This window comes from Bos indicus, chromosome 25 (assembly GCF_029378745.1).
Source record: "Bos indicus isolate NIAB-ARS_2022 breed Sahiwal x Tharparkar chromosome 25, NIAB-ARS_B.indTharparkar_mat_pri_1.0, whole genome shotgun sequence".
Lineage (NCBI taxonomy): Eukaryota > Metazoa > Chordata > Mammalia > Artiodactyla > Bovidae > Bos > Bos indicus.
Window position 1 is genome coordinate 3,005,614 of NC_091784.1, and position 254,540 is coordinate 3,260,153.

The following is a 254,540-nucleotide window of genomic DNA, read 5'->3' on the forward strand; positions in this document are numbered from 1 at the left end:
AAAACCACACAACTAGAAACTAGAGCAGCATGGATTCGAAATCAGACCTGGCCCCAATCCTGAATTCTTTCTGCTGGAGCAGACTGCTGCCTCAGGGACACCCCTACAACCACCAGCCCAGCCTGGCTCCCTTTGCCCCGAGTGTGCCCTGTAGGGACCCAGGAGAGCATCCGGGACCCAGTCTTCAGCTCCAGAGCCCGGCTGCCTCAGGGGCCTGAGGGAGGAGGCAGCCAGACCCCCGCCCAGCACGTGGCACAACCCCAGGAGCAGTCAGAGCCTGGCTGCGGGCCGGGGGCCGGCTGGGTGGTCCCCCACGGGCTGCGTGGCGGGGCCACCCGCTCCAGCCCCCTCCCGCCAACACATTCCTGGCTCCGCGGCCCCTCCCCCGGCTCCAGGGCCTCCCAGCCCCCTCCCCCGCTGGCCCGGCCGGCGTCTGAATCTGCTTCTGATTCCGGCTCTGCCGACGCGGCCCCCTCCTCTCCCCTCCCTCCTTCCCGGCCGAGCAGCCCCGCCCCCGGCTGGGCCCAGGCTGGAGCCCGCTGCGCCCCCCACCCCCTCCTGGCACAGCTCGCCCGCCCTCGCTGAAGCCGGGAGGAGGCGGCGGCCGGGGCGCCCCAGGCCCCGCCCGCCCTCGGCCCGTCCCGGGAGGCCGGGAGACCTGCTCGACCCGGCCCTCGGTGGGTGAGTGCGAGCGGCGGGCAGCGGGTGGGGCCTCTGCGGGCGGAGGCGCCGAGGGCGGGGGCGACGCCTGTCAACGCTCCAGGCCCCGCGGGAGGACGCCCGGGCGTCCCCGCTGCTCCGCTCGGCCCGGAGCGTGCCCGCGGCGGCGCCAACCTCTGGGCCCCGGTTGGGGCCGCCCCGGGGGCTCTGGTGGCCCGGCACCCCGGGCCAGCGGGCAGAGCCTCGGACCGGGCTCTCTCTCTCCCGAGGGCAGCGGCGTGGGGCCCCGGCCGGCCGGCTGACCCCCGGCGGCTCCGGCCATGCCCGGCTGGCCCTGGGGGCTGCTGCTGACCGCGGGCACGCTCTCGGCCGCGCTGAGCCCGGGGCCGCTGGCCCCTGCCGACCCCTGCCATGACGACGGGGGCGCGCCCCGCGGCTGCGTGCCGGGCCTGGTGAACGCAGCCTTGGGCCGCGAGGTGCTGGCCTCCAGCACGTGCGGGCGGCCGGCCACGCGGGCCTGCGACGCTTCGGACCCGCGGCGTGCACACCCCGCCGCCCTCCTGACCTCCGCAGGCGGCACCGCCAGCCCGGTATGCTGGCGCTCGGACTCGCTGACGCAGGTGCCCCACAACGTGACCCTCACAGTGCCCCTGGGCAAGGCTTTTGAGCTGGTGTTCGTGAGCCTGCGCTTCTGCTCGGCGCCCCCCACCTCCCTGGCCCTGCTTAAGTCGCAGGACCACGGCCGCAGCTGGACCCCACTCGGCTTCTTCTCCTCCCACTGTGGCCTGGACTACGGCCGCCTGCCTGCGCCTGCCGATGGCCCAGCTGGCCCGGGGCCCGAAGCCCTATGCTTCCCCGCGCCCCAGGCCCAGCCTGACGGTGGTGGCCTGCTGGCCTTCAGCGTGCAGGACGGCAGCCCGCCAGGCCTGGATCTGGACAGCAGCCCGGTGCTCCAAGACTGGGTGACCGCCACGGACATTCAAGTAGTGCTCACAAGGCCTGCCGTGCTGGGAGACACCAGGGGCGCCATGGCCACGGCCCCTTACTCTTACTCAGCCACTGAGCTTCAGGTGGGCGGGCGCTGCAAATGCAATGGGCACGCGTCCAGGTGCCTGCTGGACCCCCAGGGCCACCTGACCTGCGACTGCCGGCACGGCACCGAGGGTCCGGACTGCAGCCGCTGCAAGCCCTTCTACTGCGACAGGCCGTGGCAGCGGGCCACCGCCCGGGAAGCCCACGCCTGCCTTGGTGAGGCCTTGGAGGGTGGCCTGGGGATCTGAGACCGGGCCGGCCTGTCCCTGACCCACCCTTCCTCGCAGCTTGCTCCTGCAATGGCCATGCCCGCCGCTGCCGCTTCAACATGGAGCTATACCGACTGTCTGGCCGCCGCAGCGGCGGTGTCTGCCTCAACTGCCGGCACAATACCGCCGGCCGGCATTGCCACTACTGCCGGGAGGGCTTCTACCGAGATCCCGGCCGTGCCCTGAGTGACCGCCGCGCCTGCAGGGGTGAGCCTTCAGCCAGCCACCTGCACGCCTCACCCTCCCAGGTTTCCCCAACCCCAGATGGGCTTCTGACTGTCCCACTTCTGTCCTCAGCCTGTGACTGTCACCCTGTTGGTGCTGCTGGCAAAACCTGCAACCAGACCACCGGCCAGTGTCCCTGCAAGGATGGCGTCACTGGCCTCACCTGCAACCGCTGTGCCCCTGGCTTCCAGCAGAGCCGCTCTCCGGTGGCACCTTGCGTTAGTGAGTGACGGTGCCCTGCTTGGACCACCTTTGCAGAGGTCACCCCAGCTCCGAGCTGCTGCCTACCTGGGCCCCGCAGATCCCCGGCTCCCCTCAACTGTCTCCTGAGCCCTGCAGATCCCCCTGACCCCCTTAAAATGCAGCCCATCATCCTATCCTCCCCACAGAGACCCCTGTCCCTGGACCCACTGAGGAGAGCAGTCCTGTGGCGCCCCAGGGTGAGCAGAGATCCCAGAGGGGCATGTCCTTGGGGGGAGGGGGCGGTGGTTTCCCAGAGGGCCTGAGGAGAGGGTGGGAGGAGGGGGGAAGGAGATGGGGATCTGTGCCAACCTCCTCTTGCTCCCTCCTCCCAGACTGCGACTTGCACTGCAAACCCGCTCGTGGCAGCTACCGCATCAGCCTGAAGAAGTTCTGCAGGAAGGACTACGGTAGGCTGCGCTCTGGCCTCCCACCCTCAGGCTTCCTGCCCGACCCCCGCCCCTTCTCACCTTGCCCTCCCTACTCTCCCTCTGGAGGTCCTGACCCTCGCTGGACCCTAAGGCCATTCCCCCGGTCCCTCAGCTCCTCCGCGCTCGCCGGCCCCGCCCTGCCAGCCCCCGGGGCCTCTCGGTGCTCCCGCTGCGGCATGTCCTCTTTGTGTTCCTCCTCCGCGCCCCCCACCCGCACGCGCACCCACACCCGCACCCCGGCTGGCGCTCTGTGAGCCTCGGCTCCCGCCCCCTCCGGGCCCCGCCCCGCCTGACCCCGCCCCTCTCGCCTCCCCCCGCAGCGGTGCAGGTGGCGGTGGGCGCGCGCGGCGAGGCGCGTGGCTCCTGGACGCGCTTCCCGGTGGCCGTGCTCGCCGTGTTCCGGAGCGGCGAGGAGCGCGCCCGGCGCGGGAGCAGCGCGCTGTGGGTGCCGGCGCGGGACGCCGCCTGCGGGTGCCCCCGCCTACTGCCAGGCCGCCGCTACCTGCTGCTGGGGGGCGGGCCGGGGGCCGCGGTCGGGGGCCCCGGGGGCCGGGGGCCGGGGCTCAGCGCCGCCCGCGGGAGCCTCGTGTTGCCCTGGCGGGATGCGTGGACGAGACGCCTTCGGAGGCTGCAGCGGCGCGAGCGGCGGGGGCGCTGTGGGGCTGCCTGAGCCTGCGGGCCGGGCGGGGGCCGGGCGGGCGCTCCCCACTCATCAAGGCTCACCTTCGTCCAGTGCATCTGCCTGACGAGAAGTCTTTGATCGCGTCGCGCGCGCCGCCCCTCTGGGCCCCCGCCCCGCGCCTCCCCCGGTGCCTCGAGCGCCTGCCCAGGAAGGGTGAGCGACGCAGCGACACCCCCACCCCAACACGGAGGGATGTGGTAGCCCCAAAGAGCGGTTTCGAGCCCCCTTTGGGCAGTTGTCATCCAAAGGACCCCATGCCCCCCCACCTTCGGGCTATCTACCTCCTCCAAGGGGGCACCACGATGCCCCCAGAGGGCTGTGAACACCCTGCAAACACCTCAGGGGCCTCGGTGACACACACCCCCAGCCCCGCGTGTCGTGGTCCCTCAGCGTTCCTGCGTTCCTGAGGTACTGACACCGCCCCCCAAAGTTATGAACCCCCTTCTGATGCCAGGACCCATAGAGCTCTGATAGCACCCCAAGGACCGCCGAGACGCCACCTCCTCGGACTCTGATTTCCGGGAGAGCGCCCGGACACCCCGAGAGGCGGTGCGGCCGCCAGAGATGCGCTGGGCGAGGCGGGCTGCCCGTCCTCGTCAGGACCGGAGGGGGGCGCCATGACTCCTCCCCCGGCGGCGGGGGCGGCGGCGGCCTCGGGCTCCCGTCACGCCTGCCGGCGGGGCGTCCGCGTCCCTGTCCGCGGTGACTGTGTTCGGCCTCTTTTCTGGCCCGTTGTGTCCGTGTCTCTTGTCTCCGTCCGGCTGTCTCTCTCGACCCGGGTCTCCGGGCTCCTCCCCTCAGGGCTCGCACGGAGGCTCCCCCCGGCAGCCCGGACGTCGTGCCCACAAACGGGCGTGCATTCCTAGGCCGGCCCGGCGAGACCTCTACCCCGGCGGGCACCACCGCCGCCCCGGACTCCCGATACCCGCTGCCTTGCCGGCGCCTGGGCCCGGCGGACACCCACCCACCCCCGCGCGCGCGCGCGCCCCCTCGCCTCGCGCCTGGCCGGGCGCTGAGCCGGCGCATGCTCCGGCCGCCCGGCCTCGGGGTGTCAGCGCGCATGCCCGGAGCTGAGTCCTCGGAGCCCCGCGGGCGCCGCGGGTGGGCAGCCGGCGCCGAGGCTCGGCAGGGGCGGGGCCGCGCGCGCGCGTGCGCAGACGCGCCGGCGCCGGGGCGCGCGGCGAGCTGAGGAGAAAGCTGCGCGGCGGGCGGAGGTGGGCTCGCGGCCGGCGCCGCAGGAGGGTAGGTAGGTGCGCGGCGGGGCCGGCGGGCAGGCGGGCGCGGGGGCCGTGGGGGTGGGGGGTCGGCTGTCACCGCGGCCCGGGCGTGCTGACCGAGGAACGCGGGGGCCGGCCGCGACGCGGGTTGGGGGTCCGGGGCCCGCGGCCGGCGCTGCCCACTGCCCCCAGCGCCCGGCGGGGCGCGACGTGGGGCCGGAGCGGTCCTGGGCCCTGCGCGGGACCCCCATCTCGGCGCTGTCGGTCCGGCGGGCGGCTCAGGCGAGGCGGCGGTGGGAATGAGCTGGCTCCGGGGTACTCCTTCCTCGGGTGCTTTTCGGGCTCTGTGGGGTGGGGAGTTCTCTTCTGGATTCGAAACTGTAACAGATTGTGTGATAACGCTCTGTCTTGGAAGACCTGCAAACTGCTCCCGTCCCGACCCTCCCCCGCTTGCTCCAGGTTGGCACCCCGCCCGCCTGCCGCCTAGGTATCTACGCAGCCTCTGAGCCCTGCCCGGCGGGTCTGGGGTGACTTGTACCCTCGGGTGGCCGCTGGGCTGTGCTGGGGACAGAAGCGTTTCCACAGGGCTCCTGAGCACTGTACTCCTCAGCCTTGAGAAAGCACACCTGGGGGTTGGGGATGGGCCTGGGGAGGTCAAGGTCCTCTCCTAGGAAGGGTGTTGGTGCCCTGATGGCCTTACTCGGTAGGGGACACTTACTCGGTAGGAAGCACTGGGCCTCCTAAATCACCGCCTGCTGGGCTGACACTAAAGGCCAGAGGCAGTGTGAGCACCCACTGGGCTAGGTGGTGGCGTGGGTTGACTGTTAGGATAGAGGTGTGCCTGGGAGGCACAGTCCCCACCTCATGTGGCTGTTGCTGTGATGCTGATCTTGAGATCTTTGGCCAGCTGCTTATTCCTAGTGAGGAGTCTGTCTGTCTGCCTTTCCAGGGCCAGTAGAAGCATTTGCAAGTGATTTTTCTTATTTCTCTGTATGTTTGCTCTGACGTCAGCAGGAACTTGTAGACAATTACAGGAGGGGAAAAAAAAATTCCACTATTGGCAGGAATACTGGTTTACCCTACTTAAACGTGGGGGCTCCCCTCCATCTTCTTGCCCCAGCACATAGTAGCCTCCTCTAAGCATTTACTTAATAGTCTTGAAGACAGGTGTGCTGGTTCTTTCCTTTTTAAGGGATCAGGGCCGGGAGAAACAAACCAAGGTAGGAAAAGATCAAGAACTCTCGCAAAGGCATTACAGTTACCATTTCTAACAGTGCTATAACCCACAACATGTGCTTTCTCTATCCTGAAGGTTGTTCGTCATTTAATCTTCTCAGCCCTTAGCTAAAGCCTGTAGAAGCAGGGCTTATTCAGGAGCCAGCGCTTTGTTTAGAAACCTGTCTCTCCCTGTGAGCAGAGCTGGGCGAAGTCACAGTCGTCTCTGCTCCCCTATTGCCTCACAGAGAATGCTGAAATGAACTAGGTGCTGAAACGAGTGCAGTAGTTTTTGTCTGGTGAACGGTGACCTTCAGGGCACGTAGAAGTAATCTAGTTATCTAGGCAGGCTTTTCATAATGACAACAGGATTCACCGCCTGGATTTGCAAGTTCACCTGCAGGTGAGCTGTGCTAGCTGTCACTGGCCACACCTGCCAGGACTGTCCAGCCAGCCAAGTGACCTTGGGCACACCATGTTGCTCCCAAGTCTCGTTGCAGTCTGAGCCGATCTCAGAAGACATATTTAAGTGTTTCCTTTTAGATGGTTTCTGGTTTGAAGTACATAAGGACAATAAGCAGGTTATAAAAAAGCACTTAACATTTACCCTGTTCAATGTTTTACCTGTTTGAGCATACCTTCTCTGTTATGACAACTCTGTGCAGGGAAGAAAGAGAGCCTTTTCACCTCGAAGCAGCAGTTTCAGTGGCTGTTTCAAGTGTCACTTTCCAAATGGAGATAATATCAAAGAAGCGGTACCTTGGGCTTTTCACTAAAGACCAACCTAAATTCATTATTTGATGATTTTCGTTGTTCTTTAAACACAAATTTATCCAAGTCATACTTCACGTGATGAGGACTTGTGCCCCGTGCTCTGCAGCTACAGAGTTGAGTGAGCCTGTGCCCTAGAGGAGATGAGGGTGCAGTGAGGAGACAGGTCAGCGAGCTGTGGCATAGCGGGCAGCACTCCCACTGAGGTGGGCTGAGCTTGCTGTGGGCACAGAGGGGTGGATCCAGCTCGCCCTTGGTGGTGGCTCCTGAGAAGCACTTAAATTAAATTTTGAACATCAGGGAATTTCCTGGCTGTCCAGTGGTTAGAACTTTGTGCTGTCACTGCCAAGGGCACAGATTCAGTCCCTGGTCAGGGAACTAAGATCCCACAAGTCATGTGGGATTCTTTTTAAGAACAGCCACGTAAAGGAGAGACTTCTTGGCTAAGGGACAGTGTGTGAAGTACCAGGGCAGTCTCCCAGCTGTTGGAAGAAGGGCAATGGGTAGCATTGGTGTTTGGAGTGAGGAGAGGGAGATGGAGTTAGGGAGCTAAGCTAGTGGCTGTCAGGAGAGCCATGAGTACCAGTCTCCAGTTTGCATTTTGCCCTGAAAGCGGTGGGGAGCCACTCAGGGATCTTGGGTTTGTGAGTGACTGGTCAGATTGTGCCCTCATGTGTGACTTGGGGTGGGTTGGTGCAAGGCTGCACTGAGTCGGGATGGTTAACAGAACACCGGAAGGCCCAGCACCAAGGAAAGCCAGTGGGAACAAAAGAAAGAGCAAGACCACAAGACAGGTGCCCGCGGGGACGGGAAGGGCCAGGGGTGGAGGAGAACTTCGGGAACACTCCGAGGCTGGGTGACTTGGCAGGGCTGGGCTGCGCTGTGTGCTGGAAGGGACAGGCCTGGAGTGGGTGACGACGGGTGGTGTGGAGAGGCTGAGCTGAGTCCTTAACAACTCCTTGATAGAGACTGCTCTGGAGCTGTGAGAGCTCCTTCCTATGTGGGCACTGAAGCCAGGGTATGGGGTGTGCCCTTCCAGGAGTGTGTGTGGAGTGAGAGAAAGAAGACTGACCCTGGAGAGGCCTGATGCTTCACATCCATAGGACAGAGTAGATAAGGTAACAAAAATCTGATTGATTACCTCCTGCCTTTTAAGGGGATGGGGGCAGGATAGTGGGCTTCTTATATTTGTCACAGAGCCTCAGGTTGTTGGTTAAACAGCAAAATGTAAGATACCAAAGGTGCAAAATCACATAATTGATTCCCAGGGCCTTCCTATCAAATGTGTTTGTTTGCCTTTTGAGAAAGTTCCAGATTGTCACTCATCTCAAAGGACCTCATTCTCCAGCCTGAGGGTTGGTCCTCTCAGCGAGTTCTCACCACTAGATCTCTGGAAAGAGACCTTCTCAGATCTAGAGAGAGATCTGAGAACTCTGTGGGTCCTCTCGCTCTCCTCCCGGGACCCGTTTCTGTGTAGTGCCTCAGCGTTAGAGACGGCAGGACTTTAGAAGGACTGTTGAGGATACAGAGGCCAAGTGTGTAGTGCTTCCTCCCAGGCTTGTCCCCACGCCGAGGGGCCGCCGGGAGAGGATAAGGAAAGGCTGGCGTTGCACAAGGAGTTCCTGTTTGCCCACAGGAGGCACGGGGCCCCACAAGGCTGTCTGGTCTCTCGAGTGCTGTTAGCAGTGACCTTCGCCCCTTTCGGAGCCTGCTCACGGAGGGGCACAGGAGACAAGCTCTCCTTCTGTCCTGTGCAGTCCCGGTCCCCTGCCTGGCTCTTGGACCTTAGCCATCTCCACTGGATATTGCCGACGGAGCTGCTCGCAGGGGTCATGCGTGAGCGGTCATGCTTTCTTCCTCCAGCCCGCCCAGGCTGTGCTCTCCTCTTACAGGCCATTGAGAAGCCACTATACAAGGCTTGGCCTGTTTCACATAACCTGAAACTGTGTGTCCACCTAATTGTTACACAATTTTAATTGGATACCAATTGTTTGCTGATGGGAGATTCTGTTACCAATAAAAGCCCTCTCGCTGCGTAGATGAAGCTCAGTTACCTGATTCCCACCAAGAGCTCTTCTGGCTTCTGTCCCTTCAGCCTTCCCTTGAATCCGTTTGTCCTCATTCCCTGATTACCCTCTGTAATTCCTTTCTCGGCAGGCATGGTTCCCGCCTTCCTGTCTTCCTAAACTTGTGGGCCTTAGAGGGAGCCTTAGGTGTGTGTTCACTCCGCCTGCCTCTGCTTTCTTTCCCTGCCTCCCTGGGTCGTCTCCTCCCCCACCTCCCAGCACACAGGCACGCACTCCTTTCTCGGTAGCCCGGTGAACCCAGACCCTGTGGCTTCTTGGAGCCGATGAAGCTGGACCGTAGAAGTGTCTTTGAATATGAGCCATGAATGACACTCACTGGCCCCAAGCAGCTGTGCTCTCCAGGGCTGTTTCTGCTGCTTCCTGGGTGCATGCCGCCTCAGCCTTCAGGATCTAGGCCAGGCGGGTGCTGGCGGGGCAAGGCTCCCAGGCCCCTCTTTCCTCGTGGGCTGGGGGCCCAGACACCCTGTGCTTCTCCCTCACAGCATCCGCACCTGAGTTGGTAGGGTCAGTACATCATGTCCCCGCATCCTGAAGCTTGCTGAGCAAAGGGGTGGCCTTGCATCCTCGTGTTCCAGCACTCAGCACAGTGGCATTCAGAAAGCGTCTCGAATGCCTGTTGAAATGATTCAGCCTGCAAGATTCCCTCCCAGCCCACTCTGCAGTCACGCCTGAAGATGCTTGCCGAGAGCCTGCTATGTGCCAGCCTTCGGAGGCACGCCTGTCACCCGTGCCTTGCTTGGAATTCAGACCAGTCAGGATTCTAGCTTCTGACAGCTGGGCTTCCTTCTGCTGCTTCTCATTCTGTGCAGCTAGTTGGATTCTCCTGTGCCCTTGGGGGGTGTTTTCCCAGACCTACTGCTGGGAGGACCTTTTAAACTCAGAAGATAAAGATCCTGAATTAGCGGAGCCCCATTGCAATCCCAGCCTCCGTCTGTGGGTAGACCAAACCAGCAGCTTGCTTGAAGAAAATTAGTTCCTCAACTAGGGATCAGACCTGGGTCAGGGCATTGAAAGCACCGAGTCTCAATCACTGGACCGCTAGGGAATTCCCTGCAGGGAACCTTTTTGAGTGGCTAATACCGTTAGGACTTCACCCCGCTCAGGTCCCATCCATAGGCCCAGGTGCCACCACTAAGATCTGCATTTGAACTTGCGACGTACTAGCAGAAAAGCTGGCCTGCGGTGCTGTGACTAATACCTCCTCGGTGGTTACACCCCTTTATGCCTGGCACGTGCCCTCCATTGTGTGCTGTCAGCCAAGGGCCCCCTATCGGGTTCCCGGTAACTGGCACTGTGGAATGCCAGTTGCCACTAGTATTTGAAAAATGCCCCGTGCTGCTTCAGGGCTGAGGCAGAACCCAGCCTGCCATCTCATTGCATGAGGATGCCTGCTGGGAAGCACACATACCTAGAACAGACAAGTTGCTGAATGGCCCCTGTGGTTTAGAGTTAAATTTCCTTCTCGGGCCCAAGTGGTCTGGGATTTTCCTGAGTCTCCGTCTGTTTCCTTCTCTATTTCCTCCTCCTTGGGTGCACTGAGTGTGTGATGTGAGACGCCTGGCTCCAAGTCCCAGTAGGGTAGAAGAGCTGCACTCATAAGCAGGTCATCACAGGTGTGCCAAGTTCAAACAGATTTGGAGAAGGAGGCGGGGAGGTCAGCCCTGCCTGCAGGGTCAGGAGTCTGGAAGGGCCGGTGAAGGAGGGAGCATTTGAAGCACATTCGCCTGAGAGGAGAATGAAGAACCAGCGTGTCCCACCTTTCCCCCTTCCCATTGTCAAGACTCCTGAAGCCACCATTGGAGGGCAGGTAGGGCCAAATGCCTAAGCGGTCAGGGCCAGTGGACGGGAGAGGGTTTCAAGGGGAGAGCAGGCCATAGCTGTTTGGGAGTCAGAGCTAGCTGCCTTTTACGGGGAGTGTGTGAAGGCTAGGAGGTTTCAGCAAAACACTTGGAGGTATGGGACCTAAGAAATCTAGGCTTAGAAGAGGATGGACGTGCCTGCTCAGTCATGTCTGACTCTTTGCGACCCCAGGGACTGTAGCCCACCAGGCTCCTCTGTCCATGGGGTTTTCCAGGCAAGAAGACTAGTGGGTTGCCATTTCCTCCTTGAGGCGGTCTTCCTGACCCAGGGATCAAACCTGAGTCTTCTTCATTGCAAGTGGATTCTTTACCACTGGGCCCTCAGGGAAGCCGGGAAGAGGATGGACTTCTGCAAAAGGAACATTTGAGGAACAGGAGCAGTGGCTGCCAGAGAGAGGAGGAGACGGATGAGAGGGAGGGGTTTTGGGAGGCCTGGGGGAAGGAGAGCTGAGCGCTGAGAGCAGTGGGGTCAGCTGTGTGCGTCAGAGAGATAAGAACTCAGAGTTGTCTGTTAGGTCTGGCAGCTCGCAGTAAAGCCATCGAGGGCTTGACAGGGGAGAAAAGAAAGAGGACAGGCTTAGCTCAAGGGGAGTTTCAGATGCTGTGGTTGGGGTTGAGGGCCTGGCTAACCAGAGAGGGAGCATTACAGATGCAGGAGAGTCGGAGTCCTAAGAGTTGAGATCCAGAACCAAGGGTGGGGGTTGCAGATCAAGGGCCAGGGTCAGACAGGAGTCGGTGCTCTGGCCTGACACCCAGTTCTCGAGGAGAGCGGGAGGTGTGAACCTGTCAGCTGCCGTGGGGCTAGGAGAGGGTGCCTGGAGGCAAGTGAAGGGCTTCCAGGCATCTCCGGGGCCCTCGAGTGGGGTGGTGTGACTTTGCCTCTGTGGTTGGTGTGCGAGTGTAGGGAAGCGTGCCGTCAGGCTGGCTTCTCACGGGGATTCTGCCAAGTAGCTGAAACTGGAGCCCGTGAGTGATGGAGCGGAGGTTTGGAGGGTCGGGTCAGGCCGAGCAGACAAGGGAGTAAACCCCAAAGGGCTCGTGGGGAGGGCAGATGGACTTGTGGCAAGTGGGAGTGGGGAAGCGAAGCGCTCCAGGGCAGTCAGCATGTTTGTGGTGTGTGCCCAGGATGAAGAGCCCCTGGGGCCGGCAAGGCTGCAGACGAAGCACCAGAGATGTAAAGGCTTCTAAAGCTGGGGAGGGATTTTTTTTTTTAATAGGTAAGAGGTGGATTTATTTAGAGAGAAACACTCCACAGACTGTGTGGGCCAACTCAGAAAGCGAGAACAGCACCGGGATATGGGGCTGTCGGTTTTCAGAGGGGTGGGTAATTTCATGGGCTGGTGAGTGGGAGGAGTGTTAGTGTGGGGGTTTTGAGGTTGTGCCCTGCCCCTTCCCTCCTGTCTTTACCCTCTCAGAGATTTTACTCCCATATTCTCACGGGAAACAGAGGGGCAGTGGTCTGCCTTGTGTAACTGCTTCAAGGTTGATCAGAGGCATCGACTCTGCCTTTGAAGGTGTAAAAATCTGTGGATGCCTGATCTTGGGGCCTCAGGGGCAGGACAGCTCCTTGTTTTAAGTCGATGTGGACTGGAATGCTCACATAGCCATCATCTTGATGTGAAGTTGTTGTAACTGCTTCCATAGCAGCCTTTCTGTGAACCTCCTTGATGAAACTGTAAGAACTCTCAGCTGTGGTGTGTGGAATCTAGTTCCCTGACCAGGGATCAAACTCAGGGCCCCTGCATTGGGAGATGGAGTTTTAGCCACTGGACCACCAGGAAGGTCCTCTCCTTCAGTCTTCTGACTAAAACCATCAATAGCCAGGAGGACCACGTCACTCTCTGGCATCTGGGGTATTCCCTCTTCCAATGCCCTGGCTCTTTGCAAAGGACACATACATTGCAGTCCTCCCTTAGTGCCCCTTCTGTCTACACAGGGTACCCTGGTCTTGTCTGGGTGCCCCTGCACCTAGTGGCCCACCAGAAAAGCCGATTCCCCTTTGGTAGTCCCTGAGGGGACAAAATCAGTAGCGTCATTTGGGCCTTTTGCATATTTCTGTGGGTATCTTCAGCCTTTGCAGACAACTTCCTGTTACTGAAAACTGAGTAAGCCAGTTGAAACAAATCATTCATTGGAGCCTGATGACCAGCAGATGCTTTCTGAATTTTGTGCTTGATGTCTAGGGTAGACTGGGCTATGAAGTGCTTAGTCAAAAGGGCGTGTCCCTCCAGAGAGGAGGATTCTCATTCGTGTGTTTCCTGAAAGCCTCCACTAGTCTCCCTTCGAAGACCGCAGGCTTTTCATCCTGTCCCTGTTGAAGTTTTTTAACATTTTTATAATTAATAGATTTTACTGTAAGTTTCTTCCAACTGAAATTATATAACTCAGATTGGGACTTGAATCCACGTACTAGGACTGGAACCCAGTCAAAATCCACGGTTTTCCAGCCGAGATCACACACCTGGTTTTCTAGCCGAGATCGCACACCTGGTTTCAGAGCTTAGTGAAGCTCACTTGGTGTCTCATCACATAAAGAATTCAGTGAGAGACAGAGTGATAGGTAAGAAGTGGATTTATTTAGAGAAAAACACTCTTATCACAGTGTAGGCTATCTCAGAAGGTGAGAGGGGCCTCGGAATATGGTTTGGTTAGCTTTTATGGACTGGGTAATTTCACAGGCTAATGAGTGGGAGGATTCTTTTAGCAATTTGGGGAAAGGGTGGGGATCTCCAGGAGTTGAGCCAGCACCCACTTTTTGGCCTTTGGGTCACCCTTGGAGCTGTCAGTGCCTGTGGGCGTGTCCTTTAGCGTGCTTGATATGTTGCGGTCAGTCACATGGCCATCTGTCTCTGTCAGTGGCATTCACAAGGTAATTCCGTTGTGGGTTTGCCTCAGAGATGGCCTCGTACACCACTCAGTGCACTGCATGGTCCCATTGTGGGAGTCAGTAAAATGTCCTCTGTGTTTTTCCTAGAGTCATCCCTCCGAGCTAGACATGCCTTAAATTCCTTTTGGGTTCCACTGCCTAGATACAGAGTCATGAAAATTTGAATATAGGGTACTTTTAAAAATTCCTGTTGTCTGAATCTTTCCCAACCCTGGAGTATATGGCCCAGAGGGATATTAGCCAGATTAACGCAACCCTTTCTAGACCCAAGCCCGAGGTGATGTGTCTAGCTGCTCAGTCTGATCAAGATTTGCACCTAGATCATAGATGCTATCCCTCCCAAAGCAGTCTTCAACCAGGCACCAGCGCCTGAAAAGTTGTTGCAAAAGGACAGCACAGAAGGTGTCCCCAGCGGCGTTGACAATGAGCAGGAGTTGCTCAGTTCAAAGGGTCAGCACTTGTCAATAAGAAGTCCGTCTTGGCAGTTACACAGGTCTTCTGGGGTTAAGAGAAGCAAGATATAAAACAGGAGTAAATGTAGAACGTAGGAGACTAAACGTCAGAGTCAAGGAACAGAGTCTGGAGTATCAAATCCTGCCTCAACAGGCCTGTCCTGGCCCTGTGGTCGGACGCGCCTGAGCATAGCCATTCCACACCACCTTCCTACAGCAGACCAGGCCGACGGCTGCCATCCTTCTGGTCCAGAGCTAGGTTCCTGATCAGAGCCCCAAAGCATTTGGGGTTGACAGGCCTGACAGAAGCAGGCAGACATTGCTGGAGCGTCCTCCCCGGTACGCCTGGCTCGGGCATCCCACAGGCCTGTCTCGGACCAAGACCTAACTCTCAATGTTTTCTTACCTTATCACTGTCCCTTCATGGCGCTTGAGATCACACACCTGGTCTTAGGACTTACTGAAGCTCAGGTTCTTGATGTCTCATCGCAGAAAGAATTCAATGAGAGACAAGAAGTGGGTTTATTTAGAGAGAAACACCACAGACAGAGTGTAGGCCAGCTCAGAAAGAGAGCAGCTGAAGCTGGGGAGCTTTGAGCCAGGCCAGCTTGCTTGACCTTTGATGGCCTGTAGTGAGGCAGCTGAGAGAAGGGGGCCAAGAACCGGAATGAAGTGGGTGGTGGGTGGGGAGACCCTGGAGAGAGGCAGGCAGGGCCCCTGCTCTCTGGCCTGGAGGAAGGGTGCATTAAGGGAGAGGGTGGGGTGGGGGGCTATTTCCCACAAACAGGTTCCAGAGCAAGAAGAGAGCTGGAGCTCGGGCGAGGGTGGTAAAGCAGGGCAGCGAGGGAAGCGAATGCGGCATGTCAGGCTGTGGTCGGTGGCCCTGTCACCCCGTCAGCCGCCAGCGGCCGGGGCGGGGCGCGGGCAGGCATCTGACTGCTGAGGCCTTGGGCCGGGAGGGGAGTGCCCTCCTGCCCCATCCCTGACAGTCCCGAGGCTGTGTCGCCGAGGCCTCGGGAGTGGGCTTGAGCGTTTCCCTGGTGTCCGCCTGTGGGTGGCTGGGCACCCCAGGCCTGCCGTGAGGAGGCCAGGCTTAGACAGACTTGGCCCACATCCTGCTCCAGACCTGCCGCGCCCAGGCCCCCCTCACCTCCCCTCTGGCTGTCCTAGTGGAGGCCGAGGGATAACGCCCACCATCCCCCCCTTCTCTGCCTCAGAGCGCCTCCCACTCTTCCCTATTCACCGGTCCAGACGCCCTGGGCCGTGCCCCCTGCCCTGCTCCTCTACCCAAGCACCCTGAGCGTAGAGCCGCACACCCGACCCCCCAGCGCATGTCATCTGCCCTTCCCTGTCCTGCCGCCACGTTCCTGCCTGGCCCCCTGCGTATCTTCTTTTCAGGCAGTGACTGGTCCTGTGTCTTTCTCACCCACGCTCCACACACCTTAAGGGCGGAGTGGGGCCACCAGGTGTCAGGGACCCGTCGCCCTGCCTGCCCTCGCTGGGGACACTGCCCGAGAGGCACTGCTCTCTTGGTCACGCGGGACTCCCCGGGCCCGGGACCGCTTGCCTCGCTACCCGCCTCCCTGTCTGCCACCCCATCCTTGGTCTGCGGTCTGCAGGGCTGGACCCAGCCTCCTTCCTCTTCCTTCTCTGTTTCCTGACCGCACTTCCAGGAAACAGGCGGGGAGTGTCCCGCGAGGAGGGAACAACTGAGACAGCCTCGCCACCGGCTGTCCTGTGGCGCAGTGACTAAGGCCCGGCCAGGCTGAGCACCGGGAGCTCAGACCTGAGCTGTTCCTGCTGCCAGGACGGGCGCAGGGCCTGGGTGGGCGGGCTGGGCAGGGGTCAGCGGGACTGGGCAGCGTCCAAGCCCCCCTCCCTCTGCGCAAGGCTGTCTCCTGCCAGCTGGGCCACAGTCAGCTCCTCGGGGGGCTCTGGGTATGTGGAGGGGCCATGTGCGAAGCCCATGGGGTGACAGAGGAGTCCAGGGGCCAGTGTGGGGGTGAGGGCTGACGGCTGGGTGTCTGGGCAGGGCCTCAGCACAGCAGCCCAACTTCTCCTCCAGCCTCAGCCCTTCACAGCCCCCCAGGGAGCGCCTCCTCCACCCCAGCCCTGGGCCAGCATTCTCTGTTCACTGCTGGGGCCTTTGTCCCCCACCCCAGCTCAGCGTGTCTGGTGGAGTCCACCCCCGACTTGTCCTGCCTCTGCTTCTGGACTCTGCCCTCTTTCCTCCTTGGCCACCAGGGTTTTCTCTGAAATGCCGATCTGATGTGTCACCTTCTGCCTTGGCTCTTCTGCTCCCTCGTGTGGGGATGACAGCTCCTGCCCCACCTCCCAGGAGCTCCCCCGTTTGCATTTGCCCCATCCCCATTGTCACACACCCTGGGGTCCTTATCCCTCTGGCACGCATGCAGAGTCCGTGCCCTGCTGGGTGGTCAGCGCCCTGCTGACCTCTCGTCTCACCGCGGGCGCTGTGACCATAGGTCTCCTGGAGAGCTGTCTCTTATGCTTGTGTCCCCGGGGCCCTGCCCAGAACAGGCAGCTACGGAGAAGTTTGTAAAACAAATAAAAGTTTGAGTCAAGGGGGCGGAAGGAGTGCTGGGCACTCCCAGAGAGGCAGTTTATAAGGGGGCAGAGCGCCTAGTGTGGTTAGGTGGTTTAGAATCTCCCCAGACTTAAAATAGGGGTCTGTTTGTCACTTGAAAGCGAGTTTTTTGTTTTTCAAATCCAGTTGTTTGGGAGAATCACATTCCCCACTTACATAGTGAGGCAGGCAGAAGTTTCATGTTTCATGACCCGTCCGACCACGGCTGGAGCCCCATGGCATGTGGAGCCAGGCCTGAGGACAGGGGCTGTGGGGCTGCCCCCTGGGTGAGCTGCGCTCCTGAGGGGGGCCTTCGAGCACACTTCAGGCTCTCTCTGGAAGCTGCTGGCTGGGTTCTGCCTGTGCAGGGCCCCCAGAGCCCTCTCTGCATCCGTTTCCTCACTGTGAAGTTACCTGCCGTGGGTTGAAGGAGACAGGGATGAGGTTGCATTGCCTGGCAGCCCACTGTGGAGTCTGTCCAATGGCCCTTAAATGGGGCAGGAGGGGGCCCCGTGCGCTCTGTCCTTCTCCCATGACCACTTTCTCTCTCTGCCCCACTCCCTGTCTGGGGTCTACCAGGAGGGCGGCCCTGGCCCTGGAGCAGAGTCGCCGGGCACAGGGGACCCAGGGCGCCTCCCACCCACAGCCACCTCCCTCCTCCTGTGGGCACACTCAGGGGGCTCCCCAGGGAGGGCATAGCCAGGCTCCCGTGACTGCTCCTGGCTGGAGCATGGTCCCCAGAACCCCCTCCTCAGCAAAGCTGCCTGGCCCAGGGCCCGTGGGGCTGCCAGCTGAGCACTGCAGAGGGGGGCCTAACCCCCTGAGCAGAGGTCACTGAGTCCCACCGAATGCTTTATTTTTAACTTTTTAAGGTAGACTTGCTTTCCATTAGGAAGCCTGGACTCTGTTCCTGAGGGAAGGCATGACAGTGACTGGAGGGGCTTCCGGGTGGGAAAACGGCCACACAGCGGGGAGGGGTGCCAGGCAGGGCCATTCAGAGGGACCCTCCCATCCGGAACAGAACAGGCGCCTCCCCGGGCCCTGGGGGAACCCTGCCTGCAGCCTCTGTGGCTGAGCCGCACTGGCCCTCCTGACCCCACCCCCAGAGCCCCTGAGCTGGGAGCCGGGGGAGCGGGGAGCGCTGCCCTGGCGTGCCAGGCGGGAGAGTGCCTTCAGGGAGCAGGCACGGCTCATCCCTACGGCAGTCAGCTGTTAGTCTGGCTGTTGGGGCGCGTCCCTTCCCTGCCCACACTCGGGTAACTGGGACTCCTCCGCACCCCCACCCTGTGTCTCACTGTGCCCAGCGTACCGGACGCCCTCCCCTCCTCCAGCACCCCGGTCCCTTCCGCCTCGGGGCCTTTCCTCAGCTCCTCTGTCAGCTTCCGTCTCAGCACTTACGCTCGGATGGGGGAGACTCCCTGATGACTCCCCCTAAAGTGGCCACCACTCTCTGGACCGGCTGTGTGGCATCCCTACTGCCCGAAAGGACCACTGTCAGCTGTTCTTGTGAGTCCAACAGGAGGAAGTAGAGTGGAATTTTTCCTGTTTGCCCAGAATTGCATATTAGGCCCAAGCTCAGGGCAGAAACGCAGAGTTCCTTCCTGTGATCCAAGGCTGGGAGCCGTGGCCCCGGGCAGCCCTGCCCGCAGACTGATGGACAGGCACCCCCAGTGGCCTGCCCTGCCCCTCTGCAGTGAACTTGAGACTGGGGGTGGGGTGGCCCCAGGGCGAGTGCAGAGTTTGTGATTAGAATTCGTTCCCTCCCTCACCTTCCTGAGGCCAAGGGAAAGGTTTTCCAGGGCCCCTGCTGGCCAGGAAGAGTGGCCACCTGCCCCGGGCTGCCGCAGGGCTAGAGGGAGAGAGTGGGTTGTGCCTGTCCCCACGCCCGGCCAGCGCGCCAGGCGGAGAACTCGACCCACAGGCGCCGTGGGGGCTCAGGGCCCAAGCCAGGCTTGTGTTCTTGGGCTCTGTTTTAGAGACATCTGCGTTCAGGGAGGAGGTAAGGCTTTCCTGAGGCCAGCCCAGCCAGCGGCAGGGCAAACTCCAGCCCGGCCCAGTGGCTTCAGACTGGCTCGCTCCCTGCTGGAGCTCCAGCCAGCCTCTACGACTGCCCACCGGGTGAGGGTGGGAGCACGGCTGCCTTCCTGGGCCCGGCCCCTCTGTTGGGTGCTGGGCGCTGCGAGAGCAGGTGAGGCCTGCGTCCCTTGCGGGGCAGGTGGCGTGGACGGTGTGGGTGGTGTGGCCAGCCGCGGGAGGGACAGCTGGGGAGGCCGTGTGGCCCAGGTGAGGGTCCTGTCTGGTGACTGTGTCTGTTTCCTGGCTGCTGCCTCCCCCTCCCCTCAGCCAGCGTGTGCTGTGAACGCCTGCACTCCTGCGCGCAGGAAGCAGCTTCATGAACTCAGATGTGAGGGTGGTAGCCTTAGGGAGGAGAGGCAGTGGGATTGAGCGGTAGCTTAAGCAGGACTGTGCGTTTGTACTCTGTGATTTTATGTTAGTTGATGTTTTTGTGATTATGCATTCATGTAAAGACCAAACCAGACAAAAAGCTGCCCTGGGACCTGGCTTCATTGACCCCTCAGGAGGTCAGCACAACTTTGTTTGCCCTTCTCCAGAAATGCTCTTAGGTGGGAGGAGGCCTGCAGGGATCCAGAGAGTTCCTCTGGGCTCTTCTGCTCCTGTCTTTGCCTCGGAGTCCCTGGCCACTTGTTGCAACAAATAAAATTGTGGGGGGCTTCCCTGGTGGTCTAGTGGTTAGTGCTCAGGTGCTTCCACCACAGGGGGTGTCAGTTTGATTCCTGGTAGGGAACTAAGATCCAACATGCCATGTGGCACAGCCAAAAACAACAAGGAAACAAAACACAAAACGTTGGTCTGCTTCTCCCTGAAGGTCCTTTCTGAAGGAATTTACAAGGTACAATAACCGTTTTTAGAGTTTCCAGTTTAATATTCAACCTGAATCTTAGGGCAGCTGAGTGAGGTTTGGCACTGTCCTGCCCCGCTCTTGTTCTGTTTATAAACATGTTTATTGCCCTGACAAGGAGCAGGTTCTATTCAAGAAAACAGGATAGGCCTGGGGTCCCTCCAGAGGTTAGTGTGCTCGGAGCCTAGAGTGAAGGATGAGACTCTAGAGGTAATTTGCAGCCTGGGGAAACGGGGGCCCCTAACTGCTGTCCTTCCCAGAATAGAGCAGACAGACTAGCTGCTATTTGGGGTTCTTTTCTGGGGAAGAAATTTCCAGCATTTGCGGCACCTGGTCTCGCTGCAGGCAAGGCTCTTCCAACGGGATGAGGTAAATGGATGTTGTCAACAAAACTTCATTTCTGTGGGAAAGTCCCTGTAAAGACATATATCCAGGGACTTGGACAGACACTCAGCCGTGTTCACAGCAGCATTACTCCCAACAGCCGGAAGGTAGGAACAACCCAGATGTCCATCGACAGACAAAGCATGTTTTGTGCATACAGTGGGATATTATCAGCCACAAGGAGGAATGAAGTTCTGATGTTGCAGGGGGCAGAGATGAACAGGTGGGGCTTTTTATGATACTATAATAAGGTTACATGTCATTTTACATGTGTCCAAACTCATAGAATGTATGACACCAAGAAGGAATCCTCTTTAATTCATAGATTCGGTGATGTGTCAGTTTAAGCTCATCAGTTGTAGCAAATGTCTCATCTGTGGGGAAGGTTAATAATGTTGAGGCTGTGCCTACATGGACAGAGAGTATGTGAGACCTCTGTACTATCCTCTCAATTTTGCTGTGGACCTAAAACTGCTCTAAATAATAGTCTTGAGTTTTAAAATATATACTATACATGGGCTTCCCTGATAGCTCAGTTGGTACAGAATCTGCCTGCAATGCAGGAGACCCCAATTTGATTCCTGGGTTGGGAAGATCCGCTAGAGAAGGATAGGCTACCCACTCCAGTATTCTTGGGCTTCCCTTGTGGCCCAGGTGGTAAAGAATCCGCGTGGAACACGGAGACCTGGGTTCGATCCCTGGGTTGGGAAGATCCCCTGGAGAAGGGAAAGGCTACCCACTCCAGTATTCTGGCCTGGAGAGTTTCATGGGCTACAGTCCACGGGGTGGCAAAGAGCTGGATACGACTGAGTGACTCTCACGTTCACTATCGCATTCTCATCCATGCTGTCAACCCTGATAAACCTTGAGGACATTATGATCAGTGAAATAAGCCAGACACTAAAGGACAGATATTGTATGATTCTACTAATACTAGGTGCCCAAAGTGGTCGAATTCATAGAAAGCAGGGTGGTGGTTACCAGGGGCTGGAGGCTGGGAATTGGGAGTTGGTGTTTAATGGGTGCAGTTTCATTTGGAGAGATGAAAAAGTTCAGATATGATGCTGATGGTGGTGCAGCCTTGTGAATGTTCTTAATGCCACTGAACTGTACACTCACAAATGTTTAAAATGGTAACGTTTGTCATGTATATTTTTAACAATTAAACACAACAATACAATTCTGTAAAGCAATTATCCTTCAATAAAAAAGTTAAAAACCACCGCCATGTTAAGGTGCTTCCTCAAGACACACACAGATTTCACCTTACAGTTCTTTCCACTCAGTATTTCTAAAGTATTGCTTGCTTTTTCTGTTTTCAGATAAATGTTCTTGATGCAAGCAAAACAGGAATGCTCTGATCATTTACCGAAGATCACCGAGGCAAACAAACCTTTGTGAGATCTCCAGACAGTGTACCATCCCAGGCAGAAAGGTTAGTCTGAGGTGCGTGTTTAGTACTTCTGTGCTGAGGACAGTAGCCTCTGGCAAAAACAGACATCAGACTGTGGTAGACTTCCGAGAGCTAGACTTCCATCTCTCTGTCCCCATGCAGCTGGAGTTTCAAATAGCACCTGTTACCCGTTTTTTTAAAAAATGTCTACAGGAATCTCAATAGATGCCCATAATGGAGAAAGCTAAGTCGCTCAGTTGTGTCCGACTGTTTGCGACCCCGTGGATGTAGCCCACCAGGCTCCTCCGTCCATGGGATTCTCCAGGCAAGAATACTGGAGTGGTTGCCATTTCCTTCTCCAGGGGATCTTCCCGACCCAGGGATCGAACCCAGGTCTCCCGCATTGCAGGCAGACGCTTTAACCTCTGAGCAACCAAGGAAGCCCACCCATAATGGAGAGATGGTACCAAATCCCCCAATACCTCCGGCTTATTTGGTTCCAGAAATTTCTGATTCTGAAGCTGTGACACCTTCCGTTTATTTCTCCACCCTCATGTCTTCTTCCCACCAGTGACTCTTCTGTGGAATGCCTACCTGCAGCTTAGCTGCTATTTTTAGAAAGTTAAGAGCCAGTATCCAGGTTCCAGGCCAGTGACCGTGGGGCAGAGTAGGTGTGTGTCCTGCTCATGACACACGGCCGGGCAGAGGCTGTGAGCCTGTGCGAGCTGGAACGCAGTGTCTGGTGACCTTCCGGACCAGTGGCTCATTTCAGAGGCTCCCAGGCTGCAAAGGGAAGAGTGAGGGCCAGGTGGGCCACCACCCCTGAGCAAAGAGGTATTTACAGCTGAGTCAGCCTCTCAAAGCCTTTTCTCATGACCTAGAGCCTGTGTGACCTCTCCCAGTACCTGCAGAAGCCCTATGAAAAGAAGTTATGCTCCAGAATCCGTAGTGAATTCTCAAGAATTTCCACTTATCTTAAAGGGAAGCCCTACTGATAACTTTGTAGAAAAATTAAAACAGACTCTTTTTTTTAAATGTAAACCTTCATGCCACGTGCGTTATTAAGCATGGTTTTTAATCCTGTAGGGCATGGGATGGCAGACAGGTTAGCCAAGAAGCCTCGGAGAGGGTGCCGGTGGATGTAGCTGCCCTTTGACCCCTCCTGCCCCCGACCCCGGGCACTCCCTGCACGATGCACCCCCCAGCCTACAACTGCTTTGTGGACAGAGACAAGATGGACTCGGCCATCCCGGACCTGGGGCCCAAGGAGCTGAGCTGCACAGAGCTGCAGGAGCTGAAGCAGCTGGCACGCCAGGGCTACTGGGCCCGTAGCTACGCCCTGCGGGGGCAGGTGTACCAACGCCTGATTCGGGACATCCCCTGCCGCACAGTCACCCCCGATGCCAGCGTGTACAGAGACATCGTTGGCAAGATCGTGGGCAAGCACAGTAGCGCCAGCCTGCCCCTGCCCGAGTTTGTGGACAACACGCAGGTGCCCAGCTACTGCCTGAACTCAAAGGGCGAGGGCGCTGTGCGCAAGATCCTGCTGTGCATCAGCAACCAGTTCCCCGACGTGTCCTTCTGCCCCGCACTGCCCGCCGTCGTGGCCCTGCTGTTGCACTACAGCGCCGATGAGGCTGAGTGCTTTGAGAAGGCCTGCCGCATCCTGGCCTGCAACGACTCCAGCAGGAAGCTGGTAGACCAGAGCTTCCTGGCCTTCGAGTCCTCCTGCATGACGTTCGGGGACCTGGTGAACAAGTACTGCCAGGCGGCCCACAAGCTGATGGTGGCCGTGTCGGAGGACGTCCTGCAGGTGTACTCAGACTGGCAGCGCTGGCTCTTCGGGGAGCTGCCCCTCAGCTACTTCGCCCGTGTCTTTGACGTCTTCCTGGTGGAGGGTTACAAGGTGCTGTACCGCGTGGCACTGGCCATCCTCAAGTTCTTCCACAAGGTGAGGGCGGGGCAGCCGCTCGAGTCGGACAACGTGAAGCAGGACATCCGCGCCTTCGTCAGGGACATCGCCAAGACTGTATCTCCCGAGAAACTGCTGGAGAAGGCGTTTGCCATCCGCCTCTTCTCTCGGAAGGAGATTCAGCTCCTGCAGATGGCCAACGAAAAAGCTCTGAAGCAGAAGGGCATCACCGTCAAGCAGAAGAGGTAGGCAGGCCACTGGGGCCACGTCTGGGGCCCAGATGGGGTGGGGCCTGTGAGGAAGCACCCTGGGGGCTTGGGGCCTGAGCTCGTCCGGCTGGCTGGCCAGTAAGCCCTCCGTGCGCATGCAGAAAAACACCGGCCAGGGGACAGGGCCTGTCTGGTGTAGCTGCGGGTGGCCAGGGCAGCTGTGGGCGCGGGGCCTGTGGCCGAGATGGAGGCTGGAGCTGACGGTGGTGCCCGTGGGCCCAGGAGGGAGCCAGGCTGGCCTCGCTGGGTCACTCTGGGGCTGCTCTTGCTGCCCGGCCCTCAGCTCCGGGCTCCCGTGCTGGTGGCCCCATCCCGAGCACAGCCACCTGGGGAGCCAGCCTGGGGAGGGCCTGTGTGTTCTGAGACATCAGCGGCCGCTGCTGTGCCCCAGGTGTAGATGTGGAAGCCTTTCTTGTGGGCCAAAGGCAGGCGTGTCCTGGGTGTTAGTACTTGCCACTAACCTCTCCTTGTCTGTTTTATTTTTCTGCCTCTTCTCCATGTCCATTGCTTCCTCCTGTTTTTCAGTGTTTCACTTTCTAAAAGGTAGGTCTGGAAACCGTGTCTCCACACCTGGCTTCTCTCTGCCTTCCAGCCCGGCTGCTTGTTCTGGCTCCTCTCTGTCTTCCAGCCCAGCTGCTTGCTCTGGCTCTCAGGGCTGGCTTCAGCAGTGCTGCCACAGAGCCTGGCTGATGTTCAGGCCCGTCTGTCTGTCTGTTTGCCTGCTGTCAGTGCTTGGCTGGCTTGGAAGCATTGTCTTGCCAGAGCTGACTGTCTCTGTCCCCGTTTCTTAGAGAAGGGGCTTTCGTTGCCGCCCCTGGGCTGGGCTTTCTCCCCTCTGTAGCGGGGTGGGAACAGGACTCCAGGGCCGGCTCTACCCCGTGCCCTCCTGAGGGGCCCCTAGGACCAGGCTCTGACCTGGCTCCACAGGTAAGAAGTTCCCTCCAGGCTGAGCTCCCACGAGAGGCTCGCCCCTCCTGGGAGGAGGCGGGGTGCATGGCCGGGGCTGGGGCTGCAGCTCTGCTCTGACCTCTGCCCGCTCCCACAGGCAGTTTGTGCACCTGGCTGTTCATGCAGACAACTTCCACTCAGAGATCGTCGGTGTGAAGGAGATGAGAGACATCTGGTCGTGGGTCCCTGAGCGGTTCGCCCTCTGCCAGCCCCTCCTGCTCTTCTCCTCACTGCAGCATGGATACAGCCTGACCAGGTAGCGCTCTGGAGGCAGGGCCCTGGGCCTGCCCCCTCGACGTGCCAAGGTCTGGACTCCAAGGGCCAGATGGAGCAGAAGGTGTGGGGTTGCCCAGCTTCTCATCCTGCCCTCACGTCCTGGAGGTCACAGTCCAGCTGGACCCAGGCCTACGGACACGGGTACCTGGGCAAGGCCCTGCCTCTTCCTGGGGCCTAGACTTGGGAGCTCCTTTTCTGAGCATCTCTTACTCCAGGGCCACCCCCACTGCAGGAGTTAGGGTTAGAGTCACTGCAGCACACGCAGGGCTCCGGGGTCTCACACAGGCATGGTGTTGGTCAGGCGCAGACTCCCCCGCCCCCGAGCTTACAAAACTTCAGGACAACTCGAGGCGGCCAGCCTTGGATACTGCTCTTCCACCCCCATTTCACCAGTCCACACCAGGTCCATCTTGGCCCTATGGGCTGTGCTGGGCCATGGCCAGTGTCCAGGGGATTCTGGCAGGCTTCCCCCAAGGCACCCCATCTCCCTGGCGTGCTCTGCCAGGTGCTGCCCCGAGAGCCTCAGGTGGCTTCTGACCTGCACTCTGCCTTGGGTCATAGGCAATGCAGACAGAGGGGCCCATGATGGACACTGTCAAGAGCCACCCACACATTCTGGCATAGCTAGCCAATGTGGTGTGGGAGGCCCACAGAGGGATGCTAGCCAAACCCTGGGCACCTGCGCTGGCACACCAGTGGCCTCAGGCCTCCTCCTGGCTCCCTGGTGCTGCCAGCACCCAAGAACACTCCAAGCTTTCCCAGAGCACAGACCTGTTCCTCTGGTTCTGGCTTCCCCAAAGCACTTGGCGCATGGCTATCTGCTAGGGGCCGTCTGCCCTGCCGCTTCTGCTCTGGGCATATCAGGGCAGAATGTCTAGGGCTCTGACCACTTGGCTTGCGGCCTCCTGGCTGGGGCTCCCTGTTGGCAGAAGCGCCCAAGCCCAGGTGCTGCCATCTAAGCCATGTGCCTGGTTCCTGGGAGAGGAGGACGAGCAGGTGTCAGGTCTGTCCGCCCTGGGCAGCCAGGGTCAGTAGCGGCTGGGGGGAGGGAGGCAGAGGCGGGCGCTGCTGTCAGACTGGCAAGGGCGTTCTCTGCCCCCAGGTTCTACTTCCAGTGCGAAGGACGAGAGCCCACTGTCCTGCTGATCAAGACTACGCAGAAGGAGGTAAGGACCAGCCAGGGGGACCCTGGTTCCCAGCCTTTTGGGAGGGTGGGTGTTCCCTCGTAGCCCCCACTCAGGTTTCCTGGGCTTAGGGGTACAGAGCGGGGCTTGCCCTCCACAGAGAGGTAAATCTAGCCTCCTCACATGACCCCCCAGTTCCCAGGGCCTCCCTGTTTCCCTGGGGGTCCAGACCCCCAGCCTGACCAGCCCAGCAGTCTAGGGGAACTCTGCGGAAATGCCAGGTGAGCAAAGCCCCACGCCCTCCTGCAGCAGTCTGCCGGCGCCTTCCCCTTCTCCACCCCAGCAGGTAGTTCTCAGAGCCTTGTTCTCTGCAGTGGCTGTCATCTGGAACGTAATTAAGGTGTCTATAAAAGCGAGTGTCTGCGTGCTCTGGTGGCTCCCAGACACCCAGCTGCACCTGCAGGACTGTCTCCTCGGCCTCAGACCTTGCATCCGGCTCCCAGGAGGAGCCTGGGGGTCTGTTACAGCAGGTGACCCGAGTATCAGATACCTCCGTAACCACTCGGAGGAGTGACTCTAATGGTGAAATCAAGCATTTTGCCGGCTGATAGGAGGCCTGGCAAGTGTTTCTTGAGCAGGTGCCTCCTGGAAGCTCCCATCTGAGGGGTCTCCCTGGGCTGATGCCCATAGTTGGAGTGTGGACACTGGCTTGTCCCCAGGCTTCCGTGCCCAGGTGGGAAATGGAAATATCCCAGGAGCCGACAGTGGGCAAGGCAGCCTCCAAGCCTGAGCCCTGCCGGTCCCCCCTCCACACTTCAGCCCTGGCCCTCCGGTGGGCTGGAGGGGGTGGGGCTGTGGCTGAGCCTCGGGTCTCAGCTGCCCTGAGTGCTGGGGGGCTCCCGTGGGCACGCCAGGTGCAGCCTCCCCCTGGGTCTTCCTCCCCAGGTGTGTGGCGCCTACCTGTCAACAGACTGGAGTGAGAGAAACAAGTTTGGGGGCAAGCTGGGCTTCTTCGGGACTGGAGAGTGCTTCGTGTTTAGGGTGAGTGGGCCCCCTGTGGGAGGTCACCCCCTCACGTGACCCTGCTTACTTCCAGACGCGCCTCCGTCACCTGCTGGGTGTGACCCTTAGAGATGAGCTCCGAGAGCAGGCAGCCGTCTGCGGCACGGTGTGCGCTGGCTCCCGCCCCTAGCTCGGGTCCTCGCACTGGGCACGGACGACGAGCCCTGGGGGCGAGCGGGCGCCGCGGGTCAAGTCCTCACACCGGCCTTTGTCCTCAGCTGCAGCCCGAGGTCCAGCGCTACGAGTGGGTGGTCATCAAACACCCAGAGCTGACCAAGCCCGCGCCCCTGGAGCCCACCACCGTTCCGCCCTCCCCCAGCCACTCTGTGTCCTCTGAGCCCGCAGACCGCCTCTCGCCGTTCCTGGCTACTCGGCACTTCAATCTGCCCTCCAAGACAGAGTCCCTGTTCATGGCAGGGGGCAGCGACTGCCTCATCATAGGTGGGTGCCGCCCTCCACGTCTGGCCGGCTCCTGCCTGTCCACGGTCACTTAGCTGGGAGGAGGGTACAGGGTCATGGGTGCCGAAGCCGCGGGCCAGTCCTGGCTGAGCCGGGTGGTAGGTGCCTCACCTGAGGGACAGGCAGAGCCCCCGCAACGGCAGGAAGAAGGCAGCAGCTCGTTGGGGGTGGAGCAGGCACATGGGGAGCATGGGACCTGAGGCTGCATGCTGGGAGACGGGGGACAGGTTGGAGTAGAGAACAGCCCCGTGGCTTTACAGAGGCCTCTGGCAGGGCTGGACAAGGCCGGCCCAAGACTTGCCTGGTCCGAAGGGAGAGGCTTGGGAGCAGGAGGAGGGTCCCCAGGGACAGCGCTTGCCACAGGGCAGCCACTGACCGAGTGTCCCGCAGGTGGAGGGGGCGGCCCGGCACTGTACATCGATGGGGACCTGAACCGGGGCCGCACGGGCCACTGCGACACTTTCAACAACCAGCCCCTCTGCTCTGAGAACTTCCTTATCGCCGCTGTGGAGGCCTGGGGCTTCCAGGATCCTGACATCCAGTGACAGGAGTGAGCCATTGGTGACTGAGCTGCCGCTGTGGGTGGGGAGAGGTGGGGGTGGTACCTGGGCCCCTCCTCACGGAGGTGGCAGTGAGTCCCCACATATGTGGGCACTGTCAAGGTGCAGCTGGGCACAGTACTTATCTAGGCAGTGGTGCCACGGCCGCAGCTGGCCCTCCCAGACCTGCCATACTTGCTACTCCTTCGTCCTGGACTCAGGCCCTGGCTGGCCTCTGGGCAGGCATCCCGTGCGGGAGGCTGGGGTCTATGGCCCCTGAGCCTCAGTCCCCTGGGGTGAGAGGGTACTGGGGCTGGGCGAGCCGGCTGGGGCCAAGGAGCCTGCCCAAGTGTGGGCACGCGGCTCCCCCTGCTGGTGCCTCTGGGCATCTCCCGAGGAGGCCCTGCAGCTCCTGCTGGCCTGCTGTGGTTGGGGCCCTGGGCTGTGGGTCCCCGGAGACCGCAGGCGCCCTGTTGACTGTTCCTGGCGGGAGCATCTGCCTGGAGCTTCTTACTCAGTTCCCGCCTCCCCTGGGCCCCCTTTGGACAGGAACCGCTGGTGAAAGCAGGGAGGACGAGCTGCGTGCAGGGCTCCAGGCCCTTCCCCAGGGAGGGCCCCTCCCCGGGGAGGGCCAAGGGCCGGAGGGGATGGTGCTTGTCCTTGTGTTTCTGCAGAGACTGAAGCCTCTGCTGGGCCTCAGGGTAGAGTTATGCCTGGAAGGGCCCTCTGGGATGGACCCCACACCAGCCAGCAGTATTTCTGGGCCCTGCCTGGAGAAGCTGGGACCCACGGAGCCTTCTGCAGCCTCCTCTTCTCCAGTTCCAGGCCTCCTTAGCTCCCCAAGCTCCCTGCCATGGCCCCACTTGACTGCAGTGACCTGGCCTGGGGTCCCGTCCGACCCCTCACACGCGCTGTCTTATCGCGCCTCCCCGACCTGGTGCCGCCCGCCCTCCCAGCTCCTGCCACATGGACTTTCCTGACGCACCGTCTGTGCATCCATCTCACAGTGCCGCCTGGGCCTGAAGGGCGGCCCTCCACCCGTGATTCCCTCAGCTGGTCCTGAGGGCCCGGCCACCCAGTGGGAGGAGAGACGTGGACACTCCAGGGCTGGGGATCCTGTCCCCTCGGTGCCCCATGCGCCCCCACCCCTGTGCTCATCCTGCGGGGCGTGCATCCTCCCTGCCCACCTCCTCAGATGTCCACCAAGCCCGGCCATGGCGATACGGAAGGACACACCAGGAACCCTGTGTGGCTTTGGGCAGGCCGGTGAACCTGTCTGGAACTCAGTTTCCCCAACTGTAAAATGGGGCCGTTCACCCTGCGCTGCCGTCCCCACAGGGCTGCTGAGAGGCCTGCAGAGGGGAGAGGTGCTGGCTGGGGGCAGCTTCCTCCCCAGACACCACAGCCCTCGCTGCCCCTCCTCGAGCCCCCTCAGCCCTCACCTGTGCTTCGGTGTTCATTAAACAGCTGTGTGAACTGCAGGGATCCAAGTCTGCTTTATTCAACCAGAGGGACCTCCCCGGGTGTCCCGCCCCACCCCGGCTCTCCTCCTGCTTGTCAGTCCGGTCACGGAACATCAAAGGCCTTTTCAATGCGCGGCCTTTCAGAAGCAGCTGAAGGCACACCTGAGCACCCTTTCATGCCCCTCTGTGAACCTCCTGATCTGCGGAGTTCTTTTCCTGCTGAGTAATTCCACAGGATCCTCTGAGACTGCCCCAGGGCCCCCCTCCACCCAACTCGGCAGTGGCAGCTGATGAGTCACCATTTCTGTACATGAGATCTTTGTGTGTGCATGCACGATACTCACTTTCTTTGAATTTCGTATCTTCGCCCTAACTTTTCAGCTAAACTAAAAGTATGTGTGATTATTATCTTCAATTTTTTTATTCTGATTCCTGTCCTTGTTATCTGATATTCGGTCTTCCCAAATAGAGTATAATTAATTTTGTTGCCATTCTGTTATTTCTTCCTGATTATTATTACCATTTTCTGTTAAAAATTAGCCAAAGATTTATGAATAGTACAGTGAATTACATTTGTTTTTCTAGAAACATTTGAAAATGTATTTTAAGAAAAAAATTGAACATAGTTTAAAGCAGTTCATTATCAAAGTAGACTGTATGCATTTAAGGGTTCAGAAAATCAGTTTTCCTAAAACAGTTTATATTACAAGAGTAAGTCCATTGTATTTTATGAGTTTTTCCATTTTAATTATTGAATTAAAATAAGTATTCAATTTTTCCTATTTTTATACGTTCTTTTTTTTTTTTAGTTTTTCAGGGCAACTTGTTTTAGAAAATTCTGAAGATTTCACAAGGTCTTCAAATTTATCAATTTCCTGAAGCCACAGAGCCCTTATAATAATCTCCTTACATACCTTATATTTAGGAGATTCAGTTTTTGTCACTTTATTTTGAGATAATTTTAGACTTACAGAGGAGTTTCATGGAGGGTATAGAGCTCCCTCCCCCACCCATTCCCAGCTCATTTATGAAACCCAAGAAATGAACATTCGTAGTCACTGGAAACTTAAACTGCAGTCTGTATTCAGAGTCCCTGTTTTTCTGTAGTGATTTTTGTTGCAGGAACAGATCTAATCTTTACAACTGTTTATTTTCCCACATTTTAATTAAATTCTGAATGTCGTCAAATTCCCTAACACTGATCTTAGGAACACATCGCCATAATGAGGCTGTCCGGTGCATCTCAGCCACCCTCCCCATGTCCTCTCTGCACAGAGAAGTCGCCGGGTCAGGCGGGAGTGCCGGGCACACCGTGAAGTGTCTCACCCGACGTCGTCGAGTTTGGCAGAAAGGAAAGTGTGTGCATTTTTTAAAATAACCTGTTGTGGAAAAGGAGTTTATGTTCTTAATTATATCCATGTCAGGTCACGTGGCTGGTGACTGGCGCTAAAATGCCTCCCACGTGTGCAGACCACTCGTTTCACCCTACCACGGGGAATTCGTCCACACCGTGCTTGGGGCCAAGGAAGCAGAGTCAGCAGACGCGTACTGTGACAAGGGACACACCAGCTAACAAAAGCTGCCACCCTGGATCACTGAAGCCCAAGACTGGCCACTCCATCAGGCTCCCCACGAGACGCAACCCTGGTCAGGGGAGCCTGCGGGCCCGATCTCATCCAGGGACGAGGCCGTGCCGTCCCCATCCCTGTTTCTATCTTCACGCAGAGACACAGCCCTCCCCTGTTCTGTTTTACCCTGAAGCACCTTGACTGGCAAAGGACACGTCTTGTCAGAAGTTTACAAGCAAAAGAGGGAAAAGAAGAAAGAGTTGTGTGAATAATTTGACCCTCTTGTCACACATGTAGCATGATTGTTGGCTGAAAAATGGATTGTTGGACTGACGATCTGGAGCATTTCAATGAATGTAATAAAAAAATTCCAAGGACCTTGTGAAAATACGTGTGGTGATTGAATGTGGCAATGAAGCAAAAATCTAACTTTGGAAAAAGTAAAAACAAGTGATTCAGTGATATGTTTGGTCAGTGTTAGTTTTGAGTCCTAAATAAAGTTAATGTGAACAAATGGATCAACATCACTGTGAAGTATTTGATAGAAGAACATTTCAGAGGGTTGGGAGTTCCTGAAGGAGGCGCTGGACGTGACTGTGATGGACAAGGAGAAGTTTTTCCATAGCTGAGGAAGATACCCTGCAGCCCTGGGTGGTGCCAACTGAGGCTTCCCCTGACAGATCTTGTTCATGGCTCCCGGCATGTAGACGTGCTCTGTAAACGTAAGGAATGCCCATCAGAAATCGTGGCCCAGACTTCTCAGACAAGAATCGAAAGGATCCTGGGACTTCGTTGGTGGTCCAGTGATTAAGACTCCACCCTTCCTATGCAGCAGATGCGGGTTCAATCCCTGGTTGGGGAGCTAGGATCCCATGTGCTGTGTGGCACGGCCAAAAAATAAAAGAATGGCAAGGATCCCTGTCACATGTAAAACTCAGTGTTAGAAATAGTCATGCTCATCAAAATGAGACTCCTACCTGGAAGTTAGGGAAGTCACCATCACCAGTGTCTTTTCCAAACCACATGCTTCTCAGGTATGCATATATAACCACCACCATGGAAGACCTCTTCTCTCTGCCCATGCACATGCGCGTGCCCCTCCTCCTGTTCCTCCCCGGGGCTGGCGGACCACCAGCAGCCCTCCCATCCTGATGGAAGGCAGCCCGCGCTGCCCCCTCTTCCTTAGTGGTTCCCTCCCAAGACCCACTGGTTCCCGCTCCTCAGCCCCCTCCTGCTGCCGCCCTTGGGGGCCTGGCCCGGGGCCCAGAAGTCCAGGCTGGGAGGGGAAGAGAGGCTTGGTCCCAGGGATGCTGGCACTTTGACACCAGCTGTTTCAGTTCCTCTTCTGAACCCAGAGCCTGGGCCTCTGGGCCATTTCCCGTCATCGATGGGCTGCGAGCCCCCACCCCAGGGGCCCCTGCGGACTCCGCTGTTGGCCAATGTCCCCACCCCTCCCCTGTCGGCCTGCTGGTGACCGTCAGGCAGTTCTCATCGGGGGGCTGTGCACGCACCTCATGTGACAGCGTGGGTTTCTGGAGCCTGCAGTGCCCTCCTGCTGTACGGGGCTCAGGGCCCGCTATGGGGACACAGGCCAGGACTGGGCCCCGTGCCTCCCTGGTGGGAAGACCCTGTGTCCTCCCACACCTTAGAGGCCAGGCCTCCTCAGGCTGGGTCGCTGCCCTCTCCTTCCACCACCACCTCACATGGACCCCCTCTGGGCCGGGTGCAGAGTAACCCCAGCTTGAGCTCCCACCTGCAGCCAGCCGTGGAAGTGCTTTGTTTAACTGTCTCTTTAAACATTAAGATGGTTGCCTTCAGGAGTGAGGCGGAGTGGCTCTCAGGGCCTTCACAGTGCTGTGCACCCACCGCCTCCACATAGCTCCCCGTTTTCATCCCCCCAAAAAGGGAACTCATTGAAACACTTGTTCCCCATTCCTCCCTGTCTCCTGGTTTTTTAAAACGGTGCAATGTGCCCCTCATAGAAAATTGGTCCAGCGTGGGAATACCCACAGGGCCCCACTGCTTCCAGCAGCCCTGCATGCACTTCCGGTGGGGACCGACCGCCCCGTGCACTCTCCCCAGGCAGCTGCCTGTCACCTGGCACCCCAGGGCTCACCGGCCGGCTCCCATCTCGCCAGCAGCTGCCCAGCTTTCTGTGGTTTGGATGGTCTGTAATTTCAAGCACAGACAGGAGGATCCTGTCTCTCCTTTGGTCAAACCTTCCTCATCTTTTAAGCCCTCATTTAGAGATCACCTGCTGGGGGCTGTCTGAGCCTCGCGGGCCCCTCCCTCCTTTGTCGCTGATTTGGCATTGGGAGCTCACTGTCCGTGCCTAGCCGCCCACCACCACCCACCCACACACACCCAGGTAGAGTGGGAGCTCCCTTCCTGTCTGTATCCCCGGAGTCTAGTTCAGCGCCCACACGCAGTAGATGCTCAACATGGGCCAGACGAATGGCTTAGGGCGGAAGGCTGACTGTTGGAGCAGGCGAAGGTCGTGCCGACCTTCAGAGTGCTGAGCCCACATAGACCGTGCCCTCCTGGGCACCCAGGGCTGAGGATTCATTCGACATCCTTTCTGCGAACCTGCTCCCCAAGCCCGGCCGAGGTTTACTGTAAACCACAGAATTACCCCGGCCCCAGCCCTGGGCAAAGAGCCGCACACCGCCCCCTGGCGGTCAGCACCGGCCTCGGCTCTCTGCCTGCTGCCAGTCTGGTTGTCACAAGAGTGGAGGATCAATCAGACTGGGACTTCCCTGCAGGTCCAGTGGCTTAGACTCCGAGCTCCCGCTGCAGGGGGCCTGGATTTGATCTCTGGTCGGGGAGCTAAGCAGCTCAGCTCAGCTAAAAAGAAAAGAATCAGGCCCTGTCACAGCAGCCCTCAAGGCTCTGGTGGGTGAGAAGAGCTGCTCCATCTCTGGGATCACCCCCTTCCTCCACCTCTTGCCTCTCTCAGGGCCTGACATCCAGCTGGAGTCGCTTGGGGGATACAGTTTCCCCTGCAGGGCTGGCTGCCCCAAGTTGTGCCTCGACCTGCCTGTATAGAGGACAATTTTTTATGTAAAAAAAAAAAAAAAAAGAAAGTGTATCATTTTGTGAGCTCCAATTATTTAAATTATACTCCAAAAATCATCTTACTTCTCCCACCCCTCCCCCTCTGATAGCACAACTATACTTTTTCTTCCATCTCCTCCCAACCTCGCCTGGGCCACACACGGCTCTTATCTAGCCAGGTCACCAGGGCCCAGCGCCCTCTCAGCATCACACCCTCTGGTGTGTCTTCATCGCTACTCAAAAGAACAGGCTTGTCCACTGGGAGAAGGCACTCTAGCTGGATACACCCTCTTGGGTTTCCTGATTTCTTGATTAAGTTGCCATGTCATGTCAGGCTGCAGGACTCTCTTCTTTCTTCCTTGAAATGGCCTTCCTCAGGATAAGTTCAGCTTTCCAATCAATTTGCGGCCAGTTGCTACTATATTCCCGGTCTCTATCCCCCAGCCATCCTCCCCCTTCCGTGTGCAGTGATACATGTGTACTGTGTACTAAGTCGCTTCAGTCGTGTCTGACTCTTTCTGACCCTATGGAGCTTAGCCCGCCAGGCTCCTCTGTCCATGGGTTTCTCTAGGCAAGAATACTGGTGTAGGTTGGTTGCCGTGCCCTCCTCCAGGGGACCTTTCTGACTGAGGGATCGAAGTGGCATCTCTTGCGGCTCCTGCATTGACAGATGGGTTCTTTACCGCTAGCACCACCAGGGAAGCCCTTCCTCTGCAAAGTGTCACTGGCTTTCTCCTACCATCTTCCGGTGCAGACCGTGGGTTTGTTCACCTCCGTTAGAACCCTCAGGGAAGTCAGGACTCCACCCCACCTCTCTGTATACCTCTCCCTACCAGGGTCTCTGGCTTGATTTTCCCAAAGGCCCTCCTTTCATTTATTTGGCTGTGTTTGGTCTTAGTTGTGGCACGCAAGATCTTTAGTTGCAGCATGTGGGATCCAGTTCCCTGAGCAGGGGTTGAACCCAGGCCCCCTGCATTGGGAGCGCAGAGTCTTAGCCACTGGACCACCACGGAAGTCCCAGCACTTCTTCTTTATTCCTGGAAATCCCCACCTGCACTGGGACAGGCCAGCGGCTTGTGATGCTGTGACTTCACACCAGGGGCCGCACAGCTGGCGGGGAGAAGGCAGAGGTGTGGGTCCCTGGCCAGTCCCTTCCACATTCCCTGGACCTTCCCCAACCCCCAGGGCCTGCCTGGAGTTGTGAGGCCAAGGGGAAGGTGACCTGGGTCCTTCCTGAGTCTGTCACTGGTCGCCAGACACTCCCTGACCTCTCAGGCAGGAAGCAGGTGGTGTAGAGAGCTGCACGGGCCACACTCAACCAGTGGGGCTTGAGTTTCAATTCCGCTCCTCGCTAGCTGGCTGACACCAGGCAAGGTGCTTCACCTTCCTAGACCTGCTTCCTTGTCCACAGGATGAGGGTAACGGTGAAACCTTCCTCAAAGGATCATTATGAGGATTAGATAATGCGTCCCCTCCCCCAATGCTTAGGGGGATGGTGAAGGATTCCCGAGAGACTTGTCCCACGTACCAGTTAGGAAGATCTCCTGAGATAGGGTGGGGAAGACTGGGCAGGCAGCCAGGTGAGAGGCTGTGAGGAGACCCAGCGCAGAAGTGAAGGCCCATTTGAGGGGCGGTGGCGCTGGGGTGGGGGACAGCCGAGAGCTGGGAAGCCACAGAACCTCAGGGCCTGGTGAGTAATGAAGAGTTAGCCGTGACTCGAAGGCTGCTGGTGAGGCAGCTGCCTGGTTGGTTGGTTGTGCCTCTTGCTGGAAATGGAAATAACCCAAGGGGAAGCTGCTGGTGACATGGGGGGAGGTGAACTCAGTTTGAGGTGTCAGTGGCCCACTGGAGATCCACTGGGACCTCTCACACCAGAACTTGGGCAGAAAACCAGAAAACAGTGAGCAGAGCTGAGCTGCCCTCTGCGCCCGTGGAGGGAACGGTCTCCCTGGCCTCCCAGTCTCGGGACTTCAGCCATGGAGGGGTTAGCACGCTCTGCCAGCACCATGCATTTGGCTGTACAGTTGTCTGAGGGGAGATGTCCTGCACCTCCTTTCATTAGTCTGAATTCTGCTCCAGCATGCAGCCTCCCCCCGCCCAGCCGTGCTAGCTCCCTGCTCTGGGCTATGGACCCTGAGTGCCTGGAGTCATGGGGGCTGGGCCTGGGGCAAGCATTCAGGCATACACTTGCCCGGATGGCTTCAGGTGTGGAAATGTATGGGTGATCACCCAGGGCATGGCAGGCAGAGCCCTGGAAACACCCAGAACCTGCAGAGACGCTGAGGCTTCAGCGCCTGGGCCCGTCTTTGCTTCTCCTTGTGACTCGAGGAAAGCCATGGGCAGCAGGGCAGGTGGGGGTGAACTAGAGAGAGTGGAGGGGCAGGGAGGCAGACAGCAGGCTGAGGCAGCAGACAGGCCCCTCAGACAGCCTAACAAACTGTCAGCTTGGTCACCAGCAACCTGCTAGGGCAGCAGGCTGGGGAGGAGCTGGAGACACTCAGAGAAGATTCCTCTTTCCAGAAGTCAGAGTCAGGCGGTGGAGGGCGGTGGGGAGGGCTCAAGCCGAAGGGTGGCCTCCTGTCTTTGGAAACAGGACAGAGATGGCACTCAAGGGTTGCAAGTTTGGTGCTGGGGGTGGTGCAGATCCAGCCTCACGGTGGACAAGAGGCTATGAGGCAGGTTCCTACTGTGGAATATGGGTCCAGTGGGAAGGCCAGGCCAGAGGTAGTGACCCCACTGCCCACATGGAGAAGGCTGATGACTGCTATAGCTCCGGCTGTTCACTAAGAGTGCTTTAATGTCAGGGCAAGGGGTGGGGCTCAAGGGAGACCCAGGATCAGATGGCAGTCACCCAGGGCTCCTGAAATGGGCCAGATGAAAGGGCAGAGGGAACCAGAGCTGGTGGGCAGAGATAAGGCAGCCAGTCGGGGTACCAAGATAGCCACATGAGATTATCAGGGCAGTCCCAGCCCCAGGCCAGACGGTCTGCTAGGCTCAGAGGGAACCACTTACTGCTGTTCCAGAAACAAGGGAAGCCCTGGATTCGTGGGCTTGCTGTGGGTACAGGCAGGACAAGGGACCCCAGACGATGTAGCCATCCGGGGAAGACTTCACAGGTCGTGCAGGGTTTCAAACCAACCAAGCTGAGGGGTAGAGACAACCTCTCCAAAACAGCAGTTTAGGTCCCTGATGCAAAGGAGGGCACAGATACAGGGTAGGGGCCTCCTTTTCCTAGGAAGCCACGGGAGAAATCTCGAATTGCTAGGCCGGGGGCCGGCCGGTTTGGAAGAGACTGGAGACGGGGTCGACAGGGGACGGGGGTGGTTGGGGGCGGTGCAACCGGGGACACAGGACTCCGGCTCCGCCCTCAGGTCACCCCGGAAGGTGTGAGGAGGTCGGGGGTAGACCGCAGTCCTGAGTCCCTGCGGGCTGGACCGTTAGAACCCCGCGGCCGGGCTCCACACGGAGACCGTAGAGGAAGGCGACGCTCGGAACCGAACCCCCGCGGGGCGGTGCAGCCGCAGAGAAGGCGGGGCGCAGCGAGCCCCGCCCCGTATGCTAATCTAGGCGCGCCGCGCCCCGCCCCGGCCCTGCGACCGGACGGGCCCACCGCGGCGGTGTCCCAGGGGCGCCCGCGGAGGCCGGCGCGAGGCGACCCGCTGGGGTGCAGGCCGGCGGGGCGGGGCGCCCGGCGTCCCCGCCGCGGCCCCCCCCCGCCCGCGCGGAGTGGTGCGGGCCGCAGGGGCGGGGCCCCGGTCATGTGACGCGGCCGCGGCCGCCATTTTGTCCTGCGGTGCTGGTATTTAGAGCGCAGCGGCTGACGGGCCGGGTCGCCTTCGCAGCCTTCGGACAGCTAGCTTCGCGCAGCCCGCCGCCCGCCGCGCCCGGCTCGACCTCGCCCCGGCCTCGGTCCGCTGAACTCGCCCCCTCCCCACCCGCAGACATGTCCGAGGCCAAGAACGGCCCCGAGTACGCTTCCTTTTTCGCGGTCATGGGTGCCTCAGCCGCCATGGTCTTCAGCGGTGAGCGCCGTGGCAGGAGGGACCCGGGAGACGGGGGACCCGCGGGGCTCGTGCCTGTTGCTCCCCGGGGTTCGGCGTGTGACGTCATTCTGACGTAATTTCGAGCTGTTGAGGGGGGGGGTGTCCCGGGTCTCACGTGATTGCGGGGGGCGATGGTCGGGACCCTGAGGGCTGCAGGGGCCGTCGGGTGTCTGGAGAGTGGGGCCCGCGGACTGGGCCCAGGTGTGAGTCCCAGGGTGTCCCGGACGGCCCCCTGCCAGCCGGTCTCTTCGGTGCGGGGGAGGGGCGGCGGCGCCGCTGCCATCTTAGTCCCCGGAGAGGCGGGGGCAGACCGGGGTGGGGGCCCGCGGTCCTGCGCTTGCTCCGCACCCGCACCCCCCCCCCATCCTGCTGGCAGGTGTGACATCACGCCTCGGAAGCTACCCCCACAAGGGGCCGGCCCTTGGATGCTCGCCGCCGAGGTCCACAGCCCTCGCCCTTGTGGCGGCCTGCCCCCCGCCTCCGTGGGGCAGCGGGGGTGGGGGGCGTTCAGGTGGGTCTGCACCTAAACAGGTGCTTCCGGTTAGGGCTTGTCGGTGTTTGCCAACACTAGGCTGTGTGGGTTGGTAGGAAAAGATGGGTTGAGAGGTTGGTCTTTAGATCAGGGCAGGAACTCAGGTGGGAGTGGAGTCTAGGGGTGGAGGTGTGTCAGACAGGCCGAGGGCGCAGGGTGGATGTCCGGGGAACAGGCCAGCCTCCGCACTGTGTGTGGACGCTTGTCTGGATGGGCGAGTTAGCGTGGAGCCTCAGCGCTGAGGGAATTGAGCTTTATTCCTTGGGAGGAGTCTTCATTTCAGGCCTGAATGAATGAATGACCTTTCTCCCCTTTCCTGAGGCCTGGAATTGGGAGGGGCTGCCCCAGGAATGGAGCAGGGGGCCTTCCAGGGTTCTAGATGGCACTCTAGTTTTGAAGTGGGGTCTTAACAGTCTTGGGTGTAAAATTCAGTGAAAATTGGCTTTTCTGGGAGATGAGCACTTGGGCCCAGCCAGGGATGTGGGATCCAGGGAAGTGAGTCCTGAACCCCCTACAGCCCCACGGACTGGTTTGGCCTGGTCTAGTCCAGGCTTCCTTGGGTTCTGGCTTGGGGCTTTGATGACTCGCCTTGCCCCACCCTATCTGGGACTGGAGAGGGTTCTTGTGCAGGTATGTGCAGGGATTGAACTCCAAACAGTGTCTGCTGACTGTAAACACCAGTGGGGTGGGGGCGTGGGGACCTCCCTCTGTCCGGGCCTGCCTGCTGCAGGTCACAAGCCGCTGAGTGGGCCCTGCCCTTCCCATCATGTGCGAGTTAGGGGTCATTTGTGGTGGGAGAAATGCGTGTACTTCCCCTTCCACCCTAGGTGCCGCCCCTATTTCCACATCTTCGAGAGCTGCCTGTGCCCGCGGACAGCTGTCTGTGCCTCCTTTTTCTCCAGTCTCTTTCAATGTTTGCTTCCAGAATACCTCCAGGGCCGGTGCCTGGCCACTTGTGGGTTGTTGATCATGTCTGTCATTGGCCATTCAGCCAATCTCAGTTGAACTCCTGGGTGCCAGACACTTGGGGACATCAGTGAACAAGACAAGAATCTTGCCCACATGGAATGTGAATTCTGCCTTTGTTTCCCCCCAAGCCTTCTTCTGTATCCAGCTCCTGGCCGCCTTCCAGTCACCAGGTGCCTCGCTTCCCGCTCTTTCTAGAACTTACTTGGTGCCTTTGAGTGGAGCCCTCACCAGCAGGCCTTTGAAAGTTACTGAGAATAGGGTGTCACTGGTCTAGGCTCCTGGGGATTGGGGGCCACCTGCTCTGGTTGGCTTATACACAGCTCCATCCTCCTCCCCTCCGCGTAGGCAGCTCACTGTGGCCGTACAGTCGCCAACTTTTTATACTTGTCCAGTTGGGTCAGACTCTGGTTTCATTTCTTTCTCGAGCCTGTGTCTCCAGGGCTTGTCTTCATCCATCTCCTCGTGCCTGCCTGCAGTTGCCAGGCTTCAGGTGTAGCCAGGATGACCACAGTGTGTCTGCTGGCCCTGGCTCATGCTCCTGGCCCGCCTGGATCGGATGAGGTCCACGCCAGATCCCCGTCTCCCATTCCAGCTTCCCCTTTTTTGCTTAATTTGTGACCCAAGTCTTGTAGAGTCTTTCTTTGTCCTGTTTTCCGCAGGCCCGTCAGTGGCTCTTTCTGTCTTCTCTATGACTTCCTCCCTACTGGTGGGCCTGCAGAACCGTCTCCTGGTTTCTGTCTTGCACCATCTAGAGCCGCTTCCGGCCTGGCCTGTGGAGCTGGTGTCCAGGCCCGCCCAGGCCAGGCTACTTTCCTTCTGACAGTCTTCCCATTCCTTCCCCTCGTTCCTCGGGTTGCTCCCCACCCCCAGCCACATAATCTCCGTGCTGCCCTCTATGGGGATGAGCCCAGCTCACTAGCTGACTCCCCAACTGCAGCCTTGCCGGGCCCACTGCCTGGGATGCTGACTTCCTTCTAAGGTCTCACCTGGTGCCATGCAGCAGCCTGTGCCCTTGCCCTTGAGTAAGGAGCCCCAGCACTGGCCTGCTGTGGTTCTGCGCCCGCAGGAGGCAGCCAAAAAATGCTCTGTTCCTCCAGGAACGGCTTCATAAAGACCAGCATCTGATGGCCAGATGTCCGAGCACGCAGGGCTGCAAAGGAGACCATGCGGGTCCTTTGCCCTGCCCCCGCCCGCTTCTTCCCTCTGCTCCCCGCCCAGTGTCTCTGCTCCATGTGGTCTGGAATCGTCTTCTTTCTCTTGCCCCATCTTTCTATGTCCACCAACTCACTGGCATCCCTCTGCTCAGTTATCTCCTGTATGAAGCCCTTCCCCAGACCTCCCCACTCTCCTGAATGTGTTGCTGTGCTTGGAGGGGCCATATCTGTCTCTTCATCAGGTGCAGAGCCCCTCTGGCCTCACCGCTGCTCTGCAGTGAGTGCAGACTAGTCATCTTTCGCTCCCCAGCTAGGTGAGTCAGGTCCAGAGGAATGTCCGCGACCATCCTGGCCCCTCCACCTCTGCCCCAGGTCAGCCTCTGCTCAGCAGGAGGTGCCTCGGGGGCAGGCAGCAGTCAGGTGTCCTGCTTGGGCTCCCTCTGGCTTTCCCTTGTGCTTGCAAACGTTTTTCTAGACTCGGAGGACAGGCCGGGGGTGGGGGGGGCGGTGGTTTCAGGAATGCAGTCCACCCTGGGAAAAGGGAGGAGGGATGATGGCAGGGGAGACGGGAACCCCACAGTGTCTAGACCTGCTCCTGCCAACCAGAGAAACTGGGCTTCTCGGAGGTGTCTGCGGAGTCCTTGGGGGTCAGCCTGGGTGATGACGTCACAGTCCCACTGTTCTTCCTGTCCTTTGTCGTCTTTGACTGTCTTTGTCTGGTTGAGATTCTCCTCAAACTCGAGGGTCCTGGCCTGCTGTGTGCCAGGAGGGCCTTTCCTGATGGAGCTCTCAAACACACCAGTGCTGGGTGCAGCGTGTCCTGGGGCCGGAGCTGTGGGGACTACTGCAGGTCGGGCAGGGAGTGGATGAAGCTCTGGCCTAGAGCGCGAGTTGCCAGGCCAGCTTCCCCTTACCCTGCGCTGCAGGGGCTCTGTGTGCTATTTTGATGTGATCCCAGGGTTGGTGGGCTGACCCTGGCTGGACGTCTGGGCCATTGAGATACGCAGCTTGTGTTTTTCCAGGCCTTTCCTGACCTGGGAACGAGCCTGGAATCTGCACTGCTTCTGGGGACCAGCTACCTGTTTGCCAGCGTGACAGGGCAGTCTGTACCAGTGCCTCTTTTGGGGGTCTGAGGCTCTGTGGGAGCGTGGGCTCTGTAGTGGGCCTGGGGAGTGCTGGTGAGCCTGGGGTGAGGTTCCATAGGAGTGAAAGAGCCCAGGTAGGCCAGACAGCCAGGAGGGCCTCCAGGGCAGGGGCACAGGAGACCCCAAGTGCCGGCCTATGGCCCGTCTTTCCAGAGGCTGCCTCCAGCTCTCTTGCCCTTGGGGTGAGAACTTGCGTTGGCCCTGGAGCACACCACAAGCTGCCTGCCTGGTCCTGGCCCCAGGTTCTCTGGGCTCACCTCACTTTCTCCTGCCAGCCCTGGGCGCCGCCTACGGTACAGCCAAGAGCGGCACGGGCATCGCAGCCATGTCTGTCATGCGGCCAGAGATGATCATGAAGTCCATCATCCCGGTGGTCATGGCGGGGATCATCGCCATCTATGGTCTGGTGGTGGCAGTCCTCATCGCCAACTCCCTGAATGACGGCATCAGTCTCTACAGGTGAGGGCCGGCCGGCTCTCCCCGCTGCCTGCCTGGGTGGAAGCTGTGGGTAGGGAGGGGCCTTGGTGGGCTGCTGGTGCCCCGTGCTGGCTGCCTCCCCGTGGTGGACCGACATGCCTCCTGTGTCCTCTCTCCCCCAGGAGTTTCCTTCAGCTGGGCGCAGGCTTGAGTGTGGGCCTGAGCGGGCTGGCGGCAGGCTTCGCCATCGGCATTGTTGGGGACGCAGGCGTGCGTGGCACCGCCCAGCAGCCGCGGCTCTTCGTGGGCATGATCCTCATCCTCATCTTCGCCGAGGTGCTCGGCCTCTACGGTCTCATCGTCGCCCTTATCCTCTCCACAAAGTAGCTCTGCGGGCCGCCAGCCACAGAATACAATTGATGTCAAGACCACCCCCTTCTCATTCCACAACGAACAGCCTGACACACGCACGGGGCAGCCGCCCGCCAGTAGTCGGTCTTGTAAATGCGCAGTGTCCCAGTGCCCACCGTCTGTTGCCCCAGCCTCGCCCCTGCCCGCCCCGCCCCGTGCTGTGGACATCTGGGCCCACCAGTCCCCACCCCGGCCCTGACCAGTGAGGACGCCGGCCTCCGGCCGCCCCCGCCCATCTGCCCTAGAGTGCTCTGTGTATAAGGATGAATTAGAGTTGTCATTTTCTCTTCACTGGATGTTTATTTATAAAGATTTGACCTGTTCATACGTCTGTGGAGCAGCTCTCCGTCTCCCAACTCTATAGTAACCTTAGGTAGACTGTTGTTGCGTTGTGCGGTTACCGTTTACCCTGAGACCCGTTGGATGGAACCACCTCTTGCAGCCCTGGTTCGCGGGCCAGTGTGACGGGCCCGTGGGCCCTGGTGCCGCTCCGTGTCCAATAAAGCTCTCAGATGTGACCAGATGCCTGTGTGTAGGTCGCTGTATGGGCCCTGGCGCGGAGGCGGGGCGCCGGGAGGGATGGGCCGAGGGCGGTGCTGAAGCCGCTGCCACGTCACTGCGGGCCGCGCCGGTCACGTGGGAGGGCCGGTCACGTGGCTGCGCCTCCGTCAGCTGAGGGTCACGTGGGCCAGGCCGGAACCCGGCGCCTCCGGCTCGGCTGGGCTCAGGATGCGCGGCGGGCAGGGCGCGGCGCGGGCCCCGGTGATCCAGTTCACCAACTGCCGCATCTTGAGGGGTGGCGCGCTGCTCAGGTGGGCGCGGGTGCGGGCCGGGGGGCGCGGGCGGGCTCCGGGCCGGCGACGCGAGCCCCCGCCCGCTCTGTGTGCAGGGAGGACCTCTGGGTGCGCGGGGGCCGCATCCTGGACCCGGAGAAGCTGTTCTTTGAGGAGCGGCGCGTGGCTGACGAGCAGCGGGACTGCGGCGGCTGCATCTTGGCGCCCGGCTTCATCGACGTGCAGATCAACGGTGCGGCCCGGGCCCGCGGGGCGGAGACCCCCAGGGGGAGCTCTGAGCCCTGGGCGACCCCTTCTTTTCTGGGTCCGCAGGTGGATTTGGCGTTGACTTCTCACAAGCCTCGGAGGACGTGGGTTCGGGGGTTGCCCTAGTGGCCCGGAGGATCCTGTCGCATGGAGTCACCTCTTTCTGCCCCACGTTGGTCACATCGCCACTGGAGGTTTATCACAAGGTGAGGTCAGGCTCCCGGCCTCAAAGGAAGGAGGCCCCTTGAGCACCTGGCCTCTTGATTTTCAAATCTCATCTTTTCGGGTCAACCAGCACCCCGTTGGCACTCGAACCTGGCCTCACCTGCTGGCCTTCTTCCCCCGGAGCTTGGGGCCCCCTCCCCCAGGCTTTCTCATCCAGGTGGCTCTCTGCCTGGTCTGCCATTGCAGCTGTGCCCACGGGCTTCTGCGTTCCGAGCCTCAGCACCTTCTCCCTACCCAGCCTGCACGCTGGCCGCCTCCATGCACCAGAAACCGCCTCCTCGACTCAGTCTGTCCCCCTCGCCCCAGGGACTTTCAGATTGCCACATCCTTAGCTGCTCATCCCCCACACTGGTCCGTGGCAGGCAGCTCCTGGGAACAGCTTTCATAAAGGAGCCCCATTGTCCACCCCAGGCTTCCTCTGCTGCTCCCGTCCACACCCGCCAATCATCACTTCTTTAAGTTGGGATTTAGTTGTTCAAGGTCCATTGTTCCTTTAAGAAGTTTCACTTTGTACGCAGGTTTTCTGGTTTTGCTCTTTATCACGTTGTAATATTTCATCTTGTCTTGTTCTGTGTATTGTTCTGTTTCTCTGAACTGTAGCAGGCATACATCATGCCTGTTTATTTGGTACTACTTAACTCTTTTAAAAGCTCGCGGTTACATGAATAGCACAGAGTTCTGGAGTTCTCAAAGTTAATCAGGTTATCCTTTCCTCTACCTTTTATGACCCAGTTCTGTAGTTTTCCTCCAGAACAGGGTCCAACCCAGGATCCCAAATTGCCTGTCTGCTACGGGGTCCCCATCTGGGTGTGTGCACAGACTCACAGCCAGGGCTGGGGGAGGTTGGCCACACTCTTTGGGTTCAGTCCCAGCCTCCTGACTTCATCTGTCAGCTGAGCAACACGGGACGTTAATTTCTTGTTTCCTAGTCTCAGTTTCGTCAAAACTTAAGCAAGGCTTAAGGTTTGAAGAACAGTGGAGTTCATCTATTAGTGTTGTGTGCTCAGCACTACACTTGGTTCATATTAAGCCTCCGTAGACTTCAGCTGCGCACAGCTTTCTGGAAATTTCCCCTGACTCTCTTATCACAGAGTCGGGTGTCAAAAACCAAGCTGATTTTCTCGCTGCAGACTGGCCCTCAGTTCTGTGTTTTCTGTCTTAGTCATCAGGCCGTGATCTTCCTGCTCGGGACCCGGGAACAAATCCACGCTCTTGCTTCCTTATTCTTTGTCCTCATCTCTCTGGTCCCCATCAGTGGGGCATAGTGGCTGTTATCCAGTCTCCCCACAGCTGTCCCAGCCCTGGGTCCTGCCCGGGTGTTTTCCCCAGGTGCCTGGCTCTGCACATCACCCACCTCTGTCCCACTGCCCTGCAGCCAGCCCAGGCAGCTCCCTCCTCTGCCCCCAGGCGTTCTGCCCGGAAGGCCTTTGCTTTGCTCTGTCCCACCCAGCAGTGGGCGCCTGCAGCTCCTTTGCAGCCGAGTTGCCCCCCAACTTCTGCAGCACCTTCGAGGATCCTGATACAGAGTGTGGGGCTCCTGCCTTAGTGAAGGAGTTTCCAGCCAGTAGGGCTTCCATCTTAACGTTTTCTTCCCAGCACCGGTCACCCCTCATAAATGCCTTGGGAGGTAGGGAGTAAACGGATTTGTGGAGAAAATTGAGGAGGGCTTTGAGTATGAAAATGTTAATACAAGGCGATAGCCGTAGAAGCCACAGGACTGTTCAGGGGCACGCCTCCATGCGCTGCTCCTGCCGTTCTGCCCGCCTGCCTCCGCGGCCTGTTCACAGCATGTGGAACTGGATTGCTAGTTGGTCAGAAGTCCTTCAGGTCCACTGAGACCAGCTGCTCTTTTTCTGGGGCCTTTCCCTTCCTGTCCTTCCAGGAGGAGGGGCAGTGCGCCGTGTCCTCCTCATCAGCCCCGCTGCCCGCTGCGTCAGCGTCAGGCGCCTCAGTGCGACAGCCGGGCCCTCTGTGCTGTGGCCTTTCCGCTGCCTTCCCGCTTTGCACGCGCCTCATTCTCTTGCCTCAAGATTGTCTGTTCTGTCTACTTGGTCTTTCTTTCTCTTTTAAAACTCTATGCTGGAAAACTCAGTCATTATCTCTTTTTCTTGTTTTCACTCTTTAACTCTTTAGTGAATTTACATATATCACTTGGCTCATTAGGAAAAACTTCAGCCCTTTGCTCACACCAGTTCTGTCCAAGAGATGGTCACTTTCCACTGGGCTAACCTGTGGAACTTGTCTCCATATCTCTAAAAGATGTACCGACACTCCTGTTTTTTGATTTAGAGCAGCATAAATGGGCTGGGAAAGATACGCGTTAGCTTCTCGGCAGCCCCCGGCCCTGTCTCACGCCCTTCTAGCTCCCCACCCTCCCCAGAGTCTCCCACGGTTCTGATTCCATTATCAAGACTCATCATTTTCTCATTTATCAGCTCTGTTTTCCTCAGAGTTCACCTTCTTTGTTTGCTTAGATTTTTGATCTGCTGACTCAGCCCCACAGTTTCAGCCCGTTGTCTCCCTCTGGGTTCAGGATTTTGGGGTTCCACGAAGGTTCCATCCGTCCTGTCTTCCTGTGAGAGCTTTAGCACCCTGCTCTCGCTGTCCTGGCTGCCCACGCCCGCCTGGCAGCTGCTCGTCAGGCGTCTGACTCAGCCTGCCTATTTCCATGTTGTCTTTGTCCCACTGAGCGTAAGCCTCTTGAAAATCCCTGTACCTCTCTGGTTCCAGCAGAGGGTGCCTGGGTCCCCCAGGCTCCCCATTCCCCATCCTTCTTCACGTTGAAGGGGGGTGTGGGCTGGGACTCTTGCCTGCTTTGTCCACCTCTGAGATGTGTCACCTGAGCGCCTGTCACACACGGGTGACTTGGCCCCTGGTGTCCAGACCCGGGCACAGTGTGGCCGCACGCTTGGTGCCTGAGCTCTCTGGCCACTCAGCCCTGCCTCGGCCCCTCGCTCTGCCTGGATGGCGTGCACACCTCCTGCCTCAGCCCTGCTTCCCCGGCCTGCAGCTTGGCGACGTCAGGCTGGTCGCCATGGCTGGGTTCAGGCCCTTGGTGTGTGGTCCGCTGCGTCCTGGCTGCTGTCTGATGGGGCCACCTTGAGGACCCCGCTGCCCTTCTTCTGCCCCCTTCCTGGGCGCTGTCTCCATGCCTCTGGGTCATCTCGGGCAGGCCAGTCCCATGTCCCTAGGTCATTTCTGGATTGCTGTGCTTCCTGGTCGAGGCCTTTGACCATCTTCTGACACCTGAGGGCAGGCCAGCAGGGGCTGCGCTCTGAACTCCGGCCTCTGACCTTGGCTGGGCTGTGACCTCTGGGTGCTGGGCCTTGGGGGCAGGGCTTTAACAGCTGGTTCCCCCCAGGTCCTTCCTCAGATCCCTGTGAAGAGTGGTGGTCCCCATGGGGCAGGGGTCCTCGGTGAGTGGCTCGCCCCTCTCCCCGCCCCTAACCTGGGAGGGTCCTTGGGGACCTGTTGGCAGCCCCTCGTCTTCCAGATGCCCGACCGGGGAGGGAGGGCAGGCAGGCAAGAAGGGCCAGGGTGGGGGCCACAGGGCGGGGGGCTTGCTAGAACCAGCCGCTCCCCTCCCCCCAGGGGTGCACCTGGAGGGCCCATTCATCAGCCGGGAGAAGCGGGGCGCGCACCCCGAGGCCCACCTGCGCTCCTTTGAAGCTGACGCTTTCCAAGACGTGCTGGCCACCTACGGGGGCCTGGACAATGTCCGCATCGTGACGCTGGCCCCCGAGCTGGGCCACAGCCAGGAGGTGATCCGGGCGCTGACGGCCCTCGGCATCTGCGTGTCCTTAGGTAAGGAGGGGGCTGTCCTCGCCTCAGGGTGTCTGCCCCGGCTCCCAGAGCTGAGTCTGGGTCCCCATAGGGCACTCGGTGGCTGACCTGGGGACTGCGGAGGAAGCCGTGCAGAGTGGGGCCACCTTCATCACCCACCTCTTCAACGCCATGCTGCCTGTAAGTCCTGGGCCTGCTCAGGAGGAGGGGGAGGGGCCCTGCTGTCACTCACCGCCCCCTCCCGCCCCCACCCAGTTCCACCACCGCGACCCAGGCATCGTGGGGCTCCTGACCAGCGATCGGCTGCCTGCAGGCCGCCATATTTTCTACGGGATGATTGCTGACGGTATACACACCAACCCGGCCGCCCTGCGCATCGCCCACCGGGCCCATCCCAAGGGTGAGTGGCAGAGCAGGGCAGGGCAGGAATGGGCGGGAAGACCAGGTGGGGCAGGTCCTGAGTCCCCCTCTCCCTGCAGGGCTGGTGCTAGTCACTGATGCTGTCCCTGCACTGGGCTTGGGCAACGGCCGACACACGCTGGGGCAACAGGAGGTGGAGGTGGATGGGCTGACAGCTTATGTGGCAGGTGAGTCACCCCTGTCCCCAGCACTGCCAGCGTGAGGTCAGCCCCTCGGCACTCTGGTGGGATGTGAGCACCTGGGTGTTCCCTGCTGACCCCCAGGGTGGCCCAGGGTGTCTGGTGTCCTTCCCCCGCTCGCCCCCAGAACCTGCTCTCTCTGTTCTCAAGGCACCAACACACTGAGCGGCAGCATCGCCCCGATGGACACCTGCGTGCGGCACTTCCTGCAGGCCACAGGTCAGTGAGGCTGGGGGGGTGTGCCACGTGTGTACCCCACGGTGGGGCAGAGGCTGCCTCTGGAAGAGGCTGGAGGCAGGGACCACCAAGGTCTGTGTCTGGTGGGGTCCCCAGGAATGTGGCCAGGATCCCGCCTGCAGGAGGTTGCGTCAGCAGGAGAGGGCGGTGCGAACCAGCAGGGGGCCGGAACCCAGAGCGACTGGCCCTGGAGCCACAGCACCCAAGGGTGGGGCCCTGTGAGATTGTAGCTGCAGAGCTGTGAGGTGGGGGCTGTGCTTCAGGGTTGGCACGTTATGGGGGGAGGGGTGGGTGTCTGGGGAGAGGTGGTGGGCCAGGCCCTGTGAAGCTCTAGGCAGTCCCCTGGGGCTGGGGTGTCAGGCAGGGGGCTGGGGGGAGTGCTGTGGTCCAAGGCGCTGGTTGGAGGAGTGGGGAGATGGGTTAGGAGGCAGATGAGAGCAGTGGCCTGGCTTGGGGAGTGAAGCAGGGGTTGGAGAGAATTGGGGTACCAGCAGCATCCCCAGGTTGGGAGGAGGGAACACCTTGAAGTTCTAGGGCTGGGGGGGGACCCTGCTGGGGACCCTCTTGCCGCCATGCCCCACTCCAGCCCTGCAGGGAGTTCACTCACAAAACACTTTGGACCCGGATGCCTTCAGCCCCTCCCAGGGAGAGCACCCCTCCTGGAAGCAGGACCCCGGGCATCCGTGAGGCCACCCGGGACTCGGTGCTCTGCCCCTCACCCCTCCACCCCCACCCCATCAAGTGGCAGAGCCAGCCAGGGGTCGGGGATGGTCACCGCCACCCGTGTCCCCAAGCAGGCTGCAGTGTGGAGTCCGCTCTGGAGGCTGCGTCCCTGCATCCAGCACAGCTGCTGGGGCTGGAGAAGCGCAAGGGGACCCTGGACTTCGGGGCTGACGCAGGTCAGGGCCCAACAGGGGGCAGCCTGGGACAGGGCTGGGGTGGGGGCAGGTGGGCCGCAGGCAGGCACTTCCTCATCCCCAGGGGCTTCACCTGGCCAGGGCCTTGGTCCGGCCCCGCTTTCCCATCAGGCAGGCCAGGCTTTCTGGCTTCCGAGATGGGCCTAGTAAGGGTGTGTGGGAGCGCTGTTGGCTGCCCTCTGCTGCCAGGAGCCTTGCTCCCGGGGCCTCACTTGGTCTGTGATGGGCCAGGGTGTCCTGCGGAAATAGTGTTCTGGGCCTTGGTTCCCCCACCCCAGCCTCGTGGTGGGGGCAGCAGCGGCCCTGCCTCTGCCCCCTTCTCACCGCCCCCCTCTGACCCAGACTTCGTGGTGCTCGACGACTCTCTTCACGTCCGGGCCACCTACATCTCGGGCGAGCTGGTGTGGCAGGTGGAGGAGGCCAGGCCGTGACCCAGGACCACCGCTGGAGGGGATGCCCAGCCCCAGCTGGACACTGTCGGTTGGGCACTGGGGAGCTGGTCTCAAGAGAGAGGAGGGAGCCTCAGCCCAGGTGGAGGCCTCAGCCCGGAGGCGGCGGCTTGGATAAACATGTGCCCCGTAGGGATACGCCTGGTCTCTGAGTTTTGCTTCACAGTGGGACTTTGTTCCGCCCTCACCTTGTGGCCCGTTGGTGGGGGTGGGTGGGTTTTTGTCCCTTAGGGTTGGGAGTGGCCGCCCCACCCTGCCTCTGGGATTCTGGGGCTCAGTGGAGGCAGCGGGGCCCCTCTCTGTTAGGCGGATGTGTCGGAGGCCTCAGCCCCACACGCAGATGGGCCAGTTGCAAAGGAGTGAAGGGCTGGAGGAAGGGGCTTAGGGAGCAAGTGTGAGGGTTAAGTTTGCCTGTGGCGCTGAGGGAAAGGGAGCTACATCTTGGAATGTTCAGCAGGAAAGAACAGGATCCATTGCTTTTGGAGACAAGGAAATGGTGGAAGGAGTTGGAAAAGGGAGGGGCCTCGGGTGGGCACTGCAGAGGGTTTGGGAGGCAAGGGTGTGCTATGGGTCATTGTCTGCACTCCTGATTTGGGTGGGCAGAGTGGAGGCCCAAGGCCACAGCGCTGGACCGAGACACAACACCAGGCCCTCCTCTCTGACCTTCCAGAGAAATCTGCGCTGGCCTTGGGGCCCCTGGGCTGACCCTGGTCAACCTGCCCAACTAGCAGTCCCGCTCTGCCTTGAGCCTTTGGGATAATCAGGGCTCCAACCCCACTTCCTGACCTGACTCCTGAGCAGGTGCAATGATCCGTGTGCCCCCAGGGTTGGCAGAAATGTGGGCGATGCTGCCTGGTGCTGGTGGGCTGCTCGAGGTCCTCGGTGTGTGTCCCCCACCCTACTTCTGTGTCTGTTCATCAGTGTCATCCTGTGCCTTCTGTGTCCCCAGCCCTGGCGAGAGTGCCCCATGCTGGGAGCATGGGCTCTTGGGCTCCTTGGATAGAGTAACTTTGAGGTGTGGGGCAGGGGGTTCAGGGGTGCCCTGCTGGCTCTGAGGACCATGACCCAGCAGGGCTTGGTGCAGCCCCAACCAACTCCAATGGCTGCCCCACCTCAAAACCCACGCTCCCAGCCCAGCTGCAGGGCTCAGTTCCCCACAGCACAGTTCCTCTCCAGCCCCCAAGTCACCCCCCCAACCCCACACTAAGCCTGAGCCCTGGGCCTGTGCAGGGCCTGGGGTCGTCTTGACTTCCCCTCATTTGGATCCTGGGGTGGGCGCCCCTTACCCCTTCACAGGGGAGCAGCCCTGGGGGCAGCAGGTCTGGGGCGGAGTTGTCCATGGCCCCAACGACTGCTCCTGCCTCTAGACACTAAAGGAGGTGTCTGGACCCAAGGGGACAAAGATGGTTGCAGGTCCCAGCAACTTCTGGGAAGAGCAGCCATGTGACACAGGGCTGGGGGGTGATCTGCGGCTGGGGGCCACCTGCCAGAGGAACAAAAGCCCCTCCACCTGCTCAGCCCAAGGCCGCCTCCAGGTGTTCCAGTGTATTAACCCCTCCTTTCCTTCTGTCTGTCCACAATCCAAAGAGGGTGTTCCTGTTTGTCAGCTGGGGAAGCAAGAGCACGGGGTCTCAGGGCTGGTGAGCATTGGCCAGAATGTGGCCTGACTGCCCGCCCAGGGGTTTCTGATAACGCTGCCTCTGCAGAATCACAGAGGGGCTCATGGACATGGTGATCAGTGGGGTGACACCAGGGAGGGTGGGCTGGAAGCAAAGGGAACTACCATGCACAGGCCCAGGGCTCAGGCTTAGTGTGGGGTTGGGGGGGTGACTTGGGGGCTGGAGAGGAACTGTGCTGTGGGGAACTGAGCCCTGCAGCTGGGCTGGGAGTGTGGGTTTTGAGGTGGGGCAGCCATTGGAGTTTTGTTTTTTTTTTTTAATGTTAAATACACAGATCGTTCGCCATTGTAACCATATTGAAGTGCAGAGTTCCGTGGCCTTGAGTATGTTCACCCTGTGCAGCCCTTACCAGCATCTCCAAGTCTCCACAAAGCCGACCTGCGCCAAAGACGCCCTCGCTCCCACCCCCTCACCCACCTCACTCACTTGTCCGAGTTTGAAGCTATTGGGTTTTAGACACAAGGATGCCCCGCGTGGGTAGTAAGGAGACCCTGTGGGGTGGCAGTGGGGCCAGACTCAGGTAAAGTAGGGGGACAAGCTTTCCTTGATGTGGGGGTGGGGGTGCGGGGGGAGGTGACGCCAGGTGTGTGCTGAGTCACTAATGAGCGCTGGTGACTTTCACCATTTGGAGAAGCTGGGGTGGGATCGGGGCGGTGACCTGGCATGCTCCCAGCTTCTCCGTGTTTTGTTTGGGTGTGAGTGTGGGTGGACGTGGGTAAGAGGTTCTGCAGGGACGTGCCTGTCCTTCGCAGCCGCCGCGTCGCGGCGGGCGGGGGCAGGGGCCTCCTGGCGGCCGAGCCCGGGCGCTGTGAGGCTTCTCCTGGGTGTTGCTGGGGGCTCCCTCCCGAAACCTCGGGCCCGTCTTCGGGATGACGGGTCTCCAGGCCCCGAGCGCAACCGGCACCAGGGTGGGCTGTGGGCTTGGAGCCGGCTGCAGGCGTGTGCAGTGATTGTGGCCGGAGAAGCCGGCTTGGGACAGGCGGGTCGACAACGCCGAACCGGGCTGTGCCCGAGAGTCCGGGCGTCCACAACAAACCTGGTCCAACTCGCTCCGCCGCAGCTCGGGCGCCGGGCCTGAGATGGGAGCGCAGGTCGTGGAGACTCGGCGCCCGAGGACTCGCGCGCCCTGGGCGGGGCTCCCTCCAGGGGGCGGGGCTCCGGCCCGGGCCACTCAGGGCCGCCCTGCGGAGGGCTGCGCCTCGGCCGAGCAATAGGGGCGTAGGGAGCCCTCTGACGTCTTCAAGGGGTAGGCGGGGAGCTAGAAGCCCGGCCCCGCCCCCTGCCCTCTCCCGAACCTGTAGCGCCGGCACCCCAGCCCTCTTCTCGGCGCCCCTCTCCCCCCAACCTGTAACAGCTAGGTGTGGTACTTCGTAACGTGGTCCTGGACCCCTTTCCACATTTACGGCTTTGTTTTACAAACCGGAATTACAATTGTAATCCGGCTCTGCCATTCACTAATTTTTTGAATTGAACGACATGAAGGGGAGAGCTTCCCAGGTGGGTATATGTGGACCTGTCTCGCTGTTTGAACAAGGTGTGCAGTGTTCTCCAAGATGGATATTCCTTGACTTACCAACCGGGGACCTATTGGGTTCCTCCCCACCCAACCCCAGCTGCCCTGGGGAAGATGGACCGCGGAGCGACGGACAGGGAATTCTGCGAACCCTGGTGTTCAAGTGTGTCTAGAAGGCTGCAGGGGGCCCTGCCTGGGCACTCCTTTGGGCCCTGTGGGTTCCTTCTCCATTCTGTGGCCTCAGATGGGGCTTCTGTATTAATTTCTTAGTGCTGAAAAAAAATAATTTCTTAGCACTACTAGAACAAATTACCAAAACCTAAGTGTCTCAAAAAGACAAACTGGTTACTTTACAATTCTGGAGGTCAAATTCAAAAATAGGCCTAGTGGCCTGAAGTCAAGGTTGTGACATCTCTCAGGAAGAGTGTCTTACCATTACCAGCTCGTGCACACCACCGGCCCTCCTTGGTTCATGACTCCCTCCCACTGGCAAAACCAGCAGTGGCAGGCCAGCCTCACATCCCACCACTCTGCCTCCTGCTGTGTGGCCCGGTTCCCAACAGGCCAGGGACCAGTACTGTGGCCTGGGGGTTGGGGACCCTGCCTCTTTAAGGCAGGTCCGGCCACAGTGCTGATCCCTGCCTGTTGGGAACCGGGCCACACAGCAGGAGGTGAGCAGTTGGCCGGCGAGGGAGGAGTCATCTGTATTTACAACTGCTCTTCATCACTTGCTTTACCGCCTGAACTCCGCCTCCTGTCAGATGGGTAGCGGCATTAGATTCCCATAAGAGCACAAACCCTGCTGTGAACTGCACACGCGAGGGATCTAGGTTGCAAGCTCCTTATGAGAATCATCCCCAAACTATCCCCTCCTACCTGGTCCATAGAAAAATTGTTTTCCACGAAACCTGTCACTGGAGCTAAAAATGTTGGGGTCTGCTGTCTTAATAACTAGTGATTGTATTTGGCTTACCTGGATGATCTCCAGATTTTAAGGTCAGCTCCCTGGCAAGTCACCTTAATTCCCCCTTTTCATGTAAGACAGCATATTCACAGGTTGGGAGATTCGGATGTAGACGTATTAGGAGGCTCTGTTATTCTCCCACTGTATCTTCTGGGGAGAAAGGACTAGGCCTGGGCTCCCCACGGCTACCATCAGTGTATGAAGGTGCTGTTGCCCTACATGCTGATCAAACCGGATGTTTTCAGTCTTTGGAATTTTGACTGATTTGAGGAGTCGGCCCATTTTAAAGCTGAGAAAGCCCAGTTCTGCCCTCCCTCTCCCAACACATACACATTGCCCAGGCTGTGGGATCTTAGTTCCCTGACTAGGGGTGAAACCTAGACCGTGCCCCCTGCAGTGTCAGCACGAAGTCTGGACTGCCAGGGAAGTCCCAAGAGGAAACTCAGAGAAGGAAGCTTACTTACCTGAGACCTCAGGCAACTTTCTATTTCCAGAATTCCAGTCTAATGTTTTCCTCACAAAGCATGATTCATATGGGAGGATGTTTAGCCAGATGGCTTGAAATCATTGGCTGAGTCGCATTTTTCATCCATCCACCGGCAGCCATGAGCAAACGCATCTTGGGAGCCTCAGGAGTGGTGACCAGGGACTTGGAAGGCAGAGGCAGAGACCACGCTGTGATCTCCAAGCCGTGACCTCCTGATAGTTCCCTGTGTGTGTGTGTGTGTACTCGGTTATGTCCAACTCTTTGTGACCCCATGGACTGTAGCCCCACCCAGGCTCCTCTGTCCAAGGGATTCTCCAGGCAAGAATACTGGAGTGGGTTACCATTTCCTCCTCCAGGGGATCTTCCCAACCCAGGGATCTCTTGTGTCTCTTGCATCTCCCGCATTGGCAGGCAGATTCTTTACCACTGTACCACCTGGGAAGCCTGGAGAGTCCCCTTCTCTCTCCCTAACTGGATGCATCCTGACTGGTCTCCCAGCCTGCCCATTCCCAGGTACAGCCCTTTTTTTCCAGACCCACAAACCTCCGGGGGTGCAGGCCTGGCACCCTTCTTTTGTCTTTCCCTGCATCCCAGCAGAACTGGAGTCCTGGCTCTGCCCTTGACCAGCTGTGGTGACCAGCCTGGAAGGTGTCACCCAGTGATCCTACCTCCCAGAACGCACACCCTCCTGCAGTGCCTCTCACGTGGTACCAGGAGGTCCCGTGTGACGTGCAGACTGTCAGAAGTGATGTTGTATTGCTTCGGACATTAGGTTATAAAAGACACTGCAGCTTCCATCTTAGGTGTTCCCTGGGAATCATTCTCTCTGGGGAAAGCCTGCTGCCACGGCATGGAGACAGACAGCCCTGCGGAGGGACCCCGTGATGAGGAATCTAGGCTTCCAGCAGCAGCTGGGTGAATGAGCCCTTCTGGAAGTGGATCCTGAAGCTTCAGTCGAGCCTTTCAATGACTCATCCGCCGCTGACATCTTGCCCGCAACCTCATGAGAGACCCTGAGCCCAAACCCACCAGCCAAGCTGCTCCTGTATTCCTGACCCACAGGAACCATGAGAGCATCAGTGTGTGCTGTTTCATGCCTCTATGTTTTGGGATGATTTGTTCACAGTAATAGATGATTAACACACTAGCTCTGGCAATGTTAGGCAGGTTCTGTAGCCTCTGAACCCCAGTTTCCTCCTTTGCGCCCCAAGAGTCATAGAAGTGACTGAAACATAGAAAACGGCACAGTGCAAGCACAGGGCCTGGTTTGCTGTGAGTACTCCACACCCGTGGGCCCTGTGCTTCCCAGCCCTCTCCCAGGTTGGTTACTGTCACCCTCCTGCCCCTCCCCGGGCAAGACGACCTCACAATGTCAGGCCAAGCCACTGCACTCTTGGCCTGAGGTCACCCTCGAGCCGGCCAGGGACAGAGGCTCTGCCCAGGGAAGGGAGCGGGGGGCAGTTTCTCTCCTCCAGCTGGGGCGCCTATGAACTATGCCAGGCCAGGTGAGTCCATCTGCCCTCCCGCCCACTGTCCTGGGATGGGCAGCCAGAGGCATCCATGGAGTGGGTGCCCGGCCTCTCCCCAGGTGAGAAGAGCAGCCTGGCCTGACCTGGGCCCTGCACGCTGGTTGCCTTTCTGCCCTGTGAAGACTGAGAATTGTCCTGTGTTCTTTCACCTGCCCCTCCCTGCCCTGCCCCTGCTGCCGCTCAATGCCCCTCACCCCTGCCCCTGAGTCTGGCTGGGCTCAATCCTTCCCATCTGCTCTCCAGTGGGCTCTAGTGTTGACCACAGACTCTTCCCTCAAGCTTTGTTCCCCTCCCTGTTTCTCTTTCAATAACTCAAGATCACCATGGCCACGGTTTGGTGTCATAGACTCTAATTTAGAAAAAAAAAAATCTAAGACTGCATATTCTGCAACTTGCTTCTTTGCCCTTATACCTAGTTTCCATGTTAGACCTTTGCCTTGTGCTTTTCAGCAGCTGCAGAAAATTCAGGATAAGTGTACCTAATTTACTGCTCTCAATAAATATTTGTGTGTGTGTGTGTGTTTTTAATTTAGCTTTTCTGCTTTTTGCTTCATAATATAGCCATGTAGTCACAGACATCCTCACACAGCTTTAATCTTTTAAAAAATAATTTTATATTTTTCTTTTTTCTTCATTTTATTAATTATTTGCATCAACGTTTAAGAGCCCAATTAGTCCTAGAAAGGCTGGAAATGAGAAACAGCAGCACCCCCCCACACACACACACTCTCTCTCTAGCCACATTCCATTTACCGCTGGTTCTTCCGGGATGTATTCTGTTATATATGTCCATCTTTCTAAATAATATCTTTGTACTTTACGACTTGCTGTATCGGTTGTAGTCATTAGCTTCTGCCTTTCTGTTAAAAGAGGGAAGGATTCAGCTGTCTCATACCCTCCTTCCTCTCCAGGTCCTGCCAGGGCGCAGTAGAGTAATTACCGGTTGAATCAATGCATCTGTGTTATGCATCTGTGTAGCTATCACTCAGGGCTGAAATGAGTGAGCAGCCTCCTGAACTTCAGATGGTGCTTCCTTTCTGGTATGGCTGTTTTTCTTAAGTTTTCCTCATCCGTCTGTCAATTTCTTCATTCACTTTTGTTTTTTAAGAAGCCACCTTGTGTGGAAGGATCATTTTCCTTTTTTTTTATCTTTAAAAATTATTATCATTTGTTTATTGTTGGCTGCGCTGGGTCTTTGATACTGCGCGAGGGTTTTCTCTAGTTGCGGTGAACAGGGACTGCTTTTCCTTGCAGTGCACGGGCTTGTCATTGCAGTGGCTTCTCTCGTCGCAGACCACGGGCTCAGCGGCCGTGCAGCATGTGGGATCTTCCCGGACCAGGGTTCATACCCAAGTCCCCTGCATTGGCAGGCGAGTTCTTAAACACTGGACCACCAAGGAAGTCCCTTAATTAATTTTTTTCCTTAATTAAATTTTTTACATGGTGAAATCTCTCATAGAAGCTATCATTTTCAGTATTTTGGGGGAGCCTTCTGTAGCCTGTTCTCCTTATGTCTGAGGAATCTTGGGACTTTCCCCCATTATCCATTTCAAATTGCACCATCTCCCTGGGTACTCCTGAGGCCCCACTTACTTGATTTTTTTCTCCCCCACAGCACTTATCTTCTAACATCCCATAAGATTTGCTTATTTATGATGCTTGCTGCCCTCCTTGGCCCCCCCCACACACACACTGTCTGCCCTTCACCGGTGGTATCAGAGTACCACGAGGGCAGAGATTTTTGCTTTTTGTTCACCAATGTCTAGCATAGTGCTTTGCATGGAGAGGAGGTGCAGTGCATGCTTGTTGAATGGACAGTCTCTGGGACTCCCCTTCGTAGTCCTCCTATGTGCTTACTTCCTCATTTGGCAGAGCTCATCCTTCAGTAGCTTTCTGAGAAAGGGTGCTTGTGAGATAGATATTTTCAGACTTCTATAGTTATGTGTATATTGACACGCACATTTAGCGTAGAGTCTGCAAATTTCTTCACATGTAGTTCAGTTCAGTCACTCAGTTGTGTATGACTCTTTGCGACCTTATGGACTGCAGGCTTCCCTGTCCATCACCAACTCCTGGAGCTTGCTCAGACTCATGTCCCTTGAGTCAGTGATGCCATCCAACCATATCATCCTCTTTCATCCCCTTCTCCTCCTGCCTTCAATTTTTCCCCGAGTCAAAGTCTTTTACAGTGAGTCAGTTCTTCACATCAGATGGCCAAAGTACTGGAGTTTCAGCTTCAGCATCAGTCCTTCCAATGAATATTCAGGACTGATCTCCTTTAGGATTGACTGGTTGGATCTCCTTGCAATCCAAGGGACTCTCAAGAGTCTTCTCCAACACCACAGTTCAAAAGCATCAGTTTTTCAGCACTCAGCTTTCTTTATGGTCCAACTCTCACATCCATACATGACTACTGGAAAAACCATGGTTTTGATTAGACGGACCTTTGTTGGCAAAGTAATGTCTCTGCTTTTTAATATGCTAAGATGGTCATAGCTTTTCTTCCAAGGAGCAAGCGTTTTTTAATTTCATGGCTGCAGTCACCATCTGTGGTGATTTTGGAGCCCCCCAAAATAAAGTCTGACACTGTTTCCATTGTTTCCCCATCTATTTGCCATGAAGTGATGGGAGCAGATGCTTCATGTGTAAGATGGTAATAAATATTGAGTCTCTCCAGGTTGTTCTTAGAAGATAAAATGGTTAGAATTCTTTGAGGACAAGGTATTAGTTTGTGAAGATTGAAGTATGTATAAAATAAGGGTTGTTGAGGCAGCTGAGTCCAGTGACTGAGAGCAGGGTGTCGGTGTAGGTCGGGCTCATTCTGAGTCCTGTGCTCTGTAACCTAATAACTCTATGACCAAGAGTAACCAAGTTACTGAAGCCTTGGCTTCCTTGTGTAAAGAATGATCATAGTACCTGTTGTTTATGGGGCAAAATCCGATACACTGCTCTGAATATACAGCAGGTGTGATTGATGTAGAATATTGTTGGATGTGGCTTGGCATGGGAATAAGAGGAATAAGAGCAGTGTCTACCTTGAACTTGCCTTCGTGTCCCCTGAGGGTTACAGTACCTGGAGTGGGGTGCTGCTGCTGCTGCTAAGTCGCTTCAGTCGTGTCCAACTCTGTGCGACCCCGTAGACGGCAGCCCACCAGGCTCACCGGTCCCTGGGATTCTCCAGGCAAGAACACTGGAGTGGGTTGCCATTTCCTTCTCCAATGCATGAAAGTGAAAAGTGAAAGTGAAGTCGCTCAGTCGTGTCCGACTCTTAGCGACCCCATGGACAGCAGCCTACCAGGCTCCTCCGCCCATGGGGTTTTCCAGGCAAGAGTACTGGAGTGGGGTGCCATTGCCTTCTCTGTGGAGTCGGGTAACAAAGAGCAATTTACAGCAAAAGTCCTGGGAAGGATACCAGTGTTTTGACCCCCATTTCCATCTGCTAAGAATTATCTTAAGGAAAGAAGTAAGGGTGTGTCCAATTGATCTATAGGGCCTTGTTCATGACATAAAAGTCTGGGAACCACTTCAGTATCAGGTGGGAGCTTGATCAATATCATAGATTTGGGGCTTACTAGGTGGATCAGTGGTAAAGAATCTGCCTGCAATGCAGGAGACACTGGAGATGTGTGTAAATTGCTCTTTTTTTAACAACTCCACTGAGTTGGGAAGATCCTCTAGAGGAGGAAATGACAACCCACTGCAGTATTCTTGCCTTGAGAATCCCATGGACGGAGGAGCCTGGGGGTTTACAGTCCACGGGGTCACAGAGAGTCGGTCATGACTGACCGGCTGAGCACAGAGGCATAGACTCGAGTCTTCCTCTGGTGGAATCCTCTTTAGCTCTTACAGCTGAAGAAGATAGATATCCCGAGAGCCGGACAGGATACAGGAGGGTAGGTACATTGTTAAGTGAAAAAAGTGAGTGTCAGAACAGCAGGAGCCTTCTGAGTGATGGAGGTTACATTTGCCTTTTTACTGGTTATTTATTATTTAAATTTATTTTTGGCCGTGCCATGCAGCTTCTGGGATCTTAGTTCTCTGACCTGGAATCGAACCCCAGGCTCGTGGTAGAGAAAGCTTTTAACCACTAGACCACCAAGCAAGTCCCTCCCTATTGGTTTTTTAAGGTTTGTAAATAGAGGACTGGATGCCTGGACAAATAGAAGTCGTATAGTCTAATTGTCAACCACAGCCTCTGGCATGTGAGTATCAAGATTCTGGGTCTGGTGATAACAAAACTCAGGGAAAGCTACAGAGTTATGCTATGCCTCAGCTTCCTCATCTGAGAAGTGAGACAACAGTAGCTGGATGCTTGTTCTGAGTAAATGAGATTAGACATGAACATTCCTTACTGAGAGTAAGCACCGCTGCTCAGTGATTAATTTTGGCCAGTGAGATTAGGGATTCACTTATCTTACTGTTACTTCTCTTTATTGTCTAAAGAGTTGTGTTGTGTGTTTTTTTTTTTTAATTAAGTGAAGATATATTTCTTCAAGAAACAGAAGATATTTTTATATATAAATATATATTTATTTTAAAGATATTTAAAATATGCAAACCTTCAGGTAACAAAGTGATTCTAATTTTTTTTTGAAATAACATCATCTTAGAACAACAACGTGAATGTACTGAATGCCACTGAACTCTAAACTGATTAAGGTCTTAAATTTTACCACAATTAGAACAATAATACCACCGTCATCATCAACAATAACAACTACGAAAAAGTTAAAAAGTAGAGAAGGAAGTCCTGAGGTAGTCCCTGGGACTCTCAGCAGGGATGAGATGGGACGGTTTTCTGCCTTACAGCTGTGGCTTTAGAGCCTCGTTTTGCTTCCGTGAGCACTTCTCAGTTTTGCAACTAGTGAAGTTGCTTCTCTCGGTGTTTACTCAGAGCCCCGCTTCCGAGTCCGCGCCGTGCGGCTACAGCCCAGCCGCCGCGCCTGGGGCGTGACCTTGGCCGCCGCGTCCCCGCCCGGGCGAGCCTCAGTTTCCCGGTCCCGGAGCGAGGATGACAGCTCGCCGGGTCCGCGCGCAGCCCCGCCCCGCAGCCCGCGGATTGGCTTTCGTGGGGTCGCCCCCCCGCACCGGGGCGGGGCCGGGCCGCTCCCGCCTGCCAGGCCCCATCCCGGAAATGCGGCTCGGGGGCGCCGGCCGGGCTGGCCCGGACCGTGGCAGAGCGACGGCGAGGGCGGCCAATGGGCGCAGGCGGCGGCGGCGGCCCGGCGGAAGTCCCGCCCGGCGTCGCGCGGGGGCGGGGCGGCGCCGGGGGCGGCGGGCCGCGGGGCGGGCGCAGGATGAGGGCGGCCATTGCTGGGGCTCCGCCGCGGGGAGGAGGACGCTGAGGAGGCGCCGAGCCGCGCAGCGCTGCGGGGGAGGCTCCCGTGCCGACGCGGGGCCCATGGCCAGGACCACCAGCCAGCTGGTGAGTGCGCGGCTGCCGCCCGGGCGCGCCGGCCCGTCACCCCGCTGAGCGCGGCGGTCGCCGGGGCCCGGCAAGGCGGGGCGGCCCCGCGGTCCCGGGGGCCGGGCGGCGCCTCTTCACCTGCGGCGAGCGGCTGGGCCAGCGACCGCGGGCGCCGTCGGGGCGTCGCTCGGCCGCCCGGCGAATCCCGGGCCCGCCTGAGGCGAGCGCTGGCCCGGCGGGGGCACTGACAGGCGCGCGCAGGGCGGGGGAGGCCGGGGAGGTGTCACCGGCCCGCCGCGGTGGAAGTGCTTGGAAAGTTTGTTTTCGGCGCGGCGCGGCCTGTAGCCGAGCCTCCGGGGTTACCTTTCGGACCGTCTGCGAAGAAGCCGCCCTGGGCCTTCACCTGGGACCGGTCCCTGTTCCTCCGCTCGCCGCCGAAGCGGGATGTGCGAGTTCTTGCCCGGAGCACCTGATGCTCGGGCCCCTCCGAATTCCCGGTTGGGATGGAGTCCGATGCACTCGGGTGCGCTCCTTTCCCGGCCCCGCGGGGCTGCGTGTGGGTGCTTTGCGTGCCTTTGGGCTCCACTCCGGCACCGGAGTGATGGGACGCCTCGGGGAGGCCAGGCTTGAACCCACCGCCGCGGGCTGGTGAGCGTGACCGGGCGGAGAGATTTTAGGGGGAAGGAAACGAAGAAGCGCTTGTTGGGTTAAATGTGTTGGTGAATGTATCGCTAGTGTTTCTGTGTTTTCTGTGTGTTGCTAAAAGTACCCCTACTGTGTTTATGTTTGTCCTCGCTTAAGTTCGGGAGTCTTGGGAAGACGGTTTAAGGATGTATACCTTGGATGCAATTGTGAAGTGGGTGCTGGATGAAGGTCTAGACTGCTTACAAAATCGGGTTCAAAAGGTGAATCCCTCCAATAGAGGAAGACCCAAGAAATTGACTCGACCCCTTATTTTTCTTATTTTCTGCAGTAGTGGCTGTTAATCTTTTTGATAGGTCATGGACCCTTTAAAAACTCAGGGCTTTTCCGAATTTTGTAATTACTTCGCGAGGTTCTTGAACCTTCTGCCGCTGGTCCGTGGACTCGAGAATTCTGCTTTGTAGAGATGGGTGATAATCTGAAGTGTGAGAGGAGGAAGACCTGGGCAGGTGAGACAAACGGTGAAAGGCGAGGGGATGTTTCTGACTTTTGCAACATGTATGGCCGTGCCCTGGGGGGCCTGGACTACCCTGCAAAAAACACCAGCTAGGCTGCTTGGCGGCCCTCAGTGGTGGCTGGGGCTGACAGATTGTGGAAGTTTGTGAGATGAACTTTCACACAGAGATGCTGTGGCAATGCAAGGTGTGCGCTCCGACGGCCTCCGGGGAAGAGGAAAAGAGCATGTCATCTCATGGTCTCGGTAGTTCCACGTGACGGACACTTGACATCTGGAGGTTTCTGTGCAGAAGGCAGCTTTTTCGTACAAAAACGATGAAATCCAGTGAGAAGAAATGGGTTCCAAAATAAAGAATGGACGTTCCCATCAGGAAGTGAGAGGAGCGAGGCTTTCATGTTCTCATCAGCTAGATTTTCCCCACCTGTCTGGGAGAACACGCCACGTTTCCCATCAGTAGTGGCAGAGATGCCCCCAGTAGTGGGTTTTTTGTCTGAGGACAGATGGATTTGCGCTGTTCAAGTGAGTTTGCACCTGGATTTTTATGGTGGCACTTTATGAGAAGCCCCCCACCCGATTATTTTCCTGTTTCTTTACATGTGTACAGCCAGCGGGGCAGCAGAATGAGTGGGGAGGTCTGGAAACGGCCCAGCCCGGTTTGATACTAAGGTGGGCCGGAAGCTGTCAGAACCGGGTGTCGAGCTCTTACTTTAAGGCGGGCCCTTTGCCAGATAGTGCTCCTCGTGCTGCTGGGCTTCCATCAACAGTGTTCTGAGGTCAGTGTTGCTCCCATTTTACAGGTGTGAAAGCTTCAGTTTCCACAGTGCGGAGAGCTGGAGTACCCATCCGATAGAGTGCAGTTTGAACCCACGTCTGACTGATGGCAGAGGCCTGGGCGCCACCCTGCCTGCCCCTCCTGGGAGTGGTGCCCTGAGAGGGGGTCGCAGCCTGCTGTCTGCGGAAGTCCTCAGTGCCACTGCCCAGGACATGTTTCTGGGGGCTGTGCATGTCCTCAGACTGCCGTGTACGAGGCAGGAGGGACATCCTCTCCTAGACGGACAGAACACTTAGTTACTTCTCTAGGCAGATGGCTGAACTCTGTGACCCCTGGAACTCGATTCAGCCTCTTGTCGTCAGAAAGCCGCTGTTTGGAAAGAGGCTCTGGTCCCTCCTTATTTGAAGGCTGGTTTTCTGAATGGTGAGCTTGGGAATCCTCCCTTGGTGAAAAGCTGCAGTGATGTTGTTAAGGTGAAACTGTTGGCTGGGGAGAGTGGTCCCGCGCGCGCCAGGGTGGCTTTTGCAGGGTGGCTGCGTGTGTGGGCGGGTGTGGGGAAGGCTAGCAGCATGGAAAGAAGTGGGCTCTGGCTCTCGCGTGCCCTTGTGCCTAGCTTCTCCTCGTGCAGCGCGTGCAGAGTGATGCACCCCACCCTGCCGCGCTCACCGAGTCCAGTCCAGAGCTGGCAGGTGGGGGCCCTGTACTCACATACTCAGGAAGGGTGGACTTGTAGGTTTGTCCTCCTCCTCTGACATGTGTTTAGTAAGAAGGACTGCAGCGCAGCTTAGAGCAGTACAGGCTTTGAAGAGAGGCTTTGGGCTGCTCCTCAAGGCATGACCGGGCCTCTGGGCTGCCTGTAGCAGTGGTGTGGGGAGGAGGAAAAGGCAGCTCTTGGGTGGGCCCCATTTTCAGCCTGTGCCCTCCCCCACTGACCCACCCAGTGGTAGGTTTGGGTGCCCGGAGGGCAAGTGTGTTACGAATTGGGAAGTGGTGCAGAAGGGAGGGGGTGAACAAGGTCGGTGCCTTCCAGCTGGTGGTGTGAGGAGAGCCTCCACGGGCCCTACACTTTGCCCCTTCCTGAGGGGGAGCTTCTGTGGATGTGGACTTTGATGGAGTCCCACGTGATGCTTCACTTCTGTGACTACAGAGCGAGGAGCCACTGCTGAGGAGTGCTTGATGCAGAAATGACTCCCTCAGCAGGTGCGGGGGTGGGGCCAGCGTGTGCGTGCTCTGTGCCTGCCCTTGTGAGGACAGCTGGCCGTAGGGGTGCGGAGCACAGTTGTTTTGAAGGCGGGTTCAAAGGGCAGATCAGCAGGGAGGAAGTGCTGGTGTGGAAACTGTAGATTGGGACATGTATCGTTAAGGCCTTTTCAGTAATGCATTCTTCTCTAACTGGGTTGCATTCTTGTTCCCTGTGATACCAGACCCTTTAGAAAATTATTTGAATATTGAGAACTAGTTGTGTATCCAGTCTGTATACCAGTCAACAGGCAGAGTGCATTTTTCTCAAGAGCAGTAGGGGACCTGTTTTGATGATGTCTTAAAAAGAGAGAGGTCTGTTGGGTTCATGGTGGTTCTTGGGGGTCTGTTTTTGGTGCTTGGTGCTGATTGTGTTTGTATAGTTGCACAAAGTCTGGTTCTGTTCTCTTGATCTAGAAAATCTTAATAATTTAAACTGACATTTTTACTCCAAGAAATCCCAAGTCGTTTTGAATGTGTTGAGAGAGAGTTCACTGTAAAGGATTTACATCTGTGGGCTTCAGATCTCTTATCAGAGCAACTGGTTCAGGCGTCTGTCTACATAGTTGGATCACACGTGGGCTCACAGAAGCGAGGGCTGACCGCACCGCAAGCTCTGGGCGAGAAGAGGCACAGACCTGACCTTCGGGCCGGCACCTGGGTGCACAGCCATCTGGAGTGTGGCCGAGGGCCTGATGACGGGGTGCAGAGCTCCTGGCGGCCCAGTGACCTCCTCTGTCCTACAGATGGGACTGTGTGTCCGCTGTACCAGCCACGTGCAGCCTTCAGAATATTTACAGGTGTGGTTTGAAGGTATGTCTGGAGGTCCACGTCTTCTGCCTGTTTGTGGAGCGGGTGGCAGGTCTGCCCACGCTGGAGAGGGCTGATGAGAGGCTGTGTGTGTGTGTGTGTGTATCTCTCGGCAGTATTGCAGTCAGAATTCATCCGGCTAAAAGCTTATTTAACAATGAATTCATTGTTAAAGTCTCATTCTTCAACCTGTTCTTTTTTGGAATTAATTTTAGCGCAGCAGGAGTTGTATCTCAAAGTGACAGCCGAATATTGGATGCTGTCAAGAAAGGTTGATAAGATTCGCCGGGAGGCTTGGAGCCTCATTGAGGTTCTCCTTAAGTGCCATGGAAAGCTGTGGGGCTTGGAGTTCACTTTTCTGTCCCCGCCCAACCCCCGGATGCTGCGAGGTTGGGAGGATCAGGCCGCAGGGGACCCGGAGAACTACCACTGCAGGGGGAGACCTTGTCTGAGCGTGGAGGTCGGTGCCTGTGGATGCCCTCCCGCGGTGAAGGAAGGACGCCATGGCGGGTCGTGCTGCTCTCCCGCCTGGTGGTGCTGGAAATGCAGACACACTCTCTTCTTCGTTCTCCCTTTTCTGGTGAGGAAGTGGGGGGCTGCTGGGGCTCCCCGAATTCTGATGCTCCTGTGCCTTCCCTCGCCTCTCCCACCCATCACTTAGCTCTCCTCCATGCCGGTCCCCGCCGTGTGGCTCTGTCCCGGGCCTGCCCAGCCCAGGACAGATTCAGGATCTCCGACCGCCAGGCTCTCCTCTCCAGTTCTCCTCTTGGCCTGAAGAGATCCCCCTCAGGGGAAACATCCCTCCCCACCCGCCCCAACCCCCTGCTCTGAAGCCTTTTCTAGCCAGTCGGGTTCTTTGTGCCCCTTCCTGCCCTTGGTCTGCATCAGCTCTGACTACATTGCCATGTTCTGTTTCTCTGGAATGGGTGTGTATAGCTCTTGTTAAACGTGTCTCCCTGAACTTGGAGTCTCTAGATGGTTTCTGTTACTCTTTCTCATGCTTTTCTCTTCATGGTTGTCATCCCTGTCATAGTTGTCACAAGCCTGTCTGTCTGACCTTTGCTGTTTATTAACAAAGACATCTCTGAATCCTGCATGTTTGTTCTGACTCCCTGTGTTCAGAGCTGAACGTGTTTGAGGGGCAGAGGGTCTACTGTAGTCTGTTTCTTAACACGAAAGCTTTCCAAACAAGAAGTCAGATGGTTAAAAGCATGGTCCCACGTTCCATTTCTTCATTGTGTAAGGGAATGTAATTTAGAAAGGAGATATATATACATTATACTTTGTTCTTTATACATATTGTACCACCTACCTGAGCCTTGAAAGGTTGTATTTCAAAGCCGTTGGTTCTGTTTTATCCTACAGCCCCTCCCGGGAAGTTTGCTGATCAAATGCTGGGTGAAATCTGGGTGAGTGAGGAGTCAGGGTCAAGTGTGCGGTGCTCTGCGCTGAGGCTCGCCACGTTGGCACTGCTGCCCTGCTCTGGACCACTGTCCTCACCGGTCAGACCTTGAGTGTCTAGCCTGGAGAAGTGCCAGCGTTGGCAAGGTGGACCCTGACTGCAGTCAGGGCGTCCCTAGCGGATTCTCGGACCAGACGCCAAGCTGCTTTACCCCCGTGCTGGAAGCAGCCACACTGTGCTGCGGTCCCTCTGGCACACCTCTCTGCTGCTTTGGGGCAGGTCAGAGGGAGCGTTTCCCAGCCCTGGGCTCTGCTCTGTTTCAAGGAGTGCCCTGTCCCAAGAGGAACACGTGCTCCGTGGGTGCATGCGGCCCTGGGTGTGAGGGGCTCCACCTTCCTGAGACAGCTGTGTGCTGGTGGTCCTGGGGGAAGCCAGCACTCTGTGTTCAAGCAGCCTGCTGCCTTGGGGTTTCCTGCTGGGCACCTGTGCGCGGCCGTGCAGTGACTGAGTGAGTGTGACTGAGCGAGCCAGCAGCCTGGGAAGAGGCGGTGGACGGGCACTTGAGACCCCAGCGTGTGCCCACTCTGGCTGCGTGCAGAGCATCTCCTTTGGGAAGTGATGGGAACAGCCCAGTCTCTGGGAAAACTGCCCGAACACTGGCTCTGCTCAGGCACATTCTCAGGAAGGTCTGATCCACAGCGGCTGGGGCCGGGGGAAGCAGTTAAGTTACAAGCTCAGCAGCTGGATCACTGCTGTTTCTGGGGTCTTGTCAGTTTGTGACCTTGAGCTCTTAGCTGTTGGATTTTCCTCTCAGAGTGGCCTGTGACTTAACCTGGACCGGAGGCTCTTCTTCATTGCAGGGTCTCAGGCGCTCAGCTTGCGCTGCCTTCTTTTCCCATTGTTAACTCATTTTTTCTTTCTGCAGTTTGGCGTTTTTCTTTCAGGGTTTTTTCAGAATTACAGTCTACTGATTGTATGTACGTAGCTGGTTATTATCAGATACACAGTTTTAAAAATTGCATCTAAATATAGATTATATTTGTGAACCTATTTATTCTCATTCCTAAAAAAACAGAACTTGTGTCATCTAAATGCCTTTTTTTTTTTTTTTTTAAATAAAATCTTAGAAAACTCGCCTGGAAGTGGCTGGCACTGAGCTTTGTGTCTCTGGGGTGGAAGGGGGCGAGGACGGCCTGGTCGTGGGGTAGGAGAAGCGGCGTCAACAGAACAGGTCTCCGGGCTCACGCCCTGAAGGAATCCTTGGGTGAAAAAGGCCACATCTGCAACTCGGCACTGCTCTGTGAGCCCCGCCAGCCATGGCCCTGCCTCGGGGAAGGAGGGAAGTGGCCAGCAGCACCGCCATTGCAAATGGTGCCCGAGGGGAGGGCAGTGCCCTGCCAGGAGGGGGTGGCCAGCCCTTGTGGGGCTGCTGCTGTGAGAAACCCAGAAGGACCAGGCCCCAGGGTGCACGGGGTATGCTGAGCAGGGGCCAGTCCCGTCCGCAAGTGGCGGACAGGCGCGGGGGATGGCTGAGAGCGGAGACGTCTGAGGAGGGGGCGCCCCTTTGTCTCTGGGAAGACAGGTGGGCTGTGCTTGCCGTGCTTTCTTGGGGCACCTGCTGTGCGCCCAGTCCTGGATGTCTTGCCGACCGTGCATGGCTGAAGAAGGTGGTGGTGGTTGGAAATTTATACTGAGCTTATTCAGTGTCCGGGTTTTTCCCTTCCTGTCAAGTGTATTATTTTCTTTCAGTAGCCATATATTTTTCAAATTAGTGTTCAGCGTTGACTCTGAGTCGTTTTTTTGGATACACCCTGCAGCATACAGGGTATTAGTTCCCCAACCACGGATCATGCCTGTGCCCCTGGAGTGGACACGCAGTACTGGACCACCAGGGGAGTCCCGACTCAAGTTTCTAATGACACAGGATATTTTCAGATCCTTTCAGTTTGCTTGACCAACCTAGACAGCATATTAAAAAGCAGAGACGTTATTTTGTCAACAAAGTTCTGTCCAGTCAAAACTATGGTTTTTCCAGTAATCATATATGGATGTGAGAGTTGGACTATAAAGAAAGCTGAGTGCCAAAGAACTGATGATTTTGAACTGTGGTGCTGGAGAAGACTCTTGAGAGTCCCTTGGACTGCAAGGAGATCCAATCAGTCCATCCGAAAAGGAAATCAGTCCTGAATATTTGTTGGAAGGACTGATGCTGAAGCTGAAACTCCAATACTTTGGGCACCTGATGCGAAGATCTGAGTCATTGGAAAAGACCCTGATGCTGGGAAAGGTTGAAGCCAGGAGGAGACGGGGACGACAGAGGATGAGATGGTTGGATGGCATCACCGACTCAATGGACATGAGTTGGAGTAAACTCCAGGAGTTGGTGATGGACAGGGAGGCCTGGCGTGCCATGGTCCATGGGGTCGCAAAGAGACATGACTGAGCAACTGAACTGATCAAAATAACCTTCAAAACAAACTTACTTTTAAAATAAACTTGATTTTTGGAATAAGTTTAGGTGTATAGAAAAGTTGCAAACACAACGTGGAGTCCCTGTAATACCTATCGTCCCCTTTCCCGGATGTTAGCATGTACACAGCCCGGCCACATCCATCAAAACTGAGCCCTAACCCTGCCAACACACTGCGACTCCGCTGCAGACCTGCTGAGCTTTCCTCAGTTTCCCCCACCGTCGTCTCTCTGTCCCAGGACCCCACCCAGGGTACCACATTGCGTTTGGCTGTCACGTCTCCAGGGTCCTCTCTGCTCTATGATGGTCTGTCAGTCTTGTCTTGTCATGAACCTGATGCTTTTGAAGAGTGCCGCTCAGGTATTTCATGGACTGTCCTGCAATCTGGGTTTGTCTGATGTCTTTTGGTGATGAAACTGGGGTTCTGAGCTCAGGAAGAATTCCAAGGATGTCAGGTGCGCCTGGTGCGACCCGTCGCGTATCACTGGCAAGGTGGGGAGTGGCTCCAGGTGACTGGAGTCAGGCCTGCGGTCCGGCCCTGCCTTGCGGCCCTTGCGGACGGTGTGTCCCAGGATGGTCGCAGTATTTCGCTTGGGGAGGGACCTTCCTGCTCGCCCGGTCGGATCCTTCTGGTTTCCAGATGAAGACAGTTGGGACTTGGAGGGCTTCTGACTTATGTACTGGGTTAGGACTGGCATAGGGTCCAGGTGCTTTGTGGGCTCTGGCCTCTTCCTGCAGGCTTGGGCACTCCCAGGACTCTGCCAGGACAGAGCTGTTTCCAAGTGCTGAGTGAACCCAAACTCACTGACAGAAACGGCTCCTCTCGGGGGAGGCCCGTGTCCCGCGGGCAGTCTGACGGCTGCTGCGTGTGATCTAATTAGCGCTCGGGTCCCGTGTGCTCGTCTCTCCGTGCTTTCTTTGCAGGCAGGAAGCTAGTCCTGTATCACCTGGGCTTCGTCAAAGTAGGTGGTCAGCTATGACATGTTCTTCTTTGGCTCTTTTCTTACCCGTGAAGCTAGAGTGTTATTATTGTCTAAAGCTCTTGAGTCGAGATTGATTTGTGGGCTGTTGACTCTGAGACTCTTAGACTGAGCCAAGAACAGAGCTTGGAGTTTCTTCTGCAGATCTCTGAAGATAGGTATTTTCAGGAAAATCATGAGTTGGTTTTGTTTTCCCACCCATCTATGGATTTCCCCTCCAACCTCTTTTCTACATGACCACAGCAAAAACAAGACTGTTACAAAGGTAGGAATTGGTAGGAGGAATGACGAGGAAAGCACTTTGAAGAAAATGAGGGAGCCGGCTCCTGGCCGCTGCAGGGAGGCCTGAGGGCATTGCAGGCCGTCCCCGGGACTCCGGGGCCGGACACTGTCTAGGTGTTGGAAGTGGGCTAGGAGAAGGTGGGACAGAGCCTGGCCGGCCTGCCTGCCCTTCCTTCCTTCCTTCCTTCCTCCTCCTGTCTTTGTTTCCGGTAACTGAACTCTCAGCTGGTGATCAGTGGAGGTGTGGATGAAGGTCATGCTAGACAGAGTCGGTCTTTCTATGCACACTGATGCTGTGAAGCTTTGCTGTGGGAGTTAGCTGTTCACAGTGGGACAAAGTCTCTCTGTCTCAGTTGGTCATTATTGTTCCCAATAAGACGCTCTTTATTCAGAATTTGTAGATAAAGGCCCTGGGAAGGAAAGCATCTGTTAGAGGAGCCTTTTCAGGTGTCAGGAGAGGCAGTCTCAGTTAGAAATAAGCTGAGCGAGTTGACTCTGCTAGAAGGGCGTTCCTGCTGGATGCTGTTTATATGTATGCCCAGTGGCATTCTGGGGGTTGGTTGGGTTTTATTTTCTATTTCAAAGAGAGAGAAGCTTTAGAGGATTAAAAATCAAGTCTAAACACATTAATCTGGCTTTTTTTTTTCAACAGGATAATCTGTTAGGGCTCTCAGAACAGTTGTCAGTATCAGTGTGGCTGTGTTTATGTGTGAGAGACTCAGATGGAGAATAAACAGTACCAGGGCCTTTTCGGGACGTCCCCACAGCCCCTTTGCCTCTCTTAAGGACCCCGCACCTTGCCGAGGGAGGCGCACGAGCCATGGGCCGGCGTGGACAGACGGCAGTACAATCCCCACTGAGGTTGAAGGACATGGGAGACGGCAGAGCTCGTGGTCCGGGTCAGCCAGGGGAAGGTGGTGGGGCTGCCGGAGCGGTCAGAGGCGTGGGCAGTGCCAAGGGTCCCAGCCCAGCAGAGGGAAGGGGGCTGAAGAGGGGGCTTGGGAGGGCCGGGACCCTGGAGGACAGTTCTCATCTCACTGACAGTGCCCGTGTGCTCTAGATTTCATTTTAGCGTTTGACCTTTTAGTCTTGAAGGCCGAGCGAGGTTTCCTCTAAGGAGCTGGAGTTGGGAGCTAGACAGCAGGAAAGAGGAGCCCCAGGCATTTCCGGGCAGAAGGGAGACAGTTCCGTGCTGCTGGCCTCACCATATGTATCACTTAACTTTCAAGATGCCCTGCTTTGGATCAAGTTAGGTATCACTTAGTTTCCCAAACTAGATTGAGGCGGGAAAACATTAGCTGCATGGGTTTAATTCCCCAGAGAAGATTAATTTGTAGTAGTATAAATATAGTAGTATAAGTATGACGAGTTTAGAAGCTCAGTTTTTCTTTAATTGTCAAGTTTAATATGTTGTATTATTTTAGCAAAACAGAGGGCAAGAGCTTGCTGATATTGTTTACTGATTACTAATAGATTTCACTGAGTAAAGCTTTTATACACATTCTTTCTAGATTTCATTCACGTCATTTAGGTGTGAGACAGAATCTTAAGTATCTGGATGGGCTGCCCTGGTGGCTCAGATGGTAAAGAGTCTGCCTGCAAAGCAGGAGACCTGAGTTCGATCACTGGGTTGAGAAGATCCCCTGGAGAAGGGAATGGCTATCCACTCCAGTATTCTTGCCTGGAGAATTTCTTGCACAGAGGAGCCTGGCGGGCTGCAGTCCATGGGGTCACAAAGAGTCGGACACAACTAACACAGACACAGTTACCTTTGAAGTGCTACTGTTTTTCTGATACAGCTCTGGGATGACAGACTTCTAAAAGCAAACGCAGGATTTCCATGCTGGGCCCCCACTGGTGGTTAATGATTTCTTCCTCACATAAAAGATATCTAAAAGATACTAACTTACTCATTTGCGCATTAGCAAATGCTTTTTATATATCACGTGTCTTTTCTGAATGAATGAACTGATGGACCTGGAGGGAAGTTCAGGAAGTCTGTCGGCCCCCTGTGGTATCACCTGTGTCTGTTGAGGACCTTGTGGCTCCTGTGGTTGGTGTGCCATTGACAAGGTGCCTTGGAGGTCCCCACTGTCTCAAGCCTCTGTATCTACTGACCCTTGGGTGGATTCCATCCCTTGCAGCTGTCCAGGTTCATAGTTTCAGGGAACCAACCAGAAGATCTATCTTTCCTTCACCCAGAGGTCATTGCTGTTTCCTTTGTGTATTTTTATTTACTTATTTTGGGCAGCTCTGGGGCTTTATCGCTGTGTGCAGGCTTTCTTTAGTTGTGGAGAGCGGGCTGCTGTCTGGTTGCGGTGCTCAGACTTCTTGCTGCAGCGGCTTCTCTTGCTGTGGAGCCCAGGCCCTAGGTACGGGGCTTCAGTGGCTGCAGGCGCCGGGCTCTAGAGCGCAGGCGCGGTAGTTGTGGCACATGGCTTAGGTGCCCTGCGGTGTGTGGGATCTCCCCAGACCAGGGAGCGAACAGGTGTCTCCTGCATTGCAAGGCGGATTCTTAACCACTGGACCACCGGGGAAGCCCCTCCTATTTGTATTTTTTTAAAAATCAATTGGGACCCTTACTGTATATCTGAGACGGTTTTGTCTCCTGTTGTTTTCACTGAGTGTTTTGCGTGAGCCACTTGCAGTGGCTGTGTAATACTCCCCTCTGTCGGTGAACCGTGAGCAGCCATTGTTCTGTTGGCGGACATTTACATAGGCTGTTTCCAGCTGTTTGGAGTAATTTCTTAATAAATGCTTTCATAGTATAAATCTTCGTATGAATTTGTTGCAGCTAGATTCAGTGTGACAGAAGTTGTTGGAAGGACTGGAGCCCAAGGCGCGTTGTGGAATGGTCCCTGACTGCTTCCCCGACGGCCCTGCCCGCTTGTTCCTAGCTCAGGCTGAGCATCAGCTCCCCCTCCCCACCGCCCCCCAGCTGGGCAGGGCCGAGGGAGTGTGTATCTGGCTTCACCGCTGGGCTTGGGACTCAGGCCAGGGCCTGATCTGTGCCTTAGTGTCTCCATTTGTAAAGAGGGATGCCAGTGGTCCTCGTGCCCAGAAGTTGTTTTGAGAACTGTGATACCATGTGTGAAATGCTCAGAAGTGTGTGTTATTAAACAGTAAGTGCTTAATAAAAGTTATTTTTAGAAGTAGAGAAAAATGGCAGTTCATTAATTTCCCTTTAAGTAATGTTATTTAAAGTTGTATTTATAACGGGTGCATATAGAGAATTTGAAACAAACTGGCCCGTGCCACCACCCTCCTGTAAACACAGGGTTTTGTTGAGCTCTTAGAAGCCCCCTAAGTGGTCCTGCTGATTATAATCTCCCCTCACCTGCCCAGAAGTCACCCGCATCCTGATGCTCATGTTAATCAAGTTCGTGGCTTGTAAAGTGTGCTTGTATGCAGTTTCAGAGTATGGCAGGGAAGTGAGAAGGACAAAGAGATCCTGTATTTCAGTGTTGTGTAGTATATGTAAAGTTAATGTTGGAGGTGCCAGTTTAGCACAGTTCAGAGATAGCGTTTGCTGAGTCTTGTGGTCTGTTAGACTTTACTGGTGGCTCAGGTGATAAAGAACCTGCCTGCCATTCAGGAGACCTGAGTTCAATCCCTGGGTTGGGAAGATCCCCTGGAGAAGGGAATGGCTGCCCACTCCAGTATTCTGGCCTGGAGAATCCATGGACAGAGGAGCCTGGTGGGCTGCAATCCATGGGTGGTCTGTTAAGCCTGAGGACTGGACTTCATTCAGGCAGCTGGCAGCCATGACCTCGTGTTCCTCTTCCTGCCTCTGGCTGGATGAGCGGCTCTGAGGGGCTGGAGAAGGGAGTAGGGGGACGGATTAAGTGTCCACCCTTGGGAATCACCCACAAGACGCTTCCCCCTTTGCTCGTGTCCTCTCTCCAGCCTGGACAGCAAGGAGATCAAACCAGTCTATCTTAATGGAAATCAGTCCTGAATATTCATTGGAAGGACTGATGTTGGAGCTCAAACTCCAATACTTTGGCCATCTGATGTGAAGAACTGACTCATTTGAAAAGACCCTGATGCTGGGAAGGATTGAAGGCAGGAGGAGAAGGGGATGACAGAGGATGAGATGGTTGGATGGCATCATCAACTCAATGGACCTGAGTTTGAGCAAGCTCTGGGAGTTGGTGATGGACAGGGAGGCCTGGTGTGCTGCAGCCCATGGGGTCACAGAGTTGGACACAACTGAGCAACTGAACTGAACTTTCTCTACCCTGCACCATGGAACAGCAGAAAGTCTTATTCGGGTATTCATTGAGATCCAGTTAGCCACCCACCCGGGGTTCCTCGGTATCATTGTGTGCTGGTCAGGAGCGGTGGCATTTTGCTGTGTGTCACGCTGCACAAGCTCCTTGGTGACCACAGTGTCCTGTGGGCCAGCTCCCAGTCTGCCTGTGCTTGGAGGCTGCCGTGGGTGGAGCGGGTGGCCACCGGCGCTCTCAGCGCGCGCAGACGGGCACCCAGGCCCCACAGTCCAGCCTTCAGCAGGGGCCGTGTCTCGTCTGCCCTGTGGACACAAGACATGCCCTTCCCAGAGTGCCTTTGAGCTTCTGTCTGTCATGGGCCCCCAGCAGCCCTCAAGGAGTGGGTTGATGTTCTCGACCTCTCTCTACAGAGAGTGAACTGTGGCTCAGAGAGTGGGGCTTTACCCTAGTTGGCCCTGGTCTCCGTGAGCTCGCTGGGGTCCTCGGTTTGGCTCCGTCCCTCCGGCCCCTCGTGGTGGGGCCTGGGCGGGGCTGGGCTTGTGGGGGTCCTTGGCTTGGCGCCTCCCCTCCGGCCCCTCGTGGTGGGGCCTGGGTGGGGCTGGGCTTGTGGCTGCTGTCCCTGCCTCTACCAGGTTCTGTGCACTGGGCTCCGCTTTGCTGGGTTTCTTGAGGTGCTAGGAGGTTCTTAGCAGAGTGTTCTTTGCCAGTGAGCACACCTGACTGGAGAGCAGGGTCCCTCTGGGGCCTAGCTGCTTGGCTGGGGGGGCAGTCGACACCACCCTCTCGCAGGGCCCGGAGGGAGATGCCCTCTCTGCGGTGCGTTGGCTGCGCCCGGCAGGGCCTTCCAGAGCGTCGCCGCACACTCCTCCAGGAAGGCCCGTGGAGTTTGGGATCCTTTCTCTCGATGCCTGGAGCCTTAGGCAGCAGGATGGCATCCTGACCATAGAAGGCCTGGCTGTGATCCTGATTCCGGAGCTCAGCAGTCCTGTATCACCTCATCTGCCTCGCAGTTAGAGCTGGGCCTCTTCACTCAGTACATTGTTAATTCAGGTTTACTCACAGAAAAGGGAATAGTATTTGGAAAGGGGATGAGCTTCATTTTGGTCGTGAAGGGTTTGTTTTATGATCTGATGACCCTTGGTTGGGAAAACCATGTGTCTTCTGTGTTCTTTAATCATAAAACTGCTTATAGCATGCTCCGTCTGAGTCGGCTTGAGTGCTTTGTGTAGATTAACTCATTAAATCCTCCTGGCAAGCCTGGAAGTTCCGGTTCTCGTCATCCCTGCTATTAGGTGAAGAGTCTGAGCCTCAGAGAGGTGACATAGCACGTTCAAGGTCATATGGCTAGTGAGGAGTGGAGCTGGGGTCCGGCTTGGCAGAGTGCAGCTTTGAACAGTTTGGAGGTAACTTCTCTTCTTGTACCTGTAACTTGTTTGTTTGAAGTGGTGACTATCAATACGTGAGAGGTTTGGGTGGTTTAGTAAGTCACGGTTAAGCGTTTGGGACAGTTCACTCTTGTGATATCATGGAGTTCGTTTCTTCCTCAGCAGGTCTGTAGGTAGAAATTTGAAACTCCTCGGAGCCGAGACACTTTGAAAGCATCTAGTTGCGATTGCTTCAGTACGGGGTGTGCAGGTCCCCAGGTTTGAGTGCTTGGCTGTGTCACGGAGTGACAGGCTCCCCACTCAGGCTGAAAGACTGGCTCTCATCACGCCAACCATGAGTCTAGCTTTAGGCTTCCGAGCTTGTTGTTCATGTGAAATTCTTGCTTAATGTGCACTTTATCCTTTTTAAAGAGATAAAGATACAGAGATGAGAAAGAAGATCCAAAGGGATCCGAGGAACTTGGGGCAACCCCGCCCTCCTGCGGCCCCTCCCCTGTTTCCTGGCGCTGACTCAGGAGCTGTTTGCTGTTTGCTTTGCTCATCTCGGTCCCCGGGGCTCAGGTAGGAGTGGACACCTGGTTGGTGCTAAGTGAATATCTGTCAGAATGAACAGATGAATCACTTTTCATTGTAAAGTTTTTTGTTTTTTTTTAAGAATTTTATTCATTTTTTTGGCTGTGCTGGGTCTTCAGTGCCGCTTGAGCTTTTCTCTGGCTGTGGTGAGTGGGGGCTCCTCTGGTTGCGGAGCACAGGCTTCTCACTGCGGTGGCTTCTCTCGTTGCGGAGCACGGCTTTAGCGCTTGCGCACTTCAGCGCTGGAGCACAGGCTCAGTAGTTGTGGTGCACAGGTTTAGCTGCTCTACAGCGTGTGGGAGCTCCCTGGGTTGCGGATCCACCCTGTGTCTCCTGCATTGGCAGGCAGATTCTTCACCACTGAGCCACTAGGGAAGCCCCATTGTAAAGTGTTTTAAACTACATTTCAAAACAGAGGAGGAGAAACCATGAGTCTCTCATCCTGACACAACTTCTCTGAGCGCTTTTGGAGAAGTCGTCATCTCTGCTGAGCCCCTGCACGTGCAGGCCCAGCAGGGGCTCAGGGAGGCCGCCCAGGCTGCGGGCCGTGCCCCCCTGCACGCTCGCCATGGTGCCTGGAGCCTGGTGCATGGTCGCTGCTCTGCTTCCTCATCTGCCAGGCGCAGTACTGTCCTGCCACCGCGTAATTAAGATCTGGGGTGTGCTTTAAAAACACATGGCTCTGAATTTTAAAAACCAGCTTCCGTTCACCCAGCGGTTGGTCTCCTAAGGATTAGGGAAGTCGTCACTTGCAGCTTGGGAAGAGGTGTGGTGTCTGGTGTAGGAAACTTGATGGAAGCTGGAAAAATAACCTGTGGGTCATTGTTTTCCTTTGCTCCAAATTCATTTGCATTTTCATCTATTTGTCAATCAAATATTTGTCACATTTAGCAGTTTTGAATGTTGGATACTGGACTTGTTTTTCAGTGTTGGTTTATTTATTTGACTTGCGGGGTTGGGGCCGGGTGTAGTTGTGGCGTGTGGGATCTAGTTCTCTGACCAGAGATGGAACATGGGCCCCTGTACTGAAGTGCGGAGGCTCAGCCCCTGGACTACCAGGGAAGTCCCTGGATTCTGGATATTTTGATGCTCATATTTTCCTAAACTCCCTTAGTGGTTGATAGTGTCATTAAACCTTGATGTGTTTTTGTGGATATGAAAATTAATTCATCTCATTAATTTTTCCTTTAGAGTTTCTACCTCTTAAGAGGAGACTGCTGAACTCAATCCTCAAAGAAATTGAAAGTCCTATGTTCTTATATACACATTGCTGTAAAACCAGTTTAAGTGTACAGAAAATGCCCAGTTTACGGACGATGCTTTTCCAAGTTCATTTGGAAGTCGGTTGTTTGAGACGTGGGCTTGTCTGCTGTCAGGGATGCTCAGGTGCTGCCCTGGGCCTGCCCGGAGATGGTGGGCCCTCGGGTGCCACCTGCTGACTTGGTCACATGGCCTGGCGATGGTGCGGGATGCGGTGTGTGTTGGGCGGTGTGACCGCGCTTCCAGAGACGTCACAGGTGCTGGGTGTTGGTGGCGCCGGCTCTTCAGACTGAATTCAGTTGAGAACAGCCGTCTGTCCCTGTCCGCGGTGGAGCAGAGCCACAGGCTCCACTTCGTGCATTTCTAGAAGCCAGAGAGAGGAACAGAGGGGCCCTGTCCTGTGGGGGTTAGAGGGTGCTGGTGCCGGGAAGTGGAGAAGCGGGGGTGGGGGTTGCGGCCCCTGGCGTGGGCTCCAGCCTTCCCTCAGTGGGAGATGCTTCACTTGGGTGCGCCGCGTGTGTCGGGAGGCCTGCAGTCAGGACTTGTGGTAACGCTGCGCTGTCAGGACCCGGTGGAGAGCCGTGTTCTCGAGGACTTGTGACCAGGGCAGAGGAGGCTGGGGGACAGGGTGCTGGAGCTTTAAATTTCTCCTGAGACTTACATTTCAGAAGCTGTTGAGTAACCAGATGTATTTGTTTACCATAATTTTGGGTCACCAAGTGGGTGGTGGGCTGACGGGGCTGTGCTGGGTGGGAGTGACTCACTCAAGGCCCCGGGCACCCCGGGCAGTGCTGTCTCCACAGGGCGCAGGGCCCGAGGGCTGGGAGGAAGTCCTCGTGAGCCTGACCCCTGCCCGGGGCCAGAGCTGGTGAGAGTCCTCTGGACCACGGTGAGGACGTCTCAGAGTTCCTTCTCTGCAGCTTAATTATCACCTCGAAACCTTACAAAATCAACCCTTTAGAGTAACAGCGGGAGTACAGATAAACATTTGGGCTTTTCACTGTGGGCGAGGGATTTCTTCATAGGCTTTTCATTTTACAGTTGATGCTTTTAAAATGCTTTAAAAGGTAACATTGCGACCATCATTTTACTGCCGAATTGAAATTGTTCATTAAGACATACCCATACCAGCGAGTTATGACTGCAGGGAGAGAAAGCAGGAGCCCTGAGCTGTCCCTGTGAGCGGCACTCTGTCAGTGTGGCCCTGAGACGCAGTCTCGCGCTGAGGCATGTCGCTGGGGCGCTGTGGCTGAGGCAGGAAGGAAATTGCAGAATTCCACGAAGGAGAAAGGCTGGCAGTGACAGGCCCCTGTGTCACCATGCCTGTGGTGCTGGTGCAGAGTGGGAGCTTCTGGGGCGTGTCCAGAGCGGCCGTGGTCTGGTGGCCAGCATCTGCCGCCCAGGGCTGACGTGGGACCCCACATTGGGGTTCAGCCGGCATCAGACTCGGGTGCAGGAGGCGCCTGGACCCTACGGGAAGCCCCACTACTCAGGCTTCTCCCTTGAGGTTTGCGGTGCCCAGAGGGTGCCAGAAGTGGCCAGAGGAGGGGGTTTCAGGGATCCTGAGGTCTGGCCTGGCATCCAGAGGTCCTGTCTGGACGCGGCCTGTCCCAAGGGTCAAGCGGACGACTGTGAGTCTAGCGCTGCTCTGCCGCCGGGTCTTTGCGTTGCCCAGTCCTCTCCCTGAAGGTTCCCCACCTCCTCAGGTCTTTGTTCAGAGGTCACCTTCCCAGTGGGGGCGCCTCTGGTCGTTACATTTGCAGCCCTCTTGTCTTCCTTCCCTGCTGTATTTTCTCACAGTGATTTATCACCATTTGAGATGCTGGGTTTTGCCTGGCTTTTGTTTTTTGGGGTCAGCCTGCCTCCACTAGAACGTGGGCCTCTTGAGGGCATGGGCTCGGTTCTTTGCTGTATCTACCGTGCCTAGGGCAGTGCATGGTGTAGAGTAGGTGCTCAGTGAATGTTTGTTAATGAAGTAGATAAAACTGTGTTTAAAAAAATATTTATTCAACTGTTCCAGGTATTAGTTGAGGCACTCAGACCCTCGATCTTTGTTGCAGCACACAGGATCTTTAGTTTTGGCATACCAATTCTTAGTTGCAGCATGTGGAATCTAGTTCCCCGACTGGGGATCGATCCCGGGCCCCCTGCATAGGGAGTCCTGCGTCTTAGCCACTGGCCCACCAGGGAATCCCCTGAAGCAGTGTGGTCTTGAGGGCACTGCATTTACCTTAAGTCCCTGAAGCGCCTGTGAAGTGCTGGTGGTGGCCCTGCCCTTTCTTATAAAGCCTGTGGGGGAGAAAAGCAGGTGTGTTTATAAAGCCTGTGGGGGAGAAAAGCAGGTGTGTGTGTGTGTGTGTGTGTGTGTGTGTGTGTGTGTGTGTGTGTGTGTTGCATCATCTGTTACTGCCATTTCAGAATGACTAGGTTTTCTTTCGGACTCATAAAGGCCGCTGAATCTGAATTTTGAGTCTCAAACATTAGAGGAAAGTGAAACTCTACCTGTGTGATGCGTGGTTGGTTACTTTTGCATCTCGCTTTGTGTGTGTGAGTGTCCCCCTGCGTGCCGTCGCAGCACCCCTGAGCCACTGTCAGCCTCCTGGGACCTGCGGCAGTGCTCCCCAGCTCCCCCGAGCGTGTTCCCCCCCCCCACACGCCCTCCACCTGTGCCCGGCTGCCCTCACACTCTCCTCGGTGAGTTCTGGGTCTGAACCCGCGTCTGTCACTCCCTCTCCCTTAGGATGTTGCTTCCTAGAGGTAGGGACCGCGTCTGCCTGGGCCTTTGCTAGCACAGTGGCCATGTTTGTTGAGTCTGGGTTAATAACGTAGTTCATTTACCTCCTTTAAGAAACAGTGATGAACAGAATGAGCGCATGTATTTTCATGAAATAACAGAAGGTGTTGGAGAAGAGGGTGTCCTTGGGGAAGTCACTGAGGCACTGTCGGCGGGATGCAGTTGTGGTCTCAGAGCTCTGCGACCCTCCTTCCTGGGTTGTGGGCAGCGGCACACCGGAGCAAGCCTGCTGTGCGGGGGTGAGGGTGCAGAGGTTCGGGGCGGTGGCGGGGTTCTGGCATTTGAGGGGGGGACGGTGCTTGTGTCGGAGCGAGGTGCCTGGTGTGTGTGCAGACCCGGCGTCCTGTCCCCACCCCTCAGCCTGGCCCCAGGGCCACCTTTCCACCCGCTGGCAGCTCCAGCGCATGCGGTTTCTCTGCTCCGACTCCAGTCAAGCCTTCTGCTTCAGTGCCCACCAGGCTGAAGTGGGCGCAGCTTAGCTCTGGCTCCAGAATCTTCTGCAGCTGTCCAGAACATGCTGACAGTTGCAGCCGGCTTCCAGCGGTGAAAGACTTACTAGTTTCTGTTGGTTTATGTGGTGTGTGTCCTTCAAGAGTGGCCTGTCAGCTCCTGCCTTCATACCTGTCATTGAAGTTGTGCTTTGGGGCTGGCAGCTTGCCAGAGTTCAACACTTGTGAGAACAAGTGTCGGCCTCAAGGGCCTTGGTGTTTACTGGTGGGAAATCCCTGGGCTCCAGCCTTTGTCTCGTGACCAGCTTTGGGGGGATAAAGGTGGCCGGGGTGTTTTCCGAGGCACTCGTCACAGACTGGTGTTGAGTAGGACCTGAGCGGATTTCTTCAGCACGACCCTCTGCTCCTTCCCTTGTCGTTGGCCGGCCAGGGGCGCTCGGTGTCACAGGTCTTGAGGCAGGTCCAGCTCTGTCGAGATGGCTTGATCTTCAGCACGCCTCGGATTTCCGCATGTCCACCAGAAGTGCTGCCGCCTGGAGGGAGGCTGCGTGTGGGGTCTGCGCCGCTGAGGTCAGGAGCAGACCTCTATGTTTTGTGCTGTCCTTCGAGAACCTGTTGTGGAGAAACTGCTCTGTTGGAGAGGAAGTGCTCAGGAGCATGTCTGTGTCAGCTCGAGTCTCATTAGATGGACCTGTCGTTGTCTTTGGAGGCTGCCGTCGTGGGCTGGACGCGTGTTCATTTCGCATCCAGGAGGCTGCAGCTGAAGAGTACGGCCCTCAGCAGGTGTTCCTGAGGCCGGCAGAAGGCGCGTTCACCGTGTGAGCCTCCCTGGCTGCCTGATGCCCGGGCCATCTGCCTCTGCTCGAGCTGGCTCGAGGGTGGTGGTCCTGCCAGGTTTTGTCCCCATGCGTGCGGACGCCCGGGGCCTGCTGCCTGCGCCGCCTCCAGCGCCACCTCGGGGATGGCCTCTGCTCTCTGTGCTGTCCCTCGCCTGGGCTGAGACCCGTGTGAGACCCACGTGGCACCGTTGCTGGAATACTCACTGGGTCCAGAAGCATGTCTGTAAAATCACCTGTTTTCAGGTCCATGAATCAACTCATCACGTTTTGTTATCTAAAAACTTGATGTTTGAGATTTTACTCAGTAGTTCATGTGTCAGTTTTGAATCAGAAGCAGCATTTGCCACTGTCTGGTGCGTTTCCCGTTGTCTCCTAGAGCCTTGCTTGGCGGGAGCGGGTCGCTCAGGTGAGGTCAGTAACCGGCTGCACGTGGCAGGACCCATGGTGCTCTCCCTGCCCCCATCCCGTTGGGCAGCAGTGACCCCACTGGGCATGTGAGCCGCCCGTCTGAAGCGGTGCCTGGGGTGGCGCTGCCGGAGCGCCGGCTCTTTCCTCCCCATCTCGTGGAGTCCCTTAGGGTCCCACAGCCCTGCTGCGCCTCAGTCCTGGGCCTGAGAGTTTGCACTTGGGATGACTCAGCGGGCACAGGGAGCGCTTACCCCTTGGCTGTGTCTGGGAAGCCTGTGAGGTGCTCGGTGGCCTGGGGCACAGCCAGGCCCCTGGCCTGGATGCTGAGGACAGCCCGGGCCTGTCTTGGTTCCTGATGGACCTTGGCATGGTGGCTGTGACCTTCTCCCTACTTCCCACTGCCCTGGAGGACAGAAGGTTCCAGCTGATATCCAGGGGAAGCTCCTGAGTTTGATTACACTTCTCTTAGCTTCCCTGGTAGCTCAGGGGTAGAGAACCTGCCTGCAGTGTAGTAGACGCAAGCGACATGGGTTTGATCCCTGGGAAGGATCTGCTGGAGGAGGGCACGGCAACCTACTCCAGTATTCTTTCCTGGAGAATCCTGGGGACAGAGGATCCTGGCAGACTATAGTCCATGGGGTCACAAAGAGTTGCACACGACTGAGCAGCTAAACAACACTTCTATTAGGATTGTATGCCTTGTTTATAGGGACAAACCCTTAAGGTACTGGCTGAACCACAGAGCTGAGTCCAGCCCTCGTACCTCTCCCGAGATGGAGGGTTTATGAGGTGCATCAGCCACACTAGACCTACTGTGAGCCTCAGTGTGTCCACGGAGACGGCAGTGTTCCAGAAGGAACCGATGCACCTCGGGCTCCCATTCCAGCGAGAGGGACCCACTGCTGGTCACATCTGTGCTGTCGGCCACGTTTAAAAAGGCAAGTTTTCTTAGATAGGCTTTACAGCGCTTGTTAGTCACAGTCTCCTAGTGTTTCATTGATTTTGTGCATTGAGTTAGTTCCTTCATATTTGTGTACCTTGCCTGAAGTGAAAATGAAGCCTGCCCATCCCAGCTGGGGAGCAGCTCTGGAGCTGGCGTGTGCTGTGTCCTCTGGGGTGACCTGCCTGCGCCAGCCTTGCCTGGCCTGGCCTGCCCTGCCGGGGGCAGCCCAGGCTCCTGCCTTTCTTGCCATCCGCTGCCTCGCTTCTCCTCCTCTGTGCTCATCACATTTGGCTCGCAGGGTGTTCCACCTAGATGTGTCTTACTTGTTTGGCTTTTGTGCCTCTTAGGATGAGCGTCTGCCTCCATCCGCTTTCCCCCTGTGGTTGAGCTGTCGCAGTCCGCACACGTTGGTTGCTGTGCCCGCCTGTCCAGCCTTTCTTGGTGCACTTCCTGTAGGACTCTGGCTTCTTTATAGTTCTCTACATCTCTTCCCCGTATTAATGGAGAGAGAAAATTTTTATCTAGCCTTTCTGAACAAACATAGTTTGAGTAAACTCAGGGAGATGGTGAAGGACAGGGAAGCCTGGCGTGCTTCATTGCAGGGGGTTGCAAAGAGTCAGACACAACTGAGCGACTGAGAAACAGCCATGTACGTGTAAGAAACAACTTTGGCCACACCCCTTTACCTGTTTAAATTCATAAAGCTAAGTGTTCAGGCGTCTTCAGCCTGCTTTTTTGTTACCATGTTGATGCACTTCTTACCACCTATCTGTGTGTATCGTTGCAGTCTCGATCCAGTTTCAGCTTATTCTTAGTGGCTGTACTTATGTTTGCAGGGACACAGCGTGGCCAGTAACAGTCCCTGCAGGCCAGCTTCCCTGCCTTTTCCTCCCACACAGACAGCCTCCTTTTCAGACGTAGCAGAGGATTGCAGCCCATGTTGACAGCCTTCTTCCTGTTCCAAGATGTGGAGCCAAGTGCTCTCCTGGTTCTTTTAAAGGGCAGGACTGTTAGAAACAAATCTGGGCGCTCTGAGTTCGTTCTGTGTTGTTCCACAACAGTCTGGTGATGAGTAGGCCCATGATGTCACTCCTGGAACGCTTTAGGCTCAGACTGGAAGGGCTTTTCTTTTTAACGGTTGTGGGCACAACTTTTGTGTATTTCCGATTTAACTTTGACACTATCTAAAAATCCTTCCTTAATGGCCATCTAAATTTTTAACTGTACGTCTGGCCACCTCTCCTAAGTATTCTTATGTATCTCACTGATGAAAATTTTGTTGTCACTTTGTTGACAGGTTACTGTATTGCTGTCCAAAACCATTTTAGTGGCAGCACGGGTCCATGGTGCTGGCCACAGTTGGATGGGTCAGCGTGCTTTAGCATAGTCCTGCCAGCCTTTGGTGTCTCTGTGTGTTGTAGACATACTTAATCATTCTTCTTATCTAATAATTCATCCCCCCAGCGTCTCCCCATAGTTAAAAATGTGTGCTGTGGTCTGGGGCTCTCGCTTGTATTTAAGAGACACATTTTCACAGCTCTGAGCTACTTGAGTTTTTTTGGTGCCTATTCTTTTGTTAAAAAACAGGCTTGATTGTTTATGGATTCGAATGAGATATATAAATTTATGTAGTCATTTGTGTGATACAGCTATTTTTATAACAGCTTATTGAGATATAATTCATATACTGTATAATCTGCCTATTTTAAAAGTGTCTAATTCAGTGGTTTTAGTGTATTTATGAGGTTATATGTCCCCACTTTCCAATTCCAGGACATCCTTCTCATTCCAGAAAGAAACCCCCGACCCATTAGCAGCCACTCTGTTCTCCCCTCCTGCTAGCCCCGACAACCACCAGTTTTCCTTTCTTTGTAGATCTCCTCATCTGGACATTTCACACAGATAGAATCACACAGTGTGTGGCTTTTGTGTCAGGCCCTTTTCACATCCCATAGCGTTTGCGTGTTCATCTGTTTGGTAGAGTATATCAGTACTTCCTTTTTATGGCTGAGTATTCAGCTTTTTTATAGCTGCAGTGCATTTTGTTTATTCATTTATCTGTTGATTGTCCTTTCCAACCCTTTTAGTTATCTATAATGCTGCTGCGAACATGCTTGTACAGGATTTGTGTGAACCTGTGTTTTCATTTCTAGGAGTGGGGTTGCTCGGTTGTACGGTACCTGTTTCCTTTTGAGGAACTGTTGTATGTTTTCTGATGTGGTTGCCCCATTTGACATCTTACCAGCAGTGTGAGGGTTCCAATTTCTGTGCGTCTCCATCAACACTTGTTATTATCTTTTTGATCCTGGTATGTGTGAAATGGAATTTCATTGTGGCTTTGACTTGCATTTCTATAGCAGCGAATGATGTTGAGCCTCTTTTCAGGTACTTTTTCGCCATTTGTATGGTTTTTTTCTTGGAGAAGTGTTTACTCAGATTTGTTGACTGTTTTTAAATTGTGTTTTGTTTTGTTTTTAATTGAATTGTTTGAGTTCTTTATACAGTCTGAATGCAAGTCCCTTATCAGATAGATGATTTGTAAATATTTTCTCCCATTCTTTGGCTTGTTCTTTCCCTTTGTTAGTGGTGCCTTTGAAGCACAGAAGTTTAAAATTGTGATGAAGTCCCTTTGATCTGTTTCTTCTTTTGTTCCTGTGCTTTTGGTTTCATATCTAAGAAACCATTGCCAAAATCATAAAGATTTACTCCTATATTTTCTTCTAAGAGTTTTCTAGTTTTATTTCTTACATGTAGATCTTTGATCCATTTGAGTTAAATTTTGATGTGGGAAAGGCAGCCACCTTCATTTTTCTGCGTGTGGATATCCAGTACCATTGGCCGAAAAAGGCTTTTTCCCCTTGAAGCCTTGGCACCCTTGTCAAAGATTGATTGGCCATAGACTTAGGAGTTTTCTTCTAGACTCTGCTCCGTTCACCACTGCGTGTATCGTTACACAGCACCACACTGTCTTGATTACTATAGCTTTGGAATGAATTTGGAAACCAGGTAGTGTGAGTCCTCCAGTTTTGTTCTTTTTTTTGAGATTGTTTGGCTATTCTGGATTCCTTGAATTTCCATAAGAATTTTAGAATCATCTTGTCAGTTTCTGCAAGGAAGCCAGCTTCTTTTAATAGGGATTGCAAATTTTAAAAACTTGTTAGGTTTTAAAATTTGTTTAAATAACTAAAAACACATAAAATTCTTGAATTTGGAGGTAACTTGGGTGTGCAGTGAGCATTTTGGCTCTAAATCAGTTACTTTTCCAAGTTGTTAAGCATTATCCACTACTGTTCTTTTTGAGCAGCTTGTTTCTTCTTCATCAGCTGTACCTTTCATGCGCGGTTGGCAGTTCTTGGACTCTTCTTTACATTTGGTTACTCTCTGTGTTCCGGGACTGCTTAGGTACCCGCTCTGTTTAGCTGTGGGACACAGTCTGAAGCTGGTCTTTTTGTTCAAGCCCTGGGTGCCTTCTGTGCATCTCGCCTTATATCATGTGTGGGTGGGTGAGCAGGGAAGGGGTTCTGGGACGGGAGACCCTGAGGTCACAGGTTTGGACCAGCTTGCTCTGTGACAGGCCACAGAAGGTGTTTAGGGAAGGCCAGCTGAGCAGGGCTGGGGGCGTTGGAGGCGTATGCGGTGCTGAGGGAGCCTGTGAGGGCGGGTCGATGCTGGGTGGGGGGGTCGTAGGCGCGCAGACCGGGCAGGGTGAGGTTTGAGCAGGAGGAGACTTCAGAGTAGAGGGCCGCGGCCAGGGCTGCACGTCCGAACATCGGGCGGCCTGCCTGTGCTTGGTGATGGCTCAGCGACATCTAGACTTGAGTTCATATGTTCAGAACAGTGAGCCGCCTTGAACCTTACCTCTCTTTTCCTGTGCCCCCAGTATGACACGGTTCCCATTCAGTCCAGCGTGGTGTTATGCTCCTGCCCATCCCCATCAATGGTGAGGACCCAGACTGAGTCCAGCACGGCCCCCGGCGTTCCCAGCGGGGGGAGCAGGCAGGGCCCCGCCATGGACGGCACCGCGGCCCAGCCCCGGGCGAGCGCCAGCGCTCTGCAGCACGCCGCGCAGCCCCCGCAGCCTCGGAAGAAACGGCCCGAGGACTTCAAATTCGGGAAGATTCTCGGTGAAGGCTCGTTTTCAACAGTGAGTACACGCCGCTGCCGTTTGTTGGACGAGGGTGTTCTCTTTGGGAGCACTGGCCTTTCTCGGGACGCAGAGCTGGGCGCTGAGATGCTGTGGTGGCGCTCCACCCCAGAGGAGCCTCTCGGGCCCCTTGGGGATTCGTCTCCTACATGTAGTGAAGGTGACTTGGGGCTGGCTGCCACCAGTCAGATCAGATGGTTAAAATATCGAAGCTGTGATTTTTGTAGGTGAAAGCTTTAAAAGGCATTTCATAATCTTGTTTTTAATTTTCTAAAAAATCCAGTGAAATTTTATTCTCGTCAGGCATCAGCAAGTGACATTTCCTATCATTGTGTCCTATTGGCAAGACCCTGGGAGTTTTCTCTTCCTTAGATTGAACATCAGTATTGGTGTCAGTGTCTGTTCATAGTTGTTGGGAAACATTCAGTTCAGTTCAGTTGCTCATTCGTGTCCAACTCTCTGCAACCCCATGAACCGCAGCACGCCAGGCCTCCCTGTCCATCACCAAAAATTTTCCATTTATGAAATATTTCAAACTACAAAGAACGTGACATACTACAGCTCACCCATGTTCCCAGTATCATTTTAATTGTTAACTTTTGCTCCGTTCACATTTTTATTTTAGATTTTTTTATTGGCAGTATTTAAGTTATGAAAGAATTGGGTCCTCATGATAAAAACCTTCAACTTTGAGAATAAGGCCCAGTAGGTCTGGTACTCACAGGTCCTTTCAGAAAGAGAAAAACTGTTTTGGAAAGAACCTTGGGTGTTCTGCAGTTACTTGCACGAGTCCAGTAAAAGAAGCAGTGTTCTCCTTCTCTCAGCTGGCCCTCACAGGATGTTTATGTTGCCTGGAAAATGAGGACGTGTTTGTGACGTCCCCCCAGCGTCCCTGGGTTTCCACCGTGGGTGAAAGTGCGTGCCATCTGTTCTGGATGCAGAGAAGCCCCAGCTGGTCTGGTCTTCCCGGTGCCCAGCAAAGCCCGAGAGCCCGCAGGCTCTTTTCTGGCGCTGCTGGGAGTCCTGCAGCCTGCGGCCTCCGATTACATGTGCTGCCCGCAGGTCTTTCCCACCACTCTTGCAGCAGGTCTCCAGGGCAGGAGTGGAGGAGAAGAGGCGGCTCCCAGGCTGGGTGCTAGAGAGGGGAAGCTTGGTCCGCTGCCCATGGCTCCCTGAGGGTGCTCCTGCCGTCAGCTTGGGCCGTGTGGACGGACATAGGAGACCTGCGTGGAATGTGCAGTTCACGTGACAGAAGGATGAGACGGCGTCTCCTTCAGAGAGGGCTCCGTTACACGCTAGCGCCTGAGCCACGCGCTTCCTCTCTCTTCTCACCTGGCCAGCGCGTGCTGCTGTCAGCCTTGCGTCAGTCATGACCTCAGGAGGCCGGCCCTTCACCAGCCCTGCTCCTTACCCTCCAGCGGCTGAGGGCAATCCAGGGTTCCTCTTCCACAGAGATCCTTCCCATCTTTCCGCCTGAGCACGTGTAATCCAACCTTGGTCTTACTGACTGCAGAGCTTCACACAGTGCCCAGGGTCACTTGTGATGAACTTGAGGGATTCTGTAATGGGATAGAACTCACAGCCCTGGAGTAGACAGGTTTGCATCTGCTCGTGGGTCCTTGGCCGTTCCCTGCATGTGTTACAGGAGAGGAATTGGCACCGGCTGGTGGAGGGGGGTGCCCCAGCTCACTGCCAGGGGGGCCATCAGGCACTGGGAAGTTGTTGCTCAGGTTGTGCCCAGGTGTGTGTAGAAAGGTCTCTTCCCTGTTGTGTGGGGCCCCACCGGTGCTCTGTCTCCAGGGTTGAGGGTCAGGCTGTGCCAGGAGAGGGCACAGCCGGGGGGTGGTGCTGGCATGCTGGGGGTGGCTCTGCCTCTGTTTCCCATGCCCTCCAGGCAGGCGTGGGATTATAGCATCTGCAGGGGGCATCAAAATCAAGTGAAATGGATGGTAACCGTTATTGGTAAAAGCCCAAATTCAGGGCAGCCTTTTGCAGTGAACATGTACCAGGGACATATCCATAGAGTTATTTTTCTGAAGCAATTCCCAATACCCACTTGGTGGAGGTATTACTTGCTGCTGCTTCCCACAGTTTGTTAGGGTTACGCTAGTGCTAAGGTTTGTGAATATATGTTTCACTGCATCGAGGAACATTGACAGATGCTGAGGACCCTTCTGGAAACATGTGAGGAATATCTGTTTCCTTGACTGTGAGAACACGTTGCCTTAGTCACTGACCGTGTTTGTCCGCACAGGGCGGGAGTGTGTAAAGAGGGATTTCAGAGGGGACGGGGTGGTCCTTGTGGTTGGTTGCAGGGTGCCTCGTGAGACTCTGTGCCCTAGTGACATTGGGTGTTTTTTCTCTTCTTTTTCCCCCTTTTCTTCCCAAACCAGGTTGTCCTGGCCCGAGAACTGGCAACCTCAAGGGAATATGCTAGTAAGTAACTAACTCCAGCGAGCTAGGTTGCTCAGTGTCTAGGAAGCAGGGACAGCGCCCTGGCCCGCGGCCGCCTGGCTGCCCCACCCCGGAGGGCTCTGCGCTGGTCTCGGGGGACAGGGCACTGTTGGTCTTAGAGATCACAAATCTGGTGGGTGTGTTTTGTGAAACACTTTAATTTGTGTTTGATACTTTATGTGTTGTGTCTTTAGTTGTTTTCTTACCATTTCCAATTGCAGTAACTTGCTTCTTTCTTAAGTTAAAATTCTAGAGAAACGCCACATTATCAAAGAGAACAAAGTCCCGTATGTAACCAGAGAGCGAGACGTGATGTCGCGGCTGGATCATCCCTTCTTTGTTAAACTTTACTTCACGTTTCAGGATGATGAAAAACTGTGTATCCTTTGAACACTCAAAGCCTCCGAAATGCCATGCCAGCGATTGCTTATTGTTTTGGAACCATGACCCCGTTTTTGTTTTCAGAAGTAGCCCCTTGCCTGGAAAGGAAAGGGTAGCGTATTCTAGATACAAATGCATTCACATCACTTGCTTTGGGACTCCTGGGATTGCAGACAGTCACTGAAGTCGAACATTGCTTCAAGGGAGATCATCACAGCCACTTTTGAGGTTTTCTATTGGTAAACTTCGTAGCTCAACTGTTTCAGTACTGACGTTGCTAGACCTTTACTGAAAGGCGTTTCCCCCACTCCTCTTGACCAGCGTCCGTGCAGCACCTATCAGGTGTCACATCCTGTGCGCAGAGCAGGGACGTGAGCGAGAAGGGTCGTGGGCATCCAGGGCTCCTGGGAAGTGGGCACCACTCTGCCCTCCCTGGCCTGGGGCTCTGGGGTTTGGTTGGAAGAGGCTTCTTTCCCAGGCTCAGCTGCCCGGTGAGAAGTTCAGGGAGTGACCTCCAGAAACCCAGAACCTTTCTCCCTGCCTCTGGGGCTGTCCCCCACCCCCGCTCCGCCCCTCCCTCCAGGGCTGTGCTCCCTGCTTCTCCACCCTGCCGATTCTTTGCTTTATTTCAGGGCATCCCCTGAACTTGTTCCCTGACGTGTCCTCTAATCCCTGAACACTGTCATTTTTCTTGCTCCTTTGCTCGGGGTTGGGGGGCTTTGTCTATGCCGTCAGCTTGTCTGTTGTTCCCTGGGCAGCCGGGTTGGCCGGTGCTCCCTGCTTCCAGCCCCTCTCCTGCAGCTGTTCTTCCAAACCCAGCCTTCCCTGGCCCCTGGATGCCCGGAGACGCTGTCTGAGCCCCAGCAGACGCTCTTGGCTGCAGCTCGATGGGGGAGGTCACTCAGATTTAAACCTTATTCAGGCTTAAACCTCAGTCTGTGCATCTGCTCTTTTCCTTCTGCCCTTGGGTCTCCAGAGCCCCTCCCCGCCCCCCCCCCACCCACCTGGGGGTGGACCTGCCCTGAACCCCCTCCCCTCCTACCCTCCTCTCTCCACTCTCCACCTTCTGGGTTAAAACTTGTCTTGATCCTCTTTCCCCTTGCACACCGCTTTCTGGCTCCTTCAGCCATCAGTTGAATGTTGTCTTTGGTTCATTGAGAAGGCCTTGTTGAGTGCCGGGGTGGGAACATGGTGGTATGTGAGGTGAGGGCTCTGCCCTCGGGGGGCTTGTGTTTCCCTGCCGAGTTAGATCTACACGGATGATTCCTGGCTGTGTAGGAATCAGGCCAGTGGGAGGTGGGAGTGTTGGAGTTGCTGTTTTAGTGGTCGAAGGAGAGGCCATCAGCCAGAGGCCTGGACGGAGCAGGGGCAGGTGTGGGTGGGTTGGGGGGCACCGGGCCCAAGAGACCGGAGTCCCAGAAAGAGTTCTGGGTTTTCTTCTGAGTGTGGTGCGGAGCCCAGCAGGGTCTGGGGCAGCTGCCGCGTGCTCTCGCCCGGGCCGCTGCTGGGAGGAGGCTCTTGGGAGCGGGCAGGGAGGCCGGGGCCTCGGAGCCGGTGCACGTTGTTCCCGCACCTGATGTGTGGTGGCGCCTGCCACTCGAGACCCCGAGGTCAGGTTGGTGTGCAGACTCGGGGGCAGAGAGCCGGAGCGGGCCTAGCAGGGCAGAGTTCCAGGGAGTGGAGACAGCAGATCCCAGGGCCACGGCCAGCTGGTTCCAGTGAGGGTGCTGGCTGCCCGGCCAGACAGCGCCGGGTAGGCCAGTAGTTGGGCGCAGGCCTGAACTGTGGATCGGCCCCCAGGGAGGTGTGGAGAGCGCAGTCTGGGGTGGGGCGCGGGTCTCGAGAGGGGCTAGCAGGCCCAGCTGGTTTTCCCAGTGTTGCGCTCTCAGGGGGACCGGTGAAGGGGTCCAGCGACCATGGCCTGCGGGGCGGGGAAGTCCTGCACATTTGTTTCCAGGGTCGCAGCGGGTGTGCCTCTCTACCTGGCTTTAGCATCACCTGCCCCCGCCTGTGTGCTGCCAGGGGCCTCCTGGGGACATCGGAGCACCCCTCAGCCTGCTCTGGGTCTCACTTTGAGGCCGCCTTGACCCCTCGTACCCCATGCTCCTCTCTGAGCCTGTGGAGCTCTCTGGCCAGTTTTCTGGAGTCCCAGGCCTGGGCTTCCAGCAGGGCCCCTGGAGAATGCGTCTTGTCATCTGGGAGGCTCCAGCAGTCGCACACGCTGATGGCGCCTCCTCCCAGGGTCAGGAGCAGCGGCAGCAGGCCCTAAGGCTGGGTGAGTGAGCTTGCTGTCTGATTTCAGACGGGATTGGCCAGAGTAACGCAGGCGGAGGGGACTCTAGGTCTTTGTCCAACAGTGTCTGTTGCTCTTGACCTTTTACCACTTTGAAAGCCTGTGGAGATTGCAAGGGCTCACTTACCTTTGATAGGAGTGAGACCCGGGGGGACTTGCACTCTACTCAGTCTTTCGTGGCTCACAGTGTGTTGAAAGAGAAAGTAAAGGAGACACTCTGCCTGAAGCAGATCCCCAGCATGCACGGCATCCTTCCTGTAGCCGTGATGTGCCTGCTGGGGAGAACAGCGCCTCCTGCAACTGCAGGGGTAACCGCCCCGGGATAGACGAGGCAGAGCCTGGAGATTCCCCTGCCACAGCCTGAGAGCAGGCAGGTCGGTCCGCGAGGGGACTCCTGGGCTCTGGCAGCCTTTTTGCCCTCTGGAGGTTCAGCTTGACCAACTTAGTCCCTGCTCCCAAGAGAGGCTGAACTCAGAGCAGCCCGCCCACCCTCCCTCCCTGGGTGCAGGGCAGGGCTGGGCACTGGAGCCAGACGGCCAGGGTGCCTTTCCTCCAGCAGGGGTGCAGCTGGAGGGGCTTCAGGGCTGCTGCCGGGCCAGCCTGCGTTCTTCCTCCGCTGCCCCCTGCCCGCCCTTGGTGTCCTCTTGCAGCCTGGGGACAGGAATGGCGCACTGGCCCTCAGGAAGCTGCGCTTCAGGCTGGGTGACCTTGAGCCAGTTGCTTAACCTCTCTGGGCTGGGTTTGCTTGCAGAGTGCAGGCATTGGGCTCAGCAGGCTCTCCAGTTCTGCCACGGCCTGTGCTCCTCATCCCAGGAATTCACCTGTTCCTGCTGAGAGAGCAGCCTCGTCTCCTGCCCTGAGGCCTTCGCTGTGCTGGGGAGGAGGAGCGGAGCCATGAGGTCTGAGAGTATTCCTGGGGAATGAGGAACGTGTGTGGGCAGAGAGAACACGGGCTTGAAGCCGTGATCCTCAGCATCTGTCGTGTTCAGAATCGTCGGTCACTAGCTCCCTGGCTGGGCAGAGAACTCAGAGTGTCCCTCACACAGGAGACAGAAACTCGGGGAGTGGGCAGATAAGGGGCAAAACCTGTGAAGCCAGAAGAGGCACCGTGGCCAAGCCTTTCACGGGGGCTGTTGTTCTCTGGGAGACTGCGCTCCTGCGCTGGAGAGGCACCGTGGCCAGTCCAGGGCTGGTGGGACCTCTGCTCAGAGTTGGCTGGGCTGGAGTCTGCAGGCCGTTGGCGAGGCTGGCCATGGGTGCCGGCCTTCCCTGAGGAGGGGTCGGAGCAAGGCAGGGAGGGAGGGGCCCTGGCTGAGGCCCTTTGCTTTCCCTGGAAGTAAGGTTGGTTTTCCGCTTCAGCTGCCTGTTACACGTTGTTCTAGTTGGAAGGGCTTGGGTAGCCACGGAGGGGGCTCAGTCAGAAAGTTTCGAGCAGCTTCGGTTGCTGGTTTCTTCCCTCTTGGCCTTGTCCTCCCTGCGTCGCAGTGTCAGGCACCTTCCTCCGTGGGCGATGCAGGGCCTTGGGGAACAGAAACCAGATGGAACATCTTGACCACAGGCCACCCCCGGCGCCATTGCTCAGGGTGGGCAAGGCCTTGGGCCACCCCGTCCCTGGCGGCCTGTAGCTTCCATTAAGAGTTGCCGTACTCCATGGGGAGGAAGCAGTTCTGTGGGATCCGTCGCTCGCATCAGCCTTTAGTCCGCTTTGAGAAAGGGAGAAGAGGAGCGAAACAGCACACTGCGGTGTCTGAGGGGAGAGGGGACCACAGAGAGAGTCAGAATGAGCCAGACAGGGTTTCTCCCCCGGAACTGCTCACTTCACGTGTGCCGGGAGCCTTCTTTTGAGGAGCCTTTCCGTGACTTGGCGCCGCACAGCCTGAGGTGCGAGGCTGGCGCAGGCTGTGAGGGTGGAAGCGCTGCCCGCATCTCCAGCGGCTCCCTTCACGGAGCCCACGGGGATCTTCTGAGGACAGGCGTCCAGAAGGGGCAGTTGGCTAAGAGGCCTGTGTTTCTGTGCTGTTGGTGAGAACCCCTGGGGGCCTGTCCTGGAGCCAGGCCAGGGGATCCCTCCAGACCCAGCTCCGCAGGTCTGTGGGGGGCCTGGCTGGGGGCGGGGCAGCTGTCTCTGGCTACAGGTACCTTCAATTTTCATTAATTTAAAAAAAATTGCTACTGGGCTGCTAAGATTAGTTTAAAAGAATGACTTTTGCTGTCTTCCTTAACCATGCGATGTTTAGATTTTGGCCTTAGTTATGCCAAAAATGGAGAACTACTTAAATACATTCGGAAAATTGGTTCATTCGATGAGACGTGCACCCGCTTTTACACGGCCGAGATGGTGTCCGCCCTGGAGTACTTGCACGGCAAGGGCATCGTCCACAGGTACCAAGCTGGGGGCTGCCGGCTGCTCCCCAGACCTGGGCTCAGCTCTGGTCTCCTTCCTGGAGGGTGGGCTGCCTCCCTGTGAGAACTGAGAACCTGGCACCGAGAGACCGTGGGCCTGAAGTACCAGGTGAAACCGGTCAGGTGTCTTTTTCGCCAGGCTAATGATTCTCTTCACCATCTTGGCTGCCGCTTTTATTTTGTCAGATTCTGTATGTACTTACTTCTGGTCTCATTTTCCAGTAGTCAAATTGAAAGTATTCATTTGAGCTTTTTTTTTCCCTTATAAATTTTTTTTTTGGTGGTAGTGGTAGTAGAATACACATAACATAAAAATTTATCATTTAATCATCTTTCCCCTCCCTGTTTTATTGAGAAGTAGTTGACATCCCTAAGTTTAAGGTATGCGTTGTGATGGTTTGATTCACATTTATTGTGTAATGATACCACAGAAGGTTTAAAGGCTCTTTATAAACATGAGAGATTATACTTCAGTTAAAAGCTTATTAAAATGATAGATGCAGTTATGAAATGATTGATTCAAATGTCCTCACTGGATCAGTTGATACTGTTCAGTGCTAACTTTAGACTTGTGTTCTTGGTTGTTCATCTATACAGATTATAGGTATTAACCAGTTCATTTTGTTTTTAGCTAAATTTGGAGTATGTAACGTTACTGTTTCAAATATTTCATCTCAAGTGTGAAAATCTGCTTTCACAGGGACCTGAAACCAGAAAATATTTTGTTAAATGAAGACATGCACATCCAGATCACAGATTTTGGAACAGCGAAAGTATTATCCCCAGAGAGTAAACAAGGTGTGTGTTTCGTTTCCTGCAGACCCCGCTCCGTGCTTCAGACCAAACCCTCTTAGAAACCGGTGGAGTGCGGTGCCTTGTGCTCGTCCTCAGTGACAGTTGTTTGTAGTTCCTTTGTTGTTGTAAAGAAGATGCTTGAGTGTTCCTCAGGGAAGCCCCTGCCTCCGGGCAGCTCTAGCAGAGGGCCTGGTCGGTGAGTGCCTGGTTTAGTGGGGGCCAGGAGGAGGCTTCCCCAGCATCCATGGTTGGTCCTCCTGGCCTTGAGTGGTGCTGGGTCCCCAGGCGCTTTCTGTACCTTGTCTCAGGGCCTCGGATGCCTGCCGTGGCTCACCCTCCCTAGTCATCTTCCTGGAAGTTTCTGGGGTGTCTCGTTTGTTCTCATTTCCCATGCAGGGGTGTGGGCTCAGTGCGATCAGCTCCCAGTTCTTCCTTTTGGCACTGTGGGTTCTCCAGGGCGGGGGGAAACACATTCACGATGCCCACTGTCTGCCTGTCTCCTGTGTGCAAATGCCAGGGGTGGTGGCCCCAGCACGCCGATCACACGTTCTGTAAGGTCACAGGGTGAGTGGGGGCTGGCTTTCCCCGCTGGTCCAGTGCACGTTCGTCATTGCAGACCCTCCTAACCACTGCCCCTCGCTGGTGTTTCCTAGCTGGATTATGTGCCGTGACAGTTGCTGACAGCCTACCTGGGGTAGAGGAGAGCCTGGGTGTCTTAGCTAGCCAGGGGCCTCTCGGCCAGGGTGGGGTGCAGGCATCTTTCAGCCCTTCAGGTGTTTGTTGACTGGAAATGATAAACTTTGAGGTTTATAGAATGGCAGTTTAACTCGGAAAACTGTTCAGGTGTTGGGGTAGAGAGAACATGAAGTTCTGTGTAGTGAGGTTGCAGGAAGCTCAGGCCCCATGTGTGTGAAGTAATAAATGACCCTGAAAATGAACCTTGGGTGTGGGGCCAGATGTGACAGAACTGCCCTGACCTGAGAAGCTGCTGCAGGGACCCCCACATAGGGCCTGTGCTTCTGCTGGGCTCATGGGTACCCGGGAGACAAGGACCTTGATGGGGGTGGGGACAGACGTACTGGGGTGGGTAGAGGGTTTGCTGGTGGAAGGAAGATTCAGACAGGAGCCTCCACTTTGCTGCAGCTGCTCTTTTCGTCTGTAGCTTCTTGGCATCTCTTTTTTTTCCCTTGTGTCTGTTGAAGAAACCAGGTCGTTGTCTTGCAGAGCTTCCCGGAGTTTGTCGATGGCACCTCTGTGGAGTCCTGTAGCGTTCTCCTTTCCCCTCTGTACATCTTGGAAGTCAGGAGTTGGATGTGGCTGCATGATGACGTTCAGGTTCAGTCCTTTCACACCAGCGGCTGGTGTGCGTAGCGTGTTCTTCATTTGGGAGCGTGTAACATCCAGTCATCTCTCCCTCTGTGATGTCAGCAGCCCTTTATAGCTGCAGTGGCCTAGATCTATCTGTTCATTAGAGAATGCAGAGTGATCGTAGCCCAGTTCTTTCATTCTGGAGCTGGAATTCTTTAAAGAGAAACTTCTCCTTTGCCACTATTTGGTTAACTAGTGATGTTGATTGTAAAGGAAAAACTGGATAAATGCTCGCTTCTTTCCCCTTTATTTACAGCTTTTGAAAAGTGTGAATTGGTTCACTGTCCTGATGACCAGTTCATCAAAAACATTATTAACTCCACCTCACACCGTACACAGAAGTTAACTTGGATAGATCAGAGATCTGAATATAGGAGCTAAAACAATTACACTCTTGGAAGAAGGCATTGGAATAAACCTCTATGACCTTGGGTGAGGTAGTGGTCTTTAGATACAATACCAAAAGCATAAGCAACAGAACAAGCTTTAAACCTTTGGTGCTTTGACACATTAAGAGAGTGAAAAAGACAACCCGTGGGACTGAAGAGGAAAAAAAATTTCAGCTCCTGTATCTGATAAGGGACTTGTACTCAGAGTATATGAAGAATTCATAACAACAACAAAGAATTTTTAATGGGGCTGAATAGACGTTTTCTCCAAAGATAAACACCAAAGAAGATAAACAAACGGCTGATAAACACATGAAAAGATGCTCAATATCACTCATTAGAGAAATGCAAATCAAAACTGCAATGAGTTATCGCCTCACACCAGTCAGAATGACCTTCATCAGGAAGTCTACAAACAGTAAATGCAGGAGAGGGTGTGGAGGAAAGGGAGCGCACTTGCACTGTTGCTGGGAATGTAAACGGACAGCCACTATGGAGGACGGTATGGAGACTCCTTTAAAAACTAGGAATAACATCCCCATATGACCCAGCAGTGCCACTCCTAGGCATGTACCCTGAGGAAACCAGAATTGAAGAGAGACTTGTATCCCGTTGTTCATTGCAGCACTGTTTACAATAGCTGGAACATGGCAGCAACCTAGATGCCCATCGACAGATGAATGGGTAAGGAAGTTGTGGTACATACACACGATGGAATATTACTCGGCCATAAAAAGGAATGCATTTGAGTCCGTTCTGATGAGGTGGATGAACCTAGAGCCTATTTTACAGAGTGAAGTAAGTCAGAGAGAGAGAGATAAATATTGTATTCAAACACATACATACGGGATCTAGAAAAATGGGACTGAAGAATTTATTTACAGGGCATCAGTGGAGAAACAGACGTAGAGAATAGACTTATGGGCTTGGGGAGAGGGGAGGAGAGGGTGAGATGCATGGAAAGAAGTAATACGGAAACTTGATTACCATATGTAAGATAGCCAACGGGAATTTGCTGTATGACTCAGGAAACTCAAAGAGGGGCTCTGTATCAACCTAGAAGGGTGGGATGGGGTGGGAGATGGGAGGGAGGTTCAAAAGGGAGGGGATATATGTATACCTGTGGCTGATTCACGTTGAGGTTTGGCAGAAAACAACAAAATTCTGTAAAGCAATTATCTTTCAATTAAAAAATAAATTTAAAAGGATTTAGAAAAGAAAATACATGGAAGAAAAGAAATAAGAGCAGAAATTGGTGAAATTGAAAAGAAAAAAAACAAAAGCAGTATAGAAATTTAACAGAGCCAAAGTCCAGAGGGAGGAGGCTAAGTGGTCTGGGGATGCCGGATGTGAGGGCTGTGGGTCTGAGGGGGAGAATGCCGCTCAGTGTTACCAGGTCTTTGTAGAGACACCCAATCCCATGGGGTCTTTTTGACACTCATTTTGCCCCAGTACAAACAGAGTTGGGAGGCAGGTATTATTTCAACAGCATTTGAAACTTAGAAACGTTGGCGCAGTCTTACGTCGTGCCTGTCACTTTCCTGTGCTTCCATTATCTCTTTCTGCCACTCAGCACCCTTAAGACCTTCTCCCGCCAGGCTTCAGCAACATGTGAACCGTGAACTTCCTGATGTTCAAGCTGGTTTTAGAAAAGGCAGAGGAACCAGAGATCAAATTGCCAACATCCGCTGGACCATGGAAAAAGCAAGAGAGTTCCAGAAAAACATCTATTTCTGCTTTCTTGACTATGCCAAAGCCTTTGACTGTGTGGATCACAATAAACTGTGGAAAATTCTGAAAGAGATGGGAATACCAGACCACCTGACCTGCCTCTTGAGAAACCTGTATGCAGGTCAGGAAGCAACAGTTAGAACTGGACATGGAACAACAGACTGGTTCCAAATAGGAAAAGGAGTTTGTCAAGGCTGTATATTGTCACCCTGCTTATTTAGCTTCTATGCAGAGTACATCATGAGAAACGCTGGACTGGAAGAAACACAAGCTGGAATCAAGATTGCCGGGAGAAATATCAGTAACCTCAGACATGCAGATGACACCACCCTTATGGCAGAAAGTGAAGAGGAACTCAAAAGCCTCTTGATGAAAGTGGAGAGTGAAAAAGTTGGCTTAAAGCTCAACATTCAGAAAACGAAGATCATGGCATCCGGTCCCATCACTTCATGGGAAATAGATGGGGAAACAAGAAACAGTGTCAGACTTTATTTTTTGGGGTTCCAAAATCAGTGCAGATGGTGACTGCAGCCATGAAATTAAAAGACGCTTACTCTTTGGAAGGAAAGTTATGACCAACCTAGATAGCACATTCAAAAGCAGAGACATTACTCTGCCAACAAAGGTCCATCTAGTCAAGGCTATGGTTTTTCCTGTGGTCATGTATGGATGTGAGAGTTGGACTGTGAAGAAGGCTGAGCGCCGAAGAATTGATGCTTTTGAACTGTGGTGTTGGAGAAGACTCTTGAGAGTCCCTTGGACTGGAAGGAGATCCAACCAGTCCATTCTGAAGGAGATCAACCCTGGGATTTCTTTGGAAGGAATGATGCTAAAGCTGAAACTCCAGTACTTTGGCCACCTCATGCGAAGAGTTGACTCTTTGGAAAAGACCCTGATGCTGGGAGGGATTGGGGGCAGGAGGAGAAGGGGACGACAGGGGATGAGATGGCTGGATGGCATCACTGACTAAATGGACATGAGTCTGGGTGAACTCCGGGAGTTGGTGATGGACAGGGAGGCCTGGCGTGCTGTGATTCATGGGGTCACAGAGTCGTACACGACTGAGCGCCTGAACTGAACTGAGCTGAAGACCTTCTCTGTTTCTCGCCACCATTGCCTTTGCTGGCTCGCAGCAGTATACAGTAGGGACTGCACACCATGGAGATCTTACTCAGGACGCAGTACCTGTACGTCTGGGCTTGGGCTTAATACAAGGTCTCCAGGAGAACCATCTCTGGAAGACAGGGCTCCCTGTTCTTGCTTCAGTTTAGTATGTTGAAATTTGCAAATGCCATGCACACTTGTAAGAATGTCAGTTACAATTTAGTCTATAGGAAATGACCATTTGATCAATAAATTTTTGCTTTTAATTAAAAAAGTGAAAAAGACAACCCATGGAGTTGAAGAGGAAAAAAAAAAAATTTCAGCTTCTGTATCTGTACCCACAATATATAAAGAACTTATAACAAAAAAAAATTTTTTTAAGGGGTCTGAATAGATATTTTCTCCAAAGAACAGTAACAAGTGGCTGATAAACACATGAAAAGATGCTCAAGATCTTAGGGAAATGCAACTCAAACCCACAGTGAGACACCACTCCACACCCACTAAGATGACTGTGGTCGAAAAGACCATAAGAAGCATTAGCAAGGATGGGGAGAAATTGAAGCCCTCCTATTCTGCAGGTGGGGTTGTCAAATGCTGCAGCCACTTTGGAAAAGTCTGGCAGTTCCTTACAAGGTTCAGCATAGTTATGTTGTAATTGACAGTTCAGCTTCTAGTTAATATATCCAAGAGAACGGAAAAACATTTATATAAAAGGTTGTACACAGTTGTTCATAGCAGCTTTATTTGTAATAACCAAGGAGTGGAAACAGCTCAGGTGTCCATCAACGGATGAACTGATAGATGAAGCGTGGCTCTCTGTACAGTGGAGTGTCATTCAGCCTTGGAAGGGATGAAGTTCTCATACAGGCTGCAGCCTTGGTGAACTGTGAAAACTGCTTGAGTGACAGCCGGCTGGGATCAGGGCAGGGCTTGTGTTGCGTGGATAGGTCAGTTTGGGAGTCCTGCTGTCTTAACACTATTGTCTTCTGACCTTTCACTGTGGAATGTCTTTCTGTGTATAGCTTTTGTAATTTCTATTTTTTTTTTGTAGGTTTTGGTATTATAAGCTTTGTGCTTCTTTTGTTAAATTTATTCCTAAGTATTTTTTATTTTATTTTTGAGGTTGTTGTAAATGTAGTTGTTTTCTTAATTTTCAGATTTTTCATTGAGGGTGTTTAGGAATAGAGTTGACCTTTTTGGTGTACTGATCTTACGTCCTGCGGCCTGGATGGACTTGTGTATTACTTGTGATAGTTTTTGAGCAACTTCCTGGGGACGTTTTATGTACAAAATGGCGTCATCTGTCATTAGAGATAGTTTTACTTCTTCCTTTGCAGCCAGGATGCCTTTTGCCTCACGTTCTTTCCTGCTTTTTCTGGTTTGACCCTCCTGTTGACTAGCGAGAGCAGGCATCCTTGTCTTGTTACTGATCTTCGGGGGAGAGCTTTCAGTCTTTCACCGCTAATGTTCACCACTGAGTGTGATGTTCCTTGTGGGTTTTTCATGGTGTCTTTATCAGGTTGTGGATGTTCCCTTCTGTCCTAGTTTGTTTTGTAGTTCATCATGAGGAGTATAGAATTTCGTTAGAGGCTTTTTCTGCATTTCTTGATCAGGTTGGTCACGTGGGTCTTGTGCTCTTCATTTCTTTGTGGCTGTGCTGGGTCTTTGTTGCTATGCCTGGGCTTTGTCTAGTTATGGCAGGCGGGGCTACTCTGCTTGGCGGTGCACGAGCTGCTCATTGTATTGGCTTCTCGTTGCAGAGCAGGGGCTCTAGGCGTGTGGGCCTCAGTAGTTGGGGCGCACGGGCCTCAGTAGTTGGGGTGCACGGGCTTGGTTGGTTGCCCCACATGTGAGATCGTCCTGGACCAGGGGTCGAACCTGCATCCCCTGCGTTGGCAGGTGGATTCTTAACCACTGGACCACCAGGGACATCCTTGTTCTTTATTCTGATGATGTGATGTCATAAATTGATCAGTTTTTAACATGCTGAACCACCCTTGCATTCACAAGATAACTCCCATTTGGTCATGGTGCACACTCCTCTTTATGTGTTGCTGGATTCAGTTTGCTTGTCTTCTGTCCAAGGGCTAATAAGCACATTTTGTGGAGTGTTTGCTGTGCCTCACATGTGGGTTCACGGGTAAGTCAGCGGCAGTCTGTGCTTTCAGCTTTGGAGAGAGAGTGGGTGTCTTCTGACCTCAGCAGCACCTCGGGGTCTGACTTGCAGATCTGTGGTGGCCAGAGTGGTTCCCAGCCCAGGGTACTGGGCGGGTGTTTTGAATCACTTGGAGGGTGGGGATAAGAACCCAGTGTAAACCCTCCTCCTTTGGCCTGACCCTGTGGCCCCTGTTGAGTGGGGCCGTGGCCTGGAGGAGGCAGCTCAGGTCCACAGTGGTTCTGGGCCTGGTCTCCAGGGCCTGGGGGAGTTTGCCTTTGGCTCATCTCGGAGCTTCCAGGGGAGGTAACTGGATTACCTGTGTGGTTTGCTCCTGTGCTCTCGGGCTCTTACCTGAGTTGCACATAGAAACCTGCTGTTTGTGAAGCTGGAGAGGAGAACAGTCCTTGTTGTCACTAACCTTTCAGTGAAGTGGAGCATTTTTTTCAGTTTGAAGGTGGGAGCAGACGTCTGTCAGTAGAAACCACAGATGTGTGCGTGTCCTGTCCCGGTGAGCACGGTTCCTGGTCTGTTGTTTGTGCTCACCCCCAGATCTTGTTAGTGCATTAAAAAAAAGACACCAGATACTGGTACCTCATGCGTTTATTACTTTAATTTTAGTATTTTGATACTTTCATTATGTATATAGTCTTAGGTATTTTACTTTATGTCTTTAGAACATCATTCTGAGGACAGGAGTTCTTTTCCATACTGTGGAGGAGTGATTCATCTCTAGACTAATGAAAGAGCTCCTTCCTGGGGGTGTGACTCAGTACACCCCCAGGGTCTTGGAGTCCCTTTAAGAAGGTGGGGCTCCTGGGAAGAGGAAGCAGCAAGGGTCGCAGGAGACAAGCAGACGTAGGCCCAGAAAACTTACAGCAGTGGCAGCAGCAGCAGCCCGGCCCAGTGCCATCGTGATTTGCTCTTTAAAGCCCTGCTGTGCAGTGGGGGGGGTGTGTGCGCGAGTCCTGTCCACTGTTTTATGCAAAATGTAGCTATTGCAAAGCATCAATGCCTCTGCATATTTTGTGATAGCCTGAATTATTTAATTATGTGTAATGCATATCTTTCATATAAAATATATTTCTAGAGCTTTTTAATAGTAGCATTAAAAAAATATATAAATTCTAGAAGAAATGCACACTTCTTGCACAGAGCAGAAACGCTGCCCGGGCACAGCGTCTTGCGCGGCCAGCCCCTGACGGGTTGGGCGTTTGTCCTGCTGTCCGTGCCGACTTCATCCTGGAGGCTCGGGTGCCAGAAGGGGGACTGCGGGTCAGAGGGCACACCTGCCTCTTCTCTGTGGCTTTCAATGTTTGTTGGAAAGTTGCTCCCTAGAGTGACATCATCTCACATCCCCACCGGTGACACTGCACGGCCTTCCTCCTCACGCCCCAGTCAGCGCTGTGCATTTCCCTCTTGTCGCTGGTTTGATGGCTGTCCTGTGTTGAACGCGTCTGTGATTCATTGTGAGATTGAAGTTTTCACTGGGCTTCAGCTCCTACTGTGTTTTCTTCCTCTTGTAATCATCCCCGAGCTCTTGGTGTATCCGGGTCCTGGCAGGTGCAGGAAAGTCCCTGACCTCGGGGACCAGTCACAGGTCGCGAGGCCCTAAGAAGCTGGGTCCCCCAGCAGGACTGAGCACCCCTCGGCCCCAGGAGGGCGCTGGGTGGGGGTGTGCGGGGCCTCTGTCATGGGCGCGCCTGGAGGGGTGGCTGTGGCCTGGAGGGTGGGCCAGGAGGAAGAATCCCCAGCTCTGTCTCCCCTGGGGAGGCCCTGGTGGCTGCAGGGCCTGGAGACCAAACCTGGGAACAAATGGGGAAGAGGCAGCAGGGCGGCCTTGTCTGTGTTCCTCAGCCTTTGGAGGTCGTTAGACGCAGTCAGGAGGTCTCCCCCATGGGAAGCCCTGCTGGGTGCCCACCTCAGGGATGGCAGGTGGGGAGCGGAGGGCCGCTGTGGTCAGCGGGCAGCAGACCATTGCATGTAGAAGTGGTGTGGCCACGGGCCCTGGGCATTTTTGCCTTTCCATTCTGGTGTTAGGTTATTTGTACCTGTGTGCGGTGAAGACTCCAGCTGTGGGCAGACATAGCACAGTCTGGCAGGTTTACCGTAGGCAGCCGCACCCCATCAGGCTGTTTGAGGCGGGCCCGAGCCGAGGCGCCCAGGACAGAGCCTTCAGCCTGTGCGGGAGGCATAGCGTGGCCCCCCGACTGGAGCTCTGGGTGGAGCGGATGGTGGGTGGGCTTCGAGAAGGAGAGACGAGAAGGTGCTCTGAGCTGTCCTGCCTCCCCAGCTCTAGGGCAGTCCGCACCGGCCTGGCTGCCCTGCGGCGTGTGTGGCCGGAGCTCGTGTCTGAGAGAGCGCTGCTACAGCCCCTGGGCCTGTGGGCTTGGAGAGGTCCTGCTGAGGGGCTGTCTGGCGCCCCGCCAGTGTGCTTAGGTGCACCCCTGGCTTCTGCCCACTTGGTGATGGCAGCCGCTTCCCACCCCTCTGTCTGGGAGCCAGTTGTCCACAGCTGAGGCAGGGGGCCAGCAGGCAGGCCCCTCGCCTGGGGCCTGTCCCTGTTCTTAGCGTTGTCTGACTTCAGGTGAGCCTGCAGAGCCAGGCCCCTCTCAGGGGTTGGTGTGTCACGTTGCACCTGGCGCACTTCCCAGGTCGGCTCAGATGAACAGAGAGACCAGTAGTTTCTAGCCCAGGTTATTAAAGATGGTGAAGGAAAAGTCAGCTTGACCGCAGAGGGTCAGGCCAGGTGAAAGGGCCTGTGTCTGGAGCCTGCGGTGTTGAGCCAGGCGAGGTGTTCTGTGTTGCCCTGTGGGGAGCCGTCAGAAGGACGGGTGCCGTGGGTGTCCCTGGGGACCCACCGGTGGGGTGACAGTACTTGACGGCGGGATGCTCACGGGAATCCCCGGCCCCGTGTCCTCTGGCTGTGGGTAAGGACAAGAGTGGCTGCTCCGTCCCCATCACAGGGATGCCTCGGGGGGCGGGGGCGGGGGGCACGCAGACTGGCCGTGCCCACAGTGCAGCTCTGTCAGGGCTCCGGGATCTCCTGGGGCGATGCGGCGTCCGCCTCCTCACGGCCAGTACCAGACCCTGCAGGGCTGCAGTTGACCTTGGAGAGCCTTGCACGCACAGTCCAGGACTAGCGGGGACAGAATGTTGCAAGGGGGTCGGGCCGCCCGAGTCTTATTCCCCTTCTGGCCCCTTGGCTCCATGAGCGGTTGTTACGAGGAGAGGGTCTCCCTGCGGGGGGGTCTAGTCCTGGCCCCACACTGCATGTGTGCAGGGCTGGTTTAGGCACCCCGGCTCCAGCGGTGAGCAAACGGGAGCCCGTCCGCAAGGTGCGCCCAGCTGACAGTGCACTGGGCGAGGGCCACTCGGGGGGTGTGGGCGGGAGGAGGGCGGGCCAGAGCACTGCCCTGGAGTCAGGGCCACCTGGGAGCCTCGGGGCAGGGGCGGGCCCCAGAAGGGGGTGCAGGGGGTCCCCAACAAGTCCCGCTCTCGGGAGGGTACGGGCGGATGGCGGGTGACCGCGGCGTCCTGAGAGGTGAACGCCGACGGCAGCGTCCACGGTGGAAGCGCTGGCGCAGCATGACCGTCTCCTCTCCCCTCTTCTCATCAGCCAGGGCCAACTCGTTTGTGGGAACAGCCCAGTATGTCTCTCCAGAGCTGCTCACAGAGAAATCGGCCTGTAAGAGGTAACCTGCTTTCCTCTGACCCATGCTTCTCTCTCCTCTAAAGTGCTGGTACTTCTTTCAGGTGAAATCAGTAGTTAAGAGAATGCCTTTCATGGCCTTTACCTCACTGAGCCTCCTTTGGAAGAAGTTAATGTTTTGCCTTTTAGCCAGCATCTTTCCTTTGATAACCTGCGTGTTAACTTTATTGTCACTGCTTATCCTTCCTGGGTGGTGGTTGCTCTTATGCTCTGAGATTTGGTCTTGCTCCTGTCGGAACGACTGACTGTGCAGTGGGGAACAGCGTGGCCAGCAGGTCTGTCTGATTGACCCGAGGCTTCCTGCCGTGGCCTGGAGCCCGGGGAGCCTTGACGCCACCTCTGCTCAGGTCAGCTGCTGAGTGTACCACGCTCTGCAGAGTGCAGGGCGGGCCCAGCAGGCCCTCCAGGAGCCAGGCCCGGTGGTGGCCACAGGCTGGAGGACCCAGGCAGAGGCCTCAGTTGTGGAATGAGAAGTGCAGGGGCTGGGGTGTTGTTCCCAAAGGGATGTCCGGAGCGTGGAGAGGGTTGGCGACGGGCAGTGGGCAGTGGAGGTAAAGCAGGTGGGTGCCAATGGTCTGGGGCTGGGGGCATCTGGGGGGCTGTCTGGAGCAGGCGTGAGGCAGGCGAGGATGGAGAGGCGGCGATAGGAGTGGGCTGTCAGGGTTCGGGGACAGGTTCTGTGGTGAGGCATTTTCGGCTCTTCCTGCCCTGGGCCAGGCCCTTGGCCCGCAGGTGCCATCGGAGCTGACCAGGGCCCACACGGCCAGTGTCTGCGCCCGTGGGCTGCACGGCCGCCTTCCTGGCGCAACAAGCCGCTGCCAGAGGCAGGAGAAGTGAGGATGGTTCTGGGCACAGCAGCTATTTCTGAGCCTGAAGGCTTTTCAGAAACTTTTAGGGAGTGGATGGATCCACAGGGCACAGACATTATGGGTAGAAAGATGTTAGGAAAACTTGGCCATCTTAGCAGTTGCTGAGCTCTTTGTTTTTTTGTTTTTTGTTTTGTTTCACTGAATCAACAGACTTGGAGCTCTTCCTGTGGCCAGACGCTGTTGTGGGTCAGGGCTTCCCCGTGGGGCAGTTCTCCCGCCAGGGGACTTCTGGTCTAGACAGTTCTGATGTCACACTTCACGGCTGGGAGGCACTGGGTGGAGCCGGGGGTGCCGCCCAGCGTCCCACAGTGTGAAAGCCCCAGGACGGCGGGTCCCAGACACCCCAAGGGCCCTGCTGAAGAGCCCTCCTCCAGGCGCGCTCAGCCAGACTCCAGTGTGTCCCTGCTGGCCGAGAACCGGCTTTTCCTCTCGTTGGATCACTTTTAGAAAGAGGAAGCTCTCACTGCTGATAGAGGAAGGTCTCCAGGCTCTGCTGAGGGAGAGGAGGGCACAGGGGCACTCGTCTGTGCGTTTAGACCTCTACCAGGACACACAGGGCATGGACAGCTGGCGGGCTGTACCAGGGCTGAGGGGCACGTCACTGGGCATCCTTTATGCTTTTAATTCTTAAAGTCATGTGATACGTAAAAATAGTTACGAATTTTTTTTTTTCTGATTGTAAAAGTGATACCTTTTCATTATAAAGAATTCTTAGAAAATATGAAGATTAAAAGAAAGCAATTAATGGGGAGTTCCCTGGTGGCCTAGTGGTTAGGATTCAGCACTTCCGCTGCTGTGGCCGGGTTTCAATCCCTGGTCGGGGAACTGAGATTCCTTAAGGCAAGCAGTCAGAACAAAAACAGAAAGCACTCACAGTCTCTGACCCGCTTGCAGTCGCAGACAGTGGTTTGGTGGGGCCTCTTTGCAGCTCCTTTTTTCTGTGTGTTGTGTATGTGTTTACGTAGTTTTGTACAGCTGGAATCACACTGAGTGATCAGTTTTGAATCACACTCCCTGCGATTAGCTGATGGGCATCTCCCATGTCACTCACAGTGTTGGCAGAAATCTCTTCAGAGCTGTGTGGTCTCCTCACCTGTGACCTCGGTGTAGCTTATCCAGCTTCGCTGTGGTTCCTCCCGTGTCGGGCGTGGCCTGACGCGCCTCCCGCGTGTGCACAGTCTGTGCCGGGGAAGACGGGCTCCTGCCTGAGCAGCCGGGCACCGCGCTGCCCCGTGGTCTGCTTTGAATTTCAAGAATAGAATAACTCTGTTTAACTGAGCATTTAAAGAAATCACCGGTGCATACTGCTTTCCAGAAATGTTCACTGGCTTCCCCTTTTATTTTTCATCGCATTAGAAAACATTAAATGATAAGACGCTTGTGGAAAGGTAGCCCGGGGCTGGTTCTGCTAGCGGTCCTGCTCCTTGGAGATGACCCAGGACGACTAGGGAGGCAGCCCCCCAACACACACACAGCCCGCCCCCCTTTCTGGACACTGTCGCAGCATGGGGCCGGTGCTTTTCTGTCAGCGTTTGTCTCGTGTAGCTCCCCCTGTTAACTACACTAGACAGCAGAGGACGCCAAGGGCTAAGGACTAGTTATTGAGAATGCACGCTTGTCTTTAACATGCCTTCACCCAACCTGTGTGTTGTGACTCAGATTTCTGATATGTGGCGTTTTTAACTCACATCGAGTCCTTCATCTGCCTGCCGTGCTGGTGATGCGGGTCCGAGGACAGGGCCTCCACTCAGGCCCCCAGCCCTGTAACCGGCCCGTTGTCTTGCCCACGACCTATGAGCTCGTCTCCGGAATGCCCGGTGTGGCCTCTTCCAGGAGCTGCCTGTGTCCAGCACCCCACGAGCCTTGTACGTTTAGGGCTTGCAGGGCAGCAGCTGGCTGTGCAGGGCGAGTTGCCTCTTGGTGCTTTCCTAGGGCTGAGCTGGGAGTAGAACGCAGAACTGACAGAGGAAATAAAGCATGCAAAGTGGTTCTCAGTAGGACTCTGTGGTGCCCCAAGGGGAGAGCGTGGGTGGGAGCAGGGCAGCCCCTCCAGGCTTCCTGCAGCTGGTTCCTGAGGGGCGGGCTGTGCACCAAGAGTCCAGACAGTGCAAGAGAAGTGCTCCGTGTGCAGCCTGACACTTGAACCGCGTCCGTGTCCTCAGGGCGACAGTGACGAGGAGCGACTCTGAGCCTGTGCCCTCCCTGGCACTGGAGGAGGGGCTTTTCTGCCAGTGGCTGCTGCCCTCAGGAGTGCCCACTGCTCCCTGGTCAGGGTCAGGCCAGGCCTATGGGGGCGCTGGTTGCCCCCGAGGGAGGCACCTGACCTGGCCCGGCCCAGCAGCGCCCGCAGTGTGTGCAGGACCCTCTGGTCCTGGCCCAGCAGGGAGGCCCCCTCAAGGGGAGCCCAGAGCAGGTGAGGTCTCCACCACACACTGACTTGGTTTTAAAGGAGAGGAAGGGGTGAGAAGCTGAATCGGGTGGCGTGAACAGACGGAGGGACATGAGCTGTGCTCACCGCTGAAGTTACAAATGTCACTCTCCTGTGTTTTCTCTTCCCGTGAAGTTCAGACCTTTGGGCACTTGGATGCATCATATACCAGCTTGTGGCAGGACTGCCTCCGTTCCGAGCTGGGTAAGAGACCCCGCCTGGCTCTGGCCGCCCCTTCACAGCAGCCTGATGAGGAACGGGAGAGGGCAGTCCGGGGGGGTGGGGGGCCTGTCCAGCCAGCTCTTCAGTGACCGCGGTGGCTCTCTGCGGGAGAGGGAGCCGGCTGGGTCCGGAGGGCTGCAGCTCTGTCCTGGGGTGGGCTGGGATCTGTGTGCCCCCACCCAGAATAACGGCTTTTCTTGTTTTACAGAAATGAGTATCTTATATTTCAGAAGATCATTAAGTTGGAGTATGACTTTCCTGAAAAATTCTTTCCTAAGGCGAGAGATCTTGTGGAAAAACTTCTGGTAAATGTTTTGCATTTTCTTCTGGTGAGCTCATCCAGTAGCCACCCCCTGAGTCCCTTTCGTCTTGTGGTCAGAGGGGCTTTCCTTGGCAGCACCATGTTTAATAAAGGGCGTTTGAGGGTAGGTAATGGTTGTAGGTAGATGTGTGTCTCCAGTCTCTTCCCATCAAGCCTTTTCAGTTCCCAGGTGTCTGATTTCTGACCTTAGTTAAGACAGGAAGTTACTCTAGTGCTCTGCAGTTGCTCGTCAGCACACACAGCACTTCAGGCTGCGGGGCGCTGGGGCTGTTTATGCTGCGTGGCTGGTGGTGTAAGTTCCGCCCAGCGACGTTGGTGAGTGTCCGCTTTAGAGTCAGGCATGCGAGGTGTCAGACGTCAGCATAGGGACAGTGTGCCCAGGAAGGGAGTGTGTGTGTTCTGGAAACCGCAGTGTCCTTTCCCCTGGTGTGTGTTGGCTCCACACCTTCCCTTTTCTTGGTCTGGGCGGGAGGGGTGCGTCTGCCTCTGCCCGCCTGGCCCTCCTGCGCTGTCCCCAGTGGGGGAGGCCTGCGTCCTCCATGGAGCTGGGGGCAGCCGGATGCCGAGGTCCCTTGGAGCCCTCTCGGTGAACTCTTCATTCTTTTATTGAAGCCAGTGAGCTCCTCTTTCTTGTTTTAGGATTTTAAGAGGATACTTGCCACTATTTGTGAACTTTTAATGTCGTGATTCGTTTGCACCTGTGTGAGGAGGGGCAGAGACTCCAGAAAAGTGAAAGGACCCCTGAGGGTGACTCCGTTGTCCCCAGCCCTCCGTGTCCTTCCAAGTTCCAAGAGACCCCAAGAACTGAGAACTACTCAGAAGAGTTTTTTGGGTCAGAATTGTGTTTTAACCCTAATGCCCACTTGTCTCAACTTCTGTTTCAGGTTTTAGATGCCACAAAGCGATTAGGCTGTGAAGAAATGGAGGGGTATGGCCCTCTGAAAGCCCACCCGTTCTTTGAGTCCATCTCGTGGGAGGACCTGCATCACCAGACGCCCCCAAAGCTCACGGCTTACTTGCCGGCCATGTCGGAAGACGACGAGGACTGCTATGGCAACGTGAGCCACACTGCGGCGTCCCTCAGGGGGGACGGTGGCCGGAGCGAGAGCCAGTGGAGATACGTGGTGGAGGGCGGTGAACACTGGCCTCGAGGTCCCCACTGGGACTGAAGAGGCTTCCGTGCGCCCCGAGTAGAGTGCCAGGCCCTGGGCGCGTCCCTGTCACCTCTCCTCTAGTTAGTTTTGCCCAAAGGGACTGGCCCAGAGCCTGGGTACCAGTTCTCCTGGTGGGCTTCTGTCTTTGCATTTTGGCTGGTATCTTTATAATTGTGTCTCTGGAGACATTCTGGAGTGCTTCCTCTATTCCCAGAGAGGCCTGGGCACTGCTGCTTTGCGCTTTCAGGGCACGTAGCCTCGAGGATGGACGCTGGTTGCCGTCGGCTCTCGGCGCCCGACTCTAGGCCTGGGGTGGGCGCAGAGGCCCTTGCTGTGCTTGGTCCCTTCACTGTTCTGGGGAAGGCCGTGTTTGTGTGCAGTTTCAGATGTTTTTATCGTCAGCCGCAGTCCATTTTTTGGTGTGATTTCTGTCATTATGGCTTGCAACCAGTCGTCATATAGCACTCCACCTCAGTTGACTGAGGAATTCTAGAGTTTATCTTAAAAGTCACTCACAGCTGAGTTAAAATTACAACAGGCATCGCCTCCTGGAGATTAAGAGCGCCTCTTTATGGCTTCCACCTACCTTTTGAAGCTGTACGTCCCCCTTCTTTTGCCCTAAAATATCCTTTATGCTCAGACTCAAGGAGACCCAGACATGGGGAGTCATCTGTGCCCCCCACTCTGGTCTGCTTCCCTGTCTCACTGGCTCCAGCTGTCCGCGTCCTTTGCACACGCAGAGGACTTCCACCTTGGCCCTAGAGGCCGACCAGACCCTTGAGCCCTGATGCTGGCATGGGGAGGGTCCCCAGGGCCTGTGGCAGGGGGATCCCACAGAGGGCCACACTCTGCTGGCTGGGCTCCGAGGGAGTCGTTGTCTCTGATCTCAGTGCCTGGGAACCCTGGCTCCACGGGGCGTGTATACACTCCTGCCTGTCGTGTGCAGGCCCTCTGTCTGCTGTCTCATCGTGTTTGCCAGGGTGAGAGCTCTGGTGTTGCCACCTTAATCCTGACCCTGCAGGGCGGCATGGGACCCACGGAGGTCAGCAGGCCCAGGTCCCGGCTCTCCCCTTCCTGTAGGTCAGGACTGAAGATAACCCCCTCTCTCAGGGGTGAACAGCTTCTGAGATTGCTGTCAGAAGTGGGGCGCAGGGCAGGTCGGGCCCAGCCTGAGGCTTGGTGGCCAGCTGTGCAGTGAGGAGAAGTCTGAGTGGCCCACACTGGTCAGGGTACTCCGAGCGGGGCCCCTGGTCAGCAGCTTGTCTCCCTGGGGGCTCGACCTTCAGGATGTGGGCCACGGGGTGCCCTCCAGGGCAGGGGGGTCAGGATGCTGGGGGCGGAGGGGAGCCGGGCGCCACGCTCACTGCCTGCTCTCCCCGCAGTACGACAATCTCCTGAGCCAGTTCGGCTGCATGCAGGTGTCCGCGTCCTCCTCCTCGCACTCCCTGTCGGCCGTGGACACGGGTCTGCCCCAGCGGGTGGGCAGCAACATCGAGCAGTACATCCACGACCTGGACACGAACTCCTTTGAACTGGACTTACAGTTTTCTGAAGACGAGAAGAGGTTGTTGTTGGAGAAGCAGGCAAGCGGAAACCCTTGGTAAGGATGCACGGGCATGAGCAGCGCCGTGAGTCCCGCTTTCTGTCCCCGCTGCCGTCAGGGCCCCGGCACGCATAGCTGCCTTTTGCACATGAGGACCCGACCCTCGAAGCGCTGAACTGAAAGTAGGTGTTGGGAGCGCTGGCTGGGGGCTGTGTGGGGTTGGCGCCCTGGGGCTCAGCAGGCCAGGCACGCCAGCAGTGTGCTTGGACTGGGATCCGCTAGTATATCCACCACTCCCTGGTGGAGCGTTTAGGATGTTCCAAGCTTTGGCTCTAGATCACCCTCTGCACGTGGCTCTCATTTGTCTCGTTCATGGTGCGCCCTGAGGTGGCGGGTGGGGCATGCCTGTTTAAGGAGGCAGTGCTTAGTGTCCACGGCGCCTGAGAGCCTCTGTTTCCCGAGGGCCCCCCTGCCCTTGGGCGTCCGGCTGCTCTAGAAATGGGCCGTGTGAACGGACGCGTGTATTCTGGTCGGGGCATACCTCTTCCATGTGTGTTGGCCACTTGTATTTATTTTTTGAGGTACTTTTGTGTCCTTTCACCCTTTTTTGGGTGTACATTTTACGTCTTTTGAAAATTGACTTTTCAGCGCCATGGATATGAAGACTGTTCCTTGTTTGTTGAGAAAGCGTTATTCTTCAGTTTATCTTTTTATTCTACTTGTGCATCATATTTTTGGGAGGAGAAGTTGCAAATTCTTACAAAGTAAAACCAGTTGGTGTGTTTCTTTCCTGCTTTCCATCTTGGTCCTGTTGAAAAGAGGTTCTCTGCCTGGACATTGTCTTCAAGCGTTTTCTTGGTTTCACTTTTTGCACGGGCAGAGAGGAGCTTTTGCAGGGCCAAGAGGAAGACCCTGAGTTCTCTGAATCCTGGCAGGGAGGAATCCACTCCAGAGAAACTGGGCACAAGTGTATGAAACAGAAGTGAGGCAGACGCTGCTTTCCCCGCCTGTGGGGTCTGAGCAACTTGCCATGTTGTGTCTGTGAACATTATCTTTGCTGTTTTGGTGCCCGAGAAGTTGCAGCAGCATCTGGAGACCAGTCACTCAGAATTTCAGAGAGAAAAGAATGGAATGTTGTAAGTGACACGTGACGAGCTCTTTCCAACCCAGACATCGTGCAGCCCCTGGAGCGCCTTAGCGAGGAGTTAGGTGTGGTAGATCGCTCGAAGTCCGAAGAGTCTCAGCCCCTGGCCCTGCCGACAGCCCCTGGGGCCACGAGCATGGTCCGTAACTCACTGGATTGAAGATGTGGCTGCTGACATGGGGAGAGAGTTGGTGCCTCTGCCTCCACGTGGCTCTCTCCCCTTCCAGGTGGACAGACCTCCAGTGGGACTGCACTCACTCACTACTTGGCTGGCGTCTGTCTGCAGGCATTTGCCCCAGCTTGCCATCAAGGAAAGCGTTCTTTTACATTTTCCCTGTGTGGCTTGGCAGGAAGCGCCGTGTGTGAGACAGTCTGTGCTGAGCACCCCTTTTGAATATCACGACTTCTTCTGGAACAAACGCGTTGCCATGTAGTGATGGTGCCAGAGCAGTCGTGGGCAGGCCCGCCAGCTGCGGGGCCAGGCGGTGCGGGGAGAGCCAGCTCTACAGCCACCGGTCACAGGCAGAGGAAGACAAGCAGCCTGCTAGGGAGGACGCGTTTGGGGAGTGTGCTGTGGAGCGGGTGAGAGGGCTGCAGAACGCCTCCTGCTGTCCCAGCCCCCGGGGCGAGGCCGCTCAGGACGGGCTCTGCATGCTGACCTCGCTGGGAGCTGGACGTCTGGTCTGCTTCTGGAAGCCCGTTTCCACTGGAAGGTCTGCCTGCCAGTTGGGGTTATCCACTCAGCTGTTCAACCAGTGTTGTTCTGGGAAATGAATGGAATGAGCCTGTAGCTTCAGGGAAAACAACTGCTAGTGTTTGTTACCAGTGGTAAAATCACAGCCTTCAAGTGAAAATTAGAATTTGGGGAAAGTTTACCCGTCACTGTCAGCTTGACACCTTCCCAGTGCTTAAAAGAGAAAGTGCTTTTGAGGAGAAACGTAGCGATGTTTGTGGATTGATTTGTTGATATCATAGAATGAAATTGGTCAGGATTCAGAAGATCTCCATAACTCAGCGAACCAATGTTGGGTGCTGTCAGACCACGTCAGGGTGGAGGATCCAGTCCCAGTGCAAGGTGATGGGTGGGTTCTGGTGTCACAGACTATGAAAAATTCATTCCTGGGGATTTGGATTCCACGTGGCAGCTAACCTGTAAGAAACGACACTCGGAGACTTCTGATGTAGTCTCCGGTAGCCTTGGGCTGGCAGTCGCTGGTAGCCTTGGGCTGGTGGCCTTGAGGTGGGCCTTCTCAGGGTCTGGGGTAGGGTGGGAGAGAGTGAGGAGGAGGGAACTGGCTCTGGAGTCAGGAAAGGGGGGGTTACCCTCTCACCCCATGTGAAGTGACATGGGCAACTGGCACATGAGTGGTGGAAGCCAGAGGCTGTGGGGCAGCGGGCTGCGGTAAAGCTGTGGCCACACGCCGCCTACATGCTGAGAGTCAGGTGTGTCTCTGGCTCGGGTCTGCGAAGAAGAATGCCCACAGATAGCTGAAAGGCTGTTAAAGCACTCCTCTGAGGTCTTCATGCGCTTCAGCCTGGACACAGCCCGCATCACAGCAGAGTGAAAGCAGAAACGGATAGGAAAACCCAGCTTTCTGTGGAGCCGGATGTTAGAGGAGTTTGCAGAACATATAACAGTTTTCTGCTTTTTGTTAATTACCATTGTTTTGAAAGAAGTTATTTTAAAAATTAATTCATTTATATTAATATGGGATGGGTTTACTTCACCTTTTAATGAGCTAAATGTTTGAAATCTGTTTTAATTTCTTACACATAAGTATGCATCTGACCCAAATGAAGGAGAGCTCTCTGGGGTCTTCGTAAAGTTGAGTGCATAAAGGGGCGTCACGCCCTGAAGGCTTCAGAGAGGGCACTTGGAGCGAGCTGGCTATGGCCGCCTGGCCCTCCCTCCCCTGCCTGGCAGCCTGGTGTGGGAGCCCCGCCATGGGGCCTGTGGAGCCGCCGCGGGGCCGTGGCTGGCTGACAGCCCTCCTGTGGCAGCCAGGGCTCGCTGGTAGCCTTGGGCTGATGGCCTTGAGGTGGGCCTTCTCAGGGTCTGGGTAGGGTGGGAGAGGGTGAGGAGGAGGGAACTGGCTCTGGAGTCAGTAAAGGGGGTTACCCTGTCACCCCATGTGAAGTGACATGGGCAGCTGGCACCTGAGTGGTGGAAGCCAGAGGCTGTAGGGCAGCGGGCTGCGTTAAAGCCGCAGCCGTACGCCGCCTACGTGCTGAGAGTCAGGTGTGTCTCTGACTCGGGTCTGCACGCTTGTCAGAGAGGCGGTGCCAATGCCGGGTGGGGCCTGGGCGCTCCCTTCAGGAAAGTGGGGATTGCCTTTTGGAAGTAAAAGATGAAAATGCTTCCTTAGTCCTTACACGTTTCAGGGTAGCTGACTGGTTGGTCAGCCGAGTGAGTGGGCTGCTGAGCTGTGGCTGCTGCCCAGCCACTCTGCACGCTGCTCCTGGGCTTTCTCACTGCAGCCGCTGCATCCAGCCTGCACCCAGCTTGGGCTGCTCCCGCCCTGCCCACCGTGGTTCTCCTGTCTTGGGAGAAGCCGGGAGGGAGCATGCAGGCAGAGGCCTTGTGCCAGGAGACGGCCAGCCCTGCGTCTGCAGGTTCCCGGACAGGACTGTTCCTGCTGTGAGCATGTGTGCTCCTCTTTGCTGTCGTTGTGTCCTGAGGGTAAATTCCTGGGAGCGGGATAACTGCAGTATTCAGCGAGTCCCTCCTGTGGTCACTGCACCCCAGCGCACCCCAGGAGAACGCCAGAGGAGTAGGGCTCGGTGTCTTTGTTTGGAGCCATACCAAAGAATGCTCAAACTACCACACAATTGCACTCATCTCACACGCTAGTAAAGTAATGCTCAAAATTCTCCAAGCCAGGCTTCAGCAATATGTGAACCGTGAACTTCCAGATGTTCAAGCTGGTTTTAGAAAAGGCAGAGGAACCAGAGATCAAATTGCCAACATCCACTGGATCATAGAAAAAGCAAGAGAGTTCCAGAAAAACATCTATTTCTGCTTTCTTGACTATGCCAAAGCCTTTGACTGTGTGGATCACAATAAACTGTGGAAAATTCTGAAAGAGATGGGAATACCAGACCACCTGACCTGCCTCTTGAGAAACCTATATGCAGGTCAGGAAGCAACAGTTAGAACTGGACATGGAACAACAGACTGGTTCCAAATAGGAAAAGGAGTTCGTCAAGGCTGTATATTGTCACCCTGCTTATTTAACTTCTATGCAGAGTACATCATGAGAAACGCTGGACTGGAAGAAACACAAGCTGGAATCAAGATTGCCGGGAGAAATATCAGTAACCTCAGACATGCAGATGACACCACCCTTATGGCAGAAAGTGAAGAGGAACTCAAAAGCCTCTTGATGAAAGTGGAGAGTGAAAAAGTTGGCTTAAAGCTCAACATTCAGAAAACGAAGATCATGGCATCCGGTCCCATCACTTCATGGGAAATAGATGGGGAAACAAGAAACAGTGTCAGACTTTATTTTTTGGGGTTCCAAAATCAGTGCAGATGGTGACTGCAGCCATGAAATTAAAAGACGCTTACTCCTTGGAAGGAAAGTTATGTCCAACCTAGATAGCATATTCAGAAGCAGAGACATCACTTTGCCAACAAAGTGTGGTCATGTATGGATGTGAGAGTTGGACTGTGAAGAAGGCTGAGCGCCGAAGAATTGATGCTTTTGAACTGTGGTGTTGGAGAAGACTCTTGCGAGTCCCTTGGACTGCAAGGAGATCCAACCAGTCCATTCTGAAGGAGATCAGCCCTGGGATTTCTTTGGAAGGAATGATGCTAAAGCTGAAACTCCAGTACTTTGGCCATCTCATGCAAAGGGTTGACTCATTGGAAAAGACTCTGATGCTGGGAGGAATTGGGGACAGGAGGAGAAGGGGACGACAGAGGATGAGATGGCTGGATGGCATCACTGACTCGATGGACGTGAGTCTCAGTGAACTCCAGGAGTTGGTGATGGACAGGGAGGCCTGGTGTGCTGCGATTCATGGGGTCACAAAGAGTCGGACACGACTGAGCGACTGATCTGATGGCGAATTTGGGGCCGCTTCATTTCTCTGGGGAGAATTTCCAGCCCGTGTCCTTGGCTCAGCTTTCTCTCAAGGTTTTAACCCATAAAAGCTGCTTTGTGTGCATTCTGGAGCTCAGGTGTTGGCTATCTGTAGGTTATCTTCGCGGAAGGTCTTCTCCAGCCTGTTTTCCTGTAAACTGTGGTTATTTCTGTAGTTAGAGGTTCCTTTTGTTCCCTTGTATCGTGTGCGTTATTCTGTTTGGTGACTTGTTTTCAGCGTAGAGAAGGGTCCCTCCCACCGTAGCTTGCCCGCTGTCCCCTGCTGTCTGGTCTGCTGTTTGACCTCTTTGTGCCGTCCCCGTGGAGGCTGCTTCTGTCCTTGCCTGCCTGGCTTCCCGGGCGACCCGGCCCCTACCGCCCAGCTAACTGTGGGCCTTGGCGGCGAGGTCCTTGACCAGCCTGGGACTAGACTATACTCGGGACACACACACACAGATACACACACACACACACACAGCCCTGGGAATACACTTTACTCGGGAGACACACAAATACACACACACCCCTGGGACTAGACTGTACTCGGGGGACACACACACAGATACACACACACACGCACACACACTCCATTGTCAGATCAGATAATCTGATCATCTCCTGCCTGTCATCAGTGTGTGGTTCTGACGTGGTGGGACCTGCTGGTCAAAGGGGCTCCTCTTGGGCCCCATGGGTTCATCTGCGTGTTTCTACCCTGCGGGAGACCCTCATTATGTCTCTTCATGAACTTCTTGATTTTTTCTCTTTGTTTCAAGTCTTGTTTTTGTTTGGTTTTTAAGTATCTCTCAGAGGAAGCATCACACTTTTCCTCATGAAAGTCGCAACACTTTTTGTTGTTGTTAACATTCCTCTGAGTTGTTTTCAGAACCCAGACGGTGCTGTGTCAGTTTAACTGGGTCTGGGTCCTTCGTGGGGGGCCCTAGTTTAGTGGGGTCTGTGGGGCAGGCATTGTCTGGTGGATTTGGTGGGGCAGACCTGGAGGCCAGTTAAACTCATGGGAGAACGTGGCCCCCCAGCCAGGCTGTCTCCTCGCATGTGAGCCAGTCCCAGGAGGAGCCAGGAGAGCGGGTAGTCTGCTCACTTCTGGGGTAAGATCGTTGCTGTGTGAGGTGACAAGCGTCTTACGCCTTTTACTGTTTCTACAGTAGAACCTTTAGATCAAGAATTTCAGTCAAGTCAGACAAAACGTAAAGCACTAACGGCTAGCTTTAACCAAAAGAGAGAACCTGCAGACACTAATGTCCCAGGAGTCAAAGTGGACGGTACTTGTTACTAATATGTTTTAAGTCAGAATCTCTGTTTGGGAGTTTTTCTTCTAAATTCCTGCCATGTTGGGATACAAGTGCTTTGTTACTATGATAGAAACACCAGATGAGATGTTCTTAAACCAAGTTTCCAACTTGGCTCTTTAGGGATTCGTGATTCTAAAGAGCACAGTGGTTTCTGAGCGCCGCGTCGGGGTCCCAGCTTAGTGTGGTGACGTGAGAACAGCAGTCTCTCTTTCACCCCAGCTTTGCTTCCAAGTGGCGAGCACGTGTGTTCCCGCCATCTGCCCGTGCCTTCCCCTGTCGAGCAGACGGTGCTGAGGAGAGCCAAGGCTGGGGTCTTGCCAGCGCCCATGGCCCCGGGCCCACGGGCAGGCGCGGTTCTGTGCGGCACCCGCGCTCAGGCGCATCTGCAGTTTGCTCCCCTCACTGGAGTGCGCTTGGGTCTCTGAAGGGGGAGGCTCTCACAGTGCTGTCGGGGAGTTTGTTCTGAGGGAGGAGTTTGGAGAGTTTCTGACTCTGACATGAGTGTCTGATCCTTGTTTTCTTTTTTTTTACAGGCACCAGTTTGTAGAAAATAATTTAATACTAAAAATGGGTCCAGTAGACAAGCGGAAGGTAAGTTAGAGTCCGGAGGCGCCTTCCTGAGCGTCTGTGTCTTACTCCATTCCTCCCTCTCAGAGATCGTCTCTGCATGTCAGAGCTAAGGACGGCCTCAGCCACTCGGGGAGACCTCTGAGAGCACATGAGGCTGGGCATATAGAAATTCGGCCTCTTGTTGCTGACTGGGGAGCCAGGGTTCTGATTTCTGCCCGATGCTGGGGTTGGTCACTGAGGTCAAGGTTTCTGTCTGAGGAGCCTCTCTTTATATCCCAGCAAGTCATTTATTACTTTATCAGGATTGTTTTTGAAAATCTTACTCTGTTTTATGAATTAATTAAATGGATTAACTCGTCCAAAAATAACAGACTCTGTACACGTTCTCTCTCCGCTGCTGTGGGCCCTTGTCGGCTCAGGCTCCCCCACCCCCGGCGTCTCTGCCCCGAGAGCCTCTGTGAAGGTGGCGGGCAGGGGGTCAGCATGCAGGACTCGGCCTTGGCGTGGAGAAGAGGGTCTGGGAAGCGGCAGGGCCTGGGTGCTGAGGGCAGGCTCTCGGGCCAGGCTGCGGCCCCATCCCGTGCGGCAGCCAGAGTAGGACGCTCCGTCCTGGACGCCGGGATCCAGCTCGCACCAGCAGGCGTGGTGCTGCTGCTTCCATCTGACCCGGGGGCCTGGTCCTGATCAGGGGAGGTGTACCTGCCCCTGTCCCAGGCCAGTGGGCAGGGCCGGTGGTGGTCCCCGTGCTGGAGCGCCCCGACAGTCCAGCATCCGAGGCGGCAGCGGGAGCACTCAGCCTCCACTCTGAGCCTTAACAAGCAGAGTCCTTTCTTTCCTGTTGTCATTTGTACCAGGGTTTATTTGCACGGCGACGACAGCTGCTGCTCACGGAAGGGCCACACTTGTATTACGTGGATCCTGTCAACAAAGTCTTGAAAGGTGAAATTCCATGGTCACAAGAACTCCGACCAGAGGCCAAGAATTTTAAAACCTTCTTTGTGCACACGGTGAGTTTGTCCCCACGGGCTCCCCTGCTGGGCACTCGGGCCTCTGTGCCTCCAGCCAGAGCGGTCGAATGCTGTGTCCAGTGGGGCAGGTGGGGGGGGGGTCGTGGTCCCCCCTTCCCCACACGCCAGGGATCCCAGCGTTCACGGCTCAGCTCAGAGTTGAGTCAGGAGACACCCGTGCTTGTTCTCAGTCTCAGGGTGACCTCACCCCCAGGGAACTGCAGGTCCTCACGTGCATGTTTAATCTCCGCACACACGTGGAAGGAAGACGCCCGCCTGCTCGCGGGCTTGCTGGCGGCGCTTGTGTTGGCCGCAGGAGCCGGCACCTTCTTTGTTCCATTTCTCACTGCCGGGTGGGTGCCAGTCATGCTGGGACCCCTAGCAGAAGAGTCAGCGTGTCTCTTTCTGCAGCCAAACAGGACATATTACCTGATGGACCCCAGCGGGAACGCGCATAAGTGGTGCCGAAAGATCCAGGAGGTGTGGCGGCACAGGTACCAGAGCCACCCGGATGCTGCCGTGCAGTGACGCTGCAGCCCGCCCTCACCGCGGGGCCATGCCCCGCACAGCCTGCTGCCTCCGGACGCTTCCAGACCACCTGCCGGCCATCTCAAGGGGGACGCAGACGGCGGAACCTTGCAGCTTTTTTATTTAAAAGAAAAGAAGAAAAAAAACATCCAACCACACAAAGAACAAAACCAATAACGAAAAGGAATTCAGGGTCGCTTTGCTTGCTCTCTGTGCTGTGTGGAGCTCTCCACGCTCTGCTCGCCGTGGGGACTAGTGCCGTGCACATCTGCCTGGCTCCCGCCCCGACTCGGGGACAGACTCGCGGCGCCAGCTCTCCACCGCAGGCCCGTCACGCCCATCCTGCTGTGGCCCCTGGGCCAAGGCGTGTCTTTGGGCTCTCCCTGCCCCTGGATCATCGGGGAACCAGCTCTTCCCCAGGGAGCCAGGCGGGCCCCTGCTGGGGGAGCTCCAGCTCTGCAGGCGGGGGGTTCTTGGCTTTTGTCCGTTTGCCCCTTTCTTCTCGTCCCCAGTGTCTGGCCCGATCCCCACGACCGTGCTTGGCTCCTCCAGTAGTCGTGGCTGTGAGATTCCTGCGGTCCTTGCTGTCTGTCTGCAAGCACTCCTGCGTCGTGTCGACTGGGCAGGCTCCGGGCGGTGAGAAGTAGAACAGGTTGTCCAGGCGAAACACGGAGCCGCTGCTGTTGGAGGGCGCCCGCCGAGCGCTCCAGTGTGTCACTCCACGGAGCAGCGTTGTCCCAGGGCTGGGGACCGAGCACTGACCCGGGGGAGCCCCAGGAGCCGGGGCTCTGTGGTCCCCTCCCCTGTGAGGCCAGGGCAGCGGGGCAGACAGACCTGGTGGCCTCCTCTCGGAGGAGCAAGAGCCGGCAGCCCTTCTGAGAGTTTGGTTGGAAGATGGAGTGTGTCTGGGTGAAGTCGGGGCTGCGAGGTGCCTGGCATTGGCACATGGGCCGGTCCTCCATCACACCAAGGCCGCCCCGTGCACCCTTTTCCTGCTAAAGTTGCCCCTTCTCCAAGTCTAGCTCAGAGCGTTTTTACGTGTCCACCGGGAACATCAAAAAGCCCTCACGTCGTCGGGTCACCTGGTCCCCGTCATGTGGGCTTCGCCTGGAAAACAGTGGTGCCACTCCCCTTGCACAGGGGCAGGAGCAGCACACGTGAACCCGGCCCACCCCTCTCCAGTGTCAGGCTATTTCCTCTTGCTCTGTAGGGGTGTGCCCTGCCCAGGGTGTCCCGGGGGGCAGCCTTCAGTCCCAGTGGAGGAGGAGCAGGCGCTGTGGCCCTGTCCCCAGGGGAGGGGTGACTGCCATTTCCTCTGGACTTTCACAAAGGCACCGATTTAAACTCCCACGGAAAAGGTCCCCTGACGACTTCTGTGCCCCCACCTCTTGTCCCACCCATCACCGTGTGTGACCCACGGTCCACACGGAGGGAAGGATGTCTTAACCTCTATTGGTGATGTCACAACAGCAGCTGTTAAACTTGGAAGGAGGTTGGGCTATGGGGAATCCCACTGTGCAGGGGCCGGCGGGGGCGCTGGAGGGGCTCAGAGATGCAGCCAGGTTCACCAGTGGGTGTGTGTGTGTGTGTAGGATACCAAGGCGCAGGGGGTGCCTGCCCAGGGTGGGGGGCGGCCCAGAAATAAGGCACTGCCCTGGGTATGGAGCCCCCTCTCCTTGCTTTGGAAAAAGCTTGCCTGTGTTCACCTGCTTTCCCAAAAGCAAATCTGTCTTGAGCCTTTCTTTCAGGATCAGGACTTGGGTTTCAGGTGTACACCCTGTTCAAATGTCCCTCGCCACAGCGCCCACGTCTGTGTGTGCAGTTGGAGGGCAGGGAGCCGCGTCCATGCCGCGTCTGTCCTGGATGTCTGGGTGCGGGGGTGATAGGCAGAGCTGAGTCCTGGCTGTAAAAGCGCACTCGGCTTGGCCGCTCGGGGAGCGACAACGCTCCCACTGCATTCTTCCCTCTGGAGAGCGCCACTACCTCCTGGGCTCAACCGACAAGCTCCATCTTAACCTCCAGAGCCGGAGACCCAGGGCTTCGGGGTTGAGCTCGCAGCTGGCAGAGCTGAAGTGACTGCCCTGGCCTGAGCCGGTGACAGCTGAGCCCTTCTTTGTCGGCCACCTTTCTCTGCTCACTCACAAGCCTCTTCCCTTGTTTTTCTTTTAAAGGCCCTTAGATATTCTCTTCTTGCCCTGTGCTTCCTCGTGTAGTCTTTAGTTTTATCCACCTCATCCTTTGAGCCATCATCCTGGCAGGCAGGTGCCTTACGTTCTAAGATGTAGACGTGGGTGGATGTCAGTCTCTGAACACGCGCAGACATACCTGGAAACATATATATAAACGTGGGCTGATCCAGGGTGAGAAAGAGAATGCCCTAGTGTTGAACAGCTCAGGAGCCCGAAGTTGTACCGAGAGGGGCAGGGGGGGAGGTGCTGGAGCTGAAGCCAGTGCCTTTCGGACAGCGCCGCTCCCCCACCGCCCGGCCCCTCTTGCCACGGAGTGGGGGCCGGAGGGCCGAGGGCTCTGCCGCCTGGCAACACCTAGCCTCCCTCCAGGGGCGTGAGGAAGCCAGGTGTGACGTGACCAAGGCAGTGGGCAGCCCCACGTGGAACCCAAAGCCCCACCCCAAGAGGGGCACCACAGGCCTGCCATTCTGAACCTTGCATCTCAGGAGGCTGGTTACAGACTTGCCTTGGGAAAGGTGACTCTTGGGGTCAGGCCAGGGCTGAGGGGAACTGCACCTACCCCAGCGCCCTTGGGGGCCAGTCTGTGGCATTGGTGGTGCAGGCCTGAAGGAATTGCAGGAGACCAACCACCTGCCAACAGACCCCTGAGGACAGGGTGCGCGCGTGGGGCTCTGGGTGACTTTGTACTTTGTGAAAACATTTGTGTTCTGAAAAAAGTCAGCGGGAGGCTCAGCACCCAGGAAAGCCCGCTGCGCGCGTCTGTGTACAGGCCCAGCCTGCCGCCCGCCGCCCCACCTGCACACGTGTGTTCGCTCTTGTAACTGACCTGGGAACATGACAACGCAAACCATTTTGCATCCAGCTTTTCCCACTTAGTGTTTTTTCTTAATGTTGTGTCATGTTTGAACGGTGATTTAAAAACCTTATTTTTAATGATTGTAGAGTTTAATGGATAATTTTTATCATAATTTATCTGACCATTTCACTGCTATAAAACATTTAGGTGGCTTCTGGTTTTTCACCATTTAAATAATGCTGTGATTAATATCCTCATAAATCTTTGATTTTGGACTCTGAATCTCCCTCGCCCCCACCCTGCCCAGATACCTAGAAGTGGTGTTTTGGGGGCAAAAAGTCTGTTCATTTTAAAGGTGGTACAGTGTCGCTTCTCTGTCTTGATCTGATGAGTAGATACCAGAGTTCCAGTACAGAACTTCCTTAGTTGTGCTCTGCAGATTCTGAACAAACCAATTTCTGGTAAGCTGTGTGTTCCCAAGAATGTTTGAGTAAGATTGCTCTTCTCCCCCCCCCCCCCCCTTAATCCTAAAGTGATGTCATTACTGCAGGCCATTTGTGACATATTTTTCCAAAAGCCAGTTTCCTTATTTTCATGGAGAAAACCTGGTTATGCTTGCATGTTACCTTCCCTCCCCTGCTGCTATGGCTTTCAAGTGCTTGGTGACACTTCCAGAATCTTGTACTTTGTGTCCACAATGGTACTGAATTTGCATCTGCACAGTCAGCAGAGATAAAAAGTGTTGAACTGACCTTGCCACATACTTAGTGGATAATTTGTAATGAAGTTTGTAGACTCAGAAAGTACACTGGGCCATTTGGAATCAGCAAAAGAGCAAAGGCTCTACTTGAAACCATGTAGACAATTGGATTTTAGGGAAGTGTGCTTGCCCTCATGCTCTTCAGATCCCAGGACTTAGGTCCTAGCAGTTCATTAGAGCACGCTGGCCAGGTTTTTCCATTGTAGAATGTGATTGTCCTGGCTGACAAGGATTTAAGAATTTCTCCCCTCTCCTTGCCCACCAGTGTTGCAGGTTGCCTAGTTGTCTTTTAAGTCCAGACAACCCAAATTTGGCTTCCTCCTTAATTTCTGCACTTTAGTTTGGGGTCAGTCACTTCTGAGGTGGAACACGCATGGGAGACTTCTGGGTGCCATGCCCAGTGCCACTTGGCGTGGTCAGAGTCTGTGACCAGATTATGCAGAATTAGCTCTCCCTTCCCTCTGATCACCTCCCCCTGGTTGGTCCATAGACCAGAGCAGAGGCTGAGCAGCTGTGAGCATGGTGAAGGTACTCTCCTCGGAGATAGCACCGTATGCGTTTCCCCGTGTTTTCTTTCATATCCAAACCTAGCATGAACTAACTGATGGTGACTCGAGTGGGTGTGGCCCTTGCTTCTTAGGCAGACTACATGGCAAGTGCCTTAACTCAGGGCAGGAGTCACTCCCAGAGCCTCTGAGGGGTGCAGGCTGCTGGCCCAAGACTGCAGGGTTGTGAACTAGGCTGCCTGTGGAGATCTGGCCTGGGGAGGAAGCTGTTCAGCAGAGGGCAGTTTTATCTGAGCTCAGACAGCATGGTGGGCAAGCCTCCAAGGATACCTGAATTTCCCCCAGACCCATTTCTTCACTATGAAGAAATACCAAACTATGTACAGAGAACTTTTTACAAAAGGCAAACTTTTTTAGCTGTGTAATCCACCCTAGTCTAACCCATCTGGCTGAATGACTATGAATAGGGGTTCATTTTGCTGATGAAAAGCCTCTACCGTGATGTTTGATTGGACATGGACAAAATCAAATTTTTGCAATATTTAGAGCTGCTGTAGCTGTTCCTTAACAACACAAAATAGGATGAATCAGTAGTATGTTAGCTGTCTTTCAGGTTGGTGGCAGTCGGTTATAACATGTGTAATATTCTCTACCTGGTCTGTAGCTGTAACTGTGATGTACAGGCAAAGCAAACATTAAAAGAACTTATGAAAACAAATAATGCAATGATATTAGGATATACACTTTTGTATTTTTATTCTTATATAAGGTTATTTGCGGCTATTGTTGGCCTCTAGTTCAGTCTGTGTTATTTAAAATCTAATATATGAATTATTTGGATTGAATTCATGTTCGGGGCCACGTTGTTGTATGTATGGATGTACAGCCTTGAATGTGAATAATTATTGTAAACTATATTTTACAACTTTTTTTTCTGGCTTTATTATATAAATTTTCTATTTGGTCGATGATTTAATCATATCATAATTTAATGAATCTGTTTATTCTTTTTTTTCCCCAAATATTTGTGCTTTAGATGTAGTTACCAGATGAATTTTCCACGTATGCTCGGTAGTCTTGTAATAAAAAAGCATGTAGAGTGTAGACTCTCGCTGACGTAGCTCTTCCTTTGGCCGGGGTGCGGGTCGGGCGTGGTCGGGCGACCAGGACCTGGGCCCGAGAACAGGGCGTCCAGGCATGGCACGCGCCCGGCGGAGGCTTGCGAACCCCTTTCGAGCTCGACACCCGGCTCCACCGCGGCTCGCCCACGTCGGCGTCACCGGGCCACGCCGCGCCGGGCTCCGGCCGGAAGAGGGTACGGCCGGCCGCTTTTCCGGGCCGGAACTTCCGCCTCTCGCGTGACGCCGGGGTGGGCGCTTTACGAAGGCGGACCCGTGGGCGGGACAGAGCTCGGAGGACTGTATTAAAGACCGGACGCTTCCGGTGGCGAGGAGCTGTGGCGGGGCTTGCTGGGATCATGGCGGAGAATCACTGCGAGCTGCTGCCTCCGGCCCCGGGCGGCCTCGGGGCGGGGCTGGGGGGCGGCCTGTGCCGGCGCTGCAGCGCGGGGCTCGGCGCCTTGGCCCAGCGTCCCGGCAGCGTGTCCAAGTGGGTCCGGCTCAACGTCGGCGGCACCTACTTCCTCACCACTCGGCAGACGCTGTGCCGGGATCCGAAATCCTTCCTGTACCGTTTGTGCCAGGCCGACCCCGACCTGGACTCGGACAAGGTGAGGGCCGCGCGGGCCAGTCAGGAGAGTTCGGGTCGCCCTGGTCAGCGGCCCGCCGCACGCCCCCTGCCCCACGCTGAGGAGATCCGCCTCGGCTCCGATCCCCGCGTTCTCTGTCACCAGCTTGACCCAGGTCCGCGACTCCTTTTCTCGGGCCGGGAAAAGAGAGGATGGCGCTGTGGCGCCCACCACCCTCAAGGATCCCCTGCCCGTCCGCCTCTGGGTGCCTCTCTGTCTCGCCCTCTCTGCTCTTCTGTGGAGGAGGTTTTCCAGACCCCCAGACTACTGTGGATCTACTTTCTTTCGTCCCTAGATTCTTTGGCCCCTGGTGCGAACACCTCTTCTCCGTCCCGTGTACTTACTGGCCCTGGAATCTGAGAGCCCCGGTGTTCTCGTCTTCTCACGTTCCAGACGCTTGACTTAACGTTGGTGTGGGGGTTTACGCGGGTGGCCTCTCTTTCCCAGTGACTTGCATTTAGAGAGTTGGTGCTCCATGGTTTTCAGCCGCAACACGCACCCACTCAGCACTCCGAGAAAGTGCCGTCCATAGAGTGCTTTTTCAAAAGGAGGGTTGCTCATATTAAGGGATGGCTTAGGAGTGTTAAGGAAGGGCTAGATAGGAAATTTTTTTCAGTCTTCTAAGTAACCTAGTTTTCTTAGTGCCCTCTCCGAAGGATAGGAATCTCTAGATTGGTTTGCCGATTGTCTTTCATCAGATTAAATGCTCCTATGGTTGTGCAGAAACTATTGTGATGACTACATTTACAAGATTTGTGTGCCTGAAGGAGACTATCTCGAGCTGAACAGCATTGACACTCAGAAAAGGCACTTGGAAGAACAGTTTTTACCTATATTTTTCCTAGTCCACAAGTCTTATTCTAACTTTCCTGTCTTTCACTTGAGCCTACATAATTGCACTTGGCTTGGAGCCTTGCCAGCCCAGCATTTGCCAGGCCTAGGCTTCTCAGAAAGATTCATATCGTCTTCAGGATGCAAAGCCTGACCGACACCATCCTCTGTGTGGCATGACCTTATGATCAGGAAAGGAGAGCTTGAGTTACCACAAAACCACCAGTCATGGGTAGAAATCAGAGTTTGGGCTGCCAGCTCTCCGGTTCCCACCGCCCCACACACACCCTCCCCCGCGGCTGCCCAGCTGTTTCCATTGCGCATTTGACCAAGCTCTCTGCTCTCAGAGAATTGACCTCCCAGAAAATGACAGTCATCTCCAGGATAGAAATAGGCTTTTGTTAGCTGTGATTTTCCTTTTATAGTGTGGGTGTATGTTTTACTGTTTAAGCAGTGAGCCTTAGTGGTCATTCACTTGCATTTCTACTTGAGCCTTTCTGTTTTGTATGCTGAGGCCCATTTTTACATTGCTCTTGTCCATTGGCTTGTTTTGAGGCAGTGCTGTCTATTCAGCGCTGAGACAGTTGATTCAGGGCTGATTAACTATAGTTTGCCTGTTAAGTCAGTTTATCCCTTCATTTTAATATCTCAAGACTACTTAAAAAATTATACTTTATAGTAGTTTTTTGCAGGGGGTAATTTATCAGAGTATAAATTATATCTGTGTTACAGCTGCTCTTTTTCATCTATTTGTAAAGTTGGAATTCAGAACATGAAGGTAATGCAGCAGATACGGTTTCTGTCTCATGAAAGAGTTGATAGTAACTATGAGTTAGCTTTAGCCACAGATGTGAACTTGCCAGAAAGAGTAATGCTAATTCCCTTTAGTCATAGTAGTAGAGTGTTCTGCTTCAAATGACAAAATATATAAGGTCCTCATTCTCCTCAGTTTTCCCCGCTTTGGTTCTGATGAAAGAATGTCCCAGAGATTCACTCCTGGATAACGAAATCCTGAGTAAGGAGTCTGAGGTTGAGGGTGGAGGGAAAGGGGCTCATTTGGAAGAGTGGGATGCTAGCAGTTATCTGCTGGAAGAGAAAACAGGATGTGGATGCACGTGTAAAAATCTGCAAGCCCTGACCTCATAGTTAAGACTGATGGACGCACACCTCAAGGATATTCACAAGGCTGGACGCACCGACTGGAAGATTTCCTGCTGGGCACATTTCTCGTGTTTATTGAGCACTTGGGCTTGCAGAGTAGTGCTTGGGTCGTGTTTGGGTGGGGAGACTTAATAGGGAGGAGTTCCCAGACAAAGGCTGGAATCTTTCAGGAGCCTGATGGGTTCGGAGTTTGTTGGGAGAGTGCCTAGAGCTTGCTATTAAACACAGAATGTCTGGCAAGGACCTCTGTCGGGAAGCCTGGGGGGAAAGGTGGTGTCAGGAGATCTCTGTGGAGGAGTGCTTCGTTCAACAGCGGACAGCCAGGTTGTTAGGGGTGCGGGGAGCCAGGCTGTCTCTGGGCCCCGCTGCTCACTGCTCTCTCGCCTGCTGTTCTGACCTGGGCCCCCGGCGGCCGTGACGTTCTCTCTGCAGTTAGCCCCAGTGCGAGTTCTCACTTCCTCCTGGTGCTTCCCCAGCAGGGCCGGGGCTGCGCCCTTCATTTTGGCCTCTGTTCATCTGCTGTCCTGGGCCATTTTTCTCTGCCCTCTTCCATCAGGAACAGGCCAGGTGTAGCACCTCTTCCAGGAAGTGCTGTGCAAATACCCGGCATGTGATTCACTTGGGCTGTCTCTATTCCACGGTTCCTGGCCCAGTGGCATTGTTGAAAACAGGTTTGAGTTTGTTCAGAGTTAAGTCCGTCCCTGCTTCGGTGGGGAGATGCTTTAGGAATTAAAGGGAAACAGGAAATACTACTTGGTGGTTGGAAGCCACTCAGATTAAATAGGATTTGCAGGGGAGGGGCTTCATTCTCTGCCACTGAGCCAGGTCTGGAGAAAACTGCGTTTCTCATCAGCCTTTGCCCTTCAGCAGGGCCCTTGTCCTAGTTTTGGGGCTGCAGGTGTGGGGGCATCAGGTGGGTCTCTGAGAGGTGGGCCGTCAAGGTGTTCTGATGACATGCTGTATCCTACACAGGTCTTGGCCTGTGCTGACCCCCCAGGTGTTGGCTAGAGTTTCAGGATTAGAACGATAGTGAAAGGAGTTTCACAGACAGGGCTAAGTGATGGGGGTGTGGGTGGAAGGACTATCTTTTAAGCCGCTTGGCAGGAGAAGTGGGGATTACTTAGAGTGAAACGGCAGATTATGTTCTGTGTGACTAAGTCAGAGGCGAAAGGCTGTGAGCGTCGTAGCTCCACCGAGAGGGCTGGGGTGCTGGTGTGAGGCAGGAGCGGCGGTCCCCAGGGGCTGTGCATTTCATCTCACACTTTGCTTGAGTTCTGAGCGCGTCCTCAGCCCTAGCCCCGGGCCTGGCTCAGGCCCCTGGCGGGGGATGCCCCAGTGCAGGGGGTGGCTCACTCGCTGAGGATGCCGCGGTCATCTCTTCACAAGGCCCCTTGGCCCTGACCAGCCCACGCGTCAGAGCAGGGACATCCTGAGAAAGGGCTTGCTTCTAGGGGAGAGCTGCTTCAGGCCAGCGGACTCGGCTGCCAGCCGTCCGAGGGTGGCCAGGAGGAAGTGGTCATCTGCTGCAGAGCAGTTCCTCTTTCTGCCGACGGCTCGGGCGGCCTTCACTCACTCTTGGCCAGCGGGACAGTGACTGGCCTCGGTTTCCAGCAGCGGTCAGAAAGCTGTGGTCCACCTGCCTGTTTTGCAAACAGAGTTGTATGAGAACATAGAGATGCCGGCTCGGGGCTTGGCCATGGCCGCATTCCCCTGGGGTGGCCGTGCTCAACTGCTTTCCGGAGGTGCCCGAGGACCGCAGTCACTGGGCCAACCATCTTTAAACGCGCTGACTCTGCCTGGTACCCAGGGCACAGTCTGCGCAGCCAGGACACCCGCAGGCCACCTCGAGCACAGGACGCTTCCCAGGCCTCCGCTGGGCAGCTCTCCTCAGCCTGCAGAGCGCCCAGCACATTGTGGTCTAGAGTTGGTGGGCTGCGGGGCGTTTTTCACGGTGGCCCACTTAGACTCAGGCCTGACTTTGACTCCACCCACAACCCAACCTGCCCTGATGTGGGTTGGGTTCCTGGACCTCTCTGAGCCAGAGTCCCAGGGGAGTTTGAGGACCAGGGATGCGGGCGTCAGCTCCCCCGCCGGGTGCCCCACACTGCGTCAGCGTCAGCGCAGGAAATAGAGATGGCACTCCCTGGGCTTTATTTACCTCCGCACTTTGTTTTTAGAAAGAATGTCCCAAGAATTTCTCACCTTTCGAACTTGTTTTTTGTTTCCATTTGTCACTTAGACACACTAACTCAACGCGTGCAAACTTCATGCCACTGGCAGAGAGCCCCAGATGCTGGGCCAGCCCCTTGGTGGGGGGTGGGCACTGGGCCCTACAGACCCCCCTGCAGGCCTCCCAAGCTGCCAGTTCTCAGGACAGGCCCTGGGGGTCCGTTCCCAACACTGGGCATTGGGGCTGTACCATGGGGGAGGGACACGGGTTCCCTGCTTACAGGAAACATGATGCCCTTCAGCTTGCAGGGCGCAGCTCCTCTGGGCCGTGTGCCTCTGGGACAGACTTCTGGCCTCAGGGAGGCTGTGTACCCTGCGTCTCTTATCAGGGTCCATTCTGGGGGGCTCTGGTGTCCTCGGGCTGGGCATCCAGGTTCCTGGCCGACTTTGCAAGTCAGGCTTGGCTAGGGCTGGCTCTGCCGCTGAATAGACCAAGGTGGGCTTCTCAAAGCAGTAAGGGAGAGGCAGGCAGGCCTCGGTGAGGACGGGGAGTTGGGCGAGGGTGCAGAGGAGCTGTGTGCCTGCCCTTCGGCCCGGCAAGAAGGGAGAGTGAACTCTGTACCGGCTCCGCCAGCAGGACCGGGCTCAGAGGAGAACAGAGGCTGCCAGGAGCCAGCAAGGCGGTGCCGTGGGGGCCTCAGGAGCAGCGGGTGCGGCATGAGCCTGTGGTGGACATCCTGGCTGCAGTGTCCTGCCTGCCTGCTGTGACTGGCATCCAGGGGACTGGAAACTCCAGGCCTGAGGGGGCCTCGCCTCCAGGCTGGCAGAGGCGCTGGGGAGCTTTGTGCCAGGGACCCTGGGCCCTGTCTGCGGCTGCTTCTCTCCCGTGGTTCCTGCCTGTTTCCATCTCAGGTTGACCTCCTGGTTGCTCACGCTCTCTCTCCCCTCTCCCTCTCCCTCCCCTCTCTCTCCTCTCACTTTCTCTCTCTCTCTCTCCCCTCTCCTCTCTCTCTCTCCCCACCAAGATAAGCAGCGTGGCATCTGTAGGGGAATTCTGTGCAGGTGCTCTGTAACTGGACTGTCTGTAGGCAGGGAAGTACCTGAGCGGTCCGGACAGGTGGCTGCCCCCTTGCCTTTGACAGAAGTGTTCACGGCTGGTGGGTCTCCCCACGGTGTCCTGCTCACGACTGCCCCACACCTGGGTGCCTGGCCCCTGTCTCTGCACACAGTTGATACAGTGTCCGCTCCAAGCGGGCCCGGGTCCTGTGAGCCGTCTCTGCTTGTTCAGGGAGCTTGGTGTGATTCCCCACACCCCCACCCCCGGTGGATTGGTTCTAAGAGAAGAACCAGGAGCCTCCTGTGGGGGTCCTATCACGCACCTGTGGTTTGCTTCTGAGTCAGCGTCACTGGAGTCGTGGGTGTCACCCTAGATTCTGTTCCTAAGCCACATGGTAGGACTGCGAGGCACCTGGGGTTGGGGGCCCAGGGCCCTGCTTCCCCTCCGTTCCCTGCATGTGCCGCGGGGGTGCCCCTCCACGGTGCGCAGGGCGGCTTGCGGTCAGGGCTGCCGGCTCTCCCACGCTCGTGAGTGCAGCCGCTGCCCCTGCGGGCCTCTGCTCTCTGGCCTCCGTTTCCTCATTTGGAACTGGTAATGCCTCAGGCCTCTTCTAGGTCAGGGACTTGCCATACTGTAGAAAACTTAAGAGAAAAGCAGGCAGAGGTGAAGGTTTTAAGTGACACAGAATCCCTTAAGTGGGTAATTTCAGAGAGAAATGTCTTTCTAATTATGTTGCTTGCACATGTTTGTGCACAGATAACTCCACGCTTTTGCGTTTAGCTCTCAGATGGGGAATTTTGACAGCACACCTTGCGTTTAGCTGGGGACACTCAGCCCCCTTAACTTGTAGCCTCCGGTGGCCGACAGCCACGATCACACTGTGTTTCCTGGTGTGTCTGCTGCAGTTGTGAAGGTGGCTGAGAGGAGCCGGGTACAGTGAGACGGAAACAGGATTCCTCTGTTTACAGTCTCGCCTGAGGGCCCGGCTTCTCCACCGCGTCCCTTATGGCCCTTTTCCTTTTTATGGCCCTGTGCATGGGCGGCTGCCTGCTCTGACCCACAGTGCTTGCTGGCAGGGCGTTCAAACCTGCCTGGACCATGCGGACCGGGCATGGGCGGGCAGGTGCGCTGCCCCCAAACCAGCACCAGGGGCTGGGGTGGGGGTGCATGGGGTGTCCCATCGGGATTCCCCTCCCTGCCTCCCTCCTCTGACTGCAGGTCAGGGGTCCCGTGGGTGCCTGTGGCATGGGCTTCTCCAGAGGAGGGACGCGGGCAGGGCACTCCTGGCTGTGGCCAGGGTGTTGCCTCTGTGGCCCAAGGCCCAGGTTCACTGTTCACTGGAGCCCTCGGCTCAGCCCCAGGCAGGGCGGGAGAGAGAGCAGACAGTGAGAGACGCCTGGTGGGCGTGGCCTCTGTTAAATATTCATGAGAAAGCTCAGCCGTTCTCTCTGTGCCTTTGGGTGGATGTATATTTCAAAGCCAGCACTGCGGAAGCAGGTCACACGCTAACTTGGCGAGAAGAGGGGATAGTCAATTTTTAAAAAGGTTTGTTGAGCAAGCAATCTTAATTCTGGCTCTTTTACAAAAAAATAAAACCCTCAAGCCTCACCACTATAAGAATGTGACACAGGCTTGTTATATAAACTGAGGGCAGGAGAGAGATCCTCGAGTCTTCCTGCCTGTTGTCCGCCTGGCCAGGCCAGGCACACGTCACAAGCTCATCCTCCCGTGAGTTGGTGCCGGGCGGCATTCACCTGCTGCCGACTAGACAGCACGGAGACCACCCTCCCTGTCCTGTGGCTCAGGTGAGCCCGAGGCTGCTGAATCTGGGACGAGGGGTCTTCTCTCTTTCTGTGCTCTGTTTTTATTTCTGCCTTAGGCTGGATGCCCCGGGGCCGCTTACACACAAACAGCGTGAGGGCCCAGGGCCCTGGCGACCCCGGGTGCAACCTAGTCACAGCCCAGGGCACGGCTGCCCTCGCCAGCACAGATGCGCTCCAGCAGCGTGGGCTCCAGCATGGGCTCAGTGCTGGGGGTGCGGCTTCTGCAGAGCTCCTGCCTGTGCGCCTCAAGTGAGCGTGTGTGCTCTTCTGGGCAGGGGCCCGTGCGCCTTGGTAGAATGAGCACTTCCCCCACACTGCTGCTCAGCCTGTCCTGACTCTGGAGTCTCGACCTTGTTTCTTAAGGAAGCCCTTCCGATCAGAACAGGTGCTCGCAGAGAGACTGGGCCCAAGAGCTGTGTGGGGCCCACGAGGAGGCCGCCGAGAAGACTCCTCAGGTCCGTCCTGGAGAGGCGGGCTTGTCGCTGCCAGGAGCTGGCCACTTCCCTGCAGCATCTCAGGGTGCCTGGGGCCTGCACTTCCAGGGCCAGGTTGGGGGATTTCCCTCCCCGGAGTGGGTGCAGGGCCGGCGTGGCAGCCGCTGGACTGAGTGTCCCGCCCTCAGCTGGTGACGCTGCAGGGGAGACACATGGAGTGTCAGGGGCCCCTCTGAAGCCCACTCCGGCTGGCCCCAGCCCCTGGAGGCCAGCTCAGGCAGTGGGTCCTGGGACCCTGGGGAGCTGGCACATGTGCCCTGAGGGTGGGTAGGTGCCCAGCTCCGGGCAGCCGTGCTCTGGCATGGAGGCAGTCGAGATAGAAAACAGTAGAAGTACACGGAAGGCATGCGTCCTCACATCCCCTGGTCCATCCCGGAGGCCGCCTTTGCTCCTCATGGACTCGACGGAAAACCCTTGAGGCCTCCAGATTTACTGCACGAAATTCCGGGCTCTATGCGCACGAGGGAGAAGGGGGCCCTCGCACAGCACGTTGCCTCACAGTTGAGAGTGGCTCTGGCACCCTTGGGCTCACCATGTCCAGGAGGCTCAGGGGCTTCTACTGCACCCCCTCCTACCGTGAGCACCCTGACACTGCGCTGGAGACTCGGCCCGTCAGCCGCCCCTGCGTCCTCCATGGCCCTTGCCTCCAGGACCTCAGCCTCATCCCGGCAGGCACCTGCTGGACAGGGAGGCCAGCCCCACGCTTCCTAACTTAAGAGTCACCTGCTTGTCTCAGCGGAGTCCTGGGGCCCTTGGCCCAGGTGCAGAGGGAAGGGGGCTCCTGTGAGGGGAGGAGCCGGCAGCCCTGCTGGATGGCAGCCTGGGCCAGGTCGCACTCAGCAGACCAGAGAGCAGTGGACACGGTGTCCTGGAAGAGGCGGGGCCGTGGCCTTCTGTGGACCCCAGACTCTTGTCCTTGGCACAGACCCTGCCCCGCCTCTGCACCGAGGGCTGCCACAGGCCTCCACTGGTGCGCCCACGAATGGGCACCACAGCCTCCCCTGTGCCAGGGCATGTGTGTCCACCTCCGTCAGCCACGCCTGGATGGCGCTGAGCTGACGCCAAAGGCCTGCCTCGGGCAGCGAGGCATCAGAAAGATACTGGCCCTGCGGGGGGGCAGGGCCCACCAGGTCCGGAGGGGCGCCTTCTGAAGACAGGCCCTGGAGACGCCGCCTATCGGGGAGGGGTCCTCAGTGGTCAGTCACGGGGAAGCTCTGTTCCCTGAGCCTGGGACCCCACCCCAGTCCTGCCCAGGGAGGAGCCCCGAAATGAGCAGGGCGGCCATCAGCCTCTGTGCCGGGGAGAGAGTGGGGTCACTAGAGGGCGGGCCTGACTGAGCGAAAGGTGATCCCGCCTCAGGAGTCCTGGGAGCTGAGCAGAGAGGTCTTGTGCATGGCACCCCTGCCTCTGAGTGGCGGTCACCTTGCTGCCACAGAGCTGAGACTCGGTTTCACCTGCAGTGGTGACGGGTCAGGGCCAGAAGCCGCGGGTGGCTGAGGTAGGCGAAGCTGCTTGGGGTCCCCTGAAGTGCCACAAGCGCTGACGCGCCAGTTGTGGGTGAGACCCCTCTAGCCGTGGCCTGGTGGCCAGCTGCAGAAACCACCCTGTTGTCTGGGCTCAGCTTGTCTCTTGCTCTCTGCAGGATGAAACAGGTGCCTACTTAATCGACAGAGACCCCACCTACTTTGGGCCCGTGCTGAACTACCTGAGACATGGGAAGCTGGTCATTAACAAAGACCTGGCAGAGGAAGGTGAGTCGGAGGGGGAGGGGCAGGCGGTGGGGGCCCTCCAACCCTGGGAGCGGAGCCCCACTCCTTCCCCAGCTCCCTCCCGAGCAGATGCTCGTCTCAGGCCCAGCCTGCCCGCTGGGGGCTGCGGCTCTCTCACTCCCTGTCCTTCGGGGAGGGCGGCTCTGGCTCGGGGCCCGCTGCTCTCTGGGGGTCCTGGCTGACACTGCCTGGGGGCCACGCCCCTCCTGGGGTCCCCGGGATCGCCCACCCTGGGTCTGCTCCCCTCCGGGGCAGCCCGGCCGCTGGCTCTGTGTTCTGCCCGTGTCTGCAGACACCGGCCATGCTCCGGCTCCTGGCATGGAGCCAGGTGTCCTGAGAGCCCAGGGCTCGGCCCCGTTTTGCTTGTTAAGCTGTGCCCACTCCCTCCTTCATTCTGGCCCATCTTGCTCCTGTGACCACCTGTCTGCATCTTTTTCTGCAGCATCTATTTAGTGTATACATGTGTGTTTTTGTCTGTTTTATGTGTGCATGGGCCTTGGGTTCACTGCGGGGCAGAGACAGCATTTATTTGATCTGGTGGAAATTAGTTATTTTTCTTTATCCTAGGGGTATTGGAGGAAGCGGAATTTTACAATATCACCTCACTAATAAAACTCGTCAAGGACAAAATTAGAGAGCGAGACAGCAAAACATCACAGGTGAGATGGGTGACTGGCACCAGAACCCTTCCGAGACCTGCTTGGTGACGTGGCTCACTCCCTTCTCCCAGCTGACCAGTTCCTCTGGAGCTGTCCTTGTGCCCTGCCTTGCCCTCCGGGCGCCTCTCGCAGTGCCTGCCAGCTGGCGCCCTGGCCAGTGAGGAGAGGCAGAGGACAAGCAAGAGGCTTCCATGGGCCTCTGTGTGTGTAGCCGTCTCGGGGCGGGTGTTGCAGGCAGAGCTCCGCAAGTGCAAAGGTCCTGTGGTGGCCAACTCCTTGGCCCACTTGGAAGGCTTGCGGGGAGCCTGGGGGAGCCGGCAGTGGGCTGGTGCTGACGGGGATGGGGGTGGGGGTGTAGGCAGAGCAGGCTTGGCTCTGATCGGGAAGGAAGGGCTCAGTGGACAGCTCTTGATGCTGACCCTGTCCCAAGGGCATGGAGTCCACATGGGACCTGTTTGCACTTGGCCACGGTCAGCCGTGCTGGAGCTGGCACGGGCACTCCACTGCCTGTTGGGCTAGTGCGTTTTGAGGCAGCTGTCTGACACCTTCCCCGAGGCAGGCTCCTGAGGGTCTCGGCAGTGGTCCTGTCGTGGTGCCAGGCTCTGCGGTGGCTGCAGAGTGCAGCCCCTGCCTGGGCCCCCACCCGGGGCTGCTGTGCACGCTTTCCCTGAGAGCCGGAGTTCCTAAGAGTCTCCACCCTCTCACCGCCCTGCCACTGCCTCCCAAGCCGGGCTTCCCCCCAGGGCCCTGCAGCCCCAGGGCTGGCACTCTCGGCCTCTCTGAAGAGCTTGCTGAGATCGGCCGTTCCAGGTGGCTGGTCAGGGACTGGGGGAGGGCAGGTGATGCGGCCACAGGCCCCACAGTCATCTCTGGCCAGTGTGCGGCCTGGCTCCCTGCTGCCAGCCCCCTCAAAGACAAAGCCCGTGACTGGGCCGGCTCGGCCCTCTGTGCCTGTGCCGTCACACCCCCCACCCTGTGGGGACGTGGGCGAGGCCCGCACGGGCGGGGCAGCGCTCAGCGCCCTCCATGTGTCCCCAGTGAAGGCTCTTTGGGCCGTGTGGGGACCAGAGCACTGGGGCTGCGACCCCGTCCCTGGGGTGGCGTCAGGGCAGAGCTCTGGCAGTGCGGCCCGGGCTGGGAGTGGAGCTGGGTGGAGTTTGGGGTGGGGGTGCACAGACAGGAAGGCCCACGGGCTCCTGTCCGAGCCACGTGCTCAGCTGAGCGCTGTCTTCCGAGGGCGGGGCCCAGGCCAGTCCTGCTGCTGGGGTCAGACGTTTGGTAAGGCTCCTCAGGGCGCAGGCAAGGCTGCCTTCATGTGTTTGCATCCAGCCACAGGTGTTCTCGGGTTTCAGGAACATGACTCATTTTATTTTGGAATTTAGAAATAGAAATATTTTTGGAGGCGGATGGGGAAGCAGAAGACAGTAGCTGTTCCAGCATGTTTGTTTTCTTTGGTGTTCCTGTGGGCGTCACGACCTGGGCTGAGAGGTGGGCGGGACTGTGGGCCTCCCCGGGGCCCGGGGCTGTCCCCGGCTTGGCCTCGGCGTGGGAACACTCCCCCGTGTCTGCTCTTGCAGGTGCCGCTGAAGCACGTGTACCGTGTCCTGCAGTGTCAAGAGGAGGAGCTCACGCAGATGGTCTCCACCATGTCCGATGGCTGGAAGTTCGAGCAGGTAAAGGCCTCTGAGCCTGCAGGGCAGTGAAGCTGCTGATTACCAAGGCCCTGCCCAGTGCTCAGGGCAGCCGGCCCCAGGGACCAGTAATGAGGCGTCAGGCGGCCTGCAGTTCCTGGAAGCTCGGTCCCCAGAGTGTCCCCCGTGCCTCTCACCAGCAGCAACCTGTGCCAGCCCAGGCTGGATCGTCGTGGGCGCGGGGCTGGTGGCGGCAGGAGTCGGTCTTAGGGTCCCACTGTCCAGTCTTCACTCCACAGTTATCTTTCCTCGTCCACTCACTTCTTTGTGGTACGACTGTTCCCTGGGCTTCTCTGTGGCATCTCTACATATGTGCGTAGAGATGTGCTTGTGTGTGTATACGTGTGTCCTTGAGTATATACATGTGTGTGCTTATGTGTGTACTTGTGTACCCGTGTGTGTACATGTGTGCACGTGTACACCTGTGTCCTTGTGTATATACACGTGTGTGCATGTGTTTTTGTGTGCCTGTGTGTATATACGTGTGTGTGCTTATGTGTGTGCATGATTGTGTGTGCCCATGTGTATCTGTGTGCATGTGTGTACTTACGTGTGTATCTCTGTGCGTGTGTGTATCTGTGTGTGTGCATGTGTGTACCTATGTGTGTTTCTGTGTGTGTGTACGTATGTGTGTATGTCTCTCTGTATGTGTGTATCTGTGTGTATGTATCCGTTCTTATGTATATAGGTGTGTGTGTATATGTGCATATCTGTGTGTGTATGTTTATGTGTGTGTGTGTGTGTCCGTCCTTGTGTGTATAGGTGCGTGTGTGTATCTCTCTGTGTGTATGCGTGTGTGTGTCCATCTGTGTGTATGTGTGTATATCTGTGTGTGTGTCCGTCCTTGTGTGTATAGGCGTATGTGTGTGTATATCTGTGTGTGTGTGTGTTCATCCGTGTGTGTGTGTGTATATCTGTGTGTGTATGTGTGTATATTTGTGTGTATGTGTGTTTGTCCTTGTGTGTATAGGTGTGTGTGTGTGTATCTGTGTGTGTCCATCCTTGTGTATATGGGGGGGGGGTGTGTATCTGTGTGTGTGTCCTCCACCCCCCACCCCCTGGCCTGTGTCCACCTCGGCCCCCCAGGCCGTTGGTGCTGCTGTAGGCACCAGGGCCCTTCCTGGGGGGCTGCCCGGCGGGCTCCTGCCCTGTCCTGCCCGTGACTGAGCAGCGCTGCTGACTCTGGCCGACCCAGCTGCTCGCTTCATCAGCAGGCCCTGGCCAGGACCACAGGGAGAAAGGACGAGAGCTGAGTCACTTCCTCCCACCCACCTGCTGCCCCGTCCAGAGCACTCTGACGGTCCCGCGGGCACATTGCCCCTCGTGCCAGGGGCCTGCAGTTCGTTACCTGGGGGCCTCTGCCCACGGCCAGGGTGTCCTATGAGTAGCCGGCGCCCCCACAGGCTCAGTGTCCCTGTGCCTGTGTCTCAGGCTGAGACTCTGAGGTTTGACCTCACAACCCCATGACCCCGCTGGCCCCTCTGGCTCCTCAGAGTGTCCCCTGGAGTAGACTACCCAAGGGAGAAGTTAAAGGGCTCCCGGCATCTCTCCTGGTTAAGGTGACCCCTTTCGGGGGTATTTTGAAATAATCACACTGTTCTTGGTGCCCCTGTGAATCGTCATGAAAGGTGCCGGCTCAGCCCTCCTCAACCGCTCCTCGGTCAGCAGCCCCAGCGTGAGGAAGCCCCAGTCCTGGCTTCCCCGAGGGGCTCGCCCTCGAGTGTGCTCACGCACGTGTGCTCTGGCCCATGCTCACGGACAGGGCAGAGCACTGTAGCCCCCTCCTGGGCCCGGCTCTGAGGGGCCCCCAGCGCCCTGCCTGCTCGCTGCCAGCTCCAGCGCCACACTCCCCTCCCTGGTCACTGCTTGTCCCCTGTGGGCCCAGCCAGGACCCCCCAGAGGAGCTGGATGCGCAGCACAGGAGGCCCGTCCCGCATGGCTGTGTGTGTGTGTGTGTGTGTGTGTGTGTGTGTGTGTGTATGCGCGTGTGCGCGCATGCATCTGAGCCTGAGCCTAGACCTTTGGAGACGGGGTTTTCAGTAAGTTCATAAAAAGTCTCTCGACTGAACCCTGTCCCTAGCTTCTTCGGCTGGGTGTCTCCGAAGACTTCCCTCCCGGTGGGCTGGTCCTGAGCTGGGGGCAGCTCTCAACCCATGTCCCACTGGCCCTCTCTCCCCCAGCTGGTCAGCATCGGCTCCTCCTACAACTATGGCAGCGAGGACCAGGCTGAGTTCCTGTGTGTGGTCTCCAAGGAGCTGCACAACTCGCCACACGGCCCCGCCAGCGAGCCCAGCGAGAAGGCCAAGGTGGGTGCACCATGCCCGCCGCCCGCCGGGCTGGCTCCCTCCTTCCCGCGTCGCCGCTCACCGTCGTCCCTGTGCTGCAGCCTCGCGGGCTTCGCGGCCGCCCGCTCACCCTGTGCATCTGCTCTGTTGTCCCTCATTTTCCATAGGCATGTCGGAAGCGAAACTCGGGAACAGAGGGTGCAGACGTCCCTGGGCCGTGGGCCGTGGGGTTGCTGGACACCCAGGCCCCCGCCCTCACTGCCCCTGCCCACGGCCTGCTCCTGAAAGTGCCCTCCTTGGTGGGGGCTGCACTTCTTGATGTTTTCCTGGGGACGGGACGTTGAGGCTGCAGGGCAGGGCCTCTGTCCCTGGTGTGGGGGTAGACGGGGCAGATCTGGTAGGTGTGTGATTCTTCAACTCCACGGAGTACGCTCTTGGCGTGGCACCAGCCCCTCCCTGTGGGCCATCGGGCACTTCTCCCCAGAGCAGCTCAAGTGCGGCCACGGTGAAAATGGACAGGGTGGTTGCTACCCTTGCCTGGAGGTGACGGGTTCTAACGGCATGTCTTCTGGGCTCGTCCCGGGTCAGGACTCCAGATGTGTCTGTCAGTGCAGAGTCCAGCATCAGTATGGGCAGGACTTCCGAACCTGTGGGCCAAGCGGTGCCTGGACGACCCTGCAGCCAGCTCCGGGGGCCCAGGGCTCCGTGGCGGCCAGCCCGTGAGGCCAGGCCCACAGACGGCCCTGGGGGAGGCTCAGGTGCCCGTCAGAGGTGCTCTAAGGGGGTATGGGAAAGGCCTGAGTCGGAAGGGCTCTACCTGATGATGTAAAACTGGGGCTCCCCGGCCTTCCCCACACGCTTGCCCAGGGGCACCCCGTCTGCTCTGGGCCTAGAACTGTTGCTGGGAGCCTTTCAGGGTCTTCCTTGGAGGTGTAGGCTCGGGACGGACCACAGGGTCAGCACGCCCACAGTCCGTGGTGACCGTGCCCCTCCTCCTCCAGGGCTGCAGGCACCTCCTCGCCAGGGGCTCTACCAGGGTCCGGAGGTGAGGAGTGCTGATGCCCTGCCTGGGGTGGGGCTTCGGGCTCAGAGTCGGCCCACCTCCCCAGAGCCCCAGCCTCTAGAGGAGCCTCGTCTCCCTGAGTGTTTGCAGGGCTCTTTGTAAGTTGTCTATTTTTAGCAGCTTTTATTTCTGAACTTGAAAAATTCGCGTAGCCGAGCTCCCCAGGCAACCATCAGGCTCATCTCCCTCAGGTGCTTTTCAGCTGCGGGAGGACGAGTCTGTGCCGCCGGAGCTCCGGGCGTGACCCCAGATCCCTTTGCCAGTGGAAGCGCGGCCTTGTTTCTCTCTCCAGAAATACCTGGTCCTGGAGTGTGGTCACCACAGTAGCTTCTAAATGGGGGCGGTAGCAGAGGGGGCCTCAGAGCTATGGGAAGCCATGGGCGCCAGGTGGGGTGTCGTCGGGGGCGCCTGTGTGTGGCCTGGTGGGAGCAGTGCCGTGAGCTCCAGGGGCCCCGTCATGATTGCCCCTCCCTGGGCCGCGGCTGGAGCTGGCCTCCCCCACACACACGTCTCGGGAGAAGTGACCTGAGAGAGTGGGGGCGGGGCAGCCGGACAAGGGGCCCAGGTGCCGGGGTCAGGCATGCGTTGCACAGGAAGCTCAGAGCGGGTGTGGGGCGGAGGCCAGAAAGTGGGCCCCTGGAGTTCACAGAGGTGCCCCTGGGGCCACGGGGCCCTGCCCCCAGGCACGCACCCCCAACCTATGTCCAGCCAGTCTATGGGTCTTGGTTAGGTAGACATGATTGATCCATGGATCAGTGATCGATCGCCCATGTGCCTGATCGCAGCCTCCAGCCCCCTGGCCAGCTGACCCCACCCTGTGTCCTGGAGGTCATGGCCTCCCAGGAGCTGAAGGTAACGGCCAGGTTCTGGGCCTGGCCCAGTGCTTCACAACGTGGAGGGAAGGAGAACTCTGCAGCCTCAGGGACCCAGGGACAGCGTGGCTCGCTCCACTGTGGCCAGCATGGCTGCTCCGAGGAGTCTGGCCCGTCTGGGTGGGCTCCCTTGCCCCCGCCCTGCCCGCACTGAAGGGTGGGCGCCCCCCGCCCCCCACCCCGCCTGCACTGACGCGCCCTCTCTTCTTCTCCTCCCTGCCGCCCGCCATGTGCTGAGCCAGAGTGACGACGAGGACACGGGTCCTGGTGACAGTGACTCAGATTAAGTGTAAATGTCACGGTGAGCCTGCCGCCCTCGAAACTGACCATGCGCCTGTGCCTCCTTGAGCCCCGCCTCCCACGCTGCATCTGCCCCGCACCTGTAGTTGACAGAGGCCCTTCCGTGTTCAGTACCCGCGCCGATCTGTCCGGGAGCGGGGCTCTGTGTCCCCCGAAGGATGCCCACGTTGGGGTGGGACCTTGGCCAGGGCCCCCGGGCGCTGTGTGTATCTGCCTGGGGGTGCAGCTGGGCCTCGGGCCTGTGCCTCCCGGGGACACGCAGCCCCAGCTTCACGGTCTCCCCACCCTGTCCCAGCCACCCCCTGGCTCAGGGCTGAGGAGTCAGTGTTGTGCCTCGGAGGGTGGGCCCTGATGCCCTGCTCCCTGCGCCTCATGAGGCTTGCTGGTGGACAGGGGTCTGTGCCAACCCTCCAGTTGGCCATTTTGGGAGACCCTGGGGTGCCCCTCAGCCCTGCTGCTCATCAGGCCCCTGCTTCCTCCTGGCCAGAACCCGATCAGCAGGGAGCGCCAGGCTTGCCCCCTCGCATTGCCAGCGGAAGTGGAGCTCAGAGGGGCTGGGCGCCAGCGTCGCCCAGGGTCCCCCAAGCCCTGAGGTCTGGTCTGGGGGCATGGGCCAGGAATGGCTTCTTCGTTGTTACTGGTGGTTTTTCTGGTGGTTGTACGAGTACATAATATCCTCAGTGTGCCTCTTGACCTGGAGATTGTGTGGTGTCTGCCGCCTGGCCCTTTGAGCAAAGTCTGCAGGGCCTGGTCTGGGCCCGTGCAGCACGGGCTCCAGCTGTCGTTTTAAACTTTGCAGCGGCCACGTGGACCAAGAAAAGGGACATGCGGAATAGATGCGATGACCGTTAGCTGTGACGGTCCTGACACTCGTTTCTCACTTCCCTCTTCTCAGCCTGAAGTCAGGCGTGCAGTTTGCGGGTAGGGCCCGCCTCAGCTTGGAGTGACCGCCCCTTTGGGCTCAGCTCAGCCTCAGCCCGGCCGGAGGTGAACCGCAATGGGGGTGCGGGAGCGCAGAGGAGCCAGCCTCCCGGAGGAGGCGGGGCTTCTATCAGCACCACCCCCGTTACGGCTGTCACGGGTGCCTGCAGGAGACCCTGACTCCGGGTGTGGATCGCTGGGGGTGCTGCCCTGGACCTGGACCGGCCCGGCCCTCGGGGGCCCTACCATGTACCGGGCTCCGCCTGCTCTGTTCCCGCGAGCTGGCTCAGGCCTTCTTGCCAGCGGCGGCTGAGGTGAGAGCCCGTCTGGGTAGACGGGCTGTGCCCGCCACAGCTCCCAGGCGAGGTCTCTGCCCTCATGTGCAGACAATACTGGGGCTCCAGCTGCAGCGGGCTGCTCCCTCCCGCACGGTCCCTCACTCCCAGCCCGCTCGACCTTCCCATGTCTCAGTCCTGCAATCTCAGATGCCCGCTGCCCTGCTGGACTCCATGGAGTGGGTGGCTCGCGGCCCCCCAGACTCCAGCTTTTCCTTCAGACTGCCATGGGGCCAGGGCCGCAGGCCCTCCTGAGATCGCCCCAGGTCTTATTCTCAGGCCACGTCCCCGTCCAGGCCTTTCCCAGTGAGCAGGCAAGTCCAACTTGGGGGCCTGCCCCGTCCAGCCTGAGGAGGGGCCCTCAGCCCGTTGCACCCCCAGCCCGGCAGAAGGTGCACCTCCCTGGCGGCTGGTGGTAGGCAGGGCAGGAGGGCGGCCTGGAGGCCTGGAGCTGTCGGACGCCATGGCAGGCGGGGGCTGTCGAGGTGGGCTGGACAGCTGGAACTTCTCCTGAGTCACTGGAGCACGCCCGCGGGACGTGAGAGGCTGCTGCAGGCGGCTGTGCCGGTGGGGAGCCCCTGGCCTTGAGACCGCAGTCTGCCCGTGCCCGCAGGGCCTCCCCTGACCAGCCTCCGTGTGAGCTCACCCTCCCAGGCGCGGCCCGAGCTCGGGGGATCCAGGGCTCAGCACCTCTTCTCAGGGCCGTATCTCTCTCAGCTCCGAAACACAAGTGGAAAGTGCCCCCAGGAGGCCTCTTTCGCTGCCAGTGAGGTCACAAGGAAGGTCATCTTACTGCTCTGGCCTGGGCTGGGTCGGCCTGGCTGGGCAGTGGCCTTCTTGTCCTGGTACCTGGGGTCAGGGATGTGTCCCAGAGCCCTGTCTGGTTACAAGGAGGGAGCCGGCCCCCCAGGCCAAGGGTCTGGTTACAGAAGACAAGACTCAGCCAGGCAGTGTGTGGACGAGGGGGTGACAGGGCAGGCCTGGGGGGCCAGGTGGAGGGGTGTGGTTTGCAGTGGGGCATGGAAGGAAAATGAGGGCCGGTTGGGTGGGGGCCCTGGTCGCACACCTGTGTCTTCCACCTGGACCAAGCTGAGCTGGAGAGAAAATCAAGGTTTGGGGGCAGTTAACCCCTAGGTGGGCGCTGGCACCCTTGGGAGGGGGGAGCCTCCCACCCTTGGGAGGCCATTGCGGGAGATGCGGCTGGGGTCCTCTGGGCCTTGGTGAGGAACTGTCCCCCGGGGCCGCGCTGGTGAGTCTCAGGCGGCCCCGGAGGCGCCGTGGAGACAGGCCTGCGACTGCCTCGAGTGTGGTCACTCGGTGGTTTCCCGCAGCCTCCACGTGTCCATTGCTTCCTGGGCCGCAGGCCGCAACGCTGCCTTTCTGTTCACGGCCTGAGTCCTCACTGTCTGCCTTTGGCATTTTCAGATTTTGCAAGAACGGGGTTCGAGGATGTGAGGAACACACTGTTGAAGCTGAAGAGACGTTTTACCTTTTCCCAAGACGCAATGATCCGCCACGTCGAGGAAGCTTGGCCATGAGAAGAAACCTGCTTTTGACAATTTCTCTAGAGATCTGGGTGTGAATGCTTTTTTTGCCTCTGAGGTGGGTGGTGAGAGACGGGACCAGCTGTCCGAAGCCAGGCGTCACTGCTCGCAGGCAGCTCCTGCTGGGCGGGCATCTCTGCGGGACCTCCGCTCGGCTTCCCAAGTGCCGCTCGGGCCCGAGGCAGGGCTCCTGAACTGGCCCTTACATCACCGAAGATCATTTCAAGGACTGTGTTCTTGGTGCTACATAAACAGTCTGTAGTGGAGCCTGGGCCTTGCTGGTAGGAGGGTGGGCACAGTGCCCCGGGCTCTGGGTGCCCTCTGACCACCCTGGTCCTTGGGGCAGGGGGTCTGCTGTGCCTCCCAGACGTGACGGCTTGGTGGTCTCTCCCGGCCTCCGCATGTTCACTACTTCCTGGGCCTGACCCGGCCAGGCCGACCCAGGCTTCTCCGTTTGTAGTTTCCAGACGAGACCGTGGCGTCCTTTCTTTCCCCGTATGGACAGACTGCCAGTGCTTTCGCTTCCTAGAGGCGCCTGAAAGTGCTGCTGCCTTTTGGGCGGACCTGTCCCCTCACTTAAAGGGAGGGACGAGTTTGCCTCGTCTGGCCCGCCCGGGGGCGCGGGGGCAGCCGGCGCCCCGCAGTGCCTTGCTCTCGCCTGGGCTGGAGGGCGGGGCGGGAGGCCTGTCCACAGGCTCCTGGAGCTGAGACTCCAGGCCACGCTGGAGGTCGGGTGTTGACAGCGCACACGGACAGCCTCTGCCGGCTCACGCGCTCGTGTAACTATGCAGTTCTCTGACATTTCTGGGGCGCTGGGGAGGAGCCTGCATGGCCAGCCCCTGCCTGACGCTGGAGCTGCCGGATCGGATTCCTTTGAGGACGGCTGTCTGCGCGCTTTGAGAGCTGACCTTCCCCAGCGGGTCGGGGACCTGTGCCCCCCATCCCGTCCGGACGCCAACCTTCCTGGCTCCAGACGCTACCGGAGGCTTCTCGCCTGCCCCTCTTCTCCTTTGCCAATATTACCTGATGAACCAAGTTCTCCAGCACTAGGACTTACCTCCTTTTGTAAGGTCTCTTGTGCGTGGTTCAGCGTTTTTGGCTTCACACTGACCTTTCCATGGGCACACTCGGCCCCGAGACCCTCCCTCCCCTTGGAGCCTCGGGGATACCGTGGGGCGCCGCTGACTGCTTCGCGTCGTTTGATTTGTGACCTTGAGATAATAGATAGGCTTGTGGTTTGTTTGTTTTTTTAATTTAAAGATATTAAGACTTAATTCACTAAAATTTATTCTAAGGGGATATTTATACTTTTGTACTTTTTTAGGTATCCGTATTTTATCACCTTACAGTTTAATGCCTAAGTTTCCCCTGAAAATAGCAAATAAAATTGTGTATTTATGACTGAGCAGAACAGCTGTTAGTGTCTTAAAGTGTACGGAAGAGCCGCTGCCGTGGAAGCACCACCTTGGGCTCATGGCAGCTCTGCTGGCTGCCTGGGTCCCTGTCCAGTCTGACCCCCACCCCACGGCCCGGCCAGCCCTCACCGCCTCACCTGGTTCTTGTGGAATTGTTTAAAAAGTGCCGATGCCACACTGAGTCAAGCATGTGCGCGTGTCTCTCCCTGGCTGGATGCACCAGCTTCAGAGACATTTGCCTGAAGTTCCCTGGGTGTCCCCCCCAACAGGCTCTCCGGCTCCCCCTGGTGGCGGCTCCTCAGGCTTTGGGGCGGTTCCCTGGACAGCTGCCCCGGCTGGGCTAGGACGTCTGTGACCCTGAGAGGCTGGTCTCACCAGCTGCCTGTCGTGTTTCCAGCACGCACTCAGCTCTAGTGGGAATTCCCTGCCAGAGGGTGGGAGTGGGGCTCCAGGCGTGCCCTGTACAGCGGGGCACATGGGGAGGACTTAAGATTCTCCAAGGAGTTTGCTTTCTGCAAGGAGACTAAACGTGGCACCTCCCAGCTGCCTGAGGCCGACAGCAAAGCTGGACCTGCCTCCAGGGCCCCCTGCCCCACGGGCGCTTGGAGACGCCCCAGAGCAGCTGGTCTTGCAACGCGTGCCCGTCTCCTGTCTGAGCACAGGGCCAAGAGGAGATGGCGGTCCAGTCTGGGGCCTGCGGTCAGGGGCCCGTGCTGGGTCCTCAGGACGGGGTGGGGCAGTTGGGGGCACGCTGCCACCCACACTTCACAGCTCTGAGCTCACTGTGAACGGCGTCAATAAAGTCTCTCCCCCTCCCGTCTCCTTGAGTGTCTGCCTGGGTCTGGGTGGGGCCAGTGTCTGGGAGCCCAGGCCGTGGGGGACCTGCCCTGGAGTCGCAGGGCCACCCCCTGGGGCCCACCGAGGACCGCAGCCTTGCCCCTCCAGCCTGGTGCGGGGGGCACCTGGGGTGCTCAGCTGTCCTGACGTCTGTGCCCCTCCTCCCCTAGGACCACTGGACCCTGAGCAGACCCCCGCCCCGTGGCAGAGGCAGGAGGTTGGTGGGGTAAAGGAGACCCCAGGGCACCCAGAAAGCTGGGATAGCAGGCAGGGGGAGGCGGAGACGGGGTGGCAGGACTTCCAAGGGGAGCCTGGTGCTCCCCGATCCCCACATGGCCCTACCCTGGCCTCTCTCCACAGAGCTGGCAGGTGGGCTGCCCCACCCTCCTCTGACCCCACCATGGCAGGACCTGGAGTCTACTCTCCCGGGCAGGGTGGCCTCTCCACGGCGGCAGGACCTAGGCTAGCCCCTGCTCCCAGCACCTGGGGCTGTACTCAGGACGCCCACAGCCTTGCCTTCCCCCCCACCTCCCCGTCAGGCCTCGTTGCACCTGCTGCCCCACCCCACTTCCCCCGAGGCCTCAGAGCCCATGTCTGCTCTGGAGAAGGAGCTCTCAGACGGCCCGGGGCCGCTCCCCGGGGCCACTGGGCAGCGCTCCCTGCCTGCCAAGAGCACGCCTGGGCAGAGGAGCGGACAGGAACGTGGTGTGTTTTCCTGCCTCCGTCCCCAGGGTCGGGCCGCAGCCGGTGCCTGCTAAGTGCTTACAGGTTCGTTCCATAAACAGCCGGGCCTGCGTTCCCCCAGCACCGGCCAAGCCAGCTGGGCCCATGCACGTGCTTGCATGTGTGTTTCTCTGTGCGTGAGTGTGCACGTGTGTGCGTGTACACGTGAATGTGAACTGGTGTGTGCGCGTGGGTGCACGTGTATTGTGTGGGCATGTGGGCATATGTGTGCAGCGTGCAAGGCCCAGGCCTCCCAGGACTCTCGTCCACCCATGTTCACTGAGCAGGGCGAGAAGCTGCTGCCTTTCGGGAATCGGCCAACACCGGGGAGTGGACTGGCTGGCTGCAGGCCTGCTGTGGACACACAGGCCAGGCAGAGAACCCGGGGCGGCCTCCGGGGACAGCCTTACCGTCGCGGCCGTGATGGGGTCGGAGTGAGCTGCGGGCCTGAGCTCTGCGCCTGCTGGATTCCCTGGCCGGGAGGGAGTGGGGTGGGGTGGCTGGTGGGACAAGGGGCGGGAGGGGCAGTGAAACGGGCAGGGGTGCTGTGTCAGGGAATCCCCAGGGATCCTCGCAGAAACCATGAACCACTCCGGCAAACGATCTGAACCCTAAACATGGAGCAAGGGGGAGAAGGGGGTCCCAGCCAAGGGAGCTGTTGAGGCCTGTCTCCTGGGGGCCTGGCCCACCGACCTCCATGCCCCCCCCTCCGTGGCCTGGGCCTCCCTCTTCTGTGTGACACCATCCGAGCCTGGCCAGCAGTGTGTGGACTCCAGGAGGGCCCTGCCCACCCCTGCATCCTTGGGTCTGGGGGCGGTTAAGCCTGCTGGGCTGTTGGGTCTGCAGGGTCCCCGGGCGCTTCCAGGTGGGTGTGGGGTCTTGCCTGACGTACGCTCAGGCGAGTTTACCGACCACGCCGTGACCCGGGAGGCTGGTGGAGGTGCTGCCCAGGGTCACAGGAGACAAACGGGCTCAGAGGGGCCAGTGGCTTGTCCAACATCTCCCAGCTGGTGTGGACCCCAACTCCAGCCCCCCACCCCCCAAAACTTCAGATTCAGGTTGACACGGAGGGAGGGAGGGCGTGGAGGAAAAGAAACTGGGGTTCAAGGGGCCCTGGGGCGCCAGGAGCAGCCCCCTGTCTTAGCCTTAGTGCGTCACCAAGGGAAGTTGTTGGGCGAGTCCAACAGGCAGTGGGGGTTGCTCCCCGATGCCCTGCAGAGCCCCCCTCCTCCAAAGCTCTGCTGGGCCCCCCTGCCAGTGTCGGTCACCCCCAGTGCCACCCCTGGGTACCCGTTGGTGACACATGGTGACAACCAGGTTGGCAAGGACACAGGCGGGGGGGAAGCGGGGAGGCCGCCTGTGTGGGGCTGGGTGACATCCAGCTTTCAGTGTGGAGCCTCGCCCCCACACCCCTCCCTAGCACCAGACGCCCTGCCCCGAGGGGCCACACCCAGGCAGCCAGCCCTGAGGTTGGGTCTTTATTGGAGAGTGAACATAAATAAAAATAAGCGGGAACTTGAGAGGAGGGGGAACTGGAGGGCTATTTACAAATGTACACCTTGGACCTGGGCGGCCGCTGCCCACCAGCCCGAGCAAGGCTCAGAGCAAGGCGAGCAGGGCTGCGAGGACCAGGACGGCTTAGGCGGCCGGGTAGCGTGCGGAGTTCCGACCAAGGGGCTGCCGGGTCCGGGGGTCCCGCTTCTGGGCACTGCCTGGCCCTGCCCGCTGGAACTGCAGCTCTGGGATGATCCGGTGGATCCAGTCGTGGTGGGAGGTGAGCCGGATGTAGACACCTGGGCGGTTCCGCCGGGCGCAGCCCTCGCCCCAGCTGATGACCCCTGCCTGCAGCCACACCTGGCCCACGAGGCACACCAGGGGGCCCCCGGAATCTCCCTGCGGCCGAAGCAGAGGTACCTGTGTCAGCTCACGCGGGCCGGAGAGCCGGGCTCCGCAGCTGCACGGCTGAGTGCCCGCGCCTGTCTCCCTTCGCTCGTCTCTGCCCAGGACACCCCAGCCCCTGCAGCCCTTCCTTTCCAGCCTGGAGTGCCCATTTCTCTAGCATTGCCACACTACCCACCCTGAATCACCTCAGAGAAGTGTCTTAAAGATGCAGCTTCCTGAGTCCCGCCACAGACCCACTGGCTGACTCCCCCAGGTAGAACCCAGGAACCTGCTTTCCCAGCTGGTCGAATGCATAGCTCTGGTCTGGGCCCTGCAGGTCCACCTCCTGGGCCTTGTCCCTTGTCCCAGGTGGGCTGGTTTCCGCCTGGGGCCCAGGCACTAGGGCTCAGCCTCGGCCCACCCCGCCCCAGGGCCCACCTTGCAGGCGTCCCTCTTGCCCTCAGCGAAGCCCGCACACAGCATGTCGTCCTTGATGGTTCTGGGCTGGAAGCCGGACTCTGCATCCTTGCTGTAGAGCAGGTTGCACTTGGGCGTGCTGATGATGGGCACGGCAAGCTTCTGCAGGGTCCGGGGTTTGGGCAGGCTGTCTGCGGAGGGGAGATACCAGGTGCGGCTCAGGGGACATTCTCACCAAGGGCCCCAGGCCCTGGTTCTCAAGAACCGCAGCTCTATCCCACCTGCTTTTCTCTTGTGTTTTTAGATCTTCTCTTCTGGCTGGAGGCTTTGTAGGACAGAGTTCCTTCTTCCCACCCCCCACCACCAGGCTGGGCTCTTTCTGTTCCCTGTGGCCCCTGCTCCTGTGTCTGCTGCCCTTTCCCATACCTACTCCACCCATTTGAGTAGAGATCTTGTGGGCCTTCCTGGTGGCTCAGACGGTAAAGAATCTATCTGCAGTGCGGGAGACCAGGGTTCGATCCCTGGGTTGGGAAGATCCCCTGGAGAAGGGAATGGCTACCCACTCCAGTATTCTTGCCTGGAGAACCCCGTGGACAGAGGAGCCTGGCAGGCTACAGTCCATGGGGTCACAGAGCCAGACATGACTGAGCGACTAACACACGTGCGGCAGTTTGAACAGAAGATGGTTGGTTCAGGGCGGCCCCCAGGCTGCCTTCTCTAGGCCCGCCACCTGTTCTCTCCCTGCCCTGCCCTTAGTACCTTGTTCACTGGGGGTGCCCCAGCCGGTGACCCAGCACTTCATGCCCGACTCAAAGACGACTGAGGGGTCAGGCACACACACGGGGAGGATGTAGTTGGTGAAGGTCACAGGTGCCTCCAACTCCACCAGGGCCACATCGGCGCTAGAGGCCATGCCTTGGTACTGGGGGTTGCTCTCGACCCGCTTCACCCGGGCATACACGGCGTGTGGCCCTGGCCTCGCCAGCTGCAGCACCCCCAGCAGGACCTGGTACAGGGATGTTTCAGAGGTGCTGGTGGGAGAGTAGAGACCCGGTGTGAGGCGGCCTGGGAGGCGTCAGCGGAAGTTAAGTGGAGATGAGAAGTAGGGAGGAGTCGGACTTCCTCCCCGCTCCCCAGGATGCTGACAGCTCAGTCTACACTGTGTCTTCCGGAGCACACTCTCCAGGGGGGTGTACTAAGAGATGAGGTGGGAAAGGGTGTAAACCCCAAGCAGCTTTAAATTCCCAGCTCCACCCTGGCCAGCCCAGCCACCTCGCGCAAGTCACCCAGCAAGTTCTCTGTGACTCCGTTTCCTTGTCTGTAAAATGGGGACAGTAACAGTCCCCACCTGAAAGGCTGTCTGTGGGGGTCGAAGGAGATGATCACCCACCGGGGCCCAGCCTGAGGCAAGTGACCTGCTCACTCTGAGCCTGGATTTCTGAACTTGAGATGTGAGGTTTTAGAATTGCAAGAGCTGTGGCATGGAGAGAGCTGAGATGCCTAGGCAGCCCTGAAGGCTTAGGACCAGGCAGGTCATGGTGTGGAAGCAGGGTTTGGGTAGCTTGGTCCTTTGGTTAGGGCCAGTGTAGGTGACCTCAGAGTGAGGAGGAGGAATGGCCATTCTGCTTCGTCCACCTGTGCCCAGAGCCCCAATCAGGAAGGGAGTGTCTGGATTTGTGGTGTGGGAGGAGACAAGGAAGAGAGGCAGGCAACAGGAGGACCCTGCGGCCAGCAGCAGGGGCGGCCTGTCTGGGAAAGCACCTCACTGTGAGCCCCCCGGGGGAAATGGACCCCTCCCAGCTGGGCTGGGGGCAGCAAGAGCCCGGAAGCAGGGGCTGCTGCTGGAAGCTGGCCCCGAGGCTGGACCCAAAGGGAGCCCTGGCAGGGAAGGCTCAGATGGCGCAGACGCAGCCTCTCTCGGGCCGTGGGGGCCCGGCCTGGGCGCCCCGCACCGCCGTTGTCCGCGGGCCGGCGCTGTCCGCGGTGCTGAAGCCCGGCGTTTGCGGACGGCGCGCGGGGAGGGGGCGGTTCCGTCGCACGATCTGTGGCCCCGGAGCGGAGTGCGGGGCGCAGTCGACTCACTTGGAGAAGCAGTGCGCGGCGGTGAGGACCCACCGGTCCGTGATGAGGCTGCCCCCGCAGAAGTGGCTTCCGTTTCGCTGAATGCTGACCTGCCAGGGCCACTCGCCCTCCAAGGCATTCTGCCCGCCCACCATCCGGTTCAGCATCCGCGGGCGGCCGCAGGCTGGGGGAACAGAGCCGAGGCGGGGGTGGGGGGCGCTCCCTGGAGGCCCATCCCCTCAGGTGTGATTCCCACCCCCAAACCCACACTCAAGCTTTCTTATCCTGTTCACTCCCTGGCTTTCCTGTCCCTGACCCACTCCAGGACCTTAGGCCTAAGTCGGAGGCCTGGGCATCAGTCAGCCTCCGACAGTGGGTTGTGGGCCCCTTGCCCCTCACCTGTGACACCTGACCCTCTGGGTGGTGGGGGTGAGATAACACGGTTAAGGTCTTACCCCACACCCCCGGCCTGACAAATGGGCTCCCGGACCTTCCCCTTCCACCCCGCAACTCCTGTCTAGGCTCCCCAGTTTTCCCCACTGTGGGATTCCCGTGCTGGGCCCATTCATTATGGGTCTCACCAGGGAGGGGGTCCTGGCCAGTCTCGGAGATCTCAACCAAGCCCACTCCTGTCCCCCTACCCGAAGGCCTTGAATGCTTACCGTTCAGTGCCTCGCCTCCCCGAGTCCCTGAAAATGAGAAAAAAGAGGGTGATCAGCCAACTTTGCCCAAGCTGCAGTCTGCTCCTCCCCTCCCCAACGACTGGTCAGCATAGCCCATCCTCTGCTGCACACCCAGCCTCCTGTGGACTCCGCAGGACCGTCCACCGGGCACCTGGCAGGAGAGGCTGGCAGCCTTCAGCCACAGGTCCCCCATGTGCCCCCATGGTGTGCACAGGCCAGGCTGTGGGCCAGGACCAATCAGAAAGGCCAGGGAGGGGACCCCGTCAGGGCTTGACCCTCCCATTTGGGGCAAGAGGGCTTCTTCTGGACCCCACCAGGGCTTTCCCTCCACACCCCACACTCATCCTCATCTGGAAGCTCTGCGGAGGATGTGGCCTTCAGCCAAGGGGCTGTGGGGCCTCCCCCCAACCCCCTCCTCCAGCCTGGGGCTGGCTGGGATAAGGGGCCAGACAAGTGAGCAAGGCTCCACGTCTGCCTGCCCGCCCAGCCACTCGAGTCTCACTCATCTCAGGGGAGTAGAGAGGCCAGACGATGGTCATGCATCAGTCCTCCCAAGATCCCAGATTCCCAGGTGCCAGCCCCTCAGGTGTTCCGCCAAGCTCACAGGCGGCTCCAAGAGCCCTGCCGGGCCCAGCACCCCTGCCCGTGTGAGGGACAGTGGGGCGAAGGGCGGGGGGCACTCTTTGGAAGTGGACCCCTCTCCCCGGGACCACTGTCCCCCAGTTTCTGGACAAGGCACAGGGCCCGCCTCTTGGCCTTGACAGGCCCCTCCACTCCAGCTCGGAGACCCCAGCCAGGCCAACAGTCTCAACCAGTGCCAGCGCAGCTCCAGGTAACCCACCCCATAAAGAGAGCCCTGCTTATGGATCTGGTCACTGGGGTGGATCTGATCAGAGCTTGGGGGGTCAGGACAGCCTCTTCCCACTTCACACTCCCCCGACACCCCAGCCCCAGTAACCAGTCCCAGGCGGCTGAGGGGCCCTGGGGCCGGGCAGGAAATGGCTGGACTGAGCCACACCCCTCTGTGACCTTGGGGGTTTTGACAGGACCCTATTCTTCCAGCTGAGGGGCACACTCTCCAGTGCTGGGGGGTGGATGATGAAGCAGTTGCAGAGGGTGCTGAGCATGGGCCAAGAGGAGTGGGCAGGCACAGGCAGGACCAGCCACTCTTCCAGGTAGAGGCGCCAACAGATGCGTGGGGGTGAGGGCAGTCAGCCCAGGCCAGCAAGACATCTGCCCAGACACTGATTGTGTCAACAAGGGGCCCTTTAAAAATGCACACGTGCCCCAGGCGGACATTCCCTCCAGCCCCTCGTCTTAGTATAATCTGATTTAGTCAGATTGACAACCCCAGACCCTGCGCTCTTGCTTCTTGCACGAAGCTGAAACGCCCCGGCTGGCTTTTTCCCTCCCTGTGGGGCTTTCCCAGAGCCTTGCCCAGGTTCTCCCCACAGCCATCCCCGCTCCTGTGTGTGGATCCACTGTCCACGCCTGGGATCAAGGGCACTCACACCCTGCCTAGCAGACCCTTCCATTGAGGCTCTTCAGGCTTCTGCATCCCAGCCTGATGCACCTCGGCTTCTTGTTTGGACTGAGCCCCCGGCCTCTGAAGCTTCCCTGGTGGCTCAGATGGTAAAGAATCCATCTGTGATGAAGGAGAACCAGGTTCGATCACTGGGTTGGGAAGATCCCCTGGAGAAGGGAATGGCTATCCACTCCAGTATTCTTTCCTGGAGAATTCCACGGACAGAGGAGCCTGGTGGTCTACAGTCCCGGGGTCACAAAGAATCAGACCCGACTAAGAGACTTTGACTTCACTTTTCCTGCCTCTGAATGTTTGTTCACAGCACCGCTTTCCTCCTGGGTCTAAATCCAGATTCTAGAGAGTGCTAATCCAGATCCTAATCCAGAGTGCTAACCCTAACTGAAATTCTTCCCCCTCCTCCAGGCAGCCCTCCTTGATTGTACTGTCTGGGCAGCCTGGCTCCCTTTCCTGAGCTTTCTGTCTTCCCACTTGGCCCCACAGAGCTCTGCCCACCTTGCCCTGGGGGTGGAATTGTCATCTCATCTCATCTCACCCATGAGCTCAGGATCTCTGTGGAAGCAGGGCCCACATCCTGGGAGCCTGAGCCCAGGGAATATATAAGTGGGACAGTGGGAGCAGGACTTCCTGGGGAAGAGCGATGTGGAGACCCAGGCTGGGCAGGGTGGGCGTCCTGTTGGGGCTGGGTAAGCCAGCGGGGTGTCAGCCCCCTCCTCTGGATCCAGGGCCCTTCTGCTCCTGTATCTGGTTGTGGAGGCAGGAGAGGCCCAAGGCTTTAGGGGGAACAGCCAGAGATGAGAGGCCAAGATGGTGCTGAAGGAGTTCAGGCCTCTGGTGTCAGCTATTGGAGAGCCAAGTGCAGGCCGCTGTTTGCACTTTGGCAATGACCTCGATTACTCTACCCACCAGGAGTAATCACAGGGTTACACACCCTGGCAGAGATGAGCTCCCTCAAAGAACGCTGTTATCCTGGTGCCAGGGGAGGAAGGCAGGGCAGCGAGGCCTGGGGGGCCCTGCGGAACCCAAGGAGTCTGGGGCCTCCCCACCGAGGTGCCTCCTCCCCTGTGGGAAGCCTGGAGCCCCGGCAGGGCTGCAGCCCAGGCTGACGGCCGGGCCCTGAGAGGTGACTTGAGGACACGGAAGTGAGGAGGTGGCTGGGCAGGCCAGGCGGGCCCAGGAATGCATGAGAGTTTCTCCAGCAGAGAACAGCCTGCCCAGCTGGGAGGGGCCTGGCAGGTGAGGCCCCTGGCTGACACCTGCTCACCCTCACTGGGGCCTGGGAGAGAGGCCCGGGTGCAGGAGCCGCCCCCCGCCCCCGTCTCCTCCTGCCTGCACCCCTCCCCCATGCCCTGCTAAGCGCCCCCAGCCTTCCGTGGCTCCCTGGCTCAGGCCACGCTCGGCCACACTTCCTGGCCTTGCGGACACTGGCCCTAGGCTGGAGGCCAGCAGTCTTGAGTTCAGATCCTGCACCCAGGCAGCCCTGTGCTTGTGCCTTGGAGACGGGAGAGACCAAGACGAGAGGAAGCGGAGTGCCAAGCCCAGAGCTTGGCCCTGCTTGCCCAAGGCAGTGGGAGCGGGGGTGGGGGTGCGGGTGGGGGTGGATCCTGCCCGGGTCACTGCCTCAGGGCCCTCGCAGGCCTGCACCCACGCTGCCTTCCCCACTTCACTCCCCCAGGTGGGATGTCTGGAACCTTCCTCCTGCGAGAAGAAGAGGAGGCCAGTGCTGCAGCCCCAAGCCTAGCCAGGGAGTGGGGACTGGCTACAGCTGCTGGCAGGACAGACCTGTAGGACCTGTAGGACTCTCCTGCAATCTGTAGGACTCACCGGACCGCAGCAGCAGCAGGAGCAGGACCGCGGCTAGCACCTGCCTCATGGTCTTGGCCTGGTGGAGTGCCCGCTGGGCAGGGGACAGAGGTGGCAGGAGTTCCGAGTGCTCGAGCACGACGTTCGGGGCTCCATGAAGTGGGTTATATGCTGCAGATGAGTGTCAGCTCGGCTATGCCGCTGGACTTGTCAGCCCGGCCAGCCCAGTTTCTCTCGACAGGAAGGAGGCACCCCAGAACTCTGGTTCCTCCATGACCTGGCCCTGAACCCCAAGGGGCCAGACCCCTCACCCAAGGATTTGAGGCCAGGGTGCATAGGCCCCATTTAGGCGGCTTGTGGCCTGGAGTTCTACCCCCTACCATGGCTGACCACACACCCCAAGTGACCACAGGCCCCACATAAACTGACTGCAGTCCGCCCATGAGACCCTCCCTGTTTCATTCATTCATTCATTTCATTTGTTCATTCATTCATATTGAACATCTACTTCGCAGGTGACGCTAGTGGTAAAGAACCTGTCTTCCAAAGCAGGAGACACAGAGCTGCCGATTTGATTCCTGAAGGAAGATCCCTGGAGAAGGAAATGGCAACCTGCTGCCGTGTTTTTGCCTGGAAAATTCCATGGACAGAGGAGCCTGGCGGGCTAGGGTCCATAGGGTCACAAAGAGTTGGGCATGACTGAACTCACGAGCATGTGCACACACGCGCACACACACACATACACACACAGTCCATGGGGTCACAAAGAGTCGGGCATGACTGAGCCCAGGAGTACGCGCACACACACACACAACACACACAGACACACAGACACACACACACACACACACACACACACACACACTATACCCTGCATCAGTGAATGAAACAGAGTCCAGAACTGGGTTTTACACTTTTAGGGGGGATGAGCACAAAAAAGTCCAGGTCCCCTGTGCTTATGGAACAAAGTGGAGCAGGGAAGGAGTCCGCAGTGGGGGTCCCCAACCGACATCAGCGCCCTTACCGACCCTCCGTCCAGGGACTGGGTCCCGGCAGTTCCAGGACTCCCAAGGAGGCCACGACCGCCTGCGGGCGGCACCCTCCTAACCCACCCGGAGGTGGGGGCAGTGGGGGGGCTTCCCGGAACCGAGGGCCAGGTGGGCGGGGCGGAAGCTGGTTCTGGGAAGGCCGGGCCGGGTGACCGTACCGTGTCCCTGCCCTGGGCGTGGCAGGCCGGGTCGGGGACGTGCGGCCGCCGCGGAAGCGGCTCTGGGAGGAAGTTATCTGGGGCACGGGGCTGACGTCAGAGGCTCAGGTCTGGGCTCGGCTTGGGGCGGAGGCCGGGGACCAGGTCCGGCAGACCCCCGACCCCAGGCCTGGGATGGGGAGCACCCCCGGGGTGCGGCGCGCCCCGGGAGGCGCTGGGGCCGAGGCCGGCCACCCCCTCTCCATCCCCCGCCCCCCGGCCCTGGAGCGCCGGTCCGCGCAGTCCTGCCCTCCGATGTCCGGGCGGCCGGGCAGAGCCAGGCCTGGGGGGGCTCCCTCCGCTCCTCGCTGCCCCCTTCCTCCCAGTCCTGCCCCTGCCCCACTCCTGCTCCCCTCCCCTCCCTTCTCTTCTCCAGTAGTTCGGGCCTGTCACGCACGCTCCCTCTCTCCCCGCCTCCTCCGCGGCCCCCTCGGCGCTGTGTCCCGGGGCCTGTGCGGGAACTGGGCTCCCTGGGGAGGGGCGGAGTATGGAAGCCGGGCCCAGACTTACTGGGGCTCGTTGCACAGGTGTCCTGTGCACGCGCTGGGGGCCCAGCCCTGTCCCGTGCCGGGGAACATCCAGGTGAACCGTGTGGAGGGCCCGGCAAGACAGAATGAAGCTGAAAATGTCTAATCGCAAACGGGGAAGTTTCAGGAGGTCAGGACAGCGACATTTCTCCAGCACCTGACGGTCGATTCCCTGGATCTCAGAGGCCTCTCAGATTCTTCTGGGCCAACACTACCTCTAGGGCATCCTTCTTCTTCTTCTTTTTTTTTTTTTTAAAGCTAATTCTAAGAAGGCTGTGCCTTGAAATCAAGCAAGCAACAAAAGTCAGGAGTGATCAGACAGCGGAGACACAGGGAAAGTTGGGCTCCCAGTGACTCCAGCGCCTAGAGAAGCAGCTCGTGTCCCCCTAGACACCTGTGGGCCTGGGGCCAGTGACCCCCCACCCCAACCAGGCAGAGAGCTGGGGGGCTGCAGGGTGAGCAGGAAGCCAGGCCGCTTTCTCATTCCCTCCACCAAACAAAGGAGGAGAACTGGAATCCAGAAGGATTCAGAGACTTTATTATGTTTTATCAATTCCTCCTCAAAAAAAAAGTGGCTATCTACCAACTCCGTCAGGGAGCATGTTTTCTAACGTTAGAAGTCACGGTAGGGACTTCCCCGAGGGTCCAGTGGTTAAGACTCAGAGCTTGCAATGCAGGGGGCATGGGTTTGATAATGGCTACCCACTCCAGTATTCTTGCCTGGAGAATTCCATGGACAGAGGAGACTGACAGTCCTTGGGGTCGCAAAGAGTCAGACATGACTGAGAGACTAACACTTTTATTGGGAACTAATATCCCACATGCTGTGTGGCAAAGAAAAAAAGAAGTCACAGCAGAAAACATAATAGAGACGTGGCCATAAACTAAAAAAATACAAGCAAAACTGGCTTCAAAATAAAAAAGCAGGGACTTCCCTGGTGGTCTAGTGGTTAAGATTCCATGTTCCCAGTGTAGAGGGTAAGTGTTTGATTCCTGTCTGGGGAACAGTGAACTCACAGGTGCAGCCTAAAAAAAAAAAAAACAGTTTTTAAAATTTAAAAAAATTAAAAAGCAAACAATAGGAAAAATATTTGCAGGAAATGTGGCCAAATGCTGACAACATTATTGTCCAGAGCACTTAAGAAATTGATCAGGCAAACCCTGGACCCCTAAAGATGAAATGAATGAAGGACACAGACAAGTCTTGGAAGAGGAAACCAATTTGGCTAATAGACTTACTGAGAAATATTCAGCCTCAGTAATTAAAGAAATGCAAATCAAAGCCACAGCAAGGAGATGTGTGGAGTTATCTCAACCTTGGTGGAATGCTGTTAGTCGAGGCTATGGGGCAATGTGCCAGCTGGTGGGCACGTAACTGGCCCAGCCCATTTGTAAATCAGTTGGTTAGTGTTTGCTTCAACTTTTTAAAATAGTTATTCCCTTTGAGTCAGTGAATTCATCACTGAAAGTCTATTCCAAGAAGAAAATCTTAAATACAGAAAAAGCATGAAGATGTCAGTGGTCAGCTCACTTAGAATTGCAAAAACAAAACAAAACCTTGTTTGGACATTGGTAACTAAAACAGCCTTTCAATATAACTTTTAAAAATTACACTTTCATGGAGAATGGGTAAATGTAGAAAATGCTCATGATATAAGAGGACATTTTAAAAGAATGAGTATAAAGATTTTTAGGAAGTATAATAACTGAAAATTTAAAATTTAAAACAACAGCAGCAACCTCCTAAAGAAAAGTCTGCAGAATGTTCAGCAGTGTCCATCTAGGAGGGATTCTGTAGTCAGTTGGATTTCTTTCCAAAGGAAAGCCAACTTTCTTTCCAAAGGAAAGCCAACTGACACTCATGAAGCACAACAGGTGTTCATGGGACCTCTGCTTCGGGTTCGTGGGCCAGTTCGTGGGACCTTCCTGTGATGCTCCAGCAAAGAAACAAGCTTCAGGACCCGGTGGACAGATGGCCTTCCTTCTAGCGCCCAGGTGGTGACTTGGTTCTCCAGTCTCCAAGATGACTCCTGGAGCCAGGTACACTGCAGTCTCTTCCTCAAGGGATGCCAGTGAAGAAGGCTGGAGCCCTCCTCGGTCCCATCCAACGTGAACAATCCCAGGAAAGGACAGTAACTGTCTCACAAGTTGCCCAGGCTGGTGATATGGCTACTATGTGGCCATGGCACAGAGTGTGTTAGCAGAAAGGAGAAGGGAAGGAAACAGGTCAGCAAGAAGCAATAACCACCACACTGACTCCAGTGTGAGAGTGAAATAAAGACATTTTGAAACATGGAAAGTCTCAGAAAATTTTATCCCCCAGGCACAATTCTTGGGAAGCCACGGGCGGGGTGGGGGGTGGTGGGGAAGATGTTCTCTGACTAAAGAAGAGTTAAACCAAAAAAGCAGGAAAAGTGGGCTGTAGAAAACAGAGATCAAACTCAGAAGAGGGAGAAGGGAGTCTGTGGGATGCTGGTGAAGGGAGATTCCAGAACAGCAGCTGTGCCCCAAGCAGAGAGGGCGGTCTTCATTCATGAATACTGTGACAAAAGAGACAGGAATGCTGACATTGTCACAGTGTCATCATCGTGCCCTCTGCCATTGCGCTATCTTTTCAGTCGGATGAAACATCTAGAGCATGTAAGCCAAGAAAGAGGAAGACGTGAGACATAGGACAGGGAACCCCAACCAGGAGAAAGACAAATGGAATCCCAAGATGGTAAAGGGACATCCCAGGACGACAGTGCTACCCAGAGAGCAAGATCCCAGAAAAAGGACAATGGGTGTATCAAGGTGGGATTAAAAAGGAGAAGGGGGGGGAGAAATGATATATGTTCCTTAATGAGTTTGCTCTGGTGGAGATTAATAAAGTGTGGGTAGGTACAAAGGAAATCAACAACAAAGGCGATTATTAACTTTAGGGGAAAAAATTAAGAAAGGAAACAAATATAGTACACTATAAGACTTGGCCATGCTCCCTAAAGTCCCATCCCATTATGGCATCAGCCAGCCTTGAGGTCCAGGGTCTTGTCAACTAAACTAGATTGACATGCAGTCGAGGCTTCTTGGGCATAATTCCTCTTCATCTGAAGAACTGTGAACTAAAGAGGTCACCCTGCCCACTCAACATGCAGGGGTGAGGAAGGGACAGGATGACCACCAGACATAACCCACTCAGAGCAAGGACTGGTCCACAGCATTTCTGAAATCTCGCTAAGCAACGTTCTGCCCCCTCCTGCTCAGGAGCGGGAGTGCATATTGTCCAGAGTCCTGGAGAGACGGTCTTCATGACTCTTAGCTCTGCCCTCTGGGCTGTTGGCTTTGGCCTCTGAATCATCTGTGCTTTCCCATAAGACACGGTTCATGTCGATAACTGAATAGTTTTCTCTGCCAACCTGCTTCTTGTCTGTAGAAAGTTGGGGATCTAAAGAACTGTCCCTTTCAGTTCAAGTTTGCAGAATTTGCTGACTTCTCGGCATAAATAATGGAGGCCAGAAGACAATGGAAGTCTTTAAAGTGACTTCCCTGGTGGTCTAGTGGTTAAGAGTCTGCCTTCCAATGCAGAGGATGCAAGTTTGATCCCTGGTCTGGGAACTAAGATACCACAAGCAAAGAGGTGCAGCCAGAAATAAACAAATTAATAAACAAATAAGGGGACTTCCCTGGTGGCAGTGAATAAGAATTCACCTGCCAAGGCAGGGGACATGGGTTTGATCCCTGGTCCAGGAAGTTTCCGCATGCTGCAGAGCAACTAAGCCCGTGCACCACAACCACTGAGTCTGCATGTCACAACTGCTGAAGTCCTCTCACCTAGAGCCTGTGCTCTGCAACAAGGGGAAACACTGAAACTAGAAGCCCAAGTACTGCAGCGACGAGGAGCCCCTGCTTGCTGTAGCTGGAGAATGTCTGTGCGAAGCAACAAGACCCAACACAGCCATTCATTAATTAATTAAACAAATGAGGGTCTCTGTAATTTATTCCTGACTCTTACCCAGCTAAAACAGTCCATCCATTTTTAGAAGCCACTTGATGATTGATGGTTGACCAGTCTGATTCTTGGCATTTACCCCCCAAAAGAGGCCTGGGTTGACTAAAAAACTGAATGCAAGATATGTTCTCACAATACTTGTGATAGTTTTCAGATCATTCTGCCCTTCCCTTCCAGGGTCCAGCCCCTGCAGGATCCAAGGGTACCCTCAGGATGGACAGCATCGGTGAGAGAGATGACACGGGTCCTATAATGGACTGGAACCTGATGGTCCAGGGTCGAACGATAAGAAAATAAAGGAGAAAGAATAAAGAAGAGAGAAAGAGGCTGATATTCCTTGGTTTACACAGAAAGCCAATAAAGGCCCTGACACGGGACTTGCTCTGTTCATGGAGGCCTCAGGTGCCCTCTCGATGGGGTGAAGACGCAGAGTGCCTTCTTGATTGGGTGAAGACACAGAGCGCCTTCTGGATTGGGTCTTAGAAGCCTGGGCAAAAAAGTGAACTCAGAGAGCCTCTGTGCTCCAGGGAATCAGCCTGAAAAAAGAGAGAGAAAGAAAGACACAGAGACCAGAGCTCTGGTGAAGTGGGATCCGCTGCTTTATTTTCAAAAGGGGCTTTTATACCCTGAGTTACACATTTCTAGAAATGAAAGATGCAGAGTCATACAGAGTCAGCTCAATATTGCATCAGTTTTACCTTTATCAAAACCAGGACATTTTCTGCATACCTTTTCACTTACAAGGGTCTTGTCATTATCTTCTGGCTCAGAGGCCTGTTAACATTTTATGACCATTTTCTGATAAAGGTTGGTCAATCAGAAAACTTGTTTTTCCTTTAAAGGGTTTTTTCTTTATTTTTTCAATCAGGGTCACCCTCCGAAAGTACTAAATAAAGTTACATTTTTATGGAGTAAAGGTGCAGTGGGTTACAACTAAGAAAGAAGGTATTACCTCAAAGGGCTTATGTTGCTGTTGTCAAGGCTGCTGCTTGTTTTTCTACATTTTAACTATATTAACTAATGCACTCCCAGGCACACAGTGGGTAAGGGATAAGGAAACTTGGCAGCAAACATTGGCTCAACAATGAAGCCCTTCACCAGTATTATCTAATAATTGTTCACCCCTCAAAGGGCTCTATGCCCGTTAGGACTTTTAGAATGTTTTGGCTCCCCGTGCCTTTCTTGTTTGGGAAGTTGTAAACAATCATGTGCGTTAGTTGCAAGAGTATGGATAAACCTGCCAAGCAAGCTAAAATGCTAACAGAGGGGTTAGAATTTAAATACTCCTTTCAAGCCCAGGAGACTTATTAACTAGAGCCCTAAGTTGATTTTCTTCAGAGAAAGGTGGTCAGGGATAGCCCCCTGTTAATGTCAGAGGAGTTGGTGAAAAGCGTAATATAGTCAACAGTAGACAGATAGACTTTGGTTTCGGGGTAGATGCTCGAGCAGGTCCAGGGAGTCCCCCAAGTTCTGATCTGCCTTGCCTATCAGGTCTCCTCCGCATGACTTTGTCATGTGTGGGATCTCCTGTGCTGGCTCCCGCACTTCCCCAGTGTTTGATAATCAGGGGCTCAAATATTGCCACAAAACTGTTCTTCTGAACTGGCACCAACTAATCACTCCACTTCAAAATAGCCTCTGTCAAGCGTGGTGCTGTAGGAGCCTGCTTTGAAGGGGTTGTGGAGAAATTTGGGCTTTCTAGGTGGCTCAGTGGTAAAGAATCTGCCTGTCAAGGCAAGAGATGCAGGAGACACGGGTTTGATCCCCGGGTTGGGAAGATTCCCTGGAGCAGGAAATGGCCATCTACTCCAGTATTCTTGCCTGAAAATTTCCATGGACAGAGGAGCTTGGAGGGCTACCATCCATGAGGTCACAAAAGAGTTGGATGATGACTGGGCGACTGAGCACATACGAATGTGGAGACATTCTCATGAGGGCAATGGTGCACACCTGGATGAGCCGGGCAGGCACTAATGAAGGACAAAGGCAGGTGTCATGCAGGTGTGTCTCACCACCTGCGCTCTACCACACACCTCTCAAGGTTCCCCACATTCAAGAAATAACTGAAATTGTCTTCTCTGATACCTCAAAGAAACCTACTCAGGACAGAATGGGTAGACTTTTGCTCTGCTAATTAATTGACCTCTCAAAGTATGCAAAACATTAATCTTTGCCAGACCATCTGGTTTGTTTCTCCTTTCTTTCTCTTTGACGGTATTTATTTATTGACTCACCCCACTTTATGGAAGTATAATTAACAAATAAAATCTGTACATATTTAATGTGTACAATGTGATGATTTGATATATGTGTACATTGTGAAATGGTTACCACATTCAAGCTAATTAACACATCCATCACCTGTTACCATTGTGTGTGTGTGTGTGTAGGGGGTGTGGGGTGTGGTAAGAATGTGCGTGCATGCTCAGTCACTCTGTCCTGTCCAACTCTTTGCGACCCCATAGACTGTAGCCCGACAGGCTCCTCTGTCTATGGAATTTTCCAGGCAAGAACACTGGAGTGGATTACCATTTCCTTCTCCAGGGGATCTTCCTGACCCAGAGATCAAACCCACATTTCCGGCGTCATAGGCAGATTCTTTACCACTGTGTCGCCTGTGGTAAGAACAGTCAGTTAGTCAGTTCAGTAGCTCAGTCGTGTCTGACTCCTTGCGACCCCATGAATTGCAGCACGCCAGGCCTCCCTGTCCATCACAAACTCCCGGAGTTCACTCAGACTCAAGTCCATCGAGTCAGTGATGCCATCCAGCCATCTCATCCTCTGGCGTCCCCTTCTCCTCCTGCCCTCAATCCCTCCCAGCATCAGAGTCTTTTCCAGTGAGTCAGCTCTTCGCATGAGGTGGCCAAAATACTGGAGTTTCAGCTTCAGCATCATTCCCTCCAAAGAAATCCCAGGGCTGATCTCCTTCAGAATGGACTGGTTGGATCTCCTTGCAGTCCAAGGGACTCTCAAGAGTCTTCTCCAACACCACAGTTCAAAAGCATCAATTCTTCAGCGCTCAGCCTTCTTCATAGTCCAACTCTCACATCCATACATGACCACTGGAAAAACCATAGCCTTGACTAGACGGACCTTTGTTGGCAAAATAATGTCTCTGCTTTTGAATATGCTATCTAGGTTGGTCATAACTTTCCTTCCAAGGAGTAAGCATCTTTTAATTTCATGGCTGCAATCACCATCTGCAGTGATTTTGGAGCCAAAAAAAAATAAAGTCTGACACTATTTCCACTGTTTCCCTATCTATTTCCCATGAAGTGATGGGACCATATGCCATGATCTTCGTTTTCTGAATGTTGAGCTTTAAGCCAACTTTTTCACTCTCCACTTTCACTTTCATCAAGAGGCTTTTTTCCTCTTCACTTTCTGCCATAAGGGTGGTGTCATCTGCATATCTGAGGTTATTGATATTTCTCCCGGCAATCTTGATTCCAGCTTGTTGCTTCTTCCAGTCCAGCATTTCTCATGATGTACTCTGCATATAAGTCAAATAAGCAGGGTGACAATACACAGCCTTGACGTACTCCTTTTCCTATTTGGAACCAGTCTGTTGTTCCATGTCCAGTTCTAACTTTTGCTTCCTGACCAGCATACAGATTTCTCAAGAGGCAGGTCAGGTGGTCTGGTATTCCCATCTCTTTCAGAATTTTCCACAGTTTATTGTGATCCACACAGTCAAAGGCTTTGGCATAGTCAAGAAAGCAGAAATAGATGTTTTTCTGGAACTCTCTTGCTTTTTTCTATGATCCAGCAGATGTTGGCAATTTGATCTCTGATTCCTCGGCCTTTTCTAAAACCAGCTTGAACAACTGGAAGTTCAGGGTTCACATATTGCTGAAGCCTGGCTTGGAGAATTTTGAGCGTTACTTTACTAGCGTGTGAGATGAGTGCAATTGTGCGATAATTCGAGCATTCTTTGGCATTGCCTTTCTTTGAGATTGGAATAAAAACTGACCTTTTCCAGTCCTGTGGCCACTGCTGAGTTTTCCAAATTTGCTGGCATATTGAGTGCAGCACTTTCACAGCATCATCTTTCAGGATTTGAAATAGCTCAACTGGAATTCCATCACCTCCACTAGCTTTGTTCATAGTGATGCTTTCTAAGGCCCACTGGACTTCACATTCCAGGATGTCTGGCTCTAGGTCAGTGATCACACCATCGTGATTATCTTGTGGGATCTTAATTCCCATACTGTGGATTGAACCTATGCATTGGGAGCACAGAGTCTTAACCACTGGGCCTCTAGGGAAATCCAAGATTTCCATCTTTTTATGGCTTAGAGCAATATTCCCCTGTATATTTACACCACATTTTCTTTATCCGTTCATCCACTGAGGGTCACTTGGGTTGTTTCCATACCTTGGCTATTGTGAATACTGTTGCAATTAACACAGGAATGCAAATACCTTTGAAATACTGATTTTATTTCCTTTGGAGATCTACCCAGAAGTTGAATTGCTGAAACATAAGGTAATAGTATTTTTAATTTTATGATAAGCCTCCATACTGTTTTCTGTCATGTCTATATCAATTTATATTCCCACCAACAATGAACAAGCGTTCACTTTTCTCCATACCCTACCCAGCACCTGTTAGCTCTTGTCTTTTTAGTATTAACGTTAGCCATCCTCAGGGACTTTGTGCTTTCACTGCCAGAGGCTTGGGTTTGGTCCCTGGTCAGGGAGCTAAGATTCCATAAGCCGTATGTATTAGCCATTCTAACAGGTGTGAGGTGATATCTCAGTGTGTGTTTTTCTTTTTTATTGTGATTTTGATTTGAATTTTCTTAGTGATTAGGGACGTCAAGTATCTTTTCATATACCTGTTGGAAATCATGTGTCTTCTTTGGAAAACTAGTGAGCCAGGCCCTTTGCCCATTTCTTTATTTATTCTTCCTGTTGATATTTATTCGTTTATTTGGCTGTGTTTTATCCGTTGTGGCACTTGGGACCTTTAGATGCAGCATGCAAACTCCTAGTTGTGGCGTGTGGGGTCTAGTTCCCTGACCAGGGATGGAACCCAGGCCCCGTCTTGGGAGCGCAGAGTCTTAGCCACTGGACCACCAAGGAAGCCCCTAAATTGTTTTTAAAAAACATCTTCAGGGACTGACTTTGAATCCAGACACCCACCTAAATGATAAAATTGCATCAAGTTTCCAAAATGGAGTGTGTGTGTGTGTGTATGTGAGAGACAGACAGACAGAGACAGAAAACAAGTGTGTTTGAAAGAGCTTCTGACACGCAGCCTGGGCCAGGTATGGAGTCAGGAACCTTCAGCCACACTCTGAGTCAGTATTCCTTCTGGCTGGATCACAGAAGGAGGTAGGAGATGTGGCTGGAACTGCGTGTTGCTGCAGACATGGATCGGGACCGGAGAATACGGGGAACACCCCCCAGCCACTCAGTCAGGACCGGCTTTGTGCCCCCATGCTGACGGCTGTTGCTCAGCCTTGGCCGTGGGAACACCATGTTTCCAGACCCATGTCCCTCCTCTCAGCGCTCCTCTTCCAGTCACATCTCCAAGGCCCTCTACAGACCCAGGCCTTTGCCTGAGCGGTTCTCTCAGCCTGGGACCCACCCCTCTTCTTTTGACAGCTGCAAGCCCCACTTGTCCAGGCTGGGTCATAGCTTCCTTGCCTCTTCCAGAAAGAATGAGTCAATTGCTTCTTGGCCTTTTGGCTAAGATCAAGTGCAGGAAGCCTGAGTCACCCGTTGGCACCTGGACCTGCTCTTTTCAACACACTTATCACACTCGTAGTATTTGCCCGTTTGAACTCCCCGGGCCATGGATTGTGATTCATGCTGTTTTCCACAGCCTTGCCCCTACACAGGGCCTGAGTGCTGAACCGAGTCTTGAATGAACAGGCTGGTTTCCTGGATTCTATTCCTTTCTATCTTCAACCTGTCCTTCACACAGGCCCAATTCTCATCCCCAAGTAAAATGTGAATTCTATCACCCCCAACTCAAAATCCTTCCCTGGATGAACTTCAGCAGGGAAACTACTTGAATTGTTGGCGTTCAAGGCCTCGCACACCACGCAGTGAGCACTGTTAGGTCACCTGGAAAAAGGTCAGCTGAGAGGCACAGTCGAGGTTGGAGAAGCTGATCTTAAGAAAATGGACAGAGCCCAGTTTAGCAGGTAATTTTCTCTCTCCCTCCCTTCCTCACTCATTGAGCACCATGGTCAGGACCTGTGCTGGGCCTTAGCAAAGAGGAAAGCAATTATGCTCCTATGCTGCCCGCCCTACCACACACACACACACACACACACACACACACCACAAGATGTGGGGCTTGTTCTCTGTCCACTCCACCCTTGTCTGACCAAAGTGGTGTGTTGGTGAATGTTTGACCCTCATAGGAAGTCCGGGGGAGGGGGGCACAGTGGGGACTGATTTCTAGAGTTTGCCCATTTCTGTGGTGTAAATACTCCCTTTATGGCAAATGTTGACTACCAAGGCGGTCACTGAAGGCGGAGTCAGAAGTAAACCTACAGAAGCACATTGGTATTTCCACCACATGAATATAATAGATACAAAAACCTCGAGAACACAGATAATAGTAAAATAAATAGAAGTGATTATTTTTGATTATTTGCTACCTTTGTCAATATAATTTAAATGTAGGTTTATATAATGCAATTTTTTTTAATGTGCTGGGTCTTTGTTGCTGTGTGAGGGCTTCTCTTGTAGTGGGGCACAGGCTCTAGGGTGCCCCGGCTCAGTAGTTGCAGTGACCAGGCTTAGGTGCCACCTGGCGTGTGGGATCTAAGTTCCCTGACCAGTGATGGAAACTGCAACCCCTTCCCCTGCCTTGGAAGGTGGATCCTCAACCACTAAACTGGTCCACAGCGGGGAAATCCCTATAATGTAATTTTTAACAATGAGTTTTAAAAGATAAGACTGTATTGCACACCCAACTTGCAAAACTCAACATATTCTCTCCTCCCATTTTTTATTTTATTGTTGTTCAGTCGCTCAGTCACATCCGACTCTTTGTGACCCCGTGGACTGCAGCATGCCATGCTTCCGTGTCCTTCACTACCTCCCAGAGTTTGCTCAAATTCATGCCCATTGAGTCAATGATGTCATCCAATCATCTCATCCTCTGTGGCCCCCTTCTCCTCCTGCCCTCAATTTTTCTCAATATCAGGGTCTTTTCCAATGAGTCAGCTGTTCGCGTCAGGTGGCCAAAGTACTGGAGCTTCAGCTTCAGCATCAGTCCTTCAAATGAATAGTCAGGGTTGATTTCCTTTAGGATGGACTCCTTTGATCTCCGTGCTGTCCAAGGGTTAGCGTGTACATTTTACTTCCTCCACCGGGCGGGGAAACAAAGGCGGGAGGAGGCATGCGGCTCCGTGGGAAGCAGAAAGCAGGGCTGGAGTCCCCCAAACGGCCACGGGGTGCGCCAGACACAATCTGATCGGCAGCTCAGGCCAGAGGCAAGCCGGGCTGGAGTCCTTCAAACGGCCACCTGGGGGCGCCAGACACAATCTGATCGGCAGCTCAGGCCCGAGGCAAGCCGGGCTGGAGTCCCTCAAACGGCCACCTGGGGGCGCCAGACACAATCTGATCGGCAGCTCAGCCCAGAGGCCCTTGGGGTCCGCGGCCGCTGCTGGGCTCCTGGATCATGGAGGCGCTTTTCCTTGTATTTCGGGCTCATCCAGGACCAGGGCCGCTAGCAGGGGTCTCGAGGCACGGAGGGCTCGCCCCCCACCGCGAGTACGCACACGCCCTCGCCCCTAGTTTGAGAAACCAGAATTCTCGACCCGCCACCCAGCCACGCAGCCACCCACCTTAAGCCCCTACCCGGCGGCCTTTGCAGCCGGAAGTTGGCCGTCCTCCGCCTTCCCGGCATCCCCCGTGCTTCCGCCGGCTGAGGGTCCATAGTGAGCCTGGATCATTAGCTGGCTGGAGTGAATTAATCTGTAGGGAATTAGTTTATATTGTCCTCGGGCTGGATTAGTGCGGAGGGACGAGGGACAGGAGTTTCCTCCTGAGTCACCCTGAGGCCACAGAGCCCGGGAAATCAGGGAAGGAGCTTCCCAGGCTTCCGGTGCAGGTGCGGACGAGGGCCATGCCTCGCCTGCGGAAAGGCCTGTGTGCTCCTCCCAGCTTTTTGTCAACAGTCTGCGTGGCCTTGGGCAAGCTGGGCTCGCATTATGGCAGCAGACGCTGTGGGTTGACTCCCAGGCACCTGTGCCCTTTTGTCCCTGTTGGTAGGTAGTGGCCACCCCTCAGGGTTTCCCAGGTGGCGCTAGTGGTAAAGAGCCCGCCTGCCAATGCAGGAGATGTAAGAGACGCAGGTTCAATCCCTGGGTGCAGAAGATCCTCTGGACGGGGGCATGGCAACCCGCTCCAGTATTCTTGCCTGGAGAGCCTCTTAGATCAGAGGAGCCTGGTGGGCTACAGTCCATGGGGTCGCCAAGAATAGGACACAGCTGAAGCAACCGAGCACGCCCACCACTCCAGGAGGGTTTACTGCGGCTCTTTGCGCCCACTGTGTCTGTCCTGTACCCCTCATCAAATGCTGGTTCCTTGAAAATACCATCAAAACAGCCTGTCGCTAAGACTAAACTGCGTTTGTTGCTTCCCTTGTTGAGGGAGCAGCATCTTGAAAGACTCCTTCCTGGAGAGGGCAAAGTTGAGATAGGTTTCAGAGTCTGGCTTAATTTAAGACCTTAATGAGGATCGGTAGGGATCATGTTACATAGTTTAGGGCTGTTGGTCATGGTAGTTGAGGGTTTATAGTCTCCGCGAGGGAGTCTTGGATCTTCACCAGTTATTTGATACTACCTGTTTAAAAAAATCGTGTGGTTTTTGATGGATTTTTCTGAGGTCAAGGTGTAAAATTATTTGCGCATTTTCTCTTCCTGGTCAGGTGTTTCTGGGAGTACTGAACTCTTGGTAACACAGTCATGCTATTTTGCTTCAGCCAGGGTGAGTCACAGCCCTCTTCCACTTGCACCCAGAGGGATCTTGTCTGTGGTTTTCTTGTGTGTGAAATGGGGATTGTGTTGCAGGGGGAGGAGGAGAAGACCAACAAGGTTTCACCCTGTAGTAGCCTTTCAGACTACGTCACGGTGGGGCTTACAAAAATGTGTGCGTCCTGAAAAAGAGTTCTTACTCTCAAATCTGAAAACAGAGCTGCCAAATTGAAAAGAACAGATGTGTATTAAATGTCTCCAGGATGTCATTATGTTTATTTGCCAACTGCAACTCACAGCATACAGTTAAGGGGTCATTATATTCACTCGGCAAAGGGAGGTGTGTGTTCACATGTTGATGGCACGTAGTGGAAGCTTCAGGTTTACGGATTGTCAAGGTCTTAAAATGGCCATGGGGCGTTTCACTCTTGGCCTTCCTTCTTCCCAGTCTTGTAAGTTGGGGTGAGCTCCTCCCCTTTCTGCCTTCATTTCCTCCTAGGTCCGGTGGGGAGGACAGTGCTCTGAGCAGAGTAAGGAGGCTGAAGTGAGATCATGTGTTGAGTGTGGCAGCTGGCAGTTGCAACTGAGGTGCGGATGATTCTGGAGCCCTGCGAACTGGGGTCTAGGACAGCTGTGAGAGACTGGACCCATGGGAAGCACAAGGGAAGGACGCAGGGGTTTAAGCAGGTTGGGAGAGAAAGCAGGAGAAACGCATATGACAGTAACCACACTGTCCCAGCTCAGAGAGTCTGTGGCTTGTTCCGGTCAGTTCCTGCAAGGAAGTTCCTGACCGCCCCCAGGACAGGTGACAAGTGTAGGGACAACAAATAAAAAATATTGAACAACCAGTTCTTTACCGGCAGGAAGCAGAACAGGGTGACTGGAGTCTGAGTCTTTTGGAGGCCCCGTGTCTCAATGGACATTAACCTTTAATTGCTCTATTTGGGGTGGGCTGGAGCAGCCAGGCTAATGCAATTGGAGGCTTGAGGAGGCAGGTATTTGCAGCCTGTAGGTGACATGAAGTTGGGCCCCAACAAGGCGTCCTGGCCGGATGTCTGCTTTGCTGGGGGAGGGTGGAGGTGGCAGGTGTGGGGTGGTGGAGGTTGGCAACACAGCCGGGTGCTGGGCAGGCGTGGGTGAGGGCCACATTCTGGTCAGGTGGGTCCTCCCTGGGCACTCCCAGACCCTGGCACCTGGTGGAACCTGGGCTCCTTGGGCTCTGGCGGCATGGAGCAGAGCCCTGGCACGGAACTTTGCCAGGCTTTCTGGTCCTCCCTTCATTTAGACTGGGGGAATTCCTTCCCTCTTCCTGTTTCTAGCATTTCCTGTCTCCTCATCTTTCCCAGCAGACCTGAGGGCAAGGTTAGCTTGAGATCAAGTCTTTAGCAGTTGGGAGAACTTGTTTTCCTTTCCTCCAGGGCAAGAAAGACAGAATCTTTAGACTCTGACAGGATATGAGGGCAAATATTTGCATTTCATCTTTCTGTGGTAAAGAGAGGAAAGGAAAACAAGTCACTGTACAATTTTAGAAAAAAGACTCGTTTGACAATACATGCCAAAACCTGTATATACACCTACAACCTTTGACCTAGCCATTTCTCTTTTAGGAATATAACTCCAGAAAATACTCAGAGATGTTCTTCAAAGATTTCTGAATAAGATTGTTTTCTGAAGTGTTCTGTACAACAGTAAAAAGAATGAGTGTCAAGTATTAATAATTATGTTATGAACAAATAGTTTACTGACATGGGAAGCTACCCAAATAATTACATTTAGAAAACAATATAGTATCATGGTTCCAGTGGAAGGACTGATGTTGAAGCTGAAGCTCCAATACTTTGGCCACCTGATATGAAGAACTGACTCATTTGAAAAGACCCTGATGCTGGGAAAGACTGAGGGCAGGAGGAAAAGGGGATGACAGAGGATGAGGTTGTTGGATGGCATCACCGACTCAATGGAAATAAGTTTGAGCAAGCTCCGGGAGATGTTGAAGGACAGGGAAGTTTGGGGTGCTGCAGTCCACGGGGTCGCAGAGTCGGACTGAGCGATTCAACAACATGGTTCCAGTAATAAAAGGGTAAATACAGAATCTATAGCCTGTTTTCTCAGTTAGGAAAAAACTTGTGAACTGTTTCATTAAGTAATCAATTGACTCAACAAAAGTGGGAGACACGACATCCCAAGAACTGTGGATATGATAGTGAGCTGTTAAAAGTGACCTGACTTCCCCGGTGGTCCAGTGGCTAAGACTCCACACTCTCAATGCAGGGGGTCCAGGTTTGATCCCTGGTCAGGGAACTAGATTCCACCTGCCCAAACCAATGAAGAGCCTGTATCCTGCAGCTAAAGATCCCCTGTACTGCAACTAAGAAAGATCCCACATGACGCAGTGAAAATCGAAGATTGAAGTTCCCGAGTTCTGCAGCTAAGACGGGCACAGCCAAAAGATAAAGAACTGAATAAAAGCGTAATTTCCAAAAAAGGTAAAAGCATGACTCAAAGAAATTTAAAAGTGGCATGTATCAGAGATTTTAACTTATTCACGAAGAAGGAAACCATCAAGATGTTACAACTGATTTGAGAAACAGAAGAAGAAATCTATACACGGGACATCAGGAATGGTGAAATCCATTTGCTAATAACAGATGCAAGACTGTTTAGGGCCTAGGGAATTCCCTGGTGGTCCAGTGGTTAAGATCTGCCTTCCAATGCAGGGGTTAAGGTTTGGTCCCTGTCGGAGAACTAAGATCCCAAGTGCCGGGGATCAGCCCACTCATTGAAGAGCCCTTACGCAGCAGCTAAGACCAGACGCAGCCAAAAATGGATAAATAAATATTTTCTTAAAACGTTGTTGAGTCTAAAGCAAGAAAACGTCACGTTTGGCATCACCTCTTCCGCAGGACGACAAGGACGCCAGCTGGCAGCACTGTCTGTCCTCACAGATAGTAACCGGTCACATCAGTGGGAGGTGGCTGGCTCTTGTAGGGGCAGGCCTGATTAGCATTGCTATCAGTTCTGTCTCCACAGAGCTGTCAGCCAGCCTCATCACAGACACAGGCACACACACGCCCCTACAGGATCTGAAGATCCCGGGAGACTCGTGCTCGCCTTGGGAAGGCTGTTCAGGCCTCCCATTTGCCCATTTCATGTCTTCCACACTTTCCCCACAGAACACTTAAACTAAGGCCAAAGGAAAAGTGCCGACTCTGAAGATGTCGGGCAGACAGAGCAGCAGGTGCCCAGGGTGCAGAGGAAAGAGAGGCCCTGTGGGGCCGGGCGTGGGCCAGCAGTGAGAGCAGGTGAGCACGGTGGATGCTCCAGCGCCTGCGGGGAGGGGACGAGGCGCTGGGATCCCCTTCTCGGTGCAGTGGGTATCGCTGGGGCTTTGAACAGGGAGATGCCATGAGCTTGTTGGAGTTTTGTTAAACATCTCGGCCATTGCGGGAGAGGAGCCTGGAGGGGAGCTGGAGGACCTGTGTCAGGGGAGGGAGGGAGGAGGAGGCCTGGGCTCTCCCGTGGGCTTGTTCTGGGCTGGCACTAGGACGCACTGATGGATCGGTGGGACGTCAGAAGTGTTGCTGTGGCCGGCTCAGCCTGGTGGCGAGGAATGCCTGCACCCCACCCCAAGCCCACAATGTGGTGAGGCCCCCGTAGACGTGTTGTGGCTGGACTGGCCCCTGGGGTTCTTACTATGATCACAAGACACACCTTAGCAACCAGCCTCAGGAGACTTTGGAAAAAAACAGATTTATTACTCACAGGTCCTGGAGGGCACAGCGAGCACCCTAAGGCCACACGGTGAGGTTGTGGGTAGAGACGGGTGGGGGTGCGCACAGGAGCTCTGCCTTTATTAGGGTCCAAGGGTGGGCAGGCTGGGGTTTCCAGGGTTCACTCTTTGCTGAACTTAAACTCGAATTCCTTGCTGATTTTAAAACCTAAGAGGGGGAATTTGGGCTCAGGAAGAGAAAAGTAGGGTCAACCCACTGGTCAGTTATCTGGGTCACCCAGGGTTTTCTAAAAGGGGACCTTCATGGTTGGGGCCCCAGGCTCCTTAGCTGGTGGTCAGCTCGGAGCTGTGTCGCACAGCTGGCATTGCCTTCATTCGAGATGGGTGTCTTTGAAATAGATTCTCCAGCAGCCGAAAGCTTAATGTCAGAAGCTAACACTACAAATATGTATACATCGGGCCCTGCCCTGCCTCAGCCCTGATCCTGGAGCCCTTAGAATTCCCGGGTGATAGTATCTTTTGTTCTGTTAAGATGATTCTTGGTGGTCTCTTTGGCTCCTGGATGGGGGCTGGTAACCGGAAAGACCAAGCCATGATTAGAAGCTTGAAACCTTCTTCTGGGGAGGGGGAGGGGCTGGAGAGCGAATTAATAATGGATTGTGCCCACGTGATGAGGCTCCATAAAAATCCCTGAAGTACAAGGATCGCCAGAGTAGGAACGCATCCGTGTGTGGGGTGGCACACCCCAGCTCCACAGGGACAGAAGCCTCTGCACTCAGGACCCTTCTGGACCTCTCCTGAAGTGCCTCTTCACCTGGCTGCGCCTCTGTGTCCCCCATCATAGAATACACTGGCCACATAAATAAGTGTTTCCCTGAATTCTGTGAGTCATTATAGCAAATGAGCAAACCTGAGGACGGGCTTTCTGGGAACTCCTGATTCGTAGCTGTGTCAGATGGGAGTGCGGGTGACCCGAGGACACACCGCTTGGATCGGCATCTGAGGTGGGGAAGGTCGTAGGGGGCTGAGCCTGTAACTTGTGGGGTCTGCACAAACTCCAGTTAGTGTCAGCCCTGAGTGAAATCGTACGACACCTGGTTGGTGTCCACAGACAATTGCTTGGTGTGGAAAAAACCACACAGCTGGTGTCAAAAATACTCTATGTGGGGCTTCTCTGGTGGTCCAGTGGTTAAGAATCCACTTGCCAATGCAGGGGACGCAGGTTAGATCCCCAGTCTGGGAAGAACCCACATACCTTGGGGCAGCTGAGCCCACGCACCACAACTACTGAGCCTGTGGTCTAGAGCCTGGAACTACAGCTACTGAGCCCCCATGGCATGACTACCGAAGCCCAAGATCTCCAGAGCCTGTGCTGCGAGGCAAGAGAAGCCGCCACGAATGAGAAGCCAGCACACGGCCACCAGGGTAGCGCCTGCTTGCCGCAACTAGAGGAAGTCGTGCAGCGATGAAGACCCAGCACAGCCAAAAATAAACAACCTTTAAAAACAATACGTGTACAGAGAAGGAGTTTTTTCCTTTTCATTTGGTAATGGGCGGGGAGGAAAAGGCTGAATCAAGAATGACTCGAATGGCTTGTGCATCTGGGAGAACGGTGCCATTTTCTGAGATGGGGCGCCGCGGTGCGGGGGGTGGCGCGGAGCCTGGATCCCAGGGACTCTCAAGATCCCCTAGTCTGTGACGCTGGCTGGGAGTCCAGGTCCCCAGCCCTCAAGCCTGCATCTTGGAAGCACAGCTGAGGAGTGCGGGTGGGGATCTGTCCCCAGGCCCCCGTGCAGAGGGGCGCCCTGGTCCCAGCCGCGAACTGACTCCCCTAGAGCCTTCCGTCCTCCTGGCAGGAGAGCTGGGATAGCCTCTGCACCCTGACTTACCCAGGAGCCATTCACGAGCAGTAATTAGCACCATCAATTATTTTCCTGGAGGGTTGATGGGGGAGGAGGAACGTGGGTCTCCACCCTGTGGGGGAGGCTGGAACTGGTTTCTCCAGGCCTCTTCTCTGGCCCACCGGAAGTGGCTGCTCAGTAGGTACCCCGAAGGCAGACCTGCAGAGCCCAGCTCTGAGTCCACAGAACTGGAGCTTCTCGTTCTGCACCTGCCCCCAGGTATCGTTCATCCCGTACACTCAGTCACTTCCTCTCCAGGAGCCCTTGGCCATGACCTCTGACTTCACAAGCCCTAGGACTGAGAGTAACTGATGAGTCGCCAGGAGTGCTGGAAGCAGCCCAGGCCGGCACTAGACACCCAGCAAGGCAGCTGGACCAGAGCATCCACCCGCTCCATCCTTCCCAGCTCAGCTCTTCCCGGCGGCGCGTCTGGGCTCAGCCCTCCCCAGCCTGGAGTTTCTGTCTCTGCCTCCCGGGGCAGAGGAAGCGCAGCCCTTCCAAACGGACTTCTCGGTGTTGCAGTGAGGGTCGGTCTAGCTGGTCCCGGGGAGAAGTGGGAGCTCTGCACTTGACTGGGGAGGAAAGGAGGCATTGCTAGTGATGTGGGAGGGCTGGCCACCTTGCCCCTGGAGACTCCCAACCAGGCTGCTGGGAGGTTTTTCCAGGAGAACAACAGAAGTCAGTGGGGAAAATGGGCTCTAAGAATTCTGGTGTGCAGCCAACTTTTCTGAAGGAGGGGGAGATTGTGAACAGAACCTAGGAGAATGCTCTAAGCTGTGGAAAGAAAATTCTGGAGGAAGCTGACATAGAGGAAGAGATGGGCCACTAAGGAATGGAGAAACAGGTGTAAGTGCGGTTTAAAAAGAAGTGCGGAAGGTCTCAGTGGACCACATGAACAAATAATACTCTATATTCCAGGAAGACGTTAAGCAGAGTAAAGATACATGGAGTCACACCATTGACATCCAGACCCTGGAGGACCAGCATTCTAAGAGTCAGTGCAGGGGTTGGGGAGCTCTGCGTTTAGAAGAGTATGGGATTGAGGATGGGACCAGGGAGCAGGGACCCCTAAGATTACAGAAAGGAAGAAGGAAATGTCAAGAGGACAGACAATGCTGTTGTAAGATGATGAAAATTTTCTTTCCAAGAATTCTAGGTGGGGGTGGGGTGGACCACATAGCCAAGGGTCAGAGAGCCTGAAGATGGGACAGGATTCGGTGTGCGCCCACGTGATGCTAGGCTTCTTGTGGAAACCGAACTCTGGGGACGGGACGGCAGTGAGCAGGACCAAGAGGGCCTTGAGGAACTTGGGAAGAGGAAATGTGAGGTCTGAGGCCGCAGGAGCCATGGGGAGGTTCTGAGCAGGGCCAGGACCCCTGGATGGGCCTGGAGTCAAGTCACACCCCAGTCTCCAAGAGGCAGAGAGCCCCGAATGACACTGAAAGGGAAAAGGTAAAATTTTACTTAACCTCCTGGTCCTTTTGGCTCTGTAACTCAGCTTTCTCCTTGCAAAGTCTGGGTCAGATAGGTCTCAGAAAGTTGGGACTCACAATATTAGGAACTGGAGCTTATTTCACTCACCCATGTCCTGCTCTTTGCAATTGCCCAGCTCCTGCAAACCCATAAACCCGCTTAATCATGCCTGTCCTATGTAAAAACTCTGTAACCCCTTTGATCGGGGCTCAGAGCTTGGAGTGTTAACTCCTCTGGGCCCACTGGCATAATAAACCTGAGTTCTCCAACTCTCTGAGAGTGGGGCTTTGTTTCTCGAGTACTGATTTCTGCAACATTTCTGGAGGCCCCAGCGAGATCCCAACCATGCTGGCCTCTCGAGCTGCCAGACTGGTGGCTCGGCCAGGCTGGAGTGAAGGAACCCTGAGACGAATGAGGAGGCGCGCCATCGGATGGTATTCTGGGTTCTCTTTCGGACCCGTGTTCTGACTCTCTGGATGACTGAGCACCAACTGGACTCATTGGAGGGATGGAACAACTCGCCAGGAGTGGCCACAGGGTCAGTTAAGGCCCCGGGGCCAGTCCCCATTCAGGTCCTACCCCAATAGGTAGAAGAGGAGACTGATCACCTCCTTGGGCTCCCAGGAAGGGAGCGTCAGATAGGGAGACCTGGGGACTCAGGAGAAGGGAGGCATCGTGAATGATAACTCCTTGGGGCTCGCAGGAAGGGAGCAACAGTTAAGGAAACCTGGGGCCTCGGGGAAAGGGAGGCATTGTGCTAATCTCTGAATGACTGTGAGTGAGTGATTGCTGATTGAATGGAGTGAGAGAAATTTTTCTTTTGGAAACTACAAAACCAATTCTTTTTGCATATACAATTAAAAACAACTAGCATGTTAGTGATTTAGCAACAGCAGCAGCATGTTAAAAGGCCTGCCTAGGAAAAAGCTTAAAGTTAACCCTTTCCATGTCCTTGAAATACACAGCCAACTTTGCCTGAGACCTTAGCCTTGGGCAAATTAGAACTTCAAGCAAAGACAAAAAAGCGGTCAAAGAGATATTTTTTTTATTATTATTTTTTTCAAATAGATATTTTAAATCTCAAACAGAAAACTATAAGATCTCTGTCAGTCTGTCTGTCTGGATTTATGTATGTCTCAGTGTATGTCTTGTTTTTTTTCTGATAATACTGTTGAAGTTGTAAATGAGTTCTAATTTACTTGGCCTAAAGGAAAGTGCTGCTGCTGCTGCTAAGTCGCTTCATTCCTGTCTGACTCTGTGTGACTCCATAGACGGCAGCCCTCCAGGCTCCACCATCCCTGGGATTCTCCAGGCAAGAATACTGGAGTGGGTTGCCATTTCCTTCTCCAATGCATGAAAGTGAAAAGTGAAAGTGAAGTTGCTCAGTCATATCTGACTCTTCACGACTCCAGGAACTGCAGCCTACCAGGCTCCTCCATCCATGGGATTTTTCCAGGCAAGAGTTCTGGAGTGGGATGCCATTGCCTTCTCCAAAGGAAAGTAATTGCTTACAAATCAAACAATTCTAAATACAAGAGAAATCAACCTAAATAAATTTCAGATTCATATAAATTTGGAAATATTCAATATTAATTATCTAGTATTAATGTTTGCTTGCTAATCTAATAAAGAAGTAGGATGTATGTTTTTAATAAAAAGGTATAAAAATAAAATTACATTTTATGAAGAGAAAAAGAAAGTAGGTCTGACTTACAGGTGGCTGTTACAAAAAGTGATTAGAAGGTTTGTGGAAAGTGACTCTGAAAAAAAATATTTTGGGGCATGGTTAGGACCGACTAAGTTTAAAATAAATTTAATTAAGTTTACCTAAATGAGTTTAAAGTAAGCTGGTGCAAAACTTGAATTCGGCCTTCCTCTCTGTTAAGAGGACATACTTTCTTCAGATGTTGAACTGCTTTTAATAATAGATTTAAGTTTCTTTACCTCTTAATTGATCTGTTCTGTATTTACCTTTGAAATCTTTTGTTACCTTTGGCTAAGTAAATAACTATTATTTCACAGTGACTTATATGATCCTACCTGATGAGTGTTATGAACCCTTTTGATATTTATTGACAAAACTTCCTAAATCACTTGACTTCTAGCTAACTTTGGGATGCTTCAGAGGCCCCCTGAGACATTCCAGAGAGCTATTAAGCCACCTAGGTTCATTGGACATGTTAAATTACATGGGAAGTACTATTGAAGGGGTGATAAATCTTTTCGGGTTATACTGTATGGCTGATGTTACTAAATAGCTACCCTAAAATTGTGTGAAATTCATATAGACCTGATATGCCCTGAAAAAATATGGTCAATTATAATCCTAGTTATCATACTGAAGATACATATCACAATGACCAGGTTTCTTTGTCAATTACAACAGAATCAGTTTTTAAACACGCCTTCCATGGTTTTACTCTCATGCCTTTAGAGAAATACTGCTAGTTCTTCAAGATTTATGGAAAAGACTTTCTAAGATTAAACAGATAAACAAATTTTGTTATTAACAGTAAGCTGGTACCAGACTAGAATTTGGTCTCTCTCTGTTTAGAGAACAAAGTTTTCTTAGAATGCAGCTTTCAATAACAGATTATTAATTTCTTTGCCTTTAAGTGATTTATTTTTAAAATATTTTTGTTATTTTGGTAAAATAACTAAACAATATTTAAGATTATGATGTGGGCCTTCCTGGTAGTTAGACGGTAAAGAATCTATCTGCAGTGTGGGAGACCAGGGTTCGATCCCTGGGTTGGGAAGATCCCCTGGAGAAGGGAATGGCTACCCATTCCAGGATTCTTGCCTGGAGAATCCCATGGACAGGGGAGCCTGGCGGGCGACAGAGCATACAGACCATGGGGTCGCAGAGAGTCGGACACGTTGTGGCTCAGCTGGTGAAGAATCTGCCTGCAATGTGGGGGACCTGGGTTCGAGCCCTGGGTTGGGAAGATCCCCTGGAGAAGGGAAAGGCTACCCACTCCGGTATTCTGGCCTGGAGAATTCCATGGACTGTATAGTCCATGGGGTTGCAAAGAGTCGGACACAACTGAGCCACTTTGACTTTCAGTTTCAAGACTATGATACATGTAGACAAAGCTCATTCTGCTTCTACAAAAAATAACCCCTCATGGCAAGACTTTTGCTATCCTGATGTCTTTAAAACATGGCAATAGTCTGCTCCTAAAACAGGAAATTAAAAATGGATAAACAACAGCTAAAAATCAAACAGCCAGGGCTATGGGAAATCCAAGATGGCTGCTTGGCTTTTCCCAGCTACCTGACAGACCTCATTTTTATTTGATGGGTAGGATCACAATAAACCCTGGAAAATTCTGAAAGAGATGGGAATACCAGACCACCTGACCTGCCTCTTGATAAATCTGTATACAGGTCAGGAAGCAACAGTTAGAACTGGACATGGAACAACAGACTGGTTCCAAATAGGAAAAGGAGTACGTCAAGGCTGTATATTGCCACCCTGCTTATTTAACTTCTATGAAGAGTACATCATGAGAAATGCTGGGCTGGAGGAAGCACAAGCTGGAATCAAGATTGCTGGGAGAAATATCAATAACCTCAGATATGCAGATGACATCACCCTTATGGCAGAAAGCAAAGAAGAACTAAAGAGCCTCTTGATGAAAGTGAAAGAGGAGAGTGAAAAAGTTGGCTTAAAGCTCAACATTCAGAAAACAAAGATCATGGTATCTGGTCCCATCACTTCATGGCAAATAGATGGAGGAACAGTGGAAACAATGGCAGACTTTATTTTTTTGGGCTCCAAAAATCACTGCAGATGGTTACTGCAGCCATGAAATTAAAAGACGCTTGCTCGTTGGAAGAAAAGTCATGGCCAATCTAGACAGCGTATTAAAAAGCAGAGACATTACTTTGCCAACAAAGGTCCATCTAGTCAAAGCTATGGTTTTCCCAGTAGTCATGTATGAATGTGAGAGTTGGACTATAAAGAAAGCTGAGCGCCGAAGAACTGATGCTTTTGAACTGTAGTTTTGGAGAAGACTCTTGAGAGTCCCTTGGACTGCAAGGAGATCCAACCAGTCCATCCTAAAGGAGATCAGTCCTCAATATTCATTGGAAGGACTGATGTTGATGCTGAAGTTCCAATACTTTGGCCACCTGATGTGAAGAGCTAACTCATTTGAAAAGACCCTGATGTTGGGAAAGATTGAAGGCGGGAGGAGAAGGGGACGACAGAGGATGAGATGGTTGGATGGCATCACCGACCCAATGGACACGAGTTTGAGCAAACTCCGGGAGTTGGTGATGGACAGGGAGGCCTGACGTGCTGCGGTCCATGGGGTCACAGAGAGTCAGACACGACTGAGCGAGTGACCTGAAAGCCTTCCCTGGCTACAGTGTTAATGCCCTCATAATGAGTTCTCCAAAAAAAGAATTATGTTTCACTGAAGATTAAGTTCTAGTTTTGTTAATTAAGGTCTGTGCTTACTAAGACTCACTTCTGAGCCAGTTTCTTGTTATATTGCTAAAAGTTTTAATTAAGCTTTTAAAAAGGACATTTGCAAGGAGATCCAACCAGTCCATTCTGAAGGAGATCAGCCCTGGGATTTCTTTGGAAGGAATGATGCTAAAGCTGAAACTCCAGTACTTTGGCCACCTCATGCGAAGAGTTGACCCATTGGAAAAGACTCTGATGCTGGGAGGGATTGGGGGCAGGAGGAGAAGGGGACGACAGAGGATGAGATGGCTGGATGGCATCACCGACTCGATGAATGTGAGTCTGAGTGAACTCCGGGAGTTGGTGATGGACAGGGAGGCCTGGCGTGCTGCGATTCATGGGGTCGCAAGGAGTCGGACACGACTGAGTAACTGAACTGAACTGAAGATTGTTTCTAAAGCTTATCTCAGAAACCAATCTTTGGATAAAGGTCAGATGCTCCATGATGTACAACCAGGAGATTAACACTTGGCTATAATCATTTAACTGAGTCAGATGACCTGGGTTATACCGGGCTATACCAATGAAAGTTCTTGACTTAAATTTTTGCTTATGACCTTACTAATAACTGCTAGCTGTATTATTTTCTATGTAGCTTGTTTCAGATTATTTCTTATGTTACCAAATATGTGACTGAGCCTGTGATAAAATGCTGATATGCAGTTCCATATGAGATCAATAATTGTAATAATGTAACTCTAGATATGAGAAGAAGCAACAAGACAAAATACTTTCCTGGACCAAGAGGCTAGTAAGACAGGTACTGTCCAGAGACCTTTGCTACTTACAAGGCCTGATCTAGTGACAGCACATGGAGTGGCCTGGCAAGGGGATCTGTGTTAGACCTGGGAGTGAGCCTTCCCAGCACCGTGGGACACAATGATCAGGAAATGCCCCCAAAACATAGTCAAATATGTGGCTATGAAGGGCCCCTGCGCACTGGATGCTGGCCCTTGCCAGCTGCCTCTACAAAGATGAAATCATGACCACTGCAAGATGCTGACCTTCAACACCCCCTTGAAAGGACTTCACTGCTGCTGCTAAGTCGCTTCAGTCGTGTCCAACTCTGTGCGACCCCATAGACAGCAGCCCACCAGGCTCCCCCGTCCCTGGGATTCTCCAGGCAAGAATGAAAGGAATTCAGGGTGGAGACAAAAAATAAGGCACTCTGTGCTCTGGGAAAAATCCAGAAAAACAAGCCTTCAGATAGTCAGATGTAAAGATTTTCATGAGTCCAAATTCTTGCATCTTCTCATGCCTAGAGAAACACTAATGTCATGAACCAATGTCTGGACCTGGTTCTCCTGGTTAGCCCCACAACAACTTTCCTACTTCTATTACTCTTTGGGCCATATATCTTTAACTTTCTTGTTAAGTTTATTTCTCCAAGTAGTAGTATGTTGCCCTAAAGGTCCGGGAGTGAGAGACGAGAATGAAAACAGAACACGAAATCTGGTGCAATGGGTCAGGGGACCTGCAGCCTCTATTGGACTGAGGTGCAGAGTCCACTCTGTGTCCAGCTTTTACTCCTGACTGCAGACTACAAAACTCTCTTTGATCTATCTTTCCCAAGACACTACACTGACACAGTCCAGATCTTGTTTTTACCCCAAGCCATTCCCTTCTGGGAAAGTCTCAGGAACAATCAGCAAGTGTGTAGAGAGCATTCATGGCTAACGCTGACTCGGTGTTCCAAGGTCCATGCTTTCGTGATCCCAGTCATACTCCCTTCTGGGTCTGGCCTTGGGGTCTGTAACAAGGCAATTATTCTAAGAAAAACATGAAAAATAGTTTTCATCATTGTTGATATATCATCAACACAGTTTCTTGATATCTGCTGTTTTTCCAGGTGCTATTTCCATGAAATTTCTCAAAGCTGTGAAAGGACATTATTAGAAACTCCCACTACATCTTCCCCTTTTTGTTTTTGCAGGAGTAGATACGCTGTCTGAGCAACTTCTTTCTTCATCAGTTCTCGGATCGTTTCTCTCATGTATCTAAGGACTAGACACAAAACAGTTAAAAATATACGTTTTGATATTATAGTACCAAGCAATCTTCCTCCTAAAGCTTTAATCCACATCATGGGGTTAAGTTTATGTAAGCTTTCCTCAATTTCTTTAAATAAATCAGTTTCTGGGAGTAACTGTAAGTGGACATTCTCCATATTAGAAATAGTAGCCTGTAATTGAGAAATATCTAAGAATAAATTATTACGAATGTGTCATCTCAAATGTTTAGATAATTGATCTCAAGTATATGCACTTCGATTATATTTATGAGGTGTGATATAAAATGAAGAAATATTCCAATCACACTTACGGTGAATTTGTAATTTTAAATTTTGTTATTTCCTCCCCTAGTAGGAGAACTGCATTTTCTAAATCACTCAATCGTTCATTAATTTCTTGGTCTATGTGGGTTTGACTTCCTCAGGCAGAGCTTGCACTTTGGCGCCACTCTGTACAAACGTAGTCATTTGTATAGTTTGATGCGGAGCCGCCCCGGCTACTGCTGTGGTCGTGGTTATAGCAATAATTCCCACAATAGCTGCTATGAGGAGTCCAGTAAACCTTTTGGAACGTTGCAGTACTTTCTTTCGGAGAAGGCAATGGCACCCCACTCCAGTACTCTTGCCTGGAAAATCCCATGGATGGAAGAGCCTGGTAGGCTGCAGTCCACGGGGTCGCTGAGTCGGACACGACTGAGTGACTTCACTTTCACTTTTTACTTTCATGCATTAGAGAAGGAACTGGCAACCCACTCCAGTGTTCTTGCCTGGAGAATCCCAGGGACGGGGGAGCCTGGTGGGCTGCTGTCTATGGGGTCGCACAGAGTCGGACACGACTGAAGCGACTTAGCCGCAGCAGCAGCAGCAGTACTTTCTTTATAACCTTTAAAAGAGCATGTATTTCAGGGGAGCCTTCCCAAGGTCTGGTTTGATTTACTAGAAGCCATATTCCCAATCTCCTTCTTAATGTAACAAATGAATGATTAGGATTATAAAGTGAAGAATTTAAGCAAGTAGATAATTTGCAATCCTGGCAAGAAAGTTCTTGTACACTTTCATGGATAGAAATGGTTCCTTTTAAGAGCACATAGGATCTCTCACACAAGTCTGAGTATAAAATGTCCCGTTTGTACTGGTATTAAATGTCAATGAATGATTAGTTTTATCAGAATAATGTCCATCCCAAATTTGGAATTTTCTCAGACTTTTTTTTTTTTTTTTTCAGTTCAAATCTTCACATTTTATTCCTTTATTTTATTTTATTTTTAAACTTTACAATATTGTATTGGTTTTGCCAAATATCGAAATGAATCCGCCACAGGTATACATGTGTTCCCATCCTGAACCCTCCTCCCTCCTCCCTCCTCCCTCCCCATACCATCCTTCTGGGTCGTCCCAGTGCACTTAAAGCCAATTTCCAAATCTCTCCTTGCCCTCTTCCTTGATCTAATTGTGGGAAGGGGGGTGACATGCCACTACCATGCCATATAATCGGATGGTCTGAATGAGTGGTAATATTAGCATGGTCAAAGACTTTATGCACCTGCCAACACAGCCTTTTGTGTGGATTTCAGGACTGATTTTGATAAGAGCAATTAGAGACTGCGTACCCCTTGGGGGACCAGTCCCATACAATTCCATGGGAACCATTAATCAAAATTACTCCGTCAGTCCCGCGGCAATTATTCCACTGAATACGACCTTGTTTTCCAGTCCACAGCTTGTGATGCTCGCATAAAGGTCTGTCTGATTTGGTGTCATTATTGGGTTCTGAGTCATCATAAGCAAAACTCAGACCAGAGAGGAGATGTAGTTGAACCTTAGTATAGTTATGATTTAAAGAATTAGTGGACAGCCAGGCTTGCATAGATAATTTAAGACATCCTGTAGCTGGTCCTACACAAACTGGCCAGGATTCATACCCATGAATAACACTGAAGGGAGTCCCTTCCTATTTTTAAACAAGAGGAAGGCGTGTGTATCTTCAGGTCCTGGTATCCAGGAAGAGCCATTAACACAAACGGGGATCATAGAACCCCCCCAGTCAATGGGTTTCAGTAATGGGGGGTTAGGAATATATGCCCAATAAGTATAATTCTTTGCTTCTGCCGAAACCAGGGGTGCACCCCCTGCGATGGTTACCAGGGCAACATGACCATGATGAGGTGGGCTGGAGTCACCGGTTATTTCTGCTCAGTTTCACTCTGCGAGCTGGAATCCACACAGGTTCCGGAGCTTCTCCTGGGGAGATACAAGCAAACCCTCTTTCCCGTGTAACTAACGTTCCCGGTGACCAAGCACTTGTTAATGGCTCTGCCACCAAATCAGGCTTAGTTGTATTTGTGGATGTCACCTGAAAACGTCGCTCAGCTGTAGTTTCCATAGTTTGTGTCGAAATATTAAAAAATTGAGAGTAGATAAAGCTTTATTCAATATTGTTTATTGTCCTGTGGCGTTTCCCCCTTTTTGTTTTTGTATCGCATGTTTAAGTGATTGATTAGCCCTCTCCGTTATGGCCTGTCTTGTGGGTTATAGGGAATGTCAGTAGAATGTTTTATAGATCAAATTTCAATCAGTTTTCCAATTAAATGCATTGTTGGAATGTTCTACTGGTATAAGCAGGGCCATTATCAGTTTTTACAGTTTTTGGTAGTTTTATAACAGCAAAACAACCAGATAAATGTCTTTGTATATGTTTTGTGGAGTGAGCAGTGGCCCATATAAATTGACAGAATGTATCAATAGTCATATGTACATAAGAGAGTTTACCAAAAGAAGATACATGAGTTACATCCATTATAACTATGGATTTTATATGAAACTGTGTATCATCATTATATCAGTGGCTCAGTCACACATTTGATAATGTAAGGGACAACCTTTCTTGAAACAGGCAATGTAGAAACCAATATAGTTAGCAGTAATAGTAAAATCATAAATAAGAATTTAAGTCAAGAACTTTTTTAGGTATAGCCCAGTGACATCTTTAAGTCATGTGACTTAGTTTGTTAAATGACTATAGCTTGTTAATTTCCTGGTTGTAGATTCTGGAGCATCTGATCTTTATTTAAAGACTGGTTACTGAGATAAGTTTTAGAAACAAACTTAGAGTGTCCTTTTTAATGAAGGACCTTTTTAATTTACGTTAATGAAGCCTCTTAGCAATGTAACATAACCATAAGGAATTATCTAAGAAGTGAGTCTTAGTAAATACAGATCTTAATTAACAAAACTAGAATTTAAGATTCAGTGAAACATTAGAAGTCATAGGCCTGACATCAATTGGGTGGATATTTCTTTTCGAGCTCCCCAGTATACTCTTGCCTGGAGAATCCCAGGGACGGGGGAGCCTGGTGGGCTGCCCTCTATGGGGTCACACAGAGTCGGACACAACTGAAGCGACTTAGCGGCAGCGGCAGCAGCAGTATACTCTTGAGATTTTTGTATAGGTCTGGAGACAGTCTTTTTTTTTTTTTTTAACCTTGATGAGGCTGTTCAGAACGCAAATGTATCTAATTTCTAGAGGGACAAGGCAGAGAGAACAGAAAAATGTTTTAATTTTATCCTCAGGTGTAAATCACTAAATTGTTTTAAACCATCAGTGACTTGAGGAGAAGAGCTTTTTTATATCTGAAAACAAAGATTAGAAGCCAGTAATATGCCGGACAAAAGTCATGAAAATTGTAGTCATATTTAGCGGTCTGTTCAATCTCAGGTAACCAACCCCTTTCTTTTGTGGTCCTTGCCTGATGACCGAGGACGTCAGTAAAAACGATAGTCTCCAAGAAGTTTGTGAAGTTTTTTGTCAATGTCTGTACGACCTGTCTAGCAAAGTGGGTGCCCCAATCACTGGAGACTGCAGAAAATGTATTTTAACCTTTTTTTTTTTTTTTTTTTTCATTGTGAAATGTTAACCCTACAGCCAGGAAAGGCTTTACTCTATCAAATAAAAGTGAGGTTTGTCAGGGAGCCGGGAAAAGCCAAGCGGCAGTCTTGGACTTCCCATAGCCCCGACTGTTTGGTTTATAGCCATTTTTTATTCATATTAAATTTTCTGAGAGGGGTTCATTTTGTAGAAGCAGAGTGAGCTTTGTCTACGTGTGCCATAGTTTCCATAAACCATTGTGAAATAACACTCATTCATTTTATCAAAGTAACAAAAGATTTTAAAAACAAGTATGAATCACTTAAAGACAAAGAAGTTTACATAGTCTGTTATCAAAAGCCATATTCCATGAAGACTTTGTTTTTAAACAGGAAGAGAAAATCAAATTCCAGATTAGTACTAGCTTATATTCATTGTGAAACAATAGTTATTCACTTAGTCAAAGTAACAATAAAAGATTTCAAAGGCAGTTTAATGTCTTAAGAATCTTGTATCATACACAAAACTCTCTTCCACTTGTCACAAACCTTTTTAACACTTCTGTATTCATCACTCTGCCCATTTAGAGAACAGCCACTTGTAAGTTCAGAAGTACTTCCTTTGTCCTTAATAGAATGTAATTCCATTCCTTATACCTTTTTGTTAAAAACACACATTTTTTTTTTTAGCAACCATGGACTGTCTTGTATATTAGCCTTTTATAGATTGGTGAACATAAATGAATGATATATGCATGAGGGAATTGCTGTCGCACTGGGTGTAAAGCCTTGGCTACAAACTTTTGACAAATAGTTGGACTGTTAAGCATATCTTGAGGTAATACAGTCCATTGAAATCTTTTATGTGGCTCCTTTAAATTAATGGAAAGAACTGAAAAGTCCAATCTAAGCTGATCATCAGGGTGTAAAGGAATAGTAAAAACCAATCTTTGAGATCAATTACAAATGCCAGTTTCTTGGAATCATATTAGGATTAGGTAGATCAGGTTGTAAAGCACCCATTAAAGCAACAATAACAGGATTGCTGCTCTGCTGCTGCTAAGTCACTTCAGTTGTGTCCGACTCTGTGCGACCCCATAGACGGCAGCCCACCCGGCTTCCCCATCCCTGGGATTCTCCAGGCGAGAACACTGGAGTGGGTTGCCATTTCCTTCTCCAGTGCATGAAAGTGAAAAGGGAAAGTGAAGTCGCTCAGTCGTGTCCGACTCTCAGCTACCCCATGGACTGCAGCCTACCAGGCTCCTCTGTCCATGGGATTTTCCAGGTAAGAGTACTGGAGTGGGGTGCCATTGCCTTCTCCAAATAACAGCATTAATAGCTCTCAAATCAGTAAGCATTTTCCATTTACCAGATTTGTATAATAAACACTGGAGAATTCCAAGGGCTAAAGGACTCAATAATATGTCCCTTGCTAAGTTGTTCATTAAGTAATTTACGTAAAGCCTCCAATTTTTCTTGTTTTAGAAGCCACTGCTCTATCCACACAGGTTGATCAGTTTTCCAATTAAGAGGTATAGGTGGGTGGAGGAAGATTAATAGGAGCAGTGGCCACTGGTGAAAAAGGGGGCGGTTTGAAATCTTGAGCAAAGGATAAATTCTTCCTTTTTGATTTTTGCCCAGTCCCAATCTTGGTATATAACCTTGATTGAACATAATTTGATGACTGGCCTCGCTATATTGATTTTGCGGTTTTTTCAAGAGTCATCATCGCTTTCATCAAAAGAATCAGAAGTCTGCAAAGGCTACAGTACTGACTGAATTAATGCCCATGTTCTCCAAATAGAAACAGGGAGCAGAGTTCCTCTTGTATGTTCTTTCTTTAACTCGGCTCCAACCTTCTCCCAGACTTTTAAATCTAAGGTCCCTATTGGCAGGAACCAGAAGCAATATTTATCCACTGCTTGTAACAATTCTTGGAGAAGGAAATGGCAACCCACTCCAGTACTCTTGCCTGGAAAATTCCATGGACTGAGGAGCCTAGTAGGCTACAGTCCGTGGGGTCACAAAGAGTCAGACACGACTGAGCGACTTCACTTTGTAACAATTCTAATAATTGCCCTTCACTAATAGAAGCTCCTCCTGCTTTCAAGAGCTGTCTTAATAAACAAATACATGGGCGATAGTGTTCTGCACTCTCAACATTTCCCATTTTAACCCTAGTTAAGTGCCTGAGGATTTACCAGTGGGGATTTTCAGAGGCCTCTCAACCGTCTCAGGTTCTGCGTCGCTGTATTTTCACTTTCGCTTGTAGCGGTCTTGCGCTCCAGCCCAGTGTTGGGCTCCAGGCACCTGTTGCCCTAAAGGTCCAGGAGCGAGTGACGAGAATGAAAAGAGAACATGAAAAATCTGGTGCAATGGGTCAGGGGACCTGCAGCCTCTATTGGACTGAGGTGCAGAGTCCACTCTGCGTCCAGCTTTTATTCCTGACTGCAGACTACAAAACTCTCTTTGATCTATCTTTCCCAAGACACTACACTGACACAGTCCAGATCCCCTTGTTTTCACCCCAGGCTGTTCCCTCCTGGGACAGTCTCGGGAACAATCAGCAAGTGCGTGGGCAGCGTTCATACCTGACGCCAACCCGGTGTTCCAAGGTCCATGCTTTCATGATCCCAGTCATACTCCCTTCTGGGTCTGGCCTTGGGGTCTGTAACAAGACAATTATTCGAAGAAAAACATGAAAAATGGTTTTCATCATTGTTGATATATCATCAACACAGTTTCTTGATATCTGCTGTTTTTCCAGGTGCTATTTCTATGAAATTTCTCAAGACTGTGAAAGTATATTATTAGAAATTCCCGCTACAGTAGTACAAGAATACCCCTCGGCCAACACCCAGACAGTGCTGGAACAAGCTGCCTTATCATTCTGTGCACTCCCTCCATAAATGCACCCCGAGGTCCTCAGGCTCTTCTCCCTTGGAGATCTTATACGGGAGACCACCCCCGAGATAGAAAAGCTCAAGGGGGACCACCAACAACTAGCTGACCTGGAGATGTCCCGACACCTCCAGGCCCTGGGAAAAGTCTTCCACCGTATCTTCCGATAAACCTTAGAAAGGACACCCATTCCTTTGGGCAATTGGCTTCATCCCTATCAGCCAGGAGATGAGGTATAGGTTAAAGATTAGAAAAAAAAAAAAACCCCACTTCAGCCAGTTTGGTCAGGCCCTCACATGGTCGTCCTGGCAACCCCTACTGCTGTTAATGTTATAGGCATCATCCCTTGGACCCACCACACCAGAGTCAAGAAGGCAGCAGCTTCCTGTGATGGGGACAGCTGGAAAGCAGTTCGGGACCCCAAAAACCTCCTCAAGGTCTGGTTCCAACGGCCCTCACCCACGAAAGACACTGAGCCCTGCTCTAGTCACTCCGGAAGCTGAGTAGCCCACGCACAGCAGAAGCATGAGAATTCTTCAGCCTTGCTCCAGCCACACTCCGGCAGCTGGCTGGTCAACGCACGGCAGAAGCTTGAGGATCCAGCTATGAAAATATCAATGGATTTTCATTGTCAACCCTGCCTCTACCCCTGATTGCTAGTTTTGCTGTGCTCTTCGATATAGGACTAGCTTCAGTCACACCCCAAGACTGGGATTTGGGTCAGAAGCTGTGGTTAGCTGTCTGTTATCTCATCAGAGTGGGAAGCCTCATTCTTATTAGATGTCTTTTATGATTGATTGTCCCTACTAACTAAACTGTTCACAGTATAGCTGACCCCCCCCTTCACAATAGGCTCAGTTGCTGTAGCCATGACAACCCAAAGATGGGGGAACCTTTTGCTAGTGTTCAGTTATCTGTTATGTGCAGGCTGCTTTGCAGCCCCTTGCTGTCCCTTGCTGTGACATGGTGCCGTTCCTTATCCATCATGCACCTGTCAACATTACAGTCAACCCTTGGAAAATCGCTTACTCACCCAACAGCTAGAACAATGTATAGATAGCCAATCCTATAGGCCGATCACCCACTGCCTCCATGACCATGCACTGTATGTCCAGGGGCCTGGGCGCCGAAAATGTTTCCAGTCACGCCCCCACTGCCGCTGCCTTTCCCCCACCAGAGGATCCAAACCCCGGGTGGCATCCCAACACCATGGCATCGCCACCATGCCCCTGCGCCTCCTTCTACCCCCAAATGCCACGCAGATGTTACAACCCAGAACAGGTGTCTGTCTGCCAACTGGAAGAACCTCCTGGCAGGGACAATAATGCAGACAAACGAAATCATGGACCAACTTTGCCCTGAAAAGTCAGGCTCTGCTGCTGGCAGTGGGACCAGGTCACAGAGTTCACCCCCTAGACCCCTGTCTGTACCGGGTTCGCAACGCAGCTCATCGCCTTGTTAATGACACCAGCCCCAGCTGGCCAGGGACTGCTGCTGGCTTTGCTCATCCTTAGGCACTCCACGGTACTTAGCTACACCAGTACCATTGAATAACGCAACAGCCATAGGAACTCCTGTAGATCCACTCTTACAAGGGCCAGTCTTAAGGGTAAATGTGTTAACTCAAAAGGCTCCAGAATGCTTTACGAATGATGGAGGAACTGAACCTGTAGGCTATTTAGCCAGGGACCAATGCAATCAAACTTTAAAAGGTGAGTGGCCCACTCATTCTCCCACAAACACAATAAGATGCTGCCAATCAAGGCCTTTTCTTCGTGGGACAGATGCTTACTTACGTCTACCTGTCAATTGGATGGGTATCTGCGCCTTGGCTTTCCTCACTCCCCAGATGAATATTGGCCCTGACAACCAGACTCTCACCGTACCTCTGGCAGCACAAACGCGGTCAAAAAGAGCCATCCAGTCTATACCCCTACTAGCTGGTCTGGGAATCACAGCTGGGACAGGCATGGGAATAGGAGGAATTGCTTCATCAACCACCTTCTACCATACGCTATCCAAGGACTTCACAGACGACACTGAGAGAGTGGCCAGTTCTTTAGTGGCCTTGTAGGACCAATTAGATTCCCTAGAATAGGAGAAGGCTACACCTACTGACAGCTGAAAAGGGAGGACTCTGCCTCTTCTTAAATGAAGAATGTTGCTTTTACGTAAAACCAACCAGGAATAGTCAGGGACATGGCCCAACAGCTAAGGGAATGAATCATAAAAAGGAGAGAGGAACTAGCAAATTCCTGGGATAACTGCAACATCTGGAGCTGGGTATCGTGGCTTCTGCCTTTAACCGGTGCTCTCTTCATGATCTTCGCAGTGCTCTTCTCTGACCCTTGTATTCGCAGTGCTATTTCCCAGTTCATAACTTATTGAATTAAATCCATAAAGTTACAAATGGCCATAGCTCAACATAGCCCCCTGAACGATGGGGAGCTCTGAATGTCCTACCAAAACATGAGATGATGCTTTCTACGAGTGACAGAAGCATCGAGAAGGGGGAATGAAGAGGAAAAGGCAAAATTTTACTTAACCTCCTGGTCCTTCTGCCTTTGTAACTCAGCTTGCTCCTTGCAAAGTCTGGATCACGTGGGTCTCAGAAAGTGGGGACTCAGAATGCTGGAAACTGGAGATTATCTCACTCACCCTTGTCCTGCTCTTTGCAATTGCCCAATCCCTGCAAACCCAAAAACCCGTTTAATCATGCCTGTTCATGTATAAAAACTCTATAGCCCCTTTGTCCAAGGTTCAGAGCTTGGAGTGTTAACTCCTCTGGGCCCGCTGGCTTAATAAACCTGAGTTCTCCAACTCTGAGTGTGGGGCTTGGTTTCTCAAGTACTGGTTTCTGCAACAACACCCAAGCTCTCAGGACAGATCAGAAGTGTGTTAGAAGGAAGGAAGGGTGTCCTAGTTGGGAAGGTGACAAAATGCCAGCTGGTGTGACAACAAACTGTGGAAAATTCTTAAGAAGATGGAAATACCCAACCCCCTGACCTGCCTCCTGAGAAATCTGTAAGCAGGTCAAGAAGCAACAGTTAGAACTGGACATGCAACAACAGAATGGTTCTAAATCAGGGAAGGAGTACATCAAGGCTGTATGTTGTCACCCTGCTTATTTAATTCATATGCAGAGTACATCATGAGAAACGCTGGACTGGATGAAGCACAAGCTGGAATTAAGATTGCCGGGAGAAATATCACTAACCTCAGATATGCAGATGACACCACCCTTATGGCAGAAAGCGAAGAACTAAAGAGCCTCTTGATAAAAGTGAAAGAGGAAAGTGAAAAAGTTGGTTTAAAACTCAACATTCAGAAAACTAAGATCATGGCGTCTGGTTCCCTCAGTTCATGGCAAATAGATAGAGAAACAGTGGAAACAGTGGCAGACTTTATCTTTGGGGGCTCCAAAACCACTGCAGATGGTGATTGCAGCCATGAAATTAAAAGACGCTTGCTCATTGGAAGAAAAGTTATAACCAACCTAGATAGCATATTCAAAAGCAGAGACATTACTTTGCCAACAAAGGTCCATCTAGTCAATGCTATGGTTTTTCCAGTAGTCATGTATGGACATGAGAGTTGGACTATAAAGAAAGCTGAGTGCTAAAGAACTGATGCTTTTGAACTGTGGTGTTGGAGAAGACTCTTGAGAGTCCTTGGACTGCAAGGAGATCCAACCAGTCCATTCTAAAGGAGATCAGCCCTCAATATTCACTGGAAGGACTGATGCTGAAGCTGAAACTCCAATACTTTGGCCATCTGATGTGAAGAACTGACTCATTTGAAAAGACCCTGATGCTGGGAAAGATTGAAGGTGGGAGGAGAAGGGGACGACAGAGGATGAGATGATTGGATGGCATCATCGACTCGATGGACATGAGTCTGAGCAAACTCCAGGGTTTGGTGATGGACAGGGAGGCCTGGCATGCTGCAGCCAATAGGGTGGCAAAGAGTCAGACATGACTGAGTGACTGAACTGACTGAACTGAGCAGTGTCCCTGAGACCAGCCAGGCCACTTTCCTCAAAACCACTAGTGCCCCAGAAAACCTTGCCTGCAGACTGCACAGCCTGACCGCTGCTCAGTCAGCACTCAGCCCCGTGCAGCCACCAGCCCTTCTCCGGCAGGATCATGAGAGGCATGGCGGTGCTGACAGGCCCTCTCCACAGATGGGTAAGCTGAGGCCTGGTTGCAAGAAGCCGCCGCTGTGTCCCTGGCTCCTTCAGAGTGCTCTGCTTGCCCTGGGGGCTTACTCATCACCCAATGGGGACAGAGCTTCTGTTCTGTCCCAGGCCCTGCCCTCCGAGAGCAGAGATGCCCAGAGTCACAATGGCCTGACCAGCACCACAGAGTGCAGGGGTGGGGGGAAGGTTGCGATGGATTCAGGCCTCTCAGCCCAGCGGGGCCTGGTGTTGCCCCTGCTCCTGAGGTTCATGAAAAGGTAGACATTCAGATTTCTTTCTCCATCTTTCAGTTGTAGTGAAATATACAGATTTACCATTTTAACCACGTTCAAGTGTATAGCCGATGGCATTATGTACGTTCAGTGTTGGGCAGCCCTCCGTCTCCAGAACTCTTCATCTTCTCACACAAACTCCTTACCCGTCAGACACTAACTCCAATGCCCCTCCCGCCGCCCCAGGCCCCCACCCTCTGCTTTCTATGAATTTAGCTGCTCTAGGGACCTCAGGCTGCTAGAATCAGGCAGTACTTGTCCTCTTGTGTCCAGCCTGTTTGACCCGGCATAATGCCCTCAAGGTTCAGCTGTGTTGTAGCAGGGGTCAGCGCTTCTTTCCTTTTTATGCTGAATAGGACACAATGGAACACCTTTTCTCTATCCATTCATCCGCTGGTGGACACTGGGTTGTTTCACCTTTTCGGCTGCCGTGGACATGAGTATGCAAGCAGGGACTCAGGCACTTGTACACTCCTGTTCACAGCAGCACTGGCCAAAACACAGATTGCTTTTTTGGCCACACCACGTGGCATGGGGAATCCAGTTCCCTGACCAGAGATCAAACCTGTCCCCCCCTGCATTGGAAGCATGGAGTCTTAACACTGGACCGCCAGGGAATCCCCCAGGTTTTTTTTTTTTTTTTTCAGTGTGGATTTGGCCAATTGAAAAAACAAACACAAGCGTGCAGATCTGACTGGAGGGCTGGATTCCACCCTGGTGCGCAGCCATGCTGGTCTCAGAGCCAAGTGGCCTGCCTGGAGTTCAGCGTGGCCCCCACCCTACCCCCGAGGCTCTCCTCCCCCTCTCAGAGACCGAACCTCTCCTCACGGAATAGTTTGCAACCTCAGAGCCAGCGACGGACAGCGTGGGAACGAGCCCCAGAGGGGAGAGCAGGTCCCGCGGCCGGTGCTGTCCGCTGGGTTTCTGTCTGCGGGGCTCCTGCCCCCAAGCCAAGGCTCCCTTCTGCAGGTGGGTCCACGAGGACCCTGGTGGTCCAGGGGCCTCTGTTCAGAGCACCCTGTGCCTGTGCCCTGAGCCATGTGACCTCTGACCCCGGAACGCTCTTCCCACGTCTTCTCGTAGTGTCCCCAGCTCGTCCTCTGGAGCCAGGCTCAGAGTCACCTCCACAGGGTGGCCAGACGGCCGGGCCAGGCCACCCGCAGTCCCACCCACCCGAGCTTTTGTTTTGTGGTCATGTGGCATGTGGGGTCTCCGATCCCTGAGCAGGAATTGAACCTGTGCTCCCCACATTGGCAGGCGAAGTCTTAACCACTGGACCACCAGGGAAGTCTCACCCGAGCCTCTGAGTTGGCTCCTCCTGCAGCTGGGATGGGCTCTGACCTTGGCCCTGTCCTGCCAGCCTTAGCTCAAGGCTGCACTGTCCCGGGCTCCTGACTTAAGATTACAACCCCCACCCCGCCCCCCGCCTCCCATACCCCCTGTCATCCCCACCCCCTCACCAGAGCGCCTTCCAGCTTTGATTTACCCCATAGACTTGAGCAGCTACTGCTGCTGCTGCTGCTAAGTCACTTCAGTCGTATCTGACTCTGTGCGACCCCGTAGATGGCAGCCCACCAGGCTCCCCTGTCCCTGGGATTCTCCAGGCAAGAACACTGGAGTGGGTTGCCATTTCCTTCTCCAATGCATGAAAGTGAAAAGTGAAAGTGAAGTAGCTCAGTCGTGTCCAACAATCAGCGACCCCATGGACTGCAGCCTCCCACGCTCCTCCGTCCATGGGATTCTCTAGATTAGATTTATTCGCTCATATTGTTTCTTCTGTCCCCACTGGCATCTCTGCCACAGGGGCAGGATGGCTTCAGGATTGTTCGCAGCTGTATTGCAGCAGGTGTTCAGTAGACTTCGCTGGATACTGAAGGGATACTCCTGATCATTATCGATCACATCAAGGGATGTCTGCCCTGCCCGGCCGGTGCCCACAGCTGAGATGCCGGGGAAGGGGTGGGGCGCAAGTCACTCCTTTGGACTGAACTCTGCTGGCTCTGGCGGCTTGCCCTCGGGTACCTCTGCAGCCCTACCTGCCACTCCCAGCTCCCTGCAAATTCACCAGCGGCCCGAGATGGCCTGGCAGGGACACGGAGAGTGGGTGGCAGGGTGGGCAGCCCATCCATCTCCAGTCCCGGCGAAGAGATGCCCAGCCAGATTGCCTGGCATGCGTCTGGCATACAGCAGGGTCAGGGTGGGGACTCGATGAATATTCTGTTTGAATGAATGCTGGATCAGGCCAAGGGCTCCACTCCTTGGGAACTGGGGAGCCGGTCTGGGGGTGTCCCTTTTCCAGGACTTGTGCCAGGAATTTTCCACTGGCTTTTCTGGACTTCCTTTCTCCCCATCTTCCTGGCCACCCCGTCTCGAGGACAGCAACATCTCAGGGCACATGCCTGCCCCTTGGGTCACCTGGGCAGTGGAGCAGAATGGCAGGAGAAGCTGGCACAGAGAGGAACCAGAGAGGCAGGGGGTGGTGCAGCCGGTCCCCAGTGGAATTCTCCAGACTCAAGTCTCCCTCATTGGTTTATTCACTGGACAAGCATCCACTGAGCACCAGTGGGCACCAAGTACCAACCCAGGTCCGTGGGGAGCCTCCTTACCATCTGTCCTTCTGGGAGTCGTAGCACAGGGCACCCACCCTCAGGAGTGCCCTCCAGGGTTCACACCCTCCACCCCCTCCCTCCTACCCCCGTCCCAGGCCTCTGTGCCCATCGGCCCAGGACACCATGCTGTCATTACCTGCTCACCTGCCTCCAACCCCCGGGAGATGTGTGCAGCCTGAGGGTAGGACCTGATGTCAGCCCAGGACCTGGCACACAGCAGGTGCCCAGTAAATGCCTGCGGGGTGAGCTGGGGAGGCCAGCCGCCTTAGTTGCAGGAAGGGAGTGGGCTGGAGGAACATGAGGGGCACAGAGGTGGACCCAGGCCAGAGAGCGGGTGGAGGAGGGGGCCGGGGGGGGACGCCCTCCCCTTACCTCGCTGGCATTGCGGCCCGGATCCCAGTGGAGGTGCCCCTCACCCGGGCCACCCTGTCTCCCCGCAGTCTCCCTGCCCCCAGTCCTGGGACAGAGGTGAGTGAGTCGGGCGCCCCACCCTGGCCTTGTCTTTGGGTAGAGTGGAGCAAGGGCCTCCACGCAGCAGGAGGGCATCTCTGGATCCAGGTTTGAGTTGTCTCCTGCCCGCCCCACTGAAAGCAGGGGCCAGTAAGATACCAAGGACCGACCTTGGTACCGACCATCTCCAGGGAGTCTCGCAGGCTTGCAGAAGCCCTGACAACCCAAGAAGGTGGGCAGGCTCTGAGGGGGTGCAGGATGTGTGCTGGCTAAGCCGTGGTGTTGGAAGAAGCCCTGGTGGGCAGTCTGCCCACTGAGGACCCTCATGGCAAGCCCTCCCAGCGCCCTGACTCACCCACCAGCCGCTTACTCCCTCTCTCTCTCCCCCAACCTTGGGCTTCCCTCCCCTGCGGCCCCCATCCCCAGCCTCTGCAGGGTCAATTCCAGCCTTTCCTTCAGCCTCTCCCATTTAAAAAGGAAAATTATTTACTCCTGGCTGTGTGGGGTCTTCATCGCTGTGCATGGGCTTTCTCCAGTTGCGGCGAGCGGGGGCTGCTTTTCCTTGCAGCGTGTTCTCAAGGTGGTGGCTTCTCTTGTTGCAGAGCATGGGCTCTAGGGCACGAGGGCACAGTCAGTGTGGCTCATGGACTTAGTTGCTCCGAGGCATGTGGGATCTTCCAGGACCAGGGGTCGAACAGGTTTCCCCTGCACTGGCAGGCAGATTCTTAACCACTGGACGGCCAGGGAAGTCCCAGCCTCCCTTTCAAGGTCCTCTTTTCTGGGCAGCCCTCACTCGCTGCCCTCGTCCCCTGCCAACATCATGTGCCTCCCCTGGACTCCCACCTACCCAGCACTTCTGAGCCCGGTTGGTCCATCTACTGGACTGGCGTCCAAAACGGGGTTCACCTCGGGGTTCCTCCACTCACCAGCTGGGAGGCCTTGGGTAAGTCACTAACCTCCCTAAGTGGGTTCAGTTTCCTCATCTGTAGAATGGGAATAATAATAGAGACTTTGCAGACTAAAGGAGGTGGCTTTGTTTTCATGGCTGCAGCCACCATCCACGGTGATTATAGAGCCCATGAAGAGGAAATCTGTCTCTGCTTCCACCCTTTCCCCTTCTATTTGCCATGAAGTCATGGGGTCAGATGCCATGATCTTAGTTTTCTTTAATATTTAGTTTTAAGTTGGCTTTTTCACTCTCCTCCTTCACCCTCATCAGGAGGTTCTTTAGTTCCTCTTTGCTTTCTGCCATTAGAGTGGTATCACCTGCATATCTGAGGTTGTTGACGTTTCTCCTGCCTATCTTGATTCCAGCTTGTAACTCATCCAGCCCGGATTTCTCATGATGAGCTCAGTGTAGAGGTTAAATAAACAGCGTGACAGCAGACAGGCTGGTCGCACTCCTTTCTCAATCCTGAACCAATCGGTTGTTTCATACAGGGTTCTAACTGTTGCTGCTTGACCTGCATACAGGTTTCTCAGGAGACAGGTACGATCATCTGGTATTTCCATCTCTTGAAGAACTTTCCACAGTTTGTTATGATCCACACAGTCATAGGCTTTAGCATAGTTGATGAAACAGAGTAGTTACTAAGTCGGGTCTGACTCTTTTTGACCTCATGGACTGCAGCACACCAGACTTCCCTGTCCTTCACTATTTCCTGGAGTTTGTTCAAACTCATGTCCATTGAGTCGGTGATGTCATCCAACCATCTCATCCTCTGTCGTCCCCTTCTCCTCCTGTCCTCAATCTTTCCCAGCATCGGGGTCTTTTCCAATGAGTCAGTTCTTCACATTAGCTGGCCAAAGTATTGGAGCTTCAGCTTCAGCATCAGTCCTTCCAATGAATAATCAGGGTTGATTTCCTTTAGGATGGACTAGTTTACCCCCTGTAACGTCCATTCACAGCGAAGGCCAGCGCAAAGTTTGTGGATGAAATGACACAAGGTCAGAGATACACAGTTTGTCTTGGAGACAGCCCCACTCCTCTTGCTTCGGGTGCGGGTGTCTGGAGGGCAGACTGCAGGGTGGGGCCTCCGGGATCAGGCGGGCAGGCTCCTCAGGGAAGCACCTGGATCCAACACCATCCCCGCTCCTGGGGCTTCCCATCAAGCACCACCCAGCAGCCCTCTGACCCCAGTGAGGAGTGGGGGGGCAGTCCCGGGAGACCAGGGGCTGGGGGTGCTGTGGGGCCTCCTGGCCTCTGCAGGCAGCCACATCCATCTCGGCTGCCTGGACAGCTGGCTGCCTGGATAGCTGGCTGCCCTACCTGGGCGTCCCAGACATCCAGGTGAGATGAGTCCTCTGGCTGCCCAGTGACGGGGCCCACAGGAAAGGGGACCGGGAACAGGTGGCTCCTGGGGGCCTGATTCATGGGCCTTCGGGAAGTGGGTTAACGGGATCCGGGATCCGGAGCCCCGGGCTGAGCCAGGTCTCCCGCTGAGTCACAGGCCCGTTAGGGAGCCTCTGGCAGCCCCTCATCGGCCCCCACCCCCACCCCAAGGCCCCCGGGGCCTTCCCAACAGCCCACACCCAGCTTCCCGGCCAGCAGGGTCCAGCGCCTCCCTTTCAAGCTTGGGGGGCCTTCCTCTGCCCCGCCCCCCCCAGTCAACGTCAAGGCCCAGCCTAGACCCCGGGGCCCAGGGTCCCTGCTTGCCCCTGCAGAGCCCCATGCAGGCCCCAGGTAGAGGGAGCAGCTGGAAGCCCACCCCCCAGACCCCTTAACGGCTTATTTCCTCCCTGAAGCCCCACCCCTCCCTGTGACCTACCGCCACTCACTCGGGGGACTGGTCCGACGGCATTCCGCCTCCCAGGATAAAACCTAGGGCGGCCTGCAGGGGAACAAGGCACTCCCGTCAGCGCGCCATGGTGGTTCCCGCGACTCCCCCCACCCTGGGGGCGCCCTGCCTCGGGGTCCTGGCCTCCCTGTTGATTCTGGCCGCTCCAGGTGAGTCCTGTGGGCCTGCTGGCCTGGACCTCCCCCACTGCCCACCCCGCACTTCCTCCCTGGTCCTGCTGAGTCCCTCCTCTCCTCCCCTCTGCTGTCTCGCTCTGTTTTGTAAGTTGCCTGCTCTGAGCCTCAGTTTCCCCTGCAGCCGTGAGAAGCACAGGAAACACTGCAGGTACCCGTAGGCCCGGTCTGCGCTCAGGGCTCTTGGCTCGGCTTCTGCTTTACCCTCTTCCCCTCCACTCCTGTCTCCCCTGTCTCCTCAGTCCACTGCTGGGGAGGCAGCATCCAGACCTGGGTTCTCATGCTCACCCCCTGTGAGACCCCCACCCCAGACCTGGCCCCCACGGCCCCCAGGGCACAGGCTGGACACAAAGCTACGGGGAGGCCGAGGCCGCCGCTCACAGCCAGGGCCTGAGGTTTCTGCCAGCCCTGCCCAGGCTCCGGGAAATGCCCCACCCGGGCAACGCGACCCTGAGGCCCTGGGACTCAGCCACTGGGGAGGGTTGCAGGGCACGGGAGAGCCCCTCCACCGGCCTGACCCTTTCTTTCTTTTGCCCTCAGCCACCATGGATGCTATCAAGACAGCCGGTGAGTCTGAGCTGACCTCAGGGAAGCAGTGGGGGAGGAAGCCTGTGTGTCTGTCTGTCGGGGGCAGGTCAGGAGTGGGCAGTGGGGCAGGAGAGGGTTTGAGCTGGAGAAGAAGGCACCCAGGAGAGGAGGCCCAGAGGGTCAAGGAGGAGAGGCGGGGTGTGTATGTGTGTGTGTGTGTGTGTGGAGCAGGGAGTGACTGAGCCTCCCTAGCAGCTGAAAGGACCAGGGAACTAGAGGATGAAGTGCCCAGCTCGGGGAGGGCAGAGGACGGAAGGGGCAGGCGGGCAGGCGGCCAGACCGGGTTGAAGGGAGAGCGGTGCACAGGCCTCGGTGCGCGAAGCGGGGAAGGGGAGCTGGAAGGGGGATAGACAGCGCCCAGACTTTGACAGACCCCTTACCGCCAGGCCCCCCAGCCTGCGGGAAGCGCCTGCAGCTGAACCGGATCGTGGGAGGCGAGGACAGCTCGGACGCCGAGTGGCCCTGGGTTGTGAGCATCCGGAAGAACGGCACCCACCACTGCGCGGGCTCCCTGCTCACCAGCCTCTGGGTGCTCACGGCCGCCCACTGCTTCAAGGAGTACGTGCGCCCCGCCCGCCCCTCCACCCGGTTTCCCGGACCCCAGGCTGCCCACCCAGCCCCGGTTTCCAGGCCTCTGGCCGGTCTTGAGTCCCTCAGGAGAGCTCTGGCTTCCACCCAGAAGCCTCTTTTGCACGCAGTGTGTGTGTCCCCAGGCCTGTCTGGCTCTTTGTGATCCCATGGACTATAGCCTTCCAGGCTCCAATGTCCATGGGATTTCCCAGACAAGAATACTGGAGTGGGTAGCCATTCCCTTCTCCAGGGGTTCATCCTGACCCAGGGATCGAACCCCTATCTCCTGCATTGCAGACAGGTTTCTTTACCACTGAGCCACCAGGGAAGCCCCCCTTTTGTGCTCCAGGGGCCTTCATGTGCATGCCATTCCTCAGAAACCCTTCCCCAGGCCCTTCCTGGGCTGATGCCAACCCCAACCCTCTTCCTTTTAGTAATCTGGACAAACCAACCCAGTTCTCTGTGCTGCTGGGAGCCTGGCAGCTGGGGAACCCTGGCCCAAGGTCCCAGGAGGTGGGTATCGCCTGGGCACAGCCCCACCCTGTGTACTCCTGGAAGGAGGGCTCCCGCGCTGACATCGCCCTGGTGCGCCTGGAGCGCGCCATCCAGTTCTCTGAGCGCGTCCTGCCCATCTGCCTGCCCGACTCCACCGTCCAGCTCTCTCCGGACACCAACTGCTGGATTGCCGGCTGGGGGAGCGTCCACGATGGAGGTGCGGCTTCTTCCGGGGCGGGGGTGGGTGGGGACAGAGGGTAGCAAACACTGGGAGATACAGGTCCCATGGGTGGCAAAGAACAAAGGCCAGGGGCCGAGCATGATCCAGAGGAAAAAAGATGGTCTGCAGCCCAGAGATGTGATGACCTAGAAACCAAGGTGGACAACTTCAGATCAGTTCTAGTTAAAAGGTAACTTAAGCTGTGTTCTGACTGCCAGATCAACCAGGCTATGAAGTGATATAGGAGAGACTGATAGAAGGTTTCTGGGGCTTCTCATGTAGCTCAGTGGTTAAAAATTCGCCTGCCAATGCAGGAGACACCAGAAATGCCGGTTCTATCCCTGGGTTGGAAAGATCCCCTGGAGAAGGAAATGATAACCTGCTCCAGTATTCTTGCCTGGAAAATCCCAAGAACAGAGGAGTCTGGAGGGCTACAGTCCATGGGGTTGCAAAGAGTCAGACACCACTTAGTGACTGAGCACACCCACTAGAGATTTCTATGGGGCCAAGCCCAAGCCGGTGAATATGAAAACAGCCCTGAGATTCCAAGTCAGAAATAGGTACCCCCTGGTGGCATCAGGACACAATTGCAGGCAAAATTCCCAGGAAAAAAAATGCAATCTCCAGAAGGGTAAAATATAATTGACAACCCAAGCCTGGAAGTTTGGAAAACCTCATCTAGAACACAGAGCAGATTAGAAAGTAAGAAGCAGAAAGGCTGTATTGTGTGTGTGTGTGTGTGTGTGTGTGTGTGTGTATAGAGAGAGAGGGAGAGAGGAGAGACTAAGAAAGGACAAAATGTAAGAAAATGGGACTTAACCAGATTTCAGAAGAATTAAGAGAAATGACACCATTTTGGGTATCTGGGGAATCCCACTGACACTGAAGTTTCAGCCAGCCTCCCCATGGTCATTCTTAGGGGCTCCTGTGAAAGCTAGATTTATGGATTGGGGAACCTGACCAACCAACCCTAGGGTCTGCAATCCCTCTAGGGGATGGGGAGGTCCTTCAAGTCCAGATAACATTCAACACCAAGCGGCCATTAGTCTGTAGCAGTCCTCAACCTGGATAAAGTAGTCTCTGAGACAGGACAAGCAGGGTCATTGGTTTGAACCTTCTTGTGGGCATCAGAGATCTCATTAAAGGTTCAGAATTTCAAGCTGCACACTCCTTTAGGATTCAGTAGGTCCAGAGTGGAGTCCTGGAATTTGGGTTTTCTGCGGGCATCGTGGCCGAGCCTGACAGAGTTGATCCATTTACCCTTTGAGAAATGCTCCTAAGGGGGATGGCGGGGACTGAGGAGGCCAGCAGGAGAGCCTCCCAAGCCTGACTCTCTCCTCTCTGCTCCCAGTGCCCCTGTCCCACCCTCAGACCCTCCAGAAGCTGAAGGTCCCCATCATCGACTCAGCCACCTGCAGCCGCCTGTACTGGCGGGGAGCCGGGCAGGGCGCCATCACCGAGGACATGCTGTGTGCTGGCTACCTGGAGGGGGAGCGCGACGCCTGTCTGGTGAGCACTTTCCTCCTTCCCGGCCCTGCCCCACTCAGCTCCATCACCCCTCACCTTGCTGGGCCTCCGTCTAGCATCTGCCCTGACCTGGCAGTCCCCCTAGAGAGATGCCTACAGAACCCGGCCCCAGCCTGGCTGAGCCCTTCTTTCCTTTGTTCATACATCAGACATGGTGAGAATGGGGTGTGCCTGACCCCGTTCTCAGGGAGCCGCATCCAAGGAGGGGGTGCTGTGGTCCTGGCACCCCCCAGCGGGCTACAGGGAGGAGGATGGCGGACTGTGGGACCTTGCACACCCGGTCTGAGACACTCTTCTTTCTGAGCCGTGGTTTCCTCATCAGTGAGGCAGATCACAACCCTCGCTCCATGCCTCCAGGGCTGTGAGGGAGAAGGTCTAGCACTAGGTGCTTCTCACCAGGAGTGAGCCTGGGAAGGGGGCCCTCCCTGCCCCGGGGCGCTAGTTAGGGCTTTGCCGGTCCAGGCCCCAGGGTCTGGAGAAATGGCCCGTCTGCCACCTGCTGCGGCGCGGGTGCTGGGCTCTGCCCACCCCTTGGCCCATGCGGACCCCTCACCTTCCTTCCTTTCCGCAGGGCGATTCCGGAGGCCCCCTGATGTGCCAGGTGGAGGGCACCTGGCTGCTGGCGGGCGTCATCAGCTGGGGCGAGGGCTGTGCGCAGCGCAACCGGCCCGGGGTCTACATCAGTCTGGCCGCCCACCGCTCCTGGGTGCAGAGGATCGTGCAGGGAGTGCAGCTCCGCGGGCGCTCGCAGCGGGGCGGGCCCACAGGCCGCCGGGGCCGGGCCCTGGGGGCGCGGCGCCCTCGCGGGGCCGAGAGGCGCCGCGCGGACTAGGGACCCGGGGAGACCTCTTGCCATCTCCTCCGTTGTAAATAAGCCGTCTACCTCTGGGGGGCGCCCGCGACCCGGCGCCGGATCGCCTCCGCGGGAGGTCCCGCCCCTCCCCGGGCTCAGGCCCCACCCCTTAGGCCCGGAGCGCCTTTGTGTATATACACGTCAACGCTTTTTACAGTTATTTGTAACCGCACCCACGTATCTTATTTATTCCTCCAACTTCAATAAATTATTTATTCCCCGTTCTGAGTCGTTCACTCATGTCCAACTCTGCAACCCCAAGGCCTGTAGCCTGCCAGGCTCCTCTGTCCATGAGATTCTCCAGGCAAGAATACTGGAGTGGGTTGCCGTTTCCTTCTCCAGGGGATCTTCCCGACCCAGGGATCCAACCCGGGCCTCTAGCATTGCAGGCAGATTCTTTACCGTCTGAGCCACCAGGGAAACCCATTTATTTATTATTTATTCCCCAGTTCCTGTTTTTTTCCCCTGGGTATGTGGACATTGGTCAGCAGGGATCCGGTTGGGGTTAAAATGGGGGCAGGCAGGTAGCAGTTTAAATGGTGGCCTGGCCAGGGAGCCAGGCGTCCTACCCACCTAGGAGTCAACATCCTGACCTCTGACCTTTGCACTGTCCTTTCATAACCCCCTCCCACCAGGGAGGCCAGCAGGGAGAGGAGACAGGAGGCCCAGCTCTGTCACCTGAAAGCTAGGTGGGGCTGCAGGGCCAGGCAGGCCCACAACCTGCCTGTTGAATTTTGGAAATGGGGCTGGCTGGGAGAACCCCCCAAACACACAAGAGAGTGGGGTGTTCCCCTCCGCCCGGCCCGCAGAACCAGGTGTCTCAGATTTGGGCCGAGGCAGCCAGGGCTCCCAGAAGGTGACTCACCGAGTGACTCACTGCAGACTCTCTGAATCCTCCCTCAGAAGGACGGAGGAGAAAAACAATGAGACAGCAGGTCTCTGCTTGGGGGCTGGGGGAGCCTTGAGTCACCTCAGCTGCCCCCACGGGTGGGACTGGGAGCCCAGCCCTAGGCCACCAGGGGGTCTGCCTGGGACCAGCTAGTGCTCACGCAGGCTCCCCTTTCCCAAGGCCTGCCCTTCCTCCCAGGGCCTGGGAGGCCGAGCCCTTTCTGGGACCCTGTGCCAGCCCCACCCAGGCTTCCCAGCATACAGAGAGAGGGCTGGGTGGTTGGTTTGCTGAGTGTGTGCGAGAGATTTTTTCCAACAGGAAGACACATAGGCCCAGCCGTGAAGGAGACAGAGATGCATGGCTGCCTCAGGGCCCCCAGTGAAAGATTCAGTGCAGTGGACTCGAGAAGGCAGTACCGATGTGGTTGGTAGGTAGGTATCCTTTACTGGCAGCACTGTTTTTAAGACTTTCGTTCGTATTTTTTTTTTTTAATCACCCCTGTGTTAATACTGGGCTTCCCTGGTGACTCAGTGGTATAGAATCTGGGTGCAATGTAGAAGACACAGAAGGCTCAGGTTCGATCCCTGGGTTATCAGAAAAATCCCCTAGAGGAAGGCATGGCAACCCACCCCAGTATTCTCGCCTGGAGAATCCCATCAACAGAGGAGCCTGGCAGGCTGCAGTCAGTCCATGGGGTGGAAAAGAGTCAAACACGCCTGAGTCAACTTGGCACCCACTCACGCATCTGGTTAACATCAGATCGAGGTAAATGCTGTGGGGTTGCTCTTATTAACACACACTGGGACTTCCCCGTTGTCCTGGTAGTTAAGAATCCGCCTTCCCATGCAGGAGACTTGGGTTTGATCCTTGGCTGGGGAACTAGGATTCCTCATGCCTCGGGGCAACTAAGCCCGCATGTTGCAACTAGCGAGCCCAAACGCTCTAGAGCTGCGTGCCGCAGCTAGAGAGGCCCTGGTGTTACAGTGGGGCTCCTGCATGCCGCCACTGGGACCTGGGACAGCCCGATAAAGAAAGAAATGTTAAGCGAGTAAACAAACGCTGATCTGGCCTGGGAACCGGCCTGGGAAGCGAGCAGGTGGCTCCGGTGTGGCCCCTTCCCTCTGTGTGTCCCTCTTTGTCGCCACGCTTCCCTCGTCCCCTTCCCCGCCTCTCTGGGCTCAGTCCTCCGCCACCTCGTTCGTCGCCCTCCTCCCTGCCTCGTTTTCCCCCCTGTCCGCCAGGGTCTCCCTCTGCTCCTCGCTCCCCCACGCCCTGCCCCTGTCTGCTTACCCTTTCTCTGTCTCCATCTCTGTTGTCTGTCCCCCGGCTTCTTGTGCCTCAGTTTCCCCCATGCCCCATCCCTCACCACCCTCCACCCCTGCCTCCAATGCCGTCGCAACCGAAGCCTCTGAGAAGGCCACACATTTGAGCCCCCTTGGTGGCAGACTCCTTTGGTTGGCTAAGGCAAAACTCATTCCAATGCCCCTCCCTTGCTTCCTCTACCAAAGAGACTGGGAAAGCTAGATACTCCCTTCCAAAGTCTCCTGCAAGGTCGCCATGGAAGCAGACATCTGATGGGTGGTTTCTTGGGAAGACTTTGTTGTTGTTGTTGTTTTTCTGATAGAAGGGACCTATTCAGCTGGCATGATCCTTTCCCACCATCCTCCTTCTAAGATGCAGATGTAATACCTAGCCTTTAGCAGCCATCTTATCACCATGAGGCTACGAATTGATGTGCTAAATTAACAGTGAATAAAGATTCAGAAGCTGTGGGTGTAAGGATGTGGTTGAGAATCTGCCTGTATCCTTCTTGTGTGCTATTAAGCCACTGCTGGTCAGCTATTCTTTTACTGCAGCTAAATGCTTTTGAATAGTTTTAGATTTACAGAAAAATTTTGGCTTTTTACAGAAAACTCTTTTCGTTGTTATGGAAACAGATTATAAAGGTTTTGAGCTCACAGCTGCCCACAAGAGCTTTGGACCTTCAGGGGGTGCCCCCATTAGTTTCAGGTTTTCATGTCATGCTTACTCAAGAGCAAATTATCAAGTCTTTTTGAGAATCCATTGCTTTTTGAGCAATGCAGGGGATGTAGGTTCAGGGCAACTAAGCCCCCACACAGCCAAATAAAAAGTAAGTAAATAAATAAATATTAAAAGAGTAAGTCTTTTTTTTTCTTTTTTTCTCTCCCTTTCCTGCTCAAAGCCTCCCAGTCAATGCTGCAGCCCGAGGTGGCAACTGAAGGAATTTCATCATTGCCCCTGTAGATGGTGCCCTTATAAGCTCATCAATCTCCAGGCCAAGAGCAACATCTCCCCAAGCTCCCCAGACTGCCTGGGGAGTGTGGGATTCTACATAAAGGTGGAGAGAATGGTTTTTCCCAGCTTCGAGCCAAACTTTGCTACCAGTGCCCAGGTGGTTGTGCTCATAGCATCACAAAGTTGCTCATGGGAACTAGGACTGGGCTGTGAGTAGGACCTTCAAAGCCTGCAACCTTAGACCTCACGTGACGACACCAGGCAGACTGGCAGTGAGCTAGTGAGTAAGAGCACAATCAGGGCACGGGGGAGGGCAGCGTGTGTCAGACTGTGGGGGCCAAGTTCATCTGCATCACCTCTCAACCTTGACGCAATGGGCGCGTAGGTCTGATTTCCTGTCGGCAGCCACGAAACAATTACGCACAGACAAACCAGGGCAAATACCAGTTTTCAGGGACACAGTTGTCTCAATTCATGCTGAGTAGGGAATAATCACTTTCACAGAACATAGTCTATTTTGCTGGTTCTTCCTCATTTTCTCACCCTCTCCGTGGTGGATACCCCAACTTCAGTGCTGGGGCTTCTCTGCTCCTTCAACTCCTTGTATCCCTGGGTGATAGCATCTGCTTTCTCAGTTCTGCCCACCATCCATAAAGGTGACTCCAGAGTTCTCTCCCCCATGTCCACTCAAATACTCAACATCCCCTGGTACATATCATATCATATAGCCATCTCAACCTTATTATGACTCCAAACAAATCTCAATATTCCCTCTCAAACTTGCTCCACTGATGGAATTTCCCATCTCAACACAAGGCAACCGTCCTTCCTTCCAACCGCTCAGTTTAGGAACGTCAGAATATAGACAACGCCTAGGGTCGGCAATGACACCTAGCAACTGGAGTGAAAAGTGATCTCACCCCCTGGGGAAAAGATGCTCACTGTTTCATATAAGGTTGACTATCCACGCAGCAATCCTACTCCTAAGGCTGATCCAAGATAGAAGAGAACATACTCACACAAAATCTGTCTGCAGATATTTATAACAGCTTTATTCAGAATCGACAAAAAGTGAAAGCAACCCAAGTGTTTCTTCAGCTGTGATAAGCAAACTGTGGTCCGTCCGTTCAGTAGAATTCTACTCCTCAGCAAAAAGGAACAAACTATAGTCCACACGGGGCTTCTCAGGTGGTGTTAGTGGTAAAGAGCCTACCTGCTAATGCAGGAGCCGTAAGAGACTTGGGTTCCATCCCTGGATCGGGAAGGTCCACTGGAGGAGGGCATGGCAACCCACTCCAGTGTTCTTGCCTGGAGAATCCCATAGACAGAGGAGCCTGGTGGGCTACAGTCCACAGGATCACAGAGTTAGACACGACTGATGCGACTCTGTACGCACGCATGCACACACAACATGGTGAATTTTAAGCACATGCTGCTGAGGAGAGACAGCGGAACTCCAGAGGCTCCGCACCACGATTCCATCTATACGACGCTGTGCTGAAAAAGACAGCGCTGCAGGGCCAGAGAGCAGATGGGTGGCTGCCGGGGGCTGGGGTGGGGGAAGGACTGCCCCCAAAGGCGCATGGGGGGATTTTTAAATAATGACGGAACTGCCTTATATCTTGATGGCAGTGATGGTTACCTGACTGAATGCATTTACCGAATCTCGTAGGACTATAGTTTATACAAAAATGGTGATTTCGAGGGGATTTTTCTGGAGCGCTAAGACTGCGCTCCCAATGTATGGGAACTGGGCGCCATCCCTGGTCAGAGAAATAGATCCCGCGTGCCACAACTAAAGCCTGGGCAGCCAAAATAAATAAATTTTTTTTTAAAGAATTGCATTTCTTAAAAAATGATGACGTTTATTCTATGTAAACTGTATCTCCATGAAGTGGAAGTGTAGTCTCTTAGTCGTGTCTGACTCTTTGTGACCCCATGGACTGTAGCCCACCAGGCTCCTCTGTGCGTGGAGTTCTCCGGGCAAGCATACTGGAGTGTGGGTAACCATTCACTTCACCAGGTTATCTTCCCTATCCAGGGATCGAACCCAGGTCTCCTGCATTGCAGGCAGATTCTTTACTATCTGAGCCACCAGGGCAGCCCATACCTCCATAAAACTGATTTTTCAAAAATCCCAACACAAAAACATGTAGTCTTCCTTTCTCTTCTCTTCTTCTCATTCTCTAAGTTCAAGCCATCAGCAAATCCTGTGGGTTCTGTCCCATCTCCAAAATATGTCCAGACCTGGTCCCTCCTTCCCGCGCCGTCCCAAGCCCCTCTCCTCTTTATCCCAGTTTCTGTCATGGCCTCCTGTCTGGTCCCTCCTACTTCTGCTGTTATTCCCTCCAGGCTGTTCTCAACACAGCAACCAGGGTGGTTCTCCTGAAACCAAAGTCGGGGACTTCTCTGGTGGTCCAGTGCTTAAGAATCCGCCTGCCAGTACAGGGGAAACCGGTTCAATCCCTGGTCCTGGAAGATTCCGGACATGCTGCGGGGCAACTAAGCCCATGCGCCACAAGTACCGAGGCCGAGTGCTGCAACTACTGAAGCCCACGTGCCCAGAGCCTGTGCTCCACAACTAGAGAAGCCTCCGCATGAGAAGCCTGTGCGCCGCAAGGGAGAGTAGCCCCCGCTCACTGCACTAGAAAAAGCCCGTGAGCAGCAGGGGGAAAAAAAGTCCTTGCTTGACTCCAGCTTTAAAGAAAAACAAGAGACTGAAGTCGGATCCCATCATTCCTCTCTTGCAAACCCTAATCGGAGTGAATGACGTCATCCTTTCGGCCTCCCTTCTCACCTCTGTCCTCCTTGGTCACTGCGGCAGCGTCGCTGGCCTCCTAGCCGGGCGCAGGAACACAACAGGCGTGTTCCTGCCTCAGGGCCTTTGCACCCACAGTTTCCTCTTCCCCCGTAGGACTGCACGGCCACTCCCTCACTTCCTACCAGTACCTGCTCACGTGTCACCCTGTCATCATCCTGTTTACAACAGCAACGTCCCTTCCCTCCCTTCTTGTTCCTTTTCTTGCTTTCTCTTTTCCTGGGACATTTATGACTATTTAGCATAGTATTTGGTCCATTTGTTCTTTATCATCCCCTCCCAAACACACACAACCAGAAGGTAAGCCTCTGTCCCTGCCTTTGGCATGTTTTCACATTGCTCTCTGCTTACTTGATTATCTTTCCCAGGAAATACTCTGGGCTTACGAAGGGAGAGACCTTTATCTTATACACCTTGATGTGGTCAGTGTCCAGAAAAGGCTCCTGGCAAAACAGCAGATGTTTGTAAATGTTCTTTCTTTATTTATTTCTATTTTTTTAACTGATTAATACACCATGTTTATTTTTTTAATTTTTACCTAAAAATATTTTTATTTATTTATTTATTTGGCTGCCCTGGGTCCTGGTTGCAAAATGCTGAATGTTTAGCTTCAGTGTGCAAATTCTTAGGTGCAGCATACAGGATGTAGTTCCCTGGCCAGGGATCAAACCTGGGTCCCCTGTATTGGGAGCTTAAGATCTTACCCACTGGACCACCAGGGAAGACCCTGTAAATGTTTCTTGAGCGAATGGTAATGAGTATGATCGGTGTCGTCAGTTTGGTAGACAATGAGGACACATCCCTTTCATTTTTCTAATTCTTCACTCAAGCCCCGTGTTCTCTCTTTAGCAGACGTTTAGCCTCTCCAGGTGGCCCCACTCTGCCCAGAAATTATCTGAAAATCCTATGGGTTGACTTGATCTGTAGGGACCTGCTCTATGAGAACTGGAAAGTCATACTATTCCTTCAGTTCTGTTCCCTTGCTTGGGTCAAGGTCAACTGGGGACCCCATGAACATGACAGTCTGACACACACCCACCCCCTCTCCCTGGTTACACTGTAAGCAAGCTCACGCCAGCCCGCCCTGCAGTCAAGCACGGGAGGTCTGCACTTGCGGGTCTAACAGGTGGTCGTACTCAGAGGCCAGCACCTGGGGGGCCATGTTCAAGGAGCTTCTAGCTCCAACCATGAGCTGACCTCCAGCCCTCAGCTCATGCTGCTGACCCCATCACCGAGGAGGATTGCCTTTGGGGTCCTTGGGGTTAGTTTCTGCTAATGAACCATGTTGGAACTGTCTGAGTTCATCAGAGAAATTTCAATAACACCAAACTCACTATTCAACTTTCCTTGACCTACTCAACACATAACAAATTAAGGCTTTTTTGTGGTATCACCATGATCCCGTGAATTTCTACTGTCCGTGAGCCACAGTTACCTCTGGGAAGAGGGAGTGAGCTGGCCCTGGGTCTCCCAGACACAGGGATGACAAGCTGCCTGCAGGATGACGTGGCTCCACGTCCACTCCGGGGAGGCTGGACCGGCTCCGCTGACCCTGGCTCCTAGGAGGGGGTGGCCTCAGACGAGCCTGCTGTCCCCGGCCTCCTCTCCGCCATCTCCCTGGAAGGGCAGGACAGGAGCCCGAGAATGTCCAGGGCTGGGCGCACGTGTAGGAGACACAGGAGGAGAAACAGAGGAGGAGACACGTCTGATGTGCGAGGCTGGGCCCTGTCCCTACCGGCCCAGCCCTCCAGGGTGCAACCCCTCCAAGGAAGCCAGGAAGACTGCGGGAGACCAAGGGGCCCCCGAGGACCATGGCCGCCACAGGTCAGCTGGGGATGGGCTCGAGGGGCAGGAGGGTGGAGCTCCGTCTCCCACCTGACCTCACCAGCCCTTGCCCCAGGCCCAGGACTTGTGCCAACACCTCCCCAGCAGGGGCCCCCAGGACAGTTCTCTCTGTGGGTCCTGGGTCCCTTTCCCCTGCCCACCCCGACCCTAAGGCCAGGAGTACACTGGGTCAGGGTCCCTGCTCTATACTGTGGATCCCCCGGGGCAACATTTGCTGGTAGGACTGGGAGCCTTGGTCCAGCGTCCAGGATTCTGCCCGTGCTTGGGCCGATGAAGCTGAGGTCAGACGTTGTGAGGTTAGCAGGGCCCCTTGGTCCCAGGTGGATGCCTGGGGCCTGTACTTGCTCCTTGAGCCCCTGCTTCCAACTCTGGGAGGAGGGAGGAACCGGAGATCCAGTCCCGGCAGGCGTCCTCGGGAAGCGACCATGCCCCTTAGGGCCCGGGAGGCCAGCCTGCGGTGCGCACAGGACGGCCCAGCCCCCAGGCCCAGCCTCCCTCAGGAGGCCATGTTCTGGCCCCTGGGTGATTGGAAGGGCTCCAACAGGTAACAGCGGCTTCCGGCCGCCCTCTTTCGGCATGTTCCCGCCCTGTCCCCACACCCTAGGGTCCAGGAAGCACATATTTGCCCAGAACCCCAGCCTCAGAAGAAGGTCCACAGGCTCAGGGCCGGGGTCCTGGGGCTCAGGCCCCGCATCCCTGTCACCAGGGTGACACGGGGGCCTCTGCTCTGTCCCCTCGGTGGGACTTGGATCTGGGCCGGACCGTGAGCTGGCAGTCAGGCTGCGCGGGGCCACCTGGGCTGGTGTCTGCAGCCATGTGCCACCTACTCAGACTGGAAGGGGGAACCCTGGCAGGGTCTCCCTCAGGCACCAATGGGACCCCTGCTTCCATTTCCTCCTTCTGCAAGTGGGGAAGCAGAAGTCCTGTCCCTCTAGGGTTGCCAGGCAGGGAGTTGAGGGGGGACAGGACAGCCTCTGCACCATGGCTGAGGGGCAGGCTGCTGCAGTCTGAGGGAGGCATTGAGAGAATGTCCCAGGCCTAGGGGCTACTTTCCTTTCCCTTCGGGCTGTAACAGATGCCCGCCTTTCAAGAAGTGGGGTCCTGGGGAAGCCTGGCTCTGGCCGCTCCCATGTTGATCTCTTGGCCTGGAAGGCCTCCCTCCCTTAACCCCACCTGGCCAGCTCTCACTCAGCCCTTAAACTTAGCTCAGATGTTGCCTCCTCCAGGAAGGCTTCCCTGAAGCACACCCACAACTGTGCATGTGCCTGAGCCCTTCCAGGGCGCTAGACTGTCACTATCAATGCAGATGAAACCACCAGTTGCCTCCATCTGCTTCTGCATCCATTCCCCATGGGGAACCCCTAGCTGGGTGCATGGCCCATTCTCTATTCCTCCAGAGTCCAGAGAGCCAGTAGCCAGCCAGGGTGCATACCTGTTCTGAATGGGTGAATGAATGATTGAGTGGCTTCCCCAAGCCCCTGTACACTCAGAGAATCCTGAAATTGAGCCTGGACAGCTCAGGCCACCTTTATGGGCTGCAGCAGAGAGCAAGGGATGAGGCCTCTGGGAGCCCCAAATCCTCAGAGATTATGGGATCGGCTGGGGTCTGCATGGGCAGGCCCTGCGTCCTGTCAGAATCACCCAGCCCTGGGGTGTCGGACCCCCTCCTGCCTCCTCCTGCAGCTCTGCTCAGTAAGCTCCGCCCCGGAGGCCTCGTCCCCACAAGCTCAAAAGGCTTTGTTTGCATCCCAGACCAAGGAGCACCCTGGACCCACTGTAGCTGCAGAAGCTGGATTAATTGGTGGATTCTGATTCAGGGCTGCACTCAGGTCCCTGGTGACTTGTGCCCACCACCTGCCAGATGGCCTTGGCAGGGTAACCCACAGCCCAGCCCTGCGAACCCAGAGGGGTCATTTCTCTTCGGTTGAAGTGCTATTTGCTTCAACTTGAAGGATAATCCCAGTCAAAGCCGATGCTGGTAATGCCCTGAACCGTATACTGTGCATAGACTCCAGTGAGCTCCTTCTGGCTGTCATCAGGGGAGGCGATAAGAAGGGGCCACGTGGACATCCAAAACGGATGAAGGGCCGTAGGTTGGTGTGAACGACCAAGGAGGAGAGGAAACGCCTGAAGGAGCCGAGACTCCTGTAATATGTTCGCCTTTCTGCAGGTGGAATTCCTGAGGGTTCAGACCTTCAGCTTCATATAAGTGACTCCAGGAGGAGCCGTGTCTCACCTGGAAAGTGAGAAGAAGGGAGAGCCTTGAAGGATCTGGAGACCCCCCCAATCCCGGGTCCTCTATCCCCGCCGTCACCAGCAAGGACAGCCTGTCACGGCAGCATAATCCCTGACGGGACTTTGGTGCCTGAGTCAGGCTTCCGGGTCTCAACCCCTGCTCTGCCACTTTCAGGCTCCGTGATTTGGGGCTTGTTACCCAGTGTCTCCGGGCCTCAGTTTGCTCATCTGCAAAGTGGGACTGATTTGAGGGAGCAGTCATTGAGATCTTCCATCAGGAGAGCTCCCCAAGGTGCCCAGTCACCGTGATCCTCAGGAGGTACAGCTGGTCTCCTGTCTCAGAGCGGGGAGCTGACCCCAGGCCCAGCATTTGCAGGCCCCCCCTAGACCAGGTGGGGGGCCCAGGAACAGGTGACCGATATCTGTGACCTTCCCCCACCTCAGTGTCCATCCCAGAGTGTCCCCTCCTCACTGGCCCCGCCCACACTCTGGCCCCGCCCACACTCTGGCCCCCATGGTGCCTGCTGCTCTGGCCATTCCTTATCCCTGGGTCCCTGGGGCCCTGTAAATGCAGAGCAAATATCTACCCCAGGCCTGGAGCAAAGCCCCCATTTAACCATTAGGGGAAGACCCTGGGCTTGCTGCTTCTACACTTCTAGTGTTCAATCAATGGTCCACTCTGACCCTCCTTCCTTTTCTCTTTGACCCTAACCTGGTCAGAACTTCTGCTTTCCCATACTGCTAAGTCACTTCAGTCGTGTCCAACTCCATTGAGGGCGACCCCATTGAGGGCAGCCCACCAGACTCCCCCGTCCCTGGGATTCTCCAGGCAAGAACACTGGAGTGGATTGCCATTGCCTTCTCCCTGCTTTCCCATAAGCATTCTCAAACTGAGAGACCATTTCTGGCTGAGCTGAGTTGGGGTTGAAAGGCGACGGTGGGGAGAAGCACCCCTCCCTTTCGGTCATCCCAGGAAGCAGAGGCAGGACTTGCAGGAGGAGAGCGGAGGGGACAGGGCTGGGGTGCAGGGGAGGAAACAGCAGAGGAAGAGGGACAGACCTCAGCTGACTCAGGAGACATCAGGACCCCAGTGAGGGTGCTGGGAGGAGGGACCAGCCCCCTCCCCAGATTCCCAAGACTGGGGCAGGGGCTGGGATGCAGTGAGGGGCTCCAAGCCCTGCTCCTCAGTCAGTTCAGTCACTCAGTCGTGTCCGACTCTTTGCGACCCCATGAACCACAGCATGCAAGGCCTCCCTGTCCATCACCAACTCCTAGAGTTTACCCAAACTCATGCCCATTGAGTCAGTGATGCCATCTAACCATCTCATCATCTGTTGTCCCCTTCTCCTCCTGCCTTCAATCTTTCCCAGCATCAGGGTCTTTCCAATGAGTCTGCTCTTCGCATCAGGTGGCTAAAGGATTGGAGTTTCAGCTTTAACATCAGTCCTTCCAGTGAACACCGTGGACTGATCTCCTTTCGGATGGACTGGTTGGATCTCCTTGCAGTCCAAGGGACTCTCAAGAGTCTTCTCCAACACCACAGTTCAAAAGCATCAATTCTTCAGCACTCAGCGTTCTTCATAGTCCAACTCTCACATCCATACATGACCACTGGAAAAACCATAGCCTTGACTAGACAGACCTTTGTTGACAAAGTAACATCTCTGCTTTTTAATATGCTGTCTAGGTTGGTCACAACTTTCCTTCCAAGGAGTAAGCGTCTTTTAATTTCGTGGCTGCAGTTACCATTGACAGTGATTTTGGAGCCCAGACAAACAAAGTCAGCCACTGTTTCCCCATCTATTTGCCATGAGGTGATGGGACCAGATACCATGATCTTAGTTTTCTGAATGAGCTTTAAGCCAAGTTTTTCACTCTTCCCTTTCACTTTCATCAAGAGGCTCTTTAGTTCCTCTTCATTTTCTGCCATAAGGGTGGTGTCATCTGCATATCTGAGGTTATTGATATTTCTCCCAGCAATCTTGATTCCAGCTTGTGCTTCCTCCAGCCCAGCGTTTCTCATGATGTACTCTACATAGAAGTTAAATAAGCAGGGTGACAATATACAGCCTTGATGTACTCCTTTTCCTATTTGGAACCAGTCTGTTGTTCCATGTCCAGTTCTAACTGTTGCTTCCTGACCTGCTTATAGGTTTCTCAAGAGGCTGGTCAAGTGGTCTGGTATTCCCATCTCTTTTAGAATTTTCCACAGTTTATTGTGATCCATACAGTCAAAGGCTTTGGCATAGTCAAGAAAGCAGATATAGATGTTTTTCTGAAACTCTCTTGCTTTTTCGATGATCCAGCGAATGTTGGCAATTTGATCTCTGGTTCCTCTGCTTTTTCTGAAACCAGCTTGAATATCTGGAAGTTCATGGTTCACTGCTCCTACTCACCTTCTAACACAGCCAAAACGACCCGTAAATACTCGAATCCCGGTGACATTATTTTGGAAGTCTCTAGACGTATGGAAATAGGTACCTCCTCCAGGCCCAAATGTCTCTGATATATGAAAGAACGAGGTGGGGAAGAGAAAAAAATTAACACCCAGTGACATGTTTCTGCCCAGAGGAGGACTAAGCCCCTCAGACGAGGGAACAGTCCTGAGAGCAGAGTCCATCTGTGACAAGGCCCAGACCCCAGCCCTGGACGGAGAGAGGGGACCCCAAGCCAGACTTACCCCCTGCCCAGTAGGTGGGGCTCCACAGGAGGGCGAGGGTCAGCCATAGCAGCATGGCTTCTGGCTGGAGAGTCAAGGGCTCCTGGGGAGAAGAGGACAGGCCATCCGATCTCAGAGAGGGGCCTCCCCTGACCTCGTGGGCCCAAGCATGGTGGGGGGCGGGCCTTACCGGGCCTGCGGAGTCCTGTGGTCCTGTCCTGGTGCTGGGAGTCTGGTGCCTGGGCACCCTCCTCTGGGTCCTTTATACCCTCCCGGACCGTGTGGCCCCCCAGCAGGAGGAACGGTCAAGGGGCCAGTGGGACAGGAAGGAGCTGGGGAGGGCTCTTCCTGGGGGAATCCACAGAGCCATCCAGGGGAGGGGACGTGCTGTTTACTGCCTTGGCCTCGTGGTCACCACAAACAACATGTGACTCTAGGGGCATTTTACTGTCACCTCTGGGTTTCCCGTCTGGACTCTGCACCAGACCCTGACTTCAGCCATGGCGAGGTGTCCTGAGAGCCCTTCCCAGTTTGAGCAAACAGGGTTCAACCGCTCGGCTGCTTCATCATAGCTGCCCCCAGCAGTTTCACGGGGCTCAGGGCTCCTTCCTCGTGCAGAACCCGCTTCAGGGCCTCACTCGGGCCTGGGCAGAGCCTTATGTGCCCTGGGCTTTCCCCTCCAACCCTCAGAGCTGCAGCAGACAGCTCAGTTCTGAGGGCCTGTGGCAGGTGGTAGAGACAGCCTGGGCCTGGCCCTCCATGGCCTGTCACTGGAAGACGCCTGTCACCTTTCCTTTGAGCTGGGTCTGGTGTAGCTGGGGATGAACTGGGTCCTGTGGGCTCTGGGATGACTGACAGCAAGGACCCCAGGATAGGAGGGTCACAGTGGTGCTCCAGGTCAGCTCTCCCCGGAGTCCCTGGGGCCAGGCCGAGGGGTCACCTTGTCCTGGAGGGAGTGGGGGGCTTCTCGAGGGCTGGGGATCTGGGGGCCTCGTGGTCCAGCAGGTCCAGGCTCCCTGTGACTGGATGGTGCTCAGGCTGTCTGCACAGGCTCCCCAACCATTGGGAAGAGTCACGGGGTCACAGAACTCAACACAGGGGTGACTGTGGGCATGGAGTTGGAGCCTGTCAGGTCTGAACCCCCACTTCCCTCCTCCCTGGCCCCCCTTTGGGAGCTCAGGTCACCCACGTGTCTCAATTGCCCCCCTGTTATATGCGGGAAGCAATAGCCCCTCCTCGCAGGGGTTGTGAGATTTCAGTGACACCTTCTCCACCCAGGGTGAACGCCAGGGTCTTACCCCTGTGGGCAGGGGCGCCAGTTTTCCTTTGAGCAGACTTGGCAATCACTCAAGATAGTGCCCTTTTTTCTCTTTTTTGTCTTTTTAGTTGCTAAGTCGTGTCCAGCTCTTTTCGAAACCATGGTCTATAGCCTGCTAGCCTCCTCTGTGTGTGGGGTTTTTCAAGCAAAAATACTGGAGTGTGTTGCTATTTCCTTCTCCTGGGGATCTTCCCAATTTAGAGATCAAACCTGTGTCTCTCTGCATTGCTGGTGGATTCTTTACCAGCTGAGCCACAAGGGAAACCCCAGAATACTGGAGTGGGTAGCCTATCCCTTCCCCAGGGGTCTTCCCGACCCAGGTGTCAAACTGGGGTCTCCTGCATTGCAGGCAGATTCTTCACCAACTGAGCTATCAGGGAAGGGGTGGCTTCATATAAAAACCCACCTTTGTGGGGAGAAGGGAGCAGAGGGCAGCTTTGTCTAGAAGCTGGCCCCTCCTTCTGGGCCTGCACTGGCCCCCCTGGACAGGCTCCTTAGAGCTCAGGCCCCCCTGACTCCCATGGCAAAAGTGAGGCCCTCACCTGTCCTCCAGAGCTCCGCACACACCCCCAGAGGCCTCCATCCCTGTGATGCCTCTGGGCTGCGGAAAGGCTGTGTCCTCCTCCGGGCAGAAATAGCCAACATGTCACTGTTTATTTTTCTTCTCTTCCCCACCTGGTTTTTTCATATGAGACATTTGGGCTTGGAGAAGGTACCTATTTTAACACTTCGGCAATGGCAAACCAGTCCAGTACCCTCGCCTGGAAAATCCCATGGACAGAGGAGCCTGGTGGGCTGCAGTCCATGGGGTTGCTGGGAGTTAGACACGGCTGAGAGACTTCACTTTCACTTTTCACTTTTGTGCATTGGAGAAGGAAATGGCAACCCACTCCAGTGTTCTTGCCTGGAGAATCCCAGGGACGGGGGAGCATGGTGGGCTGCCGTCTCTGGGGTCGTGTAGAGTCGGACACAACTGAAGTGACGTAGCAGCAGCAGCAGCAGAGACTTCCAAAACAAGAGAGGGGAGGCCCCTCTCTGCAGGGGCAGAGAAGCCCTCCTGGAGCCCAGATCCTCCTGGGGAGATGGAGACACAGGAGGCCTAGGAGCCCTACAGGCAAAGCTGCTGGAGGAGGGGCCCAGAGGCGGCACCAGGGGCTTGTGTTCGTGCCCAGCCCAGCGGCAGGCGCTTCTGCTAAAGCTGCCAGTCAGGAGGCTTCCTTCTCTCTGCAGACTGCCAGGGTGTGAGCTCAGAAGGAAGGTCTGTCTGGCTGGGACTCCAGGATGCAGTACCCAGGGTGGGAGTTGGAGGAAATGTTAGCTGCCAGCCTGGACCAGAAGGGGCAGACAGGACTTAACCGAAGGCACGGGGGGTGCGTTTTCCTGGAGCACAGGCACATAGCTATAAGGGATGCAGACGGGAGCTCAAAAGATACTGCAGGCTCATCAGCGGATTCACTTCAAACACACACACCTGCCAGCTCTCTGACAACAGGAGCTTGCACACGCTCCTCCACATGTATACACCATGCACACATAAACAGCAAGCCCCCATCCCCGGGGAGCTCTCTTCCTGCCCTGCAGACGGTGGCTTTCTCTCTGCGTCCTCACTGGGCAGACATAGGCAGCTCTCTGCTGTCTCCTTCACAACGACTCTGATCCCCTCATGAGTGCTGCTGGTGGAAGCTACTTCTGTTGAAGAGTTTCGTGTGTGTGTGAGCAGTTCTCCTGTGATTTGATTTATTCCTGCAGTAAGGGAGGGAGGGAGGGATGGATGGAAGGAAGACTACCATTGATCCTGAACCCCCGTGGGGTCAGGCCTAATGCCCAGGGGTTTCACAAGTGTGATCTCATTTAATCCTCACAGCACCTCTCAGAGGGGTATTCCTCTCCTATCTTCAGGAGAGTTGGCGTGCTTGATCCAGTGAGCTGTGGGATTTAAGCCCCCCACCTCTCTGCCCCACATTCAGATGTCCGTCCAGGGTCCATCTGGTGCCCTCTGGGGAGAGATGTCCCTTCCTGTGTCCCCGCAGCCCACATGCCCACGAGCTGCAGACTCCCATGGCCCAGGGCTCCCTGCAGGGTTCCTGCTGCTGCTCTGGGAACTCGGGGCCAAGATGCCCGAGGCCTTTGGCAGAGCCAGCCTGGTGCCCGTGAGCTCCTTCTCAGCGGTCCTAGAAAGTTCAGAGACCAGGCATGTGCCACACCTGAGCCCTGGGGTCCAGGCTGAGGGACGGGCGACTTATCCTGGGCTTGGCTCCTGCCCCTCATCTGGTCCGTGGTCAGACGTCAGCCTCACGGCCTTCGGAACATTCCAGGGCCTCTAACCCCTTCCTTACCCACATCCCAGCTGAGCCATGCAGGGTCCTCGCATGTGCGCTGTGAGCTGTTTCTCCTCCACAGCACTGACCAGTGCAGCGCCCGGCTCCTGCCCTGTCCTGTCCCTGGACTGTGGCCCTCGTCCTGGGCCACCAGACGCCCGTCAGGGCGCAGGGGCCGGCCAGCCCCGGGGCCTTGAGAGACATTCAGCCCTGCAGTCGGGAGTGGGCAGCCAGGGGCCAAGGGGAGCTGCTGGAGGCGGGGCTCCCTCCACCCCCAGGAGACCCCCCACGGGCCCCAAGAGAACCCTCTTGGTCTGTTTTCCAGGCCGGGGCTGGGGTGGATTCTATAAGCACAAGTGTCAGTCTTCCGAATCCTCTGCAAACACCCCCGGAAGCTGTGGAGAAAGAGGACAAAAGGGCTGGAGTCTGGGTCCTGGCCAAGGTCGGGCTGCAGGGTCTGAGGTTCTGGCTCCTTCCTCCTCACTCACTGTTGACACAGCGGGAGGCAGGGTGGGGGCGGAGGGAGCCCGGGAGCTGAGCGATTTCTGCTCCTTGCTGCCGACAAGAGTGCGGGGTCTGAGGGACACACACATAGACACACACAGACTCACACACACACAGAGACACACACCCACACACAGACACACACAGAGACACGCATAAACACACACAGAGACACACACATACACAGACACACACAGAGACACATGCACAGACACACACACACACACACACACACAGACATACAGACACATACACACACATACACACAGACGTGCACTACACATGGGGTGTTGGCTTCAGTGGTGACCGGCTGGTCCAGGACTCACCACAGCCAGAGTCCCTGTGACGGTCTCCCGCGCCGGCTGCCTCCTTCAGAGCCCCGTTGAGACGCAGGTTTTCTATCACTGTCGAGTCTCCTGGACTGCAGTCCCCACCAGAGTGTGAGTCTGGACTCCGTCACTCAGGGCTCCCAGGGTGCCAGGAAGAGTAAGGCCAGCAGGGCTGCAGGAGGGTCACAGCGGGGACCCCGGGGGTGCCTGAAGCGACCCTGCCCGGTCCCCCTTCCTGTCTGTGCAGGTGGGCACGTGGGTGTGGACACCAGGCCAGTGTGGCCCAGGCAGCCTGACTCCTAGCTCACAGTCCTGCCAGGATCCAAGTCCCACAGGGGGATGGAGCAGCGGCCCCCACGTCACGCCGGGGACAGGGAGGCGGGGCCGGGCTCCTGGCCCACCAGCCTCACAGCAGGGCTGAGGGGCTGTCCTCACCGGAGCCGCAAGGGCACAGCCACCACCACAACAACCCAGCAGCAGTGCTGACAGCACAACCCCAGCAACACAACGGCAGCCACGCAGTAACAACCATGCCAGCAGCAGAGCGACAACCCCACAATGACCACAGGAAGAGCAGCATCAACATAAAACAAGGCAAGTCAGGTCTGCTTCCTGACCTGTGTCCTGGGCTGAGCTCGGGGTCCGGGGCCACAGGTGGAGACTCGCCCTTGACTCTTGCTGACGACACCCTCCTGGTTAAAGAAGCCCAGCTGTTTCCTGCCATGCAAATCAACCAATCAATAAAGACCCAGGAGGGAACAGACACAGGTCAGCGGGCGAGGTAAGGAGCCCATGGCCACCCTCCACCCATCCCACCCCCTGGAAGAAGCAGTCACGCTCAGGGCGCCCAGCAGGCCATCCTCAGCTGACCTGCAGTGGCCACGGTTCTTCAGGGGCCCCTTGGTGCCCCACAATCTTCCCGGCCTCCCTGGAGGGGCCCCTGGAGGGATGGGAAGCTGGAGACCAGGCTGAGACTGCAGCCAGTCCCTCCGAGGGACCAGGGTCAGTGGAGCTGGTGGGGCCTCCCCAGAGTGGGTGTGCAAGCACCATCATCCTGCAGGCAGCTTGTCACCAGGAGTCCAGGGGGCAGGGGGGTCCCCACTCCTTGCTCAGGGAAGGCCACCCCAGCCCCCAGCCCCATCCAGGGCCTGCAAGGTGTCCCTGTGGACTGGCCACCTCCTGGCTTCCTTCACCCCAGAAAACTGCAGCTCACAGCATGTAGAAACCCCTGAGTTCACAGTGACTCCACAACAATCCTTCATTTGTTATCTGTGGAGTAAGCCAAGGGAATAAAATCACTATTTGGAAAATTGGTAAATAGAAACAATAAATCAATGATCAAGCACTTTCTGCCTTTCCTATAGTACATAATCCGTACCTCAAGAATAGTAAATACAAAAGAAAAACTGGCTTTTCTTAAATTAAGTAATTTTCATTTATTCCTGCCGGGCTGCATCTTCGTCGCTGCACGCGATCTCTCTCCTGTGGGGCGAGCGGGGCTGCTCTCCAGTTGCTGTTCCCAGGTTTCTCCCTGCAGTGGTGTCTCTTGTTGCCGAGCACAGGCTCCAGCACGTGGGCTTCAGTAGTTGTGGCTCCCAGGCTTAGCCGTCCCAAGTCATGTGGGATCTTCCCGGACCAGGGCTGACCGCTGCATTGCTCGACACATTATTAACCACTGGAGCACCAGGGAAGCCCCCAAAATTGACTCTCGATGGATGAATTCCAGCTACTCACCAGAGAAGGAATGAGAGAATATCAGTCTGTTGCAATCAAAAGAGTTCATTGATCTTGGCAATGGTCTCCAACAACTCTGCATCAGCAAGAGACAGGCAAGCTTCATACGCCCTCTGATAGAAGTCACACCTGCGAGCTCCGGTAGTTGGGAGAGGTGGCAGGGGTATGTGTTTGAGGAGATATCCACCCGTGAGACTGTGGTGCCTCTTGAGCTCACACGTGTGCACGGGCATCCCTTATAACCATGCTCATGCACTCTGTGAAAATGTGCCTCCCTGTGCCCTTGACCCATCCCCCCCTTGACCAGACTAGCAACCGTCTCTTCCTCTGTCTCCCACTTCAGGTACTGCTTCCTCGTCCCAGTCCAGATAGACCATCCATCTGGGCTCAAACCCTGGCAGCCTGCAGAGAGAAGGAAGGCCCCCATCTGGCAGCTTAACAGAAAAAGTGCCTTCTGCCCTCTCACAAAGGCTGGTTGATATGCCCGCCACCTCCCTGCAGTCAGCACCATGGACAGAGCTGCCTCTGGCCCCGGGTGGGGAAGAGGGGTCCCCCAGAAATCCTGATTCTGTGAGTGATGGGCCACAGGGGTTAGTGTTCTGGGCCACAGAGTCTCTGTCAGAACTCTCCCCGTGCCTCTGCACTGGGAACACAGCCCCAGGTGACATCTCCATGAATGGACAAGAGTGCAGGTAAATGGGCAATGAATGATGTTGGAAATTTAGAGATTTTTACTTGTCACAATTTTTCTTGGAATTTTTTTCTAACAGTATAAATAGATGAAAAGTATTCCGAGCTCAGGCTTCCCAGGTGGCACTAGTGGTAAAAAAATCTGCCTCCAATGCAGGAGATGCCGGTTTGATCCCTCGGTGGGGAAGGGCCCCTGGAGGAGGACATGGCAACCCACTCTCATATTCTTGCCTGGAGAATCCCATGGATAAGAGGGGCCTGGCAGGCTACAGCCCATGGGGTTGCAAAGAGTCGGACATGACTGAAGCCACTTAGCACACGTGCAGTCTGAGCTTACTGGTTGTGCAAAAATAGGTAGACAGTGGGAGTTTACCTTCAAGCCATAGTGTGCTGGTCCTGGCCTAGGGACCTGATCTAAGTAGGCAGGTGGCAGCTGGACAGGGACTTCACCCCGACACAGCCCCCCACACTACCACCTAGTGAAGCCGGGGTCCCCAGTTCCTGGTGGCCTGCATTTCCAGAGAGAGAGGCTGTGCACACACCAGGCCGTGCTCTGCACCCCTTCTCCTTGCCACCACGTGGGAGCTTGGATGCTCTAGCCTCTGCCCAGCCTGTCCTAAGGCAATGTATCAGCACAGCCTGGGGTCCACTCCTTCTCCAGGCCATGTAGCTTCCCCTGTGGCGAGGACTCCTCCATTCATGGAACTGGTAACTTACGGACAGGTCTGCCATTCCTAACCTTCAGTTCAGTTCAGTCGCTCAGTCGTGTCCGACTCTTTGTGACCCCGTGAATGGCAGCACACCAGGCCTCCCTGTCCATCACCAACTCCTGGAGTTCACTCAGACTCACATCCATCGAGTCAGTGATGCCATCCAGCCATCTCATCCTCTGTCGTCCCCTTCTCCTCCTGTCCCCAATCCCTCCCAGCATCAGAGTCTTTTCCAATGAGTCAACTCTTCCCATGAGGTGGCCAAAGTACTGGAGTTTCAGCTTTAGCATCATTTCTTTTTTTTTTTTAATTGTGAACGAATATTTAATATATCAAAACAGAAATGGACTCACAGATACAGAACAAAGCAGTGGTTACCAGTGGGGAGAAGGATGGGGAAAGGCAACATGGGGGAAGGAGATTAAGAGGTACAAATTATTAGCTATAAAATAAATAAGTGGTGCTCATTTGTGTGTGTGTATTTAGTTCAGTACAATTTTATAACCTGTATATAGGCATGTATATCACACATATCTATAATGACATAAAAGAGTCTCATCACCTCAACATTTTTCATGGTCACACCTGCCTGCCTCTCACTTACTTGGGAGTTCAGTTCAGTCCCTCAGTCGTGTCCGACTCTTTGTGACCCCATGAATCACAGCACGCCAGGCCTCCCTGTCCATCACCAACTCCCAGAGTTCGCTCAGACTCACGTCCATCGAGTCAGTGATGCCATCCAGCCATCTCATCCTCTGTCGTCCCCTTCTCCTCCTGCCCCCAATCCCTCCCAGCATCAGAGTCTTTTCCAATGAGTCAACTCTTCCCATGAGGTGGCCAAAGTACTGGAGTTTCAGCTTTAGCATCATCATTCCTTCCAAAGAAATCCCAGGGCTGATCTCCTTCAGAATGGACGGGTTGGATCTCCTTGCAGTCCAAGGGACTCTCAAGAGTCTTCTCCAACAACACAGTTCAAAAGCATCAATTCTTCGGCGCTCAGCTTTCTTAGTCCAACTCTCACATCCATACACGACCACTGGAAAAACCATAGCCTTGACTAGACGGACCTTTGTTGGCAAAGTAATGTCTCTGTTTTTCAATATGCTATCTAGGTTGGTCATAACTTTTCTTCCAAGGAGTAAGCGTCTTTTAATTTCATGGCTGCAGTCACCATCTGCAGTGATTTTGGAGCCCCAAAAAATAAAGTCTGACACTGTTTCCACTGTTTCCCTATCTATTTCCCATGAAGTGATGGGACCAGATGCCATGATCTTCGTTTTCTGAATGTTGAGTTTTAAGCCAACTTTTTCACTCTCCTCTTTCACCTTCATCAAGAAGCTTTTTAGTTCTTCTTCACTTTCTAAAGCCTTCCTCGGTGATCAATGCAAAGAAATAGAGGAAAACAACAGAATGGGAAAGACTAGAGATCTCTTCAAGAAAATTAGAGATACCAAGGGAACATTTCATGCAAAGATGGGCTCGATAAAGGACAGAAATGGTATGGACCTAACAGAAGCAGAAGATATTAAGAAGAGGTGGCAAGAATACACAGAACTGTACAAAAAAGATCTTCATGACCCAGATAATCACGATGGTGTGATCACTCACCCAGAGCCAGATATCCTTGAATGTGAAGTCAAGTGGGCCTTAGAAAGCATCACTACCAACAAAGCTAGTGGAGGTGATGGAATTCCAGTTGAGCTATTCCAAATCCTGAAAGATGATGCTGTGAAAGTGCTGCACTCAATATGCCAGCAAATTTGGAAAACTCAGCAGTGGCCATAGGACTGGAAAAGGTCAGTTTTCATTCCAATCCCAAAGAAAGGCAATGCCAAAGAATGCTCCAACTACCGCAAAATTGCACTCATCTCACACTCTAGTAAAGTAATGCTCAAAATTCTCCAAGCCAGGCTTTAGCAATATGTGAACCGTGAACTTCCTGATGTTCAAGGTGGTTTTAGAAAAGGCAGAGGAACCAGAGATCAAATTGCCAACATCTGCTGGATCATGGAAAAAGCAAGAGAGTTCCAGAAAAACATCTATTTCTGCTTTCTTGACTATGCCAAAGCCTTTGACTGTGTGGATCACAATAAACTGTGGAAAATTCTGAAAGAGATGGGAATACCAGACCACCTGATCTGCCTCTTGAGATATTTGTATGCAGGTCAGGAAGCAACAGTTAGAACTGGACATGGAACAACAGACTGGTTCCAAATAAGAAAAGGAGTACGTCAAGGCTGTATATTGTCACCCTGCTTATTTAACTTATATGCAGAGTACATCATGAGAAACGCTAGGCTGGAAGAAGCACAAGCTGGAACCAAGATTGCCGGGAGAAATATCACTAACTACAGATATGCAGGTGAAGTCTGCTCAAATGAAAACCTGCACTCCTGCCCACAGGGGTAAGACCCCGGCGTTCACCCTGGGTGGAGAAGGGTGTCACTGAAATCTCACAACCCCTGTGAGGAGGGGCTATTGCTTCCCGCATATAACAGGGGGGCAATTGAGACATGTGGGTGACCTGAGCTGCCCAAAGAGGGGCCAGGGAGGAGGAAAGTGTGGGTTCAGACTTGACAGGCTCCAACTCCACGCCCACAGTGACCCCTGTGTTGAGTTCTGTGACCCCGTGGCTCTTCCCAATGGTCAGGGAGCCTGTGCAGACAGCCTGAGCACCATCCAGTCACAGGGAGCCTGGACCTGCTGGACCATGAGGCCCCCAGATCCCCAGCCCTCGAGAAGCCCCCCACTCCCTCCAGGACAAGGTGACCCCTCAGCCTGGCCCCAGGGACTCCGGGGAGAGCTGACCTGGAGCACCACTGTGACCCTCCTATCCTGGGGTCCTTGCTGTCAGTCATCCCAGAGCCCACAGGACCCAGTTCATCCCCAGCTACACCAGACCCAGCTCAAAGGAAAGGTGACAGGCGTCTTCCAGTGACAGGCCATGGAGGGCCAGGCCCAGGCTGTCTCTACCACCTGCCACAGGCCCTCAGAACTGAGCTGTCCGCTGCAGCTCTGAGGGTTGGAGGGGAAAGCCCAGGGCACATAAGGCTCTGCCCAGGCCCGAGTGAGGCCCTGAAGCGGGTTCTGCACGAGGAAGGAGTCCTGAGCCCCGTGAAGCTGCTGGGGGCAGCTATGCTGAAGCAGCCGAGGGGTTGAACCCTGTTTGCTCAAACTGGGAAGGGCTCTCAAGACACCTCGCCATGGCTGAAGTCAGGGTCTGGTGCAGGGTCCAGACGGGAAACCCAGAGGTGACAGTAAAATGCCCCTAGAGTCACATGTTGTTTGTGGTGACCACGAGGCCAAGGCAGTAAACAGCATGTCCCCTCCCCCAGATGGCTCTGTGGATTCCCCCAGGAAGAGCCCTCCCCAGCTCCTTCCTGTCCCACTGGCCCCTTGACCGTTCCTCCTGCCGGGCGGGCACATGGCTCAGGAGGGTATAAAGGGCCCAGAGGAGGGTGCCCAGGCACCAGACTCCCAGCACCAGGACAGGACCACAGGACTCCGCAGGCCCGGTAAGGCCCGCCCCCCACCATGCTTGGGCCCACGAGGTCAGGGGAGGCCCCTCTCTGAGATCGGATGGCCTGTCCTCTTCTCCCCAGGAGCCCTTGACTCTCCAGCCAGAAGCCATGCTGCTATGGCTGACCCTCGCCCTTCTATGGAGCCCCACCTACTGGGCAGGGGGTAAGTCTGGCTTGGGGTCCCCCCTGCCCATCCCCCTGGAGGCCCCCCCTCCCCTCCCTCCGTCCAGGGCTGGGGTCCGGGCCTTGTCACAGACGGACTCTGCTCTCAGGCCTGTCCCCTCGTCTGAGGGGCTGTGTCCTCCTCTGGGCAGAAACAGCCAACACATCACTGTGTGCTTATTTTTTTCTCTTCCCAACCTGGTTCTTTCATCTAATAGAGACATTTGGGCCTGGAGGAGGTACCTATTTCAGTACCTCTAGAGACTTCCAAAATGATATCATTGGGATTCAAGTGTTCATAGGTCCTCTGGGCCTAATCAAGAGGTGAGATGAGCAGGGCTTGGAGACCCTCACTGCATCCCAGCCCCTGCCCCAGTCTTGGGAACCTGGGGAGGGGGCTGGTCCCTCCTCCCAGCACCCTCACTGGGCTGCTGATGTCTCCTGAGTCAGCTGAGGTCTCTCCCTCTTCCTCTGCTGTTTCCTCCCCTGCACCCCAGCCCTGTCCCCTCCGCTCTCCTCCTGCAAGTCCAGCCTCTACTTCCTGGGATGACCGAAAGGGAGGGGTGCTTCTCCCCACTGTCTACTTTTAACCCCAACTCAGCTCAACTGGAAATTATCTCTCAGTTTGAGGATGCCTATGGGAAAGCAGGGCAAGTTCTGCCCAGGTTAGTTTCAAACAGAAAAGGAAGGAGGGTCAGAGTAGACCACTGATTGCACACTAGAAGCGTAGAGGCAGCAACTCCAGGGTCTTCCCCTAATGGTTGAGTGCCAGCTTTGCTCAAAGTCTGGGGTAGATATTTGCTCTGCATTTACAGGGTCCCAGGGACCTGGGAAGAGGGAATGGGCCAGTGCAGTGGGCACCATGGGGGCCAGAGTGTCGGCGAGGCCAGGTGAGGAGGTAGGCTGCAGGACAGGCACTGATCTGGGGGAAGATCACAGATAGGGGTCACCTGCTTCAGGTCCCCCCACCTGGCCTAGTGCAGTGACTGGGGCTGCAAATGCTGGGCCTGGGGTCAGCTCCCCATTCTGAGCTGTGAGACCAGCTGCATCTCCTGAGGGTCATAGTGACTGGGCATCTTGAGGAGCTCTCCTGATTGAAGATCTCAGTGACTGCTCCTCAAAATCACTCCCATTTTGCAGGTGAGCAAACTGAGACTAAAGAGGCTGGCTAACAAGCCCCAAATCACAGAGCCTGAAATCGGCAGAGCAGGGAGACCAAAGACCAGGAAGCCTGTCTCAGGTCTCAGTGTCATGTGTCATGGGCTTATGCTGCAGTGACAGGCTGCCCCCTTGCTGGTGATGGGAAGTTGAGGACCTGGGATTTGGGGTGTCACCCAGATACTGGACCTTCAAAGCTCCCCCTTCTTCTCAGTATCCAGGTGAGATACAGCTCCTCCTGGAGTGAGAAATAGAGAGACCCAGGTGGGATAACTCAGGAATTGCTCCTACAGCACGGTGAACACATTATAAGAATCCACTGCTCCTACACGAAATACCTTCAATCTTTGCTCATATGCACTGACCTAGGACGTTCATCCATTTTGAAAGGAAATTAGGCAACACTTTTGCTGCCTCCCGTGATGACATAGAGAAGGTGCTCACTGGCGTCTATGGACAGTATACGGTTCAGAGTATTACCCGCATCAGCTTTGACTGGAATTATCCTTCAAAGTGAAGTCGCTCAGTCGTGTCCGACTCTTTGCGACCCCATGGACTCCAGCCTACCAGGTTCCTCCATCCATGGGATTTTCCAGGCAAGAGTACTGGAGTGGGTTGCCATTGCCTTCCTTCAAACTGAAGCAAATAGCACCTCAACCAAAGAGAAATGACTACTCCTGTGTCTCCAGGTCTGGGCCATGGGTTATCCAGCCAAGGCCATCTGACTGATGGTGGGCACAACGCACCAGAGGCCTGAATCAGAATCCACCAATAAATCCAACTTCTGCAGCTACAGTGTGTCCAGGGTATTCCTTGATCTAGGATGTGAACAAAGCCTTCTGAGCTTGTGGGGACAGGGCCTCCAGGGTGGAGCTGCAGGAGAAGGCAGGAGGGGGTCTAACACCCCAGGGCTAGGTGATTCTGACAGGATGCAGGGCCTGCCTGTGCAGACCTCGGGCTGATCCCATAATCTCTGAGGATTCAGGGCTCCCAGAGGCCCCATCCCAGACTCACTGGTGCGAGGCCATCCAGGTAGCCTGAGCTGTCCAGGCTCAATTTCAAGATTCTCTGAGTGTGCAAACAGATCCAGAGAAGCCATTCAATCATTCATTCACTCATTCAGAACACGTATGGCAAACCCTGGCTGGCTATGGGCTTCCTGGACTCTGGAGGAATAGAGGATGGTCCATGTGTCTAACCAGGGGCTTCCCATGGGGAATGGATGCAGAAGCAGATGGAGCAACTGGTTGTTCCATCTGCATTGATAAGGACAGGTCTAGACCCTGTACTCAGACTATTTTCTTGGGCTCCAGAACCACTTCAGATGGTGACTGCAGCCATAAAATTAAAAGACACTTGCTCCTTGGAAGAAAAGCTATGACCAACCTAGACAGCATATTAAAAGCAGAGACATTACTTTGCCAATAAAGGTCCATCTAGTCAAAGCCATGGTTTTTCCAGTAGTCATGTATGGATGTGAGAGTTGGACCATAAAGAAAACTAAGCACCAAAGAATTGATGCTTTTTGAACTGTGGTGTTGGAGAAGACTCTTGAGAGTCCCTTGGACTGCAAGGGGATCAAACCAGTCAATCCTAAAGGAGATCAGTCCTGAATATTCATTGGAAGGACCGATGCTGAAACTGAAGCTCCAATACTTTGGCCACATGATGGGAAGAGCTGACTCATTGGAAAGGACTCTGAAGCTGGGAAAGATTGAAGGCGGGAGGAGAAGGGGATGACAGAGGATGAGATGGATGGATGGCATCACCAACTCGATGGACATGAGTTTGAACAAGTTCTGGGAGTTGGTGATGGACAGGGACAGACTCAGACACGACTGAGCCACTGAACTGAACTCAGGCACAAGGCCAGTGGAGGGTGTGCTTCAGGGAAGACTTCCTGGACCAGGCAACATCTGAGCTAAATATAAAGGCTATGTGAGAGCTGGCCAGGTGGGGTTAAGGGAGGGAGGCCTTCCAGGCCAAGAGATCAACACGGGAATGGCCAGAGCCAGGCATCCCCAGGACCCCACTTCTTGAAAGGCGGGCATCTGTTACAGCCTGAAGGGAAAGGAAAGCAGCCCCCAGGCCTGGCACATTCTCTCAACACCTCCATCAGACTGCAGCAGCCTGTCCCTCAGCCACAGTGCAGAGGCTGTGCTGTCTCCCCTCAGCTCCCTGCCCGGCAACCCTAGAGGGACAGGACTTCTGCTTCCCCTCTTGCAGAAGGAGACAGTGCAGGCCCAGAGGACACAGAGGCTCGGCCTGTCACACGGCACGAGTGGCGGAGTCGGGATGCAGGGGGAGGAGGTCTGGCTGCAAAGTCTGTGCTCAGATCCCCAGACCCAGCGAAGCTTGTCCTACTGATCATCATCTCTCTGCAGTTCCCTCGCTGACATGTTCCTCTTTTCTACTTTTACATTAATTATAGATGCTGGTTGCGTGTGGGAGAGGGAGTGTCAGGTCCTGGGCCCCACAGGGACCCCCGGAGAGAATCCTTGCCTTTGCTCAAGAAAGAAATCAAGAGCACGTCAGAGTAACGGGAGAGCAGGTTTATCTGGGGAGATGCACACGTCATAGGCAGAAGGCGGTCCATCTCCGAAGCCGGGAGCGGGGTTGGAGGTTTTTACAGACTCAGTCATTTCACACAGGAACAAGTGGTGGAACATTTTTGCTATTTCTGGATAGGGTGGGAATTTCCAGGAATTGGGCCACTGCCTGTATTTTGGTTTTAATGGTCACACTCGGAACTGTTGTGGTGAAGGGGGGTTGACGTTCAATAATAAAACGAAGGCAGAGTGAGCTAAAGTTAAGGACCCAGCTATTGTCAGAGTCCCCTTGGCTTCAGCTGGTCCAGCCTGTCTTCACTGCCTGCTGGCCGCCTCCCTGCTGTCTCAGTTGAGGGCTATATGGTGGTTCTTAGCCTGGAGTCTGTGGGAAGAACTCAGGGATCTGTGACCCAGGATGGGGAGAAAAGCTCCCATGTTTTCACTGTCCTCTCTGGGAAGTTTCCAGTTTCCTCTGGTTTGTCAAGACCTGGGCCCCCCTTTCATAGCGCCTGTGCCCTCGTCCCATCAGTTACAGTCGCCCCATGCCCTTGACCGTGGGGTCTCTTCTCTGATTCCCATCTTCTCCAATCCTGGGCCCCATCTCTCTGGGGTTCCCAGCTAAGCATGGATTGTGTGATCTTTTCCACATCTATTCCTATGTTGGATGAGGTTGGCAAATATTCCTATTGTGGGTAAATGCACAAATTATGAAATCTACCATTTAGATCTTTTTAAGGAGAACAACTCCGTGACTAAGTACATTTGCTGGTTTTGCAATATTACTGCTATTCAGCTCCAGAGCTTTTTCATTACCCCTCAGAAATCCCATACCCAGTACCCATTAAGCAGGAAGTGCCACTATTTTTTCTCATTTATACAATTGACCTTAAAAATGCTTTTGTGAATATAAGTTTTCCATCTCACGCTCTCACGTCTGTCCAGATTTTGCTCGGTGATCTTGTCTACTGCTTCTAACATGGTCACGTGACCCTCCACAGGGTTTTTATAGTCAGCTATATTCTCTCCCCAATTTTCCTGTTTTGTTTTTTATTCAGCTTTATTGAAGTACCATTTACATGTAATAACATGTCAGTATGTTAACAGTTTGATGAGTTTTAACAAATGTATACACTGACGTTCATGCATCTCCCACCACACTCAAATTGAGGAAACTTTCTGCCCCCCTAAAAGGCACCTCGTACGCCCCTTGGCATTTGGTCCCATCTCAAACTCAGCTTTGGAGAAGGCAATGGCATCCCACTCCAATACTCTTGCCTGGAAAATCCCATGGGCGGAGGAGCCTGGTAGGCTGCAGTCCATGGGGTCGCTAAGAGTTGGATACGACTGAGCGACTTCCCTTTCACTTTTCACTTTCATGCATTGGAGAAGGAAATGGCAGCCCACTCCAGTGTTCTTGCCTGGAGAATCCCAAGGACGGGGGAGCCTGGTGGGCTGCCATCTATGGGGTCGCACAGAGTCCGACACGACTGAAGCGACTTAGTAGCAGCAGCAGCAGCAAACTCACCTTCCCTAATTACAAGTCTGCTTTTGTCACGATGAATTACTTTTGTGTTTTCTAAAATTCCACATCCACGAAATCACATGGGCTGCTAAAAGGAAAACCTGCGCCCCTGCCCACAGGGGTAAGACCCCGGCGCTCACCCTGGGTGGAGAAGGGTGTCACTGAAATCTCACAACCCCTGCGAGGAGGGGCTATTGCTTCCCACATATAACAGGTGGGCAATTGAGACACGTGGGTGACCTGAGCTCCCCAAGGTGGGGCCAGGGAAGAGGGAAGCGGAGCCTATCGGGTCTGAATCCCCCCTTCCCTGGTGCAATCTGGGCTAGATCGTCTCTTGTCTGTAGAAGATGGATTTTCTCCGAGATCTTCATTTTCTCATTGGATGTACAAAATGTCCCTGCCACCTTGAAGGGGTGGTCCTTTAGTGAACAAACTAATACCTTTCAGGTGTACCTAAGCTGGCAGAGCGCAGGCTCAATAGCTGTGGCACACGGGATTAGTTGCTCTGTGGCACGTGAGAGTCTCCCAGACCAGGGATTGAATCCATGTCTCCTCCACTGGCAGGTGGATTCTTTGCCACTGAGCCATCCGGGAAGTCTGCGAGGACTCAAAGTTGAGGATTGAGAGCGCTGGGCAGCGGGGTGGGGTGGGGAGAGAGAGAGCAGAGAGGCTCATATCATGAGAAATGCTGTTCCCACGTGCTGCTTGTAGAAACGGGTTTCTCCTAAAGAGCTTTGTGAGTCTGCTAGCAAGTTTCCTGTCATCTGATTTATTCCTTGAATGAGGGGATGAAGGGTGGGTGGATGGATGAATGGATGGAAAGATGGCATTAATCACGCACCCAAGAGGGGCCAGGCAGAATGCCAGGTGGTTTAACAATTATCTGATTTAATCCTCACAACAGCTTTCCGGTGAATGTTAATCTCCCATCATCACAGATGTGGAAATTCAGGCTGAGAAAGTTGAACGTCATTTGTAACAGACTCTGCTGTTTTTAGTAAGAACCACTAAGCGGCGCTCAACCAGCATGTAAAATGAAAATAAAGGCAGACAAGAGTCATCAAGTGTCTTCCCAGAGATGAGGATCCTCTGGAAACCTTCGCTGGTCTGGGGATCTGAGCCCAGACTTTGCAGCCAGACCTCCTCCCCCTGCATCCCAACTCTGCCACTCGTGCCGTGTGACAAGCCGAGCCTCTGTGTCCTCTGGGCCTGTGCTGTCTCCTTCTGCAAGCGGGGAAGCAGAAGTCCTGTCCCTCTAGGGTTGCCGGGCAGGGAGCTGAGGGGGAACAGGGTGGCCTCTGCACCGTGGCTGAGGGGCAGGCTGCTGCAGTCTGATGGAGGTGTTGAGAGAATGTGCCAGGCCTAGGGGCTGCTTTCCTTTCCCTTCAGGCTGTAACAGATGCCCGCCTTTCAAGAAGTGGGGTCCTGGGGATGCCTGGCTCTGGCCACTCCCGTGTTGATCTCTTGGCCTAGAAGCCCTCCCTCCCTTAACCCCACCTGGCCAGCTCTCACATAGCCTTTGTATTTAGCTCAGATGTTGCCTCGTCCAGGAAGTCTTCCCTGAAGCACACCCACCACTGGGCTTGTGCCTGAGCACAGGGCGCTAGACCTGTCACTATTGATGCAGATGAAACCACCAGTTGTCTCCATCTGCTTCTGTATCCATTCCCCATGGAGAGCCCCTGGCTGGACTCTTGGCCCATTCTCTATTCCTCCAGAGTCCACAGAGCTTCTTGCCAGCCAGGGTTTGCCATATGTGTTCTGAATGAGTGAATGAATGACTGAGGGTTTCCCTAAGCCCTTTACATACTCAGAGAATCCTGGAATTGAGCCTGGGCTGCATGGGCCACCTGCATGGGCTTGCAGAAGAGACCTGGGGATGGGGCCTCTGGGACCCCTACAATCCTCCCAGATTATGGGATCTGTCCGAGGTCTGCATGGGCAGGCCCAGCATCCTGTCAGAATCACCCAGCCCTGGGGTGTCGGGCCCCCTCCTGCCTCTTCCTGCAGCTCTGCTTAGTGAGCTCCACTCCAGAGGCTTCATCCCCACAAGCTCAGAAGGCTTTGTTCGCATCCCAGGCCAAGGAGCACCCTGGACCCACTGTAGCTGCAGAAGCTGGATTTATTGGTGGATTCTGATTCGGGGCTGCACTCAGGTCCCTGCCGCCTTGTGCCCACCACCAGGCAGATGGCCTTGGCAGGGTAGCCCACGGCCCAGCCCTGGAGACCCAGAAGTGCTCATTTCGTAGACATATTTGGGGATTAGGTAGCACTTTCTTGATCATAGATCAACGTACTATTGGATAATCCCAGTCAAAGCCGATGCTGGAGATGCCCAGAAGCTTATGCTGTCCGAAGACTCCAGTGAGCACTTTCTCACTCCCGTCAGGGAAGGCAGAAAAGCTCCTGCCACTGTTCTCTCCAAATGTGGCCTTACGGCCATAGCTAGTGTGGATGACCAAGTGCCGGAGGAAAAGCTTGTAGGAGCCATCAACTCCTGTAATGTATTCACCGGACTGCAGGACAAATTCCTGAAGGGTCCCACCTGGGGCTCCATATTTCTCACTCCAGGAGGAGCCAAACCTCACCTGGATACTAGGAGAAAGGGCAAGCTTTGAAGATCCAGGGTCTGGGTAACCCGCAAATCCCCAGTCCTGTAAACACCACTCCCCGACCCCATGCCCAGCAAGGACAGCCTATCTCTGCACATAAATCCCTGAGCTTGTGACTTTGGTGCCTGAGCCAGGCTTCCTGGTCTCAGCACCTGCTCTCCCATTTTCAGACTCTGTGATCTGGGGCTTGTTGACCAGCCTCTGGAGAAGGCAATGGCACCCCACTCCAGTACTCTTGCCTGGAAAATCCCATGGATAGAGGAGCCTGGTAGGCTGCAGTCCATGGGGTCGCTAGGAGTCAGACATGACTGACCGACTTCACTTTCATTTTCACTTTCATGCATTGGAGAAGGAAATGGCAACCCACTCCAGTGTTCTTGCCTGGAGAATCCCAGGGACAGGGGAGCCTGTTGGGCTGCCGTCTATGGGGTCGCACAGAGTTGGACACGACTGAAGTGACTTAGCAGCAGCAGCAGACCAGCATCTCCTGGTCTGTTTGCTCATCTTCAAAGTGGGACTGATTTGAGGGAGCAATCACTGAGATCTTCCATCAGGAGAGCTCCCAAAGGTGCCCAGTCACCATGACCCTCAGGAGGTACAGCTGGTCTCCTGGCTCAGAGTGGAGAGCTGAGCCCGGGCCCAGTATTTGGAGTCCCAGTCACTGCACTAGACCAGGTGGGGGCCCCAGGAGCAGGTGACCCGTCTCTGTGACCTTCCCCCACCTCAGTTTCCATCTCAGAGTGTCCCCTCCTCACAAGGCCCCGCCCAGCCTCTGGCCCCCATAGTGCCTGCTGCTCTGGCCCATTCCTTCTCCCCAGTTCCCTGGGGCCCCATAAATGTACAGCAAATATCTACCCCAGGCCTGGAGCAAAGCCCTCATTTAACCATTAGGGGAAGACCCTGGGCTTGCTGCCTCTACGCTTCTAGTGTGCAATCAGTGGTCCACTCTGACCCTCCTTCCTTTTCTGTTTGACCCTAACCTGGGCAGAACTTCTGCTTTCCCATAGGCATCCTCAAACTGAGAGACCATTTCTGGTTGAGCTGAGTTGGGGTTGAAAGGAGACAGTGGGGAGAAGCACCCCGTCCCTTTCGGTCATCCCAGGAAGCAGAGGCCAGACTTGCAGGAGGATAGGGGAGGGGACAGGGCTGGGGTGCAGGGGAGGAAACAGCAGAGGAAGAGGGACAGACCTCAGCTGACTCAGGAGACATCAGGACCCCAGTGAGGGTGCTGGGAGGAGGGACCAGCCCCCCCCCCAGGTTCCTGAGACTGGGGCAGGGGCTGGGACGCAGTGAGGGGCTCCCGGGCCCTGCTCAACTCACCTCTTAATTATGCCACCAATGCCTATAAACACTCTGATCCCGGTGATCTCATTTTCATTGTCTTTAGTTGTACTGAAATATGAGCCTCCTCCACGCCCATACAAAGCTGTTAATGAGAGGACCAGGTGGGAAAGAGAAAAGTAAAGAAACACACAGTGACATGTGGTTTTTTCTGTCCAGCAGAAGACACAGCCCCTCCAGACAAGGGGACAGGTCTGAGAGCTGTGTTAGTCTGAGACAAGAGCTGGCCCAGACCCCAGGCCCTGGATGGTGGGAGGGGAGGGTGGTCTCCAGGGGGATGCTCTGGACACAGGAACCCCAGCCAGACTTACCCCCTGCCCAGCAGGTGGGGCTCCACAGGAGGGCGAGGGTCAGCCACAGCAGCATGTCTTCTGGCTGGAGAGTCAAGGGCTGCTGAAGAGAAGACAGGCCATCCCATCTCAGAGAGGGGCCTCCCCTGACCTCATGGGCCCAACCATGGTGGGGAGGAGGGGTTGTCTTACCTGGCCTGCAGAGTCTTGAGGTCCAGTCCTGGTGCTGGGAGTCTGGTGGTGCCTGGGCACCCTCCACTGGGCCCTTTATACCCTCCTCCTGGGCCCTCTGGGCCCCCCTCCTGGAGGAAGGAGCAAAGGGGCCACCAGGGCGGCCGGAAGGAGCTGAGAGTGGTGGTTCTTCCTGGGGCAAACCCCAGGGCCATCCAGTGGGGAGGCTCCCGGATGTGCTGTGTTTACCGTCTTGGCCCTGCAGCCTATACAAATACAAGGAGACAATGACCAGTATTTTACTCTCACCTCTGGGTCTCTCTTCTGGGCACTGGCACTTGACCTTGACTTCAGAGGTGGGGGAGGTGTCCTGAGAGCCCTTCCCAGTTGACCAAACAGGGTCAGCCTCACAGGGGTGCTTCAGGGTAGCCGCCTACAGCAGCTGCATGGGGCTCAGGGCTTCTACCTCAAGCAGAGCACGGTTCAGGGTCCAGAACCCCCCGTGGTGACAAGGAGAAGGGGTGCAGAGCATGCCCTGGTGTGTGCACGGCCTCACAGGAGAAGAGCTGGCCACCAGGAACCTGGGTCCCTGGCTCCATCAGGATTGCCATGCTGGGGGCCTGTGTCCAGTGGAGGCTCTGTCTAGCTGCCACCTCCCTACTCACACCATGTGGCTAACCCAGGGGTCAGCACACTATGGCCTGAAGGGCAAGTCCCACCCTCCATGGGTTTCTCCCCCACTACTTGTGTGCTTAGAATACTGTTTACATTTTGATATGTTTAGAATAAATTTCAAGAAAATTTGCAACAAGTGGAAAACCCTGAAGTTTCAATGTCATTGTCCATAAACACGTGTTATCGTTCATCATCTGGATACAGTCTGGGGCTGTGTCCAGGCTGGAAGTGGCACTGGGGAGCATGTTCCATGTACTTTATGACCTGGAAACATAAAATGTGTGACCCTTCACCCACCACGTCAGGATTCCTGGTGGATCCCTCTTCCCTGCTTGGGAAGAGACCACACTCTGTCCATGGTCCTGGCTGCAGGGGCTGGGGGGCTTCATACAACAACCAGTCTTTGTGCAGAGAAGGGAGCAGAGGGCAACTTTGTCCAGAAGCTGGCCCCTCCTTCTGGGCCTGCACTGGTCCCCCTGGACTGGCTCCTTAGGGCTCAGGTCCCCCTGACTGCTGTGGCAAAGGTGAGGCCCTCACCTAACCTCCAGAGCTCCACATACGCCCCCAGAGTCCTCCAGCCCCATGATGCCTCTGGGTAAGGGCAGGGCCAGCCAGCTGCAGCGGGCAGAGAAGCCCTCCCGGGGCCCTGGATCCTCCTGGGGAGGCGGAGACGCAGGAGACCTAGGACCCCGGCAGGTACAGCTTCTGGAGGAAGGGGCCCAGAGGAGGCACAAAGGGGCTTGTGTTCCTGCCCCAGCCCAGCGCCAGGCACTTTTTCTGAAAAAGCTGCCAGTTTGGGAGCCTTCCTTCTCTCTGCAGACTGCCAGGGTTTGAGCTCAGAAGGAAGGTCTATCTGGCCGGGACTCCAGGAAGAGTACCTGGGGTGGGTATTCCCAGGAGGGAGGAAGTGTTGGCTGCCGGCCTGGACAAGGAGGGGCTGACAGGACTTGCCCCAGGGCACAGGGGGTGCATTTTCCCAGAGCACACGATTATTCGAGATGCATACACACGTGCATGCATGCTCAGTGGCTTCAGTCATGTCCGACTCTTTGCAATCCTAAGGACGACAGCTCACCAGGCTCCTCTGTCCATGGAATTCTCCAGGCAAGCATGCTGGGGTGGGTTGCCATGCCCTCCTCCAGGGGGTCTCCCCAACCTAAGGATTGAACCCATGTCTCCTGCATTGGCAGGCAGATTCTTTACCACTGGTGCCACCTGGGAAGCCCACATATACACACACATAAGCTCAACCAGTCAATCCTAAAGGAAATCAGTCCTGAATATTCACTGGGAGGATTGATGCTGAAGCTGAAACTCCAATACTCTGGCCACCTGATACAAAAAACTGACTCATTGGAAAAGACCCTGACGTTAGGACGACACAGGATGAGATGGTTGGATGGCATCACCCACTCAGTGAACATGAGTTTGAGTAAACTCCAGGAGATGGTGAAGGACAGGGAAGCCTGGCGTGCTGCCGTTCATGGGGTCACAAAGAGTTGGACATGACTGAGCGACTGAACTGAACTGAAGCTCAAAAGGCACCTCAGGCTTGTAGGCAGATACACCTGCCAGCTCTCCTGACAACAGGAGCTTGCACAAGCTCCTCCATGCATGTACAGCATGCACACGTAAGCAGCTAGCCCTCGTCCCAGGGGAGTTCTCCTGCCCTGCAGTCGCCTTCTTGCTGTGCCCTCCCAGGGCTGATGTAGCCAGCTTTCTGCTGTCTGTTTTACAAGGATTCTGATTCCATTGCGAGGGCCCCACACTAAGGCCCTCATCTCACATAAGGACTTCCCAAGGCCCCATTGCCCAACTCCCATCCTGCTGGGGCAGGGCTGTAACATACAGATTTGGAGGGAGCCCAACTTTCAGTTCGTAACCCATCCTGTGGGACTCTAACTTATTTTCCTGCCTCTGTGTTTCCTGCTAATTGATATCTGTATCCAGAGGCTTGAGCAAATACAAATCAATTTTTCTGGACAAGATACTTCAGAGTCCCAGGTGTGTCTTCTATCAGGAGGTCTGTGACGCTTGCTCATCTCTTGGTGATGGAGGCAGTTGCTGGACATCATTGCAAAGATCAACTTATTTATTCAATTGCACCATGGTGATATTCTACGACTCCTTCTCCACTGCTGCTGCTGCTAAGTCGCGTCAGTCGTGTCCAACTCTGTGCAACCCCATAGATGGCAGCAGTCGTGTCCAACTCTGTGCAACCCCATAGATGGCAGCCCACCAGGCTCCCCCGTCCCTGGGATTCTCCAGGCAAGAACACTGGAGTGGGTTGCCATTTCCTTCTCCAATGCATGAAAGTGAAAAGGGAAAGTGAAGTCGCTCAGTCGTGTCCCACTCTTAGCGACCCCATGGACTGTAGCCCACCAGGCTCCTCCATCCATGGGATTTTCCAGGCCACCAGGCTCCTCCATCCATGGGATTTTCCAGGCAAGAGTACTGGAGTAGGGTGCCATTGCCTTTTCCACTAATTAGCTGCAAATTGTCTGTAAAGAGTAAGTTTCCTCTGCTATTTAATTATTCTGAGGTACAGCTCATGTGTGACTGGAGCCCGGGTCTCCCAGACACAGGGGTGACGAGCTGCCTGCAGGATGGTGTGGCTCCATGTCTGCTCCAGGGAGGCCGGACCAGCTCCGCCAACCTTGGCTCCTAGGAGGGGGTGGCCTCAGATGAGCCTGCTCTCCCCAGCCTCCTCTCGGCCATCTCCTTGGAAAGGCAGGACAGGAGCCCGAGAGGACTGGGGTGAGGGGCGGGCCGGGTGTCATCAGTGAGGGGCCCACCAGCTGTCCCCAGGCACCGCCGACCCCTGAGCAGGGTCTGCAGGAGGGGCCGTGGGGCTGGGCGGCCTCCTGCTGCTTCTGCTGCCGGATCTGCTGACCCCGAGGGGACCCTCCACCCCTGCCCCACCCCTACTCTGCTCTCCTGTGGGGCCTGGGTCTCCCGCTTCTCTCATCCTCCGGGGAACTTCCTGGATGTCCAGGATAGGGCTGCCAGCCAAGGCCCAGCCTGAGGTGCAGCACGCCTGCTGGGGAGGGGGCAGGAGAAAGAATCAAGGAGGAGACCCGGAAGCCCCTCAGTGCGGGTGGGGCCCCTCTGCCCGGAAGGAGAACTGCGACTCGCCCTGTCCTTGCACTCCTGGCCTTTAAGACCAGGAGGGTGACACCCCCCACCCCCTCCCCGCCCCTCCCCGCCCCGCCATCTGTCTGGTTTCCTAGGGGCCCTCGGGGACTTGCAGCCTCTGGGAAGGCCCAGCCCTGGAGTTCCAGCCAAGGGTCCAGGCCAGGAGCCCGCATGTAGGAGACATGGGAGGAGCAACAGAGGAGGAGACAGATCTGATGTGCGAGGCTGGGCCCCGTCTCCACTGGCCCAGCCCTCCAGGGTGCAGCCCCTCCAGGGAGGCCAGGAAGACTGTGGGAGACCAAGGGGCCCCCGAGGACCGTGGCCACCGCACATCAGCTGGGGACAGCCCTGAGGGGCAGGAGGGCGGGGCCCCCTTACCCCCCAGTTGGGCGCCCTTGGGGTTACAGCTTCCTTGGGTGGACGGGGTAGGTGGAGGGTGGCCACAGGCTCCTCACCTCGCCCCCAGCACCTGCGTCTGCCCCACCTCTGTCCTGATTGATTGATTGATTTGCGTGGTTGCGAGCAGCTGTGCTTTATTGACCAGGAGGTTGTCATCAGTGAGTGTGATGGGGGGTCTCCACCCGGGGCCCTGGATGCACAGCCGAGCACAGGCCAGGATACAGGGCCAGGGGCCTGTGTGCGCAGGAAGCTGAGCCGATGCTCCGATTCTCATTGCTACCTATCTTCACCAGCCCCTGACCCCAGCCCAGGACACCTGTTCACGGCTCCCGAGCAGGACCCCCTGCCCACCCTACCCCTGAGGCAGGGAGGGCTGTGAGTCAGGGTCCCTTGTTTCCATACTGTGGACCTCCCTGGGCCAAGGTGACCAGGTCAGGACTGTGAGCGGGGAATCACACCGCACAGGGCCACACCCGCCTGGTGTCTGCACCCACGACCTATACAGACAGGGTGGGCGAACCCTGGCAGGTCTCCCTCAAGCAGCGTCATTGCCTCTTGTGCCTCTGCTGCAGCTGCTGGCCTTTCTCTTACCTGGGGCCCTGTGAACCCCGAGTGATGGCGCCCAGATTCACCCTCCTGGTGAGATTTGCAATTCGGGAGCCTTGGTGGTGAATCAGAAGACGGTGAATCTCAAATGGATTTGGGAGTTCCCTGGTGGTCCAGTGGTTAGGACTCAGCACTTTTACGGCCAAGAGCAGGCTCAAGCTTTGGTTGAGGGACTAAGATCTCACAAGCTGTGCAACACAGCCAAAAACAGAAGCTCAAACAAGCAAAAAAAAAAAAAAATGGGGGCTTTGAAGGAGACATCCAGGCACTTGAGGCCCAAGGCTCACAGTGACTCTGGTGCGTCATGAGTCCTGGTGTTGTGGAACCCAGAGTCGCAAAACACACCTCAAAGGACACTCAGACAGTGAAATACAGTTTATTACACCAGCAGGTCCAAGGGGAGTCAGTTCCCAACAAGCACCCTGATGTTTCTGAGAGGCCCAATTTTATACCCCCCACTGCGTGACAGTTACATGTTAGCAACCTCTCTGTTGTATATGATGGAGTTCTACAACAAGTGGGTACTAGGAGAACAAACAGTTAAGTTTAAAGGAGAGGAACAATGATTATGCATCAAGGGGGGATGTCTCCATGGTTAATCTAACAGGGGCAGCCTGACCTCAACAGCAATCTCTGCTGTGTGTAGCGAGAGAAGTCTCCAGCAGACCTGGTTTTCACCAGCAACGGTTTTCTCACTCTTGGGCAGGGCTCAGGCCCAGTCCACATCCTGTCTTTAAGACCAATGACAGGCTTCAAGATGGAGTCCCTCTTGCTTTCCTCACACTGGCCCCAACACTGGGACAGCTGGTCATCACCGTAGCCAAACACCCCATGTGGAGTGCATGTCTGTGTGTGTGTCTGTGTGTGTATTTCTGTGTGTCTCTGTGTGTCTGTGTGTGTATTTGTCTCTGTGTGTGTCTGTGTGTGTGTGTCTCTGTGTGTGTGTGTCTCTGTGTGTGTTTCTGTGTGTCTCTGTGTGTCTGTGTGTGTATTTGTCTGTGTGTGTCTCTGTGTGTGTGTCTCTGTGTGTGTGTCTCTGTGTGTGTCTTTGTGTGTGTGTCTATGTATGTGTGTGTGTCTGTGTATGTGTGTGTGTCTGTGTGTGTGTGTAGTGCACATCTGTGTGTGTGTCTGTGTGTGTAGTTTACATCTGTGTGTCTGTCTGTGCGTGTGAGTCTGTGTGTGTCTGCATATCTCTGTGTGTGTCTGTGAGTGTGTCTCTGTGAGTCTGTGTCCGTGTGAGTGTCTCTGTGAGTCTGTGTGTGTCTGTGTGTGTCTGTGTATGTGTGTGTGTTTCTGTGTGTGTGTGCCTCTGTGTGTGTGTCTGTGTCTGTGTGTATCTGTGTGTGTGTCTGTGTCTGTGTGTATCTGTGTGTGTGTGTGTGTGTGTGTCTCTGTATGTATGTGTCTGTGTCTGTGTGTCTCTGTGTGTGTGTATGTCTCTGTGTGTGTATCTGTGAGTCTGTGCCTGTGTGTGTATGTGTGTGTGTGTCTCTATGTGTGTCCCTCAGACCCCACACTCTTGCCGGCAGCAGACAGCAGAAATCGCTCAGCTCCCAGGCTCCCTCCACTCCCACCCCGCCTCCTGCTGTGTCAACAGTGAGTGAGGAGGAAGGAGCCCGAACCTCAGACCCTGCAGCCCAACCTTGGCCAGGACCCAGACTCCAGCCCTTTTGTCCTCTTTCTCCACAGCTTCCGGGGGTGTTTGCAGAGGATTCGGAAGACTGACACTTGTGCTTATAGAATCCACCCCAGCCCCGGCCTGGAAAACAGACCAAGAGGGTTCTCTTGGGGCCTGTGGGGGGTCTTCTGGGGGGCGGAGGGAGCCCTGCCTCCAGCAGCTCCTCTTGGCCCCTGGCTGCCCACTCCTGGCTGCAGGGCTGAATGTCTCTCAAGGCCCCGGGGCTGGCCGGCCCCTGCGCCCTGACGGGTGTCTGGTGGCCCAGGACGAGGGCCACAGTCCAGGGACAGGACAGGGCAGGAGCCGGGCGCTGCACTGGTCAGTGCTGTGGAGGAGAAACAGCTCACAGCACATACTCAAGGACCCTGCATGGCTCAGCTGGGATGTGGGTAAGGAAGGGGTTAGAGGCCCTGGAATGTTCCAAAGGCCACGAGGCTGACGTCTGACCACGGACCAGATGAGGGGCAGGAGCCAAGCCCAGGATAAGCCGCCCGTCCCTCAGCCTGGACCCCAGGGCTCAGGTGTGGCGCATGTCTGGTCTCTGAACTTTCTAGGACCGCTGAGAAGGAGCTCACGGGCACCAGGCTGGCTCTGCCAAAGGCCTCGGGCATCTTGGCCCTGAGTTCCCAGAGCAGCAGCAGGAACCTGCAGGGAGCCCTGGGCCATGGGAGTTTGCAGCACGTGGGCATGAGGGCTGCGGGGACACAGGAAGGGACATCTCTCCCCAAAGGGCACCAGATGGACCCTGGACGGACATCTGAATGCGGGGCAGAGAGGTGGGGAGTTTAAATCCCACAGCTCACTGGGTCAAGCACACCAACTCTCCTGAAGATAGGAGAGGAATACCCCTCTGAGAGGTGCTGTGAGGATTAAATGAGATCACACTTGTGAAACCCCTGGGCATTAGGCCTGACCGCATGGGGGTTCAGGATCAATGCTAGTCTTCCTTCCATCCATCCCTCCCTCCCTCCCTTACTGCAGGAATAAATGCTCACACACACACAAAGCTCTTCCACAGGAGTAGCTTCCACCAGCAGCACTTGGGAATTGGCTCCTTTCTGTTGCAGAATTAATTCCTTGCCCCTGACTTGCTAAAAGGGACATCTGTTTCAGTCCTGAGGAGACTGGACCCCTTTTCTGGTGCCCACCTGTCAGGACCCACGTTAGGCATTATTGACAAAATGGAGGCATGGCCCCAGCCCCCTCTCCTCATTCTGCAGGCATGGTCCCGGGATGAAGGAGTTAGGCCTTGTAATTCTGACTTGTCTTTTCCTCTCCTCGGCTGAGTTGACTGAAAAGGAATATTAAGGTGCTTATCGTTTTTGAGAGAAGCATGAGAAGGCATAAAGCCTTCTGCAGCTGTGCTCAAAGAATAATTCATAAAGTTAATCACTGACATTTGTTCAAGGACTTTTACAAAAAAGTGTTCCAGAGTGAGCACACAGGCCGCAGCTTGAGACCATGGGAGGGATTGCTATCTGAAGCCTATTTGTGAGGAAAGTGTTTATGGCAAAGGAGTTTGCTGAATTTAGGGCTTAGGAATAATTAAAATAGTTAGAAGCTAAAGATTTAAGGGATGCTGTAATGTTAACATATTCTACTATAGCTTATAGAAATTAGGGACTTTAGAGATATTATTAGGTAGAAGCCCTTTCTAAGAAATAGTGAGCTTAGGATACTAGGGGCAAACAGGATTTAGAAAGATAAGAAATAAACTGAGGAATGTGGTATGCAGCCCAGACATTAGCATGAGTTACGGTGTATTCACCAAGGACACATGAGAAAAAGTAGATAAGAGAATCACTGAGGAAGGAACTCCTTTTGAAGGGCAACAATGATTTATGGAGACAACAAATCTGGGTCAGTGGGAACTGAAAACATCAAACCTCCGACCTAATGCTTTTGTAAAAGTATAAAAGCTTGAAATAAACAGGCAGTCCAAGAAAACTGAGAGGCTGCCTCATTTTCTCGCCGACACCGCTCACCCCTTCAGGTTGAATCCCTGGCTGCTGGAGCTGGACTCCGGCACCCACCTTCCCTGGAGCTGACAGCTGGGAGGGGGTCGCCTGCCAGTGTCTCCTGGTTGGGGAAACGAGGGTCAGGATGGAAGGTTGCTGGAAGGAGGTTGCTGGAAGAGAGGACTGATGTTTACAGCAGGCCCTGCCTTAGTCTGGGGAAGGCAGGAGAAGAGGAGGATGTGGAGGAGAGTCAGAAGCCGGGGCGGAGGCATGGGGGGGCAGGGTGCCAACTAGGTGGGGGGCCGTTGTGGGGGTTCATTGCGAAGCGCACGAACAGGCACAGTCCAGCCACGTTTGGGAGCCGGTTCTCAGGGATTCCTTCGTGGTTCCCACAGCAAACACCGAGGCATCCTCCAGGCTGAGCCCTGTCCCACAGAGTCACGCGTGGTGGAGACGCCGCCCGGGTCCTCAGCATCTCTGGTGATCCACATGCGAGGCTCAGACGGTGCGCCAGCTGGTGGCCAGCACCCAGGCCCAGGGAGCCTGGAGGCCCCTGGAGCCACTGCCCTCGGGAACAAGAACCAGGCATGCACATCTGAGTGCAGGACCTTTATTCAGTGTGGGCACTCAGCGTCTCTCTGGCCTTGCCTACTGGGGTCCAGCCCCAGTGGAAGCAGGGGTTTCGAAGGGGAGACGGCTTCAGCGATCAGGATATGATAGAATTAAAGATATAGAGAGTGGTTAAATAAGGATAGCTCAGTGAGAAAATTCAGTGGAGAAAAGAGGCTGAATAACTTGGTTTATGTGGAAAGCTAATAAAATTCCAAAATAAGGAATTTACGTCACCTACTAGGCCACAGGCGTCTTCCCGTTCTCCCAAAGGAGAGGAGACACTAAGGCCTCCCCGGTCAGATCTTAGAAGCCCAGGCAAAATTAGTGGGCTTGACGAGCCTCCACGCCCCAGATGGAAATTCAGCCAGAAGGTGAGAGAAAGAACGACATGGGGAGACCAAGTTTCGGTGAACAAGGCCCGCACTTTATTTTCCAAAGTAGTTTTTATACCTTAAGTTTTGCATAGAGGATAATGGGGGAAGGGGTAGAGTCAGCAGTAAGCCAGGCTTTCTTCCTGCAAACTTATCATATGCAAAAGTTTAGGTGATTTACATCATCTTCTGGCCCGGAGGCCTGTTAACATTTTAAGATCCTTTCTTCAGAAAACTTATTTTTCTCTAAAGGTGATTTTTCTAAAGTCAGGCGCCACCCTCTGAAAGCATTAGATAAAGTTGCATTCCTATAGGGCAAAGGTGTGGTGGGCTATAACAAGAAAAATTATTAAGTCAAGGGTCCAAGGTTTCAAACATTAAAGCTACTACTTACATTCCTATGCATCAATTATATTAATCAATACTCTGCCAGGGACACAGTAGGTAAGGGATATGGAAACTTAGCAGCAAACATTGGCCCAACAAGTGAAAAATCCTTCACCAATACGATTTTTAATCAATCTTTTAACTGCTCAAAGGAATCTGTATTTAGACAGTTTAGAACATTTCATGCCTCTCACAGTTGGGAGGCTCTGAACAATCATATGTGGCCGGAAGAACCTATTCAGGCAGGCTGCTGCTGCTGCTGCTACGTCGCTTCAGTCGTAGGTTGAAACACCCTTGGCACACCCAGAAACTTTATTAACTGGAGTTGTAAGTTAACTCTTTTTCAGAGAGAGGCGGTGGGGGACAGCCCCCCGTAAAGTCAGAGGTGTAGGTGAGAGCACAAAGCAGTAAAGTAGGCAGACTCTGGTTTTGGGGGTAGATGCTCGAGAATTTCCAGGAGGACTCCTAAGGCTCGATCCCGCCTTTGCGTATGCCGAGCCTCCTTCCTCATGACCTTTGCCAAGGGCGGAGTTCCTCACGCTGGCTCCCGGCACTTGCCAACTGGTACCAGCCCGGGGTCACTTGGTCTCCGGTCCCGACGGGTGGTCAGAGCCCACCTGACTGCGAGGAAGCCCCGCGCGGGGGGCGGATCTGGGACTAGGCCTCACTAGGTCCTGCTTCCCTGGGCGTGTCGTCGGCTCCCCGGTCACCACGGCAGGCCGACTGCGCGGACGGCTTCTTGGGGCCCAATCCCCACCTGAAGCTGATTCCCGAAAGGCAGAGGAGCGGGTACAGGCAGCCGGCCGACCAACCCGAGTGGCGGCTGGGAGGCGGGCGCGCGCGGTACCCGGCGGCGGCTGGCGCCCCTGCTGGTATCGCAGCGCGGGTTCAGGACGCGGCTGCCAGGCAACGCCTCTAAGCGTGTCCACTGCGGGGACTCCAGTCCAGGCTGCTGGGGGCTCCTGTCCGCGGGCTCCAGTGTGCCCCAAACCCCAGCCGGACGCTGGGAGGGATGCAGACTCACCGGCCGCCCCTCCCTACCCTAGCACCCTCCTCCCTACTCCAGGACTGATGTTTGTTCTGAAACACCCAAGATGCACAAAGCCGAGGGGTTCGTGGGGAGGAAGTATTCAGGCAGGTTCTGCCCAAGGTGAGCCCCAAGGGGAGACAGAAACAACGGCCCAGCAGAGGCTGGCTGCAGAGAAAGTGGAGACAGGGTCCCACCCTTCCCTCACTTGGGTGGAGTTGCCTGAGCTCTTGGTAGATTTCCTGTGTAAATTACAAATCTAAACCCCTGCCCCTTCCATAGACTTGGAATAAGGTGTCACTCGGATCAGGCCTCCAGACCAGATGTCTGAACCCTGGTGACATCACATCACTGCTTTTTTCCCACAGTATCTGAAAGAACAGCCTGGGAGAGGTTGATCACCTTGCCCAAGGAGCTTTGGGGAGATAGTGGCCAAGGCCAGAAGGATCTTGGGGACAAGACCTGAGCCCGACCACAATTGCCACATGCCATCACCCTGGATCCGCAGAGACCCCGCTGAGCTCCAGGCGCCCTGCTCCTAGGCCTCTTCCCAGCACCCTTTCCCTGTCCCTGGTTTTTGCAAACGTCCCCCAGCTAAGGGGTACATGCAGATCTCAGCACAATCCAATCCACCTTCCCAGGGCACCGCACCGGAGGACAGCTGTCATCCACTCCACCCCCCCCCCCCCCCCCCCGGGACAAGGGGGAAGCCCGCCTGCGGGGGAGGGGACGCAGAAGAGCTGCCAGCCGGCTAAGCCCTTAGCAAACAGGACCCCAGGAAGCCGTGAAGACAAAGCTGGAGAGTCCCCTCCGCCACACCTAAGGCTGGAGAAGCTCCACTGTGAGTCTTGCTGCCTTTTCTGGATCCTTCCTTCTGCCTTCCCTGACCAGAAAGAAGGGAGTGTCCTGAAAAGCAGCTGCAGATACACTTGTCTACGCGTGCCTCACAAGCGTCCTGTGAACCCCTATGACTTTATTACTGCTTCAGGAAGAGACAGATCTGGGAGTTCCCTGGTGGCCTAGTGACTGGGATTTCACTATGAAGGTCTGGGTTCGATCCCTGGTCGGGGGACCAACCTTCAAGCCTTGAGGCCTGGCCAAAATACAAAAAGAAAAAAAAAAAAACCCAGAAAGGCAAATCTGCAAACAGCCAGAATTTAGAAGTCATGCTGAATGTGAAATTCAAGCTATCTGGGAGGACTGTAATTTACATGACAAGGTCACAGGTGATGTGAAAGAGTGGTCTGAAGTACCCTTTATACCAAAGGAAAGATGAAATTTCCATAGAAGACGACGAAAACATTGGAGCTTTCCTCCACATCTGAGTTCACGGATTCCTGCATTTTCCCCACAGACTCCAGGTTAAGACCACAAAGTGACCCTCCGGTGTGGACTGTAGCCTGCCAGGCTCCTCTGTCCATGGGATTCTCCAGGCAAGAATACTGGAGTGGGATACCATGCCCTTCACCAGGGGATCTTCCTGACCCAGGATTCAAACCCGGGTCTCCCACATTGTAGGCAAGATTCTTTACCATCTGAGCTACCAGAGAACCCCAAGTGATCCTCAACAGGCATTTAAATTTAAAATTAGAGAAGAGGAACATGTCGGTGAGGATCTCCCGCAAGAGAGGAGGATCCCTCTGGAAACCTTCGCTGGTCTGGGGATCTGAGCCCAGACTTTGCAGCCAGACCTCCTCCCCCCGAATCCCGACTCCGCCACTCGTGCCGTGTGACAGGCTGAGCCTCTGTGTCCTCTGGGCCTGCGCTGTCTCCTTCTGCAAGCGGGGAAGCAGAGGTCCTGTCCTTCTAGGGCTGTCGGGCAGAGAGCTGAGGGGGGTACAGGGCGGCCTCTGCACTGTGGCTGAGGGGCAGGCTGCTGCAGTCTGATGGAGGTGTTGAGAGAATGTGCCAGGCCTGGGGGCTGCTTTCCTTTCCCTTCAGGCTGTAACAGATGCCCCCTTTCAAGAAGTGGGGTCCTGGGGATGCCTGGCTCTGGCCATTTCCGTGTTGATCTCTTGGCCTGGAGGCCTCCCTCCCTTAACCCCACCTGGCCAGCTCTCACTCAGCCTTTATACTTAGCTCAGATAGTGCCCCCTCTGAGAAGGCTTCCCTGAAGCACACCCACCACTGGGCTTATGCCTGAGCACAGGGCGCTAGACCTGTTACTATCAATGCAGTTGCAACAGCCAGCTGCCTCCATCAGCTTCTGTATCCACTTCTCATGGGGAACCCCTGGCTGATCCCTGGGCTCTTCATTTCTCTGGTGTCCAAGGATCCATCTGTGGCCTAGGCCTTAGCAACTGTATGCTGAGTG

At 55.0% G+C, this 254,540-nt stretch overlaps 9 protein-coding genes across 23 annotated transcripts; 7 read left to right on the forward strand and 2 right to left on the reverse strand.

Annotated features, from left to right (window-relative positions):
* Positions 1-628: 628 nt before the first annotated feature.
* On the forward strand, positions 629-4,497 carry NTN3 (netrin 3). Its single transcript, XM_070779475.1, has 6 exons — positions 629-1,908; positions 1,980-2,168; positions 2,259-2,408; positions 2,576-2,626; positions 2,762-2,836; positions 3,178-4,497. The coding sequence occupies exons 1-6, from the start codon at positions 981-983 to the stop codon at positions 3,525-3,527; spliced, it is 1,743 nt and encodes a 580-aa protein (XP_070635576.1). The 5' UTR covers positions 629-980; the 3' UTR covers positions 3,528-4,497.
* Positions 4,498-4,669: 172 nt separating this feature from the next.
* On the forward strand, positions 4,670-31,316 carry TBC1D24 (TBC1 domain family member 24). Of its 8 annotated transcripts, XM_070779481.1 has the most exons (10): positions 4,670-4,785; positions 21,238-21,350; positions 22,395-23,465; positions 24,015-24,032; positions 24,535-24,693; positions 25,816-25,879; positions 26,783-26,878; positions 27,118-27,340; positions 27,749-27,908; positions 28,572-31,316. In XM_070779481.1, exons 3-9 carry the CDS (start codon positions 22,501-22,503, stop codon positions 27,901-27,903), a joined length of 1,680 nt encoding a protein of 559 aa, XP_070635582.1. In that variant the 5' UTR covers positions 4,670-4,785; positions 21,238-21,350; positions 22,395-22,500; the 3' UTR covers positions 27,904-27,908; positions 28,572-31,316. The 8 variants fall into 8 exon arrangements, with proteins under 8 accessions (XP_070635582.1, XP_070635581.1, XP_070635577.1 ...); XM_070779480.1 differs by having other exon boundaries at positions 21,238-21,361; positions 27,749-31,316; XM_070779476.1 differs by having other exon boundaries at positions 27,749-31,316.
* Positions 31,317-37,764: 6,448 nt separating this feature from the next.
* Positions 37,765-43,176, forward strand: ATP6V0C (ATPase H+ transporting V0 subunit c). Its single transcript, XM_019987765.2, has 3 exons — positions 37,765-38,004; positions 42,101-42,284; positions 42,425-43,176. The coding sequence occupies exons 1-3, from the start codon at positions 37,926-37,928 to the stop codon at positions 42,627-42,629; spliced, it is 468 nt and encodes a 155-aa protein (XP_019843324.1). The 5' UTR covers positions 37,765-37,925; the 3' UTR covers positions 42,630-43,176.
* An 86-nt stretch (positions 43,177-43,262) lies between these two features.
* On the forward strand, positions 43,263-50,041 carry AMDHD2 (amidohydrolase domain containing 2). 3 transcript variants are annotated; one of them, XR_011563984.1, is made up of 12 exons: positions 43,263-43,465; positions 43,543-43,679; positions 43,760-43,899; positions 47,280-47,334; positions 47,510-47,722; positions 47,793-47,881; positions 47,957-48,101; positions 48,181-48,288; positions 48,451-48,519; positions 48,634-48,782; positions 49,335-49,436; positions 49,797-50,041. XR_011563984.1 is itself a non-coding variant. In XM_070779486.1 (12 exons), exons 1-11 carry the CDS (start codon positions 43,383-43,385, stop codon positions 49,429-49,431), a joined length of 1,248 nt encoding a protein of 415 aa, XP_070635587.1. In that variant the 5' UTR covers positions 43,263-43,382; the 3' UTR covers positions 49,432-49,436; positions 49,797-50,041. The 3 variants fall into 3 exon arrangements, 2 of the variants coding, with proteins under 2 accessions (XP_070635587.1, XP_019843322.1); XM_070779486.1 differs by having other exon boundaries at positions 48,634-48,745; XM_019987763.2 differs by lacking the exon at positions 48,634-48,782.
* An 11,308-nt stretch (positions 50,042-61,349) lies between these two features.
* PDPK1 (3-phosphoinositide dependent protein kinase 1) lies at positions 61,350-126,948 on the forward strand. Of its 3 annotated transcripts, none has more exons than XM_070779488.1 (14): positions 61,350-61,500; positions 87,360-87,623; positions 90,017-90,059; positions 90,319-90,456; positions 94,989-95,133; positions 95,855-95,952; positions 106,319-106,394; positions 109,844-109,912; positions 110,139-110,235; positions 111,137-111,310; positions 112,789-113,006; positions 120,022-120,079; positions 120,913-121,065; positions 121,477-126,948. In XM_070779488.1, exons 1-14 carry the CDS (start codon positions 61,477-61,479, stop codon positions 121,591-121,593), a joined length of 1,674 nt encoding a protein of 557 aa, XP_070635589.1. In that variant the 5' UTR covers positions 61,350-61,476; the 3' UTR covers positions 121,594-126,948. The 3 variants fall into 3 exon arrangements, with proteins under 3 accessions (XP_070635589.1, XP_070635588.1, XP_070635590.1); XM_070779487.1 differs by lacking the exon at positions 61,350-61,500 and adding an exon at positions 61,758-62,005; XM_070779489.1 differs by lacking the exon at positions 61,350-61,500 and adding an exon at positions 76,625-76,774.
* Positions 126,949-127,271: 323 nt separating this feature from the next.
* Positions 127,272-147,970, forward strand: KCTD5 (potassium channel tetramerization domain containing 5). Of its 4 annotated transcripts, XR_011563985.1 has the most exons (8): positions 127,275-127,573; positions 136,769-136,877; positions 137,463-137,554; positions 139,132-139,227; positions 141,426-141,551; positions 143,708-143,766; positions 144,661-145,000; positions 146,447-147,970. XR_011563985.1 is itself a non-coding variant. In XM_070779491.1 (7 exons), exons 1-6 carry the CDS (start codon positions 127,322-127,324, stop codon positions 143,750-143,752), a joined length of 720 nt encoding a protein of 239 aa, XP_070635592.1. In that variant the 5' UTR covers positions 127,275-127,321; the 3' UTR covers positions 143,753-143,766; positions 146,447-147,970. The 4 variants fall into 4 exon arrangements, 3 of the variants coding, with proteins under 3 accessions (XP_070635591.1, XP_070635592.1, XP_019843030.2); XM_070779491.1 differs by lacking the exon at positions 144,661-145,000; XM_070779490.1 differs by lacking the exons at positions 143,708-143,766; positions 144,661-145,000; positions 146,447-147,970 and adding an exon at positions 141,698-143,701 and having other exon boundaries at positions 127,272-127,573.
* Positions 147,971-151,002: 3,032 nt separating this feature from the next.
* Positions 151,003-158,092, reverse strand: PRSS27 (serine protease 27). Its single transcript, XM_019987281.2, has 6 exons — positions 157,950-158,092; positions 154,562-154,588; positions 153,921-154,083; positions 152,598-152,869; positions 151,860-152,029; positions 151,003-151,433 (listed from the first exon to the last, which is right to left on the reverse strand). Exons 1-6 carry the CDS (start codon positions 157,996-157,998, stop codon positions 151,179-151,181), a joined length of 936 nt encoding a protein of 311 aa, XP_019842840.1. The 5' UTR covers positions 157,999-158,092; the 3' UTR covers positions 151,003-151,178.
* A 45,221-nt stretch (positions 158,093-203,313) lies between these two features.
* Positions 203,314-207,968, forward strand: PRSS22 (serine protease 22). Its single transcript, XM_019987029.2, has 6 exons — positions 203,314-203,467; positions 204,032-204,058; positions 204,466-204,637; positions 205,084-205,361; positions 206,716-206,873; positions 207,463-207,968. Exons 1-6 carry the CDS (start codon positions 203,386-203,388, stop codon positions 207,721-207,723), a joined length of 978 nt encoding a protein of 325 aa, XP_019842588.2. The 5' UTR covers positions 203,314-203,385; the 3' UTR covers positions 207,724-207,968.
* A 31,097-nt stretch (positions 207,969-239,065) lies between these two features.
* Positions 239,066-241,471, reverse strand: LOC109578876 (pancreatic adenocarcinoma up-regulated factor-like). Its single transcript, XM_070779493.1, has 4 exons — positions 241,397-241,471; positions 241,226-241,304; positions 240,894-240,999; positions 239,066-239,556 (listed from the first exon to the last, which is right to left on the reverse strand). Exons 2-4 carry the CDS (start codon positions 241,278-241,280, stop codon positions 239,250-239,252), a joined length of 468 nt encoding a protein of 155 aa, XP_070635594.1. The 5' UTR covers positions 241,281-241,304; positions 241,397-241,471; the 3' UTR covers positions 239,066-239,249.
* Positions 241,472-254,540: the final 13,069 nt, after the last annotated feature.

What these genes read in the sequence shown, in the direction of transcription:
- NTN3 (XM_070779475.1), top strand. Translation starts at nt 981, where the DNA reads ATGCCCGGCTGGCCCTGGGGGCTGCTGCTGACCGCGGGCACGCTCTCG. An exon ending in GGAAGCCCACGCCTGCCTTG is followed by an intron (nt 1,909 to 1,979) that starts GTGAGGCCTTGG and finishes CCTTCCTCGCAG; the next exon opens with CTTGCTCCTGCAATGGCCAT. An exon ending in GTTCTGCAGGAAGGACTACG is followed by an intron (nt 2,837 to 3,177) that starts GTAGGCTGCGCT and finishes CTCCCCCCGCAG; the next exon opens with CGGTGCAGGTGGCGGTGGGC.
- TBC1D24 (XM_070779480.1), top strand. Translation starts at nt 22,501, where the DNA reads ATGCACCCCCCAGCCTACAACTGCTTTGTGGACAGAGACAAGATGGAC. An exon ending in GAGAGTGCTTCGTGTTTAGG is followed by an intron (nt 26,879 to 27,117) that starts GTGAGTGGGCCC and finishes CTTTGTCCTCAG; the next exon opens with CTGCAGCCCGAGGTCCAGCG. An exon ending in CAGCGACTGCCTCATCATAG is followed by an intron (nt 27,341 to 27,748) that starts GTGGGTGCCGCC and finishes AGTGTCCCGCAG; the next exon opens with GTGGAGGGGGCGGCCCGGCA.
- ATP6V0C (XM_019987765.2), top strand. Translation starts at nt 37,926, where the DNA reads ATGTCCGAGGCCAAGAACGGCCCCGAGTACGCTTCCTTTTTCGCGGTC. An exon ending in AGCCGCCATGGTCTTCAGCG is followed by an intron (nt 38,005 to 42,100) that starts GTGAGCGCCGTG and finishes TTCTCCTGCCAG; the next exon opens with CCCTGGGCGCCGCCTACGGT. An exon ending in GACGGCATCAGTCTCTACAG is followed by an intron (nt 42,285 to 42,424) that starts GTGAGGGCCGGC and finishes TCTCTCCCCCAG; the next exon opens with GAGTTTCCTTCAGCTGGGCG.
- AMDHD2 (XM_070779486.1), top strand. Translation starts at nt 43,383, where the DNA reads ATGCGCGGCGGGCAGGGCGCGGCGCGGGCCCCGGTGATCCAGTTCACC. An exon ending in CCATGGGGCAGGGGTCCTCG is followed by an intron (nt 47,335 to 47,509) that starts GTGAGTGGCTCG and finishes CCCTCCCCCCAG; the next exon opens with GGGTGCACCTGGAGGGCCCA. An exon ending in GCACTTCCTGCAGGCCACAG is followed by an intron (nt 48,520 to 48,633) that starts GTCAGTGAGGCT and finishes TGGGGTCCCCAG; the next exon opens with GAATGTGGCCAGGATCCCGC.
- PDPK1 (XM_070779487.1), top strand. Translation starts at nt 61,955, where the DNA reads ATGCTCGGGCCCCTCCGAATTCCCGGTTGGGATGGAGTCCGATGCACT. An exon ending in TCAGGATGATGAAAAACTGT is followed by an intron (nt 90,457 to 94,988) that starts GTATCCTTTGAA and finishes TGCGATGTTTAG; the next exon opens with ATTTTGGCCTTAGTTATGCC. An exon ending in GGCAAGGGCATCGTCCACAG is followed by an intron (nt 95,134 to 95,854) that starts GTACCAAGCTGG and finishes CTGCTTTCACAG; the next exon opens with GGACCTGAAACCAGAAAATA.
- KCTD5 (XM_070779490.1), top strand. Translation starts at nt 127,322, where the DNA reads ATGGCGGAGAATCACTGCGAGCTGCTGCCTCCGGCCCCGGGCGGCCTC. An exon ending in CCGACCTGGACTCGGACAAG is followed by an intron (nt 127,574 to 136,768) that starts GTGAGGGCCGCG and finishes TGCTCTCTGCAG; the next exon opens with GATGAAACAGGTGCCTACTT. An exon ending in AGCCCAGCGAGAAGGCCAAG is followed by an intron (nt 141,552 to 141,697) that starts GTGGGTGCACCA and finishes CATTTTCCATAG; the next exon opens with GCATGTCGGAAGCGAAACTC.
- PRSS27 (XM_019987281.2), bottom strand. Translation starts at nt 157,998, where the DNA reads ATGAGGCAGGTGCTAGCCGCGGTCCTGCTCCTGCTGCTGCTGCGGTCC. An exon ending in CCTGCTGCTGCTGCGGTCCG is followed by an intron (nt 154,589 to 157,949) that starts GTGAGTCCTACA and finishes TCTCATTTTCAG; the next exon opens with GGACTCGGGGAGGCGAGGCA. An exon ending in GCCGCGCACTGCTTCTCCAA is followed by an intron (nt 152,870 to 153,920) that starts GTGAGTCGACTG and finishes CTCTCCCACCAG; the next exon opens with CACCTCTGAAACATCCCTGT.
- PRSS22 (XM_019987029.2), top strand. Translation starts at nt 203,386, where the DNA reads ATGGTGGTTCCCGCGACTCCCCCCACCCTGGGGGCGCCCTGCCTCGGG. An exon ending in GCCGCCCACTGCTTCAAGGA is followed by an intron (nt 204,638 to 205,083) that starts GTACGTGCGCCC and finishes TCTTCCTTTTAG; the next exon opens with TAATCTGGACAAACCAACCC. An exon ending in GGGAGCGCGACGCCTGTCTG is followed by an intron (nt 206,874 to 207,462) that starts GTGAGCACTTTC and finishes TCCTTTCCGCAG; the next exon opens with GGCGATTCCGGAGGCCCCCT.
- LOC109578876 (XM_070779493.1), bottom strand. Translation starts at nt 241,280, where the DNA reads ATGCTGCTGTGGCTGACCCTCGCCCTCCTGTGGAGCCCCACCTGCTGG. An exon ending in CCCCACCTGCTGGGCAGGGG is followed by an intron (nt 241,000 to 241,225) that starts GTAAGTCTGGCT and finishes TCTCATTAACAG; the next exon opens with CTTTGTATGGGCGTGGAGGA. An exon ending in ATTGGTGGCATAATTAAGAG is followed by an intron (nt 239,557 to 240,893) that starts GTGAGTTGAGCA and finishes CCTTTCTCCTAG; the next exon opens with TATCCAGGTGAGGTTTGGCT.